Source organism: Zonotrichia leucophrys, chromosome 2 (genome assembly GCF_028769735.1).
Source record: "Zonotrichia leucophrys gambelii isolate GWCS_2022_RI chromosome 2, RI_Zleu_2.0, whole genome shotgun sequence".
In the NCBI taxonomy this organism is placed as follows: Eukaryota; Metazoa; Chordata; class Aves; order Passeriformes; family Passerellidae; genus Zonotrichia; species Zonotrichia leucophrys.
The window spans coordinates 45,343,273-45,631,630 of record NC_088171.1 but is presented as its reverse complement, the minus strand read 5'-3'; the positions used below and the strand labels follow the sequence as shown (position 1 = coordinate 45,631,630).

General features: G+C 39.7%; 2 protein-coding genes and 1 long non-coding RNA gene across 12 annotated transcripts; all 3 read right to left on the bottom strand.

Annotated features, from left to right (window-relative positions):
- Window positions 1–43,099: 43,099 nt before the first annotated feature.
- Window positions 43,100–48,969, bottom strand: EIF1B (eukaryotic translation initiation factor 1B). 3 transcript variants are annotated; one of them, XR_010439136.1, is made up of 5 exons: window positions 48,650–48,969; window positions 46,348–46,511; window positions 45,550–45,651; window positions 44,789–44,974; window positions 43,100–43,428 (listed from the first exon to the last, which is right to left on the bottom strand). XR_010439136.1 is itself a non-coding variant. In XM_064704830.1 (4 exons), the coding sequence occupies exons 1-4, from the start codon at window positions 48,678–48,680 to the stop codon at window positions 44,930–44,932; spliced, it is 342 nt and encodes a 113-aa protein (XP_064560900.1). In that variant the 5' UTR covers window positions 48,681–48,880; the 3' UTR covers window positions 43,100–44,929. The 3 variants fall into 3 exon arrangements, 1 of the variants encoding a protein (XP_064560900.1); XR_010439135.1 differs by having other exon boundaries at window positions 44,745–44,974; window positions 48,650–48,920; XM_064704830.1 differs by having other exon boundaries at window positions 43,100–44,974; window positions 48,650–48,880.
- Window positions 48,970–64,264: 15,295 nt separating this feature from the next.
- Window positions 64,265–269,813, bottom strand: MYRIP (myosin VIIA and Rab interacting protein). 8 transcript variants are annotated; one of them, XM_064704820.1, is made up of 19 exons: window positions 269,692–269,813; window positions 255,784–255,933; window positions 177,909–178,130; window positions 118,403–118,539; window positions 116,662–116,745; window positions 115,960–116,057; window positions 115,561–115,641; window positions 113,886–114,035; window positions 101,448–101,625; window positions 100,454–100,549; window positions 96,331–96,980; window positions 88,992–89,231; window positions 80,458–80,520; window positions 74,409–74,603; window positions 70,468–70,629; window positions 68,745–68,849; window positions 68,588–68,648; window positions 67,688–67,806; window positions 64,265–66,998 (listed from the first exon to the last, which is right to left on the bottom strand). In XM_064704820.1, the coding sequence occupies exons 2-19, from the start codon at window positions 255,891–255,893 to the stop codon at window positions 66,966–66,968; spliced, it is 2,784 nt and encodes a 927-aa protein (XP_064560890.1). In that variant the 5' UTR covers window positions 255,894–255,933; window positions 269,692–269,813; the 3' UTR covers window positions 64,265–66,965. The 8 variants fall into 8 exon arrangements, with proteins under 8 accessions (XP_064560890.1, XP_064560891.1, XP_064560897.1 ...); XM_064704821.1 differs by having other exon boundaries at window positions 116,662–116,742; XM_064704827.1 differs by lacking the exon at window positions 68,745–68,849.
- Window positions 269,814–279,321: 9,508 nt separating this feature from the next.
- LOC135443130 (uncharacterized) lies at window positions 279,322–282,942 on the bottom strand. Its single transcript, XR_010438829.1, has 3 exons — window positions 282,781–282,942; window positions 281,821–282,134; window positions 279,322–279,684 (listed from the first exon to the last, which is right to left on the bottom strand). It is a non-coding gene; the product is annotated as an uncharacterized LOC135443130 (long non-coding RNA).
- Window positions 282,943–288,358: the final 5,416 nt, after the last annotated feature.

Genomic DNA, 288,358 nt, shown 5'->3' with positions numbered 1-288,358 from the left:
GCTGTCCATGCCCATTCAATTGAACACTGTGTGACACTTGTAAATGAAATAATTTTCACATGGTATTTAATGATTTTTACCTTGTGGAAGATCTAATTTTGCTGTGCTGTTCCTGAAATCATGGTGTAGACAAAGCAAATTCATCACTGTGCAGTAACTCTTCTACTCCAAGATGGACACAGATCCCTAATTGGCATATGGATTGAAAGATTTACAGCCATGCTCATTTTCAATGGTTTGTACAAAGACAGAACTGAGTCAGTTCTCTGACCCGATGAATACAATTTTTGTGAATTACTTATTCTATCCTTATTACAAATTTATCAACATTTGATTCCTCATTGATCAGTTTCACTTGACATCTTTCAAAGTAGTACTGCTTTACACAGAAAGAGATGAAAGTAATTTCTGGTAGCAGATGTAAAGAAAGATTTAAAATATCATTAATAACTGATTTTTTTCTAAATCTTTATTCATCATTTCTCCTTTAAGCTTCCAGCTTTACTGCTTGTGATTTCGGCTTGAAGATTTTTCCCATTTTCTTCTCTGCTTGTAAAATTTAACTGCCTAAATTACATTTCCGTATTTTCTGTGGTCTGGGAGCTGAGCTGATGCAAGTGTAATATTTTGACCTTTTCTGACTTTATTTCTTTTCATATTGGATAGAGAAAACACTAGCTTAAGATGACCCAGCTGGTCAAATATGTTTGTTGAACCACTAAGACTGAATTAATTGTCTGAACAGCTACTTTCTCTTAATAGGTGGCAAATTTCACAGTTTCTATCTGAGAAAAGAGCATGTGTGTCTTTCCATGGAATCATAAATCTGGGAATTTCTACAAAATAGAAGTTGATATAAATCTTGTCCAAAGTTCCCAGAGTCTTTGAAGTGGGACTTGAAATGGGGCTGGGGATCAGTTTCCAGTGCTGCCACTTCTTGACACAAGCCTCACAAGGTACCACAAGAGGTCTGACACTCATTATTTTAATGACTGCATTGTCAATAGCACTATTTATTGCACTGTTTCTAGCATTTTTCCATATCGGAGTAGTCCAGCTTTGGGGTTGTGTCCCATTCCCTTTTTAGCCTTCCTGTGGATTTCAGTGGGCATTAAATCAAATCCTTTCCATCAAAATGCATAAAGGCGATGAGGAAAACAGTCTGAGTCTGTAAGGCATTTAATAGATACTCCCCAATTAGTATCAATAAGAGCTGGATGCAGACATATCACAATTTGTAGCAATAGACACATCATTGAAGGAAGAATATTTGTCTCAGTCTCATTTTGTCTTGCTGAGCAATTCAGGGTACACATTAATTTACTCAAACTATTTTTCTAGTTTTTACAGTTCAGAGTTTAGAATTGGCCTTGCCATGAAAAAGTGATGGAGTTGCACTGCCAAATGGAAACAGGAGCAGCTGTGCTACCTCTGGTCTCCTGAGCATACAGAGAAGGCAAACAGCATTCCTTTATTGTCCTGGCCTAAGGCTGCAATACAAGAAACACAAAACTCTTCTATCTTAAGATTTTCTTAAGGTATGCTTAAGAATGCCTTTTTAAAAGTCTCAAGCAGAGCTGGTGCATATTGCTTAAAGGAAGACTGCACGTGCCTGCTTAATGTGTACACATAAGACCTTACTGCAATCTTTAATCCCTAATATCTTTGAACAACTCAGCTGCCTCAAGTAAAATGTGCTAATTACATTTTACATACCTACCTCGAGGTCTTTTGCTGGGTAATTAAGCTGAATAACTCTGAGCTAAAATAAAATCTACTCAGTTCTCTTTGGTAATAATAACCAGGGATTGTGTCCAATTAAAAGATCAGCAACTGTAGCTAGAAACAGATCTTGGGAATGGTCTGGCCCTTTTCTTTCTACAGCCTTTGCTGCTATGCTTAAACTTATTCCAGGTCACTCCTGGAAATGCAGTAGCTCTTAACCTTAAATGTTCCCTTTTAATTGTGCTTGATTCAGTCCAGGGATAGGTCTGTTCAAGTGGTGAGAAATACATAAAGATGCTTATATGTTTCCAGCAAGATAAGGGGTGTAATAAACAGCACTGTGCCAGAGAGAAAAAGGGTGATAGTTTGAGTGGTGATGAAAGTCAGCAGGCTGAGTGCTGTTGGAAAGCTTATGTGCAGAAGTGTCCTGTGTTAAACCTGTCACAAAGCTGGAGCAGATGCTGTTGTGAATGGATATATGGAGCTGAGAGATCTTCTTTGGGCTTGTTGGTTATCCTTCACTCTTCAGGGAGAGGAGAGGGTTCTGCCTCTTGTGCACACAGTCTAAGCTGGCCAAAATTCATCTGCATGAGTCTTGCTATGTGCTATAGGCCCACTGTTGCTATGGTAACACTGCAACTATTTTGCCTAGCCCGGGGCTTGGTGGCCCTGGGGTTTGGTGGTGAAGGAGAGCAACTTCAGGTTGTCTGGCCAGGCCTGTACCCCTTCCCTTGCTTACAGGCAGTCACAGTATGTGCTGCTTTGTCTGTGTCCTACACCAGTGGGAATGGATGTAACCATTAAAATAGATTAACAACTCCCTTTGTGGCAGGAAGTACTCAGAATGCCCATAAAGAAATCTATAGATGCAAACATTTATAGCAAACAGGTAACCTAGGGGAAACTGATATGCTGTGAAGCAGATATATTGATTTATCTCAGGAATAGCATAGCTAAAGGCAGGGATCTGTTCTTCTGTGAACTGAGATGGCTTCTTTTGTCTCAGGTGAAATCAAGAAAGCCAGCAAGGATGGTGTGGGCAGACAAGTCCAAAAGTTGCTGAAGGCCTAAGGGCAGAAAAAGGAGATGAAGCACAAGGTATGTATGTTTCCTGGGAGAGGGTGCCAAACAATTGTGTCTTTCTCACCTGGAAAAACCTTCCAAATAAATATTTCAAAAGTCCCCTTGAAATGCAACTGAATATTTCAGCAAGTGAGGTGATTCTCTTTTATATTTTCTTGGTAAATATTTTACTTTGCTCACATGGATACATCAAGTGAGAAAGGTTACTGTATTTTTTGCACCTGTCTTCCTGCTTGTATAAGCTGCCCCAGCTTTAATGTTTTGTCAACACTGTGAAGGGGTAAATTCTCCTGGGCTTCTCTTCACCTCCCCATTGAAGAGCTAGGAAACTCCACCAGACTGCTAAGCCTTGTTCCTCCAAATATCAGCTTTAGGAACATCTCTGTTCATGGGGCTTTAGCCACTGCCCATGGAATATTGCCCCAGCATGGCCTACTCCTTTCTCCTGACATTATGAGGAGGGAAAGTCCTCCTGAAAAAATTCCACCATGTCTTTTCAGGTGAAATCTGACATTTATCTCCCAGGAAGTTTCAATTAACATCTCTAAATTCTCCTTAATCTAAGATATTTATTCTGGATCTCCAGCGAACAGATCTTGATGCAAACTGAAGAGACAAATAATGCTGGTGATGTCTTCTGGCCATGTTCTCCAGCACCTGCCTGCCCCTTCTCCCTTTGGGAGAGCTTTGATGTAATTACTGGTTGCCATGTGGAGGTTGCTCTGCCATGCACATCCTTAGAGCACTTTGTATCTTTCCTTTCTTAATGTTGGTTGTTTTCCCCCAGTAACAGCCAGCCCTATGAAAAGGTGGAAGTTTTGCCATGCTCATTCTCCAAGTATTAGGCAACTGCTGCTTACAGGAATCCACAGATGCAAATTGGTCCCTTGAGTGCTTTTATTTCATGTAGGGAAGACTAGGTACCAAAAAAGGTAGTCCGCCTGAGCTGCTAAAGATGCCATCTGACCTTAGCACTGGTGAGAGGAGCATGGCTTAAAGCTTACCTTTTTCAGCAAAGTCACTAATTTGAGCAAAATTCCAGGATATGGCAGAATTAAGAAACCATAGAGAGGTTCATAAGGACTTCTGTCTGGGTTAAACTTCAGAATGGGAACATAAAAAGGAATATGAGGACCAAATGAGGAGCAAAACTAAGCATAAGCATCCTTTCCCTCTCCTCTAAACATGTTCTGCCTCTACCTGCACGTAGTATGTTCTACGAAGGTCTCTGTCTCTTCTGCCTCATCAGGATATTTAGGCAGGGAAATACCCAGTTTCTTTCCCTGAGTGACCTAGGTGTGGGAATGCTCAGGGACTGGGGGTTGTCCACACCTGAGCAGGAGCAGATCACGCTGCTGCCCATGACAGGAATCCCCAGTGGAGCTCTTGAAACAAGGCGGGAGAGGAGACCTCAGTTACACTCTAGAAGCAAAGTCAAGTGTTCAGGCAGGATTTGGGGCTGTATTCTGCTAGTGTCAGGACAGCAGACAATTTAAAAGTTTTACTTACCTGTATGTTTTGTGCATGTGTAAACGTCAAGCTGAAGGAAAACAAAGGGAAAATGTGTTAATATTTTAGCATTTAATATTCCTCTGTCTAATACTCCTTCAGCATTTTCAGTGTACACAGAGGGCTGTTAATAAAGAATTTAGATGCAATAATTTATTAGTTTATCCAAGTGCAATGCCCAGTTTTATTTTAATTATGTGAACTGTGTTGCTTTCTCAGGCTGAGAAAACCTGAAAGAGGAATAAAAAATTGTTTTAGAGTTTATGGATTGTTAAAAAATTTGAAAATAACAATAAATGCCACTTTAGACAATTTTTAATAGCTTTTTAAAGTCAGAACTACAGAAAAAAAATAAATTTTGTTGTTTATATTTCCCCCCTCAAGTCCCTAGAGGAAACTAATTTTATATAAAAATATCAAGTTTCCTCTATCATGTTAGATTGTAGTGTTAAATGTCATCCAGCAGAAGAAAAACGCTTCTGGTATTTTCTGCTTATCTGTATGAAAAGTTTCACTGCATTAATTTATTATTTAGACTGCATTTTTGCAGAAAATTCAAACATAATTAAATAAAATTTCAAAATAGTCATGTACAGAACATATGAGAAATGAGCCCAGCTATACTGTAAAAGAAAGACTTTTTACCTTTTTACAACAGGAAGAATCAGTAGAAATTATTCCAATTTCTGCTTGACTGGCTGAGCTTTGCACAATACAGGCTGCCAAGCAAAAGAGACAGCTAGTTCCTCCAAGTTCTGATAGGAGTAATGCTAGCAGCTTTCTTTCTTCTTTCTGTTCTTCAAAGAGGAATTAAAGCAAACAATTGGTGTGTCATCATAGGCTCCTAGGCATTTTCTCCTTTGCTTTCCTTTCCTCACAGCTTCTGACAGTCTCTGGTTGATAAAAGTGCAGTGTTTCAGATATGGTTTTTTTACCAGCTTTCCTAGCAGTATGTTTCAAATCTTCCCTTGTGTTTTTATAAATCATATGCCATATGCCAAATCATATGAATGGAGTTTGTGAGAAAGAAGCCATCTAATGCAGCATACATACATTTTTTTATGGGGGTGTTTGGCTAAGGGATCATTTTAATGCCACCATAAAGTTTCCTTCCTCCATATTTCCACCTTCAAATACTGTGCCTGTAAATTTATGGTGCCAGTGGAGGTTTAGTGATAATGGTTCAGAAGCTGAGTATGGCAAGAAAGAGCTTAGGAACATTCATATCCTCCATTTGGGATATAAAATTATTGCAATCATTAAGTAAAAATGAAAGCTTTAGTATAAAAAGGTGTCAAAACCCAGCAAAGGTAAAATGTTCTGTGTTTCCGAAGTTATAATGAAGTGCTGAATTATTCCACACCCTTGACACCTCAGATTTGTTGCCCAAAACTATACAAAAGAGAGTTAATGGAGCCAGAGCATTACATAGAGTTACTGTTTTAAAAATTGCTTTTAAAATGTGAGTGAATGCAAGTCCCTTATCTATATGAAAATAGATGGAAATATATTCAGTGCATTTATGGCGTATGAAAGGTTGTATTTAATGTTAACTGGTCTTGACCTTTAGACTGAAATTTGCATTTGATTTTCGATGCCTCTGAGAACATTTTACTTCCTGCACTAATTCCCTTTCTAAACTGTGAGGACTGCAGGCTCTGTTGCAATATTGATCATTTTACACTGCTGCTGGTAACTTGTCAAGGCTTTATAGAGTTAACTATTGTCTTGAAGTCAAATTATGAATTTTGGATCCAATGGGATTATATAGGCAATAGACTTGTTCAAAATGAACATATTCCTTGTGCTCTAAATAGTCTGTGAGACTGTGACTGCTCCTTGAGAAGGTTTATTATTATGTCATGGCTGAGCTTGGGTTCACACCAAGACATAGCCTAAAAAATAAAGTTTTACCAGATGACATAGCCTTAGACTACAATAAGATGCTTGAAGTGTCATTTTATAATGCGTTCTAAAAAATCAGTCACTTAGACTTTGTAGTCACACTGCATTTATGTCACACACATTTTATGTCAAACTGCATTTCCTGTGTCTCTGTGCACAATTTCATGTTTCATAAGCAGTCATTCGTTCATTCATTCATTCATGTATTCATTCTTTTTTAAATATTTTGTGTCTCAGTCCTGTCTCTTGTGTATAGTAAACTTATTGCCTCCTTCATCTTAACACCACCACCTCACTCAACCAGTCTGACATACTCAAATTCAGAATGATCATTCTCCACCTTCATTTAGCATTAAATCCAGTAAAGTCCACTTCAGATTTGAAGAAAGGCTTTTACTTCCTAAAGCTTGTCTGCTTTTTTCCCCTCACTCATGTCAGTACCAATATCTTTTCACAGAAGGTATCGTCTCCCTGATTAATTCTTGGCATTAAAAAGTGACACTCAAAGATCAGGACCTCAGAGTGAGACAAGGCACTGCATTTGCTCCTACACATAATTAACATGCTGTGTAACTTGATATGTCTATAGCTCTTGATCCTGTGCTCACTTTAGAATTACCAAATTGATGGCTGGTGTCATTAGCACAGTGAGATCTGTGGGCTGCTGCATTAGACAATAGACAGCATCACCCACATTACACTTGGGTTCACTTGCACCTCATGAAAGTAACAGGGATGCTCTCAGAGGCTTGTGTGGAGGTGTTACTTCAGATCAGATCTCAGTTCATGAGGCATCAGAAATTAAAATAATGTTATAAGAAAATAACTCGAAATGAGGTACTGTGCTGATAAGCTCAACAGAGTAGTGCCCAGACAACTGCATTATGAATAATGCAGGTCAAGCAACAAGGGGAAATGACCTGTATTTAATAAATTTAATTTGTGATTACACAATACTGATAGCCCTAATTGAATAACTTATTCAATACATATTCCTACTACTCATCAGATGTATTCTCTCAGGAACAGTAGCAGTGTTGAGCTTATATACTAAATCCAGAAAAGCTATTTACAATATGTATTTCTGGTCATATTTGCTGAGTAGTGTAACTATAATACAACATAATAATAATATAACTATTCCAAGCAGGAAAAAGCAATCTTGCTGGAAAAATTACACCACCTTCATTTAGCAGCACAGTAACATGCAGACTTGTCATTAATATCATCAACAGGAACTTGGCTGAGAAGACAGATTTAAATCACAATGTTTAATGTTCCACCCACCCCCTTGGCACTGGGCAATTCCAAGGCTGCTCCACAGAAGCATGATGTAATGCAGTGAAAGCCACAAAACAAGATCTAGAATTTTTTTCTTATTTTGGAAATTGTTTCCTTCTCTGTTTTTTACTTAAAATAACTACATGGGACCTGCCCAAGAGAGATGTTATGGTGATCAGCATGGCAGTAGCCAGTAGTTTGTGTAAGGGGGTAGGATTTACAAAGCTGTGCTGGAAATTCTCTGCCTGCTGAGGATGCAGATGTCAGGATGTTTTTTATATGAATATAGTGCATAAATATGGCCACACAGACACATCAGAAAATAAGAAGGAGGAGGTGTGGCATATGGTGGGACCCCTGCTTTTTACACTACCCCTACCGAAGGTCAGAGCATTCTCCCAGGGACTGAAGGAAGGTGGTTTCCATTCTGCTTTGGCCACAGAGGTTTTGGCTGCACACACTCCTACCTAGCTGGTCATAGGTATTGAGCTGGAACTGGGCAAACAGGGCCAAAATGGAAGGGGTGGCAGTGTCAGGCTGCAGATGAGAGGAGATCTGGGGAGTTTTCTTTCTGCAGACTGTCAATCTAATAATAAGTGAAGCCACAATGTACTCCCTAAAAATCTTATGCATTACACCAGTCTGGAAGGAGCTTGTACCTTCCTCATCTCAAGTTTTTGATTTTCTTTTGGAAAAGACCTACAATCCAATCTCCTGCCAAATCCCCAAACAGTGCTGCTTTTCCTCTGAGCCTTTCAGCACTTCACTTTTTATTGTTCCAGTGCAGCATCTTTCTCTTCCCAGATGGGGGATTTTCAGGCACTGTTTTCCCTCCTCCCTTGTGTTTTGCACCCTTCTCCTGGCTAGCAGAGATATATTCTTGGCCTCACATTCTCTGGCAATTGACCTGTGAGTTCCTCCTTTTCTGTTATGAACTGTCTCATGTCTGTTCTGCCTTCTGCTCTCTATCACAAATGTTGCCTTCTGTTCTCAGTCACAGTTGAGTTTTTTGTTTAGTTTTGTTGGGGGTTTTGGTTTGTTTTTCTTTTTTTATTTTTATTTTTTAGTTCCTTATCCCTATTTCTGCTATTTCTGCTTAGTGTTGTTTCTGTGTTGCTTTTGTGCTACAGAAAAATGAAACGAAAATAAAAATACTAAAAAAAGAAATCCAAACCAATAAAAAGCCTTCAAGTAAGCTCCCATGAAAATTTGTACTTGCACTGCTTTCCTTTCACTGAGTTTTGACATATAGACACCACTGGCTTGATACAGGACCTGCAACACCAAACATAAATTATCAGAGAGAAAGTGTTGCTGCATCAATAAGTACTGTTCCCTTTTCTACTGATCAGTATATGGCAAAAAACCCCCACCTCCTAAAGCAGAACATTCTACTGGTGTTGGTTACTAGCCTGGGAAAGTAATAATTTTCATTATTTATCTTCTGCTGTTTGAAAAGCAGCAGTGTTACTGTTGGGTGAGACTGTTCTGTGGTTTATGGAGGTTTGACTGTGTTAGAACCAGCCCTGCTTGTAGCTCAAAGCTGTGGGGCAAAAATTGCTTCATATGTGTGAAAAATCCAAACAATCCCCTCTCCCCAGACTGGTACATTTTTTCCTGTTAAAGCTCAGAAAAGCTCTGCAAGTCATGGCACTACCTCACAAAATAGGGTGGCATTCCTAATGAAAAACCTGACTGCTTAACTGGAATAAACAGATGTTTGCAAGCCAGTACAAATATTCTAAATTTCGTGGTGACAAGTTAGCCCTGCCTGGATGCCAGGTGTCCACCAAGTTGCTCTATCACTCCTCTCCTCAGCTAGACGGGGGAAGGAAAATATAATGAAAGGCAAACCAGACACAACTTGGGGAAATAGGTTTTATTTATTACCAATTAATTCAGAGTAGGATAATGAGAAATAAACCCAAACCTTAAAGTGCCTTCCCCCTCCTCCTCCTCCTCCTTCTCCTCCTCTTCCCAGGCTGAAAAGTTTTTGTAAGAAAAAGAGCTAAAGAATGTCAGTATGTGTTAAAATATGATATAGGATACTGTTAAACAGTTCTACCTCATTCACTTTGCATGCAGTTTTCCCTTATTTAGAGTCACTGCAGAAGAGACAACTGGATAGTGACTCATTTGCAGGGGAAAACGTGGTTAGTTTATTTGATATCATATTCAGAAAAAAGACGAGTGAGTCAATCAAATAAATTATTTTCATTCGCTCCTTTGCTCTCTTCCCAACCCTCCTCTCCCTCTGGAATCTGATTGCTACAAATACTTAAAATCATATGGATGTTTTTCTAATGGCAGCACAGTATGGACTTTGCCATTTGCTGATCCATGCATTGGATCCATAGCAGAACATCACTTGCAGAGGGGAAAGCAGCAGCAAGTAATAAAAGGCCTGTTAACCTGTCTTCACTCTTCCTGCTGATTAGGTTTTTTTCCCCTCTTCCTCTGTTTCATTCCTTCTAAATTTATTTTTGCATCAATGTAGTGTGTTGATAAAGAAGCCCATCACAGCCAAAATGAATCCAAAGATGAATCAAACTTCATTATCAAAAATGGGTTTTTCTACAGTCCCTCAGTTTTTCATCCTAAAGAGGTTAGGGCTGCCTGTCTCTTTTTCTCTATCACATCTCCAAAAGCACACAACATCTTGAAACTGATTTTTTACCTTTCCTTTGTGCTACTTCTTTCTCCCTTTATCACACTTCAGGTAACTTTCTTGCTCCCTACACTCTTGGTGGGCTTTTTCCTCAAAGCACATTCTGGAGCCTTTATTAGACAGAAGCTTTGCGAGATGACTGCATGCCATAAAAAGCAGCGAGAGGTACTGGGCCTGCATTCAGTACCTCAGATGGACCAAGAGGTGACCAAGGGAGACCTACAGAAGGAGATGGTCATTATCTGCCACACTGACCCTTAAAGAAAATGCAGAAAACATATTTTTTCTAGATCCTGAAGTCCATTGTCTGAGATAAGAGGGGAGCTATCCAGGGTGATAGATGGAGAAGAATGGTGAATGTCCTCCAGAAGACCCGGGGTTCCATAATGACCTCACAGTCTGGAGAGAGCAGACTGTGTCTGTACTTGTTTTGCCAATCAGGATGGCTGTTAATAAAGAAACCCATCCTCCTTTCACTGGCACTGGCATTGAGATGAATTCCTGCTTCCTCACATGCTCTGCTATTTTCACAATTTTGGAAGAAATATGTTGTAAAAATGCATTCACCAGTGTACAGGGAAATTCACATGAAAAAGACACTTCTGCATTGCTGGGATATAGAAATAGTGTCAGGGATTTCAGATTTTTACCTTGCACTGGAATCTGAATGCTGCTATACTTTCGAGTATCTGCATTAATCAGGACTATAAAACCCAAAGAAAATGATGAATCTCTATGAGAAAATTCCATTTCTGCTGCAACTTGTTAGCACCTGCGGTACAGCAGTGTTGCTGCATTTCATTTCAAGAGGTGAATTTATACAGGCACTTTGTTGTGTACTGGTGGGCTTGTTTTCTAAGCTCTGTAAAGCAAAGCAAGTGCTGCATATCAACAAATTTACCTCCCTTCACCTCACCACCCCTCTGAACTCATATCCCCACTTTTGGGGAAAGCATGAAGAGCCTCCTTCTTTCCAGCCATAGCAAAGTTGGTGGCAATATCTGGGTCTTGCTCACAGGCAGATGGCAGCTCATGCCTGGCTGGAAGGGAGCCAGGGAGTGGAGGCTGCTGGTGGCATGACCAGAACCATGTTTGTGCTGGCAGCAGTCATGGTGTCATTTGCTGGTGCCTAGAGTTCCTGGCTGATTCCCAACACAAGTGTGGCAGCACTTGGATGCCCTGTGTGAGCGTAGCCCGTTTGAACAGGGCTTCCCTGCTCTCACCTGCCTTTCCCTGCTGTAGATTTGCTTTGAAGAATGCATGTGATTGCTGTGATCAAAACAGTACACTTCAAAAGGCTTTCTTGAAAGCACATGGCCTGTAAGAGCCACGTTATTGTCCTGGAGACATATTAAAAATGGAGTTATATATCAAAGGGCAATTGTTTAGGTCAGTCGAGGTAGGCACAGCCATTCTCTTCTTTCTTTACCCTGGGCTGTTTGGTTCTTCCCCAAAATGTTGCTGAAGTCTCTGTGAGCCACATAGGTTTATAAATCTCCTTTCATCATGACTTGTAAACACACAGCAATAGTGGGGAATTTTGATCTTGTGGTTCGAATTTTGTATCTTGTATTTCCACGATTTCACCAGTGGGCTCAGACAGCTGCAATGGCCATAGGCTGCCCCTGAATGTCTGAGTGTCCCACTGTTGGTGTATTTCTGTTTCTTCTTGCAGAATATGGAAGATTTCCTTCTTCCTGGTCCTGGTGGGGACTGAGACCTACAGTATATGAAGTATGGTGCTAAGGATTTCCTCTTATTAACCAGACCACAAACCATCTGTCAGGCCTTTTCAATCACTGATTTAAAGGACAGATGGATCACCATGAAAATAGTTCCAGCTAATTGAACTTGTCAAATACAGCTGTCTAAACCCTATCAGACCTCGCTGGAAAATATGCTCTAAACAATTCCTGAAAAAATAGTCTTTGGAATAGCTAGGATGTATAAAAACAACTTAAAGCTATCTCATGTAAAATCACAGGATATAAGATTGTTCCTTAAATTCTCAGATAGAACTATTTTGTTTGCCTTGGAGCCTTAAAATCTGTTAAAAAGGATCTTTTCTGAATCTTAGTTGATGATGCCTTGCTCATGTCCTGGCATCCAGGAACTAATGGTTCTCTTCTATCCAAATGAGATATTTCCTGCAGTTCAAGCACACCGTGAAGGAAATGACAATTAGGTATTGAATCCCACAGCAGCAATAGCTGCCTGTAGAAGTTAGTCATGCTGTTGCTGTGAAAATTGTTTACTTATTAATTTTTAAAATATGAGTCTTTCCACAATTGTGTAAATATTTATCAAGACTTCATTTCCTGTAAATTGCTTGATGTAGGACAACAGTGATCTATACATGTGTAGGTATGCATATATCATTTTCTGTGAGGGAGTTCATGGCTACTGAATCAAAAGTGTTATGGGAATCAATTACTCCTGAGAGTATATGTACTTCAAATGCTGCAGTCTTAAGCAGATCCCTTCCTACTTTTTCATCTTTAACCACTAATTGCAGAGGGCAGTTCTGAGTTTGAATAACCTGCAGGGCAAGAATTATTTATAACAGATTACACACGCAGCACTTGGGTACATTTTTCAATGCTGTGGATGAGAACATTAAACCCTAGAGGAGACGGCTGCGTCTGTAATCACAGCTTGATATGCACTTGCTGTAACAGGTGACACCACGTATCCCAAATATCAAATGTGTAATATTCTTTTTGTACTTGGCTGAGAGTAATGAAATATTTGAAAATGCTGGGAGGCACATCCGTGCAGAAATGCGTTTTCCCTGGAACTGCAGGTCTTCAGAGCTTTCCTGCTCACGTCTCGTGTGAGTGAGCTCCTTCTGTTAGGAAGGCGAGTCCCGGCGTCTGTGCGTAAGCACAGGCGTGTGTCTGTGTGCATGTGCTGGAGGAAAACGTCAGCTCAGACTTCTTCTGACTTTTTGCATTGGCTGAGATAAACTCCTGTGATCTCCCGCTGTTTCCTGTTAGTAGACTGTCAGAAGAAAGATATTTATTCAACGCCAAACATAATTTCATTTTTAAGTCTTAAGGATGCGTTTCCATTTAAATTTAAGGAGGGGTTTTATCATCTAGCAGTGCTAGAATTTTAACTAGTGTAAATTAGCTTAGAGCTGTGCAATAGATTCTCATCTCTTTTGTGTGTGGATGCAATGAGGGAAAGCTTACATTACACCGTATAAAAAGAGAAAGGGCAAGAGAGGGGAAGAGAGAAGAGAGAAAGAGGAAGCTTTTTCCTAGGAGGCAAAAATTCATTTCTCCAGTGTTCAAGATTTTGGGGAATAATGAAATATTTGCACAATACTGACTACCTGATTGAAAAAAAATATAGTTGAGGGAGCTCATCCTCATTAGGTAACTGGCTGAGAAAAACAGAGGCACAGCATATGGAGCTGAAGGGAAGTTTCCCTTCAGGTTAGTCAGAGTGGAAACAAAGCTCATTCTCCATCAGTTGTGAAACTTGCTCGAATCCCTCTCAATACTGAATAACTCGTCACTCAGAAACCAGAAACAGCCAAGTTTTGTTACAGGATGCAGCAGCAGGCACCACCAGTCAGCTTCTCTGGAGTTCAGTATTCCCATCACTTACCTGAAGTCAAATTTTCGGGTGTATCTAAACAAATGTAGGTGTTTTAGAAGAGTTATACAAAACTCAGTTTAATGTTGCTTCCTCTTAAAACTAGGCACTTTTGATGAATTCTGTTTTTAAATTTTATGTAGAGATGAGAAAAGTTTTTTATGATATTTTGTTTGGAAGGGCCAATCTATAGTAACCAAAACCTACTATAAGGAGACATCAACTGAAATAAATTTCCTATTAAAGCTTTAAAACCCAATGAGATTCAACACCCTTGTATGTTTCACTACATCATTGCAAAAAGGTAAAAAAACAATGTTTTCCAAAGCAAAAAGTTTTCATCTTGAAAAGTAGGATATTTCCAGAAGTGTCTGGGACTTGAAATTAGCAAAATTGAAAATTTTATCTGTCTCCCTATACTGTAATTTTCTTTGGGTTTTAAGTTCATCTGAAACTTTTAAGTGTTTAAGTTTCATCTGATTTTTGCAAGAACATTTTTGTTCACTTCTGTTCACCTAGAAGCTTGTGGTTTTGTTCACCTAGAAGCCCATTTCTACAAAGGGCTTACTTCTTTCCCAGTTGCTGTAATGATTACAGGCAATGAACTCATCTGCTCAAGTGAAGCTCAGGACTTCCTTCATCATCTGGAAATTGATGACTTGAGAAAGGTCTCCTTATACGTTTCATGCATCTATCTTCCCTTCCAGTGGATTACAGAAAAGTGAGAAGGCTCCATTATAGCTACAACCAACGTGTATCCTAAGCATTAAAGAAAAGGAGAAAGATTTAGAGTTGTTGGCCTGGTTTCACTCTTAGCTTGCCCCTTTAGCTCTGCCAATGGTCAGGTCCTCTGAGTAGCAGGTGGCACTGGTAATACGTGCTCTACATAGGCTTTCCTGTAAACTGGACCCAGCAGAGCAGTAGCTACATTTCTGAGCATTTAGCCTTGATTTGTCCCACATCTGTTCCCAGTTAATAATTACATAAATAATTGCAAGGGGATGGTATTTAGCCTTGAGTTCATTTTAGAAAAGAGAGCCTCGCTGTGATGATGTGGCCAGTATTTGTACCCTTGGTTTGAAGCAATTGTATTGTTACCATGTCCTGATGAGCCTTTCCTGTTGCCACTGTTGCCTTGAAAGCTGGAAATTGCTGCAGGTGGTGAGCAGCAGGGTTTGATTAGTCCAGATTCCATTTTCGCATTTTTTGAAAAAGAATGCAGGAAAAGGGAGGCTCTGCAGCTGAGTGTCAAACCCAGCCAGAAATACTGTAGTTATTGAGGGTGATGATATGGGTCACACAGTAGTATTTTGGGCCAGGAATATAAAGTGAGACCATGCCAGAAAATTGGCAGAGAGCATTGCTTTCACTTGTGGTTATGTAAGAGCTCAGTGAGAAGGCCAGACTGCAAGACAAGTACCTTTTCTTCCATTTTTACATTAAAAATGTGATTTTCACCAATGCTAGGCTGAGCTACAGGCTGATAACATGAGACATAGGAATGGCATGAATTTGGTACACAGATCTGTATCAGAGATCATGCAGTCTTCATGCAATCAGGAAAACACTCCACTGCTGTCCGTGAAGTACAGCCTTGTAGCAATAATAATAATAATACCCAGAAATTGTCATGATTTTCATAAATAACAGTGGCAGCTACATCACTTTCCTGATTTCCATTTGCTACAGATTCACTGGTGTTTAGGTTTTTTGTTTGTATTTTTTTGCATCAGTTCATCATGTTCTTCTAAGATCCTTCTCTATTGCCAGTACTGTAGCATCATACTTCTTTCCCATGCTCATGAAAAATTAGGAGACTTTTTGATGCCATGTGGCATCATGCTAAGCATACAAAGTGAGGGGAGAAGAAGGAAAGGGTCATGTTTGGAATGATGACTTCTGTCTTCCCAAGTAACTCTTACTTTTGATGGAGCCCTGCTTCCTTGGAGGTGGCTGAACACCATTGCCTGCCACGGGAAGTGGTGAATGAACTTCTTGTTCTGCTTTGCTTGTGTGTGCAGCGATTACTTTACCTGTTAAACTGACTTTCATTCCACCCAAAAGTTTTCTCACTTTTGCTCTTCTGATTCCCACCCCCATCCCAACAGCGGTGTGGTATTTAGCTGCCAGCTGGGGTTAAACCACAACAGCTCTTCTTGCTGCCGAGTGTGGGGCTCAAAGGGTTCAATATAATCACAGATTGGATTGGCATGTGCTAAATTGAATTCATAGCTGTTATTACTGTGTAGCCTTTAATCTGCAGGCTCTGTGCTTGCCATGGCACTTGCTTGCCTTACTGCTACATCTGCGTTGACTGGGGCATGGAATGGCATTGGCTGACTGCAGTAATTTCCTGTAGGGACTGTGTTCAGTTAAAGATGCCCTAAGTCAGGCATCATCTTGTGTGTAATCACAGCACAGAGCTGCACCCAGCTTGTGTCTCTTTAACAGCAGGATTTTTAAGCAGCTTATTTTCATGCCGTTGGTAGCTCCTTCTACTGTTAATTGGTTTTAGAGGCACATAGTTTGCTTGGATCTGTACTGCAAGAAGGGGAATGAAGAAGCTTTTAATAGGCACTCCTATGCTTACTGTGTAGTATATTTTATGCACTTGCAATCCCTTCCTCTTATTCTTCAGCCTGGGTCCAGCGTTAAAGCAGCTGCTTATGTAGGACAGGAATGCTGCAGAGCGATCACTGGCAAGCAGAACATTCAAGCTCACATTGTTGTGCAGGTTCTCAGAAGGATCCTGTCACACTCCTGCAGAGTAACATAACATCAGTGTTTCTAGGTGTTTGCATGTAGACCTCTCATCGACCCTAATGTTCCTCTAACAGGATTCCCTTGCTGCCTTTTTTTCTCCTCAGATTCGGCACATCAAACTCAGTGTCAGCTCTGTGGGGACAGCAAGCACACACCTGCAACCATGAGTGCTCTCAACCTCCCTGTGGCTGGGCCAGCAGGACATTGTGCCTATCCATCCCGACTGATGCCTGCTCTGCATCTCCATCACTGCATCTCCGTCCCTTCCTTGGTCATTTGCTAAGTCTGAGCTGCTCCCTTTCCATCCAAAGAGCTCACTTTTACCTGACAGGGTTTGGTGGCTTGCAGTGACTCCTGGGAGTTAGGGTGAAATCATATGAATTTTTACTGGCAGGAAGGAAAAGATGAGTAGGCTAAGGAGGGTGGGGAGTAATCTCTTAGAGTTGTAACTGAGAGAGGAAGATAAATCAGACTTTGGACTGTAGATGTCAGGGAGCAAACCAGGGCTCTTAATTCCTACACATGGGCATGCATCAAATAGGAGTCCTACCCATCTTCACATGTGGCTTTCCCACTGAATCTGGAAGGAGGGAAGGAATCAGTGAAAGGTGAATGCTCTTGGCAAACTACTTCATTAAAAGTGAATACCTCCACTCCCCTGTCTTACAGAAACTGGTGTAAGCCTGGAAGGGTACTTTGAAAGCTCCCATTCAGTGGAATTTTCCACTTGGCTAATATACATATGCATGCTGTGTGCTGCTGGGATGCTGGCAGGGTGGATGCAGGGACTACAGAATGAGTGGCTTCTTGGTGCTTCAAGTACAGGAAAAATATAAGAGGATAATAATAAGAAATGGCTTATAAAAGCCAGCTCTTGAAAGTACTATAAAATAGCAGTTATTTGGGAAGTGAATGACAGGGTTTCACAAAAGACTACTTATCAGAGACCCCACACATCAAGCTGAAATGGTGATTTTTGTATTTCTATTTATTTCAAGGTTTGCATTCATTAGGATTGATATAAGGTTAATAAAAAGCTCCAACATTTCTGACAGTGCCAGAAAAGAGTGTCTCTGCAGATCTGTAACTTAGGGGAAGAGAAGGCACCTGTAGATATCTGAATATATTGAAACACAATGTGTGCTGTGGAAGGGGCTGATCCCAGGTTCCCCACTAACCTACCTGAACTGTGTCACTTGAAATGCTGAGCTCCTGGAGGAAAAAAAAAGGCCAGTGTGCCTTCCTCTTACTGTTTTGGTTGTTTTATGAATCAGAATTGGCTGTGGGTTGCTGCCACCATGGAGGTGTAAAGAGTTGTGAAACCCAGGTGGTCGAGCACCTCCTTGATGCAGATGCACACCAGGTGGGGTAGGACAGTACAACCCCTGTCCTCGATTTTTGCCTGAATAAAATTGCTTCCTGATTACAGGCTGGCTCTGATAATCACCACTGCCTTTTTTTCTTAGGCATTGTGTGGCAAATCTGGAACATAAATTTCAGTGAAGAAATAGGCAAATCTTGGAATACTGCAGAAGCTATATTGTTTCTTCAGGCCCAGGGCCTTCAGAATAAGAAGATAAATTGGAATGAATGAAGAAATTATTTTTATTAACTCATGGTGCATGTACATCTTGTACTTTTTTCCCCAGGTCCATGCAAGGTTCTCCTCGTATTTGTTGTATCATTGGAGCCCCACATACAGGCCCTCACTTGTGAAATAATGCATCTGCTTTCTTGAATCTAAAATTTGGCACAGGAAGGTAATTTAAAACTTGAGTTTCTTAAGAGAAGTATCTAAAGCTACGTGGCACACAGGAAAGAAAGATTACAAAAGGGAGCTCAACCCTCCTATCCCCTACTGAGATCAAGGTCATCTCTGAAGAAATTTTCACCTTCCTTCCGAAGGTCAGATTAACTAGGAAGAGTGAACTTTTAGTTTCTTAAAGGAAGTTTCCAAGCAGGGCACTTCAAATAGTGTATTTTTCTGTTCTAGTCTTGGTCTCTGAGCACCAGCACCCCTTCCACTTTGCTCTAGATAAAAAAACATGTTGTGCTTCTTCCTGTTACAGTTATCAGCATTATAATGCTTACTTTGAGCTTGTTCCTTGCTAAAAGCTGAAGAGATGACACATTGTAAACAACAACATCTCTGCTGTGGAGACCAGTTTTGCATATTGAGTTTTGTATTTACAAAGACTTTAACAAAAATGAGATCAATTTACAGATCATGAAATATCAAAAGGAAAAGAAAAGAAATTTTATTTTTTTTATTTGTATTCTACTTTCCCATTATTATTTTTTTGCAGGGAAAAAAAAGGGGGAAGTGAAAATGGAAGAGTAAGAGCATGTCCTTTTCCTGATCTCAGGGGGCATGAATACCTTTGATATGAAAACTGAGATGTTCATACAAATCTCAGATGCCAAAGTAGGGCTTTAAGTAAAATGTGTAACTACTATCTACTCATATTTTTGTGAAATTTCTATGCAATCTACATAGGAATCTCAAAAAAACCCCAAATAGATATAAATTTTGTTATACATCCATCCCTCTATCTATCTAGCTATCTGTCTGTCTATCATCTGTCTCACAAGACAGACTGTGAAAATGTTACTAATTGGCAATGCTCGTTATTTATGCAGTGCTTAGAAATGTTAAAAAAACCAAACCCAAAACTCTACAGATATTGTTCTGGTTTACCACAATCAGTCTTTTGCTAATGCAGGACTCTCTACATTTAATTATTTTGAAGATGCTCTTGAACCATTTCTTTCAGCAGTTCTTTAATTAATCTCTTTGTATAATGAATGACAATAGAGCTTTCATCCCCGCTACAAAGGGCCTGTAATTCTAATGCCACTTTCAATGTTTATAGCCTGCATAGATAATATGTGTTAGACCAGAATAATACATAATATTACAGAAAAGCAAGTAATACTGCAGGTATTTTAGGAGCACAGATGAACCAAAGGAAGATTAAGGGGATTTGACAACATGACAAAAATGCCACCGCACAAGGACATCCATCTCTAGAGTCTTAGTTCTGTATTACTGTGAGGGCAACAATCAATGGATTAAAATACCCCTTTGATGAGTGTAATTTGGCAACAATTTGCAAACATGATAATGTGCCTTGTTAATTCAAGGGCATTCAGCATAGCTATCTTGACATTTTCATTGCAGGAGCTGTCAAGAATAATCTGGAAGAGTAAAAGAGTCTTATTGGAAAGTGTCTCCTTTCCTTCAGTAATCTAATAATCTATGGTGGTAAGGTCAAGTAATTTTTAATGATATAGCCTTAATCCTCTATCAATTACTACTTTTAATTACAGCTGAGCTGCTGAAATGTATAGAGATCTTCCTGGAGTTAAAATGAACAGCTATAACTCTGCTCTGAAGAGTCCACTATTGCCAAAGGGACTCTTGCTCTATCACCACCTCCCTGGAAATCAAAACCAAAAGGTGCTGAGCCCATTACACATCGTGCCAAAGATCTGGTTGTGTCACATCTCATATCCATGACAAACCAAGCCAAGATTACTGAAGATTTTTTGTGGCTTTTTCTAATCTACACCTACTTGACTTCAACTTTTTCTATGTTTCTAACTAGCTTGCTACACTGATAGCTGTGGATATATTTTCTAGATAATTGTGAGTATCTCTATGGGCCATGACTTTTTAAAATACCAATCAGTCTGACACTAGGTACCTTCCCTAGGGAGAAGGGAACACCTTGCCTGGGAACTGTGAAGGCCTGCTCAGAGCAGGGTGACCCCAGTACTGAGCAGCACAGTCCAGGCTGTAACATGCATACTGATCACTTGAAGTCTTTTGGGTGGAATAATAAAAGTACACACATTATTAAAGCCAATGTACAAATTTCTTAGCCCACCAGCCACTCTAAAAATTTGCAGTTCTGTGTTGATTTCATATAACAAATTTTGCTGAGTTACCTGAAGAACTCACGACTCTGCTTTCTGGTGGCTTCAGAGGATTTGTTTGGTAATGGCACAGTGATAGCTTTACCGATTCTGCAGGGTAGTACTGCAAGACTCCAGCTCCTTATAAAAAACCAAGTAAATCAAAACTCAGTGTACTTCACATCAAGTGAAGACTGTATTTTACTCTTCTCTCTGTGTGTAGGACTCTCCAGAAGTCTAAAACAAAGATGCATATAATGACCTTGCAAATATGATCAGCGTAATTCAGAGAACGTAATTCTTCAAGCCCTGACTTTGTTTGTCACTTACCATCACTGTAGTTTCTTTTCATCCTTAATTTTTGCTCCTCTCCAGTATTTCCTATAAAGAGTTTTATTTAGAGGAAAAAATAAAAAGAGGGGTTTATGCATCCATTATTTAATGATGGACTTCTATCCTGGGGGAAAATAGGCAAGAAGGATTCTGATGGCAGAGTGAAGTGAATTAAAGATAAAAAAAATTCCTAAATTTGGCTGAGAGTTTATGACTTAATTTGCATAACTCTGGTTTTAATGTCAGTGACTTCTTTCCTGATTCATTGTTGGGATTTTTTTTGTTTTCAAATTTAATTGCTTGTGTATTAATTTTCACAATTCTGGAGCCAGCATCCCTGTGAGATCTAATTTAAGGACTGTATTTCCTCTTTGGAAAATAAGAGACAATTTCACAAAGAGAAGGAAAAATCAAGAACAATGCCATTTTTTATATAACATACTTTTATTTCTTTTCAGAACAGCATTTCTTTTCTAGGACTTCTTAGGAGGGGTTATTGTCTTTATATACTTGCCTACATGCAGTTTTTGGATTCTCACCATCACAAAAGTCCCGAAGAGGCACCACAGACTGCTCAGACTTGCCTAAGTGGACCTGATACACAAAGGGTACCCTTGGATTAGGCAGAGGGAATTCTAGCCTGCTCCACTCCTCACTGGTTGATGTTTCCAGGAAAGAGCAAAGTAGTCTGCACATCACTCTGCTGTAAGAGCAACTAAATTGTACCTCATCAGAGGTGTCTTAACACAGTGCATCCAAAATATGTCTCAGCAAAGCCTTCCCTGTCTTCCTCCTTATTTCTCACCATTTTTACAGATAAGGCTATGCCAAGCATCCCTGCTGAGCGGAATCTCTGCCTTTATTTTCCCTACCTTCCTTCCCTCTTCTGGAAAAAAAAAAAAGGCAAAAAAACCAAAGCTTCCAAAACAGAGTATTTTAAAAGCCATATTACTATAAAATGAAGCACAGAGTAGGACAAAGATTTGTAGGAAATGCAAATTGAAGATATAATGAATGTTTAATGAAATTATGAGAACCTTATGGATGCTCAAGTGCTGGAGCTTTGTGGTTGCCTAGAAAACACACAGAGGTGTCTGAAAAGGCAGTCAGAGTTTTGTGTGATGAAGATCCTCCCCAAGGAGTAGCAAACATTGTGTAGATCTGATCTATGGAATATGGAGTCTTCTGATTTCCAGTTAAACTGGAAAGAGCAGAGTGCCCCCACATAAAGAGAGCTCTAAATCTGACTGTGTTACTGGTGAAACAGGAGTAACTCCCACATGTCTTTTCCTAAGGCTGCTTTGTTCTTGGTTCCTAATTTCTTTACTGGTGTAAAACAGCCTGGCTCCATCACAGGTAACAAAGTGAGGCCCATTTTTACTGCAGCTGGAAGTTTCCTTTACCCCAAAACCAGTATTTTTTTTGAGGGCACACTTGTCTCCTTCCATGGCACTGATGGGTAGCCATGAAGTGCTGCTCACCCTGAGCAGGAGGTGTTCACACCATGGGAAAGTCTGCAAGTACAGGCCAGAAGACTGAAAGCCTGAAATATTTTGTACCTGAGCCGGAGGAGCAAAAAAATCATGATTCACAGTTCTAACTTTGAGTAGTGATTCCTATTCTGCTCTGCAGAGAAGAAGCCTCAAAGAAATCACTTCTCTGTGCTGTTTGAAATTAAATTAAAGAATTAATGTATGCTTCTGAAAAGTGAAGGCAATACATCTCTGGAAAGAGAATGAAAGCAAATACGCTTTCAGTCATGGCCTATGTCAGACTTACAGGAGCTCCTGTTCTACCCTCTAAAAACCTGACTGTGTGATGCTGGATTAAGGGTCCCCCTAAATCAAGACAGGAAACCATTCTGTCAAAATACTCAGGAAACTCACTGCAGAGTCATATTCTTACAAGGTCCTTTCTGGCAAGTGAGAAAGCCACTAACAAAGACTTTCCTGACCTCCACGGTCACATTAGGCTTTGGATGCTCCTGCTTCCATTTCTACCTCTGTCTGTCCTGCTGATCAGACTAAAAGCCCTGAGGGTTTTGGCTGTGCTCTGTCACAGCTCTCCTTGCTGTATTGTAAACCCCAGCAAGATGTGGGAGACTGCAGACCATATGTGTGCGTGGGGATAGGTTGAGAGATGATTTATTTTAAGGCCAATGCATTATTTCCTGACAGTAACTAACTAACAGGAGAGTGACACTCAAAAGATATTCTGGAAAGACTGACTTTTGCAGAGTTGGGAACACTGACTCACTCCTGCCGTCCTCCTAATTTCCAGTGCATGATGCAGAGGTGAAGGAGAAGGATGGGAGTGATGTCTTCCCTTTGCTGTGATAGAAATAAGGACTGGTTTCTGACTTGGCTCCCTTCCTGAAAGTTGCCAGCATGAGATGGGAGACTGCAAATAACAAGTCACAAATAGGTGGCTTCTGGTGCATAGAACAGATAGACAAATTTTTCAGTTGTCTCACTTTCAGACAGCTGCCTAAAATACACCAAGACCATACATTCCCCAAGAAAGAGAAAGAAAGACAAGATTAACTGGCTTTCATATGATCTTCTCACACTAAATCTAGAGTAGGTAGAATTACAAATGTCACCAGAGATAAGTTTAGTTAAGATGTACATACAGAGATACACCTTCTCCAAAGAAGAGGTCTGTTTAAATTTCCTGTAAATGCCGCACTCCACGTCTGCTGCTAAGTTAGTGCATTTGCTGATGGAAATGCTTCCATTTTTTCCTCATGTCTCTCAGTGGAAGCGCTGTCCTATCATTGGGTTGCATCACATCAGAGTAATGCAGCTGAAATGAATGCAGTAACATTGGATTGCAGCTGTGTTTACAGCAGTGAAAATCTGAGGAATTGCACTATTTGGGTAATAGAAGAAGGAAAGTCAATTTAAAAGAGCTATTTGGAATGGCTGGTGCTTTAGTTTTGCTTAGATAAATTATTATTTTTGTATCTGCATAAAAAAAAGCCAATTTTACTCTCTCTATAACTACAGGAATACAATTTGATGGCAGTATTTGGAAGTACTAAAGATAACATTGGATGCAAAGAGGCAGAATTCTAACACAAATGAATAAGGTGCCAAGTCTGTAACAGTAGTGAATTCCTCACAAATACCTTCACTGATGCCTTATAAATGAAAACTGATCTCCTGGAAAAATTTCATTGAAAAAGTTGTTTAAAGTACAATCAAATTATTCACAAAGGTTATTATGTAGTGCAAAGTTTTCATAAGATGTATTCTGTAAAAAGTTATGATCTCCTCATTGAAAAACAAAATCTAACTGGGACATACTTTTGTGTATTTGTCTGAAAACTAAGATATTGCATTTGGAAGCATCATCCCAAATAGCTGTACATCTAAGGGTGAAAATTCCAATTAGGCATCTGAGCTGGGTCACATCACCAGGCTAATTCTTATATTTAGAGTTCTCCAAGACATAAGCTGGGAATTCAGGGAAACTTAGCAAACCTGCCCAGAAAAGAAGCAAGTCAGTGTGGTCGGGATGTTTTTATTTTCCTTAGAAATTAAATGAGTCATAAGCATGCAGACAGTTAAGTAAATGGAGAATAAAAGCAACACAAGAAATGATACACAAAGAGAAGTGATTGACAAGTGATTCCAATACTTCACACTACAGACTCAAGAAAAGGCAACCTCAGCCCTTACCACAGAGTCACCAGCCTAGGCAGGATTCTCCTAAGTTTCAAAAGGCAAACTTCAAAGAGAATTTGGATACATCTCCAGATGGGAACCTCAGCATAAACAAGAACTTGTTCTCTGATGATGGGAGCAAAGGCAACACAGAGGGGGGTTGTTATAGCAGTGTTACATCTAGGTACTAAAATATTGCTCAGTGTAGAAAAATATATGTTAATCCATTTCCAGGGGAAAAATGCCAGCTATATCCCAGTGGAAGGCAAAAACACTAACAGCAAGTGGTATTAGAAATAAATCAGATGTAAACTGTCTGGCAGCAGACTTCAGGAGAAGAAAATAATACACATTATGAGTTTAGTTTTTCTGCTGCTGCAAGGCCCTAGTAGGACAACCTCTAGGATTTTAGGACATTTTATTAGTTTCAGCTGTCAAAACTAAGGTTAGAATGGCTAACAGATTTCAAAAGACTGATGATGATGACGACGACGATGATGATGGTGATGAGTAAAAAGCTAGAAGAAATGAAGGTTGACTTCTTATTTGAGAAATTGTAAAAAGCTAATTAAAAAAAGCCCCCAGAATTGGTGGCAGACCTATGCAGAAAACTATTATATTCTCAGGAATTCCCCTTCATTAGCAAAGGCCTGCAAAAAAGGCAAATGTCTCCATCTTCATGATGTTGTTAGTAAATCATCTCAGCCCTGCAGCTGCAGGCATCCTGGGTGCAAGGGTCACTCTGGCTTTAGCAGCCAGGCTGTTTCACTGGGCGCTAGATCAGACCTTTGCTGCCTCTGTTGCCTCCTGAAAAAATACTTTTTTTAATGGTAACACAACACCTTTGCCTTCATATTATACTTCTTGAGCTCAACCATGCTCTGTTTCTAATTTGTCCAAAGAGTGTTTAAAGAGTTTTCAAAATGCAAACAGAATCTAATAAAATCTAATAACAACTATTCAGTAGTGTGACCCAAAAATTTTGAACAAGAGAGAGACACCCCGTGTTCAGTGGAGAAATGCTGTGAAAAATACAATCTGCATTGTGCATTTAAAATCAGATATTGATAATGTACTGTATGGCATGGTCCTAGGTGGGAAAAGAAAGAAAAGCCTTCCTTCTCACAATGTCAAGCTCCCTACTCACAAAAATAAGAAACCATGCCCAAAAAAAAGTGGAGAAAGAAAACATTCAGTCTGTTTTCCTATTGAAAATACACAATCTTTGCAAAAAGTCTGAGCAAATGGCCAGAATGAAATGAATAATCACTTTTGATCAGAGGACTTTGCTGTATTATCTATGTATTTATTTATGTACCTGAGCACACTCACAACCAGCAATCAGGTGAGAGTCAATGTCTTTGTTCTTGATGTGGCATAGTTTTTCCAGGTCATGCAGGTTAATATTTGATCTTCTATCAATAAATCTCTCTATACTAAAGGTTATTCTTGGAAAACACAACCTGGCACAGCCATAAACTTACTGTGATCATTTGTAGGAGGAAAAGCTCACTGATTGGAGGATTTCATGGCAATCATGCGAATATACTGATGCCAATCCCTATTACAGTTATTGTCACAGGTGATGTTACAGATCAGTATTTGAAATATTTGACTTAGGAATTTAATATGATCTCCTATGGACTCTGTTTCACCACCATAGTAGCTGAATGGCATTGATTTCTTCTGTATCCCCGTGCTTATCTCAAGCTCTTTCATTTTGCTTGCCTTATTGATTTTCATGTTCACTTCATACATTATCTTACTTTATCTTACTGGAAGCTGGTAATGAATCAATGTGGCCACCTAAATTCATGTTCTGTTGTAATCCCTGGGAAAGAGCCACTTACAACCATGTACATCAAAATGCACCTAGTGGATACTGTGCACATCCAAACAAGGGATGACATATTTGTCTCAACACAACTCACAGACAGAAGGCCTCTGCAGTCTTTCTGTTGTGTGCATGTGTTTTTAAATGCTTGCCATGATAATATGGATTTAAAAGGAAAACACTGGAGCAAGCCAAAGAGACCTCAGTGCAAGCCCTTCATCCTAAGTAGTTCAGTTATTTGTGGCTCCTTTCACAACCTCCTGCCTGTAAGCTGTGAGCCTTTCTCAGAACCCCTTCTTTTCCTACCTTCAGCCCAGGATCTAACTCTTATTCTCTGCTTGCATTGCCCCCAATGTGCTGCTGTTATCAGAAGGGTCCCATTAGCAGGAAAGGAACACCCAAAGTACTGATAAAAGTAATACTAACTTTGAAAAACAATACCAGGACAGCTATGATAACAAATTGTCATTATTTTTGCTTCCTGCTGTTCTTACATCTTTTGGTAACATTAAAATTTAATTGTTGCTTCATTCCCATAGATGCACTCATTTATCCTGCTGGCCTGCTGCAGTACATAAGGATATTGATGCAGCTTTCTGCTGTACAGAGACAGGTCTGGATGAGAAAAGAAGATTTGTAGTTGAAACTGCTGCTTGAAACTATTAACACAGAAAACTAATTTCTACTTAAAGATGCTTTAAATGCATACTTGAGGGAAAAAAATATAACATCACAAACACCTTAAATTGACCATCAGCTCAGTGACAAAAAAGAGTATGTTAAATGTAAGGATTTCTCCTAAGAGATTTCATGTGAGCTAAAAGTTGGCTTAGCTGAATAAAATTAGAAGACACATTTTAGAGCTCTCCAACATAAGAACCAACCAATGTATAGTGTTGAGTGATTACTGGCAGTAATTGCCTGCCTCATTAATATGTAGACTCACCCACATCTCACCACAACTCTCACTGAAATAAGGTTCAGGCAGACAATTTTCACAGAGGCCTCCAGGGCCCCACAGCACAGGGCAGTGGAGCCTGCAGGTTCCTGTGTTGTGTCACCCACCTGTGCTTCCCATGGGACATTGCACCAACTGTGTCACATATGGTTCACATCTGGTTCTTCTGGCTGCCCACTACAGGACACCTCAGATGGAATAAAATTAGTTTCCATGACTGCATTGTCAGAGCAGCCTCCTGTGAAAAGCCAGGCTCAGAGTCTGGAAGGACTTCAAGGTTTGATTTGCAGAGACTGAGGTCTCTCATTTCCATCTAATTCACCAAGGGGCAGACAGCTTAAGGTTTTTCTGAGCCCTGAACAGAGCACGAGTGCACTGCTCACAAACTGCCAGGGATTACTTTGCTAGAAAACAGCAGCACCTCACTGTTCCACTGCCCCTCTGCTTGTGCTGTTTGCCAGCAAATGCTCTCCTAAACATGGACAGACAGATGGAAACTCATGCTGAAGAATTACAGAAAGCAAACTGCCAGAGATGAATGAATGCCAAAAAAAAATCAGTATGCCACCCCTTTGTACACGAAGAGCAGTGTGACCCATCTGCCAGGGGTTGCTTGTGGGAGTGAAAAGAGTTCAGCCATATGACATGCCTTTCAACATTCCATCCCCAACAAGAATCCTTAAATTAGCCTGCCCTGAGATCCTCATCAGGCACCTCAGAGAGCAGATTACATTGGCTGGGCTGAGCAAAACCTTGTCCAACTCTACCTTTCAGATGCACTCTGCCGGTTCTTGGGCAAAGACTTTACATTCACATTTATTCAAGAATTCATTCATTCAAGCAGAAGGAGTAAACCACTTATTTAAAAGCAAACCAGGTGAGCAGAAGAATCAAAACCTCCTATACTTGGTTACCTTTACAAGCTGTTTTGACTTTAAAATAGACCAAACAAACCAAACCCTAAGAGCTACCATGACGCTTACCAGCATTGCAATTAAACTGTGAGTTGACAACATTTGTTTTTGTTAGCTCTGACATGGCTAAGTGAAGAAAAGATTTATCTGGCCAGAAGACCTTCTCCATTTACAAGGAAAAACATGCAATAAATATACCCTCTTCTTGGTTGATTATTTCTATTTTCAAACTCTTAGTTAAGCATCAATCAGTGGGCCATACAATAACGATTCTCTGGACCAGCTACCATCATGATTCACAACTGTGAGAGCAATTCAATAAGCATCTCTTTTATCCAGTGCCACAGGGACATTTCAAAACCCCTACAGTTCCAGAGGTGCTGCACCAGGAGCCCTGCCATGTAAAGTCTGAGGACATTCACAAGCTACACCTCACATCTGCAGCAATTTACCATCAGTGGTTAGTAACCCCTTGAAAATACTTTCATAGTTCTTCCAGATAGTTTTACTCGAGGCCAAATGAAAATGAATTTGTTTGAGCAAATAGTCTGTGACGATGTCTTAGGTAATTGTTTTTTAGGCTGTGGTTATAATTTTCAGTTCTGCAGGCTGCTTCCCAGTGACCTGCAAGCAGTGGCAGGTCTTAATCCTATTCCTGCTTGAACGAGCTCCTGAAATGTGCAGTTTTTAGTGCCATCTAATGTCTGCCCAGACTGCATAACTTCCTGCTGGTACAGTGTATCAGACTAATTCCATTTGAGCATGGATTCTCCTGAACCTGCTGACCCACAGAAGGACTCCTGGTTCATTACCAGTTGCCTGTCCCATTGCAGGAACTTCCCAGCTAAATCCTTCCCAACTCAGCTCATCTCAGCATCATCCTGCAGCCTGAGGGTCCCACAAACACCAGTGTCCCCTGTGACTGCTGGCAAAGGGTGCAGAGGCAAAAGGCCAAACAACCAGCTGTGTTTTCTCAGACACTGGGGCTGGCAGTCAGCTCTAATACTTTGTGTATCCAGCAGCTGGCACTTGCCATGGCACCTGGGAGCTTCCAGGAGAGGGGCTGGGAGAGGCTCAGCTCTAGGCTGAGTGGCTGTTTTGGGGTCCAGCTGGTAGTGGCAAACAAACTCTGCTGCCCTGTCCCAGGCCCTGGGGGAGGTCTCAGACCAGTGGTCCCACAGAAGGTTGAGGGGTATTGCCATGGCTGTGTGGCACCTGTTCCTTGATGGCTTATGGGTTACACAATCCATGGGGAAACATTTAAGGAGTGATCCTGGCCTCCTCCCACCAGCCAGATTTGGAGTGACAGGAGAAAAGTCCACCTGGTACAGCCATCAAAGACAGTGGGCCATAAATCCCTGGTCTTTGGCAAAAGGGAGAAAGGGACTCAGGTATCCCCATCCTGGCAAATGGCAGGGAAGGCTGATGTTTGTATCTTATATGTGCTGAATTCAAACTGTCTGGAGGGCGCTGCACAGGCACAGGAGTGTCCTTTCACTTGAGATTCCAAGTTCTTACTTCAGCATTCCTTTCTGCCATAATGGATTTTTACAGCACTTAACTGCATTCTAATTGACCAGAACTGCTCATTGTATTATAAGTAAATTGCAGTTTAATTTTACATAGCTATAACTGATAGAACAAAAAGCCACAGAAATTAAACTACATCAAAAGGAAACTGCACTAAACACTGGTGTGAATATTAGACTGAACAAATGTGGCAACAGGCCACTACCACAGCCAATACTATTTATAGAAAATAATACTTAGGGCCTAAGAGAATCCAAAATAGTTTTTTAATGTGTGTTTTTGCCACATCCACCACTCTAAAATAGAATTTGGATTTCATTTAAATGGACAAAAGCTGAGGCTTTCAGATGACACTGATTGCAGGTATGATGACTGAATATTTACTGTTGGTTTACTGGTGGAGCTGAGGCACATACTTCTAGTGGCCATTTTTCTACCATAATATTTCTTCCCTCTTGCCAGACCAACTATTTTATTTAGTGTGTTGTAGAAAAGTTAGCTTATTGTGCAGATAAAAGACCAAGGGTGTTCATTGTGAAGGCCTAGAACTAGGTCATTCAGTTCCCCTTCCAGATTTAATATCTTCTCTCTCTTTTGCACTAATGAATCTGCAATGGAGGTGGCTTTTTACATTTTTTGGGCATTGAAATGAAAGCTGCCAACACTTCAGCCCAAGTGAAAATATGAGAAAAAGCTCTATTTAAAACTGGAAAGAAAACATCTGGAGGTCCCCATTTTCATGCCGGGTTCTTTGTAGAGATTTTGCTTTTCTAAAGCAATTGTTCACTCACACTTTTCCAAGAGCTACATTTCAGGAGGGGAGCTGAAAATTATATCAACCTCTCTCAATACATAACAGGGACCACATACTGCACCAGCAGCATTAATATCAGGGAATACTCCTCCTTTTGTGTCCATCCCTTCTGCAATCTCCCCCATTAGTCAGTAAATCAAAAATCATCTGAGGGTGTAAACTTTTACACTCACCAATGCCTAATATTATTCTCTTTGTGGCACAGCAGTGGTGACAGGGCATTATGGCTTTTACCTGGAAACAACCCATAATGGTAACTTCATCAGCTGCAGCCACTGCTGAGTTTATCCCATGGTTAAATGCCTCTGGTCTCCTCTAGGATTTTGCTTTTAAGGGCAGGGTAACCTCACAAGCACTTGTTTTCCCTGAGATTAAACATACCGTTTTCAACAATGAAGCTAAAATCCCAGGTATGCAGTAACTTTCATGGCTAGGCATTCTCAGGAGACCTAAAAAGTAGAGAAATGCTTTAATATTCAGAAAACCCACTGAGAAGGAACCTGGTTTTGTTATTAGCCCAACAGACCCAGGCAATATTTCTCTGAAAGCCTGGCTTGGCTGTGGTAGGAGTGACTTCAGCCCAGGGGCTGAAGACTGAAAGCTGCAGATCCATGCCACAGCGTATTTTCTTTTCTCACTAACCAGCCCATGAGGTTAATATGCAGAGAGATACTTCTCCTCCTACATGCAGATAATTTCTCAGTTCATTAAACATTATTGCATAACTACCAGTAGCTCTTCCATTACTCACCTCTGGTTTACAACTAAATAAGAGTAGAAATAGACATTAAACATTTTATTCCAAGGAAATTTCATGCTCTGCAAGATTATTTCAGTTATTTGGCTTTTTTGGTGGGGGTGGACAGAGAGACTGGGTTTTTCTAGAATGAAGTATTTTGTTAATGCTGAAGAGAGATGCATTTGTTGACTCAGCAAGCATTCATTTTTTCCCCAGAGTTTGTATAATGGACAGCACTGACCAACCCCTTCCCTCCCACCTCTTCCATCACCTTACTTGATGCTCTCCCTCCAGCAATATGAAAATGTTAACCCTGCACATTTTTCCCCAACTCCTTAGGAGAGGTTTCCTGTAGACACGTGGGGCCATCCCTTTTCCTGAATCCATAAGTCTGCATTTCAAATCTTGGCACAGCACCAAGGAACTATCAGGAAGTCACTTTTGCTCTCTGTCTTTCCTGCTGAAAAGGGGGGAGGGACAAGATCAAGGTTTGAAAAAGACAGCAAGGAGTCAGAGGAGATTAAAAAGGTGACCAGATGAACACTATTTCAGCAGGAAAAATCCCCAATAACACTGCTGGTTTTGGTAAGAAGAGAGGACATTGACTACATGCTAGGGAGGGATACTTGCTGCTGGTAAAGAAAGCAGCAAAATGCTGGAAATTTGATAAAATGCAAAGGTGCCTTTAAAATCACTCTAGGCCCTGCTTATCTGGGTTATTAAATGTATCCAGTTTTACTTATAAAGTATTTTTTCTCAAAAATATGGACAATTTGGGATTTTTGTATCTAACCTCTAGCATAACTCCATTCCATGCCTTCCAGAACAGTTACCAGTCCCATGAAACCTCAATTTGTCATCTAAACGACAGCCAGACCTAATTTCTTTTCTTACAAAAGAGCTGATCAAGGAATCAATTTCCAGCTGGGTCTCAATCATCAACATTTATTTAAAGCAATGCCACAAGTCCTCTGAACAACCCCTCTATTATGCAATACAAATCAGTCCAGTTCTTCAGTTGGGAGCAAACAGCTTCAGTGCTACCTTTTTCCCAGTTGTCAAAATTGTTGTATGACTGCCAATTTGGGGGCAGAAATAAATTGATTTAGATCTGTGTTCCCAGCTGTGAATCCAAATCTGAAACCTTTACTCTCTCTTTTGCATTCAAAAGAAATTACTGTAAAATGAATTATGAATGGTGTCTTCCAGAATTCAATGGATAGATTCCAAAAGACCAGTTGAGCCTGGTGTCCATGTTCTCCAGTATTACAGCTTCTCCTAAAGACAGATTTCTTTTCAGGATACCTGTTCACCAGGTCTACTGGTCTCAAAGTCAGCCATGGGCTGGGTTCCATCGTGCAGCTCCGGACCTCAGGAGAGCTGCAGAGCTCAGGTTACAGCTCTCTGGTCTCTGAGGAGGGAATCTCTGTAACAAAGTTGAAACGAGCCAGACCTTACACAGCAGGTAAGAGAATCACATTTTCAGTGCATGACAAAGCTCACCACCATTGAAATACCTTTCTGGCTTTAGCAAGGTGAGAGGAAGCCTACACAAAAATGTTATATTGATAAAGCAACTGGCACTGAGCCCAAACAACATTTAAAAGGGCACTACTTCAATTAAACTGATCCAGTTCAATCTGTTTAAATGTAATTCCAAATGGTTTTCTGATATCTAGACTGATGGGATTGGTCTCTTAAGTTTTATGAGGAGTTGCTTGCAGCAGTTGCAATGCTCAAGTTATATTTAGTTTTAATCTAGACCAGGAATGAAATCATTAAGGATTATACTCTAATCCATCTGACCTGCAAATTATTTGGCTTGGGATTCTGTATCTTGTAATGAATATGTTCCAGAATTGAATAACACATCTGCATGTCCTTTCTTCCTAGGGAACCTCTCTGCTTCCCAAACAAACAAGCCAGTTCCACTCTTTCAATTTCCTGAAAGGGAAGGCAGTGAGAGGATTAGGGAAACTTTGGGTCAAATAGAGAAATATATTTAGGTGCCTATAGTGCTACAGGAATTAATGGGGGTTCAGGCACCTAAGAGACTCACTGGAGCCTGTTCTTAAGTAATATTGGTGGTTTCCAAAGGTGGTGCAGCAGCAGCTGGGCTGCATCCATGCCTGGGTGTGCACAACCACCAGTGAAGTCAATGGGAGGGGACTGACTTCAGAATCAGGATTTTGTCTGTGCTTACTTTGTCATCTCTCAATTCACATTTGGAGGCAGCTGGGAATCATATAAGGCCTATACCATCAAACCTGGTGATTCTGAAGTTCTGTTCCTACACCCACAGACGATGCTGACTGTTCAAGTCATTTGGAGAGAACAGGCACTATCTTGTAATGTCGCACAGTGTCTATTACCATGGGCTCCTGGTCTGAGAGCAACTCGTAGTATTGTAACTAGTTGCAATTGTTTACTCTTAGTAGAAGCAACTCATAATTTAATTTCAGTGACATGATCATTAGTAGATCTTCCTCAGTCACAAAATCATAGCCTCTTTCCTGGCATTGCTGATAGACCACCTTTTTTCTCTCTGAAGTAGTTCAGCCAGATCTTTCCTCACATGTAAATCTTTGTGGGGAACAGGTAAGCCTAAAGCTTTCTCTTCATGTTTCTTTTCATACAGAAAATTAGAAAACCCCTTTAGGCTTCATCTGAGCTCTGCACAGTGAGAGGAGCCTCAGCTGCAGATAGCTTTGTAGCATTTGGTTACATTTACATGTCTGAGTTAGCTTGCCATGCCTATCCAGTAAAGTATGTGGACTGGACCCCCATGGATCACATAAGGCCCTCTGACTCTTAAATCTCTACCATGTGTGACGTACTTCAATTAATGTGTATGAAGGTTAAATACTGCTGTGAAGCCACTCACCTGAAATGACCACTGCTCCTCAAGACCATCCTGAATGCAGCTGGGACAAGTTTCTGTCTCAGTGGTGTGAGCTCAGCGCCAGTTTTCTGCTTTTGGCTGCTTTGCTCCCCTTTTTCTCCATTCAAGTCATGGGCCTTAGCACTGTGTTCTAGAGAGATCACTGCTCCTGCCCCAGGAACAATGAGGTGCTGCCTGCTGGCTGCAGCTGCTGTCATTATTTCACAGAACTAAGTGTCCATGGGATCACAGCATGCAGTAGGCTACAGTTGCAAGATCTGAGAGTTACAATGCAGAATGACCTGGCCTACTCTACAAGCTTCAAAAGAAAGAGGCAGTAAGGCATCTCAAAAAGTCCCCTTACTTCAGGGCTAATATTTCCATCAGCAGCTAGAACTTTCCACATAGCTGTCCTTAACAGAACCAGTACACCACAATACCACAATATGGGAAAAAAATCATTCAGTACCTTCTTATGTTGCAGGAAATGCTATGTATGTATATTTATTTATTTATGTGGAAGATTCCCCACAGAGTATCGGCAAGTCCCTCCACATGTGAGCTGAAGATGTTAGGCTACATTTTGGATTAGAGCTTGTTCTGTGCTACAGCTGCAAGGATGGCAGCAGGGAGGCTGCTGGACCTGAGCTATTTATGAGTGCTACTTGTGGTTTGAGGTCTTACAAAGGTGAGATCAGGCAGGGCCTTGGGCAGGAATGAGCCCTTACAGCTGCACGCTAGGACATTGCTCTTGTGGAATGTACCCTCAGTTCTGTGGGGGTGGAACCAACCGAGTTACTCCAGCAGGCGCTGGTGAAAGGCCACTTTGTTTCCTTCCATCCCTCAGCCTGGCTTACACTCCTATACACCTCTGCAAAGACACATCCCTTCTCTAATCAGAAGGAGAGACATTATTTTAGGAAAACAGGTTCCAATTACCAAGATGTTTCTCTGGAGCTGTGTCTTGGCACTGACTGCAATCACACGCCCGTGAACCAGGTTCTCACTCCATGCAAGTCAACTCCAATTATACATAACTTGCTCCAGAGTTTCAGAAACTCCAGCCTTGTGGGCACAGCATACTTTCTAATCACATAATGTTGCAAGTCATTGTACTGTAGCTGATTCTTCGCTCTTAATAATAAGAAGAATAATAAAAAAGGTTAAAGTACAAAAGGAAGGTTCAGTTTTACAAAGCTCCCTTTATCTACCTGAATCCTGCTAAGGTCAAGAGAAAGTCTGCTTCTGACTCACAACAACATTTGAATCAAGTGCTGAATACTCTTCACATTGTACAATTTCAGCTCAGGAAGGAATTGACTTCCTTAAAGATCATGTGGTAACAACTTTTATCTCTTCTTAGCAAAAGTCCTAGGAGTATTCACCAAATCAGAGCATTTTTCTCTTCTATGAGAGTTTTAATGAAAGTCAGTTATAGTTTTGATCCTATAGATGTTAAAAAACTGGTTTCAGCCTCCTTTCAAGAAAAAATTTCCACTGAAATTCAAATGGCTGAGAGCATTTGCAGAGCCCATATCCAATGGCCTGCTTCAAACTCTTGCAGCTGTAAGGGAAGGGAGCAGATTCCCAGACATTGTCCATACTCAGATCCACTCAAACACCCTCATGGGACCAGCCAGCCTGGAGTGGCACTGGAGAGGCCCATCATGTACAAATTTCTGATTCTTAAAAGTTCTTCCTTTGAATTCTTCCATGTTTTTGAATGGCTTTGAATGGCTGGATCATCACAACTCTTTCCTGTACACGGCTGGGTCTGGCATGCAGTCACTCTCATTGCCTCCATGCACACGAGCACTGAGCTCTTCTCCACCTCATTCCACCAGACCCAAGACTGTCCCTTCTCTCAGCCTGCAGAGAACTAAGTGGAGAAGGAGTGACTGTTTAAGTCCCAAAAGCAGATAATTTACTGATGATTCACCTCCCAGCACTGGCTTGCTGTCTGAGGAAGGGCAGCACTAGTTGGTGGAAACTGTGGAGATGCACTTAGTCAGGTCTGCCTCTTTCTGGGACACTTTGCCATGAGCTGACTTTCACCTGTTATGAAGCCATAGCTGTTGTTTCCTGCCTCTCCCAGTAGATTCCTTTCTTCTCTCTGAAGTGGTGCACAGGACCCTTCCTCACACCTCTTGCACAGGGGTCTGTGGTGCTCCTGCACTGAGCTAGGAGTCATCCATGATGTGCAGCTGCTGTGGAAGGGATAGATCAAAAAACAGATTTCCAGATCCTCTACCTCTTGAGCAAAGGTAATTTGGGGAACAGTTGCACACGGGTCATGCCTGCAACCACCTGGGAATTCTACCAAATCTTTACTTCCACATTCCCCTATCTAAGCTCTACAGTAATTTCTCCTGGCTTCAGTGTCATTATTTTCTGCATATGCTGTGTTCCAGTGACATCTAGGGATAGAGACTGAAAACTGCAAGCTGGATGCTTACATAGGCGTCGTTTAAAACACATTTCAAACTGATAAGCCAAAAGGCTTAAGGAACAATTGTAATTAAGATCAGGTGAAAAGAATCTTGCATGTTTTGCAGGATTGAATTGATGCCCCTAGGCCTATTCCTCAACTCATGTGCATTAGCATTCATTTCAAAAGTGCCTACAGAGACATGGCATTGACATAACATTTTGCTCTGGTATGAAGAATGCAAGCAAGATAAATGCACATCAGTACTAATGAAAAAACACATAAAAGGGCAAATGTCATCAGGAGGAAAAAACCACTTTGAGGTCAAAAGATCAAACAAGTTTCTTTAGTAGCTGGATCCATTTTTTACTCATTTCTACCACTACTAAATTACTCATTACATTTATGTATCAGTCCCCTGCTCACAGAGGGTCACTGTGCTTGGTGAGTCAGTCCTACACAGGACTAAGATATGGGCCCTGCTCTGGAGATCTTACCTGCAGGACAAGGCAGGAGCAAAGCATGGAAGCAGTGGAGCAGAGGGAATGGTGGCTCAATCTACGCTGCTTTGCAGCCTGGCTTTGTGTTAGACTTCAGTTCGCAGTGTTCAACAGCTTATCCCTGCAGGATCAAAGCAGAAGCAGCAGCAAATCTTCCCACTGTGCTTTCATTTCTTTAGAGAGCACAGGCAGGCTTCCTCCAGAACATAACCAGGGACTGGCAAGCAGGATTAGACAGAAGCCCACCATGTGCCTGCGTAATGCATGAAAGATGCAGAAATGTGTAAGCTTACTCTTTCAAAACAGACTTTGTGTGACCGTACAATTTACACCTGCTCTGGGTTTCCTCAGTAAATCTAGACTTCCTAAGTATTCACAGCCCAACCACAGAAAGAATTCTGTGCTAATTCATGCCTGGACCTTTGTAGGACCTAAAAAAGATACATCTCTTTGATTGCAGAAGGAAATGTAGAACATATTATCTGAAGAAGGCATCAAGAGAAGTGTTTATACATGTATCAGAGGCCTGCATGTCCAAAACTAAATTTATATATTTAAATATGCTCACATGGACAAAAATGTGTGGAGATAATGGGGAGAGGCAAGCTGCTGATTTTCTAAGAACTTTTGGTCTGAGCAAATGAAGCTGTGCCACCTGTGGTCCAAATTCAAGTGAACAGAAAAAAATCAGCTCAAAAGTAGAGGTCAAGTAAAATTTTGAAAAATAAAAGTCAGTGGATGCTTTGCCTGCATCAGCACTGCAGGACACAATCCTGACAATATGGTCTATCAAATGCTATTAAATCCAGGGAAATTTCTCTTGGTTAGTATATGTGAAGTATCTGGAAAAAAAATCCATCACTTTGCTCCCAGCAGCCACTTCGTCAGATCCCTAAACCACGAGAGAAAGCACCAACCCTTTTGTTTCTGGTTTTGCCACTGCTGTAGTTTCTATCAGACAGCAGTGCTGCTCAGCAGCCAGAGGTGGTGGCCTGTCCTGGGGCAGTCACAGGCAACTGCCAATCTCCTGGTGCCCATCAGAGCAGCACCAGTTGCAGCAGGCTCTCCAAAAGATTCAACGTGGAGACCTGGGAGAAAGCACTGCTTCAGGGCTGATTTAGGGAGCTGAAATAAATGCAGCAGGAACTCTTCTGGGCGGGAAATGTCTCTAGGTGAATATGAGACAGGGATCAATTTTAAAAGCCTCATTACAAAAATATAACAACTAACTCACGCACTTGGAAGATCCCAACATTGTCTCTTTATGCTCAGTTGTTTAAACTAAGCTTTCCTTTAAAGCACTCCTGAGGCCTTCCTCCTGAAAACATACCACGTGAATATTAGTAGCCTAAAATCAAATTGCAATAGTTAAGAAGATACTAGAAACTAATAGGAAACTAAAGATCACCTCCTGTGATTTAGGTGAATGTTGGCCTTGATGATTTGTAGTTTTATTCCTGTAATCTCCACAGCCAACAAATGGCAATTTTCCCTCCTCAGAGGGTACTGCCCTGAAGTCAGAATGCTTCTTTTATCAGACAGACAAAAAGTCATTAGATGACTGGAGGGACACAGACAGTAGTGTCCATTTCTGTGTGGCCAGGCCACATCCCATGACCAGAGTGCTCTGGTACTTTGAACTTACCACCAGAGACCCAGCTGTGAATCAGTCTGAACGACCAGGAAAAGTAGCCAAGGCTTGGAAATAGCACAGGTCCTTTTGCACAGTGTAAACACAAGGCAGCAGATGCTGCCACGTTCAGGCTTGGCTTCAGGTGGCAGCAGCCTGAAGGGCTCTGTGTTGCTCTGCTTGGAAGCAGATGCAAACACCTCCTTCCCACAACGTCTCCAGAACAAATTTTTATCTTCCATAGAGTTACCAATGGATGATCTAGTTTCAGGGTGATTTAAATCAGTACTGGAACTGACTTCTACCACCAGGACCAATGAAACCATTTGACAAGAGATGCCTCTCCCCTCAGTGTCCCTATAAACAGCTTATCACAAATGGCAGAGATGGGTGAAGATTCCAGGTACAGCTACTTTCAAACAGAACAAAGTTCACAGTAATTTTAATGAAGTAAGACCACTGCTGGACAATCGGAAAGTTTCTCCATATCACTGCAACAATCTTACTGAAAGGAAAGGCACTTAAGCACAGAAAATACTCTCTGCTCAATATTGCATGTAAGTAATATGGAATACTCACTCACATAATTTAACTAATGTGTGGATTAATTTATGTGTTACTATTTACTAAAAGAACCTGGAGAGTGCTTTTGTTCTGTACCTTGAAATTCATCTCCAGCTGTGCACTCAGTGGCAGGTGCAGGTCACAGACACTGTCATGTGGTGACATGTACCAGTCTGCAGGGCCGTCTTTCCCGGCTGTTACCGAGTACAGGTGTGCTCACACCGGTGTCTGTTCAGGCTGTTCCCTGGGTGAAACCATCCCATCACAGAAATGTCTCTCTAGCTAAAGGCTGCTTCCTCTATGACAGGAGCTGCCCTTCAATAGATCTTCCCAGCAGGATCCTTGGGAATAGACCATTTTAACCCTTCTTATCCCAGAATTACTGTCCAATTACACATCAATGCATTTCTGTAATTTGCTGGGTCTACCTAAAGAGGCAACATTTCATTTGTGGGAGAACCATTTAAACAGCCCTGGTACCACCCCTTCCCTGGGGTCAGCTGTGCTGTGACACCCAAGGCGTGTCTGAGTGTACAGCAGGAGCAGAGCTGTGCCCCTGTCTGACGGTGAGAGGGAGCACAAGCACCACTGAGAGCTAAATCCTCTCAGTGAGGAGCAGGACCATTCCACTTGAACCACATCTGCTGAGTTCAGCTACTTGGAGAGCTGAGCCTGGATCATGTGTTGTGTGGGTTTTCTGATTGGGGGGGGTGATCTTTTTTTCTTTTTTTTGCATAATCACAGCAAAGATGGGCTGTAAGTAAAAATAAAGAGAATAATAAAAATAACCCCATTTATTGTATACACAAATCCTTTTAATCAGGCCCCAAATTTATTTCAGAACTGTGCTGTCAAATTTCACAGATGCAAGATATTCTAAAAGAGCTGAAACCAAATTTGAGCACATTTCTGGCTCTGTTCTAAAATACTATGCATTTTGCTTATTCAAGAAATTAGACCAACCAGGGATCCTCTTCTAACCAAAGTTTTAGACCTCAAGCCAATCATTTTGTTTTAGAGCCATAATATTACACAACTCACAGTATTTTTAAGTTGGTTATTACAGATTATGTTAGAAATTTAAGGGAGGAAATGTAACATTTCTGTATGAAATCAAAGCTGATTTTACAAGAGGATCACACACATCTCTATTAAATTATGTTTATCTTCACCAAAAAAATATAATCCTCCTTAAAAACAGCATAAAATTCCATTTGTTTTAGAAAAGCATACATCAAATAACACTGGAACACTTTATTTTAAAAGACTTTGTTGTCTCAGCTCTGTAGCAATACTGCAATACAGGTTAAGACTTTTTCATTAAGAGATCAATAACAGGCACATAGCAAACATAAAAAAAGGCAAGCCAAGTACAAATCCTCTTTTGAGATTATTTTTGTATTTTTAATCTAAATGGGAAACAGTAGGCATGAAACATCTATACAGCAAACATAAAACAACTATGCCATTTTTCTCTTAATGATCTCAAGAGCTTTTTATCTGGCAACTGGAAAACAACCTTCATGTTGCCATGCTCAGGGGACAGATTCCTGACTGAGTATGGATGCAGAAAGTCATAGTGCTTAAATACACACAACGCTCTAAGCCCACTTCCATCTCCCCAGTGGCAGCAGCACATTCCTTAGTGGAATGCTCAGTGACACCAAGTAACACTGAACAGATACAAGGGACAGGAACTCTTACTGATTCTCACAGTCAGCTGTAGAAAACACCTCCCCCTCCTTTAACAGGCTAAATATTGATCTTGTATTCATTTTCACATAGTGTGAGGAACTACTGACCACTTAAAGACGTAACACATGGATCCTGTACACTAGAGCCTTGCAGAAGGATGAAGGAATTAATTGCTGACTGGAACTCAAAGTACATCTGTCCTATACTGCAAAATTAGGGTGGTACAGCCTGTAAGAGTGCAGCACATCAGATAAAATTTAAAAAACCTACAAACAAGGTATGGCATTACAGCAGGGATATCTGATTACTGCCTGGCTGTAAATAACATATGCATCTTCAGGGCAACTACAAACCAAGTATAAGCAGGATGGCAGTGTAGGAAAAAATGAGCTTTGCCTAATTGTTATTTCAAATATTTGAAACTTAAGCTTCAATGATTTGCATTTTAGAGTTTTATAATGGCTTTAGATGTATTTAGAGCCTTAAAAGTCAGACTTCCAAGGACATTTAATTAGGATTTTTAAAGATACAGAGAGAAACAACAATGCTACAGAGCTCTTGCAGTCCAGGAATCTAAGTTAATGAAAACACACTTCAGATACAAACATATTTCCTAAGACAGCTTTTTATAATAGCTCCCTCCTCCTCCTCCAAAGAAGCTCTCCAAAACAAAATATTACTCATTTAGGCTGTGCAGAAATGGAGTTCAGGAATAAAGGTTCAAGCAAAGCCACTGAAGCAATGAATAGCATGCACACACTGCCCAGGCCTTCCTCTTTTGAGAGATTACTCCACTCAAGAATTATCTGCCCACAGTTGTGCTCCTCATGCTCATCTCTGAGACACAGTCAGATTTAGAAGTCCATAGGTGACAGTCAAGGGCCTGATAGCTCACACAGGGAGAGGAAGTAGGCATCTTACAAACTTAAATTACTAAATCTCATATTCTACAAACAAGAACTGCCAGTGGCATTTGGGCTCATAGCTGCATTACGTAGATGCATACTCAGAACAGACAAATTAGTGAATTTATTTATGCAACACCTTACTCCAAGGTATCAGCTCAGAGTCAGCTAGAACAGCCTAATAAAACTATGCACAAGGCTGTGAATTCAAAACAAGTTTCTACATCCAGTAACACCTTGAGATGAAGCCTAAGTATCGCTAAGAAGGCAATCTTGGTTGGTAGGTCTGAAGAATGCACACTTCACAACATTCCAACAAAAAGCCTTCATTTTTTGCAGTCTGAGCTTGGCCAGCCTCAAGTCCTACTAGTGGACTTCAAAAGAGTTTTCTATCATAAGCTCATTTTTACTGCCTCGGCAATTATGGGCCACATCCTTCAACATTTTTTAACCTATTTTCAAATAGATGAAAAGATTGAAACGTGCCTTCATTCTGAAAACAGATTTCTGTGGCAGCATTTTAACAAGTCCTTTTCCAAAGCCTTCATTTTCAGCATTTTTAAAACATAGATTTGACAAAGAAGTTTCAGAGTAAGATGACAAAACATTATATTGTCGAAGCTTTTCAACTAGAACATACAAAGAGGTTTGGGCTTGTACCAAGGCTAATTACAGTCTTAGAAACGTTGTTTCAGTTTAAAACACCCATGGACAAAAATTTCTGCTTTTCTTCTAGAAAGATCAACTGGTTTGTTGCCACAACAAATCTCACCTCTTTAAAACTTCAAATGTGTTACGTCTTATTCCATCTCCTTATAATTTTGCCCTTCAAAGGTCAAAACATGAGCATCTCCACCCAACCCACCTATCAACTGCAAGGTTCCTTCCATAGAAAGGATTTTTAAATGAGGAGGAAGAAAATCAAAGATTTTTCTTATTTGTTTCAAGCAGAATGACTGGAGAAATGACTCAAGCTTAGGTAGTAAAAGTTAATGGAATGCCATCTGAAATGAAGACTGACTCAGTAACACGAGACCTGCGAGTCATTTGTTAATCTTCAGTTCTGAGCCCACTAGAACTACTTGTATAATACCAGTGAAACAGAAGATGCTGCTTGTTTTTCCTCTTGAGCAGGAGAACAAGCTTTAAATGAGAACATCAGTTTTTCTGGCATGTAATAAAATGAAAAACACTAATTGCTGTGTACCCCCAAAAGATTGATTACTTCAGCAGTTAAGAATCAATACTAGGTAAACTTGCACTAGAATGACTTTATTCTGCTCATCTACAAGACTTGCATAAGATTTATTTTTGGATTTCCATTTGGTATGTGGGTATTTTATGCTTTGCATGAGGCATTTCCTCCTCCTGAATGTATTGCACCTTAACAGTATACCATCTTCTGGAGCATCCTTTCTCTGGAACAGTTAAGATCTGTAACATCAGGCAGTATTTGTGGAGATTGAGAGATTAGATTTTTACAAGTGCAATTGTCTAGACCAGACGGAGAAAGAAATCATCACATAATGCTCCCCTAATTGTTGCTAGTGCCTTAAGGATTCATGTCTGAACTCAAAAATCTAAAAAAAGAAAAAAAAAATTCAAATGAGTTAAAATTGAAACATTTCTATTTAGAAAGGCAAATATGAATAGGAAATAAAGTACAGGTACATGTGATATTAAATAATACAGTTTTCCCTAATTCTTTACTACTTAGGTAGTAAACAATTATTTTATCAAATGAATATTTTTTTTCTGGCTAAGTTACTAGTAAGTCTTAGCAGCAGAGATATGTCTCTTTCTTTCTTTCCAAAAAATACATGATATGACATCAAGTTTTTTAAGTATTTCCCACTATTGTTATGGTTTTGGAGCTCAGTGTGTTCTGAATTGTTTCAGAAAAAATTTCCACGTCTACCTCAAAAGGAAGACAACATCTGCTTGTTTCACCAAATGAATTAATGTCATTCTTCACAAGACATATCCTACAAGCAGAATAGCAAATGACTACAGCTAACTAAAACTAGCTTACAAGCATGGTGAAACAAACCTATTTAACCTCCAGTAAAGCTGAAAGAATTGCCTTCTAGAAAAGTAAACCAAATCAGCTTTCTGTAGTAATACTCAAACACGAATACAGAACTCCCTGTGTCAACCACCAATCCTAGGAAAACTTTCCAAAGCAGGGAGAAGGTTAGTGCTGACCCTGTCCCCTTCCCTGCTCCTGCAGCTAACACTACCAGCTCAGTCAAGCACTCTGCTTGCCATCTTTCAATGCACGCTCATGGCAGAAGCCAACACAATGTCTTTTCCCCCTACTCAGCGACAGAGGAGATCCAATATCCCATCAGCTTCCTTCAAATGTTTTGGGACTTCTGCCCAAATGTTTGCCTTGAGGAGCTCAGCTTGCCTTACCCCTACTTTGCTTCAGACTAATACCTCATAGTCACTGCAATACATTTTAGAGAGGATCCAGTTATTTAGACAGCAAACAATTGATGTCTTATTGTGCTGCTACTAAGGTACACCTACACTACAGGCTATAAAGCTCTAGTCTTACAGCTACAGGGTAAGATCACATCAAGCTCATCTACTGATTAATCAGCTAGTACTTAATCATGTAGATTTTCCAATTTCTCCAAACAGCAGTGAGCTACACTTGCCACAAAGCAGTTCAGCCATTCTTCAGCAAGGCTGCAGTGCTAGTTCAAAACTTAGGCTAAAGCATTTCAAATATCCCAGAAATTATATGAATAAACTTTTATTTTTAAGCAACAACACACACTATTTGAATAAAACTCACACATTTAACTCAGGTGGAGAGTACTAAACTGAACAATCATCACTAATACATTTCCATTGGAAATGTGTTAAAGTTCACAAGGGTCTTCATTACCATCTTACTGAAGTTTTCTTATGTGTTTCTAGTCTACACACCACCTGTTTCATGAAGTCATGCAAATCAAATTGTAAATGTTCAGGTAATGGGGAAGTCCATTCACTGCAAAGATTCATTTTTCACAGAAGAGCCAAGATAGGTAAGACCAATACTGCAGGGTTCTTCATAAGAGTACAGGTATATTAGAAACCATGAACTTTCAGTTGTTCTTCCTTGACAATGCCAATCTAAAAGAGAGAAACAATGTATTTTAGTAAAGATTACATACTGAGGCAATTACAGCAACATCAAGTTATCACAATCTTACACTTTGATTAAAGAAACTGCTATACAGTGTATACACTCAATGAAATATTTTTGTAATTTACAGAATGTTTCTGGGCCAAGCAGAACAACTGACTAAACAAAATCTTATAGACAACTAATTTGTTCTGTAGTCCTGGGACTTATCCTTTGACAGTGTAACAACTCTGCATTATCATTTGCATCAGAGTAGTTGCCTCTTTCCTCTACAGTCTTTTCAGTCTCACGATTATGGTTTGCATGGAACACTTGATTTTACAAGCACAGAGCTCAAGTTGTGCTGCCAGAGAACAAGTGGTGTGCTGTAACAGTGCAAAGGCACTCTACAGTGCTTTGATTCCTACCAGAGCTTACTCTCATACTGCAAGTGTCATTTTACTTTCTGGCTGAAAACACAAAAGAACTACAGTGGCCATCTTTGGCTGGGTAATTAGCATCAGTACCACCTGTCACCCTCCTGCTTCCAGAGAGGTTTAGATATTTATCTGCAGGCCCTCACCTCCAAGAGGAATTGGCAAATGTTCTTCCTCTGGTCACCTTGCAGCTGGATAACTTCACCGTATTCAGGATGCTCAATCACAGTACCATTACAAGCAAATTTCTAAGAGAAAAACATCCATATTATAAGACATCTGATGTACATTGTGATTGTGCTTAGTCAGTCTTTTCAGAAGAACTTTGTCTCAGAAGCTGCTTACTATTTTGATGCCAAGCCAGGCAAAGGTTAAATCAATTTTACTGGCTCTGAGAGCAAATGGAATATATCTGCTGACACATACATACGCAAACTAAACTGCTGATGGTAAATTCAGGCAATGACAGGATTAGCTACTGTGCAGAAGGAAATGGCCAACAGTCATTGCAAGAGTGAAAAACAAAGTCATAAGATACAGTCTTTCAACTCCACACTATTTTAAAATAAGTATTTTTATCCTGGCAAAACTAAAGGCCTCTATTTTGAGCAACGACCCAGCTGTAACAGAGGCAGGAATAAAAATCAGCTCTACTTTAAACTGATTTTATTCTTCATATCAACAAAGTCATAGATCTGTGAAATTTAAAAGAAACATTCAAAATATTTTTTTTTTTACTTCTTGTTAAGAGAGAAAAGTTTAACCTTTTAGCAAAATCAGTGTCACTAGACACTGATAGATGTTTTAAAAAAGGGAAAGGACTTGAATATGACAGTGGCGTGCACTGGAAAGAATTAAATGAAATAAATATTTTGTTACTTAGTATTAAAAGCTATCTTATGCCCTTAAACATAAGCATTATCAAATCAAATCAGCAACTTTACCTTTTTGAAAGCTTTCACAAGTTTCTTCTTGTCATAATCATCTGCAATGCCCTGAACAGTTGTCAGTGTCTTTCTTCCGTTCCGTTGCTGGATCCTTATATGAATGTAATCCTCAGTCCCCGCTGGGAGTAAGTCGTCACCCTTTGTTGCATCAGCAAAGGGGTCTGCGGGAAGAAAGAGACTCATGTAATTCCCACAAAGGAAAACACCCAAGGTCAAAACTAAGGAGGAAGATTCTCACTTCACAGAATATTATTATTGTACTCAGGGTATCTTCTTGATGTTTAATCCCTGTTTAAAAACACACTGTTACAACTGAAGTGCTTTTTCTACAGCCGTATAAAATGTCATTACAGTACGCACTCAGGACAGCCCTCTCAGCTACCACACAGTTTCTTCCATGCCTTCCCAGGTATGAATGATTTGCTGCTACAGTATCAGTTGGCTTCACTGGTTCTTGCCAACTGTAAATCCTAACCTGAAAACATGGTTCTGAGAGAACATCAAATGCACATTTAGACAGCCACATACATTTAAAGTGAAATAAAGCAACTGTATCTCTTATCAGACCAACTGATAAGAACAGAAATAGAAAAGCTCTAGAACAGACACTTCCTTACAGGTCCAGAACAGAAGACTGTGGTAACTACCACACTTCCAGCATGTTAAGGCATGGATGTAACTCTTGGCTACCAACAGAAATAAAAGAGAGATACACTCTAACAGATGTCAGAGGTTTCCTGTAAACCAGAATTCCTCCAGTCAGCAGCTTTAGTCAAGAAATGTAACAAAATGAATTTAGGCTTAGACTAAAGAAAGGTCAGTTCTCAAATTCTTTCAAGCTTAACATTTATCAAACACAGGCAAAACAGAAAAGCATTTAGAAAGAAGGGGGCTTCTGGGTTAACACTTTTTATACTCTGTACTTCACAAAAAAATACTTAACACTCAATCAAGAAATTTTACAGCTCTACAAATGTCCTAATCAGTAGCTCCAAAAAACCTTAAAGCATGAAGTACTTTATTACTTTTCAAGAATAATCACAAGGAATTTTTTGTACTGATCAGAACAATATTTAAGAGCCCATATAGGTTCAACAGCCATGCAAGCTACAATTTCCCAAACTTCCATTCAAAACTCAGCTCTAAAAACACTGGTCAAGTTTTGCCATCCACTAGAAAGAAATGCCCCAAATGGATAAAACTGCAACAGAAAGCACAAAAAGTAGTTCAGCTGCAGATCCCTGTAGAAACAAGAATGTCATGAGCATTGAAGACACTGAAAATGTAATGAGGACTCAAGCACCACAGGAAACAAGTACAGCATTGGGAACCTTGACTAGATCAACTTCTACTATGGAATTTGTTAAACCATGCTGAATTTTACTATTGCCCACAAGCTTTTCCTGTGAGCTTGTGGCTCAAACACTAATAGAAAATCTTAGTGAAAGAAAAAGTGAAAGAAAAAGAGGACTTGGACGTGAGGATCACTTGGCAGAGTTCAGGACTCTAGCTTGCAGATAAGCCAAGATATCTTGGCAGAGTTTAGGGCTCTAGGCTGGAAATAAGCCAGCACTGTAGGTGTCAACACTGGATCCCTTTAAACAAATCCTCTGGGCGGCACCTTCCTTAAGCACAGGGTGAGCTCCCAAATCATGACTGAACGTAACCTTCTCACATGGCTTATACGTGTAGAAGATCAGAGTCCAAACTGTGATCAAAAGCATGAGACTATTGCATGAAGTGCTAACTTGCTCACTTCTGCTGCTTATAGATAAGGCAGGAGGAGAACGCTGGCTCGGCACGGTTAAACTTCCCCGCTGATAGGAGAGAAACGATCTGCCATCTGCGTAGCTCACTCTATAGAAACAATAACCTTTGCAGGATTTGTATAGCGCTTTGGGACATTGCTGAGGAGAAGATGCGGCAGCAAACGAACTGTAACTGATGGAATTATTTCCTCAGCAGAGGATACGAGCCCCTGATAAGGGGTGTCAGAGCTGAGAAATGGCAGCACGTCCTTCGGGAGCAGCGAGGGGCTGAGCCTCCCGCCCGGGGTCCCCCTCGCCGCACACACCGAGCACGTCCCGAGGGAGGGAGGACAAGGACGAGCGGCCGGCGCTGCCTCACGGAGCTCCGCGGCGACACCGCTCAATGTCACCGCGGCGGGGCGGGGGGCCCGCGGCCCTCGGGAGGCGGAGGCAGGACGGCGGGGCCCGGGGCAGGACGAGGGGGCCGGGGGCGATGAGTGGGTTTGCCGACGGAGCGGCTGCGGGGGTGGCGGGGTACCGGCGGCTCTTACCAAAGGATTGGAGGTTCTGGATCGAGGACATGCGACTCTGCGGCGAGAGGCTGGAGCTGCGGGGAAGCGAGTCCGCTCGGGTCACGTCTCCGGCTCCGCAGTGCCACGCGGGGGCGGGGAGCAGCAGGGAGCGAGGGAGGGGTAACAAAAGCGGAGGGACGCGGGGAGCGAGCCCGAAACGGAGGGCGAGAGCGAAAGGAAGGAGTAAGAAAAAAAGGAAGCGCAAAGGGAAATAAAACGTGGAGGGAGGGACGGACCCCCGCCCCTCGGCCGCACCGCCCCTCAGCACCGCCAACGGGCGCCGCCCGCCGCTTTCCGCACAAAATGGCGTCCCGCACGTGACGGCCCCGCTGCCGCCCGGTGCGCGGAATCACGGAGTCGGTTCGTTCGGAAAAGACCCCTGAGGTCACCGAGGGCACCCCGTGACCGAGCATCAGCATGGCAGCCAGACCTTGTCATTGACTGCCACATGCAGACGGTGATTCCACCACCTCCCCGGGTAGCCCATTCCAATGTATAATCACTATTTCTATGAAGAAATTCCTTCTGATGTCCAGCCTGAACCTCCCCTGCTACAGGCTGAGGCTACATCCTCTTGTCCTGTAGCTGGTTCCCTGGAAGAAGAGACTGAGCCCTGCCTGGCTACACCTCCTTTCAGGCAGCTGCAGAGGGCAATAAGGTCACCCGAGCCTTCTCTTCCCAGGCTCAACACCCCCAGCTCCCTCAGCTGCTCCTCATATGATTTGTGTGCAAAACCTTTCACCAGCTTCATTGCCCTTCTCTAGACCTGCTCCAGCATCCCAATGTCCTTTCGCATAACGATGTTCTTCTCCTCAGTGGATCCCCAGCAGCAGTGCTGGCATGCTGCTGGCCCTCAGGGACCCCTATGTCCCAGCAAGGGTGACCCCCATGGAGGCCCTTCCACACTCACATCCCTTTGGCTTGGGTACTTTTCCAGCTGATCTGACATTGAGAGAGTGCTTCCCTCTTCCTCATTAAAATATGTTGGAAACCCCACTCCCTCAGGCCCCCCTCACTGGACAAAATCCTGCTTTAAATGCTGAATGTGGTGAGGGGGGCAGTCAGCACCCCACAAACCGCCTGTGTCTCCACTTTGGGTATGACTTGGAGACACAAGAAGTTCCAGCTTAGCATTACATTGAAGGAGGCAGAGCACTGGAACAGGCTGCCTAGGGTGGTAATGGAGTCTCCACCTCTGGAGACATTCCAAACCCACATGGACATGCTCTTATGTCACCTGCTTGAAGTCAGAATGCTTGGCAGGGGGGTTGGACCAGGTGATCTCAAGAATCCAGTCCAACCTATCCTGTGATTCTGAGAACTTTGCACCCTTTCAGGTGGGTGCAGCTGCTGTTCCCCAGTCCCTAGGGGCCACCATGGATGGCTGGCATGTGGCCTCACAGGATTCCTGTGTGACAGTCACTCACTGTCCATCCCTGTTTTGGGAGGATATCAGCAGTGTAGGGGCTGCAATGGGAAAAGTCTGCCTTTAAAATGGTGTGCAGATGTTACAAAGCTTGCAGATCCTTGTGAGGTGATTAATGGCTTTGCAGATGTACAATAAGCTAATTCCATTGGCAGAAGTGGCAGAACCTGTATTTCTCTGGTTTTTTTTTTCCCAGTTTTGGCTTTTATGCTAAACTTCAGTCTTCTTATATCAATGGGATATTTCTTTTCTGTGATCCAAGGTCTGGATCAGCAGTGTAGTAGTTTTATGAATGCTAGCGTGCAATGAGTTTCTAGTCCTGGCACTTTGAAAGGAAGCTTTTCTTTCTCCCATGGGGAAAGCAAGCCCACTGCCACATGGCACAAAACCTCTGCTTACCTTTTGCTCCCATCATTGATTAAACCTTTCACTGCCCTATGGGCTGTAGAGGGGACTTGCTTAACTCATTGCCCAGCAGCTGCAAAAGGCACTGTTGGGACAGTAATGGGAGGATTAGGCAAGAGCTTGAGGCCACAGTTTGAACAATGTCTGTGGATTAAGGATGCAGAGCTAAACACTGAGAAACCTTCTGGGAGGGTTGAGGAGGCTCAGGACACCGATCCTCAGAAACATGCCCCCAGGATATCAATAAAACCTTTCTCAGAAAACTTATATTACTACTAATGTGAAAGAATTTTGGCTCTGATGTATTTTTGTTAATCCTGTGTCCCTCTGCAAGATTTTGTTGAATCTTTTGCTCTCCCATCATCATCCCATGAAACTTTTTCCTGGTGGCAAAGCAGGTCCATCATCCTTTTTTTTCTCCCAGACACTTTTTTGTTACCTTGGCTGTGCCAGTACTGGTGTCAGTGGGGCACTGGGATGAACCAGATCAGCAAACTGATTTGAGTTAAAAAATAAAACTCAAATGTTAAAGCCTCAGATCTGCTCCACTTGCATAATCCTGTAACAGTTGTGCTGAGAGAACTGAGGAGAACAAGGCTGGCCATGGATGAGAAGAACAGCAGATCTCCAGACACAAACCCCCAAGTCTGAGCCTGCAGGTTTATATACCAGTCATTGTGTCAGTTCTTCTGCTTACTCTGAATCTTCATGCATTTAAAATAGTTTTACACTTCTAATTCTCACTGCACAGTTAATCCAGTCCTATGGGCTCACTGAGCGTCTGTGGAATTCATCCTACAGTTTACAGACAAATGAGATTGGGTGTCTGGGAAGCAACAAAGCTCCTTTTATAAGCCAAGAAGAGATGTGACTTTGTTATCCTTAAATTGAAACAACAATGAATAGTTCTGGCAACTGTAGATGGAATGGAAACAACCCCCAACTGCACAGCTTGGCCTGCACTGTGCAGCAATTAAAATAAAGGTGGTGGCCAACACCATCATTGTTCTCTTGGCAGTCTTCCACAATGTCCATGTGAATTGGCGGGGTCTCTGTGGGGCTGTGTCAGTGCAAAGAACTCTCCCTTTGCTGTCCTCCTCAGAGGGAGCTGCTGGTCTCGATGTCACATCCATCACCGAGGTCTGACACAAATCCTGTCTGTGCCAGCACATTGCACCAAACTTTGGTATCTGAGCACAGAGGCAGGTGGCATCCTGCTGGAGACGTGCTGCTCCTGCTTTTGCCCCGCAGCAGGAGAGTTGTCCTGAGGTCCTTTGACCTGGCTGAGTCCTTCCCATTGCTCTTGAGCAGTCTTGTGGCAATAGTCTGTGAATGTCCTGGTTGTGAGGGGCTTCCAGTCACGCCAGACTGAAGAAAGGGGGCAAAGCAGACATGGACCTGCAGCAAGCAAAAGAGGTAGAAGCAATTAAAATAGGTTTAAAACCTAAGTAAAGATAAGAGGTATTGCTTAACTGTTAAATTTCACATTTTGAAAACTGTTAAATTTCAGATCGTCCTAGAGCTGAGGCTGGAGTTAATCTCATTCACTAATATTAGACATCAGGGTTTAAGCAGTATTTTAGGAATGAGACTCTTGTCTTTCCATGACTAATGTATAACCTGCCAACTACAGTGCCAGAAAAGAACTTAATCTCTAATTAACTTGATCACAGCTTCAAGCTATTTAAATGTAATAGTTGCAAGACCTAGTTATGAATAGCAATTAGAGATCTCCTTGCTTGCCTTTTACTGTATTTCAGTTCATCTGTCAAGCTGTATGTGAATCATTACAGGTTATTTATGACTGGATAAGCCTCAGGGATTAAAACCAGGGGCTTACTGACATACAGAGGATAAATATGACATACTAAAACCATAAAGTATGCTTTAGTAAAAAATGTCACTCTAGTGCAGAACCTTACCTTCACTGGGTATTCTCAGAAACACTTGAGGTGCTCTTGAGCAGCAATGGGTAACCCAGACCAGTGGAAGAAACTTTGTTTTTCCAGAGGATTGCTGTATTGGAAAAATAGGCTGGAAATGGCATGAGAAAGCCTTGCATCAGGCAAAAAAACTCAGCCATGCAGTAGGGCTAAACCTGTGCTTTAGTTCAGGACTCTGTATGGCATCTGTCTTTGGTTGTGTGCATGTAAAAGGCCACCCTTGTCTGCACCTGCCCCTCTGTAATAACCAGAATGAACAACATTGTTTTTTACTTTCTATGACACGGTTTCAATATATAGTACTATTTTTTTTTTTAAGGTGCAGCACTCCAATATTTTGAGTTTTATACCTTAGGAGCTTTTACAAAGCCAAAATTGCATTTAATTAGGGCTCGCTCTGGTAGGCAGATCTCCTGTACATGGCCCTGCAGCCTGCCTTACCAGAAATGTCAGACTTGCATGCTGACCTGTCCTCTGCAATGGCCTGGAAACCCAATTACTGCTTGAAGCACATGGTGTTCAAAGAGCAGTTTGAGTTGCCTGACAAAGTGACTGCGCACAAAACGTGCAAATGGCATGAAATGGCATGTAGCAGCACCAGTTTCCATCCTGCATGCCAGCAGTGCAACTGCTCTATGCACAAATGCTGCTCCATGTCGGCATATGCTGGCCTAACGTTGGCATTCTGAAAATAATGTCAAAGTGCTGGATCCCTGAGAGATATGCAAAAATATTTCCAACCTTGATTCTTCTTCTTGAACTTTATTCTTCCCTGCTCTCACTACACAACTCTACAATATCCCGCTCCATTTGGAATCTGCACATCCCAAACCTCTGTGCAGAAGGCTGGCCAGTAGCTTTCTATTAGGAAAGAAGAATAGCAAAAGTGCCAGAAGAAATCCTCCCTCTTCCATCAACAGAATCGTTTTCAAAGTGGCTGTAACCATGCCAAGCTTGACTTGTATTTTTCCATCCAAGCTCCAACTCTGGTGCAAAGCCTCTACAGTGAGCTAAGGAAGGGCTTGTGGTTGAAGTCCTGAGTTGTAGCCTGTGCTTGAGCTACCCAGCTGCTAACAAGTTGTCCCATTAAGCATGTGCTACCAGGCTAACTGGAAATCGTGCTGATGATAAACACCTGGATATCCAGCCTGGCTCAAGAGAGCTGGAGTTAGGTGTAGTTTGGCTGAGCTTGTGTACATGATCAGCTTTCAAGATACACATGTTTTCATTTGAAACGTGCGGGGTTCATTCCCTGCTCAATAATGATTGCAAAGAAGATGATAAGTTTGGCATTAACCACTAGATGGTCCCCTTTCTCAAATTAGAAAAAAAGTAGCTCCAAAATAAAGCCAGTCCTGACTTTTCTCTGAACCTGAATGTTAGTAGAGAACAGTTTCTTTGTAAAGGTAAATGTTATTAGATATTGTTCACGTAGTTGACTGAACTGACATGGTTTTCTGAATAGGTTTGAATACAACTTTTCATAAGCCCTCCAAACTCATTTAGTGCAACTGGACCTCCACCCCACTACAGAAGGCTGGGCAGATTCATAGGTCAGGCAGTAGTTCAAGGCATTTGCAAACTTTTCCCAGACTGGTATGTGAAACAATAAGAATGATGAGCTGGAGGAGAAAAAAGTTGCTGTTTCTCCATCCAACTGCATCAAATGTCTTCACTTTTGTGGTTTTTCACCTTCTGTTTGTAGAAGGCTCTGATCAGCAAAAGAATTACAGAAAAAAGGAGATTTGGATTAGTTCTTTGAGAAAACTAAATGGGAGGATTTGTCATCAAAACTGTAGTTTAGTGTTGGCCTCTGGTCTGGTATTGTCTTGTCAAAGAATATTTCTCTGTGTCAGGCTAGCTGGACCCTCTTGGGTCACTCCAGCCTCCAGCCAATACCTTCCCATCATCTCCGTTCATCTCCCTCAGCATTCCCTGCCCAGAAGCCTGACCTCTCCTTACCTTGTACCTCCTCACAGCCCTTCACATCTGTGTATCTACTACTGCCTTTTGATTTAGTCGCATCCCAGTGCATCCCTGGTCAGCCTTCCCACTGAGACACTCCAGCTATCAGGTGGCTCAGCCTTGTTCCTGCTTGTAACTTATGCAGGAATGTTATATGCAGGAGTCTTTAATTGTGTGTGAGGCAGGACTTGAGTTCTTCTCCAGGATCTTCTATAAAGAAGACAGCATGTGTCCAGCCTCTCCCTCAGAATCAGGAAAATAATGGAAGTTTTAACACACAAACATCTGCACCTTCACTACAGACCAAGCTGTCCTCTAGGTCTTTCAAAACCCTGGTTCCCCTGACAGCTCTTTCCCAGTTCCTCCCAAGTTGGGTGGCTTTCACATTGCTGTGCTGCATGAGCTGTCTTGCTTTTTTCAGCCAAAGCATCCGCCCTGCTATAGATGGGGTAACAAAATTAAATAAAATCACAGCTGCCTGAAAAGACCCTGAGAAGCCAGGATGATTTCTGTGAAAGCTTGTGGGTACTGTACCTAGCACCGTGGTGGTTCACTTGTGGTCTGGTGGATAGAAATGATGATGTCCAGTGAATGAGAATGAAGTAAAGTTTACTTCGGTAAAAGAAATGCCTGATGAGGCTCATTTAAACAGGCTGTCACATAATTTATTAGTCTTAATTGCTGAGAACATTTTACAGTACCCTTTCATGAAGTCAGAATGATTAAAAGTGAAAATGAAAATACTTGAATGAAAGAGGAAATTAAAGCTCTTGAAAGTGGCAAGTAGTGTGTCCAGAACAGATGCACAGCCATGATCCTTCTTGTAGCAGAGAAAGAGCTGTGAAATCCTTGGCACAGAATTTTGTGGATGTTGAGAATTTACATGGGTTCAGGAAGCAACAGTGAAAGAGAAGAAAGCCCATCAAGGGCTGTGTACCACACATAAACATTTGGTTTGGGAAGTTTCTGGACCACAGGCCTTGAGGGTCTGTGAGAAGAGTATAGTGAGGAATGTAAAAATAAGCTACTCTGTTTCTAGACTTTTCCATAAATGTCCTTTGTTGTCCACTGACAAAACCAAGATACTGCACTGGATCAGCTTCAGGCCAGAATGAAGGTAGATGATCATATTAAAGCATTTTAAATGCTGGCTCTCCTAATAATGATTTTTTTTTTGTATTTTTGCATGGTGTATTATTTTGCAAGCAATCTTTACCAATAGGCAAACATTCTTAATATGAAGACATTGCATAATTTTGTTTTATATGGTAACTTCCATGCATGTGACAATCAGTGAAAATGATCTGTGCTGTGAAAAGGCTCATATTGCAGTGTCAGCAAGACTAGAAAAAGTAAATGGGATGCAAAAAACCTTTTGCTTCTATTTTATGACAGGATCACTAGCAAAACAACAAAGGAAGAAAGGCCCATATCCTGTATACCCTGGAGAAAAGAAACCTTTACTCCAGCAATTGCCCACTAGGGACCATGGAAAGATACTCACATTTTCTGATCAAAATGAATGTGAAAAGCAGTAAGGGAAAAGATCTACAATGAGAAGCCATGAAGAGCTTTATTTACTAAGAAGATACCCTCTGCACACATGCACACAAAATTAGCACGGCAGAAGCACAGCCACTGCCTGGTTCTTGGACGCTGATTGATTTTTAGGTAGGGAGTGTTTGCAAGGTTCAAAGGGAACACGCTAAAAGGAGATTTCTGAGAAAAGCATGTATATCTATTATCGATTCTAATAGCTGTAGGAAGTCCTTTTGTGCTACCATGGACTTGAAGTGCTCTTCATATTTTGAAGTTATGATCCTGAGTAGTCTGAGTAAACTCTTGAAAACTTGGATGAGGAAGACACTTCTTTTAGCTGCTGTTGGGGGCAAATTGGAGAATGGAAGAGTATTTCTCAGGTTTCTTTACAGTTTTCGTTCATACATGTACTCATAAACCAAACTATTATACAGAAATGAAAAATACCTGCAATTAGTGACTGTACTCTCCCAGTGGTATTGGTGCTTGGATGGTGAGTAAGGGCAGGGCCAGGCAACATTTCACCATGCTTCCTCATAGAAGTACCTTACACATTACCCATAGCAAATAAAATAATTTCATTTCTTTTGAGATGTGCCTACAATGAAATAGCATTATTTGTGCTTTGATGTTTTCCCAACTTGAAGTGTCTTTATAGAAAAACGCAATGTATTTGCTACTGAAATTCATCCTAGTGGGATTGCAGGATTTCCTATGCAATCTCAGTTTACAGGTGGGGTCAGGCCTCAGAGCCCCCTTTCAAAGCACAGCCTTAAAAGTGTTCCTTTGGGTACCTCACCAGGAGCAGAACATGAACATGGGTCTGTGAAGAGAGGGCCTGTGGCTCCCAGTCAGCCCAGTTACGCTTCACATCTCAGCCTCTCTGCAGGATGGTGCCCAAGGAGTGCAGCACTTGCCAGTTCAGCTGCTCTCCCCTGCAAAACTCCAGAGTAAACAAGGGCTTAGCTTCCGGAGCAGCAAGATCCCTAACAGCAAGGCCGCGGTGACACATTAGTCAAGAGACAGGGTTAAAAATAACCACTCAGAAGAGACACCTATTGTGGAAATACAATATTGTTTGAGATGCTGGCCTCATGCACATGAAATTTTCTCTGCCACAAAACTAATAAGGGCCTGCTTAAGCACTGAATCACTATTTATTTAATCAGCTAATTGTGTGCTGTGTTGCAGTGTGACTTAAACCACATGCATGGGTGGGTTGATCCCAGCTGTGGGTTGGGGCTGAATGAAACAAGAGCTGCCATCAAGATCCTAAGGAAAAGGCAAAGCTGGGACAACAGCAAGAGGAACAAGGGCTGGGAAAGGAGTGTGTGGACTGCCTGCCCCGGCTTGCTGGCTCTGATAGCTCCCCACTGTCCATCTGTTCTTTCTCCTCACAACTCATCCTCAGCCTCGAGTGTTTCCCCCCGCAGACATGCTCTTCGGACAGAGCATCTCGGCTGGGCAGCACCAGAGAGCTTGGCTCTCCTTTGCAGATGTAGCTGCTCCCCTCTGTCTATGCCCCCCCCGCTCTCCCATAGGGACATGGCAGCAGCCCCCTTCCCTCTGCTGTCTTCCTGGTGGGCCTGGGGGCTCAGTCATCTATCCTGCCATGCCACCCCCCTCCAAAGTCCCCTGGCGCTGCCTTCAACCCCTGCCCCCTGCCCTGATCAGTGGCTTTTTAACAGAGCCTCCGTTCTCCCTACCCCTCCTTTTGTAAATTTAAATCCTGCCCGCCGGTACTGCTGACGTCCTGCTGGCCCACCTCTTGACTCCCCCTCCCTGCTTCAAGTCCACTTCCCTCCCGTATAAAAGGCACATGCCCCCATCAGCTGCCCTGCTTCTGCTTGGAGCAGCGACTACCTGACAGCAGCTTCTGTGCACACCGGTGAGTGCCTTCCCCTGTCTGCTTCAGCGCTTGTCCAGGCTCTTTCTTGCTGAATTTCCATTTTTTCCTTTCGAGCTTTAGCTTAGCCGGGTTCACATTCACAGCTGTGCCCTGTGCTCAGTAACTTTTGCCCAGTTTTTGTTAGCGCAGCGGCCCGTTCCGAGGCGGGGTGGCTGACCCCGCGGGCAGAGCGCGGCCGGGACCCGCAGCACAGCCCCGCACCCCCGGCCCTGAACCAGCCCGCTCCGGGCCTGCGCTCACACGGGCTCCCATCCCTGGGGCTGCCTCCAACAGGAAAGCCTCCCGCATATCCATCCGAGGGGCAGTACACAGCCGCTGATCTCAACAAAGATGCTGCTTTAGGGTGTAAAGAGTTAATAGCATCTTGTCTTCCGAGGACAGCCGTGATAGTGGTGTACCTGATGGATCTGCAGCAGAGCTTGAGTTTGGTATGATAAGAGCCCAGTGTGCCCAGAGGGAGAGCCAGCTGATCTCCAGCTCCTTGTGAAGCAGACCCATGGCAAGCTGTGGTACTGCTGCTTCACTGTAGCTACATTTATGGCTTTAATTTTCCCCTCTGATGTCGATGAAAGTTGCCAGACTTATGTCACAGGTGTTGCTCAGCCAAAGTTTAAAGACTCTGCTTGGGTACCAAGCAGAAATGGCAAGTTGATCAAATGACTGTGGCACTGAATTTTGCTGAGCTTCAGGAGCAAAATTATTCCTGAAACTTTTAATTGTGTCAAGTTTGGTTGCAGCTAGTCAGTTTTAAAATTTTCATGATTATTTAATAATTGAAAATGGAGGCACTCAGCTTGACTGTGTGAGGTCTTGTTCTTTTTCAATTTTGCTTTTGGAAGAAAGCTGCAGGTCTGGACCTGAGAAGATCACAGACCATCTCAGCCATACAACTCTTGAAAAGTCTGTGCATAGGTAACCAGGCTTTTTGCTTAGTGACAAGATGGAACTGAGTGTTAGGAATGCTCAGGATCAAGTTTGTAGCAGTACCTCAGCCTCTGTTTCTTCCCATATAAACAGTGGTGGGACAATTAAGTGTAGAAAAAATTAGGGAGGATTAGAGGTGCTGAGTGCCCTGATTATTTAGGGTGGCATGTTACTTACTGAGGAACAGTGAGAATGATGTGCTTCACAGAAACACTAGCCAGGAGAAGGGTATGAACAAAAAGTTCAATATATATCAGTGCTGTTCAAAGTGGCTGCAGTGGCACAGGACCAGCTGGTGGGGACTGAAGCACAGCAGTGCTTAGGAAAAAGTGTGTGCTAAAAGCTTTTCGCTGTATTTTTGTCTTTCATCAACAATGAGCTCAAGGCAAGCTCTTCTTTCTGTAACTCAGTTCCCAAAAAAACCCAAGACACAAAACCAGGGAGCAAGTAACTGGGAAAACCTGTCAGCAACCCTGTAAACACACCACAGAGACGCCCCAAAACACCTTCTTTTTGTCTCACTGAACCTAAGGCTTTGCTGAAAATGAAGCAACAGGAGAGGTACCCCAGCTGAAACTGAAGGCAGAATTCACCCCATGTGGGTGATATTCTACATGCTAAAACAATTTAGTCCTGATTGTCATGAGATTGTTTTAAGTCAGAAAAAGTTAATTTGCAGTTCTGAAATCATGAGTTAAAATCACTTATCTCTAAGCTGCCTGGTAAGCCACTGTCAGTTTCACCCTTGGTAAACCTTCACTGAATACTAGGGGTGAAGGAGATTTGATTGCATTTTAGTGAAAGACACAACCAACTTCTTGAAGTGTTTTTGCTGTGTTGCCTGTTTGGTGTATTTGGGAGCATCTTGCATCAAAGATTTTCATTCCTGCTCTGCCTTTACTGAAAGCAGGCTAAGATTTTGGCAGCAACTGGGGAAAAATTCCACCTATACACAAAGAGAAGTCACTGTGTAGGCACAGCTGAGAGGTTTTCCTACAGCCTCTCTACCTGTATGTCTACATCACTTACTTGATGCTTAAGCAAATAGGCTCCTGCTCTATAGGCAGAGGCTCCAGGATGTCAAATGTAGAGGCAGACCTTGCATGTCACAAGATAGACTGTCCTGGTGTGACAGCTGGGAGAGCTGCCATGAGGAAGCTTGTACAAAATGCAAGACACAGTGGTAACCAGAGCCTGGCTCCCTCCCCTTCCTGGATGCAACTTTCCCAGCTCAGCACCTTCTGTTCTGCTCAGCCCATCCTATGGAAGCTAGGATGGATTTCTCATTCTGTTGCATCTGCGTGCATTTATAGGACTGGGACATCTACCAGTGGAAACTGTAACTGTAAATTGTAATTTTGCATGCTGGCAAAAAAGGGGGTAATGGCACAAGAGGAGCATTGCCATTCATACTGAAATGCATTTAGTTGTAAAAAGAGTGTGTAAAACACAAATGTTAGACACATTTTACAAGCAAGGAGAAGATGCTGGTGGTAGTGGCTAAAACATACTTTGGTGGTCAATGCGTGTGGTCATACAGAGAGCCATACAGAATCAGCAGTGAACTCAGGGGCAGGACTCAAGTGTCCTGTGAAAGCTTTCACTTCTGGAGAGAAAAACTCTCCAGTTCTTACCTCAGTAGATGGCCCATTTCATAACCTTTGCCTTCAAACAGAAATGCCCAGGACATCTCCAGCATGAGTGTTCCACAAAACTTAGAGCCATGAAATGGCTTTGATGGATGGGAACATACTGTTAAAGTTGACACATTCCTTCACCTTGAGAGCTTTAACTCATATGTGTTCCCCATGTTCACTCTTCTTACAGCCTTCCCAGAACTGCTCCATCATGTGGCATCCAATCTCCTGGACACCACGTGCCCAGTGGTCACCAAACCACTTAAAGCTAGTCACTGTCTATGTCCTGATGCTCTTGGTGTCGCTCAGCTTTGCCTCGGGACAGAGCAGGCCATTTAAACACCAGATAGACAACAGAAGTAAGTATGAGTCTCACCTGACATGGTGACCCCACAGTCTGTGCTGCACTGAGGGATCAGGGCTGGGCTGTCAGGCAAAGTTCAAGAGCAAATCACGCAGGTGTCACCTTGGTGTGAGGCCCTGTGCTTCCATTTGCACTTGTCAGTGCATATACAGAACCTCATGTCCTTCTCACAGCCCTTAATTAGCCAAGGCAAATAGCCTTATTTTTGATAAATATCAGAGAAGACACTAATGTGCAAAGGACAGACAAGAAACTGTAAAGTGTTATACATCAAATATTTAAGCACCAAATTTTCAGCTGTGTTCTGTAGACGTACACAACTAACTCTATGTACTAAAAAAGAAGCAATGGCCCAGAAGCTTAAGTTCACTTTACAGACATCTTCAGTTTTGTCTGGGACTCTGAATTTTCTGAAAGTCCAAATATAAGTGGTTGAAGTATCTCCATTCAGAGATGCTGTGAAGAACTGAGAGTATCCAGGTCAGGGATGACACCATGTATCCCAAGTTTAAACTAGCACACTATCCAAAAGATCTTTGAGAAAATTACCAAGAAATCTCATCTTCCCCAAGGAGTATAGGCTGATAATGGAAGGTGGAGTGGGAGAGAGGGGTTGTGGAGAGTAAATTTTGTGGGCTCAGTGCCACACCTCTCCCCATTAAAGAAAATAGAGGTGTTGGGAACCTCAGGTTTTAGGTACACAGGTGAAAGTTTCTTGGGTTTTGTTGAGTAGGAAGGCTGCTAAACATTGTGCTGAAAGACTTAAAAGATGTATTTACAGAGAAATTTAAAGGCAAGGTGAATTTTTTCCTCTATTCAAACATCAAAATGCACAGGGGAAATTCCTCCTCCCTTGAGTCGAGGGACAAGAAGGTCTCAGTCAAGAACCTACCATGTGATGGGGATGATATATAATGCACTTAAATTGTAATTTATTCCTATTCCTGACAGTTGTCTGTCTCTGCAATGATTTGGGATTTCCTTAGGGTGGCACCATCTCCAACATGTTTTAGAATTTCCTTGCTGCTCTATCTTTTAAAATCTAGCCTTTAATGCTTTTTAAATATTCTTTTTAATATAGTCTTTTAATAGAACTATAAACCTTTGCAGATCTGCCCCAAAAGTGCAGTAACCACAAAAATCAGAACTTTAAAAGAAAAAAAAATAGTCATCCATGGAAACAACTTCCTAAGTGAACAAGAATTAACTTTTCATGTTTACCTCTCATGTAGGAACCCCCTCTGCAATCCAGTGAATTTGTTAACCTGTAGAAATAGTGTACCTGGTATCCACTGCAGAAAATTTGGATGGGCCCTTTGGCTCATGTTAGAAATGCAGGTTGCAGCCCAGATGGATGAAATTAATTTTGCAATGGAATCCTCTTCCTTTGGGCTCTACATATGGAAAGTAACTCTCAAAGGCACCAGTAAGCCGTGTGTCTGGCTATGGCCTTTCCTTTCTTTTTTGTCTCCTGGGCTCCAAGTAAGTTGTCTAACATCCTCAAGATGGTCAGAAAACACTGCCTCTGAGTACAGTGGTACATCCTCATGGAATGCTTTGAATTCCAGGTCCTGAGATCGACCCCTTTTGGTATGTGGGCCGTGGTGTTCGCCCCATCGGTCGCTTTGGGAAGAGGCAGCTGAGAAGCAGCCGTGGCAGCCTGAGGCCTGTGAGCAGACACCTGGATTTCATCTTGAATGCTTTGTGGGAGCAAAAATCCTTGGACACAGAGGACAGTGACTGGTGATCTCTGTTCCCCAAGGTGGCAACCCAACCTCTGTTCTTTGAAGTGTGTCCTCCCCTGCACTGCAGACCTACAGTTCTGCTTTTGCCTAGCAATCACACCGTGCTCTTCTTTCTGCTCCTTGTGCAAGTACCTTCAAAAAGAAATATGTTCAGGGTACAGGTAAAAGACAATGCATGGACACCAGCACTGAGTGCCACCACTGCTTATAAAAATGTTTCTTCATTGTGCATCCCCAGCAATCTCCCAATCCTGTTCACTGCTAGGTTTATCCAAAACCCACACGGCTTTTGGTCTGGGATTTAAACTCTGCAGTGTTAAATGTATCATGAAACCTTCCTGTCACATTTCAAAGTCAATGGCTGTTGATATATAAAAATAAAAAGCAATGGTTGGAAGAAAGAAAAAAGGCTCTTACCAATTTTTAATGTACCTGCATTAATGGCATGAAATGCTGGTTCTCTGTGTGTAGCTTTTATAGAGATTGTTAACATCCACTCTTAAGAATGCCTCGCTGAAGTGCCCACTGGCCCTCCACAATTCTTCCTGTACTGCTGGAGAGATATATTAATGAACAAAGAGGAGCTCCTATTGAAGATAAGTATTTTCTCTCTGCTGAAGAAAAAAAAATTGGCTAATTGAACTCCTGGGAGTAGTTTTGTGCCTTCTGCATATAATCAGAAACCATAATCCAAAAGGAGCAAGGGCCTGAATGAACTGATTCCCTTTAAAACAATGTAATTATTTCCAAGTACATTGTCTGAGTCAGTTAAAGTCACTCTTTGAGGATCACAAGCCATGTACTATCTACTCCATTAGTCCACATCAATAAGGCTGGAGATGCAGCTCAATACCTCTATTTACTCATGTTAATATACCTTTGTTATATTACTTTTATAAGAAGTGTTACTTACAATGTGTTTCATCTTGATTAATAACTATTGGCAGGAATAATACAGTTTTATCTATGGCTCATATCCAAAAAAGACAGTTTACAATTTAGGTAATAACTGATGGTTAAATCCAGGCCATGAATCATTCTGCAAAGGATGAAGTTGAATGGACTTCCACTTCTAGTTGTGCTTTGTGAGAATTACTGCTAGAACTGAATAATGGCTGAATTAACCATTGCAGACATTTTAACCCTTCTTTCTCTTTTTGAAAATGGCCTGTCAGGAAAGGACGGGTTTTTATTATAATAAGGGAGTTACTTTCATTAATAATACAACAAAGCTGCTGACCCAAACTATTACTTAAAACACACCAATTTTACTGAATGCTTTCACAGTGGAGAAGATATGCTGATAAATATTTTGATCCATATTCATTGCAAGGAACTTTGGAAGTGCGAGACCAAGATTATTGGCAGGGTTCTTGCTCAGTTTTTGTAGCAATCCCAGAGAGAGAACAAGAAATTCTGCCTGAGAAACTGCTTGAGATGGTATTTCAGCCAACAGACTCGATGGTTTGGAGAAGACTCACCAGCACATGTTTCTAGCAGGATTCCTCCCACCCCAGCCCTAGAGGAGGAGGAGGAGGAGGTGTGAACTGAGCGTGTGCCCTTGCTCTCGGCAAAACCCGGCACCCCTGTGGAGATGCCTGTGTCTTGGCTGTGACGGTGTCATGTATGTGGCTGTGGGTTCTGCATGCTTCCAGGCCAAAGTGCACATAAATCCAAACAACAGAGAAGAAATTTTTGTTTTTCTTTATGAATCAAGTCGTTGAAAAGGCATTCTTTTCATAAATCGCTTTTACTCTTTTATAATTTCTCTTGACAATAATTCTTGGTGAGTATGCAGATAACAACAACAAGGCAAGCTTAATATTCACTCAGACTTAATCAAATAGGTCATATAGTCTTCATTTTACCCATTAAAATATTTTCGTTTATAAAAATTAATCTAAATATAAATATTAACACTAAAGATTGAAATCACCTGATGACAAAATAATTCTTTGTGTGCTATAACATATGCTTTTATGATTTTTTTAAAACAGTAAATTATATCTTTGCACGTATTTGGCACGATAAACATTTGTAAAAATTCAAATGCTTAGAGCAGGATTTTTTTTTAAGTTTTTTTTTTTTTTTTGCAATGCCTACACAGTACACATTTGTCTGTCAAAGAAGACTGAATATTTTAACATTGTAACACGATAATAGTTGCTTTTCATGCCTCTTAAGGAAAACAACCTACTCCAAACTTTGTTGGCTTGTTTAAATCACACTAACAGAACAAAAGCCAGAGAGTTATTCTATTAAAATTAGTCATTTCTGTATTGATATTACATACACAATATTAGTTATTATTTATTAGACGAATATGCAGACCAACCACCATTAATGACATTTCATAACACGCATACCTGCATAAACCAGAACCTGGGAATGTATTGTATACATACACAAGAACAGTGAATGGAGGAGGAGACTGAAAAACAAAAAAATTACTAGGCATCCTACTCTGTTTAATTTCCTTTTCTGGATTGCATATATAAATAAAATCTATTTGTTTTATATATATATTTATATATTAAACAGAGTGGGCCAAATTCTTCCCTCACATCTGTGCAAACCAATTTCAGAGAACTAGTATTGTGTGAGAGTAAAAGAAGGCCTAATTTCACCCAGAATGAAGACATTGGGTCAGATCTTGGGCAGATGAAAATTCCTTGAAGGAATGGAGTCACACTTATGTATTTTAAGTGGGAAGATGGTTGTATTTATTCCAAGGGTTCCTCACATGCAGCTGGACATCAGAGTACTGACAAGCTAGATGTCAAATGTGGATGGCAGATTTGCAACTGGCATCGTCTTTCCAATCAACCCATCCAGCCATTACTTGTTTTCCCCACTCACCGCCCTAAATCCAGCCTAGTCAGGAAATTTGCCCAGTTTTGCAGGAATTTGCCCAGCCACAGACATTTCATGGCCTGGTGTCCCAGGGAACTGCCTTCCTGCTGCATGGCAGGTAACACGTGGCGCTCTGCTTGTGGGAATGAAGGAACTCTCCTCCTTCCTGGCACCCACAGCTCCTGGGAGAGCTCAGCAGTCCTTAATGCTGAGGGGAACTTGCCAGCCCATGCTTTCCTTCTTAGCACATTTCACATCAACCCCATCTGCACCTGGGTACCTGCTCTGCAACTGGTGTGGAAGGTAAGGGATTCACTGGCTTATCACCTCCTCTGACTACCTTCTTTGTATTCTTCAGAGCAAAAAAATGCACAGATTTGCAATGTTCTCCCACAAAAGGGTGAGAGAGACACCCTGTAAACAGCATCCTCCCTCCTGGGCATCTGCCAAATGGCCTTCTAGTTTGACTCGCCTGTTAAGGGTCTCAAGAAATGAAAGAAAGAATATTACTATTCACAATCCAATTCAGAGTGGTCCAGTAACAGTGGGGTCCATTGGCACCAGCAAAGGCCCCAGCTACTCTCTGGTGGCTCCAGATTAGTATAGGAGCTGATGTCTGGGCTACATTTGCCTCCTTCTCAGAAACACCAGTAAACATCAGAAAGGAATCTCTTGCAAGCTGCAGCCACCCCTCAACCACCAGTCAGTCAGCAGAGATCCCCAACACTTTCACCTCTTTTTTCCAATCTTAAAGGTTTGGACACAATTTATTCTGAACTGCAGCATGGTTGGCCACCACCAAGTGGACAATGCTGCCAAGAACAAGACATATGAAGGTGTTGGTTTTCTTTAACAGTGTTCTGTTGTTTCCAGACACTGGGATTCCAATTCAGCAGACATCTGCTCCACATGTGTAGACACCAGTTCCTGGTTCAGCATGACACCCCTGCTGCCTAGAGCAATATCCCTAGCTCTGGAGCCGGAACATTATATCTGCAAGATGTACTCTCAGAGAACAGAGAATTCTTCCTCCTCCTACCAATCCTCCCAAGACTTCCACTGACTCCCTGGGAGCAGAGTGAGGTACACAAATTCTCCTCTCCCTCCACGCAGCTGAAAAGCAGCACACACTGCACAGAGTTGTTCTTATTGCTCAACAAGACAGATGCCCACATGAATAGTAAGAGGCCAGCAAACATGGATCACAGGTCTGCTTTGGCAGATTAATTGGCCTATAATTATGACTGATTGAGTGTACAAAAACATACTGCAGTTTAAAGACTACATACTTTAGTACAATCGATAGGGAGAAAAGTGCATCTTAAAATGTGGAGCCTTGCTTTTGAAACATAGCATCCTGTCTAGAGTCCTCTGAGAACTTTAAGGCAGAGTTTCCTGTAGCGGACCACAATGCTGAAGACTTGGACAGCTTTCTCAGTGAGGTATCCAAATGAAGCCCTATAACTGAGGCTCTGTGGGTTCTTGAGGGTCCGTTTTCAGCTGGACATACACAATGGCTGTTAAGAAAAGGCACTCTAGTGTACAGCCTTAGGCAGTGTGTTATTGGCAGTAGGGAAGAGTACATTTAGTACATCACAGCAGATCCTATAGCAGGTTCCTAGAACGGAGAGGGACAGGAAAGAAGAAAACCATGAGTGAAGAACTAAACAAACCTGCTGAAGAACACAGCTGGGTCCTTTCCCTTCTCACCTCCTCACATATTTCCCACATGTCCTGTGGCAGACTGCTTTGGGACAGTCAGCTTTTTCCCTTATCTCTCTATGGCTGCTGGAGAAGAAATGACTGACAGCTGTCCTGTGTGTCCTGAGTGAAGCCTCTTTGTTCAAACCCTGCAGAGCCAATGTGTGACCTGTCTACCCCTTAAATTCAACTTAAATAACCTCTGAACATTTCTCAGCAATTAGTGAAATTCAAGGTGAATCTCACCTGCCAAGTTACAATGCACAGCTGGTTCTGTGAGGCTCTGGTTCAGAAGTCGGAAATGCAGGGCATAACTAATTTATTTATTCTTTAAAAAATATGGGTAGCACGTTCCTGGAGACCTGGCAGCCAGGCAACATTTTCACAAGCTGACATTGAGGAGCTGCTATTCTATAGTATATAGTCAGATGTCTTCCGGGACACTAGTCATATTTGTTCAAGAGTTGCCTCAGCAGTCTCTACTATTTTTTTCCTCAAACTATCAAGAGAAGATTTCTGAAGGTACTGAAATACAGCTGCCTACACAGATACTGCTATCTCTCTATTTGAATGATCTTTAACAGAGTTTTAAAAATATTTGTTTACCATTAAGTCCTTGGCAGTGCTTTTCCTTTCTTTAGTTCTTTGTGTTAGAGATCCTTGAAGCATGAAGTTTCTGTTAAACGTTCTAACAGTGGTAACTGGAGAGCCATCTATTTTTTCACCTGGGAAAAACACAAAAGGGGAGATTTTTCACATAAGAGATTGAAGCAGATATAAAAATACTTCTGAAGAGTCACAGTTTCTAGAGAGATAAAACTTCCCCTAAGATGTATGAGAAAAGTTGGATTTAATTTAAATTAAAACCAGCAGGCTGTGGTACTCCAGATAAATTAAAGCTTGAGGCCATGTCAACCAGTGGAATTACAAAAGAATAGTGCAGTGAACAAAACCCTAGAATTTTCAGAGATAATGCACTGCAGAGTTAAAAACCCCCCAAAAAACGGCCAAAATCCACAAAAAATCATGAAAGAAAAAAGTCACTTGATTTTATAAAGACATTTCGCAGCCATCCTCTGACATACCAGGAATATTGCTGAGCCATTAATACAGACTGAAATCAGCAAATACAGACTTTAAGGAAGTGGTGTGTTGTGGAGGGTGGCAGCCATGCTGTGGGGTGCCCAGCCATGCTGCAGCAGCAGCCCCCCTCTTGCAGGGCAAGTATTCAGCATTCCTCATTTGCTTTTTCCAGCCTTCTGCCTCTGCTCTTGTTTACTTGTCACTGTCACAACTTTCATTGAAGAGAAAGTGGTGATGTTTTTAAATGTGACAAAGGGGTATTTTATAAAATGCAAGTACATGGAAAATGAGGAGGATGGGCCAGTCTATTAGGCTTTCTCTGCTCATTTCGTGACTTGAACTTTTCCCTACTTTGCTGACCTGTACATTCTATTGAATTTTACAAAGAGAGCCCCTCTCATTTACAGAACACTTGAGGCGCACCTTTTATTGGTGGAGCTGGAAGTTTTCTCCTCTGCTGTCTTGATGTGTCTATTGTATGCATCTGTAAACAACATACACGCATTACTCAATTCCATTATAGAGAAAGAGGCAAGATTTCCCCAATGTATTTTTTGAATACTACATAATGTTCTGGCACCTGGTTTGTTTGCTTTTGATCCCGTTTCCTTGTCAGGCGAACACAGGGAGCCACGTTCAAGCCTGCAACAGTGAGAGCTGATATTCTGCTCTCAATATCTGAAATCTTCAAAGAAAATAAAAGAGAGAGACAGACAGATGGGGAGGGGGGAAAAGAAGTTTTAAAATTACTGTGGATGCCACTACTGAAATAATAACCCTCCCCCAGTAAAATCCTCTTTAATAAGAAAATATAAACAGATGGCTAACTTCTTCAGCAATTCTGACACTTTCCTGCATTCTTTAGTCCTGACATTAAAAGGGACATAATTTGTTAGTAAAGATGGAGTAAAAGAACAATCCAACCTACCTTGTGACTCCAAGGAAGAGGCATTTTACTCCTCTTGAGGAAAAAAGAAAGGAGGAGAGAAAACCTGCATCTGCTATCTCCCGATTACCTTTAGCTGCATAATCCCAAATTCATTCAAGATGTGTTTTTAAAGAGCTACATTCAAACAATGACTTTGTGGGACACATTTCCTAACTCAAAATTAATTTCATACACGTGCAAAGTACATCCTCTGTCACAAAATCTAAACATTTGCTCTTAAATATTTATAGTTCAAATGTATATGCATATTAAACACAAGCATGCATAAAGGCAGGCATACACTATATAAAAATACTGAATGGTAAACAAATTGCCAGGGAAAAGTAGTCTGATATTGAGAGTAGTGGAGACAAGTATTGACAAAAGAGAAAGAAGAGTCAGAGAAGTCAGACATATAACCCAACAGCTGATTCACAATGACTCCAGAAGCCACAGTTGGCTTCACTCTGCAGATCTTCCATTGGCCTCTTTGCATAGTTTAGGCCTCTCTCCTCCTCTCTCTCACCCCTATTAACAGATTTACCCTAAAATAGTGACCAAAGCCAAAAAAACACCACTGCCAGTTTGCCAAGCACTTCTGACATCAGAGACATGTCAGGCTCTCAGATCTTTGCTCAGTCCTGAGTTGAGCATGCTTCCACTAAGTAAAATCACCAGGTGCTTCCCATTAAACCCTGACAGAGTCAGGTCAGGGCATCTTGCTGGCTACAGACTGGGCAGTGAGATGCAAGCAGTGTCAGCCCTTTGAGGACTGGCAGCATTATCTTGTTCAGCTTTTAGCACCAGATTGCAATGTGTTCTGAGCCCCAGACTTTCTGGAGCCTGCTAGAGTGGTGCTAGATCACCATGCACAAGAGTTCTTGCCTTTGGCTGGGATGTGTGCTGCTTAACACCTAAATCCCATGGCAGGCATGCAAGCCCTAGGCTCTGTCCTTGGCTCAGCCTGTGGCTGCTGTTGGCCTTTGCTGGTAGAAAGCTGCCAACAGTGGCATCTTTTGGAAAGTGCTGATTAGACAAACTGCCTCAGACTCTATTTACTGTCTGACCGGGGCCACGCACATGGCATATCGCACCATGGGAGCTGCCTGGCAGCAAGGAGCAGTCCAGCATTAGTACTGCAGTAAGAGGCTCTGCAGTGCCATGTCCAAAAGCAAGCTGAGGGAAGAAATAAAGAGATACAGTACATCTGGCTGGGCTGAGTTACACAGCTCAGTTAACACTCCGCTCAGCTTGTGATGCATCCTTTGATCACCAGACTATGGCAGTACAGAAGAATATTCAAAGTGCATACACTGAGGTGGTGTTAGGCAAGGCAGTGTGAAACCTGCAGATGGAGAGGAGCTGCTGTCCTCACCTGAAGCTCTGCATGATGAACCTGGGCAGCTGCTGTGGCCACCTGATCCTCCAGATCGGCCAGCTCAGATTCCTCAGTAACGCTGTTGATCTTGCGTGCAGCGTCCTCCAGGTTGTTCAGCTGCCCCTCCAGCCCATACACCGTGCTGGCTGTCAGGTACACCTGCAGGGCCAAGGTGGGGACAGGTGTCAGTGATTCCTGGTTTGTGGGCATGCAGGTTTGACCAGACTGCATTTTCCATCATGCCTGCAAACTTCCCTGCTTGCTAGCCCACCACAGGGAGATTTACCTGGCAGAGGAAAGTCATGGGGAAATAATCTGAAAAACACACATCCACAAAGAGAAGGGAAGAATGAGGTGGCTGCATTCCAGATTTCATAGGAGATACAATGGTATTCCAAACCAGATTTGTTCCAGATTGATTAGTGAAGAAAAAAGTTGAAAAGTTTGCTTTTTTACTATTGACATTCAATCACATAATACCCTAAGTCTACAAAGGGAAGGCAACAGATCACACCTCATATACAGCTGTGTTTCTTTAACCCACTTGATGCCTTCTCGCAGTAAAAACTGCAGGAATAACTGTTCAGCAGCAAATAGTTATTAACTTCCTATGGAGTAAATGTGCTTATATGTATGACGATTTTCCATCCCATCCTGCTCTCACACAAACAGGCAGCAGGCAAAACCTTCCCACCTCCTTGGCCTTTGAGTGAATCTGTGGAGGATCAACAGGCTTATTTGGGCCACATAAGAGAGAATTATTGACTTTGTAATTCACAGTTCTTCCCTAAAAATGAAAAACTTACAATTTAGGCCCACCTCTGGTATCTATAACTACAGCTAAAGGTTTCATTTCCCATTCAGCCCTTCAGAGCAGTAATTAGTCATACACTGTGTTTTATAGTTTCTTTTATTCCACAAACCCCCTAAGGTACATGGAGGTCACTGGTGTATAGAAGAGGGTAATTTTCAAGCATTAACTTTTGACATCTGAGCTTAAAATTGTGTAGAACCACATGAAAATACTGCTCTTTCTGCCCATTTACTCCTTAGCCAAGAGACTTGTTTCCATGAGGCTCTGAGCACAGTGGAAATGAAATACATCTTCTGATTTCCCCCATTGCAATAGTAGTAAAGACCAGGTTGTTACAAACCTAGCATGAATTAAGCATGGCTGTGGCTGACTTCGGGGTACAAAGGGCAAGCAAACAGGATCTGAAGCAGATCTTTGAGCTAATACCTTCATTTCATACATCTTCTACTCCAGTCATTGCGTCTTCCCACAATTCCTGGATCATTCAGTCCTTTGACATAAGAGATATTCAAATAATTTATCATAATGCTGTGACTTTATGGATCAAAATGGTAGAGAATGACCAGACTGAAATTTTTTACTTTTTATTCCTTTTCTATTTCATTATTGTTTCTTAATTGCTTGAAATAGTTTTCTTTTTTCTTTGTGTCAGTTGTAGATAGGCTTTTTTCATGCATGTGACTTTGCTAAGAAACAAAATCACTACATCTGTACAAACCACATATTGTAAGAACACTTACTAACTGCAGGCATGAAATCTTTGAAAAGAAGAGAAGAAGAAAAGAAATAAGTGATTTGATGTAAAATTTTTGCTGAAGTACCTGGGGACACAGGCGGTCCATAAAGTTAACATGATGATTTAAATAGAAATGCTCCTGTTTTTGTGGGGTTTAATTATTCTTACTGTTCATTTAAATTATACATCTTTTAAGTATTACATAGCACAGCCAGTTCAGATTAAAGACAATTTTTTTAGATTTCCCTGTCACATCTAAAAGCTTAAAGAAAGAAGAAATGAAACATTTTGAACAGCAGCATCTTTAGGAAGTTAAAGAAAAGATGCATTTTAAGTGCTGTGGCAAAAATCTCCGCACAGTAAGATGTTATTTTCAAGAAGGGGAAGAAAATCTAAAGAAAATGGGACTGATAGAAAAAATGTGGGAAAGAAAGGTCATCAGTGTTTCTGTAACTCAATCAGCCCCTACATTTTTGAAATGCTAATGAACATTTTCCAGCTGGAGCTAAAGAAAATATTTTTCTAAAGAATGTTCCCTTCACCTGGACAATTGTTACACTCCAAACAGCAACGGTGGCCTTGCAGGTCTACCCTAAATGATGCCCTTATTCATACCTTCATATTTAGATTGTGGAAACTTGTTTTACTGTCATTTAAGTATGCGCAACTTCCACAAAACCCCAACCTTTTGCTGGTACAGATTCTACATTCTCCACATTGTTGCATGCACAGTCTTCAAAAGGCTAGGGAGAGCAAAAATGAACAAAGTGTTTATAAACACCCAGATCCCCTTGCAGAAGTTGCTGCAAAGAGGATGTGGTTCATGTAGATATGGCCCCAGCTGCAATGGGAAAAGTTATGGCTTCCTGGATTTCTAAAGGCTCTTTACCATGGAGTGTAATGGTGAAACCTTCAAACTGTCAAGTTTTTGTCATCTACTTCATGTCCTGTGTGGGACAGAGAAAGATGTTCTGTGGGGACACAGCAAGGCTGTCCTGGATACCTTGTGAATTCTGCAGAGAAATGGGAGAAGCTAAAGCAGAGATGCTGCAGCAAGGGCAAAGCCAAAGCAAGAAATGCTCTGCCTCTGTGTCCAGTGTCTGCTCAGTCAGAAATGCTTGGCCCAAATGAATGATTTGAGGCCACAGCACCACAGATGCCAAAGCTCCACATTGCTGGGAGGGATAATCAAAGTGCAATTGGGAAAAAAACCCATGCACCTTAGATAGTTTACAAAACAGTTCTCGACAGGGGAAAAAAAAAAAAAAAAGTGGGAGCAGATTAGCAGATTTCCCCAAACTGCTCTTTGTCCTGCAGAATTTCTTAGTTCTTCTGAAGATGTGGTCCAGCATGCACCTGGATTTTTATTCTATATTCACTCCCCTACCAGACGAATTCTGTGGTGTTTGGATGTTTAGGATACTTTACTATTTCATGAGAGAGAGTCCAATTGCAGGACTGGCTTTTAGTGCCATAGAGTATCTTCCACCCAGTCCTTAGTCTGGGGCTGCTGTGGAAATGTGTTTCAGTGAAGGAAAGTGATTTTATCCTCTAAGAGGAGATTCTGTCTGAAAATTTTCTTGGGGCTAAAGAAAACCAGGATTTATTTTCTTGAACTGATCAAGATGATACAGTGGGACAGTGCAGATTCCTATGAGATTTTAAGAGTTCCTAATGAAGGGAAAGAGCACTTAAATGTGGGAAGAAGAGAAAGTTAAAAGTCTACCAACTCCATTAATTGGATTCACAAATTTTTGTGAATGAATAGTGACTTCCTTCCATGATTCAGCACTGTACTTTCCCCTGCAGATGACAGGTATTCATGAAAAAGGATGGATGATTTGGATGTCACCAAACAAATGTTTGTTTAATTAAGATTCTCCAGCCTGCTCTTTCTAGCAGTACAGGAGGCAGCTCCAGCTTCCAGGGTGTTCAGCACGGTGTGCTGGAGATGTAGGGGGGGAGGAAGAGCTTTTCCACTTCTCTGTGTGACTGGAGAAATAATGCTTTTTCCACCTGTCCTTGGAGTGATGAGGTGGTGCTGAGACTGGGAGATGTGTGGTTGCAGCCAGGTGTGGCATAGCCACACTGCCATAGAGGTGTGGAGGGCATAAATGAGCTTTTGAGATAGAGCTTCTAAACCCCAAAGCATCCAATTCCTCCTCCCCTCTATATTTAGAGTACATATTAAAAACCCCCCACTGACACAGTTTTAAGCACTGTTGAAACACCATTTTTTTTCTATTGGTGTATTTGTTTAAAAACCCCAAATTAATTTTGAACATCCACTGATGCTGCCCCGTGTGCTTTCCCTTTCCAGTTGGTGCACACAAACAGGTGCACTCACACACACATGTGACTCTTTCACATACTGATTCATCTCCTTACATTTTCTTCCAGCGTGGTGAGCTGCTCATCGAGTCTGACAGGATCTGTGCCCAGTGGGAGGGCTCCTCTCCCTCTGTCCTGAATGTCGTCTGGGAAGTCGCAGGGATCAGTGGATTCTGCTATCAGCTCTTCAGTGGCATTGATGACTTTCAGGACTTCTGTAGATATGTTGCAGAGAGAGACAGCAGAGTACTTCTGTTTTGTTACAAGAACAGACAGAGAAAACAACAGCATTAAATTAGCACAGAGGGGTAAGATATAAATCTCCTTCTACTAGCCACAGCTTCATATCCATGGCTCTCTGCTGCAAACAGACACAAGAACCACTGGAATTGTTTTGCCTTTTCCTCTTTCCCTTTCTCACATACCCACAGTGCTACAGCATGCAAAGTAACATACACATGCAATTCTTCTACAACAGAATTCTACTGGAGGGATGATCCAAATCTTATCCCAAAGGAGCACACAAGATCCAGCTTTAAACTCTACACGAGCTACATAAAGCTGGTTTTGCAAAAGTGTTTTAAACATGTTTAAAACACAATTTTCCTTTTTGGATACTGGCAAAGAGATATGCGATCATCTATGTCTGTATCCACAAGAGCCATTTCATTGTGGATGCAAACATGGAAAAGCAATCTTCAGCAGCCCTGTAAGGATAGCATTTTACTAAAATGATTACTATGAACTAAATGATCATCCCAAATAAACAAAGATTGACTATAGTTGTGCAAACACTTGTATCCTTTTACTTTTTTTTTTAAATTTCAATTTACCTATTTTTTAATATGGAATAAATTATATCAAATACCAAGGAAAAGCATGCAGTTTTATAGATTTTTTAAAAAGAGCTGAAAACCTTTTTATCAATGTTCCTTACTTGTAATTTGTAATTAACTGTCCTGATTCTTATGATTCTCACATAGCTTTAAGCTTCAGGACCTTCCTCTGATGAAGGAAAAAAATTTCACCAGATGTACCTTCAAGCACCAGGCTCAACATCCAAACTATACAGCTTGGAGACTGAGCCAAAGCTTGTTGAAGCCAATAAAATTACTGTCACTGAATATATGTGCAATACCTTTACAGCTGCTTTTCCTAAAAGAAAGTGTGGAAAAATTTAAACCAAAATTTAATTAATTCCTCAAACCTGCAAATATTTATGCATGTGAATTAGGGGCTCACCTGTCTTTAAATTTTCTCACAAACAAAGTATCTGCAGACCAGTACTGAGGAAATGGACAGTCTTTGGATTCTATACAGTAAATTCTATGGTACTAGAGAGTATAACTCATTAAAAATGTCTATAGGCAGGATACAGGAGAAATAATGTTCTTTTAATTCCCACAATTTCTGATGGGGTAAATTGGAAACCTACTTTCATTATTTCTTTCTTTTAATCAGCAGTCCATTCTTATCCTAGGTAAGACTTCTACTGAAAAGCTACGTTTTTAGCAGTACATGCTCAATTGTTGTGTATCAATACATTAAGGCATCTTTAGCACTATTACTCATCTGAATTACAAGAAATAATTAGAGTGAGAGATTAAAGAGAAGAAGAACAAAGCAAGTACAGTATGCTACAGCGCTCCATCTTTAGCTTGTTAGGACAGCCAACAGAGCCCCAAACAAGCAGGCCTGGGACTCTTACTGAGAACAAATACTTGAACCCCATGAAAAGCCTACTGGTTTTACTCCATTTATTTTCACAAGTGCCCATTAGGTTAAAATCAGATCAATAATTTTATAGGAAAGAAGAGAAAAATCAATGCTACTTTCTTGTATTATTTACTTCTACAAGTACCTAGTTCTTATATTCTGTGAGTAGTGAACAAAAAAGGGAGAAGGCCAGACACTGTATATTCTTCATCATATTCAATGATGTATGTTTTCCATTTCAAGAACTGTAGCCTCACTTTAGTGTTCATTATTTCTTAAATTTTTTATTATCCTTTGTAGTTAATGATCAATTTCAAAAAAAAGATTGAATTAAATTAGAAAAAGTTATTTTTATACCACAATATGATAATCCCTATTGCCATTTTTCACAGACCAATTCCTATAAAATATTTTTTCTGTTTTCCAGGTAAAGTTGTCTGTGATAGATACCTTTGTGAAATCAAGACTTTGAGTGAAAAATACCCTAGCTTCTTAATAGGTAATGGATAGGGGAAAAGTAGTTTAACAGGAAAGAATAGAATAGAATAGAATAGAATAGAATAGAATAGAATAGAATAGAATAGAATAGAATAGAATAGAATAACTTTTCTTTTGGAAGGTGATGAATGCTCACTTAGTCCAGCTACCTGACTAGTTCAGGGCTGACCAAAAGTTCAAGCATGTCCTTAAAGGACATTGTCCAAATGTTTCTTAGACACTGACAGGGTTGGGCACTAACCACCTCTCTAGGAAGCCAATGTTTGAGCAACCTCACAGTGAAAAAATGCTTCCAAATGTCCACTCTAATCCTCCATAGGTGCAGAAATGTGATTTGTAAAAAGCTGGATACTCAGTTAATGATTTTCTGTATGTTTTACCCTCCTTTTGAGCAACTATCCAAAGCTGTTAAAACAGATCATGTTCCAAAATGGTCAGTTTGCAAATATAGTAAGGTACACTAGATACAATTATTTAACATGTATAATGGGAAAAACCCAAAATAAATTAAAAAAAAAAATAAAAGAATTGCAGGGTTTTAGTACTTCACAAATCTCTCCCTTCCCTGACCACCCATGTCAAACTGAGCATTTACAAGACCATATAAAAATCACCTGAAATTCACAGACACAGAAACATCAAGATCATCCTGGTAGGTGGATTTCAAATTGCTCCAAACACCTCTTGGTTATCTGATTTATCTTGCCCTTGCAGGACAGGTCATTGCTTACACCTCTAAGTGACTCACAGGTACAGCTGTCATGCCATGACACAGAATGTTGTCTTGTCAAGCAAGTCAGAGAACTAATATGGATCTGGTAGATGTAGAAAGCAATCTCTGGTACAAATATCCAGCACAGGAAAGCTAAGTGCAACCATTCTTCTTGAAACTCTGGGATGCATTTGGATTTCAGCTGTGCTACCCTACTTCTGAATTAACCCCACCACTCCCAAATCAAATCCATGCAGCAGACCAAGTATGAATGTTTCTAAGAGTTATAAGAATCTTTATTTTTTTTATTAAATGTGAGACTAAGCATCTAACGGAATGAGGAAAACATGCATTTATCTTTTTTATGATAATTAACACCCATGGTCGCCAAATGTTAAGAACACAGTCAAAAGAATATTCTTGATTTCTCTGAGTTCTTTGTGGTTGAGTCTTAAAACCAATGAAATGCTAAAAATGTGTGTGTATGCAAGCATACATACATGTTTGCACTGAATATAACAAATATCTTGAAAAACTGGTATTTGGAAATATCAGATCAAATACTTTCCACTTTACAGATGGAAAATATTCCTGTTCTGTTTCAGTGGTCTAAAGATAAAGTGGTCTTGCTGACTGTTAGCCACCTTTCCTTTCCTTTCCTTTCCTTTCCTTTCCTTTCCTTTCCTTTCCTTTCCTTTCCTTTCCTTTCCTTTTCCTTTCCTTTCCCTTCTTCTCTTTCCTTCTCTTCCTTTTCCTTTCCTTTCCTTCTCTCCCTTTCCTTTCCTTTCTCTTTCCTTTCCTTTCCTTTCCTTTCCCTTTCCTTCCTTTCCCTTTCCTTTCCTTTCCCTTTCCTTTCCTTTTCCTTTCCTTTCCTTTCCTTTCCTTTCCTTTCCTTTCCTTTCCTTTCCTTTCCTTTCCTTTCCTTTCCTTTCCTTTCTCTGTTGATGCTGACAGTATTTCCTGTGTTGTTTAACTCAAGCATCCTACACTGGGAAGTGCTTATAGACCAGTATTTGCATTCTTGCACATGTAAGAGAAGGAAAACAGGATGATAAAACTGAAGCAATATTAAGTACCCAAACTGCTAACAGCAGGTGAGCTTTAAGTGTTTGTATGCATCTCAGCAGCCTGTGACATTTTCACATCTTTTCCTTTGCATGAACATTATGACTTTTATTTTTGATGCTCTTAAAATAGTTCAGTTCTCTATCTCTAGCACTATTTTTTTTCTGCCCATTGTACTCAGCCATTATTGTTTTCTTTTCTCCTGCCACTACGATGCCATCATTAGGCTTTTTTAAAGATCATGGAAGGAGGTGACCTGCAATTCAACAGAGAACAGTGACATCAACAGCTAGATCAAGAAGTAGAGCAAGAACACCTTTCCATCACTAGCAGTCCTGGCAGTATTGACCACATCCTTGATGACTTGTGGTGCAATCATTTTTAGCTCCAGTGTCAAGGCGTTATATCGTGCACTGAGTCACAGTCAATATCCCTCTTTTTATAGGGATTTATAGGGAGTTAAGGGGAGCTGGGGAGAAGATAAGTTTTGCTTTGCCACTGATTAACTCATCCTTTCAGAGTAACCTGATTGAATTCAAGCTGGGTGAAAACAAAATCAAACCTCAAACCTGTCTCCTTCATCTCCCCACCCTATGGGAGTTCATTGTAGAGTTCTGAGAAGGCCCTGAGAAGCCCAATGAAAGTCCTTCACAGGCTAGTGAAATCTGGGACACAAGTCACAGTGTGGGAAGAAAAGAGCTGTCAATGCCCAACTATCTGTGGCAGCTGTCAACCCTGACCTTCAAAAGATCTTTGGCCCAACAGTGAGCCCTCACCACTCATTACCATGAAAATTGTGGGGAAAAAAAAGGCTAAATTTTGCCTGGCTGTTTGATGGCAGACAAATATACCATGGTAATCTGTAATATCAAAGAATTACTCTTCTCTTCAAGTTTAAGACTACCTGCCCTGACCTTTATCATCAATATCTTCATTTATGGGCACTCCTTTAGAAAAAGAAAGCCAAATTATCTTACAGGCTGAGAGCTATTATTCTACTGATAGTCTCCAAAGTGTAACACAGAGAAATAAAGTCTCTCTTTTTGACTGTGCTAGGTAATGCTGAATATTACATTTTACTAATTCAATCCACTGTCCTAGTATAGTTACAGTTGTTATGCTTATTAATATTTAATGCCTTATTTCTAGAGACAAGTTGCCTCTAATAATGAGAATGGAAGTGATTTTCCAAGAGGTCAAATATTATAGGATAAGTTGGAAATGAAAATATTTCCATCTTAAAATCCACACAGGATTGTGATATACAATGGACACATACTGATGACATTTCACAACTGTAAAAACACCTTTTCTTTAATGTTACCATTGATATTTTACTAAATAAAATTAAGATAATTAAAAGATGATTAAAACTCACAGGAAAAAATTAAGAGCAAGGAAAAAAATGAGAGGAGAAATGTCTTGCTAAATTAAGCATCAACTTCTAACACAAAAAAAGTGATTCTTATTTTACAACTGAGAGAATGACATACTAAAAATAGCAGGTATTTTAAAATATAAGATAAGCATATATTTGCTCAGGGAATATAATGAAAATATTTTTTAATTCGTGATCCTCATAAGCTGAGATTTAAATAGCACAGAATATAAAAGCCTCTTTCTGCCTAAAAGAATCATAAGCAACAGTCACTAGCAGCAAATTGAGAAAATATCTACTTACTGTACAAATTGTACAATGAATTAAGGGTTTTAATTATTTTTTAAATTGAGAATTTAGAAAGATTTTTGAAGACCACTATGGTCAGTAAAACTTCCTTCCAAATTTCTTAATATAGGTGAGTACATGAGAATAGAAAGTTCATACACCTTATCTTTGTCTTCTGTTCTTCTTTACTGACAAAACCAAATTTTCATCACAAGGCCAAACAAGGGAGCCAGTCTGCTCCACATGTTAACTGTGATTATAAAATAATTTTCTGCACTGATTATTGATTGTGGCCAAAAGATATGATTTTTCAGGTCTGATATATCCAAAAAAACATTTTGAGTTTAAGAATGTTGATTGATAAATGTGGAAACCCTCAATATCACCTTAATGCATCTCTTACTACATAAGAGATGTAAGAAGACACAAACAAAACAAAGCTTTCTCACCTGCTGCAATACAGTGGATAAAAACTGCAGCTTTAAATGAAGATCAAAAGCCTTTTGTTTTTCCTAGATAGTGGGAAAGCAGTTAAATAAAAAGGCAGAAAAATTATATTAACAGCTACAGAGGTTAACAACTATACAGGTTCAGACTTACAGGGAAGTTTAGGATAAACCGCAAGGATAAAGAAACTACCAAGATTAAAATAGCATAAAATTTCAATTTTACATTTATTACTAAAATATTTAAAATAAAGCAATGCCTAATTTAATCTTACTTATGAGATTTAGACTAACAGACTTCATTGAGACAGAAATTGCAAATCACACACAATTGTTTATAGAATTAATCAGAGGGAAAATACTATTTCTACCATCACAAAAAGTGTCACTAGGAATGGAAAAACACTTTTGCAGCAGTGTTACGAAAAAGATGAAAAGCCAGCTATCTTCACTTTTGGAGTGTACATGGTAGCAATTTGGACAGTAGTTACCAAAGAGTCTGTACCTCACTTATGCCACAGTCAGATGCCCATGTGAGAAACACCTGATGTCTTGTGCCAAATCACTTCCTACTCTTTGGTGCTGGACTCACTGTCCCAAAACAAACAAGTAAAACCCTTCATAGTACAAGTCTCCAGTGACCAGCCAGTAGGCTTTCAGCAATCTCCCTAATTTCCTTAGGCCTGTTTAAACTGAACTGACTGGTTTTGCTGTGAAGTAATGACTAAACCACAGCTGCCCTGCTGGCTGTGCTGTGACAGAGGTATCTTCCAGCTGAGGAGCAGCATTTCCCTGAAACTCTTCCACCTACATCTGAAAGACCTCAGTTTTCACTTCCCAGTCTTGAGGCAGTTTACAAAAGAAGACAAAAGAGTAGTAAAAAATAGTCTCTTTTCCCACTATTTTGTTCCAGCAGCTTACACTAATGTTCACTGCTTTTCTGCAACTGTATCTGTAGAATAGCTTGGACATTTTCTCCCTAAGTAAATAAATCTTTGGCAAGGACAGAACTGAAGGAGATTCCCCTTGCATGCACACTACAAGAGCTGGCTTGGGTGAGCGTGCAGGCAGGTGCCAGAACTGAGACTATAAGAAAAAAGCTGTTTACAAAGATACTGCATTCCCCAAGTGAAGGCAGCTGAAGTGTCACCTCTTCTGCCCTTCACTAGTAGATCCAACAGGGCTTTGATTCAGTTGCTTAAACACAGGTAGACAAAGTACAATTTGAAACAGCTTGGAGTGTGTGAGGATTTTGAAACAACACTGTCTGATATGACATGGACCTGGGAGATTCACATTGCTTCTGGACTAGCAGCTTAAGGCCCTGTGGGACACTCTAAGATATCTCAGATGGTCTATCTACATCCATATTTACACAACTGCACTGAGCCCAGGAAGTGTCAGAATTGGAGGTACACAAACAACCCTTCTTGCTTTGGAAACTTTAAAAAATAAATGTTCATGGTCTTGATGCTTGAAACAGAAGACTCACATTTTGACAAAATAAACTTAGGATCAGCTTGATATTTCATACTAAGACTGATTAATAATAGCAAATACATTGGAGAAACACCTTGAATGGGAATTTTGTCCAGCAAACCACTTAAACCTCAGTTTAAAGCTGAACATATACTTGACTGGTTTGATAAATTGAGAACTTAAAACTTTGGATCCATTAGCCCAATGTGAAGATTATTGTCTCATACTGCTTTTCACCTTCCGTAACCCAATTTTTTTTATCTGCTGTCATTGAAAATCCTGTGCATAGATTATCTGCAGTTCATAAACCTTAAAGACCACTTTTTACAATGCTGTCCACATTCAGTTTTCAATCCTGGACTTTGGTAGACTGCCCAGATAATTAACATAATTTTAAAAGCAATGATCTATGAAAACACAAGAATTAATCTGAGCATCTTGCACACAAAACTGTGAAACAACAGACACACAAATAACTTCCAAGCTGTTAACCCAGGAAGATATCATTGTACTGCAGTGTTCAGCATTACTACCATAATAGCAGCAATTTAGTAAGCTACTGTACTTACGCTGTTGTGTTTTCTGGACAACGTGATCCACTGGTTCTCCTTTAGAAACTTTTATTCAGAGAGTAAACTTTTACTTCTAAAGCTTTTAGGCATATGAAGCTGGATGGCAGTTTCCTATAAACCCCTTCCTGAACCAAGACCCCAGCCAAAATACTCAGAAATTCAGGCAGTTGCAAGATAATGATCACAAAAACTACGACACCATTTCTGTGAGGACAGTGCCTGCACCAGCACAAATGCCTCAAGAAGCCCTGCCACCAGGAGACACAGGCTCTTGGTACTCCAGCACTGCTGTGTGAGCCTCCCAGACATCCCTGCCGTGATGCTTCAACAGGTCTGCGCTGTACAGGAGGGATTCACTGGCATGTGCATGCCCAATGACATTCTCCAGCTCCATCGAGGCTGCGAGCAGAGTCTCTCCAGTGACTGTGTCCAGTGAGCCCCACGCTTGCCTGACCTCCCTTACTGAGTCCTGGGCACCCCCTCCAAGGCCAGCCCTGGGCACAGCCACCAGCACACGCACCAGGGAGCTGGCTCTCTCTTCTTCAGGAACATGCACCCACATGCACAGCAACTGGATATTCTTCTTGCTAAAAAGACAGAGGCCAGGCAGATTTTCTAGCCAGTCTCAATCTCATTATGCCAGTAGTTGAGCAGTGCTAATTTACCTGGTGAAAAAAGCAAGATGTATTCTTGAAACAAAGGAAATAGGCCTCTGGCAAAAACCAACATGAAAATATTATTCATAGTTCATGCTTTCCCCAAAATAAATATTTTTAAAACCTAAGAAGAATAAAATTTTACCAGAGGATGGAAGCATAAATATTTAATGAAAAGATGATTTATGCTGTTATTCATACTGTCAAGAGACTTGGGAGGTTTCACTTAGGAAGCAGGATCCCGCTGTGCTACTTAACAAACTCGCTTAGAGGCTGTCATTCAGAGAAGAGCTATTGTGTCATGTAGTAATGGCAACAGACAACAACAGGATTTAAACAAAGTTACTAAGCCTTGGTTGTAAGATTCTCTGAGCAGAAGTAAATGCATAAAGCGATTTAAAGAAATTCCTTAAGCACACACCACATTGCATCAAGCTAATGCAAAGAGGAGGGAAATTCCACATTACTATGGAAGTTTAACTCGCTTGCTCATTGGTATATCATAAGGAAGTTGCAGTGCTAAGTAGAAGGTGACAAAAAACACAAGTAAGGTTTTAACAACTATTTCAATTTTCATGCTATGTTTGAAAAAATGGCAGGGGCTAATCTGTTTTTTAACATAATCTCCATAGTTTCTGATAAAGTGGTCACAGGGATAGACTGCATTCAAATTGCAACCTGCCAAAATAGCCTTCTAGAATGTAATTCTGGGATATACCATGAAATAGAGACCCAGTCAATTTATCTTCATGAAAGCATTAAAAGAGAAGGAGAATGGATAGAGGAGACTGTGAACTAAACACATTCCATTTATCGTGCTTGACACTCTCAGGATCAGTGCCATTAAGATACTTCAAAAAGAATTTACATTTTGCTTTTTTTCTTTAGGCATTCATTTAGGGTTTGGTGGAATAAAGCAAAAACTAACCAATCAATCAAATAAAAAAAGAGCAAGACAGAAAGAATTGTGCAAATTGTTGTGCTACTAAAAGATGTTTCACTAAGACAACAGTTGTACAATTTTAATTTTGGTTTCTTCACACCTGAAGTTTAGAGGGGCTGAAGGCCAACTCTACCCTAAACACGTCTTTTGGTGAAAACCATGGCCTTTCACTGCACAAATAAGACAAGTGGACTTTTCAGGGCTCTGAATACCCCAGAAAGACCATTAATTACTTCTGTAGCTTAAGAAGCACAAAATATTTTCCATAAAAACAAGCCTGCTGCAGGATTATGTTTGTTTAAAATGAGAGCTGTGAATCTCCACAAGACCATTTTAGGCAATCACAAACTGAGGGATAATGAAAATGAAGGTGCTGAAAATCTAAGAAGATTTAAGTCTGTCCCAAAATTAACTTGTGTTAATTAATACCGACCTAAATCCTCAAGTATCCCAAATGAACTAAATAATTAACTCAAAGGTCATCATATTCAAATTTGCATCTTAAAGGTAGACATACAATTCAAAACCTCAATCTGAAGCGAGAACTGAGAGTCCATAAATGCCAATCAACTTCAGCTAACTCTCCATGAAGGATACCACTTCTACCACTGCTTCAGATAATAATATACTAAATATCCCCTTAAAAGCATCAGCTCAATGTGTGATTACGTGAGATTCCCAGTTTCTATTTAAATTCTAATTAAAACAGAAGTCCTGGTTTTTAAAGGTGCAGATAGATGAAGGTCAGCTAAGCACCAGGTACCTAATTTCCAGTGATTCAAAAACAATACATGTTTTTAAGTCTTATCCTACGGTCAGGTGTACAAGAACTAAAAATTCCCAGCAATTTAAAGCTGCTGAAGTGCTCCAGAATAAGCTCATGAGAACAGAAGATTAAAGACCAAGAGAGACAAGCAGCATGGCTAAAATAAAAGCAAGATGGCTAAAGTATAGTATTTATGCTCAGGAACAAAAAGCAGAATCTAGGCACTCCAGCTCTCATTTTAATGGTGCAGTGTTGGGGAAGATGAAACACAAAACCCTTATAAATATGATTGCCTGGCAAAATATTTTGAGTATATGGAAACTATAAGCAAGACTGAAATAAAAGCAAGCTTAGAGATACCAAGCCTTAGTTACTGAACAACTGGAAAACAATAGTATGGCCACTGAAGGTAATCCCCTTTTGATGGAACAATACTCTCTGCTTGCAGACAGGTCCAAGGGTCAGAGCAGACCCTACTAGCTTGGCAGAAGTGGTCCACAGAGTAGTTTTTAGGGTTTAAAATGTAACACAGCATAGTAATGTAATGATTTTTATAGGCTGTATGTAAATGCTATAGGATTTGTATCTTGTACTAGATTGGTTAGTGAGAATTATAATATTCAGTGCAGAAGAAAATGTATTGTATTGTAATGGGAACTTCGTCTTCTTTTACTCTTCTTCTGTCCTCTTTTCATTTTGCTCTTATTCTTTGCTCGCTCTCTCTTGCTCACTCTCTCTTTTGGGCTCCTCTTTGGGGCCTGCTCCAAGCTGTGGCTGGCTCCCAGCAGGGCCCCTGCACCCAGGCCCTTTGCAATAAACCCCAAGTTCCAAGACCTGGCTTTGGAAATCTCTCGTCTCTGTCCGTCCGTCCCGACTGTCCTACCACCCATCGCATCCTACAATGCTGAACTAATGCTTCTGTATATTTAATTTGAAACCTGATGCCCAGCTCAGGAGGCTGTCTCTGACCAATAGTGGTTAGTGATGGAATGAAAGATCTGTAAATCCCTACAAACGTGCATTTTCCAACAATCAGAATTTTTAAAGAGAAAGCATATTGGGACTTCTGGATTTGAAAGCATCTAAAATCATTGATTGCCTGAATATAGGTTCTCTTATGCTTGTCTTTCACATGACATCTACTCATCCTAAAGTTATTGCATCTTTTATGAGTTTGGGTATGTCTCTATTTTACACTGCCACAGCCCCAGCTGGTTTTATACACTGTCATCTTCAGTATTTCCTGGTAAGATGTTGGCCAGCCAACTTTCCAGAGAGAAGGCACATGTCAGATGATTTAAAAGTACCTTTAAGGACAACTGAAAGACTTGTCAAGAATAAGAATGAAAGCAGGGTGCTTGTTTCTCTACACCTGGAGAAGGTTTCCCTGCCAATTCCACTGAATTCCAGACCATGAAGAATACTGGAGTATTCTGGTTTCTTTATTACAGACGAAAAGAGTATATACTGTGACCATTAATGAAGATAACTTTTTTTTCCAAATCAAATAAAGGATTAGGAAATCCAAGCATTCCTTTTTTTGCTGAACACGGTAAGCACTTCTTTTTTAAAACTTAAAAAAATGTTATTGAGGAAAAAGATATTAATCTTTGCTGGATTTTAGATAACTGACATACAAATTTGAAAGAAATAGCAAAATTAGGAGAGGAAAAAACCTGCTAATATTACTCTGCAGATGCATGCAGATGAGTAAGTACACCAAAAACATACATTCAGCATTTTCTGTTCTCAGTCCTCTATACAGGAGCATTTCAGAAAGTCCTCTTTACAGCCTTTAATTCTGGATTTCATTTGCATAATGTTATAACCCCAGCTAGCCCATATATGCTGCTGAATAATGTGATATTGCTGTTTTGTCTTGGCAAAACAAACAGAAATAAATTAAATGCTGCTAACAAGCCTGGACAATAAATCCTTTATGTGATTTCTTTGGAAAGGTTGTGTGTACATCATGGAGGTATTTGCACATGTGATAACAAAGGTATTTACACTCCTGTGTAGTCCATGGCTAAATAACTCAGAATCAAAGAGTCACATGCTCCTTATATTTGGAATGTAAGGGGATCACCTAGTCCAACTCTTCTGCTCAAACCACATGCCCAGGGCTGTTGTCCAGTCAGATTTTGATTATATCCAACAACACAGACTTTACAATCTTTCTGGGAAACTTATTCCAGTATTTAAACAGGAACACAGTGAAAAAGCTTTTCATTTGGATGGGATTTTTTGTATTTCAGTTTGTGCCCACTGCTTCCATTCCTATTGGAGGAAAGAGTTGCATTTCCACTTTATTTCCCATAACAAACACTCCCCATTCTCCCCTATTAGATATTTAAATACATTGAAGAGATTCTCCCAGACCTTCTCTTCTTTTCTTGGATAGACAATTCCAAACTCTCTCAGCCTCTCCTCCTATGAGGAGATGCCCCATTTTTTTAATCATCTCTGTGGCCCTTCACAGGACTCATTTCAGTGTGTCCATGTGTACCTTCTACTGGGGAGCCCCAAACAGGACACAGCACTCCAAAAATGGTCTCACCAATTTCACTGAACACAGATGCATAAGCTAATCACTTCCCACGTTTAGGACTTGCATTTCCCTTTGCATTTGACTGCTAGAAGTCTTGTTAAAGCCAAAATAAACAATACTCATAGCTCTGAATGTCTCAGATTGCCCTGATCTTTCAAAGATGAACCTCACAATTATATGGGCCAGTTCCCTCAGGTCTTGAAAGTGCATCCCCATCAGACACCATGCACATGTCCAGATCCCAGTTTTTGAAATGTTTGCTAACCTGATCCTCCTCTACCAAGGATAAGCCTTCACTGCTCCAGGCTTTCCCATAGGTCTCAGGGGCCTGGGATTCTTGAGGGAAAATCTTACGCATAAACTGAGGTAAAAACAATGTTGTGTAATAGCCTTTTCCACGTTCTGTGTCACCAGATCACTGCAGTAGTGGCCCAGCTTTCCCTCATCTGCCTTTTGCTGCTCATGGACCTGTAGAACACTTTTTTCCCCCTTTGTGTCTCTGGACACATTCAGCTCCAGATGGGCACTCGCTTTTGTGACGCAGTTCCTGTATTCTTGGACAGCACCTCTATCATCTGCCTGGATTACTCCATCCTGTTTTCACCTCCCAGTGTATCACCTCTTTAAACACCTTTCATAATATAGCAAATATAACAAAATATACAAAATATATAGAAAAATATAACAAATATAACAAAACATCTTTCAAATTATGACAAATAGATTTCCTTTAGAGAGTTGTCCACATTCCTTGTCAAAGCTGAGCTGCTGTGCACATAATACACCAAAAGGCAAGTCAAGATATGGAGCAAACTAGAATAAACCTAAGTGGAACTAAGGAATTAGAGTGCTTGACTGGCAAGGGGCACCACTGGGCTCCTCTAGCACTAAATTCAAGCAAACCACACAATCTGAAGAGAAATTCAGAGGTAGAAAGAGAAGAGAGGAGGTGGTAAATCCTGTGAGTGACACTGAAATCTGGTATCTAAACTGCAAGGGTGAAATGGCACAAATGAAGGATCTCAGGCACTATTAGAATTGACACCATATTTCAGTTTCATTAGAAAATGTTACTACTCTCAGAAGCTGACAGGGCAACAGGGTTGGAAAGCTTTAAAGAAACACTGAATATTTTTATAGAAATGCAAAAGAAGAATCTATGCCATCAGCATGAACTAGATAATACTACAAAGAGAGGAGCAACTAAAAGGATGGAAAAAAAACACTGGTTAGCAAGGACACAAAAAAAGAAAAACTGGATATGCTTTTAAAATCCAAAAATGTAAGTCCATTTTCAGTCAGTATAAATTGACATAATTCCATTAATATCACCCAGTTAACAGTTTTGTTGCACAGGCTAAGTTCCCTGCTTGGAACTGATGCTGTAGACTTTCTGTTCCTCACAGAGAGGAAAACATTAACTTTTATCTGTTAAGAGGTTCAGGCTTAGACCAGTATAAAGAACTTCAGTTTTTTTTAAGCAACTGTGTTCAGTTTTCTAGCCAGAATTTTCCTTTTTGCATTCTAACTCTTACAGTATTATTCCTACTCCTTTCTAACTACCACTTACCTTCTTTAACTCTTCCTGGATACTTCTGCCATTTTCCTCTGAGGACAAACTCTCCTTCTGGTTTTCCAGATCTATTCCAGGTTCTGACTCTTGTTCTTCACCAGATGATGTTTCCTTGTCACTCATTTTAGCAGCAAGCTGAAATAACCTGGATTTAAGCTCATCCTCCATAAGTTCAGGCTTGACATCATGGTGCTGATCCTCATTGCTTACATCTGTTTCTGATAAATCATCAAAATCCTACAAAGACATTAGAAAAACCATATAAAATCCTGTGTAGGTATAGAGAGAAAAAGTTCTAGCTATATTTTAGTTCTAGCTATATTTTTCTAGCTTTCTAGAAAATATAGATATGATCACTCTGCAGGGAAGCCAGAAAGAAAGCACACAAAGTGTTCTGATAAAAAAGGAATGCCAGTAAACCAACACTTGCTGGATTATATTCATCATTCCTTCTTACTTTCATGTTATCTAAAAAGGAACTGAAAATCACTATGTATGTATGTATGTATGTATGTATGTATGTATGTATGTATGTATGTATCTATCTATCTATCTATCTATCTATCTATCTATCACTATCTATCACTATGTGTGCAACTAATAATACATGCCAGTATTTCCAGCACTGCCATCCCTTGCAGGCACAGTGCAGATAAAAGTGTGGTGTGGGAATGAAATAACCTGTAACCTGGCAGTTGTGTTCAGCTTTCAGTTGAAAGCTGTGCTTTCATTCCCTGACTGCTTGGTCTTGAGCATTATCCATGTTATTCTTAAAAACTGCTGGAAACAAGTTTTGAAAAATTCCTATTTTGTTACATGATGTGACTTAAATTGTCAGCTTTCCCAGTGATTATTTGCATAAGTAGATCCTCTACAGAGATGATTTTTTTTTTCCAAATGCCAACCTCTGTGGAGCAAGTTCAATCTTCAGAAGCACTTTCTGTTCTGAGTCTTGGATCCTTAAAGCTGGGAAATACTTAAAGGGTCAATTAAATACAGTGGGTGCTACAGACTCGGCCACAAGTCCCCTTGGAAGCTGAAGAGAAGAAAAGCAAAATCTTTGCCCAGCATTTAATAAAGTGGAAAGGGGGACAGTTTTGTCAACCCTTGCTAACAAATTCTGAGAATATCTTATAGTTGTTCTACAAACTAATCCCCAGGTATGTATCAATTAATTTTATGGATCTGTGCTGTCTGATTAGGACCCAATTTGCCCTAATTTGTACTACAGTCCCTGGAGATAGACAGGCACCTCCCAGAGCAACCTGTTCCACTTATAGCATTTGCTGCCTTCTGGAAGTGTTCTCTCCCTGCTGACTGCTGAGAGAAAGTTTTGAATCATTAGCTTGTTTGGTGCTTCAGCCAAGTCCATGAAATAAGATGGTATTAGGTAGGTTTAAAAGTGACAGATATTTTGAAATGGAACATAGTTGTGCAAAACCACCCAGAAGGTGGCTATGAAGAATTCGGCCTGGGACCAGAGTGGCAGGCACATCTCAGCAGGCCTAGGAGGATGATTTGGAGCAATTCTCAGAGAGGAAATTATTCCTATCTGCCTTAGGTTCTCATACTGTGACAAGACCAGACACTGCTGGAGAGACTAAAATCTGTGTTCTGTCTTCCATTCATTTGGAAATACATAAACAGGAGCAGCTGTAGCAGCACTGTTCAGGGATGAACCAATTACCTCCAGTTCTCACAGGAAATGTTAACTCTGCCCACTCCTTCACAAACCATACCCCCAAATTGCTTTTAAGGGATTGACACATCATGTTCATAATGTCAGTTCTCATCTTTCATACAGTAAACTATACTGGAGTGTTCAGCACTTTCACAGTGTTCTGGACAATTTTTGTCAGCAGTTATTTGCAATTCAATCAATTACACAACTAAATGATTCCTTTATAGTTCACTTTCAGTATGCAGAAGGCCCTTTTAGAAAATCAGGATTTGAAGGAACAACAGAAATTTGAGAGCTACAATGGAAGGGGAACCATGGGTTTATGCTGAAACTCTTTTCCCAAACAATCAGCTTCTGCAAAATAAAAAGCTTTTCCTCCTAAAAAGCTGTTCAATGATCAAAAACAAGATTTAAAACCAGTGTGCTTTAAATTCAGTTTCATAATATGACCTTCTCTTATATACATGTAAAAGACTGGTGCATTTCACCTCTTAAATTAATCTCTACCATAACGATGTTTCCTCAAATTGCAAGGGAAGTTTTCTTCAGATGTTTCTTGCACATCACTCCACAACTCATTACAAATATCATTATTACACTCCAACCAACACCCTGCCAAATGACCAGTACTCACAAGTCACTAAGCTACTATTACAAATACCCCTGAAATCTGCTGCTGAATCAATCAGTCCATCAATTTGTACCCAGGAAAGAAACAATCATAATTTATGTGATATACAGGATAGAAAACCCAGCCAAACTGTATGCTTGTATTTTATGAGACTACAGTTTAGTGAAGATACAGCTCATTAAACCTGAGGTATTTATAGCTTGGCATCTAGTCTAAGCTAATTAATGGAACTCCTCTTTACTTGGGTGACCTCCACTTATTTAATTGGTACCTCCAAAAATTGGTACAGCTCTGATCTACCAAAACCTGGTTTAGGATTACAGCTCTGCACTAGAGGTGTGGGCTTACTCCAGCAGTGTTGAGGAAGACTGAACACGATTTAACTTGAGATCAAGTCTTCAAGGAAAAGAAGAAAATCCCATTCTATGCAGACATTTGAGCAGATCAATCTTGTACAGACAAGAATTTGTTATCCTGGTTCAAACGAGCTTATGGATGGGTATATAAAATCTAGTGGAGCAGTGAGGGAGGCCGGCAGTCCAGAGTGGTGGATTTTCCCACACCTCCTTCTCACTTCTGTACTGACAGACTTCACTGTGCAGCTGAACATGCACCAGTCCTCTGGGGGCTTCTTAAATAGATCTGCTTAGCTTTAACTGCTTAGCAGCTTTATTGGAGTAGCAGTGCACAGATACACCCGTGGGAAGCACCACTAGTTAATCTAAAGAATCTGTATTGACAACAGCAATATGACAACTCCTCTCAATCCCCCAAAAATACCAGGCTTCATAGAATCACACATGGCAGCAACTTAAAGATCTTTTTGCTAGGTCTGCCAGCACAGATGAAAGTAATGAGATGCCTTGGCAACTCCAGAGTCTCATTCTGCATTAGCTAAATCTGTGTTTTGAATACATATTGTTTCTTGAGAGTATTGACTGTATTACACTGGGCTCAGGTATGTCTATAACCCCTTTTTTAGCTTCCCAGCCTCCTTTAAATGAGTGGGTGGATTATCTATATTGGCTAGAGCTGTTAATTCCTGTGCACATGCAGAGATAATGGTACCTTACACTGCTGCACTTTGTGGTTTCTGTTAATAGAAGGCTGCTTGACTTGTGTGTTGGGCTTTTCAGATAGTGGCAGAAAATTATTTGTGAGGAGATTATACCTCTTTCATGGACTGACAAGTTAAAAAATGCATTAGCAGCCATGAAAACAATAAAATAAATAAACTGAAAGGTACTACTATTATTAGTGAATAGATCCATTCAATTCTGTTTTACTTTACTGTTTGTGTTTTCACTCTTTCTGGTAAGTTTAATGACATTTTTGTGCCATATAAGTGTGTAAATTCCCATTTGCATCAATCAGCAATACATTATGCTAATAACTGCAAACAAGAATAAAGGGCTACCATTTTATCTGAAAACTGAGTTTCTGTGACGGCCTGGCAGACTGAAACAGCCATGAACCCAGTTTCACTAAAAGAAAATCAAGTGTTTCTATGCAAGCATAAGTCTTTTAGGAGACAATGAAAACAACAAATACACCTTTACTCACAAAAAGTGTCCAAATCCTTGCACACAAATCGCTGATAAGTCAATGTAACCAGAGTAGATGGAAAAGAAATACAAAAGAAAGATGCTCCAGAACAAAATCTATGTTCAACTATAAATTCCTGTGAGAAAGTTCCATTCATATAGGAAACCAAAAATTGGAAACGAAAATTTTTAGGAGAATACACAAACTGTGAGGTTTGCAGGCAGTTTCTCATCAAGAGCCAGAGTGATTTCAGGGAGCTGTTCTCAAAGAATACATCCCAAGCGCCATCCCGTGGGAGCAGGCAGCCTGACAGTGCTCACCCCTCACCTGGCTGCAGGGCTGTAATTAACAGGTGGGGGCTCCTAATCAAAGAAGCAAACTCATAATGAGGGCACTTCTTTCACTTGAAGCAATTAAGCCACTCCAGTTTGCATCAGAAACATAAGAACTTCAGCTACATTAAGCAACAGTCATATCCTTCTCTCAAAAAGATAATGGGAGTCAATAATCATTATTACTAATAGTATCAACTATTATTACAATTATTAATAATAAAAGCAGATAATTATTGGTGGATTAAGTGCCCATTTTTTGTAAGAAGTTACCATTTGAAAAATAATCATTTAAAGCAAGGTTGCATTTTCCAGTTCAGTTACCTCAGAAATATGTCTTTTGTGGTATATAAGCAATCAGATATTACTTATAGCAGGACTGGTTTTATCAGGACAGTTTTCATATCTTGCTTCATGACTGTGCTTATGGTGTCTCTACAGACAGCTCAGTAAAGGAGCTTGTTCTTTTACTTATCATTAAGCAAAAAATTCCACAGATACAGCACATCTTGGTATCTGTTCTCAGGTTTCCCCTTCTAAGGCACTGAAGACTTTAAACAAAAAATTCTCTCTCAGTCACAAAGTCGGCATTCCATTATTGTGTCTAAAATATATTTTTTTTAAAATGCCACAGTATTATCCTACTCTAGGAATTGGATCCTGATTAAAAAATACCCAATTTTAAATTGAAATTCAGTTATGAGTTATGAACTGACTACAGTTTTTCCAGAAACTGTAAGCAGGTTCCATAACTGCTTACAACTCTCTAGACTCAGAATAAAAAAGAAAAAGGGCTTGTTTTCATCTCACTGAGAAACCTGGAGAGTAAAAAACAAGAAAGCAGCTTTCACTATATGAAAATTAAAAATGAAACCCCAACTTTTAGACCGATAAACTGAAATCCTGTTCTACAATGATGACGAAAACATAATGGTTAACAAATTATCATGTTACTAGTACAATGCAGTAAAATAAGATTATATTCCAATGCAGTGAAGTACTGAAAAAGTGTTCCTTTACTGCAACTGACATATAATCTGTTATTCACTGTCTAATATCTTGGTTCAACAAGAGTTTGTATGGTCTCTGCAATCTCTGCATAATCTCATAATGTGAAAAGCTATGCCTAGTTTAAGACCCTGCAGTCAATCTTTCTTAAGTCTATGCTGACTGCAGTTCTTCACACACCGACACTATTAATTTTGTAGAACTGTTTATATGTAGGGCTCTCCCTGCTGCAGCCTCAAATCAATCATTTTACTAAGATCAATACAAAATTCTGGGGAATATATGAAACTCTGACATCCCTTTAATCTCATTTACCTGAGCACTGTAAATGATGTCTGGCTAATTCATTTTCATACATTAAATCAGGTTCCCCACACACATTGCAATTTTACTTGCTTCCTAGAATTGTTCAACCAAATAAACACATGCAAACCCACCCATACATAAACTTCCTAAATTCTTTGTAGAAAGGATTATCCAGCACTGGAACAGGCTGCCCAGGGAAATGGTTGATACACCATTCCTGGAGGTATTTAAAAGACATGTAGTCATAGCACTTAGGGACAACGTTTTGTGGTCGGCCCTACAGTGCAGGGTTAACAGCTGGACTTGATGATCTTAAAAGTGTTTCCAATCTAAATGAGTCTATGATTCTATAAAGTCTCCAGGACTTTCTCTGTGAGCTCTGATCTTCCATGCTCTGTATATTGTCTATTGTGACTAGGAAGCCACAATATGAATACAGACACACAGAGGTCATGAAAGAAAGAAAACAAAGTCATAAAGCTAAATGCAGAAGTCTGTGTACAAGATAACATCTTTGTGCAGTCCCTGTAAAGCCTTGTAATTCTGCCTGATGTTCCAGGAAGTCAATAATGGCCACTGATGTGTCATCAGATCACATTATATTACATCATACTTCCCTTTGAGAACTGTTGATTTTAAATATATGAGGACATAAGTGTGAATGAATCAGTACAGAACACCCTGAACACCCACACTCTGTCCTAAAAGCAGATGGAATGGGTCCAGAATTAATGACATCCAGCATTAAAACCCTGCTGAAATCTAGAATCCTAATATTGACTTACAATCAGCTGTACTGATGTTTTTCTATAGGAAATACAGGCTAGGAGCACAAGGAAAGAAAAACTGTTCCAGGCATCCTAAATTTGGTCAGATAGCTTTAAGACTGAATCAGGCTGCTTGTAATCAAAGACACAGGGAGAAGCTAGCCCTCAGTTCCTTGCTTCAGGCTTATTATTACCCTGCTGCAGCAATGATGCAGCTTCAGGATTTAAGAGGGGTAGGATGTGGGAAATGGAACTGGACAAGGGGTCAATGTTCTCCTGAGCTTGTATGCTTGCACTGCTAACAAAATTCTGGGGAACAAATGGATCCCTTAATATCAGTCCCAGGTCTGGACAAACTCCAAATAGAGGAGACTTGGCTTTTTGGTTATCCACCTGTAATTTAAATCAAATGTTTGCTGTCTTGAAGCTGTATGAACAATTTTTTGGAGTTTGAGATAGTACAGTCTGGGGGTTTTGCTTGTTTCTTCAGGTTTTGTTTGTTTTCTTAATGAAGAGACAAATTATTTAAATGGAAGCAGTTTGCAAACTCTCGCCCTATCACATCAGAACTCATCTTAAGATGACCAACTAAAAACAGACATCACTTGGACTGGATTTCACAAAAAGCCCTTTTTGAATTTCTGCTGCTCATTAGCTTTATTCCTTACCAGATTATTTGTAGACACTGCAGAGCAGATTTCCAGGCATATGAGTTATTTCTTATACCAAGAAAACAGAAGTTAAAAAAAAACCCAGCACAACAAAATAAGTGATTAATTAACATTTCTCAGCTGTTGACAAATCCTGAGGGTTTTTTTCTTAAGAGCACTGTATTTTACATCATTAACAAAGTCTTTGATTGGATGAAAGTGGCCTATTTGAGAAAAAGGTAAAGCCTGTCTAACACCCTGCTTTTTCTTCTTCTTACTTAGGAGACATAAGGAAGATAAAGCTTGCAAGAACACTCCACCTCCCACTCATGATTCACATGATATTGCCAGCATGGTTTAATTAGTTTTGCCCAGCTCTTTTTGAAAATGCATTTGGTAAGCTCAAACACAATTACCTGACTTAAATTCATCTTGTTGGCTTTTGCCTGATTCTTTTCTTCACATAAGTCTTCAGAGATGGCTTTGTTCTTCTTCCACCTTCTTGATCTCTTTTCTAAATCATAATGGACTCCTTCAGTCTCACTGCTGTCTGAATACTCCAAGCTAGTTGCCTGTGGATTGAAATTTACATCTAGTTCTCCATGGAAGTGCTTCTTTTCCATTCTGGGCCTATCACTTTGAGTTCTGCTTTGCAACCAGAGAAGTTTGCTAGGTCCTTTAGCTTCCTGGGAAGAGTTTACTGAAGATGTTTCCGAATCGGAGAGCAGTGTCTCAGTGTTGGTGTATAACCCAGAGGAGGGGGAGGTCACTGCCTGGTACTGATCGTTGCCATAAGCCCACTCGGTGCCATACTGGGAATTGGAGTAATACAAGTCGTCTGGCAATTGCCGGGGTCTCCGCCGCAGCTTGTTCAAGGCCACGTGCCAGTCATAGTCATCCTCGCTGTCCGAGCCCATCTCGTCATAGGCAGACACAATGCTGGACTCGCTCTCCAAAGCTTTGAACACCTGACTCTTTGGTTTGGCCAGCATTCGAGGACGAGGCAGGGTGACGTTCTGCAAAGCCACCCAGTTTCCATCCGTGCTTTGGAAAACAGAAGGCGGACCTATGGAAAGGAAACGAGAACAGCTGTGATTACACTGTGAGTGGCTGCTTTTACATGCCACAGATTGAAAGTTTCAACAAAACCAAAAAGTTTCAACAAAACTTTCAACAAGATTGAAAGTTTCAACAAAACCAAAATGCAAGTGCTGCTGCCACGTGAACTCTCCCATGTTGAAAGCCAAGCTGCCCTACTACTTAGAAGCCACCACTTTAAGTCATGGTGGTGACTAAAATGGGAGAGTACTTGGACCAAAGTTTTTTTCTAAAAGAATGGTTAGGAAAGACTGATGGAACATAAGCACACAGGCATGCATAAATCCTGAGTTTTGCAAATGTCTTGCGTTCTGGTGTGCAATTCTGGTCCCCCACATTGAAAATGAAAGATGGAAAAAGAATCAGAGAAGAGCAACACAGGTTGTACCAGGTTCTGAAATGGTGTCCATTCAAGGAATGATTAAGTAAGCCAGAGCTCTGCCATCTGGAGGACAGAAGACTGAGAGAATACATTCTCTTTTAGCATGGGGGAATCTATTCCAACCTAAATACTAGAGGGCATGAAATAAACTTAGAGAAATCAAGGTTTTAAACAAACAAAATAAAGTAGTGTGATGCAATGGATACCAGACCTATGGAACTTCTTGCCTAAGGTTGTTGTGGATGCTTGAAATTATCTGTGATAAAACAGAGAGGGCTATGAACATGGAGGAGAAATCCACTAAAATTTACTGAATACAGAAAAGCACTTCTAGCTGAGATAGTAATTAAATTGACAGTTCTAGAGGTTCAGAGCCTACTCAGAGGCAGTATGAAAAATACTTACTTTGTCCTAATCTCTCCTAGACTCTTGCTTATGGCTGCTATTGTTGTACCCCAGACTAAATACCAAATGTGCTGATTCTGACACAAGCACTACTGCTCTTGTATCCTTCCACACTTTCAGAATATGTTTTACAACTCCAACATAAAAACCAAAAGAAGTCACAAATATGGCCAGAAAGTGCTCTTTAACTCTCTTAACTCTGAGAATTGTATTTCTTCTAAATTTAGATTTAATTTCCAATCAAAATTGAAAATCCCCCTCCTGGGAAGTATGGATGTGCGATGACTCTGCCTTCTGCAGCACTTGAAAAATATATAATGCCATGGATTTACACAGTAATCCAGCCTACTTAATGAACTTTTCAGACTTAAGGATTCCTCCCATGGGTTCAAATTTGTTATTTTTAGAAACCTACAAAAAATACTTCATATAAACCATTAGTTTTCTCATAATGTAAGCAGAACATCACTATTTTCAAATGGACACAATATCTGGGTCTGTTGTAGAATATAATTAGGCATTTTGCATTAGATGGTTACAAATACTAGGATGAAATGAAGATTACTTTTTCCCTGAAGCTGTTCATAAAGAACATTAGTATGCAGTAAGCTGTGTGTAGTTTAAAAAAAAAACAGTCAGAGGTACACTACCATCACCAAAACACTCCCACAAAAACACAAACCAAAAATTAAATTGTAATTAAACTTAGGAGCTATGAGAGTTTTATGACAACTTTTGCAGTTCTTACTCATTTGAATCCTTTTGGCTTGTTTTCACTTCCTAAGTTTTAAGTCAATTTAGAGAACTTGAGAAAATATAATTCTTAGTCCTGCTTAAAAGGAAATCAAAATAATACTAGTTCTCTTGTAGCACTGATCAAGCAAGGATATAACTGAAGTCAGGTGTGTAAGGAGAATTAATAATTTTTTATATTAACCCCTGATTTTGGAGAAAAAAAAATCCAAACAAGCTATCAAGCACAAGAAACTCCTGCTTGTTTACTTTTCTTAACTATACTAACTAATCTAAGTATAGGGTTCTCCTGAGAGAAAGAACTTCCTCTGAGAGAAAGAATTTTCCTTAAAACATTGTTCCTTTAAACAAAGCCAACAGCTCTGCAGGATATAAATCTCCAACAGGAATTGAAATCAGCTGCACCATATTGCACAAAGGTAATGGAGAGCCACAAACTTTTTTTCTCCCCCAAACCATATTCCCTTATTCTATTTAACAACACCACATGAGAATCAGTCTACCAACCTCAATTAACTGAAGAAAGGACAGGATACTAGTTGATTACATCTTAGAGGACAAACAGGGTAGAAAGCAACTGAGACCTCTATGTTCAGAAATCTGACTCAGTTTTATCCCACTTTTATTCTACAATGTCAAGTGCTCCCTTCCTGATTTTCCAAAATGAAATCACTTGAAAGAATGTTTTTTTTTTTTTCCCACACAATTCTTTGGGCATAAGGTATAATTCATTCATGTGAAAAGGAAAAAAAGATTGAAGAAGTTTCATTGTAAGACTATTGATAAAGGCTCTTGAGTCACCATTTAAACCAATATGAACTGTAACCAAAATTAATTGTGAACTACTTTTTGGCTACATGGCTAAAAGGCCCATTGATGTTACCACACCAAACTCTGTTGAGATTTCTCTTGTTTTCTGTATCATAATACAGAGCTGCTTAATACTGCATAGGTGAGACCATTTTTTACAGATATTAGCAGTGTCAGCTATTTACTATTAGCTCAATAGGCACCACACTTTCATCACAAATGTGTTTTTAGATGAAACAAGCAGAACAAATCCTCTGCGTAGAGTGCCCAAAAAAACCTGGGTCAATTTGTGATTCTGCTGTGGTTAAGCAATTGCTAAATACTAAATTGCTCAACAGTTGAATGCAATGGGATTCAAGTGGGTGATTAAACTTTAGGAGCAAATTAACTGCTTTACTGAAAATAGGCCTTCCACTAAAATGCCCAGGAGAAAAACACTTCTGACAGTGGGCTGGGTAAGAAATTCACAGAGTAATGCATACTTGGTTAAGTTAGATTCTAGTGCTACTTTAATATTATTCTTACATGGGGGAGGAGAAGTACTGAAATTGTCTAAATTTCAGTCTCCCCAGTTACCAAGTGGCATTACAGATAAACAAATTGAACACATGGCAGCCCCAGTCCCTGGTCGCCACCAAACCCAAACACACACTGTAACTGTTTGTGCTTGCCAGTGCCTAGTGGGGCAGCTGTGGCAGCTACAGCACCAGTGAACTCACCCCACAAAGGAAGTTTTCTGCTTGTGCAGCTTCATGAACCAGTGTGCTACAGGGGTCAGATGGCTCTACAGCTGCTACAAGAGAAGAAGCAAGAACGGGCAGATTCTGCCATGGGATGACAACACTTGGAACCAGGGAATGCTGCTGCAATGAGTTCAGCTCTTCCGCTTGTGCAACTGTAGGGGTAAAAACTAGCCAATATTAGGGTGAGGGAGTTGCCTGGTGCTACACTCTTGAGGCCTTGCAAATGCTTCAGCCAGAACAAGAGAGGCAATGGAAATGGGAGCACCCCAAGAGCAGGAGCCACAACTGCAGAAGCACAGAGAGGGTTAGGTTGGAAGGGACCACGGTGGGTCAGCTGGTCCAACCAACCTGCACATGGCACAGGATTGCATCCAGGTTCTTGAATATCTTCAGTGAAGGGGACTCCACAGCATCTCTGGGCAACCTGTTCCAGGGCTTGGTCACCTGCATAGTGAAGAAGTTCTTTCTCATATCCAGGTGGAACTTTCTGTGCATCAGTTTCTGCCTGTTGTTTCTTATCCTATAGTTTGGCACCACTGAGCAGAGCCTGGATCTATCCTCTGACACCCTCCCTTCAGATACTCATACAGATTGATATCTTCTACAGTTACAACCTGTCTTTATGTCATCTAGAAGTAAGCAGGGAATTGCATTCTATCCCAGGGTGCTGATTCAGGCAGGAATGGAGCTGACTTGGAAAGCTGCTCACTATCCATCATCCATATTACATCCATACCTAATGCATGATAACAGCGGTCAGATCCAGGGGAGCTGCTGGTCTGTGGAGTTCCTACACATACAGCTTCCTGAGACAAGTTTGGAAGCACAAGTGAGTAGGGCTGCACAGAACACTGCATTTGTGAATTCATCAGAGTTGAAAATAAAGTTGTAAGGAGGAATTCTAAATGTGAATTATTTTAATGACTGGCTCACCACAAAAGCTCATGAACAGTAACTCTGTGTCATGGAAGAGATACAATGGGCTGCAAACTCCTTCAACTGGAGGACAGGTTACCAATGACAAAGAAAGGCCCTTGAGCTCTTGTGTCTTAGAAGCCCTGAAATATATCCAAACCAGTTGTCTAAACTTTGTAGCAGTCTAAAATCAACTTCACAAAGACCCAAATTTTGAATACATTTTTTAAAAGAAAGTTAACATAAGCAATGACATAACCCAATGAAATTGTGACACGGCAACATCAAATAGACATTTTACATGTGACCTCTGAAAGCACAAAGGTCAGCAGAAATGCCCTAGAGAAGGTCCTTGCTTTAAGTTGTATTTATTCCACACATGAGTGAGAACCAAAAAAAGAATCTTATTCGTACTAGAAATATTTACTTGTTTCATTTAGCCTGTCTACACTCTTCCAGCTGGGCAAAGCAGAGTGCTTGTGTTCCTTCTGCTTCCTGGACTGTCCCTTTTGCTGCCTCCCAAGGGCCTCGGCCACAGACGATGCAGGGTCTTGTCCTTTACTGGCCATATCTTCACTAGCCAGGGAGAATGCAGACTGAGACCTCTGTGGGATTAAAAATCAGAGAGTAAAATTTAAAAACAGAGGATGTTAATTGTTCAACTCTTTACCATAATTAGTATTCAGTTACCCATGGAAGTGTGGGATCTGCTAACATCACAAATGGGATTTAATGTATTCAAAAGAATTCAGCATTAAATTGCTTATTTATGTGCATTTCTGATGCTATGCAAAGAGGCAGGAAATCATTTATATTACCATGGACCAGATGGAGAGAAATAATTAAGGTGAAGTTGTTGGGAATGTGCTTGGTGAGGACTGATATCGAACTGCTTTGACTCAAGTTAGCCAGAAAGGGATCCCATTGTGGTGAGACATGATGATCTATTGTTGGCTCAACAGGCCATCTGGTGTAACAATTTGCAGAAGTTAAAAATTGAAAAAAAAGCAAACAAACAGCCTGTTCCCCAGAAAGAGATATGTAACTCAACTGATTTTAATGCAGAATTCTGTTTGCTAGGACATACATACATAACACCCAATATGCTGAGCAGTTTTATTCTGTTTTACTAATGAAGTCAACTTAGCCTACAATTACACATCTGTTTAGTTCTAGGAGGGTCACATTTTGAGGCATAACAAGATAAAATACTTTTGTAATTGTTAATCATCCTGCCTGCTACTGAGGGGGAAGGGACCTGCCTTTGGTTCCACATAAACAGATCAGACATTTTAGTTTTGACCTAGATACAGAGAAGTCAGACAGTTACAGAAGACACACTTAGATTTGTCCCGTTTTGAAAAGCTTTTACTCCTGTCAGTGTCCTGCTGATTTCAGCAGAACTCACACTTGCATATCAAATCACAGATGTAGCTGGAGAAACAAGGCTCTCAGAGCTTGAGTCAAGTTGCCTTCCCAGCAGAGTCAGTAGAAAACCATATATGCCAGGTCTTCAAGCGGCTCAGCTGCTTTGCACAGGCCAAGTTGGCACTCTCAAATCCTTGTACATTTTTAGTGATGTTCAAATTACAAATAATTAACTTAATCTGTTACTCTCAAAAGGGCAAGTCTTTACCTGTATCAGAGGTCTGCTTTGCACTGGTGCAGGTGAGGTAAAGGAGAACTTGCCTTTCAGCTATTTTCAAGTCCCTTAAATTCCCAGAACAGCATAAGCATTGCTGGGAGTCCTGCTGGCTCGAAAGCCACACTTATACCACTTTCTGGCTGCACCTCCTCTCATCTGAAATGCTCCTCTGTGGGACCCATGTACCATGCCAGACGATTTAATTAACTGCAAATCTTCCTGTATCCTTGGCTCAGCAGTAAAAGGAAACTCCATTAAGCACAGGGGTTCAGTTTGGCTTCTGAATTAATGACAAAAAGCCAAAATTATTGCACTAGATATTTTTTATATTTTCTATAGCTACCACTTTGGTAATCTTGTCCATACAAAGACGTAAGTCCTAATATGAAGTATTAGACAAATTTAGTGATATAAACTATTCACAACAAGTTTCAGTAATTTCACTATAGGGAATCTTTCAGGTGCATCACTTTTCCAAGTCAGTCATATTCAAGTGTGTATTTAGTCTGTTCCAAACCTTGAACTAGATCTTTCACTGATCAAGATCATCTGAATCCTTCTCAACCATGAAAAAGTAATAAAATAAAATACAATAATTCAATGCAATGAATTGAATTATTGTATAACAGGTACATAAATTGTTTCACTATAGGGAATTTGCTCATGAACTTTGATTTCATCCTGGCAGTATATGTGGACAATATAAACAATTCTGCCACAAATTTGCCACCTGAACTCTGCTGAGTGTTAACTGTGCTGTTGTTCACTTCATTCATTGTAAAGCTAGAACTACCAAACTTGCCATGCTTTCAATAAATTAGTTCTGGTGTCTGCTGCATCTTTTGAAATCTTTGTGTTAAAGTTGTTATATACTGGAAGCAACAAGTTGTGGTGGCTGTCCATGAATATTCTCTCAGGGCACATTCTTCTTCCATGTGCATATTGCAAACAAGAGCGATAAGAGATGCTGAAGACCCAGAAGAAGAAATAGCCTACAGTTCAATCAGTAGTATCTTTTTTCCCTTATTACTCAAAGAACTGGATCTTTAAGAAGAATAATACCAGGAAGAACTTTAGTCTGTAAAACGATAACTGAGACACCAATAATGAGAGCTATCTTTATGTTTGACAGCTTTCCTGTTTTGTTTAAATGGCAGCTTCTTGTGTGCCTTCTCACCGTTCCATAAACATCGCAGCAAAGTGATGCCATCACATTGATGGCAGCATCTGCTCTCTGCTCTCAACTCACCTAAGACCTGCCAGCAGCTTAACCCTGACAAGGCAGAACTTGGCAGAGGCTGCAAAACCTCCTGAAGTAGCTGGGCACTCCTGCTTCCAGGCTGATGCTTTGGCAGCAAAGCTGTGGCCAGCAGTGCCTGAGCAATTTAAAGCCAGCTCAGGTGCATCCACACTATAGGGCAGATAAGCCCTCAGAGGGACAAGGAGAGACACAACAGCTTGAAGGATTTAAAAAGGAGAAGATGAACAGCCTGAAGGATGAAAGGAACTGAAAAACAAGGAAGCAGAGAAAAGAAAGTGGACACAGTCCCATGTGGTGTAGTAGCCTAGGATCTGAAATAAACTCAATCAAACAAGCTTATCTAGCGAAAGCTGATTTTTTAAAGTTGTGTGCTAAAACTTTTGGGTCGATCAGAGGAAGGTTGCTCTCCACAGTTTGCAAGGTCTCTGTGGAGCAGGAAATTGGTATTAGGCAGGAACTACTGCTAAGAAATTTTCCCAGGAAATCCAGTTGAAATACAGCTAGGAGTAAGGCTTGTGGTGCCTCCAAAGCTGAGCTTGAGGCCATCCTCATTATTTTTCTACACTTTGTGTGAATTTTTGACAAAATCTGTCTTGGACTGCTCTGCAAGATGTACTACCTCTTCTCATTGAGGATGGTTCAATGTCACAGAAGGTTCAAGGAGAGAAAAGTAATGGCAAGATAAAATAGCTTGGCTGCAGCCCTACATTTAGACCCTGAAAAAGGGAGACGTTGTTGAACTTGCACTCTTCACTACTACATTTGCAAGTCTCTGTAGTTCTTGTATCTGGCAAGACTGAAATGATTGAGGAGTACCAATGTTCTGATAAGCTCCAATTCCAAAGAAGAATACATAAAAGTGGAGGATTAGGTTATTTCTTGTTCTGAAATTTAGTTTCAGGTAGGGCTGGAGTGAGATAATAAAATTGTTTTACTCAGACAAGCAGGGATGGAAAGAAAGCATAAACATTAATCTCTGAGCAGTGCAAATCACTGGTAGCACTGATAATGACACAAAAAAGGCATGTCAATAGCCAAGCTTGGTGTAGGAACAGGACAGAAGCACATCCTGGCATGAGAACAATCCAGTCTAAATTGACTGTATTTTTCAGAGCACAAAAGCAAATGTTTGTGTACAAGTTAATCTCCAATCAATTAGCAGCCCAAGTCATGACTCTGTCTGAAATGCAAACGACCTCAAGACCTCTTTTTGTTGTTTTTGCAAATCAAGAGCAAACTAGAAAGATAGTTATTTGGTGAGAGGCAACACAGCAAAAGCTGTCCTCCTGGCTGGCACACTTGCATCAACCTAAACTCAGCCAGCACCACTAACTTCCCAGCCCGGCAGCTGCAGCATGGGCTACATCCTCCTTCCCTGTGGGTGACTTCACTGCTGCACTGACCTGTGCAGACAGCAGAAGCACACATTACTGTGCTGCATCACTGCCTCTTCACAGAGGAAACAGGTCATCTGTAGAGACACAGGAGATGTCTTTCCCTTGGGGACATTTGTAGAGGAAGCAAAACACTGAAAATAAGGGAACAGGCTTGAGAAGCCTGCCTGGGGGCTGATGGTCCATGTGGTTTCCCTGTGAATGGATGCACAGAGGTACTGGAGGTAAGGCTGGCTACCCTGATAGGCTCTTAGATCAGTTTGGTTTGGAACAAGGGATTTTTACTGACCAAATGAAGGAATCATGTCCCTCAAGCTTTATCAACTGCCTACATGCTTGGATTGCATCAAGATCTCAGGGCAGAAGAACTGAAAGTGTCCAAAAGAAATACAGGAGTCTAGATACAATTTTCAAATTAAGGCAGGAATGTAGAAACTTTGATTTTGATTTATAAAGACGTGAGATGTCAAGAAAGGAGCTAAAGATACTTGGTGTATTTCCTAGCCAGAAGTTCTGCTTCCTCAGCAAACAAAAACCCCAAGCCATCCACCACGTGCTATTTTAGGTGTGTTTATGTGTTATAAATGACAAGGCTGCCCCGTACGTTTGCAGTTGGACGCCGCTGGTTTCTGCAGCAAACTGATGCATCAGCAGATGGCACTGCAGCCCCGCAGATCATTTGCTGTGCTCTGCACACACCCCCCAGAGGCAGGTGCTGCACGCTGGAGTGCTGGGCAGCGCAGCATAGCTCACAAAATACAGCTGGGGTATTGACACGCACTTCTAGACACTTGAGTTAGATGAGTTCCCCGCCAAATCCTGCCTAGCGGCACCTCCTGTGATATGTTTGTTTCAATTACAGACACATTATCATCCTTTATTTTTTTTTTTTAATTCCTCTTCATGGATTTCTGTTGCATAGTTTCTAATGTTTGGATGGAGAGAACTCTCATTTTTCACTGAACTAGAACTAAAAGGAATCATCTTATTCATTGATGGTATTCAATAAAAAAAATTAAAAAGACAAAGTAGTTTGTGAAGATTAAAGAAGGAAGGAGTGAATAAAAATAATCCCATCTTCCATTACTTAATAAATACAAATATTCCATTTTCTATCAGTAACAATTTATGAGCTCACTCTTCTGAACACAGAATAAATAAAAGCAAAACAAGTAACCAAAACCAAGAACAACTTTATAAACCATTATAAAGAATATTGAGTCTAATGTTGATAATCTATAGATTCTTCACCTTGAAAAACTGCCTTATATGTATGCATATTGTTTAGAGAGACAACATGAAGATTTTGCAATAAAAGATGAAGAAGTTTGGGTTTTCACCAAAAGATGAAAAAGAATTCCTCTTTCTCCTACAGAAAAGCCAAAATGGTAATTCAAAATAGGTCACAAAAGCATCTGATGGGACTTTAGAACTGGCTCATGCATGTTTTTCCCCCACTTCCCTCTTATTTCACCTTGTTTCCACTCTTACATTCCATTCTTCATTCTGATAGAACTAGTGAAACAGTAATTTATTCTGCAATTATTTGGAATAGGTCAAGGACTCTCCCAAGTTCAGCAGGGACTGGGAACCCCGGGTGCCACAGGGCAGCTGCAGGGTCACCACAGTAGGAGCCCTTGCAAGCACAGGGACCTCAACACTCATGCTGAGGGCAGGTTCCTCTGGATTTGGGCAAAACTCTGAATCCTGTGCTGGGCAAGCTCTGACCTGAGTGGCAGCTGCTAAGTTGGGCTTTGACGACTACCTTGTTTATTCAGGGAATCAACCTAGAATTGATACATAAACTCAGATGACTTAAATGCAACCTTATTGATCCCCTCTGCTCCCTTGCAAATTCTGCAGCTATGCCTGCCAGGGGTGCAGCAAATCCCGTTTTCGGCTGTGCTCTGTGAATGCAATCAATGCACAGACAGAACCAGTAGGTCTGGTAGCAAGTACAGTAGCAATCCCTAAGCATTAACAGCTTATGCATCCTTTGGTAAGAAAACTCCCACACCAGGAAGGAGACAGTATGAGCTTGCAAATGATGCCACTCTGCCACAGCCTATTTATCCTGGAAGTGATTTTTGCTCTGCTCAAATGTATGCAGTCCAGACATCTAGCAGTGGGAGTGAAATACCAAGGGTTTTGAGCATCTGTTCCTTAGTTAATCTTGTATGTGGAAAAGGATCTGTTAACAACCTTCTAAAAAAGGGCAAGAACAGGCAGATTTTCACACTCAATTGAAAGAAAATTCCCTCCTAACCACCTCTTATGGATATCCCATCCGTGGGGCAAGCCCTTGAACAGCAGGTTGGGAGAAAACAAAGATCACAGGTCCCTCTCCTGCAAAAGGCTTAGAACATATGTCCTTCAAGGGTATGTCCAAGCTGGCTTTTTGTTCACTACTGACAGACATATTCTGGTTGCAAATGATTGTTTCCATTCTTCTACTGGGCTCTTAGACATCTGATTCCCTTAAAAGCATTGCTCCTTTAAAAATACTTCAAAAATAATGATTAGCTTATCAGGAATGGGTCTGTCAGATAAGCACAGCTGTGTGGTAATATGTAGAGCCACATTTGCATGCACATTTATTTTGGGTCAGTTCAGATTAGCTGACCTTGATTAACCAGATGGAGAGGAGGGTTGTAAGGGAGAGAGACAAGAGGTTATTCCTCAACAAATGCTGGTAGGCATGCCAGTAGCTCTACACCATCACCTATAGCATAAAAAAAAAAAAAAAGGAAAAAAAAGCTTGCCCACATGTGAAAGTGCTACTGCTTTGTTTGTAAGAAATTTGTAAGCTAGTAATAATGGATATTTCATATTGATCTCAGAATATGAGTATAAACATCCCTTTATTGTACTTCTGAGGTTAACAATTTCGGGAAGTGCTAGGAGCATAAAATACCATCGTTTGATCGATGTAATGAATTTATGTGAGCAAGTCTATAGAAGTTTGTGGAACAGAGGTTACATATACCAATGCAACTGTAATCCATGCAATGCCTTTACAAGGTACTCTTATTCATTTAGCCATTACTGCTCCTCACATGTTCCCCCAGAGCCCATTCTTTTTCCCTTCTCCCACACTTTGAATGTTGCATGACATGTCCTGAAAAAACCTAAACAAATGAAACTAAGAACAAACAGGGAAAAGACTTCCCAGTTTGAAGACACTGAGAGCTCAGTTAGGATCCAGTGGTGACAGTATTGCCATTTTACTTGCGGAAGAGAAACAGGAACAGCAAAAGCCAGATCCCTGCTTCTGGTGCAGGACAGGAGGATTTTGCTTTGCTACTAGCACATCTCTCTGGAAGAGTGCTTGTATATAAGAGGGTAGAGGGAGGAGGTGAGTTAGCACCCATGTTTCAGGTCTAACTGCAGCCTTACACATAAACACACCTCTTTTTCAAGTGAATACTCTTCACTAAACACATTTTTCTTTTTTTATCCATCTCTAGGTGTCTCAGTTCCCTGCACAGCCTTTCATGTCCTGTTCTGACCCTCATCTACAAAGCTGTGCTCAGCACAGAACTCGCCCATCAGAGAGAATCACTGTATGCCCTACTCAACACCAGAGGAAGCCTGAAGTGTTCTGTGTTTATTTACTTCTTCCTCTGGCAATATACACCTTGATTTAATCTAAAAACAAAGTAAGGTTTGTCAGGCTGCCCAGCTCTGAGCATCACAGGTTTTAAGTTAGACCTGAAAATTCTGCGAAACCCAGGAATGTATTATGATAGCATCTTTAAAACAAAATGAAGCTGAAGGAACAACATATGAGCTTAATTATTTGGAAAATTACATTATACAATTACCACCCTTCTCTGTCCTTCCTCCTATTTCCTTGCATGCCTTAAAACCTATCTTGGTTGGCTGACAGTAAGTGCAATGCAGCTGAATGTAGGCCTGCATGGGATCGATCATGTAGCTAGCGTCCAAAACTGTCTTGGAAGTTTGTCATTGGATGGATAGTACTGTGAAACCAAAAATCAGTAATGTTATGCTAGAGACACATCTCAAGAAGGATTATAAACTCAAACTACACAGACAACTTTAAAAGACAACAATGCTGTAGTGTTTAGCCTTGCACTGATTATTTAGCCACCTGAGCCTTGAAATCTGGCACTAGTTGCTGAGTCAGAATCAGAGACTAGTTGCATCCTATCCTTCTGCAGCATTGGAAGGAGGGAAATCAACCAGATTTGGACAGAGCCTTCTTAGTCTGAAATCCAGATTGTTTTTCCACTGAGATAACAATGTCACAGTGTCACCTGTGGAGTCAGCAGATGCCAGTATTATCTGTAACCTAGAAAGTATTTAGAGAAAGATGGATCTTCAAATAATAAATATTAATGAAAACGATACATTATTCTTAGAACACCAAATGCTTTTCCATTTCAAAATGCGCTATTCTTTCCCATTCTGTGCAAAGATGGCGCTGCATTTGGCTTCTTTCAAAGGAAACAATACAGCAAATAACCCACTGGGATCCAGCTGATGAACTTCTGGATAAATGCACACCTGCCTCACTGGAAGTAGGTCCCAGGAATACATGCCATGCAACCTTCTGATGCCAGCTCCTGTATAAAAGTTAAAAGCTCCATCTTCCCTCTGACATGACACATTTATTTATTAGACATAAATATGATGTTTCTGATGCAGTCATTGACAGGTAGGAACTGATGCCAGCTGGTATCTACAGTGCTATGCCTCACACATCTGAAATCCCTCTCCCACTATGCTGCATGACTGCTAAACAGAATTCCTCCACAAAAAGGTTTCCTTCAAGCACTTTTGTTTGTGAGAAACCTTAAAAGGTACAGAGCACCTGCAAAACCTCTAGAGATTTCCAAAGCAGTGCTAAACCACAAGTTTGTGGAAACTTCCTTTTCTTTAAAACAAATCAAACGGAGGGAAAAAAAAAGGAAGAAAAAATAAACAACTTGCAATACACTGTGGACCTTAAAATTAGCTTAACCAGTATACTTCTGCTTCCCCTGAGATGCATCATAATGTGTATTTAATGAAATCCTCCTTTTCCCTATATCCCTAGCTGTTTTATATACTATAAATTATGGATGAGCTTCTGTTTATATATGCAATCTTTATGCTGTAAAATAAAGACCACTAATACAGCACTTAAAACACACCAGGGTGCCTTCACTCCATCAATGTTTAAATGGGATACAATTTGCTAACTGGTCGTTTGCTCTCTGGCTGGCAGTGATGTATGGCAGGCGAACTGGACTGAGAGAACAGAGAAGCATCCACCCATTGCTCTGCACTCCTCCTATCCCAACACTGCACAGCCTTTGCTTATTGGTAATGAGAAACAGATGGTGCCATCCATCTCTTTTTATGAGATGAGGAAATAAAATATTCAGCCTTGTTTCACTATTTTTAGCCTGGGTGAAGTTTCTCAAAGAAATCTAAGGTGGAAAAAAAAGGAGAAGAGAATGTCTATAGCTACTAGCACACCACAGTACTGCAGTTAAACAATCAATACTATAGTTTGGAAGGGGAAAGTGAAGAATTTTTACTTATTTAATCACTTTTCCAAAGCAAGTGGTTTTGGATGAGCAGGGAGATAATGCAGGGCTTCCTGAGACCACTGGAAGTTTCTGGCTGATATGGATGAGCTGTACACAAATAGTTGTGATAAAAAGAAAAATTTCCTGGCAGGTGAAACCACAAAGTGATATCTGTGATTATTAGAGCACCCCCTGACTCTGTAAGAAGTGACTTTGGTAATAAAAAGCAATGCAACAATAAACATGGTTTTCTAAAGGCCAGTGTTACAGCATACAATTGTCATGTATTTTATCGTATTATTTTCATTGCACTAGCAAAACCACATATATTATCTTCTGCACAGAAGACAAAAAAAATTCCTCTAAGATAAATTTTCAGTATTAAATTATGAAATTCTGACTGCCTTAAGATTTGCTATCCTTACCTCCCTTTCCCCGGCATGTCTTTCTGTTAATCATGTTTCTTCTTTCCTTTGATTTAATCTATCCTGCCTTTGCTAATTTGTTAGCCTGTATACCAAAGAAATACTCAAACAGGGGAAGTTCTAGTTAAATAACCTTTACTGGGAAACACGTTCATGTACCTAACTGTCACAGTAATAGTCTCCTTGGATAGCTTTGATAGAAAAAAATGAAAACTTGTTTTTCTTTTTCCTTCTCTTTGGATTGTTGTGGCTACTGTGTCTGTCCACAAAAACCTTGGTTACACTAGGAACACCTGTGCTAATTAATCTGTTGCAGGAGACCCCTTGTTAGCTGTGGTGTGTACTAATATTAAAAAGTTTTTTACAGGCAGATCTCTGCCTAATCTAAGTCATCACATACAGATCAATATTAGGATGTATATAAGAAATAAAGAGTTTGGGGTTTTTTGTCACTTAATGTCATCAGTTAGGAACTAAGAAAACTTCACTTATTGTAGTGGAATCCAAGACTTGCTGTTACAGACTTGGACTCAAGAGTTCCTGGGAGGCAGTAAGAAGCTTTGCCTAGAATGGGCATAGGGCCTCTCTGCCAGCTTCTGTAGAAGCTAGGTTTTGTTATGGAAAAAAAAAATTGCAATTCTTTTGGCAGAAAAGATAACTTTGTCACACAATATACAGAAGAGAAAGTGGTGTGGTTTAGTCTTGCAAATCTACTGACAGAGGCATGCTTCCCATTTGTCGCTGAATGAAAACAAAGTGGAATGGAAAGCAAGCTCAGAAAAGGAATCTGAGTTGTTTCAGCACTGTTGGTGAGAATCGAGCAGGCTCTAAGTGCTCTACATTCACTCTGCACAAATTGCCTTTGAGTACATTTTCCAGTGACTTTAATTGTGCTACCTAACAGCCTAACACAAGTGCAACTATCTTAGCTATAGGAATGACAGGATGATACCTCCTTTATAAGGGTGTCTGGTCATACTAATAAAAATCTCCTCTATTCAGAGCAAAGCAAAAATAAACATATACACACTTCAAAGGAGAAAAGAAGAAGATAACACAACCCTTGCAAAGCAAAAGCAGAAACTAAATTTATGGGAGAGATGAAAAAAGTTACAGCAGATGGCCAAATTCATTCGTGTTCCTTAAAACACTCTGGGAAGACAGTTGGAACAAATGGTGAATAATGTGGCAAAAGACCCTGTACAAAGAGGTGGAGTGTCCTTATAAAATACTATACATGTCTGGATCTCTAGTACTGACTAATGGCTAGAGAGGTTTTGAAGTTGTTTGCACCTTAGCGTGACATTTCTGCTTTTCTAGTATTTTTCACAAAGTCTACTATTACTCAAAGTAATGAGCCTCCCTCTGGCAAAAAAATCAGGAATAAATTGTTACTTCAGAAGGGAATTTCAAAATGTGTTGAGTTCAAAGTTAACTTTCCAAATGCAGAACAGCTTCTGTTATAATGACTGAGGGTTTGAACAGCATATTTCTGAGTCTTGTCCTTAAGAAAGAAAACTCATTTGAGTCAGACACAAAATTAACTTTCTCTCTCCTGGCCTTTATATTCCACAAACACCTTGTCTAGGAGGGACAGAGCAAAACCTTTGAATCGTGCTCACCCTAACTTATGATCACTTATTAACAGTGGGACATTACAGGCAGTATCCCTTCATTTTGCAAACAGTTAGAAGACTAGGATGCAAGTCTGTATCTCAGCAACTCTGGCCCAGAGTCAATATTCTGGCATAGATCTGTTCTCACTGGGAGTGTAAGTGAGCAAACTTAGCTGGGAACTAGGACATAGCCCACATTGAGTTCTGGTGGTTCTGCTTAGCGGGGGAGAGGTGGTTACTGCAACAGCAGCAGGACACTTGGGAGCAGCAGCTTAAACCACAGTGTCAAAACGCACTGGAACTAACTCATCTGTCACTGTCTTCCCTCTCTGATTGTCAAAGTGCTTGTCCAAGCCTACAGCTTATTTTCACTGCTTTTTACTTGCTGCTCCTTTAAAACTGTTACCAATGCAGCTTGTCAAATCTTCTTCAGCTTTATAGCAGGAAATAAAGACATTGTGCTGAGAAATAAGTGGAAAGAGGGAACACTCTTTAGTGTAAGACATAAATGGCGTTCTGCAGCTGAGTGTTCTTTTTTGTTGCTGGTGGTGGCTGTTTTCTGTAAGATGGATAAGGAGAAAAAGAAATGTTACAGAAACCTAACTTTATACAAAAGAAAACAAAACAGTCAGCAAAGACTTACATAAAAGTTAAGTGAGCAGAAAAACTGTTTTGTGGAATAAACACTGAAGCATTGAGTCCTGTTAGCATTCAAATCAAGCAGTGAGACTGCTCATATCACAAACTTAGTCCTCCCCAGCACAGTCACCAAAACAACACAATGTCTGTCATGTACCTCCATGGCCCATGGGGTGTCAGGAGAGCATGCAACTGAGTGACAGCTTGTCCAGACACAGAATTTATGCTTGTTCTCTGCAAGTCTCTACGTACCATTCCAGGCAGCAAGTATACTTATCCATGACTGCAATCTTCTGGCTTGCTTTGTGCCCCAGAAGGCAGGGATAGCTGTGCAGTGGCACTCACCCACAAGGTGTAGGAGCCCCTGCGGCTCCCTGGGAACGTCAGCATGCTCTGGTCCGAGACGGCGCCGGACGCCAGGCCGCTGCTCCGCGACGGCGGCCATTCCAAGTCGGCCTCGGCCTGCTCGGGTTTGCTCTTCTGCTTCTTTATAATCTGCAGGGTAGGGGAGAAACGGGGTGGGAGGGGACAGAAAAATGCTGCTGGGGAAATACTGTCTGAGCCGTAAAGGGAAGATCTAAGTGAACCCCGTCTTAAGGAAAGGTCCCCAGGAAAAGCATTTGACTTTTTCTCTGCTCTAGCTCCAGCTCATGCAATTACTTCTCATCTGAAGTCCTACCGCTTGCAAGCACATAAGCAGAGATGCAATATATAACAGTGCCTGTAGGAATACCAGAGGTGAATTACATAAACATAGAAACCTGTTGCTACAGTAACACTTTAGCAGCATCTAAGTGTCAAGTATTTTCTCAGACAAGACTTTTTGCCAAGAAACATAAAATACTAGATATGAGGGGAATTTCAAAGGCTCCCATGACACGCAGACACATTCTAGTGAGAACAAAGAGGTCTAAGGTCTCTAGACACTATTTTTATTTTTGAAAATCTACACCATCTTAAGACAGAGAGAACTCATGTCTCCCTACGCTGACAGATTATATCCTGCTACACTTCGTTTCCACAACTGAAATACATCTACAGAACATTATTCTATGGCATAAAAGATCTTGTTAGGCAGCCCTTGACAAAAACTAGCAATTCAAGCTTGGCTGAGAGAGGCTCTGGACTATGAAACACTCGATAAACAGACTTACTTGATAGTCTAACATCACCCTTAAAAAGAAGACAGATTATTTTCCAGCGAGCTGCTGCTCTTCTGGCTTTTCTTGACAGCATTATAAACAACATGTTCCTCTTCTGGTGTGTGATCCATACTCTGTTAAATGCCACAGTCTATACAGAGATGTGTCACCTAGCTTACTTCACATGGAAGGAGACTAACTTAGCAGAGTGGTTACTTCCCTGATCAGAGGACCTTAACGCTCATCTTGCCTTACTCCGAACTGTCCAGACAAACTCAAGGGGTATTTTTTTCCCACTAGCCCTCCACTTTCATTCTGCCAACCATGAGCTTTGCAGGGAGAAGAATGAGCTTTACTTTAAAAGCCACAAAATTCAGACATGCCAAGGTTTATGTGACTTTTGAGCTTCTCTCGCACAGCATCATTAAGAGAATTCTGTGTTAATGATTAATGCTGTTTTCTTTGAACATGTTGCAAGGTTCAGTAGACGGTATGGTCAGGTCACTGGCAAACTATATCTTTTAGGAAGTGATGTATATGGTCAAGAGCCGTACCTCTTGACATTAGAAAACTTTGTGCCTGCGGGGAAGTGAAATACAGATGTAAAATTCCATCAAGCAAGGAACTTTTCTGCAAGGAAGGGCATCACTCAGGGAGTGGTACCTCTCAGCTTTGAATATGTAGGACATCAGGTTAGGTACTGGATTGATCTTACTTATAAACTGATGTCTGTCAGACATAGCTGATGAAGTCGACACTGTCATAGTTCATTTACTTTACTTTCTACTTTGGTGTCATTCTTTTTGTTGTTAGCAGTGTTTTGGGTCTAAAACATTGTGTTTTGGCCATTAAACATAAGGGGAAAAAGCATGCCATACCTTCTGCACAATGGTTGTGGCCAGCTCTTCTATGAGGTCCTCCTTGTGCTCCTGCAAGTAACAAGCTTCATTCTGCTTGTCCTGCATGAAAATGGATATCTGTATTTACTAAAATCCCATAAAAACAGCCTTCCCACAGAAAATGTATAGACTGGGAAATGGGTAATATGCCCTATTGGCACTGTGGGAAGAAATGACAGGCACGTCAAAAAGTGCATGTCACCTTCTGGAATGCAATGTGCGTCTTGGATACCAGTTCATAAAATCCATGCCCAGCTCCTTAGGTGTATCATGAGACAGGCACTACTTCAAAAGTGGTTTTCCTTTATACCACTACCCAAATTAAAAGAAACATGATTGTCCTATTTAAATTAATACTTTTTTTTTTTAAAGTGTTACCAGGCTGTCACTGTAGGTCTCTGCCTTAGAAATAGCTTCTTCCACTGCTTCCTCTGCAACACGTAAGGCCACAGCAAGGGTATCCATCATGCTGTGTCCTAGATGAAGAATAAGATAAAATACCATGTTCTTTATATACGTACATTTTGCATAATGAGCTCCAAAATTCAGACTAATATTCTGGACACATATTCAAATCTTAAATTGTTCATGAAAAAGTTATTTCTTCAATCCATAAATATGCACAGTGAAATAAAAAAGACAGAGAAATTTGTTGCAATCTCTAAGTTTCTGTCTAAATGTAAATCTTAGATACAATAAAACATGATATATTTTATGTTGCTTATTTTAGACTGCAGCAAAATAGTTTGGAGGAAATAACTGAAAGAAAATTTGTGAAGTTCCTTTAAGTAGGAACAACAAAATTTAGGAAAGAGAATGAAAAAAATATATGAGCACAGGAAAGGAAATGGGAGGGAAGTAACAAAACCTGATCATTAAGAAAATCACACTAGAATAGGCATGTAGTAAGTGTAATGCTGAAGCAAGATGTCCCAGCATGGTACACAAGAGTCTTGCTCAATGATTCTGACAAAACATTGTTGGACCTGTGGGAAAGACTTCCCAGCACTCTAAGCTACTTGCCCAGTAATTCAAAGTGTAAGGACTACTTTTCAATCAAATGAGATTTTAGCAGCATACCTTCTGTCTGTTGGTAGAAGGTAGAGTCACTGCCACAAATGCTTCCTTCATTCTCAAGGCTGCCTTCATACAGACTTCCTTCTGCTAAAGAGGACAGAATCATGTGTTACTATAAGAAGCACCCATTAGCAATCAAGGCATTATTAAATTAGAATATTCACTCAAGATATGGTGGCACTGCACACAATGGGGGATAACTGGAAAATTCCTCCTAGCTGTTGGATAAATCATGACTGCAGCAGTTTTTGTACAAAACATGACTGCTTTCATCTCAAAGACTTCTCATTCATTTTGAATAGAAAAAACTATTACTACAGTAAAAAAGAAAAAAAGAAGCTACCAGGCATAAAACTGACATGGCAGAAGTTAAGTACAGAGAATTTGACTTCACTATGACATTTGGTGTAGAAATAGATTCTACATTTTAAAGGGCAATGCTGTATAAATAAAGCAAAACCCAGACACCTATACTAGTATTTATCTTCAAAGGGAACAAAAGGTTTACCTAACAGTCACAGGGATAGCAGAAGAAAGTTAGCAATGACATTTAGACTCAAAGGCCTTCCTTAGAAAGGTCTCACCGAGAGTGCACATGCCACTGCAACTCATCACTGCATCATTCACACTTCCATTCAAGCACCCATTCACTGAGACTATGGCTAAAAAAAGGCAATACATCTTATAAAAGTTGGGGAGCATCCCTGGCCACAGTTTTTACTTTCATTGTCCCACTTGTCCCCTAACTGAAACAAGATTTGCTTGTCTTCACACAAATTTGTTCTCAGTTGTTAAGGAATCTTCTCAAGAAAGGCAAATTTTTTACCCAAAAAGGAAAAACATTATTTAATCACAATTTAATAACTAGGTTGCTTGTTCCTAGAAGCTTTTATGTCAATTTTCATAATAAACACCTAAAATTTCCACTCAGGACTAGAGAGTCTACTTACCATCCTATACTTACCATAAAAAGACAAAGGAAGGACTACGGAAAAGTAACAGTCTCTTTACAAATTTTTGAAAGAATTACAAGAATAAATTATCTGGTTCAATAAATCCAGTGAAATGCCAAATAATCAGCTAGTTGTGTTCTAAGTAACTTGCTGAATTTACCAGTATGACACCAAGCTTCACTTCTTCAAACCCGTTTTCTGATTCCAATCACTCTTCTTATGGGGTGGGGCATTAGAAGAGCATAGTTAGGAGTGAATCGTGTCATCACTTAAAATATACTTTATCAGTATATTTTACCTATTTACAAACATCAATACAAAAATAAAACGTGGCCAGTTTCAGATCCTTAACCATGCAAAACTCTAAGTAAGGAAATGTCAGTTTTGGTCAACTTGGATACTGAATGTATCTCATGTTAATCAAATTTTGCTTCAAACACTGCAGGAATATGCCTATGGTCAAATGTTGAAAGCAAAATTATTTTATCATTCTTTGACTACTCAGAACTGTGAAAAATGTGGGGATACAAGCTAGAATATAAACTGCAATTTACTTTGTAGACAGTTCTTCTGTATCAGTGACATAATTAAGATTAAACATTGTTTGAATTCTTAAACAGCTCTCTAGACACTTCATCCTTTTCTCTCTCCATTGAGGTATTTCGTTCACAAACAAGAAAACTGTGTTTAAAAAACTCTCTTGAAATAATCTCAGAATTTCCATTGTCTCAGCTTTTGTGTTAGAGCAGATAAGAATAAATCTTATAAGAAAACAACAAAGCTGTTCTTACCTATTGTATCAGGACAAAGTCCACTCTCCAGTCTATGCTTCTTGTACAAGTTCTTCAGGACCTTGGCACTTCCAAAACACTTAAAGCGGCTTTTAACATTATTATAATACCAATCCAGAGACTGGGTCCTTAAGAGCCTAAAACAGAAAAATAAACTATGTATTTGGAAGGATTCTACAACAAATAAATGTGGGAAAAAATATTTTAGGCCTCAGATCACAAACCTATTAATTTCTGGATACTTTCTTTATTGTTTGTACTTTGCAAGTGTCTGGTATACTACAGCAAGGAAAAAACCCATTTACTTTTGGTTACGCTATAAGTAAATATCTTTTTCACATTACTCAAGGGTTTATTTGGTTTTGGTACTATCAGAGAAGGTTGTCTCCCCTACTACATTATAATGCTCACACTACAGCCTCTTCTAAAATACAAACAGGCCTTGAAACAGCACAGGGCTTAAAAACAGCCTTCATTTACAGAGATTTATAGATAACATAAGAACACAAGCCCATCAATGTGCCACAAAACCCCTCCATTTACATAAAAATACATCACTGCTTTTATCTGGGGAAAACAATAGAGCAGACAAAGCCTAATAGAGGACCTCAGAGCAGAATGAGCCGAAGTTTGCTTTCTCACTTTCCACAGGAAGCATCACTGACAAAAGTAATTCATCTTAACAGACTTGTCCCCAAAGCTCAGACTCTTTATAAAGCCAGGAGATACTGGCAAGCCCTGTATTGTTTCCAGTGTGGCATGTGGCAACTTGCTCCACCTGTACCTTCAGCAGTGCATGGAGAGAACCTGTGCCACATTCCCAGGCAAAAACAGCTTCAGGGTGACTGCAGGGAAATCCACTGCAGACCTGTACATTTCCTGCTGAGGATGTCACTGGGGGGAATCCTAGGGTTCCACCTATAAATTAAAGCTGATTTATTCTTAACAGCAGATTTAGGAGAACAAAAGTCTAAAGTCAGTGCCCAGTGTCAATATATGAACCCCTAAAGAAATTGTGTCACCACCAGGAGGGCCAGACTCTCAGCATTTGCAGACTTCAACATAAATAGATGATTTAACCTCATTTTTTAAACCCAGGGCTATGTTGAAAAACAAAATAAAATTACAGTCTCACTGTCACCTTTACATTTTCCTTCAGGGATTCAGAACTTTTCTTTGTAAAGTGCAAGGCAAGAGACAATGAACAATTTTTGTTTTGTCACCTACTAAGAGACTAGAAATGTAGTTCTTAATCAGCACCACCAAACCTCAGGAGATTCTCGGTAACCAACAAACAAACATGATGAGCCTGGGGGTTCAACTACACGTTTCCAGTCTGAATTCAGACTTTTCAGATAAAAATGAACATCCACTTCATGAAAAGCAGAACATCATGATATAGTCCACTTGTCTGTCATCATCAGAAAGTGTGTAGTAGCAAACACCAGCAGTGGGAAATTAAAAATAAAAATCACTGAAGCCTATCGTATTCAAACTGTGAACCCTTAAAGTTTCATTAGCTGCTCTACAGAAGACAACTGAAGAAAAAGCTCATAATGGAACAGAAGCCTATTTTTTCTGCATTCTGTCTCAGCAATTAGATGCAGGAGAGATGTTTACAGATAATATAAGAATATCAGCCCTTTAATATCTATTTGCACAGTAATATCCCAAGCCTAACTATGGTTCCCAGGAGGTTGATTAGTTCCAATATTCACCACTGTACAAATATTACTAACATGTAACATGGGAAAAAATCCTTTGTTGGTGTTTTTTTTTTTGGAAAACATCCTTACACGTGGTGCAGAAACTACTCTGATGAAACAAAGTATCCAGAGCACAAACAATGGGAAGGATGCCTTGGTCTGTCTGTGAGGCACAGGGTTTCTGAATCCCCATAATGTTGCCACTAAGAGATCTGCTATGATGCCTGTCCAAGACCTGACCCACTGACCAAAGCTTCACTGTGGTGCAGTGATGAACCTGAATGGAGGAAAATTTCTCTCCCAAACCTGCAATTCTTTGGCGTTCTGAGAATCTGCCTCCTTTGTGGGTAGGAAACAATTGCTCTCATGTAAACTACATCAGGATACTGTCTTCTTCTTTCTGAATTTCTGTCACTTTTGTCCTCTGAGTTTCTACAGAACATGTCAGGGTAAGATTTCAGTCAATAGCACAGAGTCACAATCATTATGAAGGATAAAACAGCATGACTGGGTTGGAACTGGCTTAGCAGGAGCTACTGACCAGAAAGGATGCTCTTCTGCCCAGTAAATGCAGTGTTCTCCATGCTGTCCACAAAAAAGTACTGCAGCACCATCACCACAAGGGGACTCACAGCACTGGGAGTCCTCAAATGCATTGTTTTAGGGCTTTGAAGATCCTCACTAACTCCCTCAGCATGTTTATCAAGTAACCTCAGCTGTACCAGCTCAAAATGCTAAACTTGTCATCTTGGAAGCCAAGTAGACCCAGTTCTTAATATTCAGACAGAGTGACAAGATTTAAAAAAAAAAAGAGAGAGTCACCTATCTTTGAATACTCTGTGAGTTAGGATAGCCAGTTATGAATGCTGACCTGGCAGCTTGGGAAAACAAAAGATGTGATTCATTGCAAGCTTGCTTCCTCATCTTTTTCCCTGTGTCACCATGTTTTTCTGGGTTTGATCAATACTTCTTGTATAAAAGCAGAAAGCTAATAGCACTGGTTTCTTGATGAGGTGAGAATGCTTTGCAACTAAAAGAGGTTTTTTATTTCTAATGATAACATTTTCTGTATGCGAACTTTGGAAGAGTCAAAAGGATAGAGATTATATATCTCAAAGCAACCATGAAAGGAGATGCTTGCCTCTTTGTACTAGTTAATCTGGTGTAAACACAAGGATTTTTTTTTTTTTTTTTTTAGGTTTCCTCATTGCTGCAGGATTAATACTTTGTGAGTAATCTAATCATTTCATGCTTCTCTCCTATGAGCTGGAGAGCTACCAACACTCCAAATCTATGCCTAGGTCCTGAACATGTTTTATAACAGATTACAATGCCTCCTGTAAAGCTTTTCAGCCTCTTAACTTTCACATAAGTCACAATGTCCCTACTGATTCCTCCTACGGAGAAAGGATTTGGAGAAGAGAGAACTTCTCTTATAGATACTAAAATAAAGGACTCACTCAAAAGAGAAATAAGAGCATTTTCACCTCATTTCAAAATCCTTTAATGCTGACCTATATTTTAAAGCTGTTTCCTGCAAAAGCGGTCCATGAGTCGAGAATAATGAAAGTCTGCGACAGTGCTAGCATTAAATTGTTGGAATGAAACACTTCCCTTATTAGCCTCAACAGAAAGTATGCAAGTTCTCTCTGTGAAATAAAAAATTCACACTTAAAGGATATTATTTGTCTAAATTTAAAGAAGCAGGACTGGTTGAAGCCATTTTTTGCTCTTTACGTGCAACAAAGACTGTTCTGTCTTTATTGAAAAATAGCTTTAAACACTAAGGACATTATTTATGTTATATAATATTGCCACGGATTTGAGTTGCATTTTGAAGTGCTTTTGGCAGAGGAAAATACTGTGATTTTAAAATTCTGTCTTATTAGAAAGTGTGAAAGCCAGGAAAATGCTTTTGATTTAACATTAAAACTTGAACAAGTACTATAAAGCCCGTCCTTTTTTAGTGCCATAATGTCTTTGTCTTAATCAAGCAGCACCATGAGAAGGGATAAGCCCATTAAAATCTTTACAATTTTTTTTCAATACACTTTTCATCTGAAGCACCCAAATAGTAAAGCTCTAGCCTTTCCTTCATGAAAAAAAGTATACCAGCTGTGTTGGGAAGTGGGGACATGAACCACCTCCCTCATTATCAGTGATGACCAGAAGACAATCACATGAAAGACATCACTCACACAGTACTTGAAACATAGGAGACTCTTTAGTATCTGATTTACCACTTTAATTCTTTTTTCTTCTAAAAAGTTGAGAGGTTTTACTTGGTCAAAAGGCAATATGAAGCTTCTGCAAGTACTTTTCTCTAAAAGGTAGAACCAATTTAATGTATATGACCTTAATCTCAATTCATAATACAAAGAAGTATTTTACAACAACATTTTTCCATGTTTTCATTTTCCCATGAACTCTGTGAGAAGTTTCCCCCCACAAGATGAACTAGTCACTTACTGAGCTGCAGTCTAGTTTCTTTAAGTCAGGAAGTGCTTCCTGAAATCTTACAAACACTTCATTTGTCAGAATGAACACAATCACTTGGATTTTCCTTGCTACTGACTTTCACTGGAAAATGAAGCCTCCTTTTTTAGGTTTTCGTACCTGCCTTAAGAGATCTTCCATAGTTTTGTGCTGACACTCAGACCAGTAAACTATTCTAGTCCCTCAAATGCCACCTTGTGCTTCTCCTACTGCGCCCATAACCTACTACAACATCCAGCCTTAGGTCACTCGAGATCTGCATTCAGCAAGTGATTCGTTTCACTCAGGAATGGAGCTGCTTTACAATTCTTGGACTTTCTACTTTTGCAGATGTGACAATTTTTTAAAATTAAGAAAATTTAAAAAGCCGATCAAACCCCCTCTTTGAAATACAGGACTATGCACGGGTCAGAACTGCTCATCTGTGGGAAGGCTCCAAAGCACAACACAACCGCATCAAACTTAAGAAATATTAGAAATGCAAATCGTCAGCAGAAGAGCAACATCAATGTTTAGTTTTCACTCTTTGAAAGCATTCCCTGGGCTCACTGAACTGCCTGGAGGATCAGCAGGAGCCAAGTGATGGAGGGGGTAGGAGCCAGGATAAGACTGACTACTGAGCTCTGTCAGAGCTGGGACACTGGTGGACATGACTCCCCAGAGCAGCCCTGCTCAGCCAGATGCTGGGCTGGAGAAAGAGCCGTGCTGCAGTTAAACATTCCTGCCTTTAACCCCGATTTTTCCCCACAGATGGGTGACTGCTGCTGTGGGACTGACATCCTTTGAAGCCTTGGTTCCTCCTGGGGAGCTGCACGTCCGTCTCCCCCTGGCTGCAGCAGTGCCACGTTATGCATCAGTGCTTGGGAAACTCCAGCTACTACAGACTAAGCTGTGACAGGCACGCTGCCTGCCACAGCCCCTGCCACGGGCTCTCTCCCTGTACTGACTCACACGCAATATGAAGCTCAAGGCCTTTGTTTCCATTTCCCAGCACAAAGTGGCCTCAACCTGGTGCCCCAAGAAACAATTAAGATTTAACCTGTCACTTCTTATTTACTAGTTTTGGAGTAAAATTGCTTCAAACTCAACATCCTGAACTATGGTTTCTCTGCCAATAGCAATATTTGCTTTTTCCTTTGGGCTGATACTTTAGAGCTTGTAATGTACTGCTTGTTATAAATTGTTGAATTAAAGGCTTTCAGTTTCTTTCAGTTTCAATGAAATCAAACCTACTTCCAGGTTCACCTTCATTCCCCTCAGAATGAATCATTATAACACATGAATATCGTACCAATGTTCAGTTTTTTAAAAATCAGACTTAAAGCCCCACATATATTGAGAAAGTTCAGCACCCCGAAGCCCTAAACAGGATCTTTGGCCAAGCTCATGTTATTTCAAGAGGGCACTTCCCTGATTGTTTTACATCTATCCCCTGCTTATGAAAGGCAGTTATTCACACAGGAAAAACAGTTCCTAATCATTTATCCCAGCAGACCATTGTTAACTCTTTGTGACACTTCCTTCCCAAGCCTTAAGATGAAATCATATTTATTTTCTTCTTGATGGCATTCTTCAGGTCACCCATCTCTCAAGAAGTGCTGTTCCAGAAAATGCCTTCTCCAATTATCCACAGCAAAGGACTGCACACAGATTACACTGTGACAGGTCAGAGTACAGCACACTGAGCCATGCAGGTGTGTCACAGGAAAGGCAACAGCAGGGCACAATGAATTCACTCTGTGCAGTCAGCAAAATCCAAGTAACAGCAGAGGGGAGACTCTCTTGAGTCAAAGCACCTACTCCAGAATGAAAACTGTCTACCCCACTGAAAACATCATCTGTCTTTCTCACAAGGGGAACAAAACAACTGTCCATGTCCCTGGCAGTGAAATCAAGACTTTCCTGTGCAGCAGACATGAACCTGGCCCAGTAACTATACTGCAGGCTACAGTAGGTTAATTATTCAGAGAGCTCAACCACCAGGACAGTACCAGATTTTTAGGTATTTCCTAAAAATCCACATTCTCCTAACCATTGAGAAGTTTGCTGCTTCAGTTTGAGTTTTTAAATTTTAACGTGGAACAACACATAGGAAATAACAAATTAAGGTTAGCAGAGAGGAAGTAACAATTTGTTTGTTTATGAAAGATAGCAATATATGCAACCCTCAAATTGGTCATTGTCTCCTTTACCTTTGAAATCAGCAGTCAAGAAGTTGGATGAGGGAAACAGAGTAGGTTTTACCCAGAAAACCTACATATACTTCATGAATGGAAGAAAGACAAAAACTTGTGACAAGTTCACCTAATGCTGGTTATTGAGGGAAGTATTAAAACCTCTACCACCCTGGCCCTTTAAACCAAGTCTCAGTGCCTTTCCAAAGAGACATGACAAGGACTGCTCACAGCAGCATGTGCCAAAGTGCAGGAATCACTTGCTGTGTTATGAAGCAGGCCACAGTAAGTGACTGCTGGTTCATAAAAATAAGATACTGAGTCATACTAGCTGAAATAAAAGGCTCACCTAGCCTTGTACTCCGTGTCTGGCCACTGGAAATGACATGAAAGAGATGGCAGGAAAGCTCCTGTAAGCAGAGACTCTGCCTTCAGCACACTCAGCACTGGTCAGTTCAGGATTCTGTGCTTGACACTACAGCAACCAAGGCCTCAAAAGACACATATGGATGGACTTATATTCCATAAATTTGGCTATACTTCACCTGAATCTCATCATACTTCTGGCCCATTCAAAGCTCTCTGACAATCAGAGTCTGCAGTTACTTGCCATACAGGGATGCTTTGCCTTTCTTCACTTTAACATCTACCTCCTAATTATCTGGATGCCCCATACATGCCCTGTCATGAGATGCTGCAGCAAAGCTGTGTAACACCATCAGGCAAAACTGGGGAGAAAGCTTTAGTGAAAATACAGGCATTGTAGAACAGCTGAGGAAAACCAGCAAGTAATGTGCTAGTTTCAAATTGAGTTAAAGTTTGTGTAGAATCACATTTCCCTCTACTGAGTAACATTTCAAAGCTCACTAAAAAAGCAGAAATATCTAAATATGTGGCATGCAAAATCCACTAACCCCTTCTCCATTCACAGATGTTTCTCTGTACCATAGGTTTTTCACTTATATGCCCAGTGGTAGACTGATCTAATCCACTCTGTGTTAAAATAAACCATGAGATTGCTGATCCTTAAACACATCATTAAATTATTGGACAGCAACCACTATGAAAAGATCAGAAGTCAAGCATGTGCCCTCTCACAGCCTTTTTGAAAACTAGAATGGAGAAGATACAGCACCTCTCATGATAAGAAAATCACAGATTTAGCCCATGTTTTATTAAATAAAAGAAAAAAAGAAAGATTGATATTTGTAATCTTTGTGCTAGTCTTTCCTCCAGTAGGAAAACAGACACAACAGTAGAACATGTCAGCGTTTAACTAAGCTATTTTGCCCTGTATTTTCCCTGTGAGGCTGTAGGTCAGGATTCCCTGGCTCACAAATAAATGTGTATTTGACATATTAACATGACCTGCTGCTCACAGAAAGCATGTTTTGTTTTAGGGTAACCCAAGTGAAATACAGATTTTGCAGCAGTTATTAAAGTCAATTTTTAAAAAGAAGAGGGTTTTCAAACCCAGTGGTTCACTGCAATTTAGCTGACTATAAACTCCAGGGGTGACAACATGATTGTGGAGAGCTAACAACAGTTACAGCAGTGACCTAAGAAGGGGAAGGACCTCTCTTCAGGCATCTACCAGCAGTAAAGGATGTAAGAGGCCACATCCAATACAGCTCCTGACATTATCTCAGCATGAGCTAATAAAAGTTTGCCATAACAACGTGCTTATAAGAATGTTTGCCATGTCTTACAGCCATTAGTGAATGTTCTTTCCCCATTTTTGCCCTGTAAAGTGAGCCTCAGTTAACTGATATTTATTTATTCAGAGCTGACTTGTGAACTGTAAAGTTCAAAAGGCTGCATTGCAGGGGAGCTTGCAGTAAAGTTACTGCTGCTTTCACGCCACTCTGGCAGGGCTCTAGGCCATAAAAGCAACGGGATCACATTGGTGCTCACCTTGCCCCCAAACATTATGAGCTATACCTCTATCACTCCCTGCAGATACACAGGCAGCCTGTTCATAATGACTGCTGATGCTGCAGAGCTCCTCAGCCATCCACCAATGTTTTCCTATCCTAATGCTGAAAGGTTTTCTTAACATTTAAGCTGAACCTTCCTTGTTTCTATTTAAACAAGACGGTTTAAGATGTTTGCTCTTTTCCTTTCTACTTTTTTTTTTTTAAGAAAAAAAGGCTAATGAATCCTGTTTCATCCCAGATCGTGTTTTCTAGTCATCCAGTCATTCCCACTGTTTCTCCCCCTGTGATGAATAAGAAAATACCCAAGTGGTCTGTATGGTTCTTTAAACACAGACCCAGAACAGATAATCGGAGGCCACACCAGCTCTCTTTCATGAACACCAAATATGACTGTGGGGATGTGACTCTGCACAGCGCAGTCCCAGTGGATGACATCCCACACTGAGAGCACCAGATATGCCACCCTGATCCTGAATCTGGGCTACACAACGCCCTGAGTCACTCATCCCTCAAAGTCCTACTGAGACTACAGCCACAGAAATTGCCAACTCTTTAGAAAGAGCTGGTCAAACTAAGTGAAGGCTACTTTCAATTCACTTTTTCTTTAAACCTGTATTTACATGGATGATGCTTTCTTAAATGAGGTTTAAAGTGTCTCTCACTGGCACTCAGTTGTTAGCACCTTGTTACTGATCAGCAAATGACTCTGCCACATAAGGGAACCATGAAGCCTGTCCCTCACAAGGAGCCTTATGGCCATATCCATAACACTACCAACTCCACCTGCAAAAAAAGCCCAGTTCTTCTCATCTGACTCTGGCTTTCACTTCTGGGTTGGTGTGCAATAATCCCCAGATGTTACTGCCAGCCACTGTAGATCATTCAGTGGCCAAAACCAGTCTGCAGTCCCCATCACCACAGGGGTAAATGCAAAGAGAGAACTTGCCCCCTTCTTTTCTCAGCCTTTCTAGGTGTTTCATTCAATGCCTGGAAGTTTCTTCCTTACCACACTGCCAAGTATTTCCCTCTTAAGTCTTTCATTAAAATGCAGATCTTTGCACAGCTCATTAATACTACCTGTCAACCCCCATGAAAATTAAGTAAGTAACCACTGGATATTTGAAACTGAGTGGAAACAAGTCCAAACCACTCTGTAAAAGCTGGAACACTCAGATACTGCACAAATGAAACATTCCACATGTTCGCTTCAAAGTGCTTTTTTCAGGAGTCATTCCCGACATTTGTATATGATCCATAGAATTTATGCATGATGCAAAAATCATAAAAATAAAAAATATTACCTCTGAAACAATTCTTCCCCCTTAAGTAATTTCACTCAGAAATTTAATTTAATGTAAAATTTTTGTTTTGTTTCTTTTTTCCCTCATCTTTATTTGCAATAAAATACATTTTTAATATCGCAGAATTTTTCAAAGGAAAGGAATTTTATATCCTGGCCATCTGGTACCAGATATTTTCCTAGGCAAATCATAAGAATTAATCAATACTGCATCATTAGTGAATTTATGACACTCCCAGGCACACAACATGTTAAAGCAAAAGGCAAATAAACATGAATCAAAACAAGTTATTACAGCTACATTGAACACACATTTATTGGCCATCCCTGTCATATTTGTTTCTACTTGCTACAATGCATCAGTCTAATTTTTATTTCAGATTTCTGAAAGGAGACACACAGAAAGAACAAAAATCCACACTGACAGTACCTCAAAATGAATGCATCCTGCTGCTTTTCTTAAGAAACAACAACAGCAACAGATACTCATAAATTCTCAATTGGAGAGACATTCGTTTCCTGGTGTGCTATTACTGCAAATTTATCCTTTGCACCTACCTACTGAAGTGAACAAAAATTCATACGGAAACCTTATGTAAATAAACTTCTGAATGCAGAGAGCAACATCAACACACCCTCAGGAACATCTGCTCATTGAACTTTACATTCATGCTACTGAAACAAAAGTTATTTATAGTCAAAATACAACTGAATATAAATGGCTAAGAATAAATGCACCATTCACCCATCCACATGAGAAATGTTTTCCATAACCACAGCAGATACCAAATGAAACTACAGAGCATAAAGTCACTTTGATTAGTTACTCAGATTACCTAAGTGAAGGCTTTTCTTGCTGTAAACTTCATTTTTAATCCACATATTCTTGAAAAACAGGTGAAGAACATTAAAAGTAAGGTCGATGAAGCATAAAAATTTTCACAAACAAGATACAAAATCTGCCCCATCAGAAAAAAACAGCAGAGGATAAACCATGCAAATTAATTCTGTAATCCTGATTAGAAAAATACGCAGGGCTTTTAATATAGAGCTCAAGAACACCAAAAAGATAACAATCCTCTGCTTGAAGGTCTGTTTCTGTTCTCATATTTGGAGAAAGCTGTGAACAAACAGCTGTGAAATGCCAGCAAAGATGAGAAGATTCATCACCACGCAAAATCAAAGAGAAAGCTGGGCTCATTGCAAGATTATTTAGGGAAGAAAGAAAGAAAGAAAGAAGGAAAAAAAAAGTGAAAAATAATTTAAAAAATATTTTGCTGGGGAGTGAAGAGATGCAATTTCAGTTCCTATCTTTTGTACTGGTTACCTCACCCCACAAGCCCAACTTCTGCTGGAGCAGGCTGCACTGCTGTTTTCCAGGAGCTGTGCACACAGTGACTCCACCAGCCCTTTGTGAGACGACACTCTTGTCGCTTTGCAGCTCCACAAGCCACAGAAAAGCTTCAGGAACACACTGGAGGCACTGCTGTGCTATCCAGCAGGAGCATGACACTTCCAAATCCTCCCATGCAGGTCCCTCGCTGGGAGGTGTAAGGAAAGTATTTCCTTGCTACCCACCCTCCTGTTGTGGTAGGAGGAAGAATTAGATGGAGTGATGTTGCACCCAGGACAGCAACTATCCAGAGAAGATTCAGGTGTTTATCCAGCAGTTCTAGCAAGGAGGTTCCCTTGAATTACAGTGAAAAATGGACAGAAGTAGAATAGCTGGCCAGCCCCAGGAGGTGGGCTCAGTCACTCACTGCACCTCAGCAGCTCTTCCCAAATGGAGCGAGGGCAAACCATCAGAGAGTATCTGCTGCTGAGCAGGGGTACTCTACTGCTGTGAGCATCCCAAGCATCCTGAATGTGCCTCCTAAGTTACTTACCACTCCATTTCTGCTTTTCTATCTGTTGTGCTACTTCTGCATGGAGCTCACTGATTAAACCTTTAAAAGACCCAGGGCATGACTGTTGGGATTTTTTTTTCTTTTATAATAATTTCTTTTCAAACCAACTCCACAGTCACTGCATTTAAAATGGTGAGGTTTTCTGGGCTGCACAGAAAATATTTTTAGTTAGAAGCTTTATTGTGCAAGCTGTCTAGCAGTCTGACAAAAGCTAAATTCCAGCTTACAGCTGAAAACCGTAGGAAAAATTCCAAAGCCTATATAAATTATACAAATGAGACTTTAATCCCAGCTGGCCTTACTAACAGGGGCTCTACATCTGGGCACACATATAAATGTACTTTTCATATGGGTTTTCGGTTACTTGAATAATGAAAAAAATGGAAAAAAAAAAAACAAACCAAACCCAAATCTCTGTTTTTATAAATGCTTGTATCAGAGTAATAAAAAACCAAGCACAAATTAGCCAGACTGTCAGAGAAATACAGCTGTTTCTCAAAACTGCTCCTGCTTCTGGGTAAAATTGATCAGCTGTCCAGAGGATTCACTTCCCTAACAGCAGAAATCTTCAAAGCCATACAATCCTCCTGCCTTCTCCAAGGCCAGCTTATTCTCATCTGCACAAGGCAGGGGGTATCCTCACGGGGCCACCCAGCTGTGAGAAGATGCATGTGATATCAGCAAGTTTGATCAACTAAGAAAAAATGGTAGGAACTAGAAGAATCAGCGCATGAACAGGAGGGATGGAAACAAGAGGAGCTGCAAAGCTGCCCTGGTCACGCACATGTTGATGCCAGTGTGCAGCGTCCCTTTGAGGCCCTTGGTGCCAGCCTTCAGCTGCTGGCAGCGAACTGAGCGGAAACATCAGAGCCCTCCTCAGCTACATCCACAAGGCTCAGCAGAGAAGAGCCCCTGCTTCACTCACAGAAGAAATCCACACCAAGAATTTCTGAGTTCCCATCAAACTGCAATTAATATCTCACAGATTAAGGATTTATGTTATTTGGCCCAGATGTCTCTTCCTGCTTTAACTGCATGAAGTATCACTACCACAGCTTTTCATGTTTGATTGAGGGAAACCAATAGAAGAATAAGAAAATCAAGTTCTAACATTTTTCCAATATATTACTTAAGCCCATAGTGAAGAAAAGGATTTAATGCAGAATTGCTGCATAGAGACACTTGTGTAGTTTCACCTGGCAGTGGCAGAGGAGGCCACACTGCAATAACAGGAGGTATCTTGGGCATCCCTCTTGTGTGTGGTGACCACAGGGAGAGATGGGGCCAACAGAAGCCATTTCTCATTTCTGAGGCATCATTTACTCTCACCTCTCTTCAAGGGAGACAGAATTTAGGCCAATTCTCAAGCAGAACTCCTCTCACAGAGAAGAGGAAATTGACAGCACTTTTTTGGGGAAGCGATCCTAGTCACTAGGATCACCCACTGAGCAGGCTGGTTGTAGTCTGAACTACCAGCTGCTAATACGTCTCATGACAGAGGCTGCCAAATGGCTGCTGAGCCCCAGTGGGTTGGAGACAGAGGGGGGAGCATGTCTGTCTACCCTCTACAGCTAAAGTAGATGCCTTAAAAACATGAAAATTTTCCTTCTTTGCATGTATGTGGCACTTTTGTGAGTCGCCATGGGTAACTCATGCTGCTCCCCCCTTTTTCTTGTCATCCTTTTTTCTCCATTCTTCTTCCTTTCCTTGGGGCAATGTGAAGGTAGGATAAATTATTTGCTTGCATAACTGAAGACAAACTTGCAGAGTACTAGGGCAGGCAGGCAGAAGGCAATGCATTAAGAATGTTCCCAATGTATGTGCTGGTTCATTAACAAACCAACCTTCTTTTAGGAGGTCAGACTACAAGAACTCACCAGGCCAGCAGAACCAAGGATATGAAATGTCCAGTATACATACTGCTTAAATTTTATGCCACAGAGGGTGCAATTCTGCATTTACCCTGTTACAAAGACAGTGCGGATGCTAAATTAATTTCCATTACACAAATACTCATGAGAAAATAGTTAAATGACTATTATTTAAGGATGTTCTTATGGATTGGGTGCACATATTTTCAACCAAAACAATTCTAAAATTATTTTGGACACAGAAAACCATTAAAAGAATCATATAATTGAGACACAGAACAGATTAGTCTTTAAGATGACAGATTAATCTATAAGGAGTACTATGGATACATTAAATCTGGTACCTGTAAAGAAAAGTGAAAACATAAAACCAATTATTTATTCTGGATATGAAACAAACTAATAAATACGGACTACTCAAGGGTGTTTCCCCTCCACTTTCCTTTAGTTATGATGAACTTTCATTAAAAAAATATTCTTTCTAATTTCCTTCATAAGCTCATTTTTGAAAAAGACTAGAGACCTCAGGAGTAGAAACACCAGGGAAGGAGGGAAAACACAAAAATCTGCAAAAAAATGCACATGACTTTGAGTTTCAAGATGGCAAAAAAGGTAATTCTTCTCCACCAGTCCCCAAAACTAAGAGGCTGTATTAATATAAAGTATCAGGAGTATCTATCTACTTTCGGCAAATTAAGTAAAATAATAAAAGGATCTACACGGACATTTGACTCCTAGAATGAATCATACCCTGAATAATGACAGGTTAGTAGTGCTGCTTTAAAATATTTGGGTATTATACATCTAATCCATCTCAATACTATTAAATAACACAATCTGAGATAATAACAACAAACACTCTGCAAGCTGCAACAATGGGATTACTCATTAAGTATACTGAAAACAAAAACACAGGTAGTGAAAAGAGATTTTCCAGAAAATGTCTAGAAACAGAGTTAAAACAAAGAACTTTAATAAATAGTAACCAAAGTATTTTTTTCAGGTCAGAGCCAGCTACTAATCCTGTGATACAACCTATGATCCAACTCCTAATTTTTTTAGAGGTTAACTCTGTAAGGGAAAAAGTGCAACAATTCCATGGTAGGTAAAGCAGCTAGTTAAAATATTTTACATAGACATTTTATATGGTTTTTTTACTACTCTTTGCAATCAATAACTATATACAATATACCACAGTAAGTTTGAAATAACTTACTACCTCATTGACAATAACACCATAATTTTAAAGCAATTAAGATCTCCAAAAGGCAGCCGACCAAAATCACAAGTAGTAAATAAAATAAAGGGCCAAATATGCTTTAAATTCACTGAAGCACCAAAAGACTTGCTTCCAGTTACTTTGGAAATCAATGAGAAAGGAATTAATATATCTTGACTCTAAGGTATTTTCCACTCAAGTTGACCACTCTCCAATTCTGAGCCAATAAACATTTGTCTTAAAACTCCATTTTCATATCAGCAATTTGTTCAGATTAGATATTTTACAGGAGATGCTTGTGTTGAAGAGAAAAGGAAACCAACACTCAAAATCTTCTCGCATGAAGAACTGTGAGTGAGATCAAAGGGTTGAATAAGAGAGTGTGACAATGCATGCAATCCCCTTCCAAATCCACTAGACAAGCAGCATATCTGAACTTGGAAACAGCCCTCAGCCAAGGATTTTGCAGATTGTTTAGTTAAGATATACAGCAAGAATTATTAATGGCTGAATACATGATGGCAGATGCAAATCTTGAAAAATGATCATCTGCATTAAGCCTACTTAGCACTGCTTCTGTTGCAACAGCTTCATTGCTGTGCTCCAAAATGTATCAGAGCAGTAAGACATTCCAATTTTACAGCCAGGGAGCCACAAACACATACTGTGTGTCCCAGCAAACTCCTGCCATACAAATCCCTTCATGCAAGGCTGTGTGCCCTGTGGCCCAAACACTGCCTTATGCTCAGAGGATTTGGGATGACACAGAAAAAGCTCCATGCCCACACTTACAGGCTTCTGTGTGGTTTCTCATGCTGCCTCATTCAGAAAAGATCATCATTCCCCAAGACAATAATTATCAATGGGGAAACATATTCTAGAAATGTTTTTGGTTACTGTGATCAAAAAAGCTTCATTTCCCAAGACACCAGAGTAGCAGGAGTCAGGTAAGCCTAGCTGAATGCTTTTAGTTATATTCCCTTTTTATAAACAAGACCATCACTCCGAGTTTGGGCTTATTGAAAATTACTGAATCCTAGGCTAACTGAAAGCTAGATAAAGTAGATTTCCGAAGAAAAGGGAACTGTTCTCCCTCCTGATACCACCCTCGGCTCCAATGTCACCTCTCAATCCACCTGTAGCATTTGCTTTGAGGAAAAGCTTTCATAATGAGTCTTTGATCCCGTTGGAAAATAACACTTGCAGAAATTTCTGTGTATCATTGATATCCAAATGTGTCTGCCACTGTGCCAGTAAAAATATACTTGGTAAATTAACATCAGGACTCTGCTTTAACCTTTGTATCACCGTGTGAATTCAGAACAAATCAGTCACTATAAGTCTTTGGCCATTACATGGGGATATGAGGATAGCAAATCACCACAAAAAAACTAAGTGAAGGTACTGACACTGTCATTTCAGACCATTCAGTACAGAAAAGAATTGGAATTTCCAGTCCCACTCTAAACAGTCTTTTCCAGACTCACCCACATGTGAGCTGCGAGGCACGGGAGGGAGCACACGGACACTCAGCACAGCACACGTGCCTTGCTGTGCAGCACCACAGCACTGCAGCAGCTCCACACACGCCACTCTGCAGCTACAGAAGGCACATGCAAGGCTTGCCAAGCCAAACTGCTGCAGCCATTATCACACCACTTAGCTGCGTTATGTTCCCTTCACTCAGGGCCTGCACTTAGTGGCTATTTAGCACAACTACGAAACTTAACTGGTAGAGGACCCAAGCTTTTCACGGGGGATTTAATTTCTGTTAAACAAACCTCTGACAACAAAGGAGCAATATGTGGCTGCCTTTGAAATTGAGTCACTTCAGTAGGAGGACAGGGAGAATGAAGAGAATATGGAAAGATTTTTCCAACATTAAGTCTTCAAACACATCATCACCCAATTTGTACGAATGCCAGCCACTGTTTTTGGCAGACTACATGGTGTCTTGTTGTATTCTACAGCCAATTTGTTGACTCTAATTAGCAATTTGGGAATAGAGTAACAAGAAAAGAGAAATAAAAAATTAGAGTACACAGTGCCAGTTACTATAGTGAGACACACACTCTTTCATTAGTATTTTTTTAATGCAGCTGTACATAGGTTGCTTCCAGCTGTTTCTTTAAAACCAGACATAAGCAGCTCCACAGAACAGAACAGCATTGTTTACACTGGAAAAGACCCCTAAGATCGCTGAGTCAAACTCCTAACCTGACACTGTCAAGTTCATCACTAAACCATATCCTTAAATGCCCCATCTTAAATACCATCAGGGATGGTGATTCAGCCACCTGGCAACCCTGGGCAACCTTCTTTCAGGGAGTCCTAGAGAGCAATGAAGTTTCCACTCAGCCTCCTTTTTCCCAGGGTAAGCAACCCTAGGTCCCTCAGGCTCTCTTCAGAAGACTTGTGCTCCAGACCCTTCCCCAGCTCTATTGCCCTTCTTTGGACACACTAACACCTCAAAGACTTGAGACTGTGAGGATTAAGTAAGGAAAAGACAAGAGGCACGTCTGTCTGGTTTTTCTTTTCTCTGTTGTACCCAACCTTCTTTCAGAGATATTTAGAAACAAAGTTCCAGCAGGTGGAATCTTTTCTGGAGTTTCCTATATACTGTTCATAATCCTTCCCTCCACAAACAGGTATTTTGTGGCCTTATGCCAAACTTCTCCTATTTGAGAGAAAGTAATTTTTGTCACAGCCAGAAAACGAATAGTTCATCACCTCTCTTCATCCACATAGATGGATGCAGGGACTCATGCTGACTGCAAATGGGCTGTTTTGGCTGAAGGGGAGAAGCAGTCGACCTCCCCTAATATCCTCAGCTGGCCATTGCTTCAATGAATGAACTTTCAGCTGGCAGCTATGACTCTCCTGAGGCTTTCCCAAAGCCCTGCCTGAGCTCGGGCAGCATTTGATTAAGCAGGAGCAGCAACCAGCTCCATGATCTCTCATGGCTCCACGGAAGCTCCTGTTTCTCTCAGAGTCTCAGGTGCAAGACCTGGGTACCCCTTCTCTTTGTGAGCTGTGGCTAGAGAGCCACTGAAGAAAAGCAGGCTCCGCTCCCCTTTATGGATCACAGGTAGCAGATGCCTCATACAGGAGCACACAAAAGCAAGTCTAAGCCTTAGCCTTCCTTCAGGTGTTTTTTGAAGAGCATTTTGCAACCTCTGTTCCCTTTACAGATGAAGAAGGTTCAGGATGGCAATCACAGAAGTATGAATCAATCCACCTAAAAAAGATGGATGAAGCACTTTGGTATGAACGTCCACCCCAAAAGGGTTTCTGAGCAACTTAACCACAGTCATACTGACATTTAGACCTTCCTCAATGTCCTGCAACATTTCCTCTTCACTGTCTTTACTGTCTAATGCCAAAATACTCTGACAGATGCAAAAATATAAAAGGAACAACCCTCCCTGCTTCCACCACTGCCTTTTCTCTACTCTTAAAACTCATGGTTTTTGTTTTTGGTAAAGACAGCTGCTATCACAGCTTTTGTTGCTGTCTGAGTGCAGAGAACTTGAAATAGCACAGGTGGCTGTAAGACACCCATTGGTGCTGAAGCCATTTTTCATAATTTCCATCTCAACAAAAGCAAACATATCTTAAACAGCTGCCTTTTACAGAAAAGCAGAGTGAGCCAAAAACTTGCAATGGCTTCGGTAAGAACTGCCATTAGAAAGTCACAGATAGAGGCTAGAGTGCTTACATGGCATTGATGAGCCCATTAAAAACCACAGAGAATGCACAAGTAATAAGAAATTCAACCGTACTTTTTATAGGAATATTTCAAATTTGTATTTTGAAAATATTGTCTCTTCCAAGTGAAAGATTATGTCTGATTTTGAAACGAACTCAGGACAGCTAGTGTCAGTTATTCAGTTAGCCCTGAATACTGTCTGTTAACTCTTTCAGGAAGAGAGTTTCCAAGGAGCATATTTCACAGAATCATAGAATTGTTGAGTTGTAAAAGACCTCTAAGACCACTAAGTCCAACCATTACATTAAAACATGAAAATTAGCATTTTCAAATTTTAGAATTTGATACAGAATTAGATACAGAAGAATTAGAATTCTTCTGTAGAATTAGATACAGAACACTCACAAAACTTGAGCAATTAAAGAGGCTATATAATTACTAGGAGCAGAGCTTTTCTCTCTTCTCCTACACTTTCCTTTCATCCTCTCCTCATAACTGTGTTAGTGTAGCAGCCTCACTGGCAAGCAAGAGCACTTCAGCCAGGGGAAGGCTAGCACATCCACCATCCACTGATAGCTGCACCCCTTGGGTGAGCTCACAGAGTTTTGGCATGTCTGACAGGTTGTCCAGCGGGTGACTGGCAGTGGCTGGTGTACAGCAAGTAGGCAGTGATCAGATGGTCTGTCTGAACAGGTAGTCTGCCTGTTTTGGCTGTCAAACTTCACTCCAGCCCAACCTGTGCAACAGCCCTCGCTGAGGCTGCCAGCCAGCCAGGATACCAACACAGCAGGAGCTGTGGCCTTGAGCTGGGTAGAAGAGAGGGGCCATGAAGCAGTACTGGAGTATCAATGCAAGGAAGTGTAATAGATGCAACCCCAACAAGCATGTGCTTATTGTGCACCCTATCCGAAAAGATTTAGGGCAAACCATAAAAGCCCTAAGTTTTCACTATTTGTCAGTGTCACCACAAGCTGTTGCAGTGTATTAGAGCTATTGAAAAAGATGGGAATATAATAAGCATCCATTCCCTGAAGGAGTAAACAAAGTGAGTGCCACAAACAATCATCTGAGTCTTGAGAAAATTTTGCATGCCTCTATGTGCCTGTTCTAAAAGCTCTGGTACTACAACATTTTTTTGAAAGATGACAAAGAAAATGGATTCCTTGTGCAAACAAGATATAGAAGTTTTACTCAAGGGGCGAAGAAACCCACTTTGTAAGATCTGCATTACCTTCTGCATATCTTGGGATTTCCTTGAACTCCTTCCCGACTCATGTTGATGCTTCTGCCTGGACCTATTTTCAGCCCTAACAGCAAGACTAACAAGGTCTAAGTGATGGGCACATGTTTTGGTAAAAGTCTAATACGGATTCTGAAGGCGAAGTGTCAGAATAGTGAGAAAGGGGAATTGGGTTCACCTGTGCTTGATTTCTTCCTTCATTCCCTCCCTCTCTTTGGTCTAATTCTTTGCTAGTCCAGCTCAGGAAGAGGTGCTCAAAAATCCCCAAAATCCTCCCTCAAAACAAAATGCCTGTTTGAAGTCTTACTTCTGTGCATTACACCCATTATGCCAAATTCACATCAACACTTTAGCCAACTAACACCCCAAGCCTAGCAAACCCTACTATAATTAAATGCCGCCTCCTGCCTTGGCTTCAACAGATGATTCTTCTGTGTCTGCCAATTCTTCTGGCTCTTGCTTCTCATCTACTGATACTTTCCTTACCTATCAAAAATCAAAGAAAATTTAAAAATGCAGATTATCCGATTAAAAAACTTTTCTTCACTTTAGGATAACTTAAATATTTTCACCTAAGACCTAAGGTGTAGGGCAATCATCAGCAGCTTGCTGGTGACACTTGGTGTGCTGGTGTGAGAGTTAACTGGCGGCGGCCAAGGAAACTGGCCACCCACTGCCCATATCAGACTGCCTAACTCACCTGCTGGAACAGAATGCCCCCCACTGCCAGTATGTTTGGTAGTGATCTTCAGAAATGCAGGACAAAAAAGTCTACCACAGGCAGCAAAGAACAAAAGAGATTTTATGTAAGTGTAGTCCAAGCTGAAAGGAGAAAATGCCACCAAAAATTTCTTCCTCACTCTTCTGAGAGAAAGGTGGATCAAATGCACTTGGTGCAGCACTGAATCTGCCAACTATCATGTTCAAAATATTATACAGGTTTATGTATTTCAGAAGGTTACAAAGAATGAGTGTCTTTGACAAGCTCATTACACATGCATTCACTATGAATTCTTGCAGGAAGAGAGCTATCATGGGAAACAACGTGCACATCTATTTGGTTAAACAAGAGGTCAGAGAGGAGTATCACAGAGACAGATAGGTTAATGATTGCCTCAGTTCATTAAATGTCATTTCCATGCTTTCTGTCAAAGTTCAGCCAGACTGTTCAGAATAGTATTGGGACCATAATTATTTCATGATATTTGATAGGAAGTGATTTGTAGCAGCAGCTTCTGAAATTAATTTCTAAATTGTCAGCTGACTCACTTGTATAGTTTGTGAGGCACTTGTGCTTTCAATAGTCATGAATAGATAAACCAAAGGTGCAGCTGGACTTTAAAGATAAAAACTGGGATTCTTCCTTATACATGTGGACCCAAGGAAAGTTAATGAGTCATAAATATACATGTGTAAAACAAGAAATGTTCTGTGTGACAGACAGCTCTCTGCCCCAAACACCAAAAGACAGAAAACAGATAATATTAAAGTAGTTTATTCCTAACACACACCTAAGGATTAAGAAACATGACCACAAGATTGCACGCTAAAATTTTGCAAGAGGAGTATAATAGACAATATTAAGCACTTTTTTTCTGTTCCACTTATTGCATTTTTATTGCAATCAGAATTTAAGACTGTGCTAGTTTATCCAACTTATATAAAGGTAAAAAGGAAATATTGAATTTGGAGTAAAGATTACTGCTTTACTCAAGAAAAATTTCAAAGCATTTGTTCTGAAAATCCTTCTTACAACAAGTAAATCTCTTTTATGTAGAAGAGGAGACATTTGGAAATAAACCTACAAGATTTCTGTAGAATAGAAATCATATCTTTACAGTCCTACAGATTAAAAGATATTTCTAATACCAAAGTTGTACATGTTTTGTTATTCCCAAAGCTTGGCTGTTTGGAATAGATGGGTCAGCTTTATTTTTTTACATAGCTGGTTTCTAGAACACCAGGATTATGTCCAAAATGAACAGATATATTACTTCATTAAAAAGTACCATAAAATCTCAGAACAAAAAACCACTCCAATTAAAAAAAAGAAAACCTACATATAGGCTGATCCTCTTTATTCTACATCAACATCTTTGTTAGCATCAACACTAATTTACATTTATCTTGGTGTCTTAATAATCAGAACTTCATTCCTGAGACTGCATATATTCCTCTGCCTCAGAAGACATTGCCATAGGTGCAAAATTCACTAAAAACTTTTACTGGAGCCTTTGATAAGTAAAAATGCACAAAAAGCTCTTGCAGAAGAATGGAAAAGTGACCACCAAATAACAAATTCCAAAAGCTGCCAGTCATGCAAGTTCCAGAGAGGGACGTTCTCAAGAAAACATGTTGAAATCTATGTTAAATAGCAGCAACTATTTAGAAAGGCGCACAGACCTGCAGTGGAGACACAAGGCTATTAGCACTCTCTACAGCAGTATCAGTAACCCAGAAATAAGAGTGGTGGCTATCCTTAGCCTGCAGTACAACAAGATCTAATGAATTCTTTATCACATGTCACACTCATTTACTAATCTTCACTAACAGTAACATTGTTTTTCATCTTCGGAATAAGATAGACAAAGTGCACACTGGTGTTTGATGCTGAATTTTCTGTTTCAAACCGAGTTGCTTTTGTACCAAAGTTATGTTGCTTGTCTTCTCTTGGTCTCAGGTCTACCACTTCTCCTCCATTATAATTTCAGACTTGCTCCCTTTCTTTTTACTGCCATTAGATCTGAGTTCCCCTGAGAACTGCAGTTACCAACTCAGCCCAACACGGACAGAGCTGCTGCCTGTGTACCAGGGCTCTTCACTGCGAGAAGCCAACTAGCCCAGGGCCTGCAGAAGCAGTGACATCTCTGACTTCAGCAAAACTCACCTACTATGCACCATTGATGTACAGCCCCTGGAAGCCCAGGATCATGGATTCTCAGGCATTCTCAGTGCTTCTGATGGATCAGCTGTCCCAAAGCTGGGCAAAACACAAGCAGGTTCACCAGGAAAAAAAACAAAGAACTTCAGCAGATACTTTCTGTCCCTTAACACTCTCCAGACTTGAAGTACTGTGCAGTGACAACAGGCTCTTCCTTTTTACTTTGCTCCTGCTGTCCACTGAGAGAGCATAACTTAAGCATGAGTGTGTTATTTTAGATATAAAATCTGGGGGCTCACCTTGGCCAGCAAGCTTTCAGCTGTAGTAATTTAACAACAATACGTTGGTATTGTTGTTTGTGGCCTTTCTACAGAAACAAAAAATATGAACGCACGTGCAAAGAGATAAATTTTGCACTACAGGACATCAGGCAGAAGCTGAATTCTCCAGGAACAAGAGTTCCCATAGAGTAATGGGAATGGAGAGATACCAGGTTACAAATGTTGCTGCATTGAGCCCTATGGAGTATGGCATAGTTTCTAGGTAAAGCATCAGACAAATCAACTGCATGCTTTTCTTCCAGCCTCCAAAACATACAGAATCCTTCAGCAGCATCAACACAAGCAGTCCCAAACAACCTGGTCATTTAGCACTTACATTTAAATCCTACAGAAATACTTAAGGAACAGAGATGCTAAAAGGAAAGAAAATATTTGAGTTTAGTGTCCTTAAACAATGATGTGCAAAAAGGGAAATCCCATCTCAGTTTGTTGACCGGTGTGTTAACAGGCACAAGTACATTCTCCCTCATGCTGCTGATTTACAAGTGTGTGGTGATGAAGCTGAAAGGGGCACAGATCCATTGCTCACATACACACATCTGCACCAAACAGAGCAACAAATCACCAACTGCAGCAGCACCGAAGGTCATTATGACACAGGGAGAAAGAAATTCACACTTGTTCCATCTATTACTCCTTCCTCCACCTATTACCCCGGTATCTGGCACTTGCTAAAAAACATGTGCCAGCAGATGCTAACAAAGGGATTAATCAGAGAAGCTTGTACCAGCACCAGGCCCTCTGGCTCATACACATTGTGTTGCCTCTACAGAAGACTGGTCAAGTCATTCACCAGCTCTGTATTACTGCTGGTGGAACAGGTGAAGGGATGGGAGACAAGCAAATCCACTACAAATGTGTTAGGCACAGTTTTTTATCAAATGACCCAGAGTAACAAGAGAATAAGAGGGATTATGAAAGTACAGACACTGCCACATGAGGGCGTTCTTGTGGTCCCCAATGATGAAAGAAGTAAATGAACTGAGGACTACTGACAGTGTACAATTCCTATTTTGCTGCCCGCAATACAATTTAGTGGAAGACTCCAGAGACAGGCTGAGCCAGAGATAAAAAGTGACATGAGGCAGCTGGTAAAGAAAGAGAAACAGACTCACTTCATTTTTTTTTGCACTTTTTCACCCCCAGATAAATGCAAACAGACTGATTGCTAAAGGCTTATCAAATGGGGCTTATTCTTCCAGTGGTACTACTTATTCCCCTGGAGAAGCAGAGAAGTTTTCTGCATGACTAAGGCTGTCTGGAAGCCCAGCTCCTCAGAGCCACACATGAATCACTTGACACCAAGGAGCATCTTCCTCCACTGGCCAGACATGGGCTGGCATGAATGTCAACTGAAACCCTGTCAGAAACCCCAAGGTAACTACACAAGCCTGAATTGCTGTTATTTCTCCTAATACTCCAGAAATTAAACAGGATGAAATCCTAGGCTCCTACACCAGGATTTAGGGGCTAATATGCCAGAACATCATTCAGTTGTTGCATTTCTCATATCTGACAAAACCAAGTTCCTTCAACTTCATAATAATTTATAGCCAAGCGATAAATATTTTGAGTAACAAGAGACAGTGAACAAATGATAAATAATTCTGATTAAAAGATGATCCAGTGAGCAAAGGGGCAATGATACCATCTTCCAGCATGGAAAAAATCAAGCCCTGTGAAGCAGCAGCAACATCTGTCACCAGCATCCATAAAACCTGTGGCTCCTACTTTGCCTCTGGATAAAAACCTCTTCAGGAATGGATGGTGCTGCTTTCCCTGACTTCAATTTGCTATCAGAAGTCAGGAAGTAATGGAGGATTTTAAGCGCACACATTCTCCTAGCTTATTTTTGCTTATTTTGCACAATCTTCTTGGAACAACCCCAGGAAGAACCAGGCCTTGAATGCAAGAATTGCACTGAACTGTATGTTACACTGGTAAAATACTGGTAAATTTAGTATTTTCTAATGCAAGACAACACTAAATGAATGCCTTAATGTTTTCCCAAAAAGGTAACTTCGATAAAGTTCATGAGCACTTTCAGCCACTAGGGATCTTTTGGTCATTGCTGAAAGCCTACTTCATAAACTCTATTTTGTCTAGCCAACCTCCTGTAACTTAGACATTCTTAATCTCTTCATTGCACTCCAAGTAATAGAAAGGAAACCTAATATCCGATAGACTATTTACCAAAATGTTGTTCTCATCTGGCATCATGGTTTTTGACAGAGACTGATTTTCTCACACAAAATGTATGTGATTAATTTATTTAACAAATCAAAAGAGAGGACATATCAATTTTCTAAGCAACTGTTCCCCAAAAGAAGTGTTACTTCTCCTTTCATCAAGAAATGATGACAGCCAAGGTAGAGCCAAAGCTATAGCAGCAGCTTGAGTGATACAGAAAAAGCAACAAGTATGCCAAGCTTGTTAGAAGCATTACAGTAAGAAAGTTAAAAATAGCCCCTTCTCTGCCCTAATGACAGAATCATGTTTGCTTACAAATTGCAAATCAGTGTCCATCCCTGATGTGATATTAAAACCAGCAATACTCCTCCCTCCCAAAAAAACACCCACAGGCTTGCAGACTGCCTCAGCAGATGGAGTTTCTAGACCCAGCCCTTTCTTTTAACTGGGGCTTATTAAAACAACAACATCTCTTTCTTCTTACCTGCTCTTATTAATTACATAAAAGGTTATGAAATACTGTGCTACAGAGGCCACACAAATATCTGAAACAGAATCTGTGTTTGTTCCCACTTCTCTTTAAATCTTCTTACTGGGATTTCCTTTTGTATGTAATATGATTAGTAGCTAGAAAATCTCAGCCTTGGCTTTCTCCCTGCACCCACTTGTTTGCTACAGAATTTGCCTGAGCTCTCTCTTACGGCTCCCATAATGCTTCCAGTCTGGTCAAGTTAGTAAGCTACTGAAGCTCTGTGGATCAAGTAGGATCATTATGGAAACAGGACAGGAAAACTCCAATTCCCAGGCATGTTTTAAAGTCAATGAATGTGTTATAGGCTTCCCACACTGGATGTGTTCAGGAGTTACAAATGTGCCTCCTGAAGTCAGAAACACCACAGAGCAGGTCAGGATTTCTCCTGAATTACCTGCACTCTGTGTAGCAGTGCTGCCAAACACCTCAAGGTATTCAAGAGCACTTCAAAATTTCACTAAACTTGAGTGTGTTTGAAGCAAGGCTCCTGATGCAAAAGGGCAGGACTAGCTTTAAGCTGTGTTTGCTTCACTTCACATTTCCTTCATTCCTCAATTGCCTTTGTGTCTCTTTAGAAAGATTTACTCTTGAGCACATGTAAAGGGTATTAACCTACGCTTCCAGAAAGCAAATGTGCTCATAAATTCTTACACATGGAAAAAAAAATAACTTTTGTCAGTTATCAACTCTTCCCTCTCTGATTTATGCTGTAGAGTTTACTGGCCTCTGCAAGCATCCAGCAAAATTGGAAACTTGCTAAAGGAATTTTTAAAATCACTTCCTCTAATAAAGTGTTTAAAAAAAAAAAAACCACCAAAGCCCCAACTGTCTGCTCCTGAGCTATAACCAGGGAAGAGCACTGAAATCACACCATGCTGACACAGTACTACAGAAAATCACAGAATACCAACAAATGTAATAGACTATTCCCTTATCAGAACTCTGTTATTGGTTCTTAAACTTAAGAAAAGACTGCAAATCCATAAACCACATCCCAGAGCCCTTCAGATCTCACTCACTCTTCTCTCTCCATATGATGAGCTCATATTCAGAATTGAAATGTCTACAGACATTTATAATGTGAAAATCTACAGAAAAGTAATGCTGATAAGGGGAATGTAGAAACAACCTTCAAATAACTTTTCTTCGATGAAGTTCTACTTTTTATTTGACATTATTAAGTAATTTCATTCCCAGAATTCTGAATTGTCATCTTATATTTCAATTCAACTAGTATAGGTTTTGTAGGTAATACTTTATAAAATGAAAAAAAAATCAACTCTTGAAATAATAATTTGCCATTACTGTCCAGTGCTTTGGGTTTTCTGCATTTGTTCCAGATTTTTCATTCTGAACTTTTCCACTCCTACCGTTTCTTCTAATGCCCTACTTTTACCATGTTATTCCCATGCTGTCAGAAAAGTGAGGAAGGAAAGATTTAAAATAAAATTGTTCTTGAGGGGCAATGCCTTTCTAAATCTCCTTATGTTCTGACAGTTCTCTTTGTTGTCCAGTTTTCTGCAGTTAGATTTTAACTTTAAGTACACAACTAAGATTTCTTCTCCATAAAATGCATATTCAGTTGTATTCATAAATGTGTTTTAGAGGTAGATGAAGTAGCAACATCATTTCCTAGTATAGCCTCTCACCATGCTTTTTAACTTTGCAGTTGAAGAAATGCATTTAGTGTTCAGAATTTTATTTATTCATTTATTTTTAACTTTGAGCAGAAGGTAAATAAACTATATGTTATGATCAAATAGTGTCAAAAAAAAATTCCCTGTGTTCCTTTCAGGGAAACGAAGGCCTTTCCAGTAGTCACTGACTGCTCACACTGGCAGCATTTGGTTGTCAGAGACAATCCAGCCTGGCTTCACGGCAGGCTAGCGGACGCTAACTGCTGTAGCCATCCCTTTGAAATCCAAACCCTACTTGTAAGTTCCATTTAAGACTTATTATTTTAACCTTATTTTAGGACCAAGTAGAATCACATACTTTCTTCTACTTTTTGCATGAAAAGTTTGGTAATTTTGCATAACCCTGTGCAGAAGCTAAAAATCCAACTTTAGGAGGACTCAAACACAACTGTTTCATAGAGTCAGCTGGTTTTCTCGCTGATTTTGCTTCCATTATGAGATCAGACTACTTTGCAAATAACCCAAGGGCCTGCACAAACACAATTAGGATCATTTTAAGCAAGCGACGTTATTACAAACTAGATGGAACCCTAAAGAGGGACAACAGCAGCTCATGGATTAGGAGCTCCCAACCATTTAGGAGGCAACTGGAGAGTTTTTGTCACCCCAGGGTAACTCAGTGACAGCAGCACTGAGAAACACAAGTCTCTTGCCTTGTCATACAATCTGAGCAGCTCCTTTCAAGTGTGTTGGCCAGTGCAGACCATATTCCTCAGGGTGACTGATCACAAATGAACAAATGGGGCACTATGATGGGAGCTGAGCTTTATGGTTGTCAAAGGAAAGATGACACACTGGAAGAAACAATTTTAACTTCCTTGTACAGACCACCAAGCTGTGAATTAAATGTGTCTAAATTACACCCCTCTTCCCCCTCAAAAAAAAAAAAATGAAACAAGCAAACAAACAACAAAAACCCAACGAAATGTAACTTAATGAATAAAACACACATGACATGCACATGAGTAGCCCCTTCAGACATCCACTTAATATAGATCAGAAATATATTTAAAATCAAAGAAATCTTATCTGGGTGTCTTAAGCAATCTAAATTGCAACACACCTATAGAAAGAGACAGGGAGAAGTGGACCAGCTCTTACCTTGAAGTGAGGGATAATGAGACTTACTAAAAAGGAGAGTTATACATGACAGAAGATGTGGGTTAAAAAAAGCTACAGACAAATCCACCAAGATTATCTGTGAAACAGATCTTAAAAAAAACACGTGTCAGACTGAAGATTTTTTTTGCTGAAAAACACAATTAGCATATGGAAGAATTTTTTTTGCCACAAAGCACGAGCTGCAGCTAGAAGTTTGTAAAAGGAGCTGCACAGATAATGCTTGCATGACAGACCTGGACTTCAACCAGCCCATGGTCTAGAACCTGTGGTGTTTCACAATCAGCTCTTAACGCCAGCAAGGAAGGCGCAAGGTGCCAAGTCAAAAGGCAAAAACCACTTGTCCAGACATGGCCTGATGCCTTTTACATCTCAAGCATAGAAAGGGAATAAGAGATTTTTAGATTAGTCTATAAAACACAAAAATGCTGATCCACTGCAGAGGCCAGTTGGTTCCCAACAGCCTGCACCAGCCCCAGGGCAGGCTATGATCTGAGAACCACAGCCAAGGGTCTAGTTTCTGCATTTAGTCGGCATAAAAAAGAAAATTTTTTTTTTTTTTTTTTTAGTTTTCTGCAGAGTTGGCACATTGACCAAATCTGGGCACTGTAATAATATCAGCTATCTATGTCTCAAGGGGAAACTTTGCATTCAGTCAAGTTGTAGACAATTAACAAATTACAGATTTTAAGGCTGTTTTACCTTTTCTGAAAGACTAACAATTTATCAGGAGCATATTTAATATTTTGTAGGTCAAAGAGGAGGTTGGAGAATTCAGTAATTGCAATTAGATATATGCAGCTGCACTCATTAAAAGGATAAATCTAATAAAACTGATTTAGGGGTTTTGTGGCTTTTTGTTCTCCTTACAACAATTCTTGCAACTTTAAAGGCAACATTTCTGAGTTAATAACCTGGGGGTTGGGAAAAGGGGGTAAAAAACACAGGTTGCATTTAAAGTAGGATGAAGCAGTAATATTTGACACTTTGGATATTACCCATAGGAACCTCAGCAGGAATATGCTAGGGTCAATATAATGAATTTGATGAAGCTTGTGTCATGAAAGCAGATTGAATTACATGTTCCAGCAACTGGTATAACAAGTCAGAATTACATCTAATTCTGAACAATGATTTCTTCCAGAGAAGCCCAGCCTGCATTACAGTGGTGGGGAATACTATTACTCACTTTTATAAAAGGGAAATCCAGGACACAGGGGGCTAAAGGCGATGTAAGCAAGATTTTACAGTCACAAAATTAACAGACTCTGTTTAGCAACCAATTATCAGCTCAGTAAAATTCCTTCTTAATACTTTTTATGTCTTATTTTAACTGTGATAATAATCTAGCTCGGTTCTTTAATTAAAAAAAAAACTTAAACTGAATATGCACAAATTTTTAGATTTGGAAAGACAGATATTTTTTCCTTGGAACAGAACTGCTACTGCTTTACATACATTTCATAGTAAAAGAACATTGGAAAAATTCAAGACTGATGATAATTAATACAGCAGTTTGCCCAGATATTCTTTAACTCTGCCTTAGTAAATCAATGCATTGTCCTTTTTTTGCTGTAAAGGATACTTATTTTTCTCAACACTTGAACACTGACAACATGCTATTATCTGGTACTTGTTTCCTGCTCAGGAGCCTTTTATAGCAACAGAGACTTCTGAGCTATGCTTGTGATAAAAATCATTAATTCTTACAGGACACACTATTTCAGAGCCCAAAAGAAATTAGCAGCTCATTGTTATTTCCTGCTCACCTCAAAAATGCCTGGAAAAAATGAACAAACAAAATCACTATCCTTCAATTTACCCAAAGAAAACTCTTCAAAAGGATTGGAGTGACTAGAAACACAGCGTCTAAAAATATTCAGCCTAGTTATTCTGTCAAAGTGAGGGAAATGTCAGCTGGGTCACTGAGACTACAAAATTATTATCCATTATCATGTGATTATTTTATGTATTTTTACCTTTTCCTCTACCTGTTTCATCCAGGTGTGGCAGCTGGAATACAGCCCTCAGCAGGAACTTTATGGTGCAAACCTGCATTTCTGAATGTGCTGGTGGCTTTGCCCTGCACTGCAAGGCTCTAAAATAAGGCCATTAATGTCTGATACAGTGGAGCATCTCAGGCTGTCATCAGCCTCATCCTAAGAGCAACTAACTAAATGACTGAAATGTTTTTGACTGTTTGTTTATGATTAGCTCCTCTAAGGGTGACACAGTGTAGCAATACATCAAGGCATATGGAAATAGGTTTGTGACTAATCAGTAAGTTACAATACACCTCAGCTCTGTGCACGAAAGACCTTTGTGTTCTGCTGCATTCATAAACTTAACTGGAGCAATGTAACAAAATTAATTGTATTCTTGGCATCATTCTTCAGCGAGTGCTGGGAAAGCGCTTGTTCTCTATTTATTTAAATTTATTATCCAGCTCTTATAAAAGAAATCAACTAACAGGTTTTTGTGTTGTCAACTACTGGTAAATGGCTATAATATTTGACATAAAATTTCATATCTAGCCACCTGGATGAGTTTTCTCCTATATTTACATCAGCAGAATACCTGTTTTTCCATATCTTTTTCTCGTTCATATTTTACATATGTGTGTGCATATATGTTAAGTCATAGAAGTAAGCATGACTTGGATTTTCTTCTAAGACCATACATAAAATAGTCTGCTGTTTGTATGACTTGACAGTAAGCATCTTCCACCACACATACACAAACATTCTTATAGCTTTTAACTTCTTTGCATATAGTGAAGTACATTTTAACAGTTGGAGACACACTGGAGAAGCTCACCAGAAGCAGAAAAGAAAATGTACCTTAAGTTTGTCATTGTATAAACATTATATAAACAGTTAACAAATGTATATGATGAGACTTGGCCCTCTATGATTGCAGCTGTTGAGACTTTTGGTTGTTTGGTCCTTTCCTGAATGGGAGAGAATAAGAAAACCCCAAAATATTACAAGTATTTCTTTCCAGATTATGTTCAAACATCACTTTTAGATCAATATATTTTAAAATAGCACCTCTATCATTTGCTATTTTACCAGTATTCAAAGATTCTATATATTGGTAATTTCCTTTGAAATGCAAGTTTAGGATGGGGTAACTTTGTGTCGATTTTATGATTCTCAAGCAGATCTTCTTTAGATTCAAATGATTTAATTCATGCATGAGCCACAAACCCACCTTTAGCTTTCTAATTCCCCAAGAATTATGATGATCACTGGATAACAGAAGTGGCTATTGGGGGACAAATAACAACGCACTTGTGAGAGCAACCAGTTACACAATCACAATTTTTACTTTCTTCCTATTGAAGCCAGGGCAGGAGCAGGGCCAGAAGTCCAATTCCACTGCACAGAGAAATGTCAGCAGTTGAAGACCCTGTAGTCTTTCTCTCTCTCCTCACTGTCCTTCTTCAGAAGTTATAGCCAGAAGCCTGCCATGACCTTTAAGGCTTCCCAAGAGTGAAGGCTCAGCAAAGAAAGCTTTATAGGGAAAAGAGAGGCCAGGTCCAACCACCCGTCAAAAGATGGTGGAGAATGGCACAGCAGGAGATACCTGACTGACCATGGGGCTGTTACACTTTCCACCCGACTGAACGCCAAGGACAGGCTGCATGAAGTCTCTCAGTGAGAGTGGAAGAGAGGAGCAGGTGGAAAGAAGTGCTTAGCATATGTCAGAGCTCAGCTCCAAAGACACCTGCCAGCACCCTGCACCACTGCAGACATTTCCCAGGCATTTCCAGGGTAAATCCATGCTCGTAATACATCAGCAACTAAATCTGGCCCCTTTGTTTTCCTTACTACGCTGGTTCATCTTTGCTTCCTCTCCACAGCACTGTGCAAGCCCTTTTGTTCTGTACTGCATCTAACATTCCCCTGACAACTCAGATATTAAGGAACTATGTCAATGGATGCAACTAAAATCACCTCAAATCTGGTGCATGTGTTACCCTGCACCTGCACCACCTGCACAACTGCTTGTAAAGGTTCAACAAAGACAATATTTTTAGTGGAACTTGCTGCCACATCCTTGTGTTTAGTTTCTCGCTTGACAGAGACTGAATATCCAACCACATACAGTGTGGAGCCATGGAAGTAGAGCAATACCCTGGTGGGTGTGCTAAGTATTTTAAAACTTGGGGAAGAGGGTGAGTCAGGAGTTCCTGACTGGCAGGTTGTTCCAAACTCCCATACCCTGCCTGTGCCTCTCACCCAGCTGCCAAAAATTCATATGGACAAACAAGTGGACCTCATATCCTTTCCAAGTTGCCTGCTGCTAACCTGGGCCTATAAAGGTACAACTGGTTTCTTGGTCTCTCCCTCAGCCTTCCACTCCTACTGCACACTCTAGCAGCTCATGCATATTTTCCATTACAAGGGCCTTCCCTTTTAATTGCAGAAGCATTGGCAGAGATGGCAGAAATTTCTCATTAGCCTCCTGGCAAAGGTCAGAGCCAGAAAAGAGTTGTTTTTCCAGAGTGGATATCAATAGAGGAAACTCCAGGGAAGTTTTTATTATTATAAAAACTGGGATCCTGTCATGGTTTGACACTGGCGCAATGCCAGTGCCCCCATGACCTGTTTCCCTGCCGGAACCCAAGAGAAAGATTTCCTGGGAGTTCTCTGCTTTTAATCCTTGTGTTCTCAGAGGCGTTTCCATGTCCCCAGTGGCCACACCAAGTGTCAATATTCAAATCTGAGCACCCATTGGTTTGACCACATGAAAAAAAAAAAAACTCACTTCCTCTCAAACCACGACAGATCCCCAGGCTAGAGTTTCTTCAATATCTCTGCAGCTACTTTTCCTACTGACAGCCAGAGCTATGGTGGCTGCTGCTTCCAGAATTGTGAATAACTATCAGTTACTCAAAGCCCTATTTTTTAAGATCAGTACAAAGATCATCTCTGTAGCACAGGCAGCAGAGATGGGAACAACTCAGCAGCAACAAGCCCAAGGTACAGTCTCTCGTGGCATGCCCTCTATTTAAATTGATTATAATTGCAAGAGAGACATTACATCCTTTAAAGCTGTGTGGATAGAACAGGAGTATGTTTCTCAATTAACCAAAATAATCAGTTACTTAAACATGCCTAACTTCTTTTTTCTTGCTGTCCATCCTACGATAAAAATAAACATCCAAGATTTTGAAGCTGCTGCAGCTGGCAAGGCAGAACACAGAAGAGAGAATTATCCTCCCATTACCTATGCTTAAGTATATGCAGTGGAATAACATTTCAGTTTCTGCTCACTTCAGAAGCGGTGGTTCCCCCTACATGAGTGGGATAACACACCACTTCTCCAGCGTCACAACACAGATGCTGTGATGCATCTGGCAAGACTTCACATTGATGCTTGTAAAACCTGTGTTATGACTGCAGCAGGAGAAAACAGTGTTTAATGTTAATTCTGCTTCCTAGAATACACTTAAAATGCATTAAGAGAGAACATACGCAGGAACACTACAGAATGTTTGTCAAAACACTGCCAATACAAAAAAATAGATGCAATGCTGAAGGAAACATGTTCTACATCAGTTATAGAGAACACTGTAGATCATCAAAACATCATCAAATCAATAAGTAGTTTACTCTGCATTGGTGAGCTCTCAGCACATCTGCATGTCCAAGGAAACTCCTGCCATGGCTGTGTCCACTTCAGCACTGCATTGCTTGGGATTTTAGCAGTGCCAACAAACACTGGCTAAACATTTATACTTACTCACAAATTTAAGAAATAAAATTATTTTATTCATGGAAGCCTCTCTGTTGCCAGATTTTATTTTTAAAGTCTGCATTTGGGGAATAAGCTATTTCAAACCATTATTTAAGGTCATTATAAATGTAAAGATAAATCAAAGCATCTTCAAGAAAATCAACGCTCCCCCTACATAGTCCAGAAAAATATTGTGCAGAGATACATTTGGCACAAGTTCAGCAAATCAAAACTTAAAATTTTTGTCATGTTCACTGCATCTCAGCATTCAGTATTTCAAGGTACTCCCCATCCTATGACTAAATCACACACTAATGTTACGAACTGAAAGAACTGCATTGCAAGGACAGTGATGCACAGCACAAGGAATGAAGTCATCTCACTGTACTATCATGCATGACAAAGATATGGGTATTATCATTAGAAATGGTAAAAAATAAAGCAATAAGCAGATTTACCTGAAGTAGTAACTGTGTTCTATTCCTGCTTTGCTTCATATTCCTTTCTGGATAAACATCCCTAAAGTACATTCCCCACTTTGCACTAATATTTTATTCACAGCATATGTACTCCTCATTATTAAGTGAAGAACTGTACGGTTTTCAGAAGGCAGGCAGAGGGTGGGGGGAGCAGAAATGCCCCCATTCCCAGCTCTCCCAGCTGAACTCTGATGCTGCAGGTGGACAGAAGGATGCTGCTGGAGGGAAGTCGCAGTGTGTGCAGCTCCTCTCAGCAGCGCTCCTCTCCCCAGCACACGCAGCGGAACAGCCTGCAGTGGAATAACGAGAGAATTTCTCAAGTGCCAGTGTAAGCGAAGGAGGGGGTGTCAGGGAAAGCAAGGGAAGAAAAGGCTCGGGAAGCTGCTTCTCTCTTCAGCTAAGGAGTGCTGCATGTCTCTCTTTCACAGGGGTCCCACACAAGGATAGGCACACCAAAGATTTTAAGGCTCTGAGATACTGTGTAAGATCTAACACAGGGAGTTGGCTAAAATAACCAGTGTTAGGGAATGCAAAATATTACATTTCCCATAGCAATATCAACACCTCCCTGTTACAGCTCTTGTAATGTGATGTACATTTTGAGACAAACAGCAATATGGTGTGAGATAACATCTTTGGCCTGAAATCTAATTGCAAAATCAGTCTTGCTACTACCCCTCCTCAAGATTCATTTGACACTTAATTTTGGTAGAATTTACAGATACCATTTTCTCCAATGTATTCTTCAGTATTTTCTCCCCTCTGATGATGAACAAACAACTTAGACATTAACCCTTGCAGGTGCTTAGACAGTCCTGTTTACAGCTTATTACTGAACAGTAATTTAAGTGTCCACAGAGATGAAAAATTATTCTGCATGTACAAAAAGCCAGCAAATCTACACAGCACACGTGCCAGACAATCAGACTTTTATCAGATATGTGCAAGGCACATCCAGCCATCATGTAAGTGGAGTGTAAAAGACCTGCTGAGCCTCAGGCTGAGCATGAGGGTTATTCATCTGGCATTCCCTGCTGCAGCTCCAGGGGCTGAGCTGATGTACAGTGTATGGCTCTGGCACTTTCCTCCAGCCCTGGGGCTGGATCCTAGGCAACCCCCACATGTGATCTCACAGGCAGCCCCAGCACCTGACTACAAATGCGCCTTCTGCATTAAACAACGGGAGTTGAAATGTTTGCTATCATACATATTACTGCTAACAGCAGACTTCTTAAGGGAATTCTAACTATTAAATTACTTCAGTCTTTTGTCCATGTTGACTTTAATGAGCAGCCCTAAGGGATATGACCCCAATTTTCCCTCATCCATAGCTTTAAAACAACAATATTACTTACAACTAGTTGTTTTAAAAAAGCAATGGTAATGGTTATTGTATTAATAGTATTCACAATGATATAGTAATGACTATATTTTGTAATCCAGTAATAATAACTCAGAGAAGTTTCAGGGAGAATTTTCATCCCCATGTGGCTTATATATGCTAATTCCTATGCAAATTAAAAGCACACTGACACATCCTATTATAATACTTGTCCATTTTGAACATGTATTTGGTGAAATCATCACAGTCATATTATGCTTTGGAAGATGAACACATCCCAGCCTGTATTGTTGCCACGACAAGAGATGAGATATGGATCTATCAAGTGAGTGTATCCTCCTCTTAGGGAGGTGGGTGTTCAGTACCACTAAAATGGCATGGACAGTGGGTGGCAGCAGGTTATAATTTCTTCCCTACATTATGTAATTAGTTCTGTCAATCCTGACCTTTTAAAAACTCAGAGTATAAGAAATAGAACAAACTGATGTATTTTTACTTGTTGCTTCAATATTCTAGTATTTTAGAATCATATTTTCTGCTCTAAAGAGCTGAGCATCACCACTATTTTTAAGAAAGAAGCCTGAGTTTCCTTTACTGTAGACACTGAAGCTTTAAGGGGAATCACAACAAGATCCATAATAAAATCATGACTGCCAGGAACATCACATAGCATGTGAAGAAGAAACTCCCTAATGACATCATATTGTTGATGCCTTGTGAAGGCTGACCTAGAACAGAGGCTGGACAGAGTTAAAGAATAAAGTAGGTATTTATCAAAAGGCCTCAATGGGTACACCATGGGCAGTACAAGAGCCCAGCCAGGGCTACACCCAAGATGAACCCAAAATGGCCACAAAAATGGATGACTGATCACGAGGTCTCTCACTTTTATAATTTCTGGTCCATTAGCAAATTGGAGTTAATTGTCCAATTACAGCTTCAGATTATGAAGTTCCATCCTTGTTTTTCTCTCTTCAGTCCACCGCTGTTTATGCTCTTAGGCTTGAAATTTGGATCAGTTGTCCTTGGTCCCAAGCTAGAAAAGGAATTGTTTTGCCTACTCACTCTGTGAAGAGAGCTTACCATCCCTTAAGATGAAGCTCAGAACTACACACCAAAAAAGCACACAATCTGAAAGAGATAAAAGCTAAAAGGCATCACTGTTGCTAAACACAAACTACTGAGAACTCACAAGGAAGGAACAGCAAGTAATGCAAGACCATGAGTGTCACTGCAATGTACAACAGAGCCCAACTGGGAGACTTCTGGATGGGAAAGAAGAAGGGGCTTGTGAGGGAACTGACACACAAATATCAGCCCAATAGGCCGTGCCTGCTCTGGTGACAGCTGTGAGAAAAGGCAAACACAATTGTTGAAAAATCTTTCAAAAGAAGAGCATTGCCTCAAGGCTGAATGGCTCTAACAAGTCAGGATTAGGGAAATCATGACCTCAAGGCATTTGGATGCTGCTTAACTTTGCAGCAGCCAGTTAAGAGTGGGTATCCTGGTCTGCTTCTACATGCAAACACAGTAGAGCATGGCTCCAATCAGCCCTGAGTGAGGACAGTACTGTCTCTTCTCTCTCTTAGCTCCTGTAGATCTGGATCTAACCATGTGTCTTTGGCTACTCCAGACTCCAAACAGCAATACAGACAGATCACACAGGCAATCAACTATTCCAAAACTTGCTATGTGGCTCAAGGCCTGATCATGAGCACACCTTGCAGATACACACGGCCAGCTGGTTGCTAGACCATGTGCTGACTGAGCACATCTCACACTTAGGCCACCTACACTAGCACAGGACACGCCACACTTCCCTGTGAGTGACACCAGCATCAGCAGGAACAACACTTGCATGAGTCCTGATCTAAGCCCTGGAGATGTGATAGCTCTGACACATCAAAAATAGAAGATTCTTGTCTTTATAGCTCCCTGTTGTACACTATTAACACAAGGGCCAGGAACATCCATCCCTTTGTGAAAACTAGGCTCCTCGGGACAGTATATGAGAGATAAGTGGTAATAGTGATGTGAATCCCTATTGTTAGAGTTGGAGACCCCAAGGCCTCCAACAAAACACAGAAAACTGTACAAACAAGAGGCATTCCTTGCCTAGGGGAGCTAATCATCTAAATGAAAAAGACAGGCAGGGAGTTGGAGGGAAAGCAGAAGCACGGAGAGGTGAAAGCAATTTGCCCAAGGCTATGCAGCCAGTCAGCCAGCAAACCAAAAATAGAGGCTGACCCCTTGATTGTCAGGCCATTGTTCTCTCCACTAGACTGAATCTCCCATGGCGAATGTGACATTGAATTGGTATTTCTGTTTTGCTGCTGTCATTTTTAAAAATAAAGCATGATGACAATGTCACTGTACTGAGCCGCTGTAATCGAGGCCACACAAGCACTTTTAGAAACAATACCGTGGAGAACTTTTGCTAAGAGAGCAAGGCCCCTGGACACAGGGACTGGAAAGCATACCCTGACTACCAGCAACTCCTCTGCCAGGAGAGACAAGGGTTACTGCAGTTCTGAAGGCTTTACAAACATCAGTGCCTTTACCAGAGCAAACCTGGACAAGAAATGCAGCTCAAGAAAGCAGCTGAGGTCAGATACCATTAGCAACTGAGGAAGGATCTGGCCCTGAAGAAGACTCTGTGGGTGTCTGCAGTAGCTCTCAAATTGGCAGGGGAAATTCTGTGCAGAACATGGCACTGCACATGAACTACTGCTGACGACTTATCAAGATCCTGGCTGCTCAGGACACCACTCCAACCTGCAGGGCGCTTGTCCTTTTAAAGCACAATTTTTCATTCCCCACAAATGCCACTGTAAATGCAGTGAAGTCTTCCAAAAGACCTGCATCTACATTTCTAAAGGGCTGCACCAGTGTCACTTCAGACATTGCAAACACAAGACTTCCACCAATGTGGACCTGAAGCAGTTTTTTAGATAAACTAACAAGCACATGCCATAGTACTTGGAGGACTCAGCAGGAGGAACAGCCACACAGGCTGTCCTCATGGAACAGGAATTGAATTACCTGCATTCCAACAACTTTTCTCAAATGCATCTGTATTTTACTACATTGATTCCAGAACAAAATCAGACTGAATTCTTTCAGTTCATAAATACATCTCCTTGGTACTACACACTCAGCCTTCATCCCCCAAACTGGAAGCCAGCAAATGTTTTTCAGATCTTGAAGAAGTACAAGAAGGAGGATTCAGGGAACTACAGGCTGGTCAGCCTCACCTCAGTACCTGGAAAGGTGATGGAGAAAATTCTCCCGGAAGGCATATCCTAACTCATGAAAGATAATAAGGGAGTAGTCAGCATGGAGTTACAAAGAGGAAATCATACCTGACCAACCTTATTGCCTTCCTCAATGAGATGATTGGTTTGACAGAAGAGCAGAAATCACCAGTAGAGTCTGAGAGTTGACTGGTTGGAAAGAAGGTTTGCCTAGAAGGACCTTGGGGATCCTGCTGGAAAAGAAGCTGACTATGAGCCTGGAACACACTATCATAGCAAAAAACAAGAAGGTAAAACAGCATACTGGGCTGATTAGGATAATCATCCACATCAGAGGAAGGTGATCCTTCCTCTCTAGTCAGCACTGATGTGGATGCATCTGGAGTGCTGTGTCCAGTTCAAGGTTACCCAGTACAAGAAAAACAAGGACTTACTGGGAAGTCCAGGGCAAGACCACAAAGATGATTAAGAACTGGACCATCTATGGGAGATGAAGAGTATGGAAGACCAGAGACTCTTTATAAGGGAGAAAAGAAGACTACTGGAGGGATCTTATCAATGTGTATAAACACTTGATAAGAGGAAATTAAAAAGAGGGAACCAGGCTCTTCTCAGTAATGTCCAGTGATAGGGCAGGAGACAATACAGGCGCATGAAAAGACAAAATATTGTATCTAATCACAGGGAAACACTTCTTTTCCATTTGAGGGTGGCAGAACAGGGTAACGGGCTGCCAAAAGAGAGATTATGGATTCTCCATGAAGATATTAAAGGCTTGGCTGGATACGTTCAGGGAAAACCTGCTCTAGCTTGAACAGTGGGGCTAGACAAGATGATCCCAAGAGGTTGCTCCCAACCTCAATGACTCTGTGATTTGCTGGTGCCCCAGTACATAAACAGCACAGTTTGCTTGCAATGACCCAACTACAGCTGGTGCAAGTGTATGCAAGTATCTCCCCATGGCTTCCTGGTGTGCTTTCTCTCCTTCTGCCAACAACAGATTGCATCAAATTGAAGAATTTAATTCCAGTCTTAAGACTTAAATGTGACAAGTAATTAATTCCTTAATAAGCTGGTGTAATTCACCTTTGTATCTTGTGTCCTTGTGACAGCTGCTGTGCATAGTCCACTCCGTTCCCCCTTCTGGCATGTGCACTGCACTCATTTACCTCATGCCTGCTACAAGTGAAAATGAAGAAAATAAATTGAAGGGACTGATTTCATTATAGAAAGGAGAGGAAACTACCTTACAGAAGTAATCATGTCTGGAACAAAAGTCAGAGAAATTTGCGAAATGCGAGTGAAACACTGCAATTTATGAAGATATTGTGATCAACTATTAATACAGGAAGGTAGAGACTCACATTCAGACACTGACATGTCTGAATTCCATAAGTGAAGGAAGAAAAGTATCTTAAATACTTAATTTACCAATGTTAAAACATTCTAACTTTCTTAAAATGTAAGCTGACAGATTTCAGCATATTATTAAATGTATATTATTTTTAGTGCTTGCTCCTCCTTTGGGGGAAAAAAGAAAAAGAAAACTATATATCGGAAGAGTAAAAATTCCACTATTCCTAGGCAGAGTTGATCGAGAAATCAGTAATTCTAGATTTATAATGCATCTTACAAGCTAAAATATTGACTTCTGTACTATGATGACAATGTTGGTATGGTAACTGGTATTAAAATTCAGTAATCGGACATGAAAACCTCTGGCTATGGCAATTCTGGCTTCCTCTTTTAATCTGCACAGCATGGCAACACTTCAAAACACAACACTGTCAAACTAGAGTGAAAAAACCAAACAAAACTAAGCTTGGGAAATTTATGTTGTGTAATGTCCTGGAGAAAAGATACCCAAAACATTAAAATTCCTAGTAAGATGGCAAAGGTAAAAAAAAGAGGTTTTCCAAAACAGATGAATTCCATAACACAGAGCAATAGTAAAGTAAGAAAACTGAAGTTGTGGTTTCCCTTCTCTATGTTCTAAATCCACCATATTCTTAAGTGTGGATGGACACATGGATTTTACTTCAGTATAGCTAAAATTTGCAGTTTGAGGTAAATACTGTTGTGTAACCAAAGAAAGCAAGTAAGAGCCATACCACAAAAAACAAATCCAAACTAAATTTCGTGGGTTTCACACTACAAAGCAGACTACTGTGGCTAGTTTGTTAGAAGAATTAGTACAGGAAAGGGCATATTTGGTTATGGCAAAATAAAGTTTCTCAGGACTTCTGGATGTGCAGCATTCTGTTGGAACACGAGTTTCTAGCAAAAGAAAAGTTCAGTTACCCTAGGCACAAACGCAATCTGCCAGCAAGAGAGGAGAAATATGGATTAAGATTTCACAGTAAAACTTTAATACGGTCAACTGTTTCCAATGTCACCTTTAAATTCCAAATAGGCAAATCTCTCCCACTACTAAATTTTCCTTTTTGTGATTAACACTTAATTGATCATCAGGAGCAGTAAAAGGATCTTGAGTTCAGCCTGGCTTGCAAACATAAGAGAAGCCACATTCACATGATCAAATAATCCATGATGGAACAACTCCCAGCTCAGCATTAATTAAGGTTATAAATTGATTTTCAGGCTTTAAAGGAAATTTCCACAGCAGGCTGTGAGAAGGAGAGCAAGCTACTTTCCAGAAAGAAAACAGTACTAGAATTTGCCATTCAATATCATACAGGATTTCTGCACAAAGTCTATCCATATTAAGGCCCCACCATGCCTGACAACAGAGAAAAAAAGTATAAGGAGATAATTTCTGGCCAGAAAAGCCTGAAATCTGGCCATATGCAGAACAATCTATGAACAAGATGCAAAACAATCTGATCTACCAAACCTCAATGGATGTTCTTAACCACAGCACATGGGTGGCTCCACTACAGCAATGTACTCCAAGATTTTAATTAGGCTGCAGCCGAATGAGTGGACCGGGTTTTACTGCCTCACAGAGCACATCTTACAACCCCAAATAAATCCCTGATCCCCACTATGAGAATAGAAATTAGGAAAAAAATGTGCTTGAAATGGAAATTAGACTCTTGCTTTCTGCTGTATGCCAGCACCTGCTGGTGTCTTAATGCTCTTCCAGCAAGTGAAAACACATTGCAAAACCAAGCAGAATTAGAACAGAAAGCAATATGGCTCCAAGGCAGTGTGACACCCTTATATGGTGGCTCCCTCGCTGAAACCATCTACTTCAGTGTAGAGAAAGATAAATATACCCTGTAATGCAATTAGCTTCTAAGCACAAAACGGGTACAAGAATCAGATAATTGCTGTTACCAATGAAAACACACAGTAAGAAAGGAAAATACTCATCAGTGGTAGGAAGTGTTACAGGTTGTCAGGAGCTGGGTATGTAAAGCCTGAAGTATATTGTAAACTGGCTTATTATTAACTCTTACTCTCTTAAGATTACCTGACATCTCCACGTGTTCTTCATTTCTTTGATAAACTTCAACTCTCTGAATTGTGTTGTGCTAGGAATTTGTCTAACATCAAATATTTAGAAAAAAATATCAGTGTTGTTCTGCAGTTTCTAATGATGAGGCTAGAAACACACTTTTCACATATTTGGAAATACTAATCTTCTGATTTTTCCTTGAGATGCTTTGCTCTTGCATGTGTTGGAGGACGACTTCTGAAAGATACCAGAAAGTTTGTGCATTTTCGCTCCATGAAAACAAAAAAAGAAACCTTGGCAAAATGATGTGATTTTGAGAAACCACAGTGAAGTTTACAGAGACTTTGCAGCTTGGTGTGACTTTGCCAACACACTCTATGTAAAAATAAATGCTCACTGAAGCACACACCCTTGCAAAGGCAGGAGCAGAGCCTGAGTCATCTGCTGTTGACAGATCTCTAACAAACAACTTAACAAAGCACCACGTTTTACTCTCAGGCTGCCTCTCAAAGGGTAACAACCACCTGCTGCTCCTCTGGCCTCCAGTGCCAAAGGCCTGCAAGGTTTGCAGAAACAGGCAGACATTGCTAAGGACGCACACAGGTCTCAGTCTAACAGCAAACGAGGAAGACTTCTTTTGGTTTGGGCTTTTCTTTGCAAGAGGACTACAGAAGCTGTGAAGATTCCTGTAAAGAAATCCAGGCTGTGCCTCCAGGGCAATTTTTGGCTTATTGACCACATTACTCTCAGCTTCTGAAACAAATGAAACAAATAACAGCTTTAACCTCTAGATAGTCCTTTTTTCTCTTCTGCACTGGGACTACAGTAAGTCAGATGTCCTGTGGGCAAACCAGTGAGAAATCACAGACTGAAAGGAATTATAATGCGTGTGAATTATTCTTTCACAGTCCTCTTTCTTAATTGTTGTAAGATCTCTCATGTGCTCACCATTGCACCTTAAAATGCTCTTTAAACACCTTTTTGTCTCTAAGATACTCAGAGCATTAGATTGTGTTTAACCGATCACAGCGATTTTCTTTTTGGCAGCCCTCAAGATTCTACAGAATGTTAAAAATGTTTAAGAGCAAAAAAAGACAACTAGATCACTACTGATTCAAAGAGTAAATATACTGTATTAGCTGATAAAATATAAAGTTGGTAAAAGTAATCAGAATAACTAAGATTGACTTAAACTGTATCTTTTCTCAATAATAACCAGCTCTTGTATTTCCAGGTACAGCTAGAGAATGGGAAAACAGAAAAGTGAAATGTTACCAAGGAAATATAATCAAAGACCAATGACAAATAGAAGGTCTCTGGCAAAATGGCTCAAGTTTTAAATAGAAGATACCTGGTGTAAGCACAGACTCATGAAGAAAGGAATTTCTCAGCAGAGCACATTACATTTTTCTTCGCATTCATTCACTTGTGTGTTCATTTGCTCTGCATTTTCCCAGTACCTGACCTACTATTTACAAGATGAAATTCCTAGTATTTTTACTGGGAAATGAACTGCCAAAATTGTCTCAAAAAATCTAGGCATTTTTTTACCCCTTCTATAATTTCAACATTTGGGTTTAAATTTTAAGCCTATTTCAATCTAGCATTGCAGTCAAGAGTCTGTAGAAATAAACTAAAGTTAAAAAAACAGTAGAAATCTGCAAATTTGTCATCCCAAACCCACCAAACTAAAATGTCAACTTACATCTCAAATAGATCCAGCTACATTAAGGTATGTAGCTGCAAAGCAGTACTACACAAAGAGCTAAAAGCAGTACCAATCACAGCCTGCAGTCCTATAAGGCTCCCAGTCCCAGGTTTAAGATTTTTAAAGAATATTTTTCATTCCCACTCATACTATTCTGTGGCACACGGAAAGTTGTGGTTCGTTTGGGAGTGCAAGATGAATATGTGGATATTGAACAGAGCAGGGATAGCTCAAAGTTGCTGCTGCCCCTGAGAGCACTGAGATCTACTCCCTTCAAGAGATCGGTGAGTAATGTGCATTTTAAAAGACTGTTCTGCTGAACAGAAGCGTATAGGGGAAGTAATTTTGAGACAGCAAAGGGATTTTAAGAGTTTCTGTCAGGGAAACATTATGTCTTAATTCCCTGCTGAAAAAGAAACTTTCAATATAGAGAATGGCAGAAAAACCATGTGGCAAGAGGAAATTCGCCTTACGTAACAAAAGGCTTCAGTGATTCAGTGAAATAGGAAGTCTGAACAGCTTGCTCTGTTCTGTCATTATGCTATATTATGGAGAGGAATTATTTTTAAATTAGATTAAATTAAAATTAATCAAGATACTTATAAAATTTTCAGAATATTAACATCAACCCCCTGGATGTATTTCTTAATCTTAGCAGCAATATGAAGGATACCTCCTGTGAAGTATCACTCTAGTGGAGTTCTGTTTCAAATATTTAATTAATTTTAACTTCAATTATGGAAACACAAACATTATTGACATAATAACATCAAGTAAATTTCACAGATGATGTTAGTGAATATTTATTCATAGTTCATATTTATTTATATAAGCTAAATCAGGACCATATGATCCCACTAGATATATGCACACTGACTGTGAAAGGCAAGGTTGATTTCAGGGTGATTTTTCCTCCCTCTGACAGCACCACTGTGGATTTTTAAATATCCTAAATTAACATTTCTCACGTCCTTCTTGTAATGAGGACAAAGAGGTTGTAAATACACAGAAAAGCTATTTAGACATGGTACTTTTACATACAACTAAATCCTTGGCATCAAAGGAAACAAAGAACCTCAAATGACATCTTGCAGAGGCTTTGTGTAAACCACAAAAGGCCCTAATTTGTGATCTTTCACTGTAAACTTATGAAAACAGCAGTAACTGGAGGAAAATAACCAAAAAAATTTATTCTTTTGGAAAAGTAGAAAGCTAGGTAACTCACCTCACAGAAGGAGCTTATTATCTCTTGGAAAAAAAATTCTATTGCAAATCCAGACTAAGTTAGCAACTTGATTTAAAAAAAAAAGTGAGATGGTACAGCTCCCTGTCATAAAAAAAAAGCAAAGCTCATTTAAATCTTGATGTCAGCTTGAATTAATTTATTTCAGACCTGGAGCAATATCCCCTGATGCTGCAGGTTTTTTAATTATTAGGCATAAAAGCAGCAGTCTAATAAATCCCAACAGTAATGATAATGGTAGAAGCATTTTACTTTCTGCAGGCTCTCCAAGGCTGTAAATGCTGCATTTATTCTGAGGGCAGTGTTCAGATTGAGATGAATCTATAGAAGCATCTGGAGACAATTATTCAGCTAGAATTAAAAGCAGAACAGACCTGTGAGATCTGTGCCTGAAAGGAGCGAGCCTTTGTGCTCTGGAAACAGCACTGTGCCAGTGCAGGACCTCTGAAGATTTGTTATGTGGGTTTTGGTACCAAGAAACATTTTACCTCCTCTTGGAAGATGGTGCACTAGTGAGAGCAAGTCATTTTAAATGAGGAAAAAAGATGGTTTTCTGTTTGTCTTACATATATGTCAAATAGGGAAAAGAGCCAAACAACCAATATGTTGCTGTTCTGACAGAATTAGAAGAAGTCACATCACAGAGAAGCAATAAAGATACTTAGCACCTGGTTCCCTACCCCAGATCTCTTTAGACTTGCCAGAATCTTTGCTACCAAAGGCAAAAGACATTTTTAGCACAAGAAAGCCATCACAAAAGCATGGTAAGGCAGTTATGCTTTCTGGCCTGCTTCAACAGAAACTGCCCACTTACTAAGGAAAATCTGGCTTACACACAGTCCCAGTTAAAAGCATTCTGTGGTTAAGCTAATTCTTTCCCACCACATAGTGTCTGAGTTCTTTGTCTTTTTTCTTGCAAAACATAAATAACAGAATTTGGGAGGTTCTATCAATAATGCTTAAATAACATCCTCCTCAATACACAAAGCAAATTCTGCAGAATGATCCAGATCTTACTAATGGTGGACAAGAATCGTGTTTGTTACATGCTGGCTTTCTCTTATACATGTTATAGCAATCAAAGTCAGTTGAAATACACAGGATGAAACATGTAGGATGTAAATTAGCTCACTCTATATCTACAAGCCCTGCTAAAAGGAAATTAATTCCCTTACAGAATCTGAATTCTCACTTTTATTAAGCTCTCATTCCTGGCCTGGCTCCCAGGTGCATCTTTGTAATCTTCATCCGCTGGTCTTCCCAGAAAGGACAGGAGTTTCCATTTGTATAAGTATACCCATATCTGATTTCATGAAAAAGATTTGCTATGATTTAAGAAATCCCATCACAATGGACCAGTCTACTTGTGAAAAATCTCAATATAGGACAATTTTTAGAGTTTATTGTATCAGCTGTCCAATTTCAACCAAATCACGAGCCTGAAACAGTCTGTTAATCAGAATGTATGATAATGTCTATGTGATAACCAGAAGAAGCATAGTATTTAGATTTTTGCTTCACTATTAAAAAAATTATTAAACCCATGAAATCTAGCAGCTAAAGACAGCTACTACGGAGGAGGTGTTTCCCTTCGCTAGATGCAAGGCTTTATTTTTATGTTTTGGTTTTTTTCTGATCAAGATTTCCCATCTGCTGTGTTCTCCACTAAGGAATTTTCCAGTGAGCTCTCCTCAGATTTCACTTGACAACCATTTGGACAGGAAAGGCTGCTTTTCCCACAGGTCTCTGTCAGGTTCAACTGCACTGCCTTGACCATTGAAAAACACACCGCTGCAGCGTGAACCAACTTTTAAAAGTCTACAGTGTGGGATTTTTTTAATCTGAAGACAGAAACCCCAGCTCAGTTTCCCTACCATTCCAGTGTTTTTCCATGTTACAGCAACCAGGGCAGCAAAATCTGAACCATCTTGATGCTTTTTTGAACATGGGCCTACCTTGTGTGTAAAACAAAGTAACATGCTCTGCTGTCCTGGAAAGCCTTTCTGCAGACTCTGGATAAAGTCAGGCACAGAACAACACACAGACACACAATAAGGACAATAGATAAAAGCAGACTGGAGATACTCTCCTTCTGATAGATGAGATGAGGCTCTGGACCGATCCCTACAGAGGATGCAGAAGAAGAAAATTTTTAAAATGTCTGACCTAGTTAAGTGGATGGTGTATATGTTGTTCCTCATTCAAGACACAGTAAGTTTACCAGAGCCTGGAGCCTTCCAAAACCCTAATTTCCCATATAGAGCCTGTCACATCCACGGTTTTTATTTAAACTCCAGGCTCCAGGTTTGTATGACAGCAAGTTAAAAAAAAATTATAAATATATATGTATATATATAGTTCACATGAGCTTTATCAAGGTAGGATTGCATTTTCTCATAATGGAGCAAAATAGGGAAAGCCAGAGTGACCTACTCAACACCAGATGGTGAGCACCTTTTGAGCAGGAAGCAGAATCCAGGCCCGCCTTCTACTTCCTTACCTGAATTCTGTCACCTACAGAGTAATAAAAATACTTCCTCCCTTCCTGTACTATAAAAAGTACTGTAAAAAACTCTAAAAGTCCTCATATATATCTGTGATATAAGATATGTAGAGAGATGGAAGAAACACTCTTTTCCTCCATAGCAGAATCTGTGTATTCATTTTCTACCTCTAAATATACATCAAAGTTACGCTAAAGTTCTTTGCCCTTCATAAACCATTCAAAGACATTTGAAATGCACAGAATGCATCAGCAACCATCCAGGAAAATGGAATTGCCAAATAATTCTGAAAGCCACAATGATGCGTTCATAACCTAAATGAAAATTGTGCAAATATCAGACAGCTCATGAGATTCAACACAATTCAGAAGTCATTGCCCGGTTTCAACAATGAGAAGACATACATTCACTTTTTATTTTACAAAGTAATTCTGACAACATTTTTCAGCTTAAGCAATGCTACAGTGGCAACTTTGCAATGTACCGTTTAATAACTGGCATGGTATATGTGAAGTGAGTGAAGAAGAATCTTTGTGTGATAGGAGCTAACAAAGCCCATGAAAAGGGTAAACCACACTGTTTTGTAAAATAAGAGAGCTCAGAAGCAGTGCTGATCTGTATTTACATTCTGGTAGCACCCATCAGCTGTTCTGTGCCTGAAACTTGAGCAGAACTTAGAGGAGGTACTTTCCCAAGAAACTCTACACTTAAATTACCATTATCATCTATTATATTTCACTAAAAAGGACCTAGGACACACAAAGTGTAACACAGCTGCCTTTAGACAGAGATCATCAGAAGGAAAGCTGACCTTCAGAATTTCGAGGCAGTAATTTTCTCACATGATGCTCTAATATCAGTAACTGGTGCATCTGAGCAATGGCAGCTGTGGGAAGGACACTGCCAAAATTGTAGCAAACCTTCCAGAGATGACATATATGCTCATTTAGCACAACGCTCTGTATCCTTTTGAAAGTCAGCAGATTTAGATAAAGCCTGCAAGGCTGAAGTCCTGGCTGTCTGAGATCAAAGAGGGTTTCTGTCCCAAAACTCCTTCCTCAATGCTTTTCACATCCAGATTACTCTAGATGCTGTTATTGTAGCTAGTCCATGCTGATCACCTGAGAAGCTTACTTGGCATCCATTAATCCTATCAAAAGTGAGCTGTCACAAAAAAAAAAGAGGTATCGCAAAAGTGATATCACTACAGAAAACTCAGTGTGCATTGTTTTGAATTTGCCTCTGCATTTTTCTCAGGCTCTCACTTGCTGCCTTTGCAAGCCCTGCAGAACCTGCTGTGAATCACTTGCCCTGTTTCACCATGGACCTCTCTTATCACCAGAGAGGAGCTTGCTGGAGCCCCAGTCACTACAGAACCCTGACCTCAGGAAGAATAAACAGTGTAATTTTTCCAGCTCGCTGTCCCATTGTTTTTTCCCTTAAGTCTATTAATGCAACATATTGTAAAGTTATAGCCAGCTACCTATAAAGCTGGAAGTCTGTGTTTGTAAATTATATTAAGCACTGGAATGTGGTAGCTTACGGAGTGTGTGTGAGGCAAGTATCCATCAAACCATTTGCAAATTACGTACTGGAAGTGCTGTTCAGGTTCCTGAACATTACTTTCTAGTGTTACTAATCCTTTATGCAGATATGTGCTGTTTAATTGCCAGCTGGGAATTACAATGACACGTTACATGACTAATTTTTCAAACTACAATTGTACTATTTTCCCCACCCTCCTCCTTATACTTTTCCTGTCAATCTTCTTCCACTCTACTCTGTTGCTGTTTCTCTTGCCAGAACCACCTTCTTTGGTTGCAACTGCAACACTTTAAAAGTAGAAAATACTCTATTAAAATGTACTGCACGGAATGGACTCAGTAAAGTATGCTTTCACACATCTCAAAATGAACCCTCTCTACCCAAACCCTATGTAAAATTGCTTTGAAAGCTGGTGTCTGTCACGAATATTCAACCTCTAATTATAACTTCCACAATGAGAAGAATAACCACTGTTGCCACACTATGTGACTAACAAAGACACGAGTTAAGTATGTTTTCTGTGTGAGTATACTCAGAGGAGTTTCAGGGAGCAATGTTGGTACAGACATGTTCCAAAACATTAGCTTTAAATTCCCCTACATCTAACTGCCCTGGGATCCTAGACACAAAACACAAGAAAGTATTTTGTGATAGGCCACAATGTCAAAGACTGAAAGGCACCAGTTGTAATGTGGGCTTTTTTAGAACATGTAAGAGAATTACTTCTTCCCCTGAAAATGAATGGCTCAGAATTTCTGAAGCACAGGAGGCAGGGTCATTCCAGATGTAGCTCACAGAGAAGCTGCATTCACACTTCTCAGTACAGCACTCTACAATCTTTTCCCCTCAGGACAGTCTCCAAAAGCATGTCTGATCAAAGGTATGTTCTGTCACCACAAACAGGCCTGGCTACTGGTGAGTTTGCAGACTGGGACAAGTCATCATAATGTTTTTCTGGCTGCTAACAGATATTAATTCACTTTGTATCTTGCCAGAGTTTGGAAGTGCTTTTGACAGTTGCAGCTACCTGAGATACAGAGAGCTCAAGAAACCCCCCAGGTTATGAAGTCCTGCAAATACATCAGAGACAGGATTACAACTGTGTTTCCTGATGCAATTTCTACCATTCTTTATATGTGTTTCCTCTATTTCACAAGCATTTATTCAAGTTTCCATACTCCATGCACTATTCTACAAGCCCCTACATTGGTAGCCAGGAAAAAACATTAACACAAAGCAAATCTGTCATCAGCAAATTGAGAACAATGTGAACCATGACGTCTCCATTACACTATTATTCTCACATACAACCTCAGAGTGTGTAGGATCATGGGAAATAGTATTTCCTAATAGGATGAACAAATTTTCATTCAATATTAATTATCTCTTGAGGCCTTAATAAGAAGAGAAGGAAGGTTCTTTCATTCTGAGGCCTGGAGAAGCACCCCACAAATCTTCACATCAATGGACAGAAAAAAGAGATGAAACAAAAATGAACCAGTATGGGCACTGACTCCCACACACCGCACAGAGACATCACTTGCCAAATTACAACAGCAAACTTTAGAGCTATAAAATTTCAAATCAAAAAGATCAGGACAGGCAGTATTATAGATCCAGCAGTTGCACCCATCTCATGACCTTACAAAGATTCCTTCCCAAAGCAAAAGTGTTCATTAAGGAAAGCTCTGGCCACTCCATCACAGAACAGCCCTTGAAAAAAGGGACTAACAAAACTCCTTCAAAAGAGCGTCAGCAACTCCCTGTTGGCTTCTAACATCTAGAGACAAAAATCAAGCTGTAAAGTCGCACCATGCTGATTCCCAGAAAGGTACATAAGTTTCAAATATTTTGGTGAGGGATGTGGGGGTATGAGGAGAATGGAAGACATATGTGTTATGATTATTTTTATGTTGGCTCTCATTATTTTCCAGTTACTGTGAAGAATGTTCATTTTTACTATAGCACCTTTCTGATGAAAACAACTTATCAAAGTAAATCCCAAGTGCACTAAAAATCCAATACTAATCTGAAAACAAGAGCTTTCTTTTGCTATGATCAAACATCACTTCCAAAGAGTCCACAACTTCTGCAAACAAAAGGGTTCTGGTTTTAGGCAATTTTTGTTTAGGAACGATGTCAAAATTCAATCTTCATTTTTCGAAGCTGTTCCTGCAAAAATAAATTTAAAAAAAGGATAAAACAACTTGAAACGAATGGGGGTGGAAACTCAAAGGCGGCTTTAGGACAGAGATGGCTTTTCCACTATGTTAACATGATCCTGCTTGTGAAAACAAGATAAATGAAAGAGACGACTGTTAGCTCCTGGGCTAAAATGGACAAGATGTTTACATGGACAGTTCTAGCAAAAGATGCAGGTGGGGAGTAAAAGAGGAAAATGCATGAAACATAGTTCCAGAATACCTAACAGGTAACCATTTCCATTTATTTCATGATCCCCAAATCTAGGGTCATACTTTGAAAGTTGAGAGTGGAAGATGTAAGAAGAGTAATTAACTCTCCAACCAGATTCATGCACGGCCTATCTGAAAGAAGACTTCACAAAAACCTCAATGCAGAAAAGATATGCTACTACAAAAATAGTGCAAGAAACCCAAACACTTAATTCAGCACACAAGTCTGTAAAACCTCGTCTTTGTAAGACACAATTGCTTTTTCCACCTTCCTTTACTCAAGTTGAAGAAGCAGGATGGAACATGTGAATGTAGGATCTCATAGATTCTTATTGGAGACACTTAAGCAGTGCTTCAGTATCTGTTTCATGTGAAAGGTGGGCCTGAACAATAAGAGCACAGAGTAACTTATTTATTGATTATGTCAATCTTTTTTAAAATGACAAACTAAATTCTCACTTCTTTGGCAACACAAGAACATTTTAGGATAGCAATACTGCAAACTGCACTAGCTAGAGGAAAGACACATTTATTACTGCCATTCATTGCCAGGAGCTGCAAGTCCAGAGGTTTTCCAATTTTTTCACCAAGAAAAAAACCCCTTTGCTAACCACGGCCAACTGTTAAATCTTGGTAGTTGCACAAACACAACAGAAGAAAGCTCGGAGACTCACCAAATGCTGAAACAAACATACATCAAACCAGGTAGCAATCTTTCACTAGTGATAACAAAAAAGTGTTCAGTGCTATGTCTGTGTGAAATGGCACTGTGCTCTGCTTAGAGCTACCTCTAGAGTGTAAACCACACCATGGCTTCCTGCTTTATTACATATATTTTATGATGAACAGCACAGGAAGTTCCAGTTGCAGAACTGTAACAAGGGAAGTACTTCCATGAGCTGTGCTTGATACTTTTTATTTTCCATCTCAGCTACTATAAGGCATGATATTCCCACATGACATTAAGTGCCCATACTTAAAGAATCTTGTGCAATTTTAATTAGCTTTTAATTTGTCACCCTCACTGAGACTCCTTCAGCTTTTGCAAAACTGAAAGGCTAAGTAAGTCCAACCTATAATTTGTAGGCTGCTTACTATGTGGAAAACCTGTGTTACATCCTTTTATATCCAGCTCCTCACAGGTTAGCAGTCCCAATATTTTTGCACAGTATTTATGTAATATTTATTACTACTAGGGAAAATGTTTAATAGCCTTTCTTACCATGACTGGCTGAAGATAGGTGAAGCCAAACACAGGCAAGCATTTATATATTAACACTGAACATATAGCCATGATATTCTGCCCTCATTCATTCCTCAGAAGAATCCAAGCATTACCTTTCTGTGGAACTGAAAACCAAAAAGGTTTAGGCATGCTGACTGCAGCAAAACTCCTCTAATAACAGTACATTAATAATACTTAGCACTTTACAACCAGAGCATTTAGCTTTCTAACCACTAACCTCCAAGAGCACAGGGTCATCAAATCCATTCTGCACAGGGGGAAACCTGACACATGGAAGTTTCCCCAAGGTCACTTGACAGCTAGAACTGGGATACAGAGTTTCTAAAACACTGATTAGTCCTCCATGCACTCAGACACATGTTCACTTCCAAGGCTACTTAAAGCTAGAAAAGATTGCCTAATCAGCCCTTGTATTTAGCTGTTTTAATAGACCTCTCTTTCCTACTTTCCTCTTCAATTCCATCTTTAGATACTTTTCTTAAAGCTAAGTGCAGCATTGCAGTCTGCTGTGTGTTATGCAAGTTCAGCTTTATTCTGTCTAGCAGAAACTAAATTCTTCACAGTGCATACTTCAAAATAATTAAGACAGATCAGTATAGCAAAAAACCCAGCAGAGATCAACCTGTCAAAGCAACCAGTTTGCACATTTCTCTCTCTCCTCCTCCAGTTAGGGAACAACTGACTAAACCAAAGACTGTTCTTGGCCCCTGTGCAAAATCAAAGCTCTTGTCCTTGCTCTTTATAGGTACAATGAGAAAAAGGAGGTGGTGTCTATGATCCACTGTGATGCTAAAGCATGACAAGGACAAGGAGGTCAAGCAACAGGATACAAAACAGAGACAATGGCAAGACAAAGAGGAAGAAAAAAATTTGAATAGAGCAACATGCATTTTTGGAAGGAATTGCATCTATTTCTACAAGTATATACAGCTGAGAAGAACAATTTTCACCGCAATTTACTTAAAATTACTAAATCCCTTAAGTATAATATGAATAGGATCATTCAGAGAACTTTCAAAAAGGCAAAACAAGACCTCCATATGGGTCAAATGAAGACAACATGCCCATGGTAGAACTAAGACTTTCTCTTGTGTGCTATGCCACAGAGCAAGTGAATGTTCCTGTACAATTCTATGATCTCAGAAGCAAAAACACATTTCCTGGCATTGACGTGACAATGTCACAGCTTCCAAGTTCTGTAGAAGTTCTCACTAATGTCAGACAGGGACCTCAAAGAGCAGAAATAGCAACTGTCACAAAACTATATACAAAACTCCAAGCTGTGGCTGAGGCAGACTACCTAAAATACATTTTGGCTTCCTTTTACCAGATGGTTGAGCCTGCTTCAAAGCAAAACAAAATTGCTAAGCAGCATTATATCTTCATCAATTTTCCACAACTAAGTCCTGAAACTGACTGTTTTTGTTACAGCCAAAAGCACTGGCAAACAAATACAAATTTCAGTTATTAACTAGAAGTATTACTTTTCCTCGAGTACCGTATCAAGGTTTTCTCAAATTTTGTGCTTTTTTTCTTTTTTTCCCGGAAGAGACTGTAAATAGTTTTACACTACAACTTGCATCAGCTAAGCAGAAAATATGTACCTTTTGTCAGGCTAACTTCAACTTTATCATGTTTCCACAAATACATTCTTTGTCCTGCTGACATTAAAACACATTACATTGTTTTATAGAGCTCTCCAAAAAACTCCTATGAAATATAAAGGTTTTATTTAGGACTGTTCCTGAGGCTGGCAAAGCTCCTTTTTATTTGAAGAGTGTTCTGCCTGCCAAGTGAGTCTAGAATTTTATTTTCTGTTGCAATTTTCATTTTATCAGAAGCGTTGCTCCATTTTCATTTTAGTGTTAATCCCAATTCATGCCAGTTGCAGAAAAATGTAGGGAGTACTGCAGGTAGACTAGACCTTATTGCATTTTTCTCAAATCTCACTCTAATGTGCATCAAAAACCTTAGTGCATATCTAAGTAGCCTAACTAATTATTAAATTCCAGAAAGACAATTACATTTTCTACTGATGCAAATTGTTACAGTCTGGTTATATTCAACAAGGCACCCCAAAAAACTCAAAATAAAATGTAAGGAACATTTAACAATAACTCTGCATTGAAGAGCTGATGAAGGTAATTGCTATACCCTTGCTTTCTTCTTTTTAAAAGTAGCAGTTATATTGGGTGTACAAAAACCAATGTTTTTTTTTAAAAAAAGAGTAATTCTCTTAAACATTCAAATAAATCTGTGCTGCGAGCAACTAGTGTGATAACTTTTGAGACTCAGTTTGAGCCACCTAAAACACTACTTTGACTGCAGAAAGTCTAGTATGTGCAGCATGACTGTGCTTTTCACTAGTTAATGACATAAAGGAGAAAAGGACCAGAGTCTGGGTCTCTGTCTCTTAGTAACTGTTACTAGCAAAGGACCACCACCAACAAAGCAGCTCTTACAAAGCAGAACAATGACTTCCTGCAGACCCTCTCACCATGGCGTGGATCATGAAAGCAAAGCAGGAGTCCACTAAGTGATGAACTCTCACCATCTGAGCAAGACGTTGGAGAACAAGTGAGAAAATCACAGGGCAGATGGATGTGAATGCATGAAAGGATTAGGTGCCCATGCTCCCACTCACAACAGAGACAGAAATCTTTTGACATACAGATGGTGAGACCAGAAGAAGTGAACCAAGAATGCAGGGGAATTCATGCATGATAGTCATGAAAGGCTGAGGTGGACAGCCAGATGTTTGTACACCTTATTTTGGATGGGACTGTATATACTCATACTAATCAGTCCAGGAGTAAAACATGATTAGTTTAAAAAACCTGCAAAAATATGTATTTTAATGGATTATGCTTTTAAAATAATATTTTTATTACTACAAGAGTTGAAATAGAAAGCAGAATACCACAAGCAGGGTGTTCTAAGATATGGCTCCTTGGAAAACAGAAGAGTGGTCTCAGACATATATAAAGCATGCCTTATTTCTACTAAATGAGCAAAGAACCTTTGTGTCTGGCATCAAAAGCATTAATCCACTGGGCAAAGAAACTGTGCCTGGAATCAGCTTAGCCAAGAGGACTTAAAAAGTACAGACCTCAGCAAGCTGCCTAAATGCATTGTCTGACAGATGTCTAACAAGGAGACATTGTACAAGGCTTCACAAGAATTGGAACTGACCTAGACAGAAATCAAAAACTCAAAATTAGTGTTATGCAATTTGATCAAAGAGTACTTACAGACTAAAAAGATACACATGAGAGGTGAAGCCCCTGAGATCATTAATAATAGTATTCAGAGAAAAATCTAAATCAAAAAGCATTTGCAGAATGTATGCTAAATCTGGGAAATTGGGAAATTTAAGTAAGGTTCTCCTATTCTTCACAAGATTAATTCAGAAATTGCTGTAAAGACATTTTTGAGCCTGAGATTCCATACCAAGCCCACTTTCTAACTTTTTTAAAAGATGTATAGCAACAGAAGATGTGCTTTAAAGGAATTCAAACACCAAAGTTTTCACTGGCTTATTGATGAGTTTTCTGCTTTGGAAGAAGCAAAGACTAACTTTTTTGACTGATTTTCTACAAATGTTCCAAATGGTGACCTGAATTTTTGCTCTCTGCTCAATGCTAATGTAGATGGCTGCCTTGGGAGACGAAGATCAACAGAACAGGTATCTCCACTGGGGTCAAGCCTTGAAAGACTAATTTACCACGTCAGCTTGAGTGTAGAACACAGTCTTCAGATATTTCTATCCCACTAGAGCTCATTTTCTATTGTGCAGTAAGATAAGTGGGCAAATAACAGCTAAAGCAAGAACCACCTCCACTACCTGTGCTGCCTTATCAAACCTAAAAATAAAAGACACAAGTAGAGGAGCTAGGGAGAGGCAGGAGAACAGAGTCCACCTGAGGGATAAGTCACTGAGAAGATGAGAGGAACTCAAAAATACTGTTGTGCTTTACCCTGGAAGAAATACTGACCGAGAGTTAAACTCCAAAAAGTTGTATCAACCTCCCCCCCCACCATAAGCACAAAAAAGCCCCCACCAAATCAAAATACACCAGCAACCTCTGAGGAATACTAGCCCCCCTCTACCTACAGGGATTTGTAAGTAGCACAGTCCAATAAACCAGAACATAAAATGATTAGCAACAGTGTTAGTTAATTTATTCACTGAAAAATAACTCAAGCTGTGTCTCAAGTCTCATAAATAAAGAAAACGTTTATAACTGAGTTACAGGCAAAGCCGTGACTTCAAGGGTCAGAAATAGCATTTTTATGATATAGCTACAGATTTTTCTTCTGAAATTAAATTCTTCTGAGACATTTTCTGTGGAGTCAGCAAAAGATATTTTAAGTGCAGTTCATCAGCATCCACAAACCTGGCTGCTGTGCTGCTGCCCATATGGGTGAACGCAGGATAAACGGAATAAAGAGGCACAATATGAAAGGCAGAAACAAGCACTGGCTCTCTGTGTTGCTGGAAAAGGTCTTCCTGTCATTCATCTGTCTCATCACCAGGGAAAAGAGGGTTTCTGTAGGTTTTCCAGGGTAAAAAGCAGAGAAGGATCAGGTGCCCCAAAGAACACAGTGACCTCTGCCTTCAAAGACTGACATTTGGAAATTGGCATTGTCTGGGATCTCTGTGATTTTAAGGACCTGTGTCAAGGGCACAAACTTAATTGACAGATCTTGTAGGAAAGCTCATGGCATCCTGGCCTGTATCAGGAATGGTGTGGCCAGCAGGAGCAGGGAGGTCATCCTTCTCCTGTACTCAGCACTGGTGAGGTCACACCTTGAGAGCTGTGTCCAGTTCTGGGCCCCTCACTTTGGGAAGGATGTTGAGATGCTTGAGTGTGTCCAGAAAAGACAACAAGGCTGTGAGGGGCTGGGAACACAAACCCTGTGAGGAACAACTGAGGGAGCTGGGGGTGTTTAGCCTGGAGAAAAGGAGACTCAGAGGTGACCTCTGCAAGGCCCTGAAAGGTGGCTATAGTCAGGTGGGGGTTGGTCTCTTTCTCCAGGCAGTAGCTGACAGAACGAGAGAAAACAGCCTTAAGCTGTGCCAAGGGAAATATAGGTTGGATATTAGGAAAAGGTTTTTACAGAAAGAGTGATAAAATACTGGAATGGACTGCCCAGGGAGGTGGTGGAGTCATCATCCCTGGATGTGTTTACAAAAAGACTGAATGTAGCACTCTGTGCCATGGTTTAATTGAGGTGTTAGGGCGTGGGTTGGACTCAATGATCTTGAAGGTCTCTTCCAACCTAATGATTCCACAATTTCAAGTTGAGTGTTAATGGGAAAAAAGAGGGAATAGTATGGCTTTGGTGAGCACAGGAGTATCATAATGCATTGCAAAGGGACTTGTCTCTTGTCCTCATCCCGTGTTCTCCACTAAACAGAAAGATAAACAGCCATTCTTGTCACATATGCTCAGCTGCTTTAGTCACCAGTGGTAAAAATTAAACCATAAGGAATCTAGTTACTTCATTCACTCTTCTTGTCTGAGTTAAAGGATTTTGGTCAGGACGATGTCACCACAGCTACAGCTGCTCTTGGAACTTGGAGACAAGGACTATAACAGTCACATTCAAGGAATGACCTCTCTGCTGCTGTTAAGTGTTTGGCTTTGTTTTTCTGGTGCTATCTTTAAATGTTGGGGCTCTGCTACCCTCAGAGGGGTGAGACAGTAAATCCCTGATACCCTCTGCAAATAGAAGCCTGGCAGCATATTCTTTAGCAGATGTTATGAATTATAACAGGTTGCACCACTATTTTCTTTGGGTACCTGCCAAAGTAAGCTCAAGGCATCCCCACCAATAAGAAAAGCATTTAGAAAGCATTTAGAAAAGCACTCTAAAACACAGTCACAGCTGGATGATCTATTCACAAATATTCTTCCTTCCATTTCTGACCCATCAAGGGAATTAGCTGCCAAACTATTAACTGTCCTAACACCATCTGTGCTCAGGTTCCATTAGTAACCCAGGTGTTTCAGGACATCCCAGTCCTGCACAAGCTATGCCCAGTTACTGCTTGCTGATAAATCAGTCCAGCTAAACAAGCCTGGAAAATGCAACAGGTAACCAAACACTCTCAGAACAAATTAGCCCCTAGAAAAACCAGGCACATCAGGAATAAATCAACCTCTACATAAACAGGTACTTCATGTCCTATCCCACCAGCGTTAACTACTGACAAATACAAGGAAAAGGTCAGGTCAGGCCCCAGGTGCCTTGCACAAGTTGCTGAACAATAGGCTTTTACCTTGCTTGCTGACAGACACTGCAAATCCAAGCCTTCTCCTTCTTCTGGTAAGTGCTGCAGCTCTTGCAGATGTTGTACTTGCAGTCTTGGCACTGTCGCTTGCTGTTGATCAGAAAGGTGAAAGGGGAACAGCAGCGAATGCAGCAGTGCTCATTGAACTTCTGCTGCTTGGAAAGGATGCTGCACTTGTTGCCCTCTTCATCCAACTTCTGCTTCATTTCACTGCAATGAAAAGGAAAAGAACAAAAACATAAAATTTCAATGGAAACTCTTCACCCTCTTTCCGCATATTCATGTTTTACTCTTCAAATAACTTCTGCAGATGTGAAATGAATATGAGAAATGCATATTCTAAATTCAGAATTGGAAAACAAAAATTCCTATGTTCCCTTAAGCCCAAAGCCCATGGCCAGCCCACTTAAACTCTCTCTCTGAGTCACAAACCAAAGCAAAATTTACTCAGTTCTAGAGAGAAAACCCTAAGGAAAGCCAGGTTGCTGCTTCAGGCACTCCAGCTGTGCCAAGCTATAGAGACCATGTGAAAACTCAGGGCTACTCTCAGAACCCTTTACAAATCAAAAATCACTTTATGGAAGTAAAAAAGATTGGCACAGTAATTAAAAAATCCTTCTGACCGATAGTTTTGAAAACAAAAAGTTTGCTTTGTTCTGATCCATAGGGTCATATTATTCATAATAGCTCTAATTTGTCAAGCAACATTAATGATATCCTTCATTTCAAAGAGATTTGGGTGCTCTGCTAGTTAGGACCAATATTAAGACAACTGCTAACTGTGAAAGTGTTTGTAGGCACTCTGCACAAAGGTTCCTGTATTCCAACAGAAGAGCTCATTTACTTGAAAAACTGACATAAATTGTGCATGCATGGTAAATTGCTATCTCCCATTTTACAGTGCTTTTCATATTTACAAATTAGGCAATATATTCCATGACAGGAATAACAAAAAAGCATGCAGAAGGAAGAACTGTGAAGCTAGACAGCTCTGCAAACTCATCATACATCTTCTGGCTCTATGAGAAGAAAAAATAAGAAGCAATGAAAAGCAAGTAAAATAAAAGCTTTTAACACAGTGTGCACATACTTACATTCATTCTCTCTATTTATCAGAATTAGTGGTGAGTACCTTACAATTTCCAATTGCTGATAAAAAACACTTATATGACTAGAGTAACACAAAAGTCTAAATAAAATTTAGAGGTACCACAGAGCAGTCTAAGCTGCAGGAGTATTTATTCATGACATGCTGACTTACTCTTAAATTAATGTTTAAATATCTTGCTACACGAATAAAAGAATACCCTTATTGCATACTTATTCAGGAAGTCAACCAAGATCATCTGTGAACATCATTGTGAGCCAAGCCTGGAATTTTAAAAATAATCACATTACTGGGCTATTTGCCACTTCTGTCTCAGATTCATAACTCAAAATAAAACCAGCCGGTTTTATGAAAATCTGACAGGTCAACTCTAAACCTCAAATCTAAAAGACAAATAAAGCAGTGATCTAAACCATATAATTCTTGAACTTGAACATACAACCCATTTAAGTGTATTCCCAATATATGCCTTTTAATAAATTTAAAATTTAGAAACAATGTGTGATGTTGCTGCTCAAACCCTGTGCAAGGGTTTGACTAAATAAGACTAGGTGCTCAAACACATACTTTTTGCAATTTCAAGTAAATAATCCTTATGATTTTTTTTTTCTGTCCAGATGGCAAAACTTGCTTGTTCTGCCACATTTTTACAGAATGTGCAAGATGCAGAAGGTAAGAGATTATCATTTGAGAGAGGAAATGTCTGAATTATTCACGTCAAACTGGCTTCCTTGGGTAAACTGACGGAACTATCCCAGAAATTCAATGGGATGGCTAGACTAGTTTGTCCTAACCTCCATTACTCCCTCCATGGTACTACATGGACAATCTTTCTAGTGGAACAAGGGAGGAAGTGAACTGTCTCCACGCTGCTCCTCCATCCACAGCAGGCATGCTGCTCTGCAGCAATGGGATGAGACACAGCACTGTTTCTGCACAGAAGGTCAGGTAGGAACCCGGGCTCCCAGGACAAAAGCTGGTGAAGGTGAATTCTGTATGATTCAAGGAGGATTTCTGGCATGGAAAGGTGTTTGGCAGTCCAAGATGCTGCAATCTCTGCTTCAGGATGGAAACCCCAGGCATCAGATACTGGCCCTCCCATAGAACAAGAGCAGCTAAGGAGTCAGGGTCAGAGGGAGTAATGAAAGAAGAGATTTTTGTCCTTATGGAGTTCTGTTATCTCCTGGACTTAGCAATGCTGATGCTTGGTGGTATCAGCCCACATACTCAACATTGTCATGCTCAGTGGCATTTTGAACCCTCATTAGGGCTCTGATGCATGATAGCAAGCTAAATCACAGAGGCAAAGCCACCAATTAAAGTGCTACAATAATGCTTACAATATAAACCCAGGCAGTTTTGTTCACAGCAGAGCTAATAAAGCCTGATACCTAGAAAAAGCTGAGCTCACACTGAAATCTTTTCATCAGAATAGGCATTAATTACATCTCTCTCCTCTATCTGGCTGCCAGTATTCATTACAGTGGTAGAACTCAATATCATTAAGGCATCTGCCTCAGTGCTAAATAGGACTAAAATTGGCCAATGGATTAAAAAAGTAAATAGGATAGGGTTGGACAGCCTGTCAGAGGGAGAGCATGACAGAAAAAACCTCATTTCCAGAGGAAAGCAGGCAGAACAGAAAAGAAAGCAATGCACGTCTCTCTGACAGCTGTAACAAATTAAAGTTCTCACGCACCGCCCTGCCAAAGGCTATTCTATAAGGAGTCAAATGGCAAAAGGGACTGTCAACTGGACTTGTCACTTGAAGCCAAAAGGCTCCTCTTCACACTATTTCCTTGGAAGCAAAACATGGGTTTCATATGAAAGCAAAGTGCTGTATAACTCTGGTGGGCAATTAAGCCTTCCTAGTTAGACGAAAATTAGCTGAAGTGAAAAGTAGGCACTGATATACTCTCAGCAATATGGAGAAAACGTTACTTGGACTTAACTCCATCTGGATGATCACCCTGAGTGGGATGATTAATGCAGGCATCAATGTTAGCACACTGAGAAAGTCTGTTGCACTGAAATACAGGAACCTCAAGGCACCCACATTTGAAAAGCTCAGGCTTTACTTTCAGGACGTTCAAATCACCTGGTGCAAGAAGATTGTAAGAATGGTCTGAGGAAAGGGCAGCAGCCAACAACCACTGATTGTGTCACAAAGTGAAACTTGCTTCCAAAAATGCAACAGCCACTGGTGCAGCAGCTATTTCTAAGAAGGTTGAACCACCCAGTCATTGCAAACATTGCCCCTTCCTCCCCATGCAACACTGTTTCCCCCAACAAAGCACAGCTGAGGGGAATGAGACAGAAATAGAGGGAGAATGCCTCTCCCTCTCTGAATCTGCATTCGCGTATGCTTACTTCCCCAAGGAGGGAATGTAATGTATTCAGAGATGTATACACAGAATATGTGTGCAAATAAAACAAGCAACAAAATACAACTGCACAAAAAACGTGCCTGTTGGGGTAGGCACAGAACAGTGGGAATGACAAATGACAGAACTGATCTGGAAGTTACAACTGATGGAGCTCAGCTATTATGGTTATGTGTAACTTAGTAATAAGCACCTGTGGAGAAGAGAATTCCTGCTGTGTGAATGAATCTCAGATTGGGTTTCATTTTCCTTCTCAAGCGATTGCATTTCACCAATTGCTTCCAAGTACAAAAGAAGCAAAAAATAGTCAATAGATATCCAACATGTCTATCACCAAAACCAATTCTGTCAAAGAACATTTTATGAGTTTCAAGTTCCAAATAAGTTCAAAAATATGCAAGTGAATACTAAATTTTTCTAGAAGCTTGTATCAATGAATTTACACAGTTTGTGTTTTAAAAAAAAGTGATTAATTTCAGTCAATGTTTTGGGTGATAGACTCCTGGCCTGTAATTCCCACAAACAGTCAGATTAGGAACACTTTCCATCACACTGTTTTGGATGCAGGTTCTTCAGTTATATTCTGAGGGTGAATAGATGTCTTCCCCTCACCACCCATTATGTTTTTGTGACTTTTTAAAACATACATTAAATAGCTTCCATTGGTATGGTTAATTTCTTCCTAGCGTCTGGCAGGTTTAAACACAATTTTTAGATGTTTGCCTGAACAACGCCTTCTCCTCTAATAAATTTCTAAACCTCTGGGTGCAGCAATGCAAAGGAGTCCATAAAACAGGCAATTGTATTACAACAAAAAGCTAAAAATTCCCCTGTTTTTCATATAACAAAGAGAACAGTTCCTGGTGAAAATCTGATAGCTGGTTTGAGCTCCAAGACAGAGTCTGTATAACCAAATCTGTCTGTCAGGCTCCCCAAAATGGAGCTCTCTGCTCTTCTCTAAGGGTTTCTCTGAGCCCAGTTATTGGCCTGCACCATCTTACTCTTGTCTCACACCAGTCTCCATTTCAGGAGTTTAAACCTGGCAGTTCAAAGGCAAAGTCCAGATGGACTGGTTCCCATTTGCTCTGTTGCCTTCTTAACTGATAAGTACAATTTTTCCTGCTGTTTAAACACTTGTTATCTTCCCCAATAGAGCAGAGGCTAAATCTATTCTAGTTGCCTGTGCAGGCAAAGAGGAAAATGGAAGGACAACATTCCTAGATTCACCTCTCTCCCTCCTGATGAACAGAGAAGCAGTGCTTTTACAAGGTACAAAGACAGGCAGAAACTTTCTCCTTTGGTACTACAGATGAGGGTTTCTGTTTCTTCTGTTTCCTGTCCTCTTAATACAAATTACACCTATTTCATAGAATAAGCCACAGTTTATTCATTGGCCTCAGAGCCTTTTTTACTTCAAAGACTAATGAACACATAGCACACACTGCAAAGTGCTTTTCTTATGAGAATAGTGTTCTGCTCAGCTGGGTAGCTGGTTGTCTCTTTTCCCTGCACTTGTTTGCACTGCCTCACTTCACAGAATAGATTCAGAGCAGTGCATGAAGATCACTAACTCCTCTTAAAACTGGTTTCAATCTTAGTTTGAAAACTGCTAAAATGCTGTTTCCCTCCACAGAAGAGAACACCTTCAGATGCTTTTCTGTTCAGGCATCCTTAATACTCATCTATGCATAATGAGCTATGGAGGCCTTTTGCTTGGCAAAAAATCTGGATTTCTGCATATTCTGGGGAGCAGATATCCCCATTTCCAGCCTTCCAGAGAGACCACTTTTACCACTGCACCTCATGTTTTTCCACTCGCAAAGTCAATCCAAATTTGGTGTATTGGGCTAGAAGTTTTCTTGGGCTACAAATATCACCTGAAAATACAGGTTTTACCAATACCCTCTAATCTACAATGCTGGAGGACAAAGGGATTTTTATATTAAGTGGCTTAAGTGTTCCCATTTCCACTCTCCTTAAACCTGCCAGATATGCACCCCTGCCAGAGCTGGGGTAAAGATCTTTTAATCTGTGGAGAACATGACAGACTCTTACTCCTTGATTACCAGTACAATGACTGAAATTTCTCTCCCATTCACACATTTTTAAGTTGACAATCAAGGTCCTAGATTTGATAACTACAAGTAGTTCCCACCTCAGCCCTAACTTCCTCTCTTCTTTACCCAATCTCCCAAACCCTCAAAAATGCACCAACCAGGTTAGTAAAATGCTGCTACATTTAGGAAAAACACTCAGTGGAAGTTTTATAAGCCTGACTCGTAGGCAGGGATCTGAGAGAAAAAGCCAAAATTGCCAAGGAGATCTGCTCAGTGTTTAATCCCTTCCATGTTTCTTGTGTCTCAAACTGTGGAATGGTGCAAGCAGGAGTGAAGCTCTATGCTGAAAGGGTCATACACCTTTTCCCTCTGCCGTACACAGTAAGAACCAATTTCTCCCAGTAGGGAGAATTTGCCTCCATCGTTATTTACTCTCTCAGGGTTCAGTGCTAATTTCGTTTTGCTGCCTCTTCTTCTAAAGTAGTTTATTCTTCTCCATCAAGACAGGCATCTAACACAACTTCCAGACAGTACTGAAACACCACCCTTTTGTTTTTTATGTCTTTGCTAAATTTCCCCTTGTGAAACTCTAATTTCTGTCTGAAAAAGTGGAGCACAGGATAGTACTATAGCAAATGGCAAGTTAATTCATTATCTTATAATCAAGGCCTTTTTTCCTAAGTTCTTATCAATACTATCACAATTGTGCCTTGTGCTATATTTAACACTTAGCACATGAAATAGTGCTGTACACTTTGCTGGTACTATCAAAAAGCCATGCTTAGCACACGTGCAAGAACACCACTTGCATGTGGGGAGCCTTGGAGGAACACGCATCACTTTAATCTCTTCAGAGGGATATCAGTCCAGCAGCGGTAGCTGACATTTTTCGGGAGGATTAGACAGCAGGGACTGTACCATAAATGGGGGGAAAGGGGGAGGTGTAATGGAAGTAACAACATCCTAAAGCAAAAAAGAAAAACACAAAATCTTCGGGGGGAGATAGGGGGAGCTGAGTGCTAAGAAACTCATAAATAGTTATGAGTAAGTCACTCGTACAAAAATCAGGAAGATTAATATTTCACAGTCCAATTACTCTCACTGTGGTTGCGTTCTTTTATTTAAAATCTTACCAGCATCTCTTGAGGGTTTTTTCCCTCTTCAGTTTTTAATTTCTATACAATTAATTTTCTATAATATTAATATGTATTCCTATCAAATCTCATTTTCTATATTTTTCTTTCCTTCTCTCATCAACGTAGGAGCAAACAGTGATGACGTTGCATATATGTCTGATCTGGGGACAATCTCTTTCTAAAAATAAAGAAATCCATCACAGTGGAAACACTGTTGATTTTTTTTTTTTTAAGATTTGCAAACATTTCTTACACTGGGAAAAAAACTCCCTTGACAGCTTAATATTTCTTACTAGGTGCCATAAAATAAATGTTGTAAAGACTAACCTGCGGAGTTTTGTGCTAATCACAGCTGAACCAATTAAACTGCTGACAGAATCAGAAAAATGCCAACATACTCAACACTTACCCTTGTCAAAAAACACAGCTCAGGCACTGCATTTGCTAGAGAGAAAGAGTCACCACCAAGATAAATTGTGGCGCACTTGCCCCAGACCAGTACCTAGTTTGTCATACCAGGTTCTATCCTACTCCAGTAATAATTTCATGCTGAGGCAAAGCTGTTTCACAAAATGAGTGAGTGCTGCTGTATTACTTTGACACTGTGCTAATGGCTATTAGTTTCCTTTTCTTTTGCCAGCACAAGCACTGTCAGTCAGTGTCTATCATCATGGAACTGAATGACATGTCACAGTAGATTAAATAAATACTATACTGGTATTCTTTTAAATTCCTTCTCACTTCATAAACCCATAAATTGTCAAGGGACATTGCATTTAACCCCATTTTATTTTGTCATGTTTGATATCACAGGAGCACAGACTGTGCACCACATCTAACTGTTAGGCTTTGAAACCTTCTGTGGGCAAGGGGAGCAGCAAGGGTGAAGCAGGTTTTGAATTACAGAGGAGATATTCTGGGGAGCTCTGGGGACATTGGAATCTCCACATGAAAGCTGAAATGATCTTTTTCAAGACAGCACAATGAGTATGGACTCCTTTGCCCTCCCATTCTTTTACTGCTACATGGGACATGAAAATAAAGCTGGGTTTTGACATACTTTCCCCCCCTCACTCTTCTTTCTCATCTGCTCTCCTACCTCAGTTACAGCTCGGTCTGCAGTAAGGTACAGGAGTCTGAGCTGAAATAATGGGTCAGTATCAGGGACAAGCAATTTTGCTGCAGGTTAAATCCTACAGGACCTTCTGGTTAAATCCTGGGTTTGACTCAGAATGATCAAAAGGTGTATATCCATACTGGACATCAACTGCAAGTGATAAGCTGGAAAGTTTTCTCCTTTTTCCCCTATTATGTCCATATTTAACCACTAACCACTACAATCTGAGTGATTTTTTTAAATAATTTTGCCAGTATGTTCCACAGCCCTACAATGTGACTACAAAATGGTAAGCTTAAATTATTATTTACAGTAGCATTTTGGGGCACTTTCCTCTTAGATTACAAACACGTAATACTTTATGTTGTACTACCCTATCAAACTTCCTAACAACCTGGCAAAATATCATTAGCTTTACCACCTTTCTTATTTCACTTTCCTGTGTTTTCCTTTTCCACATTTGATAGTGATTTTTAGTTACACAAATATTGCTACATTTCCCTTTATCTCATTTCCTCTCAACAAGTGCAATTTTGCTCTCCCTGAAGTGTATCTCTCAGTGCCTGCTACCTCTCCCTGGAGACCTTTTTTCCTATCAGGTCCTGACTTTCAGTACAGGTTCATTCCTAGAGAATGATAAATACAGACAAGCATTCTTTAAAGTAAAGCATTTTATCAATTCAAAAATCCCAAAAATATTTAGTGAAAATATTTTTTTAAATGTACATACTATTCCATCATAGTTACATGCAATACATTCTTTGCATCACTGGTGGCATCTGTAAGTCTACCTTTCTTGGGAATCCAATTTTAAGCCCATATTAACTTGAAAAACTTCCTTTAATAACAGAAACAGTCCTCCTACATTAAACAATTCTCTCAGTGCTCCTTTCACAGTGCTACCTGGCTTGACCTCATAAAGCACAATTCATAGCCTGGCCAGTGTACAGCAGGAGAGTAACTGAGACATTGGCTCTGAAAATCCCTGAAGTATTCACTATGAGTCATTCTTCCCTCTTTCTTGCTGGACTTCTAGCAATGCAGGCGTAGAAAGATTTGTTCTAGAATTGCTGTTGTTACTTGACCCCTCCCCACAGATCACACAGTAGAATAAACAAGAGCAGGCAGCAGAGCAAACAGCAGAGCTCGCTGAGGAACTGGGTCTCACAGCCTGGCGAGTCAGTGCCAGACGACTGTGAGTGTGTTGTTAGAAAGAACAGCCAAAGATGTTCATCCTGGTTTGTGTACACACAGGATGAGTGATGCTGCCTACTCAAGGGCCTTCTGGTGGGATGGGAACATTGGAAAGCCCTGTCCTCCACAGTCCTCCATGGGGAATGCAGTACACAAATCAGCAGACATCTTCCCACGCCAACGTCCACTGAGTATTTCACCACTTTCTGCAACAACCCCTGAAGCCCAGTGTGGCACACGAAGAGAGCAGAAGACATTAACAAATGCTCTAGGCCACCCATGGGCTTGTTTCAGGTGAGACTCCTGTGAAGTCCTAGGATCACACCACAATGTTCCCATTAACTCAGTCTCAGAGTGAATTCCTTGCAACTGTAGCACTCAACACCGTACTTTCAATAAGTCTGCATAACACAGCTCCTAAAGCCCACTTCCCCAGTCCAACTCCTCTTCATACTGCCCATGCTCCTAACACAGAGTTTAGTACAGTTCTTTGATATTCCACACAGACTGCAATTCAAGTAGCTTTAAGATTGCAAGCCCTCCAATTCCAAACAGTCAGTATGTGTCAAAACCAGCAGCTTGATATTTTTACAGATTTAAGCATATAAACAATTATCTTCCCAACTACAGAAATTATTTGCATATTCCATATAGGTTTTGTTTGTTTTAAAGACAAAGACTTAGAAGCTTAAAACTACCACTCACCTGTACTGTACACAAGAAAAATATTTTGGCAGACAAAAGAATCTATTTTCACAGAATATATTTTTTGGTGTGTTTCATATCAGCAATATTGATACCTTCTGAATGCAGTATCATATTGTGTCTTACAAATCAGACAAATGTCTACAAAGGTCCAAGAAATACAGACAGCACCTCCACCTCCTCATTCAAACACAAGTATTTTGGGTAGTCCTTTAAAAAAATATTGGCATTTACTATTCCTATAGTAACACCTGTATTTAACAAAGACATAATTTTCAGTTAGCATTTTTATAGCACTTTTGCTATATTATAGTTGATGTTCTTAACTTAATCTGGAAGCTTTTCATTATGGGAATGTTTCTGCAAATTTAAAAATTTACTGGTATTTTAACACATACGCTAATAGACTGAAAGTAAATCCATAAGCAACCACAAGAAACAAACAAAGCCCCCAATAATTCAGAAATTATTTAGAAAATAATCATCTTTATTCTGTAGCTGTGACTAGAAGTGCCACTATTTTTATTCTGCATATGTGTGTGAGCATGCATACACTTATAGCTAAACTGCATTATTCAATACACCTCGACAGCGAAGATCAGGATTCTCACCCACCTGGTACTCTCCATACCCCATCCCCATGGAAACATAGTAGTATGGATTGTCCTTGACAAGACAATTTAGCTGGAGAAGAGGAAAGCCAGGTTACCAGATAAACAGCATATTAAGGAACTAGAGATAAATAAAACTCCTCTTGTGCAGATGCTCCTACAGCTCTATGAATGCCAGTAAATCTTCCTTAGCCCTTGATAGTATTCCTCAGCCAGACACAGAAAGCTAAGGGCAGTGATCTGTCCCAGAGGGAAATGAACGAAGGGGAACTTCATAAAGCTGTCGTCTTCATTCCTCCTCTCTGCCTGTTTGTGCTGTCTGATCTTCCCACTCAGCTCCTATCAATCTGAAGTACACCAAACATACTTCAGTGGGATGTTTTTGGTAAATGGCAAAGCAACTGAAAAATGGAAATTCACCTAATTCACAATTAGAATTCAGAAAGGTAATTAGGTGGTACACATCTGGAAAAGACAGAATGGTTCCTCACCATTTTTAAAATAATGTGTTTTCAATTTTAAAAATGTCATTTTGTTCTTACTTTTTCTGTAATAAAAGAGTTTCAAATACTACTACTCAGTTCTTCTGTGGATAGTACCATTCAGATATCTGATGCGTCTCTTCTCTCCCTTGAGCATTTCCTCTCTTTAAATGGAATACATCTTCCCCGTGCAGAGTTTATGGCACAGTCAGACCCCAGACTTGCTTGGCATACTTGGTGCAGACCCTCTGGCTATGTCTGAATTTGTCAGATCTGCTTGCACCAAGACCAGACCAATAGCCTCAACTAGACAATGCTGAAGGACTACACCTACACAGCATGAAGATCCAGCTTGGCTTCAGGGAGGACAGTATTCCCTGGAACAAACATTCCTGCACTGCACATAGTCTGAACCTGTCGGGCTGTGCGATTCATTGGTTCAGAAATATTGGTTTATTTACTTCCAGAAGGAATCTAGTTTGCGCACACCAAAACCAGCCTGTAAACCATGCTGTAATAACTGAGGAGGAGGAGTAGGCTAGCTTCTGATTAGGAATTCTTTCTCTTTTTAAAGAAATCACTGGGCCAGAAGACTTGTGCATGGGCTTTTGAAAATTTCCCTTGAAATAACATTGGAAGTTCAATGTATCATACACCCACTCCATTTCAAGATATATTCTGGATTGTCATACTTAAAATTTAGATTTATAAAGCATTCCCAGTAGGACTCTAATTTGCACCAGTTAGTTTGAAATACCTTTGAAGTTAACTGATTTAATTCTCCATAGCACTGCCTTGGCTCACAGTGGTGTCACTTTTGGAATTTCATCAGTGCTGTGGTCCAAGAAGACAGACAGGGTAATGGAACAAGGAGACAAAAGCTACACCTTTGTAGCCATGGCCTGAAATACAGTACCAGAGGATGGCCAGACTGTCAGTTTTTATTCAGCAGCAGAAAATGGGTACAGAGTAATCTAGGGATTCTCTCAGGAAAATACTAACACATTCTCTCAGACTTTTCTGCTACATAGCAGATGTCTGTGCTTCAATTAATTCCTCCTTCCCTTACCTGCTTTCAAACGAAACCAAAGCTCTACAAAGCTGCTTTCCTTAAAGGTACAGGTAGCTGGTATTTACTTTCTGGACAGAGCAGCTAGAGTGACAGCCTGTGAGCAGACAACTGTCAGCAGATAGTCCCTCCTAAAGCCCTGTTCTGCATTGATGCACCATCACCTGAATTACAGATGAAATCTGCTTCTGATGTGTGACTGTAAGTGACTTTAAATTATATACATCAAAAGGAGAATTACTGCTTTTAAACTAACAATTTGTTCTCAAAATTCAACATTTATTCTTAAGGAAAAAAAAGAGTAACTATGAAACAACAATCTTTCAAAATCACTAGAATATAAAAGCCTTGGCATGTCCATAAATTCAGGACTTCAAAACTTGAATGATTAAGCCATCACAAGGGATTACCTCTGTAAGTGAAATATTGGTTGATTAATAACAAATATCAAAATTCATTTAATTAAATTGCAAGTTTCTGTTTTTTACAAAGTGGAAAAAGATCCTCCAGTGGGAACCATTACAATATAATTAAAAAGTATACAATTAACAATTTAAAATTCTAGTGTTGACAAAACAAATATTTATTTTTAAGAAATTAAGTCCTCAGTTTAGTTTTATACATTTAGTTGCAAATACTAAAGTGAAAAGTCTAAAGAGTGACCAACTGGATGCTTAAAGGGTAAGAGAAATGCAAGTGGAGATCTCCTTCAAAACAGTTCTAAAATTCATATTTAACCAAGATTTTACTGCTTAGAAAAGGTATAACTATGTTTTCTAGAAATATTTCCTAACCATGAAGGTGCTCTCTCATTCCTTTCCCTTCCACAGAAAGCAAAGCAATCACCATTCATTTTCTGTTTGTTTGCTCACTTCCATCTCATGCCACACTCTTTACAGCTTTTACACTTTTATGTATTTTCTGTCTGGAGTACAAACATCAAAAGGTGCAAGCTAAATTCAGAAAATATGTCAAAGAAGATCAAAGGTGGATCACAAGAAAAGGCAAGTAGGTCTCCCCATAAGCAGGGGTGGAAGAAGTAAGTAAGCAAGAATTAGTTGTTGGCAGTTTAGCAGCCACTTATATTCAGTCAAGAGTAGAAAAAATAGAAGCAAGTACAGAGAGAGGAAGATGATGGTTTTCTTCACATATAAGGCTATATGATTTTTCACACAGTTCTCTACTTTGCCCCTAAACATTTCAAGGTGGTTTCAAACCACCATTGTAGGCCAGGCATGCAAATAGCAGTTACTGTGGCCGCCTGTGTAAACCAGAAATACAAAAGGCAGTATTTTAGAACTTACAGATCTACAGACACAAAAATTTTCTAAACATTTTGATTGACAGGTACTTATTTTTACTGAGAAAAACAGTTGCACAAATTCATTCCTAAAGCAAAAGGCTAATTATACGTAACATTTTTGAGAGCTATGGAACACAAATTGGAATGCAGCAATACTTATAATCAAGGAGTCTCCCTTTGAGGGGGAATAAAAAGAAGAAAAGCTTTAGAGGAATTTAGTACTCTGGTTATATCTGCGCAACTACAAAAGCAGATAAAACAAAGCTCTGAGTACAATCAGCAGTTTATAAATCAAAGCAAAGCTTTACTTCAAAAACCAGAAGCAGACTTGAGAAGAGCAGCTGATTTATATAAAACATTATTTGAAATCAGCAAGGAATTAAAGCAAAGCATCTCTCTTTCTGCTATATAGGCAAAGTATGCACAGGCTCTAACACACATAATCAATTATGGAGAAAGCTGTAGCATCTAAAATATTTTCTCCTTGCAAGAAATACTGAGGTTACAAAGATTCCCTTGACTGCAGCTCAGTTCAGTTCTGAACAGTGCCACCAAAATCTGTGCCCAAGAAATACTTAAACCACTCTACAAATACATTAAAGCTCCCCAGCACACTTAAAAAACTTAATCTCTAACTTGGCAAAAATACCACTTAAGGTCTCACATGGGACAGATCAACATCAGCTACACTCAATAGCTAGAAAATGAAAAGACTAAGCTCAAATAACACTCAATAAATAAATAATTATAGTAATGCTATAAAAGCTAGCATCAGTTTCAGAGATTTTTGGCTGTACAGTGCCCAGCTAAACCCCAGAGCACAACCAAGCAATGCAAAGCTGGTTGTCATTATTAGATTTGGTCATTTGTACTCTGTGTTCAGGACATATTTTTCAAAATTTCATTCTGAATGTTTTCAGCCTGTCTGCACAGATATATGTGAATATTAGATCATACCATTCATGTACTGCAGAAAACTCAAGTAGGATGTTAAAGATCAGATATTTGGTTCCTCAGTTATGAAATGTAAAATGACAGGTGTTTTACTGAAGTTTGTTTTTCAGGGAAGGCTTAGCCTTTCTTGAAAATCAAGCCCCTTAATTTCTTCCTCTCTTCTTCTCTCTTTGCATATCTCAAAATTTAAAGATACAACAGCACTGATCAAATAGAGTTTTTCTGCTCTATTGCTAATTAGTACAATATCAGCTCTTGTCCAACTCCATTCAAATGGGTTATATTCAACACACTGTACAAAAATACTTGCACATTTTTTTCTATCCTAAAGTTATACTACAAATATCCAGGTAAAATAAAATGCTGTGCTGAAGTAAACTATACAAATTGCCTCTACTCTGTGTAGCTGAGAAGTTTCTCCAATAATCTCTGAAACGTTCAATGACTTCACCTTCTTCAAAACCCTTAACAGTAAAATATTTGCTTACAAGAAGAATATAAAGGCAAGTTTGTAAAAGATCAAAGAAACAGAGATGCAGTAAGAAAACAGTAAGCTACATTAATTGGAGAGACATTTTAAAATATGTATTATATGCCTGTTACGTTTGTGTTTATGCAATTAAAACAACCAAAATCCCACCCAACCTCCTGGAGAAGCATTTATTTCATCTAAGGAGGTCTAATGTTCTATTCAAGAAAGCACAAGTGAGTCATTTTGACTTCCTGGTTAACACTACTAAAAAAAGCCCCAAACAACCTAATAAAAATAAAACCATGACACCTAAATTTAATTAGCACCCTGTGTCGCACATCTGAGATTCACAGGGGCTTTGCCCTTCAATAAAGTAAGAGCATAATAAAAGTAATTTAGTACAACCTACAACACTTTGGTATGAATGTATGTAACCTGAGTGACACAAAATTCACTTACTTCAGTATCTCAGTATTACACACTACATCAAATACAACAAGCATAACAGGATCTGCTGCTTGGAAGGAAAAAAATTGTAAGAGCAATGGCATTGACTTTAATTAGTAGGCTTGGTATTTCTAAGACATCTCTGGCATCCCATTGCCAGTTATCCTGATTTGTACCATTTTATCAAACCATTCAAAGTGGTTCCTTAAGGGCTATTATATAATTCAGTAACTCAAGCTATTTAAGTTCCCTTCAAGTCAGTGAAAATATTCCTCTTCCACACACAGGGATATCTTTCTCCAGCTTGGAGATGATATTAAAATACACTGTTTGGGATTCAATGTTTTACTTAGAATTGTCTTCCTGGAGCACTGAAAATTTATTCATAACACTTATTTTGTAGTTCCTTTACTTTTTCCCTTCAACAGCCTGCATGTTTGCAAGTCATCAGCTAACAGCACACATGCTGTAACACTGCACAGAGGAACAACTTCACCTTTCACCCCTGCCCCTCCTGCTTTTCTGTGTTCTGCTAATGCAGCAATCCATCCCATAATACTTACAAGCAGTAACTACATACACACCTGTTGTCATGAGAGGCTTTGTGCTGGCACATCCACAGAAGAAGTCATGGCAACTGATGCGTTTCTGAGAGCATCAATGTCACTCTGGAGACATGCGGCCAGCAACATTTACTTCATCTAACCCTGGGCCTAACTGTGCAGTAACAATTCCCATTGCATTTCACAGTGCCAAATGTTGCCAAAAGACAAGGAACTAGGAAGGTGTCATTACAATACTGCCCTCTGGAAATTTCACCATTCCTAAGCAAAATGCTTATTTACTCAAATACTGCTAAACACATATTACTTCTGTTACTATTTTCCCCAATACGAATTTTAAACCAGATTATGCCTCATTTTGCTTAAGCAGAAGCAAAAACCTATCTTGTGGAGTTTTTTAGGGGAAAAATAGTTTCATATTCTCCAATATTGTTAATTTACTCTTCTTTTTAGATTTCCAGTCATCTTTTCCAGCAGAATTCTCAGCCTGAGTTAATTAAAAAGCATGTGCCTCTATTAAAGGTTTCCTTTCACCTTCTGAGTATTACAGCACTGAGTGCATTCCTTTATATTGACCCTAGAGCACCTGGTATTGTTAATTGTCTGCCAGAGACCAAAGAATTCATTGGCAGATTGCAAAGATATCAGTTACCCTAGCACAGAAATTTATTGTGTAGATATATATATAAAAAATCAATAGGCTCCTGCATAAACCATGTTTTTTCCATGCCAGCCCAAATCCATTTGTCTAAAGCAGGTGATGTATAGAACACTTGCTGTATGCTGTGCTCTTGCTGCTGTTATTCAGCAGCATTGTCATTTTCTCCCATCTCCTCTGAGAATTTGGATTGTTCACATACATGAAGCTTGGGAGACTTTATAACTTAAAACTGAATATTTAAAACATATTTTCAATTAATTGTTTAAACAACAGCTAGTAATTTATCTCAACAGCTTTTTCATTCAGCCTTCACTTAAAAACTCCGTCTCAGATTTAAAGTTCACACTTTTTTTCTTTTGAAATGAGCATAATCAAAACCTGCAATCAGCATTACAACAGTTTGTCAAGGCTGCGTTCTGGGCTGTCTGTAACAGACTTTGAAGCTTACACATACCTCCCTCTCTTTGATCAGGGTACCTCCCCTGTCTAATCTTTATATTGTTCCTTCTTCTTCCCCTCCCCTCCATATTTCAGTTTAGTGACTAACAGTTGTGCAGTGAGTAGCTTTAGGCTTGAGAAGTAAATTCCATGATTGACTACGGTCCATGTAAAACTTGGGATGGGAAGGAGTTTTTGGAACAAAGTTGGGGTTTTTTTATCTTCCCTCCCAGCTCCTATCTGTAGAAATAGTCTTATTCTCCAAAGAGTGAAAGTTGCTACTGTATTGAGGACTTGCAACATGAATTTTTATTGCTTATCTGCTGGTTCAAAAATCCTAGGAAATCTCAACCTCAGTATTATTAGAAAAATTAATTCCCTGGCCTAACCACGCAAAAATAATTGGATTTATGTACTGTAAAGTTGATGATGTTACATGTGTTATCAAAAGGAACTACAAGAACACTTAATTCTATACCGTGTCGATCTCCTGTACTCTAATTGTATCCCTTCTTGTCCCTTCTGTAAGGCAAACTCTCATGTTTCTTTTAACAAGAAAGTTGCTAACGAAAGCTCTCATTACTATCTATTAGCTTCTATCCTGACCAGAAGCAAACCATTTTAGGCAAGAAGGCACCTTCAGATTGCCAGTGGAACTACAAGAGCATCAGCACTGCATTCATCATAATTTTTACATCCTCTAGTGCCTGCCTCAGGTACAGTTTTTGATGAGGCATCTTCCTATCTATCTCCCATGAGTTTTGGAACGCATTACAACACACCTGGCTAGGTTCCTCTATCCAGGTGGCATTGCCCAGCATTTGTCAAAAGGGAAAAAAAGAAATAAAAAACAGAGGGGGGGGAAATTAAAACAAAATCAATTAAAAACAAAAAAAAAAAAAAAAAAAACAAAAAACCCACCCAAAAAACCCCCAAAAATTAAAAACAAAAAAATCCTAATCCAGTCAGAGCTTGAAATAAACTATTACCTCCATCCTTGTAGACATCTTTGACTTAACCTGACTGAAATCCTTCTGTTGCTTCTGCAGACTTCGTTATTCATTTCTAAATCATTGTTTAAAAACTTAATGAACAAAAGCCCTTTAACATGAAGCCCCACATGTCTCTAACCAAAGCTGAAAATTCGCAGTTTGTTCCTACTCCTTAATTTAGTTGCAGTTTCTAGTCTGTAACAATTCTTTATTTCTAACTTCCTGATAACATCATGACCTTTTCTTTATTTCTGTTTTAATAGAAATTTTTTTTTCAAACATTTTCTGGAAATCAAAACAATTAATACTATGGTGTTAGGCAGAACAAATAGCAAAAACATTCAAGATGCAAAATTTAACTCTGACACACAGAGTTTGATATAAACTATAAATGTTATGGTTACTGTTTTTTTATATGTTCAAACAAACACTAATGTATTAATTGAAATTGGACCCAATTCCTTAATAATACAATCCTCTTGCTTCATTTGCTAAATGGAGATGACAACATTTACTTTGTTAAGGCACCATCACACCTGCAAGTGAAAAGTCCTATAGGAGATATACATAATGGATGCATCTTAATTTATTCTTTTTTGCTAGAGATAATGGCATTACAAATTGAAAACATACTTTTATTTAAATGTAAGGTAAGATGATTCCAAATCTATAATAATTTTTCATCCTATTAATTAAAGTCTAACATAACAAACAGCTAAAAAGATTTTTCATTATGTTAACAAACCAATTGTATTTAAATATAGTTCAGAATAACCAAAACATACATGGAACACTGCAGCCTGTATAAAATTAGCTGAACTCCAAACCACATCAAAATATTTTACTAGAAATGGTGGCGAGGTTATCTTCTGAACCTCATCACATATTCTTGTGTTCAAATTATTCAGGCATGCCTAAGAAAATTTTATCTTCCTCCAACATAAGAGAGATATTTTTCCCAAGCACATTTAAGCTTCTATTGAAGAAAATATTACAATTGAAACCATTTTTAGAACTTACTTTAAGCTACAGTAACTTCATTTTCTTGCTCTGTGTAGGCCTAAATAAATAATTTTCTACACATCTATTTGTGACTCAGTCACAAATCTTTTCAACCTTCAGTAAGCAAAAATGGCTATCAACATTTGAATAGAGAAGCAGAATAAAAATGCTTTAACAGTCTTCCCAAATGGCTTAAATTATCTTCCAAAATGGAACAACAACATGAATCACAAACTGGGCCCAAATTTTTCAAGCAATGCACATTAAGATGATCATTAACGCTTTTCCTATGATGGATTCTGTTCTCCCTACCAAAAAATTTATATCACAAGAGAAGGTCTTAAGGTTTTTTATATAATTTTTTAAAGGAAACACCAGTGTGTTTCCATTAAAAAAATTATTTAAAAAATGGAATAAATCAACAGTCTCACATGCTGCTTTCCCACGCAGTGACTAAGGATCAGAAGCAATTTTTCTCAGCAAATTTGCTTATTTCATTATTTATTCTTACACAGTTTTAAAAGGAAATCCACTAATAATCTAAGAAAAGTGATTATTTAGTCCTATTTTTCAGCCTGGCCCAATTTTTAAAAATCAGTATTCAATCCATGAAATACATTCCCTCTTACCGCTCAACAGCTTCCTTTCCTCAAGAGCTTCCACTGAGTGACATCACTGAAAACCTTTTAAATCCAAGTGCAGTACAGCAACTTGACCACCATAACTCACGTTTGTCAGACCCTTCAAGGTCCTTTGCTTGATTTGCAAGGAATGACTTTACCTCCCAAATCAGGTGGATTCCTCCCCAGTATTCCTGGTTTGAGTATGACTGTTTTCTTTACCAATTTCATTATTCTTTGAGTATAGAAGTCAGCCTTCCTGGTGTGCAGTTTGCCCATTCCTGCATCCCCTTTTAGAAAGTAGCATCACATATAAAATCCATTAATTTTCCTGGTATCAAGAACAATTTAGGATGTTATTTTCATATCACAGTTCAATAATTTCATTTTTGAGTTACTGTAGAACCTGTGAGCAACTGCCATCTGGTTCTGGAGACATATTTCTCTTTACTGATTTAGTCTAAAACCTTCTCTTGACACTTTCAATTAAGGCAGCCCTCACACAGAGAGAGACTGATGTGAAAATTCTTCTAAACTCTTGCAGTAAAAAAAACAAAAAAAACCAAAACCAACAAACCAAAAAAAGCCAAACAAACAAACAAAAAAACCCCCACAAAAATACAAAGGAAGTCAATGCAAACAATTTCTTTTGCCATCATTAACTGACTTATCTTCCTGCAGTGCTCCTTTTCCATCCTCCTCTTCAGATACCAGACTCATTCAGAAATGCTTCAGAAAATCTCCTCTTGGTAGACCTGCATAAAATTCTGAGGTTTTTTGGCCTATTTGTTTGTTGGTTTTTTTTTAATTACTTCCCCATCTTTAAAAAGTACTTTAGCTGTACTAATTCACTGGCAAGTTCAGTCACCCATGTTACAGAAAACCAAAGGAAGTAATCAAAACTGAATTGCTAGTAATTCTACAAAGAAACTTCCTTTTCCTTTCAAGTCCTATTAATAGATTGCTACTTCTCTTTCTCTAAACATTTTGATGACCAGAAAAATAGTTACCACTAAGAGCATCCATATTGCCATCCGAATCAATACAAATGGGGTAATTTACACCTCCAAAGAACCATTTCAGCTCTTCTGCAAAATCAGCAAACATGACTTAATTGGTTTGGTTCTAACCACGTTTTCCAAAGCTTTCTCTATAAAGCAGCTCAATTTGTTTTCCTCATAAATCATAAACTGCCAAAATTGTGGCCAAATGTTTTGCTCAAATTTTCAAAATCAAAGGGGATATGCCTGCAGGAAATCCTTTTTTTATGAAAATAATCACATTCCACAAAAATGCCAAATGTATTTCAGAAATGAGTAATCTACTATCACTGGCTTACAGAAAGACACCATCACCTACGCAAGAGCTTTCAAATGACTGGAATAAGATACAATCCTGTATTCATGGAACATCCTGAAGTCTTCCAGAGCCAATGATAAGATGAATAATAGCAATAACGAATGATGCACTGCTATTTTTTCATTACTGAGTAATTCGCTTTAGAAGTCATTAGGTAATTTGGGTTTAAAATGAGATGCTGAGCTGCTCTTGCTGCTGTTTTTTTTTTTTTTCAAAGTTTCAGATTCCTGACTTCTGCCGGTAGTTATGTAATACTGTAAAGGCAGATCCCTCTGGTTTCCAAGAATAGTTTTACTGAGTATACAGTTAACTAAGCAAGAGTACCCAGGGGTTCTGCAAATAACATACTGCTGTTAATTTCTTATTATTTCTCCAGTAAACATGATTATTTCACCAATAAACCTTACTAACTGGTGTCCAGTGCAACACCAAGAAAATAAAGACTGCAACTAATACTTTGCTGGTGCTCTTGATTGTGCACTATAATGTTCTGCTACATTACCTGCTGCAGAAAATTAAATTATATGCTTACTTTAATCTTCTCACCTGCCAACACTGGAAAGAAAGCTATTATATGAAAGAAGTTTATTTATATCAAAGGTTATTATTCAGGACAGATTGGCAAAAGAAACTGCAATTACCATTTTATTGGCTTAATTAACAAAAGAAAACAGAAGAGTATCCATTACTACCAGGTATTTCATGGCTTAGTTCAGTAACTTTGCTGTTTAACCTTGCAAACAGGCAACATAAATTTATCTATGTAAATTCAGTTATCATGTCAGTTTCCCTTAAGCCAAACATTTTGATCTTGCTACCCAAAGGGATTGAGAAAGCTCTTGTAGAACACCTCCAAGAGCCCAGCACGGAGCACAGCAGCTCAACAAAGAGAGAAGGAATCGGGGATCTTTGTAAGTGACCGAAGTTCTCAGAGAAAACTCCTGGACCACCTTCAGTATCCGGATTATCTCTTTGGATCTACCTGATCCTCACTCATAGAACTGAAAACCAAGGGTAATATCCAAACAGGCCCATCCTTTCTGAGCCTAAGCTCTTCTATCTCATGTAAATCAAACTGAGCTCCTGTACACAAATGAAACTATTCAAAGGTCAATTGGCTGATACTTGTGCTGGATTTCAATTTGTTCAGTACAGGAAAAATCAACTTACATCACTTTTGCAAAATGGAGCTATGGAGAAGAATGTTGGTCCTCCACAGGACTACGTTTAAAAAACCCAATCTTTTATAATGGTAAAACAAAACAAAACAAAACAAAAAGTAAATTACCAACTCTACTACTGTGAGATAACCAATATAAAATGAATCATATTAAAAATATGAGCATTTTAATCACAAACATCTGTGTAATCTTACAAGAAGACAAAACTGGAATAGCCAAGTGCAGCACAGCAGGACAGAACTGCTCCATTTGATCAGTATGGAAAACTGCATTAATAGCAGCAGAAAGACTCGACAGATAAAACAGCATTTAAGAAGCTGCATTATTTTTAAAACACCAGTTTACTCTTCTTTCTAAATTGATAGATCTTTAAAGAACTAGCATCTCAGATCCCTAAGGTGATCAACCTAGTGCTAAGATACATCACTCCGTCAGTAAAAATGAAAACTGTTTCTCAATGACATGTCTGATATTCTAATTTTTTGAAGGAGCATGTTTCAAGTGTGTAACAAACAGCTCCACCTACTGTCTCTGAAGCAGAGAAAGCATTTCCCAAATCTGCATTTCCAGGGTGTGGCAAGTGCAAGAGATTTCTTATCATGCCCTTCCACCCTGCCCCTTTGCAATGAAGCAGTATGTCTGAAAAACATGAATACCAAAGTAAGAAGAAGAGAACCAGCCACATGTAAAATCCCACTCTGAAGTTCTTCAGAGGTCCTTTAGGCAAGTGAAGCTCCCCATCCCAGTCAGAAAAAGGGTAAGAAACTCACTGAGACAGAGACCCTCCCACTCAGCTCCTGACACAGTGCCCTAGAAGAGAAGGGAAAGATGCTCCCCAGCAGGTCTTGCTCTCTTGCATAAACAGCTGACTCTCACCACCACTGTCTCCAAGTGAAAACCTCTCTGAAAAATACCAAAGCACTGCATAGGCCAAAATCAAAGTCCAACACTAGTTGTGGATTTTTTTCCTGATTTTTGAACATGCAACATTCCTGTGTCTGAGAAGGAGTGTATCGAGCAACAGGAGATGACAGCCAGCTCAAGCTTGGACTTTTTGTATTGACATGAGGAGCAATGCTGTACCAATCCCTACCAAATCAAGGGGCAAAATCTACATGATCAGTTCCCACAGTCTTAGATGATCAGTTCCTCCAGTCCCACAGCAGCTCAACTGTTTTGATACATTGGTCAGACTTTTACTCAGATTTTGTTGAGTAAGACTCTCCTTTCTAAACAAATTATCAACGGAGAAGAAAGACTTCCTTCCTTCCTTCCTTCCTTCCGTCCGTCCGTCCCTTTTAAGAATCACAAAAACATTCAAATACTACAGCAATATAATACTCAGAAAAGCACAATTTGTGATCTTTGAGCTTCAAACTACAGTTTATAACTCACATAACTCTTCAAAGATGAAAGTAATTTTATTTAACTTAACATTTTAAAAGTTGCCTGTTTTAAATAACCAGTAACTTAACATACACAAAATTAACACTGATACAACTTATATGCTCTATTGGACAGTCAGTCTCCTTATGCTCCAAATTAAACCAGTATAGTCCACCCACAACCACTACCCCAATCATCAGGCTTTAAGCACATTTGAAAAAACTTGTGAAAACAGCAGAGCACAAGTTGTGTGTCCAGCTCTTTCGGAAACATAATGAGATTGCCCAGTTGCCATGTCCTGGCAGCATTCACAGTCCTCAGATGCGATAATATCACTAGATTTGTAACCATAACTGTATGGATGTTTAAAATTATTGTGACTTAATATGGATAAAATATGGGAAAGGGAGAGGAAAAGGGAAAGGGAAAAGGAATTTGTGAAGTTCTTGTGGGTTTTTTTGCTTGATCTTTGATTTTTTTTAATAACATAAAATTAGGATGGTTCAAATGAATCACACTGAAGTCAACTTTTGCTCATGTGAACCAACTGGCATGAAGAGTCACGTCAACTGATTGCATTACATTTAGTAAAGGGAAAAGGTGTGTTGGGAATTTGAAAATAATCCTGCTTCATCTGCTTGTACGGGGTCACAATGGAGTAACAACGTTAGAGGAGAGAGCTGCACAGAGCAGAAGTCAGAGTAGCAACATATGGCTTCTCTTTCACACACTCTTGTCACCTTCCCTCAGAGCCCCAGGCTGGATTACGAGGCACACTCCTTCACCCTGATGTTAACTGCTCCTAAAAATGTCACCTGCCAAATGTGAAGCCATCAAATGCAAGGCTCACAGCCCAGAATGCAAACCAGCTATGAACAAACCAAGATCCTAATCCCAGAAATCTTTTTCTGTCTCACCCTGGAGTCTGCTGTAGCTCCAAAATTTAGGATCTGTCAGTGTATCAAGTAGATGGCACTACAAGCTTTGGCTGAGCATACACAGGGGTGTATGCTAAAAAGGAGTATATTTCAGTAGCAGCACAGTTTAGAAGGATGCATACACTAACAAAACCTAACTCAGGAAAAAGCAGCAAAACCTTCTTGCCTTTTGCATGGGATGCTGGCCAGATGAGTAAGTGAAGTTACACGCAGCACTGCTGCCAAAACTTCCAAAAACAGAAACTGCAAGTTTAAGATTGTCATTTTTTGCAAATACAGACTTAGTCAATAAATATGAAAACTTTTCCTATGAGGAAGAATTTATATTAAACACCTTGTTTAACGTAATTGTCCTTAATTATTAGGATAGTAAGTGGAAATGTATCCATTTCAAGGAAGTTACAATTTTTCCTGTTTCCCAGCAGCGCAAACAGGGTTGGCTGAAGCCAGGTTTCATGTCAGGCATTCACAAGGACTGTTCTGCCTTGAGTCATACCTTGCTACAAGAGCACTTCCCTTACCTGCTATTATCTAACCCCTCTCAGGGACACTGAGACACTTGAGAACTGTGTTGACAGGTGGAAGTTTAACACCTTGCTTCACATTCATCAACACTACACTGAGGAGTTCAAGCTGACTTTAGGAGGGTGGCCAGTACCATCCACACATGCAGGGCAACACAGACCCCTCCAAAAGCGGTGCCCATAAATACACTGCTGCACTGACACAAAATTCCATGCAATTTCTGCTGCTTTGCAAACAGAGATACCTCAGTTAGCTATAACACGGGGCAGCTCAGAGATACCTGAGCTGATGTGACTGCAGTGAAGCTGCAGTTTTCCTGATTCCATCTTGTTTTAACTCCCACATCCAATAAGACAGAAAAGCTATAGTTATTCATTCATTTAAGCCACTTAACATTTGTGTTACAGACCACTGCAAAATAAAAGCTCAGCAAATTCAGCAGCAAAAAATCCCAACAGTTTAACAACTCAGCTCTAAGGAAACAGAACAGGTTTTGGGCATTTGCTTTTGGGACAAAGACTTTCACAGAGCACATCTTCAAGTCACTGCATGCATGATCAAGTTTCCTTAATGTCTGCCACAAACCATGAACTATCACCTTTGCTGCACCAGAGTGAACAAATGGATTGTCCTCCTTTCAAAAAGTACAATTAGAAAACACTCAAGATCCAGGGCATGACATCTCAGTGTCCAACAAGAAAGTGCACACAACCTGTCTCTTATAGCCCTTTAAACCCTGTGAATAATGCAATCTCAGTCAAAGCCTTAGCATCACTGTAATAAAAATATCTGTTGCAATTAAAACTAATGTTAGCAATCTCACTTTTGCATGCATCTCAGTTTGAGGGACAATCCTCATTTTATTCTTTCTTATGGATACACTAGGTAAATTCTGTATTTCTTTAGATTAATTAAATGTGAAATATTGTAAAATCTTGGCAAAGGATTTCTAAAACTCAGTGAAACACACAGCCAGACTCACAAAACATACTTTAAAAACTAATGTTCTAATGTTATTTCATCACTCTTTTTGTAATGTCCTCTTTTTCTCAGTCCAATAAAGAACCTCAGTAAAGGTGCCTTAACACTGAATTTAGGTTGGTTTTATGAGAGAATTTATTAATCAGAAATAACAAGCTGTGACATTCTGAAGGAAGAAGGTTTTGCTGCTTTTTCCTATGAGTTAGGTTTTGTTAGTGCATGCATCCTTCTAAACTGTGCTGCTACTGAAATATACTCCTTTGTAGCATACACTTTCATTATAGACTTTTATTCTCACATATTGTAACATGATCAGCTGCTTAATTCCAATATCCTCAAAAATGTAAAAATATAAAACATGGTGGGAAAAGAAAATATACTCAGCACCAAGAAAAATGTGCATAAAATCACTTACTTTGTTATTGGCACTTTATTATCAAAAGAAAGAATGAAAGCTCTGCTGTACTGAAAAAAGTAGCTGTTCAGATGCCAAGTCTTAATAGCTCCATATGTCTCATCAACTAAAAATCCTGAGTTCATTAAATTCCAGCAGGGAAAAAGAAGTTCATAGCAGAGTCCAAAGTCATGCCTTTCTCTTCCTAAGAAAAAGACCACCCTGGCTGCCTCTAGCCATGCCATTTTAAGAAGGGTCAGAGCACAGGCTAACCCAAGAACTAGATAAGGTCCATTAGACCATGAGGGTGAGCTTTTCTAGGTTTCCTCAACAGAAGTATCACTCTTGATTAACAACAAAAAAGAAAAGCTTTCCCCCAATTCCTTACACATGGAACGGGGATACATTAGAACATATTAAAGAAATTAAATTCTAACAAGTGGGCATGATGGGGAATTGGGCCATTGGAGAATTTTGCTGCTGGTTTTTTTTAAATATAAAGCAGTAACTTCAGAACAATTCTCAATTTCAAAGAAGTCAGTACTGTGATATAGCAGAGACACGCAGGAGAGTGCAGTGCTGTAATTTCATGTGGACAGCCAGTTGTCAACAACTGTAATTTGCTCTTGCCTGGGCTAGAAGGACTAATTGCCTGGGAAAGGACAGTGCACAGCTTATTAAGAGACTCCATGCCTGGTGACCACTGATATTATGAAGTTATACCGTGATAATGACCACAGTTCACATCTTAGCAGTGATTTCAGAACACAGTGAAATACCACTTGTATTTCACAGATTAAAGAAAAGATCATGGCATGGTTCTGTTTCTCACAGTAGTTAGATGAGGAAACATTTCCCCTCTTTTGGCGCTGGATATCTTTAAAACTTCATTCGACTAATTTTCCATATCAAGACATTTTTACTACTGGGAGCTTTGGCTGTAATTACTTGCAACCTTGGTTGCTGCAGATGTATTAAGACTGAAAAGAATGTGAAACAAAAGAGACTAAATTAAATGTTTCATTAAGTATTTGTAGATCTTTGTATTTCATCAAAGCAGACGCTAAGCTTTTGTGGCTGATGGACAAAAGGATATTAGTTATAAAAAGCATGTAGGTCAAAATTTGACACTTTTCTCTGCAAGTAATATGACCATACATTATCTGGGCACCTGTATTTCTACTCCTCCTCCCCCTTTTCTTTTTAATTACAAGATAGTTTTAACTCAAAATTCAAAATATGGAATTTCAAACAACTTTTGAATACAAATTTTCTCTGTTATCTTCAGTGTCTTACCTCCTGTCATTTGTTCTACTAAAGGGCAGCTGACTAGAAGTGCCTTGAGCAAAGATCAAGGCAGCTGAGACGTCTGTCTTGGTGCTTCACCTGACAAACTCAGACAGAAATTTATGCTTTTTGAGATGGTGTGTGTCAGGCAACCAATCACCCTACATTATACAAGGTGAGTTATGGCAAATTGGGCAAGGAAGCGTTTTCATGAGAACATTTAGTTCATGCCTCCCCACAAGGCTGATTCACTTACATCTATACAGCTCCTAGTGAGTGTTTCCTTATTCCAAAATACTGCTAGAAATGGAGATCTTGCAGTTTTTGCAGGTAAGCACTACAAGGTCTCGCTACCCTCAGCATTTAATGGTGTTTCTCCATGTGAACCCTCACTTCAACTTAAACAGATTAATTCATAACCTAACACCAGCTGTTTATCCCCTCTCTTATTCCAGTATTCCAGTTTTTTACTTATTCAGTCTGTGCAGTACACATCAGCCTGACTGTGCTAGGCTGCAGGACCTCTGAGGTATTTCAGACTCATTCTTCGGTGCACACTGCATTTATTTCACCTGTCTAATTGAGGTTTCTCCGTGTTGCAGAGCAGCTGTTCAGTAAGCATTCAGGCTAGAAGCTGTGGGAGATGCACACCTACTGAAAAAGTTCCTGCCACCTTCACCATACATCAGGAATGATCAAATGAGGAAATGGGAAGAACACACATGCTCATGTTTTTTAATTCAATACACGCTGATCTTCCTTCTTCTCATGTGACTGTCAGGGATCATTCATTCATCCTCTCCTCAGGAGTTCATGCCACTGCCTTCCACACCTTACTAAGCATCTGCCAAAGCAAGCTTTGTATCTAAGAGACTGTGTAAGGTAGTAGCTTGCATGATATGCCACGGCAGATACAGTGAATTAAGCTGAAATACTGGGGGAAGTACCTGCTTTCTGTAAGCTTAACAATCAGGTCCATAACACATAAACTTTAAAACCCCATCTTCTCTTTCTTCCTCCACCCCACATTCTAAAGGCCACAATGGAAAGGGAAAATGCACAATAGATTTCATCTACTTACTTATTGTCTGTCCAAGGGGCTAATAATACATGACAAACACCTAATGAGGTTGGAATTAGGACGATTTAACCTGTCTGACTCAAGTGTACACGTTATGCACATCCATCAGCTCAATATGACTCATCTTTACAAAGGAAGACAGGCACAGACATGACACGGTATATTAAAAATTAACATAATACTTTTTACAAAATGAACAAAAAAAGGTTTTTTGAAATCCAACAAATCTTTATGCAACTAAAATTCATTACTTCTGCTACTTCTTCCATACCAACCATGAAATTAGCCTTTATCCTATTTTTATGTACTCTAAAGATATTGCCTTACATTTTGTACTATGCACCTCACTGACTCACTCATTTGATGATCTTTTGAGTACACAGTGAAAATATTTCCTGAGTAAATCACACAAATAGGATTATTCTGAAGCAATTTTGCCTAAGCTGAAACCACAAGATGCAGAATGGAACGAGAAGAGGTCAAAAAGTACTATATGTAACACGCAAAAGCTTTCCTGAAAATAGAAAGCAGTTTAGGGTTAACAAGGTGAGTAAGATCACCCATCAAACACTGAAACCTGCAGTAGAAATGAATGCTAGGTGAAAATGGATAACACTGAAACACTACAATCGAAGTCTGATGTGGTATCAGTCTTAGAGAGATGGAGTCCTCACAGCTACTTTCAATCTTAAACAGTCAGGAATAATAACTCAAGATGTCTCCAAAGCCTAGAGTTCATACTTATCCAAATTGATCAGATTTTTCAGGAACAACTGTAGTATTCTGACTTATCAAAAGCAGCAATAAAGATGCATCCACCCTATGTTACTTCATTCATTCAACATCTCAATTAAGCAACTGAAAATTCTTATTTAAGATTACTGCAATACAGAATAGCATAGCATCTGAGATAGAGGAAATCTACAATAGGAAGTTGCAATCATTTTACACTTTATTTTAGAAGGTGTTTCCTCAGGTAGCTGACCGAGTTCAGGTTACTCTTATTTTTCTTGCACTGAAATTGCCCAAGAAGGATTCCTAGTTTTACCCCGCTCTGACACTGCAAAAATAAGAGCACAAATGTAATGAAATTTCTAGTATCACACAAAAATGGAATTAGGTTTTAACCTTTGGATGGATGAAGACTGCCTGTCTGTGATTATTTGAAATTCATGTTCCCCACATTCTCTCATCTCCAGAGTTTGAATAAAATTTGCTTTAATAGTCTAAACGCTGCCTGAGTCTTGTCATACAGCAAACTGCTACACAATGTCAATCAAACCCATGTATCTTTAATTTTTGATAGAGGTAAAACATTCAACAATAAAGAGGCAAAGATGAAAAGTTTTTCCTTTGCTTCTTACAAATGTACACCTATAATTACTCATGACAGCTTTGTTTAAATGAATTTCAATAAAAGAAGGTCAAGCCATAAAGGCCTAATTAACTTTACAAATGCTCAGCAGGATAAACTAAAATATCTCAGGAGAGTTAGAGAACCTGAAAGGACTAATTAAGAATGAGAATATGATGTGGTAACTCACAATTATGGAATTTTTTTTCATGCGTTTTCATTCTGATCTAAACTTGTTGGAACACGCCTCAAACATTTCATTGAGTTGCAGCTACAAAGTAAGCCAAAAATGTTGAAAGATTACAGAGAAATAATTATTTCCCCACTTCATTTATCTTCACTTCTGTAACTAAATATTTCAATTGTTTATATATATACATACATATATACATACATACATACATGTATATGTATATGTATATATAGGGCAGAATAGGGCAACTAGCAAGTTTTACCAGTGTTCAGTTTTCTAGTTTTCCAATATAGGGGAGTTTACTTGTATGGTTTCCAAAAATAAATATCTATATGAAATTTAGACCATTTTAAGCGAACACCAGGAGGGGGCTACACTAGAAAGCCACAGAATGATTCAAAATATATTCTGAAAAATAATCTGTCTTATTTCAAGATAGTCCTCTTCTGCTTTCATCCAAAAACAAAGGAAACAAAGAATCTGTAGCATGCATTGGCATGATATATTCAAAGCACATACAAGTACCTATAAAATTCCAGCTATCCTATATAAACACAAAAGCTTGGGGGGGAAATAAATCTTATCAGAAACCTAAAGTGATAGAAACTTCAATGCAAGTTACAAAAACACTCAAATTTGTGTTTTACTCCAGAATTCTATGGTACATGATGCTCAGCATTTCAGGCCAGCTATATCAAGAGCATCTTTTGATACTGCCTGCTAAGAGAATGGAGTGAGATAAACCCACAAAATCCACTCAGCAGTCACCTGTTTCACAATGAGAGTGAATAGGATTACACAATATATATAGTTCTACTTTGTATGGAGGGGACATGTGATACCCTGTGGACACAGACTGTTCTGCCAACAGAGGCAAACAGAACAGTAATTATAATTAACTGCATTTTTTTCCACTGGATGGATTTCGACACATATCAGCTCCCAACAAAAGGAAAATTGATTTTAATACAACAGAATAAATACCATGCTATAGAACAGGGTAAAATGTTACTATTTAAATAACAAAAGAGATTGGAGCTTATTGTGGGGATTTTGGTTGTTTGGTTGCGGTTTTTATAATTTGCTTTCAAAGAACCTTATATTGTTTTCACATGCCAAAAGTATACATTTCAGCTCAAGGTGGTAAGTCTAAGGCTCCACACTGTCACTAAAAATACAGTATCTATTAAGTAATCACAGTAATACTGCCAGTAAGGAAAAACACCCCCACACATAAATCAGCATGCCCTCATTTGATAAGCTTTCAGACATTCTCATCATCTTTAAAACAGTGTAAGCTCCAGCCAGTCACTCACCAGTGCAGAGATTACTCATAACATCCAGATACACAAATATACAAAATTACTTCTGAAATTGCACATTGCTTCAGCAACTCTTAAACTTGCAGTCATTTGCTGAATGACCTTGCAACCCTTTACATGATGAATCTCCTCTTGCCCTTATGAGACAAACATACAGCTCCATGAACCCTGAGTATGTGGATGTTGCTGTTGCCATACAGGAATAAACAATCTCTCAAATTTCATTATTTAAAGCACTTCTGGTGAGCTTCAGGCTTCTTTCATTTCAAATTGCTTGGAGAGAAAAAACAAAGACTCATTTTATTTTCAACAGCCACTTTGTGCATAGTCTCCTCACCACCACAAAGACAGAATAATAAATTTTCAAGAAATGCTCCTTTACTTTTAACATATAGAAATAAGCCTTAGGGGCTCCATTAATCTACCAGACAGTTTCACAGTGTTCTTTCATTAAACATCTCACAAGCATACACTGGCATAATTTCTTTGGAGGAGGAAAAAAAAGAGAAGGTGCTTCTATTAAAGGTATCCACTTTTAATAAGAACAGGCTCAAACCCTTGTGGTCTGGCTATTTAGGGCTGAAAACCAGAGTTTTTTCACTTCCATGCAACTAAGTAAAAATATTGGTAACATTTGGGCAAGAAATATAAATCCCCTATAGAAATAAACTTCAGCTATTCCTTTTTTAAAAGACCTTTAAAAATATTCCATTTATATAATCACACATTCAATGAGTTCAAAAATCTTAAGCTACATTTACAAAGACATGGAAGTATGGAAATTTATCTGACTTGATAACAAAATTTAAGGCTTTTGTGACGATCCCTTTAAATTTACATACTGGAATGTCTCTCAGAGAGGTAGAGGGCATGTAATCATCTTTTATGGAGGCAGGCATTTTTCTCCATTATCAAATAAGACAGCAACCAGTTTAGAGACCCAGAGTGGGCAAGAACCAGAAAAGGGGCCCAGCTGGGGCAGGGCAATACCTACAAGGGTGGGAAGGCTGAGTTGCCTCAGTGCAGGATATTAAGCTCTGCTCCCACAGAGTGTCTAGATCAGCTTTTCTGATACCTGTTCCTTCCACATGGGCACAAGAGACCCTCTCTTGCACTGGAGCTGTTCCTTTTTTCACGGTTGAAGAGATTTATCTTCACAAAGTCCTTCCTGAATACATCTGGGCTTAACTACGTCACCTTATTAGCCTCAGTCTCCAGCTCTGAAATGGGACTATTTAGGAAATAATAAAGGTTTCTCGGGTTCTCCAAGGCCACAGTGATACAGACTGTAACTTTCCTGAGTAAGGCAGACACCCCACTCAGTCACATCTCATGGAGATGAAAAACTACACCAGAGGCAAGACAGAACCTAAAACAACATTAAAGCAAACACACACCTAGATGGAATTTATTGTAAAATTCAAAACCGATTTAAATAATTTTTATCAAATGCAAGAGAGCAAAATTCTCAAAATATGTTTAGTAAACATAGTAACATTTTAATTTTCCTGATCTCTGGTTGTGTTTAGTGAGGGTTTATACACTTTTTGCTCCATCACATTCTATCAATATGCAAAGGCTGATTCTGCATTGACTTGCTCAGCAGTAGAGCTTTGTGAAGCCAAAATATTGTTATATTGTTGCTGTGTTTTGCTTCCTCACTGAACACTTGAGGGTCTTCAGCCTTTTGAATGGGTTATGCACAAACATGTAAACCAGAAGGAATGGTCAACACTTGAACATGAAATACAACTCACTGACACCTATATATAAAGCAGCTCTGATTTTTCATGGAAATCTCCCATCCCTTGCATCATGAATAATAGAACTTGGTAGCTTGAATTATTAAACTCTTCTGCTAACCAATGAAGTGGAAAAAGATCATGGAGTTAGCATACTGATTACTACATGAGATACTTGGTACTTTATGCCCCAAAAACTATGAAACCTTACCACTGCCATTAGTCCACTTAAAAACTAGTGAAAGTGTGTTCAACTTCATGCAAATGTCATCTTAATAAGGCAAATATGGTCATCTGAATTTGGGATGTTGCATACTGTAAAATATCTACTTTGCAGAGAAAATGAGACCTCCCATTATAATAAGTTATAATACAGTATATAAGTTATCAATAATAAGTTATCATACAGTTTAGATTATTATTAGATCTCCTGTTTTTTTGTTGTTTTTGGCCAGCATGGATTGAAAACTTAGATCTGAGTCATGATACTTTTAATAACTGTGGAAAGAGAGCTAATTTTTAGGATGGCACACTTCCATACAGTCACCATAAGCATCTAAATGTCCATGTAAATATGGACTTTGGCAGATGACTGGGTCCAAATTTCTGCATGTGATTTATTTTAAAATGTTTTCCTAAACTAATGAAAAATCTTCTCAGCTTGGGAGATACCCCTTTGCATATTTCCAAAATATCAATCGATAGTGCCAGCTGTCCCACAAAAGGGAAAAACAGAGTCAGGATAATGTACATGTCCTAGATTCATTCCAAGAACGAATTCAGTAAAAAAAGCCTGTTCTTGGACTGTAGTTTTATTTCCACTTTTGCCATTAATAAACCTTCTGCTTCTTTCAGTAAGAAACATCCAAAATACCTAACAATTCAGAAGTTATTAACATTACAAACTCGGGAAAAAAGCTGTGGAAATGTAATTATGTACATTCAACAGTGTTGGCCTATCAGGTACATAACACGTATTTTTTAATATTGCTTAACTGCAATTCCACTCTCTTGGGTAATAAAAAAATCTGAAAAATTTACCTGGGAGAACAGAATTAGAATTTTTAACAACGGAAAATACTGCACATTCTTTACAACATTTATTTAGTTAACCAGCATGTTATCCCACTGCCTCCCTTCTCTACAGTTAGCCATCGCAATCTTTCGTCATTTGGGGATCTACCAAAGGATCAAAGTTACAAAATTGGAGTTTAAAGTATTAAAAACATTAGTAAGTATTGATTTTCTTATTCACAAACTGTGTCACATTACAATTTGTCCAGGAGGGTCTGTTTGAAACTGTTTTGCACAGCTCACAACATGTGTTCTCTCTGTCACTGTAGGCCTTTTACAGTGAGGAATAACCTGTACTAGGCACTCTACATGTGGAGAGTAAGAAACCTTAACTGTGCTGCTAACTGGCCTTGCCTGCCCTGCCTGCTAAGGCAAAGCACTGAGAAACAAAGAGAATTAACTTGCCAAGACCCACACAACCACTTGGTCACAGGGCTCACAATGTTCTCCCAGCTCTCCCAAGACCAGAGCTGCCTTGTTTCTGGGTCACATTGTCCCTTCTCACAGAGATTATCTTGCCCAAGGAAGGCGCATTATGAAGGAAATAGGTGCACAGAACACAAGTCCTGCAAGCACTTTTAAGCCTGGCAGTGTTAGGCAAACAGTTGGGATGCTCTGCAGGCATTAATTTTCTTCTCTAATGAAAAAAGTTCATTTCAACTTCTGCCTATGTCCTTATCTCTAAATTTAATGAGGAAATAGCCTCTTTTCTGCTCTTTTCCAGGTCTCTTTGATCTTATGATTACATACATTACTGGTTGCTTGCCATTATATAGAGTCTGAATAATGTATATCAATGCTAGAAAATTCTGAGTACACTATGTACCCAGGAATAAAGAAAAGCTACTTTTTCTGTAACAGGCATCTTAGGTGCGTTTCAAAAATCTTGAGAAGGAGAGGAAGAACATATAAAGCTGTCCCACAGTAATTCCATGCTTGCTCCATATCTGCATTGCCCTAAATCACACAGGAGTGCAGAGGGCAGAAACAAGAAAACAGGAAATAAGGCAATAAAAACTGCACATGGACCTTACCAAAGGCATATCTGGCTTACTCCCTCTTCCTCCTCCATAGCTCACAGGAAGGTTGCTGAGGGAGGATGGAGGGCCTCACCATCCACAGGCCTGAACCATCCTCCCACCCAGGGAGCTCACCACTGTGCTTCAGTCTAAAACATTTTCAACCTTAAGAGACAAAACCACCTTTACAAAAACCAAAGCTCCCCACACCTTTGTCTTTTAGGAAATTTTGTCCATTTTGGCCTTACCATATTCATTTGCTCGCTCACCTTTTCTCTGTACCACAGACCTCTGAAGAGATGTGGGATGCACCACATTCACTCCCACTGAATACACCTATATACCAGGACAGGTGGCAAAACAGTAAGAAATATTCACTCCCCTTTATTCAAAGCAGTAGATCCACCCTACCTTAACTTCAGACTTGCATTGTTTTGTCCCTCCTCTATATCAAGCTGATGGCACACAACCCCCCATTGCAATGTGGCCTCAAAGCCTGTCAGGGAAAGCTGCTGTGCAATGGAGGGATAGCTAACCACTTTACTACCACTGTAACTGCTGATCTCAGTTAAGTTAAATCCCTGGTAACACTTTCCTTTCTAGTAACTTCAGAATTTTGATTCTTCTCCTCCCAATCAGTATTACTGTGAATACTTTGGACAGTTACATGTGAGATGACCCAGACAATGCTGACATTCCAGACTTACAGAAGTCTGAAAATAAGAACGACTACTCATCTTAGAGAAAGGGGGAAAAAAAAAAGAAAGAAAAAAAATGAAAAAAAAGTGATCTGCAGCTAAACACATCTAAAATGAAACAATTCTGAAATACTTTCTGCTTTAGTAATTCTCATTTCACTATGTTCCTTTTTATGTCTTGCAGTTAACAAATAAATTCAGAATATAGAACAAATAGAAACATTAAATATTAATTTTCAAGATACCAATTACTCCACTATCATGAGAGCTAGGTTGAAAAATTCATACGATAATATAAAGGGAAAAAATGTTATGTGTCAAAAATCCAAAGGAAAGTTAGCTTTTATGGTGGGGTTTTATGGTTTCTTTCCTTGGTATAAAAGCATTGAGCAATATATTACAAGTTTTTACATTCTAAGCTTGGTTCTATCTGCTTTTACATCCCTAATGTGCCAGGTCTCTAAAGGATGCTTATTTATGACACTTTCATTAGGAGGGTACAAATATAGATACACTAGAAATTTAAGATTCAGAATACGCACAATTTCACAAACAAGCAGTGCTATTCAGGATCCTGAAATGAAAGCAGTACATAAAAATAGATCTGAAACAGAGACAGGCAAAACAGGCTACTTCTGCAAATGATGTACTGTGACTTCTCCGTGCACACATACACACATTTAAAGAGGTAGAAAAAAACCACACTTTCTGGTCTGTTTCAACTAGTTACTGAAAGAATTTATTATTTATACTTCTGAAGTCCAAAGAACAGCACCATCGTTATAATAACACATCCCTCAGCCACATATTTTGCAATATGTGGAAAACAGTACCTTGGAAATGATTGTTTCAGGATGATTAGGCAGAGGATAGGCAAGCTGAGAGCTTGAACTAAGGCCTGGACACCAGAGGTAGTGACCTGCACTATGGAGAGCTCCTCTGCAACATCTGACAAGTCACTTCTTGTCTTCTGACCTGCACCCCAATTTTACCTGGCTACCCTAAAGTCTCAGGGATGCATAAAAGGCTGCAGAGAACAGGGTATGCAGATACTATTGCAACTGAAGATTAAGTACATACTAAAGTGAAATAGATACATAGACAACTCTGGTGTTTATCAAAGACTACAAAGCTTTAAAAGTAAAGAGGAAGAAGTAATGCAGAGAGGGAAGCAGCTGCTAGCCTTAGAAAGGGGCTAAGTCCCTGCACAAACAGCATGCAGCCAGCTCTTGACATTCAAGAACAGCATCATGTAGTTTCCAGACTGGGGAATTACATTGATTCCAACAGCTTTCTTTAAACCCACAGTGGTATCCAGCCAAACACTATCACCTTCAGCAAGAGGAGGAAATAGTCTCCTGAGTCTAGCAAAAAGGCTGCTGAAAATACACAAAACTGCTCTTATTTCCTGAGGCTATCAATGTTAAAATGTCACTTTTAAGGAATCATTTACACACAAATGTGGTTGCATAATTTAATTATATACAGATTCTGATATCATTAACTATTAATTAAATCATGCAGACAACTGAATTTTGCTTGCAGGCAAGTTATCTTTCCCCAAATTATAATTAACTAAAATATTATCAAATAAAAGCTGCAGAAACAAAATTATCTGTGTTCACTGCTGCTGTGTTTTCCTATAGTCATAAAGGTGATACTTCATAATCCCAGCATACTAATTAGCATTATAGTGTTACAGAAAAAATCACCTGTTGCAAAGGCAACTTCATTGGGTCAGAGTAAAGCCAATACAAATTACTGATCACATTCACAGCAGAAGTCAAATGTAGTTTCAGAAGAAAGCCGTCTCTGCAGGACCTCCCAAAAAATTTGAAATAGTTTGCATCAAAAGTACATTTCACAAAATATGCAAGGACACAGCCCACGAACACTCATTCTTTACATGATGGAGGTCAACACAACTCAATGAGAAAAGGAAGGAATATGAACATAATGAGGAATGATGAAGTCAAGGAAGGTTTTACACAGTAGTAGTGAAAGAAATCTACTATTACACAAATTTGACTATCCCACCCAGAAAAAAAACATTTTGAAGATTGAGACTCCTTCTCTAAAAATCCCTAAAGAGTTTATGAAAAGGAAAAAAGAAAAGGACAAAGAATTCTGTGGGAAGAATGAACCCTTTTGTGAGCAAATCTGATGTTTAATAAGGTAAAGAGAAATACAGGTATATTGGATATCCCTTAGGATGTATCAAAACCCGTACAAGTTAAAGAAAATCATCAGCTAGAATTTGATGAGACAATTTAAGCACCAAAGTCTATAGTACAGACAAACCCACCTCTTCTTTTAACTTTTCATTAACCAGGAGACCTTGGCACCTGACTGCCATTCAGTATTTTTGTCCTTACTTTGGTGTTAGGGTACTACATAGTCCATTTGATCCAGAGTCAGATTTCAGTCAAACATGGTGATGTGATCACTGAACATCACTGCCTGGAATGGCAGGGAGCTCCATGTCTGTGTTGAGCACAGCCTTCAACTACTTAACTTCAACTACTCAAAATAAACAGCCAGGCTTGGCTTCAGAGGCAATTAGACATTTACCTCAAGGAAATCAATGGAAGGAACTCAAGTATCTCCAAAGGGTGTGGGATAAACTCTTTTCCCCAAGGTCAGACATCAAAGTTTTCTGTATAAACTCCACTTCAGCTCTGGTCACAGGATTTTCTATTTTTATGTGAGACCACTGGTGCAAACCAGGCTCCTCAAGGCTAATGTAGGGACTGAGGAGTTCTCATGAGCATGACAAACATGGAAGCAAATTTGCTTCAGAATTCAGAGGGTGAATGGGGTGATGTAGATTAGTCACAGCAACCCAGCTTCTAACAGAACAAAGAAATCATGGCAAGAGTTTAATTTTTTTACTATGTCCTATTTAAGTGCAATCAACCTGTACCAAAATCTAACCTAATCAGCTTCCCTTACACAATTTCCATTAATCGCATCTGAGAAAAAAAGCTGTTTTTACAAGACTATTACAGCAAGAACTAACTCTGAGTTTTTCAGTGACCTTCAAAAAAGCTTCTCTTTTACTTCTTAATGAAAACTTCACAAAACTTTACAAACATTTTGTGGCAGTGGTCACAGGGGTTTTCAGGTGAAGGGAGAGACGATAATGCTAACTCTATGTTTCAGAAGGCTTGATTTATTATTTTATGATATATATATTACATTATAACTATACTAAAAAGAATAGAAGGAAAGGTTTCTTCAGAAAGCTAGCTAAGCTAAGAATAGAAACAAAAAGAATGATAAAAAAGGTAGGTCTCTTGGACTCTGTCCGAGATAGCTTGGTCCTTCATTGACTACTAATTATAAACATGCAAGACAACCAAATTACAAGTAAACCTGTTGCATTCTACAGCAGCAGATAATCATTGTTTACATTTTGTTGCTGAAACTGCAGCTTCTCAGAAGGAAAAATCCCAAGAAAGGATTTTTCGAAAAAGATGTCTGCGACAACATTTAGATGACATTTATGAAAAAACATTAAAAATAAAGTTGAACTAATCTATGCTGCACAGTCTTGACAATAAGAAATACAGATGCTGAACGGATTGGCCATTCAAAGGGAAGCTGCCAACACACCCCTCAAAATTGAAAGAGATTAAGTGGTACTGCCAGCTGTTCACTGTTAATTAATGAGGCTGAAGAAAGAATATATTTGTTTGCAGATGACAAAGGCATTCAGAAGAAACTCAACATAATTGAGATTGTTGGTAAACTGGCTGAAGAGAAACCTCTGTGAAATTCAGTAAGGGACAAATCCAAGGCTGGAGACTTACACAGAGAGAATCAACAGTGCAAACACAAGATGAAGACAACAGTGGAGCAGTCCAAGAATACCAAAAGCTGAATGCAAGGCAACGATGTTTTCAATACTACAGCATAACCACAAAGCACTGACAGACAAACAACCTGAAAAACACCTGAAATAACCCTGCTTTACACAGGTAAGGTCTCAGATCAGCTGCTTAAACTGGAGTAAGGTACTCTTTTTCAGCAATACAGGCACCAAGCAAATACAGTCAGCAGCAGCAACTGGAATGATCTGAGATCTAGAAATAAAAAATATAAAAAGAACGTCTACCTAATAAAAATTGTTAAGTCTAGAAAAAAAAGGCTGGTTTCCAAAGGTACCTTCTATGCCTCTCCACCTTTCTTAAAATGAAATGCTCACAATATGTATTCGGCATGTTTTTAAAAGGCTGAAATTCACAGGCAGGGAAAGGAATAAAATAGTAAATAAACAGATTGGGTAGAGGGTGCAGAACATAACAAAGAGACCTGGTCAGGGAAACTCAGGACGATCCTGAGTCAAGGAGACTGTCATTGCCAATAACACACTTCTATTTGCCATAGTAAGAGATATCCCTACTTTAATCCAGACAAATTAAGCATAATTTATGACTAGAGCATGTTACAGGTGTGAGAAAATAAACACAAAACATTTCATTACATACTGAAATGTCAAATAAAAGATGAATTCAAACTGACAAACTAGTCCTTAATTTTCATTGGAATAGCTATATTTGGAAATTTGTGTTTTGATTAATTTTGTCTTTGTAGCCTGTAAAAGACCCTAATTAATGCAATGAAAAATTCACTTTTAACTGGAAGGAGTCAGCTGAGACATGGCAGCAGACTGAGAACAGGCACATTTTGGAAACTATAAATAGACTCAGCTTTGACAAAACAAATAAAAAAAATTCTGCAGACCACACTTGTAAATCTCAGCTATTTTACCCTTCTCTCTTGCACTGTTCCCAAATTAGCATCACAGAGAAATCTCCCTTGAAAATACCACAAACTAAAGCATATTCATTTGGAAATTACCGCTTTTGTGTGCAATAAGGAGTGTCTTCATAGAATAAACTATTTCCATTTAACTTCTTTATTTTATCATGCCTTTTCTTGAAAAAATTAACAACTTACAAACAATTTCCAGACATTGCTTCCAGCATTTCGGAACACTGTTGTCAACAAGCAAAATCAACCTCCAAGCTCTTAATTTCTGCCTAATTTTATGTTCTTAACTCTTCTCCAATTTCAACATAATTGTTATGATTTAATCAGCAAAAAAACCCATGCACATCCCTGTGTTCAGTGCCTTGTTTATTATCAATTTGGTAAGAGTGGTTTATTTTTTCATGATGGAATAGTCAAAATGTTGGACAGGAACATTTTTTCTCTCTCTCTGCATGGATAAAGTACAAACTAAATAAGGGCCACAATCTGATAAAGCCTCTGGAATCAGCAACAGTATTAAAAATACTGATTTCTATATAATTTCAAGGAGTTAAAAATACACTATCCTCTCTAACATCTGTGAATTCACATTTGCAATACAAGAGTATACTGGCAACTACTGTCCATATAAGAGAAAAAAGAAAAAAGGAAGAAACAGCACAGGGAGGACTGTCCTCAGAACCAACTGATACCTTGAGTTTTAGCTTCTATATTTTTTTGATTCTGTGCTGCTTTAGTGTGTAGTTCTGAGCTTCATACTAAGGGATGGTAACCCCTCTTCCCACCGTAGGTAGGCAAAACAATTCCTTTTCTAGCTTAGGACCAAGGACAACTGATCTAAGTTTCAGGCCCAAGATCATAAACAATGGCAGACTGAAGAGAGAAAACAAGAAGGATGGAACTTCATAATCTAAAGCTATAATTGGACAATTACCTCCAATTTGCTAATGGACCAGAACTTTAAAAAGTGAGAGACCTCGTGATTGGTCGTCCATTTTGTGACCATTTTGTGTCCATCTTGGTTGTAGCCCTGGCTGGGCTCTTGTACTGCCCAAGGTGTACCCATTGAGGCCTTTTAATAAATACCTACTTGAAATACAAGTGAGAGGCAGAAGAAGTATAACATTAAAAAGCTTTGTGTGTTTTTGGAAGATTGCAATTGTAGCTCTAGAAGCCAGTTTTAACCCCGAATTTTTCTAGTGCAACTTAAACATGTCAATGGATATTTTTATCAGATTAAAAAGTGTGTAAGAGGCATTTACAAGAATACCTTTTGGCCACAGAATTACAGTTATAAAAAAAGGTTGACAAAAGCAAAAAACTCTTCATTAATACTTAAATAGGGAAAAAAACTCATCTCTCATCCACATAACCGCTCTTTTAAAAAATTTATAAATAATAATGAACAAGACATTTTATTTATGAATAATAACAGTCAGGACAGCTTTAAAGTTGACATTACTGGAGAAACTTAGTTGAAGTAAAACACATGAAAAATTAATTCTCCCTAAACACATCTCACTTAATACATCCATTTATGCGTTACATTAAAGAAGCATGCACGCATCTCTGAGCTTGTGTTCATATAATGTCTCAGCTTCAGAAAGAGTCAAGGCAAAAAAAACCACTCAGAGGCAGTCCATCTGAGTTTGACTGCTGTTCTGACCACATATTTTCAAAAATAAACATACGTTTTAGGAGTCAGAGAATAATTAAGTGTCCAGATGCCTGTTTAATTCATACCCTCTGGGAAGCTTGATCACTCCCATGCCATGTGTTACATGGGCACGTTTCCACAGAGCTCGAGGCTAGGACCAACAGCCCCTCTAAGACAGACTGCTCAGCAGAGGGCAACTACTCTGTCATTGCCACTTACATTTAAATTTGAACTTGTGATCTTCAGGCAAAAAGCTTTATATCCTTGTCATCAATGTATTATAATTATTTAGTTCTTTAAACATAGGAACACTAATGTAAATGGCAAAGTCTGCTGAAAACAATTGTGGAGGAAGGGGTCTGTGAAGTCATTGCCACAAAATGTGATGCACAGAGTGTACCTTTCTGTTGATGTGCTCCTCTGCTGATCATATTCCTGTGATATCCATTGCTCTCAGCAATACAGATGATGTATACATCCTGTCTTGTTCATTTGAAGTGACGAAAGAGCAAAAATTCCTCATATTTTACTAATTATCACAAAGTAAAACCCTATCCAATTACAGTGAGGGGTTTTTTTAACCGCTGTATGGCTTTATTACTGGCAATTTAATTATTTGTCAGTAGTCTCATTCCTAAAGAGTGCCAAATGTATGTGATATTCTAAACTTTTATATTCTGCAATTCGTTTTAATGAGGCAGTGTTCCTAATTATAAAATGTTTTGCATAATTAAGCCCCCAGAATGAGTGAATGTATGCTTGTACACATACCTGTGTGTTCCTGCCCTTTATATTACCACAGTACATGTTAGAGTTCTACAATAGGATGCTACTTTATTTTGTTCTTTTCTATTATATTCATCTATTGTATAACACCATTTAGCTACCTACCACTTCTGCTTTGCTTTCACTACAGTGGATTCCAAATTCAAAACACATCCCTGGGCAACCTGTGTCAGTGCTTAGTTACCCTCACAGGAAAAGAATTTTTCCTGATTTTCAGGGGGAACTTCCTGTGTTTTGGTCGGTGCCCAGTGCTTCTGAACTTGTCACTGGGAAGCACCAAACAGAGCCTGGCTCCAGCCCCTTTGGTACCCTGCCTTGAGGTATTTATAAGAAATTGGTACATTAGTCACTCTCTTCTCCAGGCTTAACAGTCCCAGCTCTCTCAGCCTTTCTCCATAAGAGAGATGCTGTGGCTCCTTAATAATCTCAGCGGCCTTTCACTGGACACCCTCCAGTACGCCCATATCTCACCCGTTCTGGGGAGCCCAGATTGGACCCAGCACTCCAAGTGCAGCCTCACCAGCACTGAGGAGGAGAATGACCACCTTCAAACTGGTGGCAGTGCTTTGGCTAAAGCAGCCCAGAGCATCGTTAGGGTTTTTTTTTGCTGCAAGAGCACGTTGCTGGCTCATGTTCAAGTTGGTGTTCACCAGGTCCTCTTCTGACAAAGTGCTTTCCAGCTGGGCAGTCCCCAACATACATCCCCAACATTGGGGCTGCTCCTCTCTACGTGCAAGACTTTGTACTTCTCCTTGGTGAACCATATCCCTACTCCAAGAAAGTATGAATGAAGGACATGGAGTCTATTATTGTGTTTTGAATTCCTACATAGCCACGCACTGAAATTTAATGAAAGTTACTTTCAACACAAAAATTTAACAGCAACCTTTCAGCTAAATGGGACTGAAGAATAAACATTGATTTAATACCATGGATAATTAACTTCCTTTTCTCTCCTTAATGGAACAGTCAAAAATGATCCATTACTTTGTAAAACAAGATCATACACTTCTCTATATAGAGAAAAATTACACTGTTTCTAAGTTGTCTAAGAAGCAACTATGGAAACAGAATGTCATTGCTTCTAGTTCAAATTACAATGATATACTAGACCAGTAAATTATGCCTATACATATCAAATTTGTACTGAATGGATGAAACACAGAAATAAGTCTATTTCTAATCAATTTTAATATGCAGAAAACATTTTCATCTTCGTAAAACTGGAGAACACTCAGAGACCAACAAATTTTTGCCAACATAATCAATGTCAAGACACAGAGTAGGAAGGACAAACTTATGAAACAGAAAGAAACTTGAAGGAATCTCTGTGCTGAAGAAGCACTTCTTAACAGACACAGCATAATCCCAAGACTGGCTGTGTCCAAGAGCATCTGAATACTCTTATCTAGGACAAAAAAAATTGGATCTGCCTGCATTTAGTAGATTGCTGCAAGATGTTTCTCTCAGAGCAGTACTTTTTACATGAGTTGAGACTGTTAGCAGGTTTCAAGATTTTTAAAGTAAGCAGTAAAGTCAAGACTGCACAGAGTTCATTAGGTGACCAGAAGGGTCAGACTCCAACAGAGAGGACAGCAGTTTTGTTTAGCCTAAAGTGAAAGCTAAGCTATTCCCCTGATGACTTGGTAATCACTGACAGGCCTGGCAGCAGGAACACCCCAGTGCCCCAAGAGCACCAGGAGAGCTCCCTCCAGTACCGCTCCTTGCCTGGGAGCCATAGGAAAACACACAGGGAGCTGGTGCTGCAGCGGTAGAGAGGACACAGAGCAGGCTCTCACTGTTCACAGAGAGGTTTCTCTGCACTCTGTGTGATTTTAAAGGAGATGGTTTTGATGCTATTTTTAACTGCATATAATAGTGCAGAAAGAACTGAAGTAAATGAAAGCAAAATGATGGAATCTTTCAGGAAGGAGACATTGTTGAATGAACATTGACTCATTGTAAAGTCTCATTTGACCCTAAATGAAGTAGAAACTGCAAACTTGATACAAAAAGAGTTCATTGCAGTACACACTGTAATGTGTAATAAAAAAAGAAAGCACCCACAAGAAATAAGCTGGAACAAAATATATTGAGTCAACAGCAGTCCAAATTCACTGGCTCAACTAAGGAAGTAATAAGAAACAAAACAGAAGATTTCATTTTCACAAGGACTATGGAAAGTATCAGGGCATTGACAAAAACAAGAAACTTACATTCATAAAGTAAAAAGACCTTAATGATTTAGCTACTGTAAACCTAGGAGAAATGTTTCCTGTTAACTTAAAACAAACAGAGCCCAGTCAAAAATCTGCCAAGCAAATTCTAACACCCATTCTTCCATTTCTAAATTTCTACAATTACTGTAGAAACCGTTTCCTTTTTTACTTTTTTTAGTAAACATTATTTTGCATGCTACAGTACTAAAACAATTTACAAGAAAGTACTCTCATTTAAAAGGACTTTTTATTGTTTGCTCTACCATTCATGTCAGTATTTTGTTATCACAGTACTCCTAGGTATTTTGCAACCTGCAGGGCACACACCTAAAACACATTCCCACTTTGTGCTTATCCCCTCTTTGCAATTATTTTTCATTCCCATAATTTCAGCTTGTCTAACTTATGCCACCTCCTCAGAGCCAAAGATGATTTGCTATCAGCTATGAGAGCACCACCTCACTCTCCATCACCAGATGAAGATTGTGTATTAATTGCTGAGCCAACTCAACTGGGCCATCAAGGCACTGGAACCAAACAAAGCAGAGGTAAAACACCTGACTTGCATGAGCTGTTTGATTGGAAATATACATAAATTTTTAAGAGCTGCAAGAGAAGCCACGAGTATTTGTTTGGAGAATGCTGATTAATGAAGGTGAGTTAATTACCTACACTTCAGTAAACTTGGGGACAATCTTGACCCCATGAGAGAGCATTTATGGGTGACACAAGAAAAGGAAGTCATAGGATCTTTCTCTTCTCTCTCTGAAGGGTAAAGAAGACCAGCTACCAGCACCAGCTAAATCCTGAAAGACATTTCTCATTCCTCACTCACCCCCACCCCTTCTATGCCCTCTGCTTAAAGAAGCATAATCTTGGTAACCAGGATGGTTTTCTCTGCACAACACTGCTGCAAGTCGGCAACCCAAGGCAATACTGAAGCCAGTGCTGGTAAGCAGCCCTGGGATGACACAAACTCAACAAGTTTTGCCAGGCAGAGTTAAGGAGGGAACATGCTTCCCACTTGCCCTCAGCACTGAGCCCTGGCTGCAGAAATGAATGCTCTCTCTGGCCTTTGCCCTTCCCTTCCATGCCTTGTCCTGAGGGCTGCTCTAATAGAACAAGGACTGCCCTCCAACAGCATCAGCTGCCCCCCTCCACCTGGGTAAGGACGCTAATTTCCTCCCCTTTCCTCTAGAAGTACTAGTTAGTGTGTCTGTAACATTTTAATCCCAAATTTTAAATTATATGACACATAAACAAGTAGGTGCCATTATGACAACAACAAAAAAATAGTTCTGTATTTAACTGCATTATTTTGTTGTGTTTCTTTCCTCTAAAAAAAAGTTACATAGACTTCTTTCCCTCCCCAACCATTGGCTGGTTACTTCACTTTCAAATAGATGGAGGCCTCAGTACTCAAACATTTATCTAACAACCAAATCTTGCATCATTAAACCATAGTGTTAAATACCTTTTCATTTTTTGTCTTGTTATATTAGTTTAAATTCTTGAGAGAGGGAGACAGGAAAGAATGCTGCTCTTTAGTCTCAGACCTAAACTAACATCCAGTACTTTTTTGACATACATAAAATTTTTGAAGCTTTATGGAATTACAGTTAAAAATGATCAGAAGTCATCAACCAGTTCTAGCTAACCTATCTTAATCCTGAGATAAAGAATTATTAAGAGTAAATATGTTACCTCAGTACTGACAGTGTCTTTTCAAACTAAAATTTGAGTCAAGCATTAGTGCACTTTGTTTCTTCTCCTTTGGGAAAAAAAAGGCAAAGTTGCTTCATTATTTATATTTAATGAATCATTTAAAGACAGCAGTTTTGTCTATTTATAATTGAAATGTTTAAATATAGTGCACTGATTGCTTCTTGTCTTTTGGAGTACCACATGGCAACATCTGCGAGTTTATTTCGGAAAAAAAAAATCAATAGAACCTATAAATTCAGAATCCAAGTGGCTCTTAATTGCAGATGCTGACTGGTACTTAACAGGACTTCCAGTTTCAATTTGGGACCACTGGGGTCTGATCCTTCCAGTGGTTTGCAGGAAGAAGATAGAACAGGAAAGCAAAGGGGGAGTCCCCCAAGATGAGGAAGGAAAGGATAACCAGGGAGAGATTGTAAAATTGTTTGTGCAACCAGCTGATGCCAACTGCTTCTTTCTCCTCTTATTCCCTCTGTTTTGACAATATTTCTTCTCCAGCCTTTTTGGGGAGGGGTATTTCCTGTCAGCTGTACTGTCACAATAGAGATGTCTGCCATTTAGAGTTTGTGAGAACTGCAACACATATGGTTCCCTACGTCCAGAAAGTTTTTTGAATCAAATGCTGCCTCTGGAGCTCCTAGTTAAGAATTACTACTGCCACCAAAGAGAACAGCCAAGGAGAAGCAATACAGAACCAAGTTTTCTGCTCCAAGACTGTCTCCAGCTGCCAACAGAACAGCAGGCTATGCTTTGCTCTCTCCACAAAGGTACCCAGTTTCTCCACCTGTACCATTGCTAGCTGCAACCTCTCCCTTTCCATACCCTCATATGAACAACTTCTGCACTATTTAAAAGGCACAGAGCATTTCTTACTCTCACACTTCACACATTACAAACTCACTGCCTTCCTCATGAGTTTTTCACAGTAAAATGTGAATCCAATCCAGTTCCCGGTGTTAGAGATGTAACACAGGTACACACACATAACCCAGACACCCTGAATGCACCAACTACTCAAAGAAATAAACATACCAACAGTGGGAGCTGAGGAGAAAATCCCACTTTGTCAAGCAACTTTAATCCTGTCCCTACTCTAAAAATTTATTCAAAGCTGTAGCAACCACAGGGAATTTTTGAACAGTCTCACCGTACACTCAGCTCTCAAAATAAGAACCAGAGTGAAATAAAAGTAAATAACAAATAAAACTAAACAAGACACTACAAGTTCTTTGCCTCAATTGAAAGTTTCAGTTGAAATAAGTCTGCCTATGGTAGCTGAGCCATTACTTAATAGTGACTGCTAGAATCCATATTGGCCTTAGTCAAAGCATTCTTCTGTCTATAGGATCATGTCCACAAAGCACCTCAGGCTGTCTGGCCCCTGAGATCATGAAACAGGAGCTCATTTCGAGGTTGGGAATGTAAAAGTATAAATTCTCCTTACACTTAAGAGGATATAAGTGCTTCTATTAGATTAAGGCATGTTTGTAACTAAATAGTGAGGTGAGCTTGTAAATGGTGCACTAGGAAAATGAGGATGCTGGGTACACTGTCTGCTGGGTAGCTGTCCACATCCAGCACAACAGTGCCCATCTCACAGGGGTGTTTGTCCCACTTGAGGAAGGATTAAGGGGCAAGGAGAGAATGACTTAAATTCTCAAATTTATTCTCTCAAACTAAAAGTTTGATTCTTTGACTTAATGCTCTATGTATATTTCAAAACATAACAATACTATTGTCAACTCCATATAACTTTATAAGTATTCTGTGAATTAAAAATTAAAGCTGCACAATTTTCCAACCTGACAAGTATGGGTAACTAAGATGATCTGCAAGTGAGTGAAAGGGTCAAGCAATTTCCTAGTTGAGATTTTCTTTATTTCTCAGTGAGGTAAGCAACAATTGGAGGAAGGAAAGGCTTAAGCATGACATTTCAGAAGCCAGAAGCTGTTCTTGTAAAACAGAAAAACAGTACAATCCAAAACCAGGAAAACCACATATAATTAAAGGTCAAAAAGTCAAAAACATTAAGTGGGGAAGGAATCAAAACACTGAGAGTCAACAAAACCAACACAATAGCAGAAACAACTAGAACAAACATGTGTATATAAGCAGAAAAAGTAGAAAATAATCAGGTGAATTGAAATCTGACAGGACATCAAAACACTAGGATGAGCAAGATGTACAGTTCACCTTTAGATCTTGGTGAGCAAGAGTATTGAAATGGTCCATTTTTCCCCTCAGGAAATAAGTACGTCAGATTTTAACTTTCAGAAGGAAAAATAAAATAAATTTGCAATTTATTTTTTTCTTAACAGTACTCATGCTTAATGAAAAAAATTTGACAAGCCAGAGGGCTATCTGTTCAAATCAGTGATTAATTAAACAAGACTATTTTAATTATTATTAAAATAACACTGCTATATTTATATTTTTAAAAGATTAATCAGTGGAGAATGCTATCATTTCCAGACTTGGAAATCTGAAAGACTACAGGCCATATATTTAAGCTTTAGGGGAACTACAGAATGAAAATCAAAGTTGGTTCAGTCTTAGGGACAAGAAGAAAAGGATTAACTGCAAGATGTTCACGTACAGTAGAGAGAGTGCAGATCCTTCTGCCATTTGATGCAGTAACAGTTTTTATATCTGGTATAATGACTAGATGATTCACAGACATCCTGCTTACTAGTTGGTCTCCTTTAATTCCCTTTCTAAAGGGACTCCATCTAACATGTCAACCAGATTGTCTTTCAGAATAGACTGGCTTTTCTCAAGAAAAATATGCAAACAACACAAAAGACATCTGAGCTTTTGTCGGACTACAGCAAGCTATAAATATGGATCTAATAATTTGTTACACACGGTACAAAGTTGTACAGCTTTTCAAAACTGGGCATGTTAAGAACATGCAGCCTTTATCAATAACTAAGCCACATATTTGGAAATGGGGATAATCAGTTTAAATGTTTGTCAAACTTAAAAGGTAAAGCCTAAAAATACGATTACAGTAAAACGCATTACTGGCACAACAGCTGCCAGAGAGATTAAAAATTAGTGAAACAATTGAGCCTTTGACACAAACTCATCAGTCTGTAATGCTCACACTGTCATGGAGAGACGAGGATTCATTAGAAGAACCAGGTACAGATGCAAGAAAATCTGTGTTCTAAAGAAATGCTTTTCCTTCGTTTAATCTATGCAGTTTAAAGATAATGTACATGTTTATTTAATCCATGGTAACTTCCACAAGTTGGTTATTTGAGAAGCTAATGCAGCAGGGGAGGTGAAGAAGGAGGACACGTATTTCCAACACACAAGAATTTTTTCAGACTAGTCTGATTTTAGTGACTGTTACTTTTGGTGTAATGAAGGATATAACCTCTTCCGACAGATCTTATCTTCTTTTTTTTTTCTGCAGACAATCTTGGCCATACCACCAGTAGAAACAGGTTCAGGTCTTTGAATGAAGAGTCATTGGCATTCATTTGCTCTTTTTAAATAACTTGTTTCCTCCTTATTACCCATGCAGTATAATTCACACCACCAATGCAAAATGATGAAAACAAAGTCTATATTCACACTCCTCACTACACTCCGGGTTTTGAAAGCCTATTTAAACTGTCCCTAAACAGCCAGGGTTTTTTCCACTAAGTTTTAGTCCTCAGACAGAAAATATTCCATACCTTTGATCAAGCATGACAATCTTTGCTATTTATTTACTACTGCTGTCATATTTTAAAGATAACTATAACATTAGGGAAGTGCCTAATATTGAAGTGTGGATGTGGTAGAAATTAAAGCATTTGAACTAATGAAGTTTTCTGATTTGTTCTCTATTCCTTTACTAGTCTATCATCAACATCCTTTTAGATTCCTTCTAGATAGTCCAGTACTACTGAGTACTGAACCAATTCCTAAAACCTAAGTCCTTCTTTAATGGCAACAGCTGATTTATTAATTGAATGGTTATGGTTTCTAAGTTTTTTCCATTCTTCACCATGTAAAGTGCTTGGTACTTACCAAAGTTATCCCATCTGCACTTAAATACTGAAAACACAAAGTCCCCACTTAAATAATGAAAACGCAAAGTTTTCATGGTTGCTTTTGATTCACAAGAATCTATAATGAAAAATTGTCAACATATTGCAACTTCCTGTCTAATATTTCAATGGGGCAAACACTCTTGAGTTTTTCAGATATGAACTCCAATGAAAAAATATTTAAGTGTGCTGCAATCACATTATCCACCTGTACTAGCTCCTTTTCATCTTAATAATTATTAGCTTTGCTGACTCCTGGCAAACTTGCTTCTTACTTATTATGTATCAATAGCTGTTACACACAAGTTTAGGGGGTTGGTTTTTGTTATTTTGTCTTTAAAAGGGCAGTGTTTACATATTTTCCATTTTCTTCAGTGGATATTGCCTTCACTTTTTAAAGGAAGCATTTTTATTTTCAACAAATCTTTCATTCAGCTTTCTGATGCTTTTTTCTTTCTTTTAAGACTTTACCCTTAATTAGACACATTTTCTTGAGCCTCTACCTTTCAACATAATTCATCCTGACTCCAAGCACCTTTCTTTTTACCTGTTCCTTTTATTTTTTTTAATTAAAATCCTTTCTGTAACTCAAAACACTAGAGAAAAGTAAAAAAAGGGTACAGCAGTGTCACTACCTCCGCTGTAGAAATTGCTCTGAAAGAATAAAAGGCTTCCATATTCACAGCCATCAGGTAAAAGACACATAAGATCTAGTCCAAAAAATAAAAAGCTTTAAAATCTCAGGGACACTGTTCAACTAGTGACATAACTATGAAGACCAAACTTGCTGACCACTGAATGCAAGTTAAACAAAATTGTGTACTTATAACAGTTCCAGGATTACATATGGACTTGACTTTGCAATGCAAAGTATTTCTATCCTTAATTAATAAAGATTACTAGAAATTTCAAGCCTTTCATCCTTTCTTTCCTCCCCACCTCCAAAAAAACAACAGAAAAAAGTTTTTTATGTTGTGCTCCTCTACAGCTAAGTCTGTTAAGTCCATCCCCTCTAAATAATAGAATAAACTTCTTCAAGGTCAAGTGCAAGGTCCTGCACATGGCTGGGACAATCCAAAGCACAAATACAGGCCAGGCAAAACATGAAATGAGAGCAGCCCTGCTGAGAAGGACTTTGGGGTGGTGCTAGATGAGAGGTGGACATGACCTGGCCAAGTGCACTCAGAGCCCAGAAAGCCAATCAAATCCTGGGCTGCATCAAACACAGCATGGCAGCAGGGTGAGGGAGGGGATTCTGTTTGCTCTGCTCTGGTGAGATCCCATCTGGGAGCTGCATCCAGCTCTGGGGTCCCAGCACAGGATCCACATGGACCTGCTGGAGCAAGTCCAGAGGAGAGCCACAAAGATGATTAGAGAGCTGGAGCACCTCTGCTACAGAGACAGGCTGACAGAGCTGGAGCTGTTCAGCCTGGAAGAGAAAAGGCTTCCGGGAGACCTTAGAGCATTTTCCAGTACCTAAAGGGGCTAAAAGAGAGATGGAGAGGGACTTTTAATACAGGCATAGAGTGACAGGGCAAGGGGGGAATGGCTTTAAACTGAGAGAGACATTAGGGTGGTGAGGCACTGGAAGAGGTTGACCAGAGAAGCTGTGGAGACCCTATCCCAGGAGGTGCTCAAGGCCAGATTGGATGGGGCTTTCCCCATCTGATGGAAGATGTCCCTACCCAAGGCAGGGGCTTGGATCTAGACAATCTTTAAGGTCCTTTCCAATCCAAACCATTTTATGACTCTTAAATTACTACAGAATTGGAGTCATTGAGTGGTAAAAAAACTCCACACACATCAAACATGCATAGGCTTGGTGTTGTTTGGCTAAATAGGTAAAATATATTAGATAATCTTTTTCACTCTAGTTTACTTATTTACTAAAGGTTTGTAACTACATACATACAGTGATTATTTAATTTTTCATTTTCGATGCAAATACAAAATATGAAAGCTTCTGGGCTTGTTCACCCTTCTTAATGCTACTTCTCCAGTGATCTCTAGGGCTCAGTCTTTCCACATAAACTCTGATCAGATGCTTGTTTGGCATAAATAGTTCTTTTAGATCATAAAAGACCAAACTCCTAAAAGACAGTTTCTTTGGCACACAGTAGAGCATAAATTCTTTTCTGCCAAGAAAAGATAAATCACAGAGGTTCAAATAAGTAGTAACAGCAATACAGAAACACAGCTGAAATAACCAAAGCAAGAAATAACCTAACCAAAAGAAACAAATCAACCCAATCCAAACCCAAGAAATGTGTTTTCGTTTTCTTTCAATAAGAAAGAAATGCTTTTGCAGTAGGTCTTTCAGGCACCATGAATTAGTATTCCAAGATGACTTGTTGCAAGTCAACTGCACGTAAGTGACCATTTGTATTTTGAGAATATTGATTATATGCAGTTGAGGAAAGCTTTTTGAGCTAAAAAGCTGGAGCTCAATAAATGAAAAAATGACAGCAAAAACTGACTTGCCAATGTTAAAGTAACATATGCCTAAGGTACCTTCACAACAGCTTTTAAAATTCTGTTCCCTATAAATAAACATCTAATAATTAACAACAATTAATTAGGTCTAAACCAAATTTATATTAATGTTGTGAATCCTAAATATTTTTCACAATTGGTTGCTGTGAAAAGGATTGTGTGTCACATGGAGAGGATTAGGACGTCACATTGGAAGTGATCAGGAGCAGAAGGATTTATAAGAATGATGATCCAGCTTTTATGGAAGGGACACAAGTATATCTTTCCCTACACTTTCCAGAATTCCTGCAGTAGCAGGAATATTTTATAGCAAAATTTTTATTATTGATCCTTTTAAAATAAACATTTAAAAAAGTAGAGAACAAAACACAAATAGAAGGTAATAAGGGCATAGCACTACTGAAATGCTCCAAGTAGCACAGAAAGCCAAACTTACTGAGTCCTGCTTCTGCAAACAGTTCACAGGAGGCTGTGCTCTGCCTACAAGTCACACTTTGATTTAATCCTCATGTAACAGTATACCAGAGCAAAATGAACCAGTATGAGACCACTTGCACACCTATCCTTAGAAACAAAAGTGAAAAGCAGCAAGCATTCACCTGGATAAAAAATATGCTTACAGCTCTCTACAACAGAACTAGCCCCAAGCAACTGTGCAGACAGGAAGGTTCTAGTTTAGAAGCACCAAGTAAGGTTGGTGAAAGGAGCTTTTGGGTTGAAAGGTGCTTTACTCTGACTTGTGTTCTCAAAGCTATTAGCAAGTTTTCCACTTGAGGCATTTTATTAAATGGACTGACCTTTGTCTTCAAAATAGATTTTTTGTTTGAAATTGGGTCCTCAGCAAAAAGAAAAAGGGGCAAATTGAGGTCTGGCCATTCTTCCTCAGCCATTTTCATACATAATGTGATAACTTTCCACATAAGTAGCATCACTCCTCAAGGACCACCTCCCAATACTATGGCTCCTGAAAAATCAGCCTGCCTGCAGACCCACATAAGAGCTGCATCTTGTCAGTGGGACTAGCTTTCCAGAGATGTAAAATATGAGACATCCTGCTGACATCTAATGGAACTAGCTGCTATTCTCCTCTCTTGATGGAAAAAAAAAGTCCTACAGGAGACTGAGTCATTGCTATGGGTAAATCACATCATCTATCAGCTAGCATTTTAAAAATGTGGACATCAAACCTTGAAACAAATGGGGTATTTATGATATCCATAAGAAACAGTTCTGGGCTTCCAGTACAAATGAGAGATGGACATCCCAAGGAGTACAGCAAAGGCCCACTAAGACTATTTAGGGACTATAGCACCTCTCCTATAAAAAGAACTGGTTCTGTTCAGCCAGGAGAAGAGAAAGCTCAGTGGGGCATCTCATCAGTTTTTCATAAATACTTGAAAGGAGGGCACAAAGAAGACAGAGCCAGGCTTTTTTCAGAGGCTCCCAGTGACAAGATCAAAGATGAAGGGTACAAACTGAAACCCAGCAAGTTACCCTGAACATCAGGAAACAGCGATCACCTCCATGAGAGAGAGAGCACTAGCACAGTTTGTCCAGGGACGTTGTGCAGCTTTCCTTGAAGAAATTTAGAAGTCACTGAAGATGGCCCTGGGAAACTGGCTCTTGGTGGTCCTTCCTCAGTAGGGGTATTGGACAAGAGGACCTCCAGAAATCCCTTTCAACCATGCTATGATTTTGTGAACAGCAGCTAAGAATGAAAGAAGCATGACAATTTATCATTTTCAGAATAAACTGCACTCTAAATTTCTCATGGTGTTTAAACCTCAGCAATCTTTCTAAATGCTGAGCTGTAAGTCTCATCAATGAAGCAATCTTTAGAAGGTGGCTCAATATGTATGGATTGGCAAAATTCTAAGTATTACTGTTGGATCAATACTTTAATTAAGGTGGATGAAATAATGTTTGAGAATTACTTTTTGCAGCAATAAGGCAAAAAATTTCCACTTTCTTACTATGCTTTGATATTAAATATAAATCACAGTGTTGAATAAACCTCTGGCAAGGTTAATTAATAAAGCAATATCAATCAAGCATGAACTTATCATGGGACAAATGCTACCCATGTCAGAAATAGAGAACAAGAAGAGACATCCATCAAAGATTAAACAGGCAAAGACCACGTTGTTTCCAAAATGAGACCCTGAGCTGGACAAGCACAGTACAAAGACAAAGATTTAACAGACTACTATAATGCATCTCCTAATACAATAACTCTAATCCATCAATTTTCATGTTAAAGTGCATTTGAATGGAAATACCCATCTAGAGCATGCCAGTTTAAATATCACTGGCTTCTCCTCACTGTAAATTTAAAGTCATCCATTAATAATCATTGATGGAATAAAAATCTGGAAACAAATACATGAAAATATGTTCCCTCATGCCCCAAGGCATTCAATCAAAACTTTTGGAACAGCCCCACCAGCAGTTCTAGGCCTCACATGAATTTAATTGTTAATTTGGTTTGACTACCCAAAACATCTTGCTTAGGTTCAAACTCATAGGCTCTATTATAGAATTCTAAGCAGACATATGCTATTCTACAAATGCCCTCTGATTACAATGCCCAGGATTCTGGGGGGGGGAACCCCCAAAACATTTCTAAAACCACAGACTAGATGCAACCCTTACAATTTTGCACCCTTCCTGAACAAGGTAACATTACAGAAGGCATCTCCTAACTGAGGTTATGAGGTGGGGTCATATACCTCATCTGCTGCGCAAGCATTTGTGCTTTCAGCTCTCAGACAGAGAATCAGAGCTAGGAACACTTAGTACTTCTCTGATACAGTCTCTTAATGAGACAGGACTAGGAAGCATCCCTGACTTCATTTACTGAGCCTAATGCATGGAAAAAACAATGATGAGAAAATTCTTCCAGACAATGAAATTTATTTTTACTTCCAATTAAAAACAAATGAGCACTCTACTGAAAAAAGTAGCACCACAGGATGTCATGCTTGCATGGTTTAACAAGTGTCAGGAAATACATGAATTCAGACAGAAGGTGTCATTAATTAATTCTACATTAGGAGTCAGCTTTTAATTACACTATCTCATGCTAGAGCTTCAAGATACTCCTGAAATCTACCCCTGATACAGAGTCTTGATGATCTTCAGGGTATTTTTCACTCTTCAATAAGGTACCTCCAGTACGAAGCTCCCCTTATCTCCCATGCTGTAGTCAGAAGCCACCAGTATCAGAAGGCTGATAAAACCACTATAGGCCATCTATCTATATCTATATATCTATATAGATATATTTACAAGATATCAGCTTTGCTTACAAGAGAAATTTTCCCAACAGTCATTAGTTTAAAAGGTAGCTTGAGCCTGAACTAAATGTGTCCCAAAAGCAGCTGAGAAAGAAATTTGGACATCTCAAGCTTGCTAGCTACTTCATGCTGCTTGCATTTAACTTTGTGGATGTTTGCCAACACACAGAAGGAGGAAGGACAAAAGGCATTTTTAATTATAGAAGGAGTCTAGTTAAAAACATAAAATTAAAAAGAAATCCAGACCATTTAATTTAACACAAAGAAAAAAGCTACCATATCTGAGCTATTGTTCATGACCAGTGCCCCAGGAACACAAAGAACCTGAACCAAATAAATGAGTATTTTTTCTATGTTATCTGAAGAGAATTATCTTTATTAAAACCAATCTAGCCTTTATGAATAATACACGCCAGCTTCAAACAGATCAAAGAATAGTTACTCACTACAAAATTACCTGTAGCTGGGGTGGGGAAAGGACACAGTTTTACTTAACATATCAGTTTCCTGACACTTTCAGTCAGAAAGATAGCCATTAATTGCCATGTATTAAAAAAAGATAGCATTCTTCTACAGCCACCCTTGCTGAGAAGGAGCACCTGCCACTATGGTGTGCCTCAGCTGCCAAAGGCACCTGTCGTGTGCTGGGAGTAGTGCAGGCATTATGGCCACAGCTAGTCCAGCACACAAGGGAAGAGTGATTTTACAGGACATTGTATTCAAATGAACTCCACCTAGGCAAATTCCTACCACTACCTCAAGAGATCAGGGATGCTGTAAGTTGAGAAAAACAATAGGAAATTTAGCCCACTCAGTGCTCAGCTCACAGCTTCACCCAAAGCCACTGCACTGGGAACATAGCACAAAATTGGGATGTTGCTGCATCTTCGTAAGGGGCTTCAGAAGCCTACAACAAATTGTTGAGGAAGCACAGATAAAAAATACATTCATTATCCCTGTGGCCTTCATGTAATGAAACTGAAATTTAAAAAAAAAGGTCAGGTAGTACTTCTACTGCATGGGTAGAAGGTTAAATGTCCATCAAATGAACTGCTGCAACTATGCCTGCTGTGAATTACTGCAGCACACACTTCAGTTTACTAGAAAGATAACAAATTATTTTGACAGATTTTGCCACACTTTAAAGTGTTTCCCAAACATTAAAAATTAAAGGTTTGAAATTTAGTGGAAGACAATGAAGAAAATCAAAACCTCAAGTCCTCCATCTATTTTTCAACAATAGCTGCTATTCCAACACCGTATTCTAAAATCACATTTTATAGATGTATTCATGCCAAGGTCAGCAGCTTGGCAGAGAACATGTCCCAACCAGACTTTAAAAGAAGAACACATATACTTATAGACAACCTGTCACTTGGAATATATCTTTTCTCAAAGGAGGATGTGGATGTTTGAGCTTCACAGGCATTAGTTAAGCATGACATGCCTGGCCCACAGAATACTGCACTTCAGTGCTCTTAGCTGAGGGTGGAGGTTGTCAAACATCAAAGACAAGGCACCTCTGAAACACAAATATTTTTTCAATACTTTAGAGCAAAAGATGTTGAAACTCACTTGGGAATGAAGCTGTCAGTATGCCAGCAACTAACTGTAATTCTTGGTAACATGATGAAAAAACATAATAACAACATATTAAGCAGAAGCACATGAAGCTCGAATATATTTTCTTTACAGGCACATTCCACTTCATTTTTGAAATGAACATCACAATTAATAGATAAAAAAGGACAGATTCAATGCAATGACCAACTCCACCTGTGAAAAGTCTGACAAAAGTGTCATTCTGATCAGGAATATCTATGCATTAAATGCTCCCCAAAAGACACAGCCTCTTGTAATTTTAGACTTTTTCGATGACAAAATGTAAAGAATGTGATTCGAAGTATCTTTTAGCATTTTTAAGACTTAGAAAACAAGACAGTATGTTGATGAATGAAGTATGTTGATGTTGCTTAAAGTGAAAAAACTAGTATTAAATACACAAATTCTTGAATGAGATGAGTAAGAACTCATCATGATAGCAAAACAGAATGAAACTAAAGTGGGTAGCAAAACAGGCATAATAAAATTATATTCAGGTTGAAGCTGGTCTTATGACTCCCCACTCTCTCCCAAAACCCCACAAAAAAACCTTCACACCTTTTATGATTATTACCCCAACTTTTTTGTCCCAACTCTTCTAGCTGTTAGCACTGATGTTAATGTGTTGAAGTTACACACACACTAAAATCTGTATGCAACACTAATCTGACTTGCTTTACTTCCTCTACTGCAGCCTGACACAGGAAAACTTATTTGTCCTGCTTTGTCCATTCCCTCAAAGGAACTTTTCTGACATGACAAACTCTCTTTCTGCTAAGTATCCCCTGTTCCAACATTTCTTTATTTCATTAACTGAATATCCTTAATTTGGGGGGGGGAAGTGATGCAAGCAAAAAATACTAATTTATATATTACCTAATTAAAATTAAAATAGAGCTTATAGTTTATTGACAGAATTCTTTAATACATAAAGGAAAAAACCGAAGTTTAAATCACTGGTCCCATTGCTACAACGTGTAAAGAGTACAAGCCAAGACAGCAACAATGGTCCTCTTATGCTCTACTGAGAAGGTCACATACAGGATTAAAGCTGACAAATCTCCATGGGTGCATGGTTCCATAGAGCTTGTGTCTTCAAGATTAAACCTTTGTTTTTTGTTAATACTACAAAGAACAAGAACAAAACCTTGTTAAATCAGATACATCAGCTTATTTCAAGAAATGCCAAAGTCCAAACTCAAATTCAAGAAGATAAAGAAAACCCCAACACACTCTCAGGATGACTGAGGCAGGAGCCCAGGTCACTGAACCCAGCTAATCCCTTGCTAAGTAAAGGTCTCTGCCCAGCTGCAGTCTTTGTACCCACAGATCACCACTGGTTTCCTCAGGTCGAGAATGTGCTCAGCTAAGCTTGCAAGTCTACCAGATGAGGATCAGGTTTATTTCCCAGGATGCTTAAACTGGTTACCAGCCTCTCATCTATCTACATTGATCCTGTCTGGTTTCAAATTCCTGTATGAAGGATCAGTAGCCAGACTGGAGACTTCCAAGAAGCAGCGCAGTTCAGAATCAGACAGGGCTGCTAGTTTCAGAGCAGGATCAAAGATCCACAAAGCAAACCAACTCCTTTGCCCCACATTCCCCTGAGGCAGAGCCAAGTTGAGACCAATTCTGAATTAGTGTAATTAACATAGCAGCTAATAGCAGAGTTAATTTCAGATGAAATGCACCACTATTTACATTGTACTAGAGCTGCCCTTTGGCTACATCAAGAGAAGCACTCCTCGCTCCTTGGACAAGTTCAACCCTCTTCTGTTTTTTGACTCATGCTCAAATGCTCAGGAAAGAAAAGAAAAGGGAGAGAGGCTAGCAGTACACACAGATTAACCAGAAACAGGTAAGAATTAGACATACAGCATGAATGTGACATTTTTGAAGAGCTTTGCAGTGAGATTAGCTGAGAGAGATGAGGTCAAAACAATGCTGCTGCAACAGCAATCAGAAACATTTCATGGAGACAAGAGCAATTGCACTAACATGCTAGAGGTGAGAAGGCTGCATTTGTTGCGTGAAATACTTTATTCCAGTAACTACAAAACTTTCCCAGAATACTTTTACTATAAAAGGCTCTACCAGAAGTCCGGTTTAAAATCAGTTGCAGGGGATGAGGGAAAAACAAAGAGCACACTCAACTCAGATTAAGCTTATTTCCCCAAAACAAAGAAACTTTTCTGAACTCTCTCTGACCCATGCCTCTGTCATCTATGGTCCCTCAAGTACTATCAAATTGATTACAGAGGATTTTATAGAACTTAAATAACCCTTAATGATCCTGCATTTATCCTGCCAGGGATGTGTGACTCACATTTCAAAAAAGGCCACTCTAACACACTTGGCAGCTAAATATACTGGAACCAATTATCACTGCACAACTTCAGTTCTGGTGAGTTCACCAAACTGAAAGACTTCTCTGATACACTGTAAAGGTCCATTCTTCCAGCTGAATGAGCAACTTATAGCTGACATCAACCTAATTATGTGAAAGCAAGCAATAAGAGTCTGTGTATACGGCTTACAATATTAAACATTTCTTTAAAACATAGCCATGTTTTAATGTTTACATTCAAAAGAGCCAAGTTCAATTTTCTTAGGTCAGGAATACATTATTTAACACTGCAACACATTTGAAGTTCTTATTGAACAAGATGAGGCACATAAAAATGAGAAACTGACATTGTATTTCTTTTAGTCTCCCCAAGTGTTTCTGAAAGATGACAGAAAAACTCCTAAAAAGCAAAGTTCTTTTTGCCTAGGAACATAAAATGTTTTAGGGGCTTTTTTTCTACACAGAGTAGGAAATACTATCCTTTGGACATAAAAAGAAAAGTTACTAACTCTTGCCTTCTTTAACCAGAGGTCTTTGAAAAACCATTTACTGTAGGGTGGGTTGTATTTTTAATACCAGAGTTGACAATAACTCAGGTGATTTATCTTCTCCCTTACACACAGTTCAGTGAAACACCATTTACACAACAGCAGCGGGTTCTCTGTTGCAAGGTTCTTTCATGTAGGCACTTTCACAGATTTTTTTTCTAGGACTGCATCCATGCTGGAACACAGTCAGGAGCACAACAAATCTGTTTAACTCCAGAAACAATTTCGTCCTGTTTGTACCGCTGGGGAGCTAATAAGCCCTGCAGGGATTTATCAGGGAATACGTCCCTTTCAGCCCTGAGACCATAGTTGCGCTTAGTGGGGCCCAGTCTTGCTGCACTGATCTCACTTTACTGCCCAGAACAGGTATTCACTCCTCCAGCAAAAGGCATGAACAAAACATGCTGATGGGCTTAACAACTACAAGGTACACCTCCCAGTCAATGCAACCATCTGTAGGGGATTGTAGGCAGATGCACTGATCTGTAGGGGAAAAGGAAAGTTTTTGAAAGACAAAAGAGAATGTGGCAGTAAATGCAACAAAGACCTTTCTTATGCAAGTGTTCTCAACCTCCTACCAGTAAGCAGAGACAGGTGAGAGACAAGCAGGCTCTCCCACCTCTTCATTATCAGGAATCATTTACCTTAATAGTCCACAATCTTCCATTCTCCTCATTTCAGAGTTAATGAAATAATACCAGACCAGCTGGAAAGAAGTACAGGAAGATGCAAGTGAGTGAACAGAGCTTTGATTTGTCCGTGGAAGAGTGTCTTGACCCAGAATTTTAGTCCCTCTCCTCTTTCTGTCAAGATGGAAAACTGGCCTACGGCAAGGCTTCAAGAACATTCAAGTGAACGCCTGTCCTTCTTCAAAGCAGTGACAGTATTTTAGCCACTATCGACTGAGTTTGGAAACATTTCTTTTATATAAGCAGATAAACTTCAAACAGTCATTTGCTGGTTTGCTGGTGAAGATAAAGGCTTCAGCCATCTAAAATTCCCTTCTGATGAGAAATAAAGTTTTTACAGTATTATCCCCATGATAGCTAACTACTCCTATAGATACATCTAACAAGAATAACAGCTACACAGAATGTTGAAAAACTGCCTCAATGCCAGATATCAATACAATGCCTACACTCCACTGCTGTGTTCAGTAACCAAATAATAAACAAATCTGTCATTCATTAGCAAAAAGGTACAGTAGACTGAAGGCATGAACACTGCATTTGCCCAAAGCAGGAAACGGGGGAAAATGCAGTTGTATCACCTGGAAGAGTCTTACCAAATCCTTGTGATGAGTTCAGAAATTTAAAAAAAAAAATCCATTTGATGTATTTATACTACAATTTGCAATGTTATATGAATTTTGTTTCTCGCACAAGACAAACATTAGTAGGCAAAGACCTTAAAAGCCTACTTCACTGTTAACCATTTAAATAACCAAATCACTTTTATCTACAAAAGGTAATGACAGATTCTGCCAATGCTAGTGGAAACCCCCTGAGGTATGGTAAACATTAATATAATTCACAATATGCATGTTTGCAATCAACAAAAATTGTCTTTTGTGTGACAATTCTGTTCTTTGTAATTAACATTGAGTGACAATTGTAAATGGATAGATGAAAGACACAATCCCAGTTCTCTAACTATTGAAGATTTAGGTTTGTAATGAAAGCTAAAGCCTTTCATATGATAGGCTCATTTTAGCTAACAGACACAGAAATGGTACTTCATTTGCATCTAACCCATGGAAACTAAAAATATTAATTAGGGCAACTGTAAATAACAGGTCTTAAACAAAAGGCACAATATGTCTAAAATTTTAACTCTTGAAGTGCTACTATCTCAGGAGTGGCTTCATGAGATAATGGTTCCAGAATTATTAACTTGAGTTGAAACACAGCTCTTATTTTTTTTTATACTTCAGACTCTCTCCCAGTGAGTATTCATACTTGTTTGATGAAAATCAGTATATAACTTCTTATTCCTCAGAAGCCCTGAAGACATAACATTGCTAAATTGAAAACACAGATGGCTTTATTACTTCTTGTGCAATATTCTACAAAAAAATCTAATTACTCACAGTCATGCAACCCTACTGGTGATGAAAAGGTTGCACAAGTGAATACTTCCATCTCACCAATGCTTCAGGGATTTTAAAAGGACATCAAGGAATCAAATTTAAAGAACTCGGATCAACTTTTGCAGCAGCTGTCAAGTTTGCAGTTAGTATCAAGGGGGTAGAGAATGCATTTGATAAAAGAATACCAAGAAACAGTGAATATGGAACTTTGAATAACAATTTTTTCATTCAAGTTTTTTGAAGTAGGGGTACATTGAAGGGTTTCATTAAGTCACACATGACCGCACCTTGCTAAATCAGTCAGCCAAACTCTGTGAAGCCTTCCTCTCTTCCCCAAGGTAGGACAGATTTGTGAGTCCATTCTGGCATCACACAGAAGAGCTTCCAGACCACACCCCAAATCCTCCGTGTACACACACACAGGCACTCAGTGAGATCAGTGCATTTCTTTCCCCTACTGCACACTTCATGAGCCAAGGATGAGGCAGGATACAAAGGACAGCATGACAAAAACTCTAGCACCATTTGAGACTTTCCGGACATAAGAAGAAAGCTCCTACACCCCCAGTGCTTTAAAGCATCAGCCAGGATCACCCCAATGCCAATGGCATCTGGCTTCTGGTACACAGGAAACAGGATTTTCTGCTTTTAATGACAGCTGCTCTTTGCACAGCTCCTTCTGTATGAGGCTCCCCTTCCAGTCAGTTTCCTGGGTAATTTCACCAGATTTCTCAAAAGGCAGAGGGAAAATGGACACCCTGACAAATGATTCCTGCCAGGAAGCAACATCCACTTTCAAACAACCCATCATCAGGACTATGCACATGATTTGTTTAAATGTACTATTTTCATTGCCTTTTCTGACATTGATAACAGAAAGAGTAATTATATAACTAAAAGGTTCTGTAATAAATACCACTGTATTTATTATGTGGTTTATTATGGCCATAGAAATATATTTTCTGTCTCAATCTTTAAAACTATGGCAATATGTGCAATCTTCTCAACATTTGCTTATCTATTAAAGCAACATAAATGCTTCTCTAGGAAGTGCATCATGTGTGATCAACATGAGGTAGTAAATAGTAGCTCACGAGCCATGTAGGTAAAAATGAACACAGAGCACAACTTAAAGCTTTGCAAAACAGCAGAATACTTGGAAACAAATGAAGAGTTCAAAAAGAGAGACAACCCATATAACATGTATCAACAGATCTAATCAGCACTGACAGACTTTTTCTCACCACAGATATCTATGGAGAATGTTTGTTTTATCAAAGTGTGCAGCATATAAAAAGATACGGTGTTTGTTATTTCTGCCTGCTTCATTTTCCGACTGCCTCATGAAGCCTAACATCCATTACCATCTACAATAAGCTATTTTGGTCTCAAGTTTTGCTACATTAGGCAACTACAAATGCAGAGACTTCAATATATATGTATCTTGGAGTTGTAGTACCTCATGGTTTGGTTTTTATTATTCAGAAAAAAATGACTAGGTCTTGACTTTACATCCTCCATGCTAACTGCTGTTGTCTACAACTAAAGTATTTGTTTGAGTGAAGAAAGAAATCCATAGTGCTGAAGAGGAGTTTAATCTATGCAAAGCCAATTGAGCTGAACTCATAAGCCACAACAGAAGCAGCCAAATCAAGAGAAAATAAGCAGAGAAAGGGAACATCAGATTTTACTAGATAACAGTGACTTCAAAGATATTCTTTCTTCTTCTGTCTCCTTCCTAATATCCCTTATCTTAGATAACCCAAATCACCATTAGAAAGTGTAAAATAATGAAGCAAACTAATCAAAGGAAAATGCCACCATATTAAGCAAGTTAAATGTGGAGACATCAAACACAACTAAAATGCTCTGCAAATTTCTGAGATTGCCATTCCGAAGCAAACATCAGTATTTGAAGATTTTTCCTCTGAATGAAAAAAGCATCACAGCAGTTTTAAAAACTGTTACCTGTTCATATACACTACAATTATGCACTGCTGATTTACTCATCACATTAATTGTAATTAATGCTAATGTCAATAATTGATGCTAAAGCAGCAATGATTTCAATGCCAAGATAACATGTATTTAAGATCATAATTTCTGCTCAAAGTGATGATATCACCTTCTCCTCTTGCAACATTATCCTCTGCTGCAATTCATTAAAATGTGTATGTATATATGTATGTATGATGTTGTATGGCCAGGACTATTTGCTTAAAAGAACATTTTAATGAGGAGTCCTCTACAGGACTTTCCTGTTGTCAGGAATCTCCTGTTCAATAGCATACAAAACCACTTAACTACTGAACCCAGAAGTCTCACTTGCTATTCCTAGCAGGAGTCATTACTGATATGCATGTGAAACATACCTTACTTAATTCAGCTACTGTAAACATGAGACTCGGGAAAATTTTGAAAAATAGTCTGTGTTATCACAAAAATGCCAAAGCTATCAACTTAGCCAGAGAAATGTAGGTCAAAGCAGAGTACTCCTGAAAAGTGGACAAAGTAATTTCCGTGATAGTGGAGTTACTGCCTTCTTTTTATAAAACTGAGTCCTAAGTTGATTAATGGAATGCTGCATATTTTCATATTTTTACATTACCTGAGGGCAGAAATGGCTTGCATGAGAGTGCGTGGAACTGCTTCATCAACTGATTAAAGAAATGAAGTTTGAGAGAACTGTCGACCAGAAAAACACTTCTTGGAGATCATAGACTCTACTAAGGCCTAGAATAATATTTTGTTTGACTAGAAAGAAAAATTATCTTCACTTTAGTTACTAATACTTGTGTTCTGTCCTCATTTTTATTCAGAATACAAAAATATAAGAATACCAGCCTGAAAAGAAACTAAAATTTGGCAAATCTAAGGAATTTAAAGACTATTCCTCCTGAGACCACTATAAAACACTAAAAACTCTTTCAAGCAGGTACTTAGAGAGAGCTGATGTACTCTATGTCAGGAAAACCCTCATTTACAGTTTGCTGACAGAAGTGCCATCCAAAAGACTCTGTGCTTAAGACAATTGCAAACACGTGAAAGTTAATTCAATCTCTATCCAGCCTTTCTGAAACTGGGCTACTTCCTAAGTTCTAAGCTAGTTTTTCAAATCACAAGTTTGCATCTCTGGAGAGCTGCAAGTCCAGCCTGTGTTAACAGCAAACACGAACATACATGTCTGATTCGTTATAAACCTCTGATTTCAGAGGCTGTGTTCCTCTGATTTCTCACCTGCTCTGGCAATCTGAAGGCACACTTTGCTAGTGTGGTTGTATTAGCATTTCATTATATAATATACTAGTAGAAAACTAGTAAACAGTCAATATTATTAGTATTTTATAATAATGATAGAACAGTAAAGCTCCTGGGGGAAAGAAATGAAAAGTTCGCGTGGCAGAAAAGAAAACAATGCTCAGGCTACTGTATACTTTGCTTGCTGAGACACAGAAAATTCACCAGTCCTGGACTGATTTATAAACTGTTTAAGAGCTCCTTCTTGAACCTGAAGAAACCGAATTTTACACAGATTCACCACTTACCATAGAACAAATCTGTCAGTTCACAGATCACACTAGCTAACTAGGTTTCATGCTAGCACTGAAGAATTGTTCTCAAGAACCACAGTGCATAAAATATGAAAGTAAAATAAATACAAATTCACAGTAATTTTAATTGATGTACAACAAAATTACTTTTTATCTAGATAACCAACTAATTATACATGAAACACAAATTCACATTCCCCTTTTATGCACTAAACTTGGCTACCTGTAATAGTCTAACAGTGAAATAACAACAGGCAAAATCTATCACACGTATAGAAACTCCAAACAATATTTAATGGCATGGAGCAGGTTTCTTTACTAGTGACATTATTTAGATTACAGTCTCCTATCTAACAAGAGATATTCCATACCTGCCATACAAGTATGTGACTATTTTCACATTAGTCCACAATCCAATAAAATGAAGTTTTCAAAAGACAGTCACAGGTGACATCTTGCTATCAACTGAAGGAACATCAATTGAAAAGACAGGTTCATTCTTCTGTGAGACCAACATAGTGGAAGGATTACCACAGGATTATCTCCAGGATAACTGACAGCCTACATGCAGCTCCAAAAAAGCCTTTAAAATTCATCATATGTTCAACATTCTTCTGGAAGAACACAAGTTTATTTTTATTCTTAAACAGGAAAGCAAAGGAGAAAAAGAACCCAAAAAATCAAAACAGAAGCAAATAATTCAACATTTCCTGCAGGTTCAAGAACTATAGAAACCACAGAACCACAATGCAGCACTAATGAGCTTTCCCCCTTTAATGATAAATCTTCTACCAAAATACAATGGTACCCTTCCTCCTAGTGCTATGCTGAGAAAAACCATAAGGACCATCATGCACTGATGAAAACTGAAGAGGGATAAAGGAGAGAGATGCCACCAGCACATAATCACCCACCCTCACTGACAAATGCTACACAGTAGTCAAGAGAGATTAATTAAAGATTCTTTTGTTAAAGCTCAATCAGAGTGTTCCTGTACAGCAGAAAAAAATTATGAAATCCCTGCCACCTCCATCAGACATCTTTTTTAATTACTTCCTGATTTAGACTTTGATTGAGATGCAAACACTGACTTCTGTGCTTCATTCCATTCCCAATGTGCTTCACAAAACCAAGATAAATTTAGAATATCCTTTCAAGCTGAATGTGCTGCAGAAACACCATATCATCTGCAGTCTATATCTTCCAATATTTACTAGCCAAATTGTACCAAGAACCACATGTAATTTGCCATAAACTAGCACTAGGGTTGCGTCTTCCTAATGCACTGAAGAACAGCATTAATGAAGACTTACTATGATGCTCTAAGATACTAATTCTGTTGTAAACCAGCTTTATAGAGATATTTTTATTTTCATTTATGGAGTTAGGATAGCAGAATGGATAAAATAAGTACCACAGAGGAAAAAGCTTTAAAAAGTATGTTTGAGTTCAACTGCTTTCAAGAGAACCTGATGTCATAACTAGAAGGTGAATCAAATTATTATATCAATAAAGGAAAAGATGCATAAGCAAATATAGACAGCAGTTATAATTCATTCCAATAAAAAACAACTCTGGTGGGCAGTTCAAAGACTTGCTCTTGCCTCAGGCACAGAGCCAAATATATACCAACTGTAAATAAAGGCAACAGTACATTAACAACTTATCCCAAGTTAAATTACAGCAGAAAGTATGACTGCAGTAACTGCCCATATGTTAGTTCCTTCCCTTAGGCAAACATGAATTTCCTTACTGTACCCCTCAAGGGTAAATTACAATTATCTTGTATTTATCATAGGGTAGGTTTATGTACTTAGGCAACACCCACTGCAGCAAAACTTTGTGGTATATTGAGTAATACCATCAGCTGAGATACACCTGACAATTTTTGTATGTCTAAAATATTATAAATGCAAAATTTGACTTATTAATTTCTACTACTACTACTCTTTTTCTATTATTTTCACAGAAGCAACAAAAGCAAATTCATTTTATGTCAAATATGAACCAACAAGTGGCAGAATGTGTTACAGTTAAAAAGTATCTCCAAAGATATTTCTGAAGCTACACTTTGGAAGTGTTGACAAAGTGTTTTGACATCTGTGGTATTCTCCCACACATGCATATCCCTCTTTCCTTTAGCTGAAAATGTTCAACAATTTCATTTAGAAAATTTCACGCTGAAATTTTGGCATTTTGGAAACAGAGATCACCGATCTCTAACATACACCTTAACTCAGTCACCTCTATTCCTCACAGAAGCTGACTGGTAGTCTTTAGAACTCACAATAAACACAGAACATTATTATAAACACTAAAAATTGAACTCCCCTTAACCAACACATAGTGACATTTCTGGAAAGCAAGCAGATTCTAGTTTGCAATAGTTCACTTTGGAATGAAGTATAACAGTGAAGAGCCTGGCACAAGTGATTTATAAAGTAGCTCTTTTTCCACGGACCTCCTAAGACACAGATTCTTAGACTCAGGACGAATTTCTAAAAACCACATCCCCTTTAGTACAGCTTATTCCTCTGGCACGGCTTTGAGAAGGAAGCCACAAAAGACAAGAGCACTTGAGAACCTGAAGGATGAGGTGTTAGGTGAATACAAAATCATCAAAGCAATTTATTAGCGTTCACCTCTGCTGATACAATAGGCTGAGGCAGATCTCGTGACATACTCCCTTGAGCTTCAGCACAGTGAGCAAAACTCCCGATTTTCCTCAGTACAGCCTTACCTCCCCGAAGTGCTCCTTCCACACCCAGAAATTTTATCTAAATCCAGAAGATTTATTTGTCATGTGGATTCCAAGATGCTTTCAGCTCTTCATAGGCTTCGGAAAGGAAGTATTAGGAAGTATTCAAAATGCACCTTTTTATGACAAAAAGCATGGACAGTAGGATACAGCTCCATAGTCAGTTGCAAGGGCAACTGTACTTCACAGCAGCCCTTTTTCACTCTGTCACCTTCCTGTGCTGTTTCTTACAGCTGTTCTTTGTTTTACTCCAAATTCAGGGCACAGAAACTGGCCACAAAAAAATGATGAGAGAAATGTCATTGTCTATGAAGAACACTGAGCATGGAAATGCTTGAAATAAGCAAAGCAAATATTATCCCTTGATTCACCAACAATACTGGAAATAAAAACATCAGTAAATTAAGCCAATATTAATTTCCTTAGATGTCCTGTCTCTGAAATATTATAATACTTCTATATATTGTAGGCAGAAGCAAAATTCTTTTACTTTCAGAAACATCAGTGTTTCTCAAAAGTATACTTGTACAATTCCATAATGCATATTTCTAAAAAAAAAGGATTACAAGTCAAATTTCACATCTAAATGAAAAGTCATAGCTCAGACTGATAATAAGCTAACCTCATAATGATGAGCAGTATTTCTTATTTTCTTGAGAACCAAAGGTGAGTATAAGAAAGACAGGAAGGCTTGCAGCTTCAGTCAGTTCCATCCAGATTAGTGCAGACAAGGGCAGGCCTATGGCATGCTGGAATAGAAACTTACAGTAAAACCTATCCCTTCTGCCATAAACCCCAAAACCAAAACCCAACCCACATTTCAAATACAGCATATTAAATACAACACCTCAAAACTGCAACACTTGGCACTACTTACAAGTTATTGAACATTTTATGGAAATGCACCCAGAGTATCCCTGTTCTCTAAAATCTAATATGAAGAATAAATCCTGAATAAAATACATTATGCAGCCATTCTTCTCATGTTTATTTACATGTTCTGCCACAACTTCAAAGTACTACCAATTGTACTGCTATAATAACATGCAAAGAGATAAACCAACACTTAAGATAGACTAAACTGCAAAGACAGGAGTTCATACGCGAGAGAACACCCCTTGCCTGCACTGCAGGGCCAGTCAGGTGAAAGAAGATTACTACTACAAGTCACGTTTGACAGCTCAGACTTTTCATACACGAGACATCGGAGATTAAATATTGATTTTACATTATAGCTGTTCATTATCACTAGGAACACTCACTGCTTTTAGCTAAATTGTAGCCAATAATTTGATTAGTCATAACCCACAATGAAGACCAAATTACACAAAAAAATTGTGCAATAAGTTTTATAACATCTCTGCGACATCATGCTGCTTTCTTTAAATACTTAGCCACAGTTTATGCAAGCTTGGCACACTGAACGTGGGATGTACTTCAGCTACATCTCTCATGGCCTGTCCAATATTAAACATGTCAGCTGGAAACATTCCTTTCTGTACAAGTTTCTTGAATATTCCCTAAAATTAAGCTTTTTTTTTGCACTTTTTCATAAGCATGAAGAAACATGAGAGATGATGCTTGGTTCACCAGAATTTCCTCTCAGCTGAAGCTGCATTTGTAAATACATTTTGAAAAAGCCAAAACTCACATCTGGCATTGCCTATATTCAAACACTTGGCAGAAAGAATTTGTTGAGAAGTTCCATCTGCGCTTCTCCTACAGCATCTACATGCCATTCAGATAGCAAGAAACTTCATGGTGGGTTCCCATGATATTCAAAAGCAAGATGCACAGAACTAGTTTTAGAGGCAACTAAGCATAAGCTGCTCTTTGGAAGCAGCCTGGCATTTTTTCCTCCATTAGGCAGGAAAAAAACTGGGCCCAAATCTATAACTTGAAACGGATTCTTTGTTCAGTTCTTTGCTTCAAAGGCCAGATTCTTCCCAGTGCCCTGGTTTCTCTCCTGTAAAGCATAAACTAGATCCTACTGTTTTGTCAGCTGCAATCACTTTCTCCAATTACAGGTGAGGCTGGGATCAACATCAGAGTCAGCAGAACCTACACACTCACCACCTTTGAACCCTGAGGTGTCAAAGCAGGGAGTTCTGGGCAAACCACAGAAAGGACTCAAAATGCTGCTCCACTGCACAAGGTAAGACCTTGCATCATTGCTGAGACACCTCTTTCCTTGTCTAACCCTAATCACTGCATTATCCCACAGCAAGCAGCACGCTTGGATCAATATTCCTGAAATTAGCAGCAACTAACAGTTTCTAAATGAATTCTGAAGTGCACCCTTACTGACTGCAGCAAAAGCAACCATTAGGTATGACTTGCATGCAGAATTCATCCAAGTAGCCATTTTTTGATAAGCAACTTATCCTGACCTGAGAACACTGCTAAGGCATAGCTGTTAAAATATTAAACACAGCTGTTGAGAGAGGGCAACACAGTAGCAGGGTTAGTACACAGATGCAGTTACTGACAACTCTTAATCCTGACAGGCTGTGTGAGCTAGAAAACAGGTTTGCATCTTGGAACATTATGTAACAAAATTGGTGATAAGCTATTAAAAAAAAAAAAATCTCTTGCTCTTAATCTTGTTAATAAACCCTTACTTCCAGGAAAGAGCTGTAGTGCCCTACATATGTTTTAATCATCTTGTTTTATAAGTCAAAGCCCTAGCAAAATAATGTATTTATTCAGCAGCTATGATTCTGATGAATCATTTCTTGCACCCAAAAATAATTCCAGGCATATGAGTGCTAAACTCCTGACAGCTCAGCAGAACCTTACACTGGAGAAGCGTGCAGCTGTTTTAACATGAGAATCACAAAGAACAACTTTCTCAGAGGAGCTAACTGCTCTAAGACCTTTTCTCACAGGGAGAGAGCGTATCTGTCAGGACAACCCAGGAAGCAGAAACAGTGACTACCAGCTCAAATAAAAAAAATAAAAAAAAGTCAGCATAATGGGATTCCCCCACACTGTTCATCAGAGTGAAGGGCAGGAAGGCTGACCTTATGAAATCACTGCAAGGAATTTAAGGTACTGATCAACAAGTTCATCTGCTGGAACTCTGAAGGTTGACACAATGAGACCTATCTCCTGTTCCTTCCTCACTAGGAAAACAGCTATAAAATGGCATTGCTTGGAGAAAAGAAGAGGGAAAACAGACAGGAGGGGTTTTTTGCTTGGTTTTTGTTTGGTTTAAGGTATTTAGTACAAGCCTGCCACAGGAAGGAGGAACAAGGACTGATATGTAGAATCAACAGAAGCTACCCAAATGTCTGTCCTGGCATTTTGCCAGTTTGATATGACTCACACCGGCAATATTTTGATTAACAAGCTTTGGAAGGAGTTCAATATTTTATCCACTCCAAGACCCATGACACAGACTGTAAAAACACTGAAGTCTACTGTAGTTTGACAAGAAAGTGCCAAACTGGCTTCTGGGTTTTGTCATGTATGTTTCTGCAGAAGCCTCTTCACAGGCCTACTCATGTTACAATAGGATATACTTCTAAAGGAGCAAAAAGAATAAAGTAGGTAAAAGTAACTGAAACCATTTCATAATCTTCTACACAAATCTCTGTCCTAATCCCTTACTCATTCTTTGGCTAAAAAGGTAATTAGAACAATCAGAGTAGAGAGGACCCTCCTGTGAGCATGGACATCTCTTTTTTTCTGCAAATAAAACATTTCTGCAAAACTGATCACAAATCACTGCAGTTTTCTTTATTACAACTGAAAATGTGACTTTATAAATAAAGGTAGTAAAGTTGATATTCAGCAACCCAGCTATGAAAGACACATCAAGCAAGACACGGTGATGTTTCTGCCTGTGGGCAACAGTCAGTTCTCAACACTTCCCTTGTGCTGTTCCAGCAAACCCACATAAGTATATTAAGTTGTTAAAGTGTTATGATCACATACCCATGTGGCACCAGAAGGTCAGTTGTTCTTCTTTGTAAATACATTTTCTCAGGTGATTAACAGCAGTAGTTCAAAAGAAAGAGAGCCCCGCTGCCCGCAAAGAAGCACTTTCATCCCTGCCCAGTGCAAGTTTTACCACTAAAATACCAGCCTGCCAATGGCTGATCCAGCAGTCACTGTGGTGATGGAAACTCTTCTTAGCCAATAACTATAGAGAGACAGCTTAAGTCACTCCAACCATGGCCTCCTAAGGTAAAGTAGCTGCTGACAGGTAAAGCATCTGTTCCTTTTGCAGTCTGCTCTGTTTACAGCTGATGACCACTAAGCTCTTTCCATGCCTGAACCCTTCTGACCTTCTAATTTGCCTCCCTCTGCACCCACTCTGAATGTTAGAATCAGAACAGCCACTTTTCAACCTGTCCACATGGCTAAAACACAACAGATCAGGAACATCTACCACAATAATGCGATCCACCAATTATTTTCTGTGAAATTATAATTTCAGTTATTTAAAACACCTTGACTTCTCAGCATTCCTGACCTAAAACAAATAGATACACGTGTTATAAATACATTAGGAACTGTAAAAACAAAACCAAAGGGCGACTTCATTTTGTCCACAGTGGATGAGAATAAACAGTGGCATATTTAGGCAGTCTTGAAAACTGAATAAGCAAGCAACAAATAGAAGACAGCAAACACTTTTACACGTCTGGTAATGTATAAAGGGCTATCTCACACACAAGCATTTGGATTTGGAAGCTCTTATTAGCTCTCCTCTGTCATTTCTTTCAAAAAAATAAATATTTAAGAAAAAGAGGACACAGTCCTTCCTGAACTGCAGACGACAAAGACATTATGCACAGCAAAATATTAAAATATTAGATGTTTAATGCTCAACACAGTCCAGTCTGTTCCACTGCTGACATTCTGCAGCTGCATGCAGTCTGAAATTCAAGATTAATAAATCTGTAGATGAGGAAACAAGTCATTAGCATGTCCAGTCAACTTCCTCAAAAAGCCATATATGATTCTTAGTGTCTCAGGAGCCCAGAGACAGCCTGCAAGAGCTTCAGTGGCAGAAGGGATGTACACAAGGTTGTCCTGAGCATACACACCAAGAAATTCAAACTAATCACCTTCCTAGTTACACCAGATCTGCCTCGTTTGTCTACGTCAACTGATTGACAGTAAACTCAGCCCATCCATTTGCAAGTCTGTGTTATAATTTTAGCCACAATGGCTCTGGGTGACTACACTAACACAGGGGTAAATAAAAACATAACACTACTGCCAAAGACAATAACAAACACATAATCAAACCAGAAAGATAATGGGTGAACAAGTGTCAAAGAACAATAAGTGTTATTAATCTCATATCAGGTTGAAAGCCATAGCAAAAAAAGAAACTAAAACGATACAAAGCAGTACAGCATAACAAAACAACCACTCTACTCACTAAACATGTACACAGGTTTATCTTATTGTTATCTTACCAGCTGTAGCCAACTAATTTTTTTTTCACAAAATGTATAAGACCAAACTGTCTGATAAGAGCAGGAGATATAGCTGTGAGAAAGACTTAAATTAGAGAATCACTGCAAAAAATCCTTACTGCAGAGAAATTCAAAACAGCTTTGCAGCAGAAAATGCAGATCACCAGTATGGCTTTTCTCCATGCATTGTGTCATTTTGTTTACAGAATATGAAAAAAATTAGTTAGCACGTAAACCCAGCAATATTATAAAAAACACTGGAATGTTAGCTCTAAAACATTTGTTATTTTACCACCTTAAAACATTTATCAGAAGTAAAGATACGCTTCACTTCTTGTAGTAGGCTAGTTAACTGTTCTGCTGCCATTAGAAAAGCAAAATTGAGGTTATCAACCACTCACAGATTTTTAGCTTTCATTACTCTCCTGATACAGTAGAAATCTAGCATATAGTCCTTTAAGTATTTCTTGATCTTTAGAAATAATTGTTACCAATGGCAATAATACAGAGAGAGATATGTGAAATAGCTACTTAAATCTTGGTGGGGAAAAGCACCCAAAGATAACAATGATATGAAAATTATACAGAAATCCTATTTTAAGGAAGTATCACACGCAAAAACTTCAACAGTTCTATTTGAAGTCTAATGCTGCTACCACAAATTAATTACAGGAATAAAAAAAAAAAAGAAAGTCAAAACTATACCATTAGATATAGCTTGGTTAAAAGAAGTCTAAAAGTCTAACAGATAATATATATATATGCCAGCTTTTTTATCTCAGAAAAGATTACAGAGCCTTAAAGAGTTTCACTCCTAAAGTGAAACTACATGGTAAACTTTGCCAGTTGATAACATTCTAAATACAAACACAATAGAGCCAAGAACATCAAAGGAAATCTAATCTCTTTTCTTACACGTTGAAAAATCTAATCTATAGCAAGATCATGTAATTTTCTTATATATTTTCAATCAGATAGTAAGACAAAAAGGTATGCTGCAAACGAAGCAACCAAAATCCACCAGAGTAGCCTGATTTAAAATAAGGAAAATAAAAAAGGTCATAGTTTTAAGTCAGAAGTAAGCTTTGATTTTACTTGCAATTTTAGTGTCATCAAAACTACTAAATTCATATTTTAAATAACAGCTGAATTTCAGAACTTCTGCTTTGTCACTACAGCTCCTTATACAGCAGCACTTGAACATACTTTAATACTTGCAAAAGGCATAACTTTGTAAGAAGACAAAAATCATATATACTTGAAATATACCTACCTTCCCAATGTTTTAGCTGTCTTCTCACACCAGCTTTCTACTTGTGAAATGAAGTGTCATGAAAATTAGGTGTCACGAAAAACTTCAGCAGCAAAATGAAAAAACACAAACACCAGCAGAATTTTTCTCTATCTAGGCTTTCCAGTCAATTTTCTGTGCATGCCTTTCATCCTTGCCCCTCCTCCTCCCACTATAAATCTATCCTACAGAAGAGGCAAGATGCCCCAGCCCTTCCCAGATGTGGTATGCTGGCTCCAGTAAGATACAACCAGTCATGGTACAAAAAGCCAGAAAGAGCTCACACACTCACCCTCCTTAATCTGTTTCTAGAATCTCTTGGCTGTGTTGTGAAAAATTACCAGAGTAATCAGAACAATCTATGGTACAACAAACAGTCAAAAAAAAAAAAAAAACCAACAAAAAATCTGTGTTCCATCCTCATGCAGTTGTTTCTCCCTGCAGCAAGCTTGCACTACCAACCCAAGCAAGAACTTGCACAGCATGCTAAAACTGAAGTAGGCCTATGCTGCAAGACACATTTCTTGCTCCTAATGTTCCAGGTGAGGGAGTTTCAATTGCACATGGTATATATGCCTAGTTTTCTGTTGAGTTCAGTCATCTTCCTGCTCTGTTGACTTCAGCTTGATAATAAATGAAACAGATGATGCCTGAGATAAAAGTAGCACAGTAAGAGAATGTGCATTTGCCAACCATAGATAGAGACTTCAGAGCATTCTGGATAATAAATAACTATGTGTTCAAAGAAAGTAGTAAAAAATCAGGCATAATAATTCAAGGAAATATTGTTGAAACTAGAAAGAAAAATAGTGCATCTACCAATTCAGGTCTCTATCCATAGTCCCCTTGTCACATACCAAATTTCCTCAGCTACCTTGCCAACAAGTTCCATCTGTTTTCTTCTGGATTATTTCTGCTTGCCATCATTTTGTACACAGACTACTGAAAGCAAAGTTAAGTTATCTCAACACAATGGACAACACATCCCATTGACTGCTCCAGGGGAAAGAGATGGGTTGAATTTCATAACTTTCAGATGTCTGCATGTAAACAAAGTTTCTGAATAAAAAGATGGAACTGACTACAGTAGGGAAAAAATTCTCTTAACATAAACTTCTGCTTTTGTTACATCAAAAACCACTTAGCCTCTACCCAGCAGATACACACAGGTGATTTAGAGACCATTTCTGTGGTTTAATCTCGGATAGACTCAATGCAAAAATTAATTACTACTCAGTAATTGAATTCATGTGGAGAAGTTTGAATATTTCTTGCCTCTGCAACAGGAATGATTATTAATGCACAGAACACCACAAAAATGCTGTGTTCTCAGGTTTCCTCCAAAGCCAGTTTCTCATAATCAAAATACACCATTATTTTTAATCCTGTTTTTATCCTTACCTCAGCCTTTCCTCTTCTTTCTTACGGAGGCTGAAATCTCGCTGAACCACCTGGAGCACATGCTCTGCTTCTTCATCAGTCAAGCCAGAAAGGTCCAGTTTTCTCCCCATTCTGCACCAGGTCCTGGATATGAATAACTATAAGGAATATCTGAAATCAGAAAAAGAAAATAAAATAGAAAAATAAATTGAAAGCACTCATAGTTTTCACAAGTGTGCGGAGATCACAGGCACAAAAGAAAGCTGCTGCCATAAACATCAGAAAAGAAAACATTTGAATCTTTTTGCTGGAAAACACCTTTTACACTGAGTCCAACCACTAACCCAGCACTGCCCAGTCCACCATTAAACCATGTCCCTAAGTGCCACACCTGCACATCTTTTAAATACCTTCAGAAATGGCAACTCAACCACTTCCCTGGGCAATCTGTTCAATGTTTGACAAACCTTTCAGTGATGGAATCACATCTAAAATCCCATCTAAACTTCCCTTGTACAACTTGAAGGATTTATTTCAGAATTATTTGTCAGGTTCCACACACTGAAAGCAATCACCCCCCATTCAGATATAAATGAAAAAGATAAATTATTTGGGATAATAAAAGATGCTGAGGACAGACCTCAGTGTAGTTCTCAAAAAGGAACATGCTTAACTAAGTCAGGTCAAATCAGGTTTATACATTTCTTAAGATTTTATAAAACTGCTTGCAGTGCAATCCCTGCCACTGTCTATGAACAGAGAACATATTCTGCTGTAACACTCAAAAATGTTTTATACTGCCAACTAAGAAATCAGGAATTATTTTAAAGCACCATTTATAAAAGTAAGCACATAAATTTTAAATTAATTTCCCAGAGTGACTGAAAAGATTTAGATGTCACTATCTATATTTAGATGTCACCACTACAAGGTTGGAGGAGAAAAAGAAGTAGTTAATATTATGTGTGAATTGAAGGTACTATAAAGTTTGAACTAGAGCTTGGTCCATTAAGTTTCACTAATGAAATTTGTTCTAATTTATTTTGTCATGACTTTTACTCATTTAATTGAATTCTCATGAATTCAGCTCTCAGTATTAACTTGTGTCACTTGATTTATGCAATTATTTGGGCAATCACAGAGGTGTCCATCTCCACGTTGTGTTACAGCTTTAGAAGCATAAGACAGTCTTTCCATCTTTGTTATGAGCCCTCAGCAACGTACATAATAACGATAAATGCATTACAGTTCCTACCACAGAATACAAGAGGAAACTATTACTGACCCTTCATCCTTGGTGAGTGGCAAGTGGATGAGGCTATGTAAAGAATCTAAGCTGGTTCTGGCTCAAAAATACCATACCTCTAAGGAAAACTGCTAAGGCGTACAATTAAGTGCTCCAAGTACTACTGCGAGTAGAAGCATGGGGGGGAAAGTCAGTTTTATTTTCTCAACATTTATTTTGCTACTCAGATAATGATGTGGGATGTGGTTGATTGGGTTTTGTTGGTTTGTTTTTTTTTTTTTTTTTTTGTTGGTTTGGTGGAGGTTTTTTAGTACAATATTTACCTTTCTACAATTATCTGATTACCATTCTTCAAACAAGAAAAACACACACACACACAAAAGGAGGGAACTGCGTATTTTTGGTTAGGCTGTTTTGGTTAAGCTATTCATGAAGTTTATTCTAAACTCCTTGCTCAGGAAAACAACACTTCACTAAAACCAAGCTGATGGTACACAAGCTTAGGTGAAATCAAGATGACGATGCCTCCAACAAGATATATGTTCCCTATACAGATGAAAAAAAAGGTCACAGTGTTCTAGCTTGACTCTGAATCTACTAAGGAAGACGACAATGAGTATTTAATAAAGGCTTTAAAAATTTGTTTCTAAAAAAAATTGATTTGCATAGAAGAAAAGTGCCAAAGAAACAAATGGCTCTATGTAGTCTTCATTAATCTCACTTGCAAGACCAAGAATATATGTTTAAATTAAAGATTGGCTAAAACATAGTGAGAAACTACTGGCAAGATGGTTTTGTTTCAATGCCACATGCGCATAAATCTTCTCAAAATTTTCAATGAAATATTAAGATTTTTCCTCTGTCCTTAACGCCTACAGTACTTGCACCAAAACCTCACTGAGCACTGGCAAGGAAAAGAAAAGGGTTTGCTGAGGTAACATTGTGTTGAAGCTCAAAGACAGAGCATGAAATGTCCTGGGACACATCCTCCCCTTCAGGCTTAGGGATATCTGCTCAGCTCTTCCCAAAGAAAGCAATTGAGTGCAAAGGTATCTCTGCCTTTCTGAAAGCATGGAAAGGCTTCACTAAAGGAGAGACACATCCATGGGAAGTAAGTAGGACTTTTCCAAGTAACTTTTTTCATGCATATACACTTAAAATGAAAATATAAGATGCACAGTAAAAGGAAATAAAACCTTTTTAAGCAATTCCTGGAGCCAGCAGAGACACCTGCATGCTAGGGCTACAGTCTTCTGAGACATGAGATGATGAAGGTAACTGGAATTTCATCTTTGATCTCCTAGTATCTTAAGCATCAAGACAACAACTGGAATTAACATTTTCATAATAAGTTCTCCCTTCAGGTCTTCATCAAAACCCTTTTGGAAATTGTTTAAAAACCAGTAATGTTTTTCCCCAGATGCAAACTGATGCACCAGTAAAGAAAATTGTCCCTTTGATTCAACTGCCAGTGCTGATTGTGACCATGTATTAGAAAGGGGAAGTTTACCCCTAGGTTTGGGAATAAGTGGGCAGCCCCATCACCTCTAATTTTTTGGGCCTGCAAAGACTTCATTACAAGTATATATGCTTTAAAATCAAAAGCAACTTTAACTTTAGACTTTCTTGTGGCTTAGTTCTCTATGGTATTCTCAGTTTGCATTCCAATACTACATTAACCTCTAAGGAATGCTGTGTGTTTTCCTAGGAAATAATTTTTCATCACATTACTAAATCACCTCTGATCTGGGAGTATCACAGCAGTTTATAAATATTTATGAACAATTCTCAAAAGTCCTTTCTGTGGTAGATCCAGACTATGCATTTTAGAAATTCACAATGGCAAATCCTCTAGAGAAAATGTAACAAGTTACACTTAAAGCTACCTTAAAACACACAAAATAGCTTCCAAGCCTAAAATAACTTCTGGCCTGAATTAAAATAACTTACATGAGGCTGTTCAGATGATTGCCTTCATGAGTACTTCTTTGGTAAATCTCAAACTGAATACAAAATCTAAGATCTCACAGACTTTACAAGGAATAATATCACTCCCTAGAAAACTTTTATTCAACAAATTAAAACACTGTAACAGAAAAGCCTAGGCTTACAAGACACGATTGGGTACTATTTGAGTAATACTCTAATCTTCACATTACTTACAGTCTATTTTAAAATCTAATTAAAACTTCCACATTGAAAACCTTTCTTGAGTTTAACCTTAACTACAAAGCCAAACCCCAGCAAAAAGAAAAACAAGTAAATGAAAGGTTTTTCAAGAACTGCAAGCAATGCATGGTTTTAACACAAACAAGGGCATTAACACAAGAAACAAGGGCAAGTAGTACATTTCCTACTCACCCATATGACAGCTAAGCTGTTTAGACTTGGAGTCTCAGCAGATGATTAGCATTACTGGGAGGGTGGGTGAAAAAAAAAGTTTTTTGGGCTAAGTGACAACTAATATTTAACACAGATTCTTGGCTTGACAAAGAACTACATCATAAAGTTAATTATGCAAGTGGTCACACTGAACATTGTACAACACAGACCTCTTGGTTTTATGCTGTAGCAAAGCAATCAGCACTAGTGAGGCTGCATCCAGACTCCTGTGTCCAGTTTGGGCCTTCCCAGGACAAGAAAGATACTCATGGCCACAATGATGGTTAAGAGACTGGAGCACCTTTCATAGGCAGTGATGCTGGGAGTATTAGGACAGCTCAGCCTGGAGAAGAGAAGGCTTGGGGGGTATATACAGTGGGTATCTGGAAAAGAGCTCTCCAAACAAGAATATCCTACAATTCTTTCAATTTCTGAGCACATATTTAATCAAGATTTTACTGGTTGTCACAAGACAGTATAAGTTTTGCTCTAAAATGTTGTTGATATGCATTGATGAAACGTAACACCTGAGGAACCAAGACCACAAACTCCTTCAACCCAGTCATCTGCAATTGAAATATTTCATATACAACACCTTTCCCCCCCATAGTCTCAGCTTTAGAGTCACCAAACTCTTCATCAGAACTGTTCTACTCTGTTTTGCTACTCTACCACTTCGAAAATTTCCAGGTAGAAGATCAAGAAGAAACCTACTAGTAATTATATCTTTGCTTCTGTCATCAACAAGCTCATCTTGCCTTCCTTTAGCAGTCTGTCAGGACCCAAATAATACTGCTCAATCTTTCTTGTCATTCTTTCCAGAATTCTTTTAGTACTATAAGAAATTCCTTGTATAATCTTGCTGGTGAACATTTTCCCCTTTTAAATCATACAAGAATAGTCACCTTTCTAAGACAGAGAGGAAGACGAGTACTTTGTCCTCAACAGAGTTCCTTCACCACCCTCGTATTTTAAGAAGTTTTGTTTACTGAATTGTCCAAAAGAAGTTGCTACTTTGATCATGTGAAGCCATTATGATAATTTTAAAAGCAAACATCACAAAACTGTGACATAATGTCATACTCTTCATTTGAAAAATAAAAGGTAATAGTGCTTTGAGTTACGTCAACACACTTGAATAAAACAGACTTCAGCCACAAGCCAACAATTTAAAAACATCACTGTCCAAAGTAAGTTCTACTACAGCTAGCACATCATTAAGTCCAAAATGAGGCATAATTAACTCTGGCCACAGATTTGTTAATCTTTTTTAAACTCCAAGAATGTCTAGAAGCTTGAGTAAAAAACACTGAGTATTCTTCTCTTTACACTCAAAATGAACAAAAGTCTCAAAATAAGAAAAGGGAAAATATACTCATCAGAAATAAAAGGTCATCTCTTTGATTGAAAAATTTAATACAACCCACCTGACTTCAACATGAGATTGACTCCTATCTGGTATATCACATTTTAAATGAGATGTAAGATAAAGATATCAAAGACAATGTTATTCTTTGTACCCACACTGATTTTAGCTGAGTTTTACTGCACATATTTTCTGGTCTACAACCAAAGCAAAAAAAATTATCTTGCTTTCAGCCTTGGACTAATTTTATGAGAGATTTGCAAGCAGCAAAACAAATGGCTGGCAAGTTCCTGGGCAAAGTTACATTTGTTTCACTGGAGAGTGTGAGGGGTAAAGCAGCAGGTTTTAAAACATGAAGTTCATTCAGTTCCTTCAGGGAGAAATGTTTCTTATTAATGCAAGTTATTACAATACTTGAATGTACATTTATCTAAAATATTGCTGGAACATACCATAATGGGCAAAACTTTAAACCTTACAGGTCAAAGGTTAGTACTGCATAGTTTTAAATTTTAAGCTATTTAGGAAATAGGAGTTTCACACTCTTCTTCTTGCTTCTATATTTTATGTTATTTTAAGTACTGAATATGAAATAGCAGAATGTCCTGGTGACAGCTGGGAGAGAGCTCATTTTCTTCTTAGTAGCTAGTGGGGTTAAACCATGACACAGAATTAATAATATTAGTGAAGTCACATTCCATTCAAGAAAGAATGGCATCTCTCATATAAGGATAGCACTCTCCTAATGGCAGAGCACAGCACATAAAAGTGTTTCTAAAACATAGAACCTGTTTTATTTAAATAGGAAAAAAAATTTAGAAAAGACTAAAGGTTGCACTGTAGAACCTAATTTGTCATCTACCTCTGAGGGTTCAAAAAAAGTCATATTAAAAAAGAGAATCTGTATAGCAACTAATGACCATTTTATACTTGTACATCAGGCCTACAACTAATACACAAGTACAAATCTCATTGGGGATTCAAAATGTGATACAAAAGCTAAACTGATGGACCAGAATAATTTTCTCACTGGTAAAACTGAGTCAAGTCTTATCAAAAATCCCTGCAGCTGCTAAAGATCATAGCTTATCTGGCATATACTGATTTCACATATTTCACATGCAAGTGAATTTCTACTTAGCGTATATTCTCATTCTACTTCAGTCTCCTCTTCCATTGTTTATGTGAATTTAGGCAAATCATGTTCAGTTCTATTTTCTCTATTTAATAGCAACTGTCTTATGGAAGAATGCGTAAAGATGATGGGTCTGACAATATTCTGACTGTGTGAGACTGACTATCACTCTTCCAGAAATGAAGAAGACAGCTTGGAGAAAAAGACAAAATTGGAGCAGTAATATGCTGACACACAATTGTATCTTGGATGATTTGCCTCTTCTCCATGTGCCTTCAATCCAAAGCATGAAATCCAGCTCATTACTGTAATGGACTGTCAACCAACTCCAGAGTGAATCATCACAGGCCAGCAAGAAAGCCAGCGTGTACACTTAGGGAATGCAACTGATCCCAAACAGTCCAACACAAGCAGAAATTTGCACATTTGTAAGCACAAGACTGCAGGGCTTCCCTTTGAATGCCTAACCTGCAAATTGGGGCTCAGAGCTTAATTCTATATGCCTGGACTCCCTGCACAGAGAGAGCAGCAGCCACTGAACTGAGTTATGCCTCTTCCACCTTTGCATCAAAACACAAACCAGAACACACCTGGCAAATCAGGCTTCACACTGTACTTGCTAAGCTTGAGCCAGCATGAAGAGAATACAAAACAAAAAGCTCATTTGTACTCCTACCTCTCCCCTTAGCGTCAGCTCAAGAGTGAGGACTGCAAAAATGCATTCACCCACCTGAGCTTTATTACACATGCCACAACTTTTCCTGAGACACCTGTAGTCCCAGCATTTCACAATCAATAGCACTGAAATGAGTTACATGGATTGAAGGGAGATGAAAGAAACAGTGAATACTTCTTGGTTCCTTCAAAGAATTGCAGGGTTTCTCTCTCATTCTAAGAGGCAGACAGAGAAGTGAGCACTTACTTTACCAGTATAAATACATGCAAATACCAATCTAGTACTGGCACCCAGAAAAACTCAGGTCAGATGCCAGATTAAGTCTGGGAAGGCTCAATTGTTTATCTCCCTCCTTGCGGAGGAAGAGTGGGAGGAGCCCTCATCAATGCCTGTAAGTATCTGAAGGTGTGGGGGGAGGATGCCAAGAGGAGGTTTCCAGGCTTGTCTGGGTGGTGCCAAACAACAGCACAATAGGCAAAGGGCAGAGATTGATGGTCAGAAGTTCCACCTGAACATGAGGAAGAGGTTCTTCAAGCAGGTGATCACACACTAGAACAGGCTGCCCAGACAGGTTGTGCCATCTCCCTCACCAGGAATACTCAAAAACAACCTGGATGCAATCCTGTGCCACGTGCTCTAGGATGGCCCAGCTTGAGCAGGGACGCTGGACCAGATGACCAGATAGGCCCTTCCAACTTGACCCATTCTGGATATTACTGTGCAGATCCCTATTTCAGATGCCAACATCCTGTTTTCCTGTATGGCCTGAAGCAACTGAATGATACAGAAGGTCCCCTGCCACACAAGCTGTGGAGCAGCACATGACAAGTATGCGTATCAAAGTTAAATGCCTTCCCCTATACCACAGCAGTCACTATTAGAACAACTAGAGATAACATGCAATAAACTAACCAAGAAAATAGGTCCACTAAGATAAGTTTTTCAACTCCACAATGCCAGAGCATCACTATTGAGTTAAGTGGTGATAAAGCTTCTCATCTGAGTTATTAACATCTTTAATGTGTAAAAAAAAAAGAGAGAAAAGGTGAAGCTTTTGTCTAAACTGAAACAGCTCTGGAAGCACTACACATTTTGCATCTGAGTTTAATTCTGCATTTCAATAATACAGGCAAAATAGTTATGATAATTTAAGAAACTCATCATAACTTGAAAGCCGTATTGTGATTAATTCTTACAAGCTACAAAAGTAAACAATTAAGTGTGCATTGCTTGACTGCTACTAAAACATCCATAATATAAAATCCAACCAATACACAAACATACCATAGGCATACTTAAACTATCCTATACAGTAAAACTGGTATTTTTCCCTACAACATCTGTTGCACTAATTGATATCCCTCATCCCTCTTATGAAATACCACCCATGTACATATAATTAAAATTTATCCAAGAACTAAACTTTCACTGAGAGAATCTTCCTGCAGGACTAGAAGAAAGACAAAAGTTCTATTTTTAGAGGTAAGAAAATGCTTCCAACAGCAGTTGCCACAATGAGGCAGTATTCTCTAGTGCTGCCAGATGTGAAAACAAATTTAATACAGTAAATCACTGTTAATTCAAACCACTGACAGGAAATCCCACTGCAAATTACTGAATTTTACAGATTAGCAAGTAAATTAACAAAATAAAAAGCTAAAATAAATTCCTAAGACTGTGCCTTCCACATTCACTGTGACATTTGCAAAATGCTTCTAACCCTGATTTACCCTCGAAGAAGCAAGAATCACAAGATACACAACAATGAAGTGAAATGTATAAAGTCACATCTCCCATTTCACTTAGACTTTGTGACGAGCTGCAGTTGGCTGACACACACCGTATGCCGAGTGCACTGTAAAAAGGGTTTCAGTAGCAGGTTGTCTTTGGTTTGTTTAGGTAACCATTTGTCAAGTGACATAAGACATGAATTAGAGCCGGAGCTTTAGAAAGCCTGTGAACACCAAAGGACCTGGGTTAATCTGCCAGGTGGGGGAGTTAATGGATCCGTTTGTTGACACTGGGACCTACTCCACACTGTACCCAGAGGACACTGCTTTGGACCAGTGCTCAGCTGATTTTTTTTTATATTGACACTGCACAATGGAGATAACCTGAGCCTAGACCAATAAACACACACCTGAAGTTCTGATCATAAATTTATACAAATAAAGCATGTTTATATTCAAGCAGAATACACAGTCAGTTATTCTCTGGAGTTCAAAGGCCAACTTCAGTGTCAGGTTTTGACTGCTGCTTCACTGATATTTGGAACCAAACTGGAGTAGAATCACAGCTCCTTTAGTTTTAACTACAGAACCAATTCACCCTCCTACCGGCCCAGGAAATCATCCAGCCAGCACACAGCCCTTTTTGAGTCCCACAGAACTTATTATTTGAACAGCACAACCAAGTCAAGCCACCACCTTTAGGAACTAACTAGGGCTCCTCACTTAATCATGTGTGGAACCCAAGTCCACAGTATTTCCAATGATTTGCCTGTTTTGACCTGTGATACTACCTTGGAGCAGGAATTTGAAACCTTATCATTAAACATTAGAAAAGAAGTGGGAGACAGAATAATCAGGCTTGTCCTCCTCTAGAGGCAAACTGCTTTCTGCTCATTCGGGACTCAATTCATGGTTTCTCTGCTTGCAGTGATCAACACATGGATGATTTTTGTCACTTTTAGATCAAGACCAACTGAGATAGTGAGAAACAACATCACTTTTTTGAATCCTCCTCAAAGCTCCTTCAATTGTTTTTGAAACCTGATGGTGCTCCAGTTCACACACTGTGATTTAACTTGAATCCAAGTCACGGTCTGTCAAACAAATATCAAAGCACTTATGACAGAAAGATGCAAGCGCTGAGATAACTTCAGAAAGCTACACCAAGCACTCCTGGGGAGGATCCCTGAGAGGCAAAAGGATTCAGTTCTCATAAGGGGAAAAAAAAAGTAATAAATTTCTTGCAAGTTTAACAATGGATAGAAAAATAGGTGCATCCCTGAAATTTGAGGTATTTCTGGTCAGTGCTAGTTGCATCCCTGTCAACTGCACTTTAATCATTCACTGCACATCCACGCTGTAGCAATTAATCTTGATGACACAAACCAGTGGGGTTTTTTTTATTATCCTGGGACACAAAATCCTGTTCCTACAGCTCAAAAGGGGCCAGAAGAAAACCCCATTACAAACATCTTCTGTCCCACAAGTAATGCCTAATAAGCAAAGAATAAGCTCTTGTATTCGTTTCAGAAGAGATAAAATTCATCACAAGAGCAGAACAGAAAGTTTATTCCACCAGTTATAAACATATATTGCTTTCAAGAAGGAAAACAACTGATTATGTGCTGTCTTTCTCCAAGAGCAGAAAGCTGGTTTACAACAGCAGAACCACCTATTATTCTGCATGGCAACAGGTGGAGGGTGCTGGGGAAGGGATTGCTTGGTTATTAATAAAACCCAAAGACCTCAGGATATTGCCTGGCTTCAAGACTCATTAAAGACAGTGGGAACGCCATGAACTTGCACAGCCTTTGAGTGAGCCTACACTTCAGATTGCTACCACAAGAAGATACTACACTTTCTACAGAAAATTATCTCTGCACCCTTTAAACAGACTTAATCCAGAAACTACGGCTGCCCCATTTATTCTTCTCCATCAATAAGCAGCCCATTCTGCAAAAAAGAGTCTAGAAAGAGCTTCTTGAAACTGCTATATAGCAGAACTTGAGCATGGGTGCTCAGCAAGAGGACAGGATAGAGTTGCCTGTCTGCAAACTCAATGCCAGCAAAACTCCAGAAAACTCCAGAACTGATTACCATGAGCCAACGGGGACAATGCCATTCAAAGTGTCTCACCAAGACTGATCTCCACAGTAGTCAGCTCCACCCCAATGATATTTTATTTGGAGGTATACTTTGCCTTGAAGAATGTGTATTTCACTTCCTGTGGTAATGCTTTATATCTTAAAACAACCAGTACATAGAAATAATTCCAATAATCTGAATACCAAACATCAATATTAGTTTTTCTTTTTCTGATCATCAATGGATCAAAAGATAAATGAAGCATAAAATGATAAAAAGTAACAAGAGATTTTGTTTCTTTTACTCAGTTCAGGAGGTACTTGGTCAGTAAAAAATTGCTGCATGAGGTGTTTTACTAGTAGAACACACTTTAAAAAGTATTATATATACACATAAACACATTGCTGTGGTATTGAAATTTAATACATATTGGCTTGGAAATTTATTGTGTTTCTATTCCCTGAATAGTATGCATAAGATCTAAAAATCTGTCATTATTGCAATATGCTGATATTAGCTTTTGACCAATCAAGCCATTGCAGTCTTTATACCCTCTTCATCTATGATAAAGCTGCTAACGTTTATGATTAAACTGCTTTTCACTACATGTGCATCATTTATTTATTTTCAGGACACAGGATGCCAAACATAATGTTGATTCACAGAAAATGAAGTTTTAAAAAATACAGCATGGCATTTGTCTACAAGATTGTTAAAAAAAAGAAAAAAGCATGTTTTAACTGAAAGTTAAACAGCAAGCACATCATAATCACTAGCCTACCACATGAGTGGCAGAACTTACTGGTGTATCAGATATATATGGGAGGTTTTCCTCTTCAGTTTCTGTAAATCCACAACATTTCAGGCACAGGCATCTTTGACTAATCTCACAGAGAGATGTGCAAAATTAGACCACTGCTTAAAATCATATCAAATTACACTGTATTTAGCCCTTCTGTAAAATTGCCTGGTTTTATCATAACGGTGAAGTTTCTTTGGTAAATTGAGGAATAGTATGGTGTGCTTCACTTCACACCAAAATATAGCATTCACCTGCCTCATCCTTAAGCCCTAAAAGCTTCTTCTGAAAGTAAGCTGCTATAAATCTCTGAGTATAAGAAACTTGGAGCTGTTTTATTCTCTGGCTGTCAGTGGTTCACAGGTAAGTCAGAAGCCTTTATTATCTCTAAGAATCTATCTAAAAAAAAAAAATAACCTACCTGAATCCAAAAGGAAGGTGAATAAAGCATTCCACAGGAAGGCAGCAGTAATCAGCTCAAACAATTCAATGGGTTTTCTCAATGAGAAAAGCTGTCCCTGTGGTTTTCATTGAATTATATTCAGCTAGATTCTTTCAACTTGTCCAGCTTTCCAAGGGCAAGTTAAGGTGGTTTACACTGCCAAACCACGGTTTCCAGCCTTATAACAATAGGGCATGTTAATGCTGGCAGCAATACAAAGGAGTCGCATTTTCATACCAATGTACTGTTTATGAACAATAGTGCACTTGGTACATACAGCCTTGCTCCATCATCACCCATGCATGCTTTGGGGATTTTTTTTTTCTTTACTTAAATGCAAGCCATTCAAGTGTTCTGTTTACTGCAACTATGAAGTGAGAAGGGTGAACTCCTACTGTGCTCATACACTTGGGTACACTCTATGTAGTGCACTCAGATGTATTCATCAGGTTAGCATGGAAGCAAGAAACCAACTCAGGAAAATAAATGAAAGTTCTAACTCAGTTTTCTACATCCAGACAGCAGTGGTTCAGACGAAGACAAAAAGGCACTACCCTGCCTGAAAAGACAATATTGTGTCATTTGAACATGCAGCAGGTCCAAGAAGCAAATCCTGTCACAGGGTGTAGTGCCCTAAGTACATCTCACCCCTGTGAGGGCTACCAGGGTGGAATTGACTTGTGTGCATTCTCACCACTGGCAATTAACTAACATATCACACTCCCCTGTTTCTAACTGCAATCTACTAAGTCACCTGACAAACTCCCCAGGAAGGCTACACAAGAGCCAAGTACCTTTTTAAATGCTCAGGCATAAGGCATCAGTAAATATGCTCTGATACAATCTGATACCTGAGCAACGACAGGTATGGCAGTAGCCTGAGGGGCTACGTACAAGATACAGCATCTTCTGCTTTTTGCACAGCTCTGTTCATTTCCTAAAGGTAGAATTAAGCAGCAAACACTACTGTTTGACATTTAACAGCAGGGGCTTAGTCAGTGGTCCCAAAGCAGTTAACGGAGAACAGCTATCACCATAAATAAGCAGCTATAAACACCTGTCCAGTTTGATGACAGTCCATCAAAATCAGGAAGATGTCTGGTAATATGAGAACTAGACTAACTATCCTTCCATTCTCTCTCTCTAGCCTTCCAGAAAAGGCTTACAAAAGGAATGAGTGAAAGCCTTTATTGCTAAAATCTTAGCTGTGCCTATTATAAAAAACTCCTGGCTCCATAGGGAGGCAGCTACCCACCTTTTCAGAAACGCAGGAAATAGTAAAATGGTAGGTATGAGGCAAAAAAAAGCATAATTTGTCAAAATAGATTGCTAGTTACAGTTAATGTCCCCGCAAACACGCTTGAGGAGTGACACACACGCGCTATAAGGCATTCTGCAATCTAATTCGGTTATGCTTGCCTGAAACATAACACAAATCCCAGCACAACACAGGCTCCGACTTAATTAGATTCCCTAAGAAAAGTCAGTCTGAGCCATATGGTATTTTCCTCAGCAGTTACGATAAACTGACCTTGATACTAGGAAAACGCACGCTGCTTCTGTCTGAGGCATAAATTACAAGCGCAGCGTGGCGGGATGCTCCCACGAAACGGGGACAGCGGCAGCGCCACGCTGAAACCCTCTCCGGGCTCCCGGGGAAGTTGATCAGAGTAAAACACTCCAATGATAAGGATGATGATGATGCACTGCAGTGACAGCGCTCGAAGAGCCACGCGGCCAGCAGAACACCACGAAGCTGCTCAGACATCTGTCCGGTAATTAAAGCACAGCCTAATGCCGCGCTGCCGCGGAGGAGCGGCCCGCCTCGCCCCTGGACGCCGCGGAGAGCGGCGGCCCCTCGGCCACCGGCCCGCCCGGACCCCCGGCCCTGCCCGGCCCCTCCCCAGCGGCGCGGGGCCCCCCACGGCCCGAGCCCGGCCGGCCCCGACGGGCGCTGCGGCCCCGCACCTCGGCCCTGCCGCAGGCCGCCCCACGGCGCGCCCGGCCCCGCGCTGCCGCGGCAGGGGGGCTCCCAGCCCAGCCCAGCCCCGGCCCCGGCCGTACTCACCCCCGGCCAAGTGCGAGGGCTGCACCGCAATGGCAGGCGGGCGGGAAGCGCCTCGCTCTGGGGCACGGGCAGAGGCACCGCCGGCGGCTGTGCCCCGTCCCTCATGCACAGCGGGGTCTGCGGCCGCCCCGCGCCGGCCCCCGGCCACCAGCTACGCGGAGCCGCCGGGCACAGGTGCCCCGATCCCGCTCCGCACCGGCCGGTGCAAGGCGAAAGCCGCTGTCTCCTCCCCTCCTGATGCTGCTGCTTCTGCCGCCGCCGCTGCTGCTGTCGCTGTCGCCTTCAGCCCTCCCCGCCCCGCCGGACGCGCCGAGTGCTGCTGCGGTGCCAGCGGCGGCAGCTCCCGCCGCGCACCGGCACCTGCCCGGCCGCTGCCGCCAATCGCCGGCAAGGGGCCGGGCAGGGGCGGAGGCGGCGCGGCCGGCAGGGGCGGGATTTGCGCGAACCTCCGCGCCCCGGTGCGCATCCATCCCCAAAGCTGCGCCCCCGACCGGCAAGGACCGCGCTCCCGCCGCCCCGGCGAGTGCCCCGGGGCCGCCTGTCACTGTCACACCCGCCGGCCGGGGAGGACACCTGCGGCCCGGCCGCCACCTGAGCCCCAGCTGGCCGGGAGAGGCACAGGTGCTGCCCGGCGGTGCCTGTCCGGGCCCTGCCGGGTGCGGGCCGCCCGTGGCGGGTGTCTAGCAAAGGAAAGGAGAGGCCGTTTTGTTGGCAAGGGACGAGAATTCCATCCGTATGGATGCGGCGCACCGGGCAGTCGTAAGGAAGGTGCGGCCTGGTCAGTCGCTCATCTCATCTGTGAGTCACTGCTGTAAAGTGGAAGCGCTTTTTTATGTCCTGAATCACTGCAGATTTTATTGTATCAGGCTAATTACTTTTCTCCTGGGATTATTTTTCATTCCCCTTTTTTTTGTTGTTGTTTGGTTTTTCCATGCTTGCTTAACTTCATTTTAAAGTAGCTGCAGCTGTTCACTGCAAGGTATGGACTTATTTGATCTCAGCCAAAGTGCTCTGTCAAGACAGATGAATTCAATAAACTTTGGCAGGTGTTCAAAGAAAACATTTTCTGGGAGAGCATTTTTGTTTACATGAATTTCACGGTATAACAAATTAACTGGTTTAGCAAACGTTTACTTCTATGCTAACCTACACTTGCCTCTGTTAGTAAAATGGGTGCCACTCCGTGAGGCAGACATCACATTCATTTTAAATGTGTATGCAAAGAACAAACAAACAAAAACAACTTTAGAAAGTACTCTGCATCAGACATCACTTTGTATTTCCCAAACACATCTATTGGTAAATACATGTCTCAGTGTTTCCCAAACAGAAGAAATTTCTTCTTTAAATAAAACAAGAAAATGAAGCAGTCATTTTCAGCAGTAACATTTTTTCAAGAGCAACACGACATGGCAACAAATCAGGGATTGATTTAAACAATAGGTCACACATTGCCTGTGTTAGAAGAGTAAGCGATAACACACTTGAGCACTTTTAATAATTGGAAAAAGATCTGGATAGAAGCCCCTCTCCAATATTCTAGCTGAAACATTGGAAGAATAATGTTTTAAAGTCAGCCACCAATACCAGTAATTCTAGAATGCTTATGATTATAGAACAATGAAGTTAAACAGATAAAACTGTCTGAGATCCTGCTCCTCACACTCAAGCTACTAAGCTAATACTGAGTTCAAGAGTAATGTCTCGCCCATGCCTCAACATTCTGCAGTTAGGTACATAGAGTGTATTTTCCTTTCAAGGTAATATTTCACATTTTCACCACTGGAGATAAAGCATTGGACTTGAGACCCTTCATTCCACACCAGTACAGTAACCAATACATTTTTACATGTTTACATGTAAATCAGTATATTTTTCATCTTTACATTTACATGTTTTTACTGCAACAGTACTCCACAGGGAAGGCATTAATCAGTGACACAGATAAGCCAGCTGCTAACAACTGACAGAGTGCCGCTGAAAGAGGGAACCACGCAAAACTGAAGAAATACTGTAATTACCTTGTGGCCACTGTGCTGGAATTCTCAATTTGACTGTATGTCTCCCCACCGTACTTGTTAAATGCTCTATTTGTCCTCATCTACAGGTTTTGGTGTCTCACTTGGAGAGAAAACAGCTTCTCTTTACATCTGTAGCAGGTGGCAGGTGTTCCACAGAAAAAAAAAAAAAACACCCAAACTTGCATAAAATCTCTTTTTTCACCCCTACAAGCCAAATTATAAGGGATGGATGGGTAAACTGAGATATGCCAGGCTTTCCCTGAAATCACATGAGATACAGCCATTGACTAATAAAAATAAGTATCTAAATAAGCCTGCAGAATAAACAGAAGTCAAAGGAAGAGAAACTATCCAGAGGCAAGTCCCTAGTGGTGGCATGGCAATTTTTACCCCATGAGCAGCACATGCCCAAGCACCTTCCCACCCAGTGCCTGGCAGTTACAGAGGGGAGCAGAGCACTGAGAGGTGCAAAGGATACAGGCAAGAGTGAGTGGTCATCAGAAAAAGAAGACTGCCCTGCACACTTATTTCACATCCTATAGCTCTGAAATTCCCCATTCTCCATATTTTGACAACAGTTAAGATAAACTACAGACCATGCAATGTTTCAGTGATAATTACCTCAGTGTGGAGACAAGCAAAAAAGAAGTCGGGCCCAGGGAACACATGTGTAGTAACAGCAACCATGGTGCTGTTTAGGCAGCAGCATGAGAAAAGTCTTGCAAAAATGGGAGGTAGATCCAGTAATAATGGGGTGCAGGACAAGAAAATAATGTGTTTTCTTGGTGGTAAGTTTCTCTTGTCACAATACAGCCTTTTTCCATAAAGAAAAAAGTCATCCAAATGCAGACTGAAATAAGCAGGCTGGTATTGCTTGTAATGCTCAGCACTAAATCCAGTGATGCCATAACAGTGGCTACAAGGCTGCAGTGGCCGAGAGGTGACTCCTCAGGCTGTCCCCAAGCTGTGCTGTGTAACCAGCTGGCTGCACTGGTGTAAGGAGGTCAGGGCAGCCTGTGGGACCCTGCCTTAGCCGGACAGCAGTAGTTCTGGGTAGGAGGCCCCACTCTACAAAGAACTCTCTGCCCTCAGCATCCATGGAATGGGGCTGCTAGTCATAGGAAGGTTTTTGGAGCACAGTTCATATGATCAGGAGATTTGGCCATCTTTTGTACAGCATGTGATTGTTGCAAAACCTTCAAATAAATAGTTTTTTTGGAAAATAAGATTTTTGCTGGTTTGGTATTCCCTCAGAGGATACCCAGGGCGGTGCAGAAATATGATGTTAGCCAATGCAGTCATGCTGGATTATTCAGTGACAATCACAGGTCACTCCAGGAGGACTTTTTGAAGTTTGCTTTCTGTGTGTCCCAACTTCCTCAATAAAAATAGGGAGTTTAATAGAGAAATTGGGGATGCAAATATGGACAGTACCTGCTGATTTGCTACCAGCTGCTATGTTAGCCACAAGGACCAATTATGAATTTATTCCAGCCTACTGGTATCTCAGGGCAGCAAATGAAGACAGTAATAAATAATTAAGTTTCTCTTAAACTTTGTGCAAATACTCTGATGTCTTAAGAGATCAGTTGAAATTAAGTAACAATAATTTGATGGTAATAACTTGTAAGTCATTGTAACATTCTATCTTAGGGTCCTAAAGAACTTCATAAACGTAAATAATTTTACAAAATGTCCATGCAAAACATAAAGTATTATGATAAATAAGTTAAAATACTTAAGTTATTCATAGGCCATAAGAAAATGAGTACGTAGAGAAAGAACTGAAAAGAATGGACAGATTTTTAACACTACTTAGTATATAGGGCATAACATTTGATATTACATTTTGCCATGACTTTCCTTTGGAAATTTCAACAGCCATGCTCCCTGCCCCACAAGCCTCACAGTGTATGGAGGAGCTCTGATAAATGCTAAGTGTGGAAAGAGTAAAAGGAAAACTGAGAGAAGACAGGATAAGGGTTATATACCTACAATAGTTAGGGAGAGAGCTTGAGGAAGTTTTGGTATTTACCAAGCAGCAACAGAATTCAGGCAAGCTAATGCTTAGAAAACACACAAACTTACCAAACACTCACAACTGGGATGAAAACAGTTGTAGACTAACTGTAACTAATGCAGAAAGAACAATTTATGATCAGTGGGAGGAGAGAAAGGAGGGTGGTTTTTTTTGTTATTTTTGTTGTGGTTTTGCGGTCAATGAAAAGGCAATAACAGGAATATGAGTTCATAAGAGAGATGGTAGAGAAAAAACGTACGATAATTAGTAGGAAAAATTCTTTCCATGATTATTGGAAAGAATGGGAATAATCAGAATGCTAATAAGTTGTAGAAGAGAACGTGATGCTGCTGTATTGCTGTTGCTGTAGATTTCCTCATTCTTTCTGGGTGCATAAATGCAAGCTTGAAGGTGTTTGGAGAAGAAGCTGCATGCAAAGAAATGAAGACTCTTTTGGTGCTCTTCCCTTATGACTGCCACTAAATGGGTATGGGCAACGACATTAAGTTCCTACATTTCTGCAAGTAAAAAGAAAATTCTTAAAAAGGTGTGGTGACTTCTTCAATTTCCCTGAAGAATAGGCTTCATTTCTTGGCAGTGGCTGAAATCTATGAAACAATGTGAGGATGTCCTTCATCCTCAGGGGGTGGTTATTGTTTCTTTGTTTATTTTTTCTCCATTTAGCCCCACCTTTCATGCTAAGAAGAATAACTCCTTCTTAATCATCAATCCGAGGATGAGCAAGCAGCAGGAGGGATGTGGTCCACTGATGCTTTTCTTTAGAGCTGCAATTGTGTCCTGGGCAAAGTGGCACTGAGGATGTGGTAGCATCTCCAGTATGGCTCAGCTCTGCTCTCTTCTCCACAAATTGAAAAAAAAAAAAAGAGAAAAAGCTCTGTGGTGCCCAGGGGAAGAATAAGAAAAACCATGCAAGTCTCCAACTAAACAGGAAAATGCTCATATTAAGGAGGATTTGACTTCACAGATTCAAGCACTGAACAAACAGGAGCGAATGTTGGTTTAGCTCTTGATCTCTTGTGTAGTGATATGTTCTTTCAGCTTCATTTGATTTCTTTGTACCAGAATCAACAGACAGCTGTGAAATTTTGGGTTTAAAACAAACCCATCTAAAACTATTATGCCTGCAGCTCTCTTTTGGGTTCATTGCTTCAATTCTCTAGCACAATCAGGAATGTTTTATTTTACTTAACACCTCTGATACCTAGAGCCAGACTACAAGAATACACTCTAGAAGGTTTTTTTTCATAAAACGACTATAAAAATCTTTTCTTATTCAAATAAATTGAAGTTTTTCATTATTTGAAGTTATTAAAATCTAAGTTGTCATCAACCCAACTGCCTTTGGCTAAAGCTGATAAATGAAGGTGATAGTGTTAAATGCTTTTCTGTCCCTTATTATAATTCTACACAGAAAAAGTATCCTCAGATGCATATAGTATACATTATATAATTCTGTGCTTATATTTTACAAGGAAAACCCCAGCAATAATGAAAGAAATGTTTATGAACAGAGCCCTAAAAATTCTAGTCAGTACAAAACCAGTGAATTCCTTTAAGAAAGATTAGTCAAAATTAAAATACTTTCTATTAACTTCTTATATTTTAGTACATCCTGAATGAAGTAGTTTTCAGAAATTCTTTTTCTTTTTGAAAGCAATCCTAATCCTGACAGTAATTTCCGCATGGAAATGAGGTCAACAATCAGCTGAATTTTCCAACCAATTGTTTGGGCATATAGGATTTAACCATTTCTGAGTCAAAGAGAAAATTCGTCTTTTCAAAGAGAAAAAGTTTGCTCACTTTCTTCCCCTTCCCATTAGACCATTGGATGGAAATAGGTAAAAATTTGTCCACATTTACAAAACTTGATGCAGACATCTATAAGATGTCTGCATAGTCCCTTCTGTGATATTCATTTGTTCAGAATCAGTAGTGCGTGGCTGGGGAAAAAAAAATGGATGTTTCAAACAGCAAAAATGCCTGATGAGAGTGAGGCAAGCTCTTTGCTAACGACACAGGCTAGTTCATTAATGTTTCTGAGCCTTGCTAGTTAGATACACTGACTGGTAAGGTTTCCCCATGAGCAGAAGTAACAGATATTTTGAGACTCTTTTCTCCATGATACATTTAGCTGAGATGGACATTAAAATAAAAATCATCAGACAAAATCTATTTCCACAATGACTCTTTAGAAAGGTAGTTTCTCTCTTCCCAAACCCAAATCTTAGTGGCAAATGTATGGCAACAACAGTCAAAGCAACTAAAAGAAAGTTGCCTACCAGCACCTCATTCCAGAAAAAGACTGAGTCAAAGTATTGTGAAAGTAGATGTGTTTGATGCTGGGACATCTAATCATGTTACTGTTTGACATATTCTTGCACAACCTCTCACATGCCTTAATTATGTTCAGTACCCTTTGAGCTTGTTCTGTGCATAGAAAATTCATTGTGCTTGTTTCAAAGAGCTTACCCCATGAATGCTTTAATTCCTCTCCCTGGATTTTCTATAATCAGTTTGTTACTTGGTGTTTTCTCACACACGAAGTAAAATTCTTCTCATTTAATTTACCCCCGAAAGAACATGGGGTACACTGGAGCAGGATTATATCTGTCACAAGCTGCAAGAATGACTGTGTGGTTTTATTCAAACCAAATCCTCCAGGGATTGTCCCAAATACACACAAGTTTCTTTTTTCTGTGTCTGCCCTGGGACCTCAGATCAGCCGTTTTACTTTTCCATCTTGTTTTAAAGGTATTGTGTCTGACAGGACCATGTCACATCACCTTGCATTGTCCTTGCAGAAGGCTGCAGGCACTGCACTCATGCACTCTCCTTCTGCAAGGCCAGCATCAGCCCTGCAAGACTTATTCCTTAACCCCTTCCACTCTGCCCAAATTAGCAACAGCTAGACTTCAGGAATTTCTCATTTTTATAATTCCTATGAGAAACACTTTTCCAGTGTGCAAACTGGCATACACCAGCCCTCCAGCAGACCCAGGCCCAGATTACATATGTCCTGTTCCCCTGCTCAGCTCTGAAACTCTCAGCTCTCAGACACACCAACAGGGTGTGTCTCTCCAGACAAATATTTATATACTGAGCTTCATTTCCTTATCCAAGTTCCTGGTGAATGTATAAAAATACAATCACTAGAATTTTAAACCCTAGAATACCCACATCTATTAATTAAGTGGTTAAGGGGGAGAGACCAGTCTCTAATTGCAGAGCTTGAGCTGTTCATTTTCCTATGGGAGCCAATTATTGTTGTTCTTCTTGGTGGCATCTCCACTTTAGGCCATGGGGTAATGAAGACAGATGAGTAAATAGTGCATATAAGATATCTGTGAATCATTAACAAAGTCATTAAAACAATTATAGATAATTTTTACTGGAATAGGGTCTAGCACAGAGAATTGTAAGTCTTATTGTGATACCATCTGTGATACAAGGAACAGAAAGCTCTGCAGCCAAATCTTAATCCAACAACTTTTAGATAAATAAAACCCTTTGGCATTCACTTTGAAAGCCCTCACTTGTTTTCTCGTTGTCATTCTTATGAGGAATTATTCTTATGCTCTAGTTCTTTGCTGACAAGCATCTCTTGTATCAGGAAAGATACCTGAGGCCTTCACAGTGGACTGGGGAAGGTTAATAGGATGGTTGCCCAGGTGGGCAAGCATTAGTCCTCAACTGTAAATATTAAGTTGCAGACCAATATTTTTCTTTAAATACATGTAGGAAGAGCATGGCCATCAACAGCCTTCCTAGGCAGGTTTCTTCATGGAGTTTTCCATGTGTTGGTTGGTACCAGTGTGCTGCACATGTGCAGCATGTGTGCTGCTCAGGTTCTCTGGAACAATTTGGCATTGTTTGAATCCTCCCTGTATGCAAACCCATTTAGAACAGGCCTCCATCAATGAGCAATAAAGCTGTTACAGCCATCACTGCTTGATTGCTTGATTTCTGGAAGCGCAGATGGCCCATACCTCTTACTGGAGAATTCAGCCCATTTTACTTCAAGTGTTCCTGGTTCTGTAGGCTTCATTTCCTTGTGCCTGAACAGCAAACCTGGAGTGGTCCTGAGGTGGCCTCTGAAATGCAGCCTCACTCCCACTACCACACCTGCCACAGAAAGGGGAGAAATTTGCTCTCCTTTAATGAAACTACATTTTGTGAAGGTTAATGTTTCTTTTTCTCTGAACTGGTCTGGAATGTAGTCCTTGAAAAAACAAACCTGCTACAATTATGCGCTGCTGTGGTAGAAGAGACAATAAGGTTTCCACAGCAACTACTAGTAGTGACCCAGCATACACCGTGAGCATTATGTGACTTCACTACTTTGAAACTACTCAATGGTCTGTATTTAATGGCACTAACAGGAATAGTTTCAGCTACACTTTTAATACCCTGTTGATGCACTTGATGCAAATAGCTCTACCACAAGCTATAACTCTTTGGAAAAAAAAAAAAATAAACCAACCAAACCCTCAAACAGAATAGCAAATAAATTGTCAAGGCAGTGTTGCTGTAAGACTTTAGCTTTTATATCTGAGGTTCATTTGTTTCATGTGCAGTAATATTGCCCTTTCTTGCAACTTAATCTTATCTCTACAACATGCATAAACACTTTAAAACATCTCCATATGAAATACCAAAGAATTTAAAATTACTCTATTCTCAAAGGCATTATCAAGGTTCTCCACTTGGTGGAAGGGGATATTTTGGCAGTGGAGAAGTGAAGGGGAATGCAAAGGGATGAGCAGAGAAAATTCAGGATCTCTGTAGGCCCCAGACAAAATTTTGTCTGTGAGGTGAGGTTCTCTGAACAGCAGATGGGAGGATAAGGATGAATTATTCATAAGAAGACAGAAATGCATACAGTTTTACAGCTACATGAATAATAAAATTCCTTCAGTCTGTTGACCAAGTGCAGTTCAGGAGCAGGACATGTGCACCAGCTTTGGTGGTCAGTTCTAGGACCTCAACATTCATTCCCTACCTATTGAGAAAATTATAGGGAGCCAGATGCACACACTCATGGAAGCTGATATATCAAATCTCAGGAACTCAGGGAAAGGGAAAACAGATATTACAAATGAAATACATCGGTGCTCAGTTGTTAATGGGGAAATCCATTCTCTAACTTTCACTGGAGCATTAATTAACTTTAGACCACAGATTCTGCCATTCAGATGAAGAAAGGTCCAAGGATTTCAGGAAATCTGCTAAAGCTTTTAAAGTCTTTTCCCAATAGGTTGTAGCTAATATGGCATCTTAACCAAGAGAATCTTCATGTATGGATACACATACACTCATTCAGTGTCTCTTTAAAGTCGCTAGATGAAGAGATAAAAATCACATAATCTACAATTTTCCCATTTTTGCTTACATTGTGCCTGATATGTTATGAGAGATGGTACTTAATAATAACTGATGAGAGAGACTACAGTCAATGACTCCTGTAGGCAGAAAATAAACTCACATCTTTCCAAATTCCCTTGTGTTGTGACAAATTGACTGTGTTGTGACATAATTTGTGTCATATTTTGCAGGACTACCACTCACATATGGCACTACTTGAATTTATTATTTCAAGTAAAAGTTATGTAAAAGGTTGGTTTTAGTAATACAAGAAAAAAGCAACAGTGAAACAGCCAAGGTTCTGGTTGAGACCAGTTCGTCCATCAAAATCTGAACTTGGGAAAGACAAAATTGTACAGATCTATGGGAAGAAAAAGATCTCTAAAAACATTTCTAAGAGCTCTCAGCAGCAACAAATTCTCATTTTACAGGAGTCCCACATCCCTTTTGGAGAGTTCATACCATTCTTTTGGACCAAAGTTCAATTCCTCCTTGGCATTCCACTCCAGAATCACAGGATCTCCTTTTGACTAAGAGGCTCCATCCCAAAGCAGTGAACAGCATTCTGGCCTGAAATAGAAATTCCAGCAACATCAGGACACTGCAATGTAGCTCTGAAGCCCGATGTAGCCCTGGTATTACCATGGTGCATAGCATCTCATTCTTTTCTTCCCAGTCTGTAATGACCTGAGGTAGGATATAAAAGGTCTCTGAAGCTCTGGGTTGGAAATCAAGGGTGACTGTTCCTCTGAAGCTCCCCTGTTATGGCCCTGGCAGGGGATAGATCTTCCCAAAGGTATTGCTTATCTATGAAGCCAATCCTGAGAGAGTCATCTGCATTCTGCTGTAAAATCATGCTGCTTGCTTCAAATTTTTTGTTATGTTTGATATTATTTGCATTTTAAACTAAACACAATCAGATTCAGACACTTTGCAGCACATATTATAGACACCAAGGGAAGGAAATAACACACAACATTGGAAATGACAGTCACATCTGTTTCTACAAGGAAATGAGAATAGACTGTGCAAGGAGAGTGATATCTGAATTTGTGTCAGAGCAACTACATTTGAAACAGTGGCACCAAGAAGGAGTCTCAGAAAACCTCATTACTCTATAGTTCTGATTCCTTTGGTGGTTTTTCTCCTAAATGACTGTTCCTTCTCTTGTAGGGTCTGATTGTGCAAGTTATTGTATCCCTCTCTGCCTGTGCTGTACCAAATCTATCATGGATGACAGTGATAACTTCAATCACTTCTCAAAATCCGTACGTGACTATATTTACTAGCTTGCTTATTATTATGTTTTATTATTTCAAAGATTCTTTAATGGTCTTCTGGGATATTACACCTTATACACCTTCAGAAGATTATCTTTTTTGAGTTGCAGCAAGTGTTTCGTATGTGCAAATAGTTTCTTTTTACCTTGTGAAATATTCCAGTGCATTTTTGAGCTACTGACTACTAAACTTTGCTTCTCAAATTGAATTGTCATTTTTTTTTTCTCAGTCAGGAAACTATAACATATACTTACGATTTGTTAGCTTTTCATTGAATGGAATAATAAAGAGCACCAGCAATGTACCCAGCAGCAACCCAGACAACTGTTCTTGCACTACAACTATAGAGATAAATTAGACTTTTTTCCCCCTCCATAAATCTTCATGAAAAAACTAATTAATGTCTTTGGCCTGATTTCTCCCTCTACTGGTCTGAAACAGAATCTTTCCAATGGGAAACGTCAAGACCTTTTGTAATAAAATCTGACCTCTGTGCTTGCACTACAGCAAAGAAAGCATGATGCCCCTGAAGTTCATCCTCTGCAGTTCCCATGAATCACATGCCCCTGTAATCCACATATAAGGACAACATCTTCAATGGTCTGGCCACATTTATGCTATTTCTTCTTAAAATACCTCCTCTCTGCAGGGACTTGAGCTTGAATAGTCATGTGATAGCATGAGAATAAATCACAATCCTTGATTTATACATCGCCTTGAACCTCATTCAAGGGATAAGAGTGAATTGCTGTTTGAAGTTTGCTCTTTGTTAAGCAAAATGGAACCCATGAATGAGAAAAGATGAGACAATTGCCATTTTAAACATTGTAATAGTAAGAATAGCCCAAATTCTCTGAGGCTGGTTATTCCTTACTCAGGAGAATCCAGTCTGCATGGAAGCTATGCTCAAATGACATTGCCATTCTGCTCCTCCTCAGTCATGCTTTTCTCTCCTTGGGCAGTCACATAGTGAGCCAGCTCAAGGAATACGTCTGGCCAAAAAATGCCTTCAAAAAGCTATTTTTTTAATCCAGCAACCTGCACTTCAGTCAGCTTAATGAGAGAATGAATGATAGCCTGATCACATTTCTGGAACATTCAGGTTCCCCAATTTCCTTAAGATAGCCTTAATTTCATCTACCTCATTTGCTGTGTTCTCCATCCTAAGGACCCCATCCCACTGTCTCTGGTTTATTTTTGAGCCTGAGAGGTGTCCTTTAACCTACAGTGCCAGCACACAGGTGAACGTGTCAACACTGAAGTCCACTTGCCTACTCTCTGGACTAGGCCACCATTTATTCCCATGGAATGCAGGGAGTATATCGCCATGGATTATGCTCAACATACCCTGGACATCCATCTTCCTTACAACTAAAACTGCAGAGGAAATATTGATTTTCAGCATGACTCATCGACAAGTTCTTACCTCACTGTTTGCCACTGACGAAGGCTCGTGTTGCTGGGTTCCTCCAGCCACAGGAAGAAAACCTGATCTCCTTCAAGGCTGAGCTCTCCCGAGGCTGGCATAGGCAGCTGCTGCATCCCAGCACATAGCCATGTCACAGCACCAGGCTGCTCAGGTTTGTATTCTTGGAGCAGGAATGCACTGCATTTGCACAATCAGTTGGACCAGAGGGAGAAGAGACACGGGGGAAGTTTCCAAGTTGAGGTTCATCTTACAGCTGTTTGCGTGGCGAGCCCATATTAATTTCTTCACTGAAGGTTGTTTTGCTTTTATACCTACAAACTCAGCAAACCCGGTTACTCAGGGCCTATAAAATTAATGGCTTTTTTTTCCCTCCCATCATAGCCTGGCAGTTTGCAGCTTTGAGTGGATAAATAGGGGGAAGATTACTAAAATTAAATGTAAAAAACTCAGCTTGTAAGCACCATTAGTCTTGATGGCAATAAGAAATGTTTGCTGAGGAGTTCATATACTTGACAGGGTGAGAAAGTATATAACCTTGCTGTCAGAAGAGAAAAGAGTGTTAAGATGGAAGAGAGAAGCCTTGCTCAGTGTCAAGGATGGCTAAGCAAGTGTTTAAAGCTAATCACAATTTGGAAAGGTAGTCAGGAGATGTGAGGCAGGAAAAATAAAGGAGTTAATGCTAAACCCATGTGGCCAAGAGAAGGAAAGAAATACTCTGGAAGCAACCCATAAGCAATAGAATTAGGGAGCTACAGAGCACATCTTAATGGCAATAGTACCAAAAATTAGAATGTATGTAATTTCTTTTCTCTACAAAGATAAGAGCAAGCAAAGGTATGAATGATGCCTGCTCTCCAGGTTAGATTCTTTTCTTGCACCATTGATACTTAGACAGGTCAGCCCATGCTGGGATATATAGTCCTGCTTACCCAAAGCCCTGCAGCCACCCAGCCTTACCTGTCCTCCCCAGCCAGCTTAGGCCGTTCCCACTCAGGGGAAGCTACTCAGAGCCATCACAACCTGCTAACTCCAGTATTTGGGGCTTAGCCCTCTGCAGCCAGGCAGGGGTGTGCAGCCCCCCTCATGTAGGAGAAGCAAAGGAGGCAAGCACAGGCTGGGGCTGTACTAAGAAGCTGGGGGATTTTATAGCCCAGGCGTTGCACGCCTAAATTGAAGGTTCTGTTGTTGCAATAACGATAATTAATTAATCCTGGGAGTGCAGGCACCACACCCTGCGGGCCTCAGCCCGGCAGAACCACACCTCCCAGCTGTATGGTGAAGTGTAACTGGGCTGAATGGGTAGAGTTAAACTCAGAGCTCCCCTGAAAAGCATTACAAACCCCTGTGTTCTTCCTCACTCCTTAGTTTGATTAAGGCAGTGACATGTCCTTACTAAGTATCCAGCAGGCATTCGGCTTCCCTTCCCTTGAATGCATTTGATCTCACATTGTCCATCTCTGCACGCTAGGGTGAAATGATTGGGCAAGAAAGCAGGAGGAGCAGGGACTGCTTCCTCCCAGATTCCCCCAAATGAAGCAGTTTCTCAGAAGAGGAAATGGTCTGCAAGGAGCAGATGTGGCTTTGTCATGAGACAGGGCAAGAGAGACGAGGATTGCAGTGGGTGCCAAATTTTCTTTACCCACTCACAAACAGGCAGGACAAGACTTTAATTTCTCAGCACCAGCTGTGGTAAAGCTGGTGGCTGTGCCCATGTATTCCCCACAATGCTTAAATGGAGCAACTGGGCACCATCTGCACAGTGATTATGACCAAAACCACCCCCTGCCCTGGGTGCATGCAAACACAGCAGATCTGATCAGGAGCCAGCTGTGAGAAGAGAAGGGAAATGCCAGTGGAGCTGGCTGTGCCCAGGGAAGGGAGGCTCTGAGACCAGCCAGAAGCACGCTCAGGATGTCTATGGGAGTGAGGAAACACATGCTGCTAAACCAGGGCAGCAGGAATTATGTGCATGGCTCTAAGAGGTCCAGAGAAACATCCCGGGTACACAATAAACTGTGTCCAGAGCTTCCTCCTTGGCTGCCAATTGCTCATTTTTCCCCATACAATTATAGACATTTAACCCCACCATGACTTTTGATAGCTATGAGGGACCCATTTCCTCTCATCCAATTAACTTGTGGCCATCATTCAGTAGCCCACCCTGAAAAAAAAAAACCTTGTTTGCACTGCACATCTCAGCTTGGCCACTCATTCAGGTGCCATTCCTATTCTGCTGTGGGGTTCAATGGCATCTGCACAGGCATCAAACAGTGGCTCAACTCTCATGTTCCTCACTGTGCACTCAGGCTGCAGAGCACTTGCTGTCCCAAAGCCACCTTTTGGGGGCCAGACCCTTCATATCTCACTGGGCTAGACCCTACCTCATCTTTTCAGCAGTTTCAGTATGCTTCTGCTTCTCCTCTCTTGACTTTCTCCAGGACATCTTGATTTTGGAAATTTCTCTAATAAAATGCTGAACAGAATTTCAAAGTAAAAACAAACTAACAAACAAACAAAAACCCTTCAAACAAAACAAAAACAATAAACAACAAAAAAAACCAGCCCAAAACCAAACAAAAAAACCATGACAAACTGGGGGAGGAGGAAATAAAACCAATCCCATTTCCAAGCATGGCTTAAAGCTGCTTGCCATCACTGCCTGATAGTGCTCTTGTCATGTCGGCTGTCTGCTTACTTTTTGAGTTCCCTCTACAAGTTACTCTAGTCAGAGGAAAATAAAAGTGACAAGCAGAGCTGACGTGTATGTGCTCTGAAAAGGACAGGGGCAAAGTCCTCTGTGAGGTTTTAAAAATAGATGTGCTGCAAAGTGTACAAAAAGATGGACTAAGAGTTTCTTTCCCCCACATGCAGCTTCTGTAGACACTGAATGCTGGTAGGGTCACCACATGATTTACTCTAAGTGTTTAAGTAAGGTAGCAAGACACAATACTAAGTGACTGTCAAAATACAAGTATTTAATGGTTTGGAATCATTATCTAATCAACTAATCCACCACTGCAAAAAAAATCATATACCTTTTGCCTTTATCACTTGCACAGTTTCCTGACATATTTGCAGTTGAATAATTAACACATCAGTTACTGCATATAATTTTGATGTACGTATGGCAGATTAAGAACTGGAAACACAGCAAGGATTTGTTAGTGTTTGGCTGGGCTTTTCCTCTGTCAAGTCATCCCTCTAAGCTTCCTGTAAATACAAACAAGTCTTGTGGTTTTTGTCTTCCTCTGTAAAACAGTAGGAATTGTGCACAATATCACAAAGACTTTAACCAGTCAAGCACACAATTAACAACACATTTATATGTTTTGTCTGCAATTTTCCTCAGCAGCAGCTTTAGGGGAGACTATTGCACAGTCTTGGCTTGCCTAGAAAGATCAGATTTGCCAAGACAGTTGCAATTAATTGAAAGTTCTTCCTATTGCCTCTAAAGGTAGCTGAAAAGAAATTATATACCAGCTCTGCCTACCAAGAAGAAGGCATTGGCAATTCTAAGGAGATGATATCCACTTTATTTAAATAAGTTTTTATCATGGTTAGTAGAAGGCTGTAAGAAGCAAATTAAATTTCTTATCAGCATTAAGACAGAGACAACTGTTGTGATAGGAATTCAATAGCATTATATTTAAATACTTATTTTGCAGGGAAAATCTATCAGTGAAAAATGAAAAATCCTCCAGTTATCAAATACTCAACTAATGCATACTAAAAATGTGAAATACACCCAGGAATTTCACTTTAAAAGTACACACTGGACTCAGTAATTCATCACAGTCACTGGTGAAGTACACTGTAAAGGGAATTTTTATTTTCAACAGCCTATTTCCTAGGCTACAGAATAAGAGCTGGTTTACTGAGGTGCTCCAGCCAGCACATGCACTGGGGATACCAGCAGCAATATTCCTCCTGGGATCTTGGTAGTCCTGCAGCAATTTACTGATGTTCCCTTACTTACACACCACAGCCAGCCCCACATCTGAGGGGTTTTTTAACAGATTTAGATTTTTATGTTAATTTTGTGAAGGATCATACATAGCAGACCTGATTCCTACCCATGGGTAAGTCCAGGCTATCAGTGGAGTTGATCTGTCTTAAGTATGAAGGGATGGTTTCTAAATTCCTAGAAAGGAATCTCATCTTGGGGTGCTGGAGAGCAGCAGATGACATCCAGAAGAGGAAATTAATTATACCCATTATTTGAGCAGGAAAATTGCTATTTCTATAAATCTTTGCAGGGCATGCACAAATATACTCAACATGTGTTTGTACTAGCTGTAGCAGAAAGCCTCCTCCACCCCCAACTACAAGAAATTAAATGAACCAAAAAGCTCCAAATTCTGTTGTAATAGGGCAGGGATTCCTTGAAACTCTGGAAACTTCAGCTGGGAACAAAGCTCAGAGTCATTTACTATCCATAAAAAAAAGTGGCATTACACATTACAAGACAGTACTTTAATGAATGTGGAAGAGAAAAAAAAATCCTATTATCTGGCAGAAGCCAGTGTTACTTATCTATTTTCATGAGCACTAAGAACAGAAACCCTTTCTAGCAACACCTCCTGGCTTAAATGCCTTGAACATAATGTTTTTTCCTAGCTACATTTGGCTCTTTGCATTATTCCTTGATAAACTTCTTGTTACTCACAGGCATTTTAATACCCAAATATTACTGATCATACTTACCCTTAAATTTTGACAACAAATTCCCATTTTAATCTATCATACAGTTTATTTTTGCTGCAGGAATACACTTCCCTTTTATCTCTCTCCCATGTAACACCTTTATAAATTTTCTGTTCTTTCCTTCACTCCTTCAGAGGAGCTTAACCACCCACAGGTTATATTTTTCTTCCAAGAGCACCAGTCTGCTGCTAGCTCAGTTGTGACAGATTCAATCTAAGCAGAGACCTTTCTCTTAGCAGGAGATTTTTCGCCCCACAGTACAGGGTAGAGCATCTCTCTGATCATGCTGCTGACTGCACTGTTCCCCTCTGTTTCTCTGAAGGGAGGATGTCCCTTGTGAGTAGGCACTGGCTGGGTCTGTTTGCATGGGCTTTCCCCCCCAATAACATCAGCTTCTAGCTCCTCCACCAGAAATCCCTTTGGTGCCAAAACAAGATCTGCTTCTCACCTACTCTCTGTCCCTGTAAGGAACCAAGTATTTTCCAGCACTTAAATTTTTTTGCCAAAAGATCCTGAGGAGTGATCCGCACACAGCCTCTCTGAGAACTCCACCTCTGCATTTACCCTGGAGCAATGTTTGTAATGATGCACTGGCAAATTTCCTCATACAGATGTTATGCATGAGATGAGACTAAGCATGTTCTTGGTAATGCAACCTGTCAGTCTTAAATCATCCAGATTAAATAGATATGTCTGCAGCCTCTGAAACATGCATGCAAAAAAAGCTCTGGGGGAAACAAAAAGAACAGTCTTGTGCCAATACTTGAGGGGGCAGGGAGCCTCTTTATCACCCAGGATTGCTCTGAGCACACAGGAAGCCAGAGGAAGCTCATTTCAAAACCAAGGTGTTGCTGCTGCTGCCCTAAGTGACAATCCTGTATGGCCTAGGCTGCCCATGGAGCAGAGTCAGGGCTGGAGGGAATGCAGGCAGAGCTCACTGTCTGCCCACTGGGAGATGCTGCACCAAACCATGCACATTCCCTCCACGCTCCCTGCCCCTGTTTAAGGATCAGGGGTACCTGGACAAAGGAAGATGTTTGGCCCCATACCCAGAGGTTTTGATTTAGGCTGAGATTTGCTGGATCACACAGCATCCTCAAATGTGCCACACTGTTCTGTGTGTGCATGAAACACGTCCTTGTCATTGTCTCAGATTTACACTAGCTCTACCTGCAGCAGCCACCCTGTCCCCTCTGGAAGAGGAAGTGAGCTACCATGATCAGAACTGGCCTTTAGGGGACCAAAGCTTGTATTTTGTATAATTTCAAACTCTAAATCTGTGAAAAACCTGAAATTATATTCCTGTTGGGCAAAATTCTCCAAGTTACATTTTCTACCTGGAAGCTTTAATGAAGGAATAATGAAATTACTGGTTGCAGACAATCCCCTGAAATCTCGCATTGATATAAACTTACATGTAGTGGATGAGGATATTAAAACACACACAGGGAGAAAAAGGAAAGCCCTACAGTCTGGGAAAGAGCAGCACAGAAAAGAGTGACCCACTCATGTAAATTCTCATTTCTAGTTTATTCTAGCAATTCCTAGAATTTAAAAAGATGCGAAAAATCTTTATTAAAAGATGAGATAGGAAGCCAAAACCTTTTCTGAAACTGACTTTAGTAAGATGGGCAAATTAGAAGTTTTGAAATATTCAGTCTTTAAAGATGGATGTTTCCACTTATTTTTGTATCATGAACTTAATTATGCCTCCCCCCAGATTTGATACATTTTTCAGTAACGACTACTTATAAAATTCTGAAAAAAATCCTTGGACAAAGTCTTTAAAGTAAAAACTGCCCCCAGATAATTGCTGTAATAGTCATTAGAA

What these genes read in the sequence shown, in the direction of transcription:
- MYRIP (XM_064704820.1), bottom strand. Translation starts at nt 255,893, where the DNA reads ATGGGGAGAAAACTGGACCTTTCTGGCTTGACTGATGAAGAAGCAGAG. An exon ending in CCACAACCATTGTGCAGAAG is followed by an intron (nt 114,036 to 115,560) that starts GTATGGCATGCT and finishes CCTACCCTGCAG; the next exon opens with ATTATAAAGAAGCAGAAGAG. An exon ending in GCACTGCCAAGGACTTAATG is followed by an intron (nt 66,999 to 67,687) that starts GTAAACAAATAT and finishes TCTCCGTTCTAG; the next exon opens with GAACCTGCTATAGGATCTGC.
- EIF1B (XM_064704830.1), bottom strand. Translation starts at nt 48,680, where the DNA reads ATGTCCTCGATCCAGAACCTCCAATCCTTTG. An exon ending in CCAGAACCTCCAATCCTTTG is followed by an intron (nt 46,512 to 48,649) that starts GTAAGAGCCGCC and finishes TTCTTCCCGCAG; the next exon opens with ACCCCTTTGCTGATGCAACA. An exon ending in TTGTGAAAGCTTTCAAAAAG is followed by an intron (nt 45,652 to 46,347) that starts GTAAAGTTGCTG and finishes TTTTTCTCTTAG; the next exon opens with AAATTTGCTTGTAATGGTAC.